The sequence below is a fragment of the Manacus candei genome, unplaced genomic scaffold, assembly GCF_025592945.1.
Source record: "Manacus candei isolate 608988 ecotype Guabito, Panama unplaced genomic scaffold, ASM2559294v1 h1tg000049l, whole genome shotgun sequence".
In the NCBI taxonomy this organism is placed as follows: Eukaryota; Metazoa; Chordata; class Aves; order Passeriformes; family Pipridae; genus Manacus; species Manacus candei.
In genome coordinates this window covers 19,701,875-19,990,232 of record NW_026138097.1, presented here as the reverse complement: position 1 = coordinate 19,990,232, position 288,358 = coordinate 19,701,875, and the positions used below count along the sequence as shown (strand labels likewise).

General features: G+C 40.3%; 1 protein-coding gene and 1 long non-coding RNA gene across 4 annotated transcripts; one reads left to right on the top strand and one right to left on the bottom strand.

Annotated features, from left to right (window-relative positions):
- Positions 1–122,847: 122,847 nt before the first annotated feature.
- Positions 122,848–243,768, top strand: CDH20 (cadherin 20). Of its 3 annotated transcripts, XM_051799384.1 has the most exons (12): positions 122,848–123,150; positions 205,308–205,675; positions 212,235–212,529; positions 214,201–214,320; positions 217,514–217,681; positions 219,517–219,704; positions 224,453–224,706; positions 228,742–228,878; positions 231,345–231,466; positions 233,347–233,464; positions 240,460–240,711; positions 242,153–243,768. In XM_051799384.1, the coding sequence occupies exons 2-12, from the start codon at positions 205,433–205,435 to the stop codon at positions 242,650–242,652; spliced, it is 2,397 nt and encodes a 798-aa protein (XP_051655344.1). In that variant the 5' UTR covers positions 122,848–123,150; positions 205,308–205,432; the 3' UTR covers positions 242,653–243,768. The 3 variants fall into 3 exon arrangements, with proteins under 3 accessions (XP_051655344.1, XP_051655345.1, XP_051655346.1); XM_051799385.1 differs by lacking the exons at positions 122,848–123,150; positions 205,308–205,675; positions 212,235–212,529; ... (1 more) ...; positions 217,514–217,681; positions 219,517–219,704 and adding an exon at positions 222,071–222,734 and having other exon boundaries at positions 242,153–243,721; XM_051799386.1 differs by lacking the exons at positions 122,848–123,150; positions 205,308–205,675; positions 212,235–212,529; ... (1 more) ...; positions 217,514–217,681; positions 219,517–219,704 and adding an exon at positions 222,626–222,707 and having other exon boundaries at positions 242,153–243,721.
- On the bottom strand, positions 231,290–232,108 carry LOC127476471 (uncharacterized). The gene is made up of 3 exons (XR_007906637.1): positions 232,031–232,108; positions 231,571–231,791; positions 231,290–231,371 (listed from the first exon to the last, which is right to left on the bottom strand). It is a non-coding gene; the product is annotated as an uncharacterized LOC127476471 (long non-coding RNA).
- Positions 243,769–288,358: the final 44,590 nt, after the last annotated feature.

The following is a 288,358-nucleotide window of genomic DNA, read 5'->3' as shown; positions in this document are numbered from 1 at the left end:
TATGTATATCTTAACTGTCTGAGAAAACAAAATAATACTTTTCTGTGCCAACAGAGGGCATAACCTTTTTTTCTTTTTTTTTTTTTTTAATTTTCTGTGTGATGAAATTAAATCATACCTGTGCCCTACACTTTACAAAACAAACAAACAAACAAACAACCCTGAGGCACTTAAAACTCCAGGGCTGCCAGTCCACTGTGTGTTCTTATCACTTCATCTTTAGCTTTTAACAGGTTTGCCTTTTGCCATTGGCCAGCTCCAGAAGGGATGTGGGTGGCACCCGGAGCAGCAAGAAATACACACAAACTCAGGATAAAAGGCTGTGAACCCAATTAAAGCTTTAACATTGTTTTCTTCATTATCATTTCAGGTGTTCCTGGACCACAAAATTTATTGTCCAGAGAATTTGTTCTGTTTTTATTCCTTGTCTCAAGGGCTGTGCAAACCAGATTGTGCATGCGTTCCTGGCTGCATCATGCTCCTTAAGGAGTTTCCAGCCAAGGTCTGGCTCCAGAATTTGACTCCTTCTTCTTCCTTCCCCATATAGTCCAGCTTGTCCTATGCTCCAGGACAGGACACATTGCATATAGCTTGTCAGTCTGGTGCAGGATTCACTGACTGTCTGCCTGACATGTTGGATGGAGGCTGCAAAAGAGGGGTTTGCAGCTGTGCTGAAGCAGGCAGCACACCACCCCCCAAAGCCCTACAGCAGCAGGAATACTGATGCCTTGCTAACTGTTGCCATTCTGGAGCTGCGCATCCATCCCAATACAAGCACGGACTTCCCTTGCTGTGACATCCAAGGAATGCGATTTGGGGGTCATACCATGTGGAGAAATTTGGGGTTCTAATGGCATGACAAACAGAAAGATCAGAGATTTTTTTTCACAGTAGCTGTGAAGTATTTGTAGCATGAGAAGAGGATACTTAGTGGAACAGAGCTTTTGAAACCACTAGCTTAAGACCTGACATTAAGGCAATTAACAAATCGAGATAGATTATGTAGATTTCTCTGGATCTACTGGAAACTGCTGCTTATTGCAGTACTTCAAGGCCCTTTAAAATCCTGACTGCACAGAACCAACCTAAATAGAAGACCATTGCAGTTCCTTTTGTGGTGTTATAAGAAATTTGCCACCTTTCAGATTTTCATTATATATTCACAGTAACTGTGGAATAACTTCTTACCATCTGCAGGTAATAACAGTGATACTTTGCACCATTACCATGCCTTTCATCTGTGGATATCAAAAGGTTTTCTAAACATTAACTAGTTAAGTTGGCACCACTACAGTGAGATGTGCATCTCTAACTTGTGTGTTTTGAGTGGCTTTTATTAATTTAAAAGCTCTGGTAAGACTGTCAACCTCTTTGTGCTTACAAGGCAAAAATAATGATAGACAAGATATGTTGGGTTTGGAGCCTGTGGACTCTGACAGTTTAGGGAGGGGGACTACTTTAACTAGTGTCATTTTTATACATTTTGACTGTGTTCTTAAAAACCCTTTACTGACCTAAAATCTGAGTAGTCGTGTAAAAGGAAATAAATATGCATCTAGGGATAGCTGACAGCAATGCTTTTTGTAGGGGAAGGAGTATAAAAAGTCTTTATGTTGACTCAAGGTAAACCAAAACCTAACCAAACTACTCCCACAGTAAATACAAACCCTTTGGTGGTTTGTGGTGGTGTTCCAGCAAGCCTCTGAAAGTCGAGATTACTTTTGGAGTTTATCATCCTTTTAATAGGTTTACTTCTTACTGAAGGAGAGGAAAAAACTTTTCTGGGAAAAATATTCTATTCTTAGATGGGTTATTTTTTATATATCTCTCTCTATCCGAGAAACAATGAAATCTTTTTGGCCAATTTAAAGGGAATCACTGGGAATATGAGTTTGAGTGCTGCTTGTACTCAGGTAGCTGAATTGTATGCATCCTCTCTCAGAGGTGAGATGAAGAACCCTCTCTCATTACAATTCAGCCTTTGCTGAACCCAGGCTTCTCAGAAAAAGGAAGGAAAGAAATCACCTCCCAGGAGAGACAGGACATCTGGCAGGGACCAGCCCAGATAACTCTGAAGTGTCTAATCTGTTCAACTGGGACTTCAACCAGGGCTTACACTCCTGTGACATGGCTTTTCCTTTGCTGTGATCTGATGAATTCTTTAGGCAAAGCCCACGAGGTTCCATCACCAGTAATGTGATACTAACTTGCTAGGGAGGGTATTTGAAATTCTTTGATGCTCTTGTTTTGCTCTACACAGACAAGATCGTAAAGAGAAAATGTACTCAGCTCTTAGGCCAAGCGAGATGAAGCTCACAGTGGGATTGCAGCTGCCCTTTGTCTCCTTTATGCAGCTGCCAACTGCACTGTAATGGAGGTACTGCCTGATTCTGTGATGAACTTTCTAAGACCAGCACCTTTACAGAGGTAGCCCAAAAGAGGCGGCCAGACAGAATCATAGAATCATAGAATCAACTGGGTTGGAAAAGACCTCCAACATCATCCAGTCCAACCCTTGATCCAACACTGCTGTGGTTACTAGACCATGGCACTAAATGCAACATCCAGTCTCATCTTAAAAAACCCACAGTAACTATTTATTCAAGTGTAACTATCTGTCAAACTCCTTGGCATTCGCTGGTCAGAGCTGTTGTTTTTTAAGAAAGCACAAGGCCAATAACAGACATGTTTTAGGATACTCTCATGTTTAGGAGACAGTGCAAGACCTTGAGGCAAAGAACTGTGAATATGCATAGAGAGCAACGTTAGAATTCAGTCACACTCAATGGTGAAATATCCTTATATGAAACCAGGTCGTATTAATTTGAATCAACAGACTTCCTGTACTTTTAAGCATACAAAGAATAGCATTGAATCCTTAATGTTAAGGATGTGTTAGAATCCGTGGGAGAAGGGAGACTATGTATGTGATCATCTCACTTTCTCCATACCAACACTGCTTCAATATTAAAAGAAAACAGTGGATACTACCTGGCACTGTATGTCCCTAAGAGAGAGGAGTTACAAGTCCCATCTTTAAAAAAGAAAAAGTAAAAAATAATCCACTGTACATTTACTGTGTGAAGTAATCACAAGAACATCTTTAACACCATAATAAACACCACAGTCGAAGTGAATATACATCTTAGTAGAAGTGAGTATATAATTATCAATTCAATGTTTAATTGTTATCATGCCCCAAGGTCTCATATAATTTCAAAGAAGACATAGGTTACCATCAAGGTAAATGCACGATAAAATGCTTGTGTGTTGTGATTTTCTCACATAAACTTTAAAATCGGTGTTAGATGTGTTTTCAGTGAGTAATGCATAGATCTTCTTCCCTTAAAATACTCTCCACAGAACTGGTAGGTGTTTCTGACTGATCCTGCTGGGGCTGGAAACTCTCTTGTGCCCTCTGACAGTTGTTCATCTCACAATTGCAGATTTTAGCATTGACCCACAGACCCTACTTGAGCCTCCATGCTAACTGAGGACATTTCAGCAAGGGCAGGCTTACGCAGAGTCCCACTGGCATTTCTCAGGAGCAAGGAAAAGGCTTTAAGGAGGGCTCTTACCCTCTTGCTGCACTCAGCTGGAGTTGTGCTGAGCTACTCACTGTTACTTTGAAAAGCAGAGAGCAGAGGGTGGCCATCAATCTCAGAAGATCAGAGCCAGACAGTCCCCCTCAGCAGCTGTTGCCAGCTTCAGAAGGATTCTTACATTTCTCTTGAACTCTTCTTTTTGTCTCCTTTCCTCCTTTTTTTTTTTTTATCCCCATTCATTAATTACAGTCCTCAATATCCTACTGATAACAATAAGATTAGTGTAAGGGAAAATAATGTTTTACATAGGTAGTTTGTATTCTAATTATTGTTTGTGAATTGAAATACCTTTAACACGCATACAGTGCACGTACAGTTCTTGCTGTAACTGCGACATAGCTTACTGCTCATGAAAATGTATACAGTCTTTCAAAGACAATCCCAACAACTTTCAATATACCAGAAACATCACACTCCAGAAGGAGGAAGGAGAGTCACAACAAATTTCTTTAGTGCTATATTATGCTTCATCCCAAGTGTTGGCTAGCTTTCATATTTTTAATTTAGAAATGAAAGGAAATGCTTATCATTTATGTATCATCTGATAAACTAGTGTACTGTAAGGCAAGTCTTATTTCAACAATGTAAACAGACATTGATGCTCTCGAAGAATTACCAGTGTTGGTGGCTGATGAATATTCAGTTTACCTATTTTCTTCTCTGTGAATTTACTTTGGAATAAAAGGGAAGCCATAAAGAGACTAAATGAAGTATTTCCCTATTCAAAATCTTTCTGCAGTTCTCTTCTCCTGCTCTGGATGCACAAAGAATTTGGGAAAGGAATCTGAATTTTTGTCCAAGAACAAGCCTCAAGTGTTGTGATGCTCCTCAGCATCACCTCTTACTTAACTTTTGTGGAGTGCTGAGACCATTGCTCAGGCAGGCAGACAGTGTATGCCTCGTGCAGGTTGATGCTGTGACAGAATCTGGGCATTGGCCCAGGTAGGAAGCACCTCAGAGCTGTAGGGGGACCTAGGTAAAGGCCAAAGAGGCTGGGAGGCTGGGGAACACGGGTGGATTGATTACTCTGCATGAGTGTGGAGGATGGAAAACTGGTAGGGGTGGGATGATATGAGTAAAGCAGTGAGGTCTCAAGTTGTGTATATGAGGGATTGAAGGATGTGTGCAGGGGGTCCCAGAGCTGCGCTAGATATTTGTTGCACCTAGTGGCACCTGGTGTACTAGATGCACTGGGTGGTTTGCAGGCCATGTAGACTTTGTCAAGAAATTCATTGCTGCTGTTTGAGGGTGGGATGTTCAAAAATGTACTTTCAGAGGCAGTAGATTTGAGGTCAAATAATGACATGACAGTGACCTTCTGGGAAGCTGCAAGCTTTCCACAGTGGTATCTAACTTAACTATTCTCCCTATATAATATTTAAAAAAACCCCAACCAAACAAAATGAAAACCAAAAAGTAAAATAGAAACCCTGCCACATACATACTAACAAGCCATGATTTTGCTAAATGAAAGCACTACTTGCAGTAGAAACTCACTCTCAGCTACTTTTCCAAGTGCTGCCATCATTTAGTGTAAATGGTTTCATAACAGCTTGGAACAAAAAGGATTTCAACTCAGAGATTTGTCATTCAGAGCAAATCCAGAGAGAAGTCAAGTGACTATGAAACATGAATCACATTGAATTTGGCTGACTACAGGATATAATTACCTCCATTTATTGTGTTTATGAACAATTCTTTGTGTGAAAAGCTGTTTTTTCAGTTTTTAAAATACTTTGGTGGACCCAGATTGAGATAAATTCCAACAGAGTGAGAGAAATGCATCCTTGCACCTGTTTCTCTATCATTAATTGTGTTAAGTAGCTCAGAACAATTAAGCTTTGTATTCGTACAGTTTGTGTTTCAAGCAAATGCCAAAGACAAGATAAAGAAATGTTATTAACGCAAATAATTACATGGAGCACCTTTCTCTGAGTGGTTTCTGCATTACATTTTCTGCCTGTGTCATGTCTAATTGTTAAACAGGGGGCATAGTTTTAGTGACTGAATAGCCTTCTCTAGTTAATGTTTACCTTATAAAAGAGAGGAAAAAGTAAGTCTGTCTTCTCTCTGCCTCACTGTTTTGTAGTCCTTTTGCCTTCTCATCCTTGGTGCCTAAAGGCTGTATTTCCAGATGGAGAAAAACTTTTAGTGTTCCTCACTTTTCATCAGTGATGTTATTTCAAAGATTAGAGAAAGTGAGATGATTTACATAAAACAATCCTTAAAGAAGTAATGTAGAAAAGTGACTCACTCCCACCTCCCAGACTCTCTGGCTATAGTAAAATCTGAGAACTCCCAAAGTTTTTTTCTGGCAGTGCAGAACAATGCTTTGAGGAGAGGGAAACACTCGGTCTGTTGCAGGCAAATATTGAGACAATAAAGCATGTGAGCATCTGGCTGTTTCATGCAGTCGGTTTCAGGGAACTCTTTAATCAGCCCTATATTCCACAGCTATACTGCCCAGGGGTTTCCCATAGCATGTTAGAAGTGGACAATATTTGCCCTTGGATACATGCTCAATGTTTGAAAACTAGAGAAATGTTTCCCTTTTTCAAAAGGCTGGTGTGCTGACTTGGTTTGGGGCTGCCCCAAGAGCTCCACATCTACAAGATGAGCTTTTCTTTCTGTGAATACAAAGATGAGCTGCCATGGGGTGTAGCAGTCAGGGTTTTTTGTTCTTCTCACAGGAGGTCTCTCAGGTTAAGACACAATGCCAGATGCACCAAATCTGTTGGTGACGGTCCACAGCTGTACTGTTCAGAAGTTTAAAATAAAACACCTCTTTCCAATGAACTTTGCTCTTGATCCAGGGCATTAGTTGTTGGACTCCATGTTTATTTAACTGCATAGACAGTCATTAACATTTTAAACATCTGTGTTAACTAGGAACAGCCAGGAAACCCTGACTGCCTGTGGGCAGCAGAGAAGCAAGCGTGTTGGTGATTGCCATGTTTCTGGATGCATTTCTCTTGCTTTCCATCCATGAAAACATGACCAGAAATCTCTTCTGCAAAAATAAGCCTGCCTCTGTCCAGAATATGTCTCGCTTCACACACAGAGATAACAAATGAGCAAATACTGTGAGACATGGTATTTCAGTAAATGGGGGTGAAAAGAAGTGTTGACATGCTGTGGCATCCACAGGCTCTGATTTTGTAGTTCCCATTTCTGTCAACCAGTGTGAAGGATATCATCCAGCTCCTGGGGTCTTCATTAATGTCTTCTTCATTTGGCAGCAGGAAGCAGTGAGGAAGTGAAAGACCTCAGTGCTGGCTTGTATGTTTTTGCTACAGAAGATGCAGTTCCTAAGACTTGCACCAGTTGCTTTTAGAAAAATGCAGACCAGCAGACAGATAAAGCCAGCCTATTTCCCCCGCTTTATTTTTAAAGTGCCATCCACTCCCCTTGAAAAGCCCTTCTTTAGTGCACTGTGCCTGCCTAAATATATTCTGCAGACAAACCAGCAGTTCTCCCTGAGAAAATAAAACAACACTGTGTTATTGCCACCCCAAGGGTGTGGCTTCACAGATTCATAGTAAAGAGAGGGTGTAGGATTAAGGAGAATGAAGAGGAGGAGATGCAGAACACAACAGTCTGAAAAGATTTGGCTGAGGTGGCCTTGTGCTAGCTCCCACAAGTTCATTTGCTGTGCCACTCGTACCCACATGAACCCTCCTTTTCAGTCAGATGTGATCAGGGACAAGGCAGGACAGGCATCTTCTTACTCCTGGCAGTTTTCTGGGTACCCTCATGCTGTGTCCAGATGTCTACTTGTCACAAAACAAGAAGCAGAGGCATTTGCACTGCGAGCCTGATTTCAAGTCCACATGGTCCACTGCAGCTGAAGGATGCCCCTTTTCTGTTGGGGTCTGGCGCAGTGCTCCTGCTCATTCTGAGCTGTCTCCACTTCCTTGCCAAGAAGGGAAGAGCCTGGAAGCGCACACCAAACTTTGAAGTTGAACTGAGTTCACATCAAGTAATGGCTAGCCTTTCTCTTCTCGCTCACATCTCCTTTGCTATCCATTTTTTTTAGCTTTTGCATTTATGTCCTTAATTATTTTAGCAAGTGAATCATGCCATTTAATTCAGCACTCTTTGTGATGCACACTCTTCAGTAATACAGTGGCATTATAAATTAGTCCATTTTTCGAGCTTTGAGTCTAAATCAGATGACATATGATATCTTTGAAGACATTTTTATTGCTGTTCTTAAAACATATGAATAAGATAGTTTTCACACACTAGAAATCAACTCCACTTATTTGTTTTGCTTTGCTTTAATTTGATAGTGAGTATACATATAATTATATTTCTCTCTTTTGTCTGTCATTTTTCCTGGAGCCCAAATAGAACATGCTTCTACACAAAGAAGGTAATGAAAAGAATGTCACCTCTTGAAAGAGATTTTACTTGTTTCCTGCTTGAGAGATAATTGAATGCAGATATCTTGACTGACAAGGTTGTGGATCTGGCCCATTACCTTTAATTACTTTGCTTTCCTTAACACTTTCACTGTAGGGTTTTGTTCGTTCTTTCTACTCTAAGTATTTTTTTTTTGGTTGATTGTTTGGTTGGGTTTTTTTTTTGTTTGGGTTTTTTTTTTTTTTTTTGTTGGATTGGCTTGGTTTGGTTTGGTTTGGCTTAGTTTGGTTTGGTTTGGTTTATAAAGTTTTTTTTAATGGTGAATAAATTGTATCAGGCTTGGCTGTTTCATAGAATGTTTTGGCTTTGCAGAATTTGGCGTGGATGTGAGTGACTGTGAACATTTGTTTGTTTGTTTGTTTCTCACAACAAATACTGCATGGTAGAGCTAGTAATATTTTGTGGTTCCATCCTGATCAACAAAACAACTGAATTTCTGAATGGACTGTCCTTCAGCTTGAAACTGTGTTTTCTCATTGGCAATGTTAGGAGTGGACATGAAATAAATGAAAAGTTACATTAGATTGTTATTCCCATCAGACTTACCTCTGGTGTCTGAACATCGATTTTATGGCAAAGAGTAAACCTCAGTGCCATCAGCTGATTAATATTTCATTCCCAGTTTGCATGCATGGATAGCATCTATCTAAATGTCGGAACAGAGGAGCAAGGTGAGTGATGTAAGTACCTCTTCCTAAACTATGGGTTTGATAGCAAAGAGAAAGAGATGGAGAAAGAAAGCATATAAAGATTCTCCCCAGGGGAAGGGATCAAAAAAGTCATTTTCAGCTCCATGATGTATATGTTTCTTTTAATCAATCATGATGATAATCAAATCTACATAGCAGCAAAAATGAAGGCTTGTCTACTTCTGCTTATTCAGCATTTACCAAAGTTAGCTTATCTCAAAAGACTGGGGTTTGATTTGTGATAGGCTTTCTGATGCCGTTGTTTTCTTGTACTGTTGTTTTCTGAGGCAGAGAAAGCATGCATACAGTAAGGCAACCACAGGAAGTGATTGCCAAGAAAAATGTTGTGGGGTTAGCAGGAATGAGAAAGGAAGATGAGACCTTAAGAGTCTGACATTTCCAGCCACTAATTTGTGAAGGAAGTAATTGTATAGTTGAAACTTAGTTTCGTATAATCCATAAGTCTGTTTCCTGGAAATTAGGAATGCATAGAGGGCCACTAGTTTTTCTTTAAAAGTTTGACTTAAAAGAATGAACCATGGAGCAATTTCTACAATAACTAGCTGCTCTTGAAAAAAATAATAAAGAAGAGGTTCCATGGATGCAGTTTCTTTACTCCCAACATGGAGGACAGTTCACAGGACATTTCCACAGTGCAATGGGTTCCTCTTGCTGTGCAAGGTTTCCTATGCTGCATGTCAGCTCAATTTCTCAGTGATGTTGCTTAAACTCAGCAAAGGAATGTGAAGGCCCAGTAACCAGGCATCCTGCCTCTGTGCCAGTACCTTCAGACTTCCTGAGAACTGGGTACCATAGGTTAGCAGAAACCAACTTCCAAATGGAAGCTTATACATGAATGTAACCAGTTATTACCTTGTAGTGCTAGAGGTTTGAGTCCTGTAAGAACTTGCATATGGTGGGAATCACACAATCAGATCATGAGGTCAAGTTCACTGTGGTTTTTGAAATGCCCAAGCAGTGGGTGTCCTTTCAGAGCATTTGTAGATAAGAACTACAGAGAAAAGAGAGGCTTATACAGTGTTTAAACTAATGAGAGGTCTGTCTAAAAGCTGAATATTGAGCTTGTGGGTAACAGGGTATTAAGACAGCTTGAGAAGTCATTTACCTGTGTCCTACAACAGAAAACTGGAAAATTGTTATTTGTTTGTCCTCAAATGCTATACAGGATTCTTCCATCTTTCAAAACACTAACCCAGTCTATCTGCTGCTGGAAATGCTATGTATGTTGTCTGGGACCAGTCAAAGGCTACGATTTAGGTGATGTTGCCCCTGCTCTACCATTTCCTGAGCAGGTTGGACTCAAATGCAGTAGGGGATGGTGGCGCTGGGGTTCCCACTGCAGCAGAGAGGCCACAGAGGGGCACATACAACTGTGGGAGGAGAGTAATACTCCCAAAATGTCAGCTACTGCCTCCACACCACTCCTCAAGAGATGTCTGACATGGCCGATCCAGCTTTTTGGATACCTGGTCACCCCAGATGCAGCCCTTTGTCCTCTTCTCTCTGATTTAACAGGAAAAGTCTGTTTTCAGTCTGGCATCATCTCCTCTTCATCCTTTTGACAGCAAAACTGCAGTTGCTTACATTTCTGAGGAGCTTTTAGCCAACTCTGTCTGATATATGTGTGGTTTACATATTTACAGTATCTTGTTACGTTCCTTATGAGTAGTGATATCTTCAGGTGTAATGTATTCAGAATCAATAAATATCTTTAAAATCTTTATGCACATAGTAGCTAAAAGATTGGGAGTGTTTGAATAAGTCTCAAGTTAAGTAAGCATATAAAGGTGACAAGCAAACATTTTAAACTATGGGTGTGAAGGTCAAATCTCAAAGATGGTTTAGTTACTCATTCATCTGAAACACCTGCACCTTTACTCTCTGACTTTTGATTTATTAAAATAGAAAAGAGAAATTTTTTGAAAACATAAGGCATATTTAATTTTCTTATTCCCTAGACTACTAAAAATTAACCCTTTTATGTTTGCTTAAAAATCTTGAGGGTGTTTTTAATCATTCAACATTTTTTAATCAGCAAAATTATTAAAATTATTCTCACTTTATTTGATTTGTTTCTACTTACTCTGAAACAAACTTCAGCTTTTGATAAATGGTGTTTCAGCGTCCGTTCAAACAGTGTGAAATTTTAAGCTAAGCTTAAGGAAATATATAAAACATGATTATGACAATATTTCAACCTGATATTTTATTTTAGGGGCAAAAGAGTTGCTTCCAGAACATTTCAAAACTGTGTGGGAAGAGAATGTGGAGGAGAACCCCAAATAACCACTTTCTGCATGTCTGTGAAGGTAGCTGATATCCTTGATAACCAAACAAGGTAAGGAGATGCCTAGCTTACCTTGGTCTGTTCTCCTTTTACCTGCTTCAACTGTATTTTACTTCTCACTTCAGCCAGCATGTGATGTCATTACTTTTCAATCCAAATATACTCTAATCTACAGAACTGATATTCTTTCCACTACAGAATTAGCCAACTCATGTACAGAAAAGGTCTCCAACACTACTCCTTCCAGACTTTTCAAATGCCATATATTTTGTGACATTTTCCCTGTGAATCCCCATCCCTCTGCATCTACCCAGACTGCAAGGAATAAGTTTTTTGGTTGCAGTGAGTACTACTCTCTTTTACCCACAAGCAATCCTGGAACATATTGGTGTTTGCTCCCAATCCAGCTTCATACACCTTCGTCTCAACCCTCTCCCTCCAGTTTGACATCCATACTACTTGCATACAACCTCACCTACCTCCAGTGCATGTCACAAGAAAAGAAGCTATTCCATTTTGTTAAAGACGCAGCCCACAGTATGATTCATTAATTTTTCATTGTAGCAAGTACTTGAAGCCACATCAGCTTTATGACCACCATAAAGTGTCCCACCTAACACAGAACAAGAGCGCCTTGCAGTACCTGCCTAATACCAAAATGATAATTGCACCATTGCACTGTTTTATGAGGCAGTAATCCAGCTCCTGAGCAGAAAAACTACGAGGTTGAAAGCTGAGTAGTTTATCTTGATGAGGAAACTGTATTATTGCCAAGTAATATAGCATGATGGTACTATTGCCACTTTTCTGTACTTTGGGTAGGGATTTTTTGCTTGTTTTATGGTGTGGTTTGTGGGATTTTTTTGAAGTCTTTGAATGTGCCTTTATCCAATTGACAAAACTGAACTTAAACCTCTATGGATTTGGGTTTAATCTCATTGTATGTTTAAAATAGCTCCCAAGGAAAAGATATTTGTGGTCAATACAAGCCATGGAAATGTATTCGAATTTGGTGTGTAGGTAGGCAGCGTTAAAGAATATGGCCTGCAAAGCGCTGCACTGCTGGACTCAACTCCTTTGGCTTTGTTTTTGGCTTGCCTAACAATGGGTTTATACCACCTTCTGATCTTAATATTAAAAAGTGAGACAGTACCAGTTAAGGTTTAGCATGGGATCACCAGAGCAGCTGCTCACCGCTCTCTGCATGGTGTGCTAAGTACCCAGGGCTGGTACAGATCAGGGTTATCTGTGTATCAACAGATGGAGGCAATACTGACTGTGTGTATTTGGGGATAGGAATCTGTACTTTTTGCCACAGCTGAGGCCTGGGCAAAGCCCCCACAGGCTGCCTAGCTACCTGGCATATCACAGGGGTAAATTTCAGCTCCCCAGGTGTTTCTCACTCCTTCCACAGAAGTGCACGTGTTTATGAGGATGTTTGTGTGCATATTCCTCTCAAAGGCAATAACCTTGTGTGTTCTTTGTGTACTAAGTGGTGCCTTGGCCATCTTTCTTAAGCTGCTGGTTTTGTTATATGAAACTTCCATGCTGAATTGTACAAAATCAAGAAATAACAACAGGAGGATATTTCATCTGCCTTTCCTGCAAACCTCTATTCCTCTTGACATATGCAGGGAATGTTGAAAGGTGAAATTATTTCAAAATCAAATGAGAAACAGTGCCCTTTGATTAAGTTTTGCTTATACAGAAGATTCCAAAGAGAAAACAAAAATATCTCTCTCTCTCTTCCTCGTAACTTCTTTCCTCAGGCTTAATAGAAAAAGATAAAATGAGAAACATTACAATGGCATTTGCCAATTTGTGGGCAGAATATATTGCAGGTGAGCAGACATTCACCTTCAAAGATAAAACTAAGTCAGAGAGAAAGAGTCCACATTGCCCTTAGAAGTAATGATCGTTCACATCACACTGGATGTTTGTTATGCCAGCCGTTTGTCAGTCAAGCAGCAGATGTCTTTTTGCTGCACTCTGGTCCCACATTGCAAATAGAATAATGCCATAATAGATGAGACTGTCCAGGTCATGAGAGTTATTAAATATCTTTTCTTTGTACCTAAACCTTTCTTGTTTCCACACAAGATAAATGATATGGTCCCTGTAATATTTATTAAAAAAAAAAGAAATTGCTATTGTATGTTACTGAAGGAAAATCAGAAACTACAAGAGGATCACCTTGGAGTCACTCTGTGACATGGTTTGCAAGGGGATACAAGAGACCAAAATGCTAGATCATCCTCTTATTCCTGTGTCACCTGCAGAAATGCATTAGTCCCCCATGTACCCTGCTGTCAAGAGAGCTGAGAAGGGCTGGAGGTGGGTCTGTGTCTGTTTTATGGTCAGCTCTGACAGCAGTGCAGGCATATGCATCTTGTTCTGGCATTGTTACAAGACCTGCAGTCAAATTGAAATCTATATTTTTCCATGTACCTAAACTCTAAGAAGGGTCTGTTATATCAGGATGCCCAGCTTGACATAAGTTAGAAGGGCTGTCTCTCAGATGGTGCTGAACACATCTTTCCCTTTGCCCTCTTTCCTTTGCCTCCCCTTGAACAGAGGCCTTTCAAGGCTCTGAAGGAAGGGACCTCCAATTGCTAATCCATTTTTAAAGACTGTGATTGGTCTATAGGTATTTCTGAAACACCTTATCTCTGGTCTCCAGCTGGAAATGTAATGCAGCACATAATTGCATGAGTGACTCAGTAATGGTGTAAATTCAAACTAAATCATGGGGTACTTCACACTGTGAACGTAACTCCTGATGCCTGTTTTACAGGCTACACAATTTAGCAGCATGCTTTTCAAAGATGTAGCACTACGGTAGACGTTAAGTACAAGAAAAATAAACGTATGGACTTTACATGAGTACAAGATTTTTTTCCTTCCAGAGATGAGACCAAGGCAAACTAAAACGATCTATTTAATTCAGTTTAATTCTTCCTGGCAATAATTTCCAAAAAAAAATTGGAAGCAAGGCAACCAAAGAAGCCCTTGGCCAGTTAGATTTGATCTTTAGAATAAATATTGACTTTCTTGGACTCAAGTAAGTCTTGAGTCTTCTGAGTCTTCTCTCATACTGGTCTGCCATGGTGTATATCTTCATTCTTTCTGCATTTCTCACTGAAAAGCACTGTTTTCACATGTCCGCTAGCTTCCTCTCTTTTAAATCTGCCCCTCAGCGCTGATGTAGTACTCTGCAGTGTGTGCATCATGAATATCATGTTGCCTGTATTCTAGCCCTGTTGGGAACCAATGAGCCAAAACCAGACCACGACCAGCCAGCTCCTGGAATCTAACCACATGGTCAGCTTTGCTCTACTGGCCTCTCACAACTGTAGATCGCAATACATTCCTGTAGCTAAAGAAGTAACAATAGCAAGCAAAAAAAAAAAAGCCAGTGTTTATCCTCCACTCTCTTTTACTTTGCCTTTTTTCTAGTTTTCCATACATAAAGGAGGGAGGATAACAGAATGAATCTCCATCGCACCATCTTAACCTATAAAACTGTTTTGGCTCGGAGGCAGAATTGTTCTTATTCAGCCCAAACAGATTTGGGCAATGGCAGGTTTATGTTTCAGAGCACTGGAATGTTCAGGCATCAGCAGACTGGCTATTTGTTCAGGTTTATTTTTTCATATGACATAATCTCCTTCCAAATAATGCCTGCCATCATCTTCTATTGTGCTGTTCCTACACTTGCTGTTCGTAGTAGCACTTTCAGCACTTACATTTCAATGCTAAGGAAAGCTAAAGCTAGGGAGTTCATCACAGAAGCTCCCTTCAGGCTCTTGGAAAGATGTAGTGAGGTGCCAGTTGTTCCGAGTCATTTTCAGTGAACAAGAATATACTGGAGCATTCCACCAAGTAGAGTATATTCAACAGTATTCCCTTGTGGTACCTACACCATATTTTGTACAACTGTGATAAAATGAGTTCAGCTGATTATGCAATCACTCATGAATTTTCTTCCTAGCATCTTCTAAAACAACATTTATTAAAAATGCAAGAAACTTTTGAAGTTTACCTGCTCCATGTGGTACTAGGTCAATTGAACCCTGTCTCAGGCTGACCACTGGAATATATATCATGGTTTTCACTGTTGCCAGTGCTCAGGTCTCTACCCTAGGTATGTTGCCACTGTCACTCAAATCAAATAAACTGTTTCAACGTGACTGCACATGCCTCAATAGCAACTATAGGTATTTATTCAAAGGAAAGAGGGAGTCTGGTACTTGCATAGGATAATATTAGACACTCAGCTCAAGTAATGGAGATCATTTAGTCACCCAGTTGAAGCTAATTCACTAGGCCCCTTATGTAGCCAATGGGGAGAAGTTCCACTTGTATTGTGGTTCTAGGAAGGAAATCTCAAAGCCATCAGGCTGGACCTGCAACAGATACAAGGCATTCTGCCATGCTGAGGCAGTATGAGTACCTTATAGAGGTAATGGGCTTCAGAAGGGGAAAGTGTCTCCTTTTTCAGAGTCAGGAACATCACTGAAGGCCAGCTGGGCACTCTAAGCAGTCCTCCGGCACATCAGATATGCCGAAGGTGATTATTGACCTACAGCATCTTTACACACTAGGTAGAAGCATGAGTTCTTCCACTGTTCTCTTGTCTGTCAGTACTGTTCCCGCCCTAAATTAGCCAGTTTGCTTACCAGAAGTTTTTTTTAGTCAAGATATCTTTTTCTGTTCTACACAAAGATGTTGCAGGTCTGTAAATACATTGCTCAGAGGACTGGCCTGGTTTTGTGAGTTCTGTTTTGTTTGTTTTCCCTGGAAATTGCATAATTTGTTTTCTTCTGGTAGCATTTTTTATTTTATCATGCTCTGATGGATGCTGAGATTGCATTTTTGTACATATTAGTTAGTCAAGATGTTTTAGAGGGGTCATCTAGGTTGCCTACTTTCTGCCAGTGTCAGGTTTGACTGGAGCTGCATTAAAGGCTTTCCATTTCAGTGGCCCACGGGCATGCATGAAGTCTGAATCATGGGTGGGTGGTGATTTAAGCTAGGTGAAAGAGGAAAATAATACCTGCAGCTTTTGTCCTGCTGCCTCTCCATTAATGAGCACAAAATTCATTCTCTGGGTTCTGTAAACCTCATTTAGGTGTGTCAGCAAGAGCCAGAACTATATTAAAAGCCTGAAACTCGAAAAAATAATTAAGGTGCAATGCCAATTACTTTTCATCTTCAAACTTCATCTTACAGTTTATTCCCACAAATACTTAAAGGTCATCAACATTTTTTCTTTTTTTTTTTTTTAAATGAACAGGTTATTTAGATTCCTTCTTCGTGTTCTCAGCTCTCTGTGGTGTAGCACAGAAAAAGAGCCCAATAAAGTACAAGCTGAAGAGCTCATCTCTTGTACTAAATGGAAGTCGGACAATGATAGTCCATTTTTCTTTTTAATCACAGGCAGTATTCATAACACTTCCTCTATTTTCTGTTTTCTTTCTTATTATCATGGGTTATGCAATGGAAATATAATAATTTTTAATCAAGTATAATTATACAATTTATTCTCATGCTTTATTTCTCCCACTTGATAAAAACATAAGTATCTATTTCATTCTGCTTCCTTTGTTGGAGCATTATAAGTCCATCAAATAACAACACGTGGCTTCCAAAACTAGTGTGCCTGCACAAACACGGGTACTCACATTAGAAGTCTCTCCTGACTTTGGAATCCTGACTTTGGAATCCTCTTGTGGGATCCTCCTGCCATGAGGTTTAATGTAAGGTATGTCTTGAACCACAGTGACTTGGTGCGTTCTTGTGTGTCTGCATGCCCTTGGAGTGACACCACATCACAAATTCTGAAGCATCTCTCATACTGATAATAGGTCTATCTTGTACTCATCATATTCATCTCAGGGGTCTTGTACTTCAAAGAAGATGCTAGGCTAATTCTCATAAATATTCCTCAGTTTATTAATGCTGAAAGGTGTCCCTCTCATCTTTTGCAATTTAAAGTACTGTTATGAAGAAAAAGAGTTATAGTCCTGGTTTTAAAAAAAATCACATTAAAAAAATGTTTTTATGTTACTTTGAAAACTTTAAATGATTTAGATAATTATGACAAATAATTTGAATTCATTTCTGGTTTTTCATGTTTACTTATTTTTCTTTGCATTATGCTGGACAATCAAGGTTGATGAATTTATTGCATGTTATTCTCTACCATTTCTATCTCCAGGTTTCATATCCTGTCAGGGTCTGAATTTTAAGTGCTACAGGCACAGGTGAAGCATATTTGTTTATTCACTTTATTCATCACTGAAATAATAATAAAAAAGTCTGCAGTGAGATATTTATATTTCATCAGGTGTTCTGTTAAAGTTACAAAACCACACTGAATACTTGGAAGTGGGGGCAGAGCTTCGTCCCCACTCTTTCGTTAAGCTGTCCTTCCTGGGCATTCCTCAAACAAGGCTGAAGGATTTACAGTGCAGGTCAAGTCTCAAATACAATCCTCACTCCCTTTTACATCCTTTCTTGAATGCTGGTGTGCAGTACATCACACTGCTTCCCTCTTTTTGTAAACTGTTGCCTTTTGATAACCTTTCCTTTTCTTCTTCAGCATTCTTAGAAGCAAGCCACAGGCCAAAAAAACGGGGGAGGATGAAAATGGAAACAGAATTGGCACTCACAGTTTCATCCAGCAGATTTCTTTCTGATCATTGCAGAAATCTTTATAACCTTGTCCAAAATGTCGACATATTTTTAAACAAATGTTGACAGGGGTGGGCAAACTTCAACAAGAGTGTTTACTCTAGAGCTCATTTCCTTCATCACTAAGACATCTATGGCTATGATATGTGCTAAGAAGGCATTTTCTGGGTTTCAATAAGATGGTCTGATAACTCGGTCATCATTCTCCTAGTCAAATCTGAGGGAAATGTGGGTTTGCTCCTAAAGTTGGTTTCTAATAATCCAATAGAGACTAGCTGTGGGCAAGGTCATTTAACAACCGAATGGCTATCATTGCTTTATGAGAGAGTAAAGTTGTAATAGACAGGGTGGAGTGAGTCGCAGATATCAAAAGCATAAAGTAAAATAAGAGCTTTTAGACAGCTGTAGCACTGAGAGAGAAAAAACCCATATATCTTGAACTGTTGTAGCCCAGATCTACTGGACGTGCTACTCACGGACAGAAGGTCACCAGCACACTGTGCCAGGTTATTTTCATGAAGAATGGAGAAGTCTAATGAATATAGGGGAAGAGGAGATTGTTTGTCAATGGCAGAGATGCTCTTCCTTCATAGTGGGGGTTTCAACAATGTGGGGATGGCATAAACCAGAGGTAAAACCTTGGCTCTGTTCAAGATCTGAATGATGTGGGATTTTTGTCTTTGACTACAATGTAGCCAGGATTTCATGCCAGAAAACTAGTGCATTTAATGCTGTAAAATATATCAGTTGCAGGGCCAAAGAATGGGGTTATCTGATGCAGAATTTGTCATATAGGAATGCTGTAGCAACTGTCACAGTGCCTGAAGATGAGAAAGTACTACTAACAACAACAGAAATTGAATCTATGTCCCTTTCATGACAAATGTCACCTGAGTTAGCTATACGTGTATTTTTGACTGAAAATCTGAAACTGAAAATGGATAATGGAGTTGTTTATTCTTTGGCACTTAGTGAAAAGTGCAGAGGTAACTGCTGTACTTTAAATCAACTGTCGATATTTTTTATATGATTAACAAGGATTTTAAGGTTAATGAGGAATGGCTGAGGCTGTTATCCCTGCGTGACACTATAAAAAGTATTTTATTTTTAATCCTGTGAAGGGCATTGTGAATTGCTTTGGTGGCTTTGAGAAAATAACAGCTGTGGTGACTGACGGTTCTCCAGCTGTGTAGGGGGAGTAAAAAATTTTATTGGTTTACTTAAAAAGAAATATGGAGTGAACTTCTTACCTTTTCATTGAATGAGGTACCAAAAGCCTCATGCAGGAAGGTACTATCACTGGCAAATGTCATGGAAGTTGTTAAAGTGATTAACCTTGTTAGAGCAAGGAATGGAGCTTTCAATGGCTATCAGTCTGTCTCTAACACAAAAGCTGCTGAGAACTGAGTTTGGGGATTGGTTTCTTCAAGTTAAAGTGTAAGAGATGATATTCTGAGAAACGAAAAATACTTTTTTCCTCTGAGAATTAAATGCTAAGTTTCATGATGAAGCTTTCTGGAGCCAATAAACTACTGACAGACTTTACCAGCACAAATTGTGCAGTATTGCTGGTTTGTTTGCCTTGGCATTTGCTTATAAAGTAACTCTTACCTCAGGTTTCATTTTAATAGAAATATAAAAGTTATTGGAAAATACAATGGGCAGATTATCCATAGAAATTGTTAATTTGATTTTTTACTGCAGTTGGAGTAAAATACTAGTTGCCACATTTTTTCATATATCCACACTAATTGGCGCATACAAATCTGAGAAAGGAATACTGGAGACCTTACATAGACAAAATTTTACTGGATTCAGCAATTCTTGCAGTCAGTCCTGACAAAATAAAACATGGTGCATTACACAACAACATACATGTTTCCACAGTCTGACTCACACTATGAAGTTTGAGTAGGTAACCTCTGTAGGATATGGAGTTGCATGCCTCAGCCTGGAGATGTCATTGCTTTTAGCTGTGAGGACGAAGTAACAGTACAGAGAGTTGCATAATCAACCTCTTATAGTCCACCCCCCTAAATTAGTTACATCCTGAAGGTAGTAGAAAAATAGCAGCAAACCTGTTTAATGGGAACTGCCTCCCAAATCACAAGATCACAGAATCAGTCAGGTTGGAAGGGACCACAGTAGGTCATCTGGTCCAACCCCTTTGCTCAAGTAGAGCCATATTACAGCACATTGTACAGGACTGCGTCTAGATGGTTCTTGAACATCTCCAGTGAGGGAGAGTCCGCAACCTCTGGTCAGTCTGTCCCAGTGCATGGTCACCCACACAATAAAGAAGTTCTGCCTCATATTCAGGTGAAACTTCCTGTGTTCTGGTTTCTGCCTCTTGTCCTATTGCTTGGCACCACCAAGAAGAGCTTGGATCCATCCTCTTCACACCCTCCCTTCAGATACTGACAGACATTGATAAGGTTCCCTCTCAGTCGTGTCTTCTCAAGGTTGAGCAGGTCCAGCTTCCTCAGCCTTCCCTTGTAAATGAGGTACTCTAATCCCCTAATCATGTTCATAGCCCTCCACTAGACCTGCTCCAGGAGCTCCATGTCCCTCTTTTACTGCAGAGCCCAGAACTGGACACAGCACTCCAAATGTGGCCTCACTGGGACTGAGCAGAGGGGCAGATCACCTCCCTTGATCTGCTGGCAGTGCTCTTCCTAATGCACCCCAGGATACCATTGGCCTTCTTGGCCACAAGAACACGCTGCTGGCTCATGGACAGTTGTTGTCAACCAGGATCCAAAGTCCTTCTCTGTAGAGCTGCTTTGAGCAGGCCAGCCCTCAGCCTATCTAACAAGAGGTTATCCTTCCCAAAGTGCAGGACCCTGCACTTGCCTTTGTTGAATTTCAGAATTTTCCCAAAAAATTAGAGGAGTCTGCACTAAAAAAGCCTTGTTTATTTTCAAGAAAAAACAATAGGTGGAAGAACTTCCAGTGAATTTCAAACTCAACAAAGTGAAGTATAAGGGCAAAAATAGACTGATTTTATTCTCTTACTTCCTAGGTCCCCAGTAACAACTCTCAGTGCAAATGTAGATAACATAATAAAGCAGAAAACTACTAAAATAATCTTGTCACCAGAGTCCTGCTTGTCATGTTGGAAATTAATGTTTCTGAATTTTTTTTTTGTATTTTTTTTCCTGTTAGCATTTTGGAATGCTAACCATCCTTTTAAATGATTAATTATAAAGAGCATTGTGAAGAGAAATGGGGAAATGAAACCAAGCCAATATTCTTTCATATTAATCCAATTTTATGTCAGTGGTCTTGATCTTTTGTCATCTTAAGAGTCTTATTTTGGTTACAGGCTATCACAGTGTTACAAAAAGATCATTTGGCTTTTCAGTGCAGGTTATTTCTGTTCTAAAGGAATTCCCTCCACCTGGAGGAAATGTTGATATAAATAAGACCAGACAAGTGATTGTGCCTTTCTTGAGAATTACTGGTGCTATAAATTTTAGCTAATCCCAGACTTAAGGAATCAGCACTCTAAAGCTCCAGGTCTTTAAACACATGAATCGCTCTATTAAAAACAGTGGCACTTTGTCTGTGCTTAAAGAAAAGTACTGGCATAAGTCTTTAAAAGATCAGGATCTAACGCAGAAATGTATTACTCTGGCAGCTCAAACACCTAATTTTAGATTTATAATGTTAGTATTGTTTGACCCTGTTGTTTCGTTTGATTGTCCTACCTCTTCACTGTAAGACCCTCAAGAATCACAACGCAACTTTCGTGTCTTGCCTCTTGACACTATAGGAGAAATCATGTGTATTATATTTAAGCTAACCCTTGTTTTCTGCACATAGAAGGGACACCACATTCATCTTCTTATCCCCCAAACAGGTAGACTTGTGTTTATCAATGTAAATGATACACTGAAGTGTTATGGTTGTGCCCTTAATTCCAGAAAGCTCGTGTTTTGCCATGGCTCTCTGCTATGAGCAGCTTTTTATAATCACGATTGAACCACCCACCTGCTTCTATACTGCATCATTCCTGATACCGTAAGTGCAAAGAAAGTCTGATTGAGAGGTATGGTAGACCTACTCTCAGTGTCAAGGAGTAGTACCGCTTTTTTTGGAAAGCAGCAAAACCTAGCAGTCTGGGATTCTTCATGTTTCTGGTAAGTGGTTCAAGTGGATTTGTCTTTGCTCAGGGATTAGCTCAGGGAGTCTCCTACTAATATCCCTCACCCAGGCCCCAGGAAGGCAGCAGACTTCCCTGTGGGATGGGCCTGGTCACTCCTCTCAGAAGGGAGTTGCCTACCACAACTACCCTTTTTTTTTTTTCATAGCTGTGGTTGTAATCCACGTGGTAGACGGGGTGCAACCGGGAGACCCTCCAGACAGATCCTCTTCTTGACTGCCCTCTACCTGACTCTCTGCGTCCAGGGCCTCATATGTGTTCTTTAAGGGCACTGTGGGAAGTGATGGGGGTCAAGAGTGGATTCTTTTACCTCTTCAATCAGGGACCTGTTTTTGTTCCCCTAATCTACTTGGTTTGCTCCATCTGCCTGATGGCAGGAGGGGCAGGGCTACACCGTTTCCTGCTGAATTTATTTTGGGGTCAAAAGGGTATGACTCCACCACTCTATTTCCCTTTCACTCTCCCTAATACTTCTTAGTCTCTCCACTTCTTCCTTGAACTGTGCCACTAGGCACAGCAAATCATTCACCTGCTTGCATCATGTGCAGGCATCTCTCACACTGTCCTCTAGTACTAAGGTCATTTATTTATACCTCAGATTGCTATGTTTATAAAGAAATTCATAGATCATCTCCAAGATCTTGGTCATAGCATCTTCACTTTTCCATTGACTGTGAGACTGGCACCCAGGAGTGTCTAATCCTTTCAAAATCCTCCAACTTAGGCGCAAGAAGCTAAAAATTGGTGGGAAGTCTGCACACCGATTACTGTGTCTGAGGCTGAATGGATTAGGTGGGTGGACTATTTGGTGGAGGAGGAATTGGTTAGATGATCACATTTAGAGAGTAGTGGTCAATGTCTCAATGTCCAGATGGAGATCACTGATGAGTAGTGTCTCTCAGGGGTTTGTACTGGGGCCAGTACTGTTTAGTATCTTCATCATAGTGGGATCACATAGTGGGGTCAAGCACACACTCATCAAATTTGCAAATGACACCAAGCTGTGTTGCAGCTGACATGCCCAAGAGATGAGATGCCATCCAGAGGGACTGGAGAAGCTCGAGAAGAACCCCCATGTGAGCTTCGTAGGGTTCAAAATGGCCAAGTGCAAGGTGCTACAACTGGGTTGAGGCAAACCTCACCATCAATACAGTCAGGAGGATGAGTGGATGAAGAGCAACCCTACAGAGAAGGACTTGGGGCTGCTGGTGGATGAGAGGCTGGACATGAGCCAGCAATGTGTTCTTGCAGCCCAGAAAGCCAAACCTATCCTGGGCTGCATCAAAAGCAATGTGGCCAGCAGGTTCAGGAGGGTGATTCTGTCCCTCTGCTCTGTTCTGATGAGACCCCACCTGGAGTACTGCATTCAGATCTGGAGCTCTCAACACAGGAAAGACATGGATCTGCAGGACTGAGTCCAAAGAAGGGCTACAAAATTATCAAGGGTTGTGGCATCTCTCCTATTAAGGACCAGATGAGAGAGTTGGGGTTGTTTATTCTGGAGAAGGCTCTGGTGAGACCTTATTGCACCCATTCGGTACTTAAAAGGGCTTATAAGATAGATGGGGACAGACTTTTTTGTAGGGCCTGTTGTGGTAGGGCAAGAGGTAACAGTTTTAAACTAAAAGAGTATAGATTCAGATTAGACAGAAGGAAGATATTTTTTGTCATGTGGATGGTGAGATGCTGTAACAGGTTGCCCAGAGAGGCTGTGGCTATATCATCCTTCAAAACCTTCAAGGTCAGGTTGGACAGGGCTCTGAGCAACCTGATCTAGTTGAAGGCATCCCTGCTCATTGAAGTGGGGTTAGACTAGATGATGTTTAAAGGTCCCCTCCAATCCAAACTATTCTATGATTCTATGACTTGGATGTGGGAAGCCTTTCTGCAAAGATGAACACAGTCATTGTAGGACTGAGGAAGGAGCAAGGGTAGCGGGCAGAGGATATTTGGGTAGCAGAGTTTCTTCAAAACAGTGTCTTGGCACAGGGGGACCTAAGGATAGGTTGTAATGGGCAGTTCAAGAACCAGTTATGACTTCAGTTGGTGCTTTGAGTTGACTAAACTCAGGACTCTGTGACACAGCCATGCTGACTGCAGCAACTTGGCAGAAATATTTCAAAATCACTGGTGTCATTTGTTGCTTCAAAATACCCAGCCTGAGTCTCGTAAGTGGACTCAATCTTCCAAAAGTCCTCAGCATTCGGCCTCTGAAAGTTGAGATTCAATTTTTAGTCCATCAGTTTGGGTCTTCAGTTTGCAGCGTGAGTGCTTTGCCCTTAAAAAAAAAAAAAACAAACCAAAAAACAAACAAAAAAAAAAAAAAAAAACCAACAACAAAAACAAACAAACAAAAAAAAAAACAAAAACAACATCACAACAACAAAAAAATAAAAAACAAAAAAGGAAAGCTTTTGAAACTTTAGTCTTTAATCTTAGTAACTTCTGAACCATCCTTTGTGTGAAGAGAGGAGATAAATTACTATGAACTCATTTGAAGATTTATAGCACTTTAACTGCTCACTGGCTGACCTGCAGCATTTGCCTTGAAATACAGGGACTGATGCAGAGCTTTGTCAGGGAGCAGGTGTCACGGTCCTGCCTGGAATGAGCAAACAGAGTGTGCAGGAGGATATATTCTCTCTTGTGCATTAGAAAATCTGGATTTATGGCTACTGATACCTTCAATCCTTTGCATGTCCATTTTATGAAACACTTGAATTATTTTATTTGCTAGTACTGCTGTATGTAAGAAGTGAATTTCAGAACTGGAAGTGCTTCTTTAGGGTGACCTAAATCGGTATGTAACAAATAATATGTGGCTTTGTCTGTTACTTGTTACATGGAGTTTTTCCCTTAATTTTCATCCTGTCCTTGCTTTGCTTCCCTCCATCCAGTCTCTCCCAGTGCTCACTCAGACTAAGAGCTCTATTCAAGTACTGTGTTTAAATGTTTGTCTCTTCTCTGGCAAAAAAATCAATGATGGGAAAAAGTACAACAGCAGGGAGCTGACCTGGCTGTACTTCAAACCAGTGATGTCCATGATAAGAAACTGTTGAACTATATTTCATTCTAGCTTGAGAACATAAGTATAACTGCAAAAATGATAGATTTGTTTAATTATAGTGTGTCTCAGTAGATTCAGTCTTATCCAGAGTGCTTAGGCAGGATGAAAGCAGTTTATGAAGGATGCACTCTACAATATTCAAGTGCATAAATCTTTATATTAATCACTTCTATATTGTAGTGACAACACATACATGCAAACGTTTAGTTCTCTGGAAATCTTAAATTTGATAGCTGTGAAGGCAGTCACAATTTTGATGGCTGGTCCATGCAGTCAAATTGAAGTTTCTGCCTTCGGAAATCCTGTGGCCTTTGAGATGGAAATCTCCATGTTACACTCTGTGGAGGATATTTTGCTACTCCTTCTGGAAAGGAGCCATATACTTTTTCACTGGATCATTGGTAGGCAAAGCTAAACCCTGAAGGTGTGACTTGGCATAACTCTTGCAGCTGACAGATAGGAATGCTGCATTGTCAAGTTTCTAGTTGTAAATGACACTTGAGTATTGAGGGAGGCAAAATTTATATTTCACCTCAACAATTATCCACCATTTCTTCCTGAATGATGCCAACGTGATTTTCTGAAGATGGAAAAAGTGTTAACAGTTATCAGGATGAATTAGAGCTTGTCTGCTTTCTGCACACTCTTTATTGCATCTCTGTGTTTCACTTTGGGTGTTGGGATTTTTTCTTTTCATAGGTAGGTTAATTCAAATTTTGGGAATTCTGGTTCTGTGGATTCTAGTCACATTCTGCATTAAGAACAAAACAAAAAAGAAAAAAATCAATCTTTACACAAAGGCACTTGTTGCTGGATGGTTCTTTTGCTTCACCCACTTTCTAACTGTGTGAAAGGAATCAATGAAGCACAGACCACAAACTGATGTCTATAGTTGTTCAAGGACTTTCTCCTTTTGCTTAACTCAACTAAATAAGGGCCATTAAATCTCTGGTAATTTCTTAATATTAAGACTTCACTTAAAAGTGTTTTCTTATTAATCTGCAACAAACCATAAAATGTAATATTTTCAGCATGACTATAGTCAAAATGACCATGAAACTTGTCAGCTTTGTCTCAACCTTATACAGTGTTGTAATAAAGGGCGTTATCTTCCTAAAATGCTTCTGTTTTCTATTTAATTTGCATGCATCAATTATTGCACCTATTTTGTTTATCAGTAAATTACTGAGTGTTTTATGGAGGTGATGCACATGGGAGCTGAGGCTCTGTGTATCTTGTGACCTAAAAGTCATTCTGTCAGAGATGCTTAACTGTTTTCTAACTGCCTCATTTTTACATGGAAATGACCTTTAAAAAAGGTGCTGAAATGACAGGGCTGAAGAATGGAACCCTATTAATCTTTTGAGGTGACTTTATCACAGGCAAGAGATAGCAAAGGTACAGGAAGGTACAGGAAGCTTGCATAGCACTGTGCATATCAACGTGCAAATGTATCACTGGCAGAATGTGCAAAAGGCAAATATCATCTGGGCAAGACTAAGTTCAACTGTGGGTTTAGCTAAAACTGATGTTTTGTCTGAAATCAAAATGCATAAAGCATTTTCCAGACCAGCAGCACACAGACATAACTGGGGTTGAAAGGTTTTGAGTACTGTTCTCAAGGTACTGATGTGTCCAATCCTTAAACCTTTCTTTTTTGAGCTCTGAAATGGTCTTAATTCACTGGTTTTAAGGTAGAATATCAGACCCACCCACATCAGTTTGAGTTTTTGGCAGATGGAGAATTGCACCTCCCTTTCATGTTTTTCTGACTTGGATACCATCAACATGCCAGAAACATTGCTGTTCTGAAGGGGCCATGCTAGATGGTATCTTCAGTTTGAGGTCTTTGTCTCTCAGAGAGAAAACCCATGGTGTAGGCATCGTCAGCCTGGGCTTTGAAGTAACTGGTGGGAATCTGAAACTGCTAATGGAAATTACCTTTTACCATTAAGATCTCTGATCACTGCAAAACACGGATGTCAGCAAAGAAGTTCCCAGTGCTGGGCATGTTGTTCTCTCATCCTGTCTTTTCTCACTATTTAAATGTTTGTTGCACTGAAATGTGCAACAAGTCAGGAGCTTCACACTAAGTTTTTTCTACCCCTTGAGTCAGCTTGCTGGACTTGGAGGGGCTGTAAGAAGCTGCCTATTTTCTAACTAAGCAATGCACATTTTGATAATCAACCTTGACATGAAAATGTTTGTATTTGATACCTAACATAGAGGAACAATACAAAAAGGGTGTTGAAAATAAGTGCTCCCTCCTTCTGTCTTCATTTTCTTGATTAAATATTTTATTCCACTTCTAGCTGAAACAGCAGGATAGGAAGTAACTTGAGGGAGAAGAAAAGGTATTACTTTGTTTTATGGTTCATTGTTCTGCAGGGGGAACTTGAAGATACAAAGTAGTATACAACCCATGAACTGAAAGCTGTGTTAAATTTTTGTTGCTTGTTTTCATCTAGAAGGTGAAACTGAAAATGATTCATTAAACAGAAAATAGAGGAGAACTATGACAAATGTACTCTCAGAAACAGATTTGGCATTCTCTGCTGAAGAAGATGATATGTTATTGAACAAGACTAATAAATTTGTCTTAAGATTTTTTTTGGCAGTCTTTGGCTCTCTGACAGTACATAAGCAATACTTACCCTGCAAAAGTCATATCTACTAATGTCTTGCCTGTTCCTTAAGAATTAAAGGAAGAGAACTCATGCAAGTCTAGGCCAAAAGACATTTTGATGCACCACCTGTAGTAAGGTGTCCATCTCCTAAAAGTAAAATTTAAAATACTGGTGCTTAATGCTTTAAACAGATGTATGGCCCAAATGCAGTGCATTAAATGTAATGCAAGACCTCCATCACTTATGATGAGATATTTCTATATGGTAGGTACTTTTGCTATGGCTCTGACAGTTGTTCTTCATCCATTCCTTTGTCTTCTTTACATAACCACTGCAGCATTTCTAATACATGTTGAAATGTGCAAAAAAAGTATTATTCTTTTTTTTACATAGTTCTGAGCAAAAATCCATCATTATAAAACTTCCACTGGAAAGCTAAATATCAGGTCTTCTACATTTCCTAGGGGAAAAATATATTTATCCTGGAAAAAAATTATCCTTCAGATAGTTTTTGAATGTATTACACAAATTGAAGATGTGCAAACAAACTAGTCCAAAAAAAATCCTAACAAACAATTTCAATAGCCCAGTTATTTCTAAATTTTCTTTGCCTGTGAAGTAAAATATCTTCTTCATTTCCCTGAGCAGTGAGATTAGACAACAAGTGTTGAATTGAGCTGTAGACTATGCTGGAAGCAATGTCTCTGTCCTGAGAAACTCTTGCAGGATTTTCAAAAATGTTTCCTTAAGCTTCTCACAGAGAGAGGAAGAATGTTTCTTGCCTCTTCCCCTCCTTATCCTTGCCCCCAGCTACACCAATGACAAGCTAATAAAAGCACCTACTTGGAGTACTGGGAACAACAAGCCATTTAAACCAAGCAGGTTATCTGGATTTTGCTGGGAAACCATCTCTTTTTCCAGCCTCCCCCCTACCCTTCTTTTTGTCATATCTCTCCCACAGGTAGCTCTGCTATTCAAAATAAAAAGCCTTGCTTGTTCTGTCTTATCAGAAACAGCGTGGCCAACTGGACTATGGAAGTGGTTCTCCCCCTGTACTCAGCACTGGTGAGTACTGTGTCCAGTTCTGTGCCCCTCACTTTAAGAAGAAAATTGAGGTGCTGGAGCGTGTCCAGAGAAGGGCAATAAAGATGGTGAAGGGTCTGGAGAACAAGTTTTATGAGGAGCAATTGAAGGAGTTGAGGTTGTTCAGCCTGGAGAAGAGGAGGCCCAGAGGTGGCCTTATCGCTCTCTACAACTACCTGGAAGGAGGTTGTAGCCAGATGAGGATCAGTCTCTACTCCCAGGCAACCAACGACAGGATGAGAGGACACAGTCTTAAGCTGCACTGGGGAAGGTTTAGGTTGGGCATTAGGAACTATATCACAGAAAGGGTGATTGGACTGGACTACCCAGGGAAGCGATGGAATCACTGTTCCTGGATATATTTAAGTAAAGACTGGATGTGGCATCTAGTGCCATGTTGTAGTTGGTGTTATGTCATAGATTGAACTTGATGATCTCAGAGATCTTTTCCAACCTAATTGAATCTGTGATTCTTATCAACAGCATCATAGAGCATCTGGAGTTGGAAAGGACCCATTATAATCATCGAGTCCATCTCCCTTTTCCTCAAACGACTTCCTGAAACAAAACCCTATGACTAAGACCATTGCTCAAATAAAAAAAATAACCGCATCTCCCAACTTCCCCTGGTCAACTAGGTGGGTGACCTTGTCATAAAAGGAAATTAAAAGTTACTTAAGCGGGATTTTCCCCTCATGAATTGGTGCTGGCTATGACCAGGGAAGTTAATTTCTTTTGTATAAAAGGAACTCAATGTCTCATTGAACAGATTCCACTTGACGGTTTTAGGCTTGATGCTTTGACTTAAGCTTTGCAGGATAGAGGGCAAGATCACATAAAACGTACCTTCAGAGTGCTGAGAAATGTCCTTATCAGGAAGTTTCTTTGCTTTTTTTTCATCCCTACTCAGATGACTAGTCCCTTAACAAACAGCTTGGAAGAAATATTTCATCTTAATTTGCTGGTAGGTGCAAGGAATTAACACCTGGTATAATGTTGATCACTTCTGTGGAATTTCTGAAATCAAAGGCTGCGCATTTTTTGTTCAGTTGGGTAATGTAGACACTGCAGTGCAGTAACCAAGAAACAAACTTTCCCATGGACAGAATGCTTCCACAGGGGATATTAGTCTTCTTCTTTATAATGTTCATTTGTCAGTGGAAGTCTTAACTAACTTAATTTTTCATTTTTCTCCACGTAAGTGCATCTATACCTATCTTTTCCATCTTCTGGAAAGTCTCTCCACACTAGAAATAAAACTCTTCCTAGTAATAGTTATTGTAATGTGAATTGACAAATCCGTCCTCTGCAGGCACACCTAGAGTATTATAACTTCAGCTGAGATTTTGTGGATCAAAATGGCCTGAGGCATGATGTTTCATTATGGCCAAATGAGAAAGTTATGGTTTACTTTAAGACCTTTGTAACTGTAGGCAGTGACTGAATTTGTTCAAAATTAGTCTTTCTTACAGTATTTTCCCCTAAACTGTTCAACTCTTTGGACTGGTACATATATTGAAAATATAACAATTGCCATCACTTTCACAAAATATTCTATGAAGACACATCAACAACTCTATTTCTTTGGCTTGGTTTTAGGTTTTTACTCCACATGTGTTTGCACTGAGATTAAATAGACTAAAATAAAGAAGTTGTTGTTTTTTTTTTAACAATGCCTTGGTTAAAACAGGCAACAAATTGGAAACTTTCCAGACAGTCATCAATCAGTGACCTACTAAAATTGATTTAAGGATAGAGAGGCTAGGAGAACATAGTTAAAACATTGTGTTATAGTGACATGAAGATCACCTGACTGACTTCTCAAGCATTTCTTGCAAGGGAGTCCTAAACAAATCGTCTCATTTTTCATTGAGCACGTCTATGAGATCCTGCTAATGTACTGATCATAGAGTCATAGAATCATAGAATGGTTTGGGTTGGAAGGAGCCTTAAAGATCATCTAGATCCAACTCCCTGCCATGGTCAGGGACCTCTTACTAGACCAGGTTGCTCAAAGCCCCATCCAACCTGGCGCTGAACACTTCCAGAGATGGTGAATCCACAGCTTTTCTGGGTAACCTGTTACAGTGCCTCACCACTCTCACAGTAAGATTTTTTTCCTCATATCTAATCTAAACTTACTCTTTTTCAATTTTAAGCCATTCCCCCTTGTCCTATCACTTGAACCCCAGTTCTATTCTCATGTTGGGTATTAACTTTTTTTGCCCTCTATACTTCACATTCGTTTGCAGGGAAGAAGGAAAAAAATCCAACACAAAAAACACCCTTTCTAATCACCTTTCCGTCATGGTCACTTAATAAGCTTTCTTAGACTGTTACAGTATAAGGACTATCTGTTCATTCTGTAGTTCTTCAGCTATAGGATCAGGCCTAAGACCTGCCTGAGCACCTGCAGCATGAACTTCAGACCATACAGGTTTTCTACTCCAAAACAGAGAATTTTACTTCTTTCTAATGAGAAAGCACACACCATTTTTCTCTTCCACTTTCAAACAAAGCATTCTTTTTTTGCCCTTGCTTTCTCCTGTGTTGATTACCAAACAGTTGCTCTGGTTCCTACTTGCAGTACACAAATGGAGCTTTTTAGAGATGCAAACTTTTTTAAGGAGTACACTACTATTCATTTGCAAGTTGCAAACATAATGTAATATCCAGAAGTATTAGATTTTCTAATATACAAGCTCCAAAAAATGGAGCATGTCCATTAAGTCTTTGATGTTAGTGCTACAAAGCCAGTTCTTGGTATAACAAAATAAATGTAACTTAGTCATGCTTTTAATCCAGGCACTCTTCATCCTGTTGAGTGAGAGAGGCTTTAGCAGAAAAAGGGCTGATATATTCAGTGTTCAGATGGGTCATTTAATGCATGTTCTCAAAAGCTTGTCAGTGCTGATTTACTTGCATTAAAAGCCACATATAAAAATGATCAGGTGCAAAATATTAGATGGATTTAAAAAAAAAGCAGCAATATGCAGCTTGTGATTTAATTTTTGCTATAAGAGTTATCTGGGAAAGATTTCAGATATTAGTCAAGTACAATAGCTGCTCTAGACGGTAGGTAAAAGGATAAATCATACAGGTTTTTTTTGTTTTAATCCCTTTTACCCCATGCATAATAACCCAAATTATAAATTTCTGTCCTAAATAGAGTCACCATTTTGAAATCAACTTGTATTAGGAAGAGGCTTCAAGCAGCTGTATGCTTTAGGCCACTCTTGATAGCAGATATAAAGTATGCAGATCTTTAGAAGTCAAAAACATACTTTCCTATCCCCCCATTCTTCTTTTTCCTTCTCTTGGCAACTTTCTTCTGCAAAACACAAGAGTTACAAAGCTCTAGCCATACTTTTTCTGTGCCTTAAGGGAGGAGGCCATTTTACACAGATACTGGTCACTTTTCAAGATATAACATCCTATGAGCACTAACTCAAAGAAAATCAAAGTTACAGAAGGTGACCTTCACAGGAAGATAGTAAAAGTTGCTCTCCTCATCTTTTACTACAGAGCTAGCACTCTGAGCTCATACGAGGCAATATCAGGGGCATCTTATTCACCATCTTTAGATCTAGACCCACAGGTACAAAAACTTAGGAGGAAACATAATTAAAGTAATCTCAATGGTACATTAGAAGTTAGAATATCAACCACCCTGTATATTTAACCTTCGTTTGTCACTTTACAAAGCTGATTCTGCTGGTGAAGCATCTGACAACTCTAAGAGAGAGACAATCTTTTTGGTTATCAATAAATCTCAAAGTTTTTAGGTGCAATTATGCATCTACTATTGCAAAAAAAAAGTGATGCTCTTTTCAATTTCTCTTATATGTTCAAGTAAATGTCATTGGTGTTCATGTTTTTACAAACAGACAGATTCTTGTTTGAGATAGTGTATTTTCTGGTCTGTATGAGCATGTGTGAAAACTGGGGAGCCTGGATTTTTCAGGTTAATTACATTGTTTTCCCTTGTATAGAATTATAACTTAGTGAATATTTTATTTCCATAAGAGAAACTGAAAATAGGTCCTCCAAATTCTCCATTACTACACTGTACATGCCCCCTGGATATTGGAAAAATTGAGACATGTCAGTTAAATACAGCAGACAAAATAATATGCACATCAATCAGTGACTGGAAACAGTGTCCAAAATGTTATTTATTGCAAGTTTTCATCAAATATGCATTATTCTAATGATCGACACATTACAAAGACAGACACTTTGGAGAAAAATTATATAGAAGAAGACTAAAAAAGATTGCAGTCAACTTGGTGGGGAAATGTGGTTTAATTTAAAAATCATATAATTGTTATGGAAAGAGCCATATAAATCAAACTTGTCAATGTTGACAAGGTTTTTATCAGGATTTCTAGTTTTCTATAGTCTCCCAAATATGACCCAATGAGTATGCATTATAAGGCAATTTCCAAGCTGTTGCACTAAGAATAATGGTATAAGTTTTCCTTTCTCTTTTATTATTAGAAAAGTTTTATCTGTTTTATGTGGATGACTGTGGTATGAAAAGGGAAAAGTGCATAAATAGGAAGAAGCAGTCCACTGTGCCTATAAACTTACATACAGTACATTGCCCTTGGCACAGCCTCAGTTCATACACAATTCATACAAAAATTCAGTACAGATTCCTTTCCTCTCTAGTTCAATGAATCAAGAGTCCCTGATTTTTAGGGATTTTTTTTAATGTCTTTTTTTTCCTCGTTCTGGTGTGAATGGGTAACAAACAGCTTTAATGGAAAATAGCCACGAATACTAGAGGAAAAAACCTCTCAGTGTCCCTTCCTATCCCCACCTCCCCGTCTCTCACTGGTGCACACAAACACATATGAACACACTACCCACTGATTCCATTTTTCTCCCCTATTTTACAGTAAGTTCTGTGTGTTAATTAGTAATTGTGCTTGTGGCTTGCTCTCATGTTCTTTTCTTCATAGAATAGAAGTGTATACGTATGTATACTGCAGTTCTTGTAAAATTGTCACAAAATGATGAGGTTTTGGAAGGAGAAGGCTGTATTTTAATGACTCTGCAGGTCAGTTAAGGGTTTGTGTCTGTAAATTTTGAAAGGGTAGATGGTAGCTTAAGGAAAACTCAGGTTCTGCCTAAAGACTGAGTTAACTGAAGAGAAAGGAAGCCCAAAGACTTTATTATTGTCAGCAACAGCTTCTAGTAGCAGGGTGACAATTTTACAGAGCAACTTGGCAATGAAATGTATTCCCTTCTTTTTCGCTTTTTTTTTCTTCCCAGCTAAGAATTTGATCCAAAGACCTAGAGACTTCCTTGTAGCCAGCGTTTTCCAATAACACTCGCAAAACAAAGTAGCACTATTGGTGAGAAGATGGAGAAGTAAGATAAATTTGTGAGAAATAGGGCTTGTATCCGTGTGACAACCAACTCTTCTTCGAGTTTAAGTTTTAAATAGAGGGTTTGTGTGCCAGCTCCCTAAAAATTAAAAATGGATCCAGAGGAAATGACTTCTCAGAGAACAAGACAGCCACTTTGGACAGACTGGACACAAGCCATCCACACAGCTGCCTGTGGCTCCAGCCAATTGCTGGTCTGCATGCTGCTAGGGGAGTCTTGTATCTTCCGTAGAGCAAAGAGCATATGGGCCTTTCCAAGGCTGACTCAAACAGAGGAAGAAGAAAAAGGGGCAGCAAAACACTGGGGTGGACAGGAGAGCTTTAAATGCCAAGTAAACATGCTGAAAATGTATATGAAAAAGGCAAGAGAAGATTTTTACAGGAAGGTTGATGATCTTTCTTAGCCCTTTAGCATGGGAACATATTGTGCACAAGGCTGTCTGATTTAATCTAATGAACATTTCAAAATGGTTTCTATTCCCATCCTCTGAGTAACCTCTAAACCACATAAACTGTAGCAATTTGTGCAGTGCCAGCAGGAAAAAGTAGTATTCATTTTTCTTCTACTCTTACCTTTCCTGAAACTGTCCAGAACTGGGAAAACAAAACCACAGCAATACTTTCATTGCTGGTCAAAAATAGTTTATTGTCATGGACAGAGAAGGAAGAAGAGCTTTACAAGCCTGGCACAGAGCCTATACTGTGCAGCATTTTCTGGCACAGGTTATAAACAGAACTTCTCACTGTAAACCAGTCTAATACCAGTTGAAATAAGTGTGAGATTTTTCCTTTCTCTCCTGTGGTCTGGAGAGAAAGAGTACTATAAGATGTGGTCCAGAAAGCTATGATTTATACTGCTGTGCATGCAGTAAGAGGAGGAACTGCATAAATAGCAAGCATGTTTGAGTTACCCACCTTTTCCAAAAGGAACATTTTGAACGAATGGCATAATTCCAAAATGCTGCATTATGAATGTATTTTGAGGCATTCTTTGCAGTTTGATTAAAACTAGGTTGAAAATACATGTTGTCCTAAAAAAAAAAAAAAAAAAAAAGTAAATGGAAATGTATCTATAATAATGAAAACTAGTTCCAGATAGGGCTAAATCCCATTTAAAAACTGAACAATAATAAAAGAAATTGAAATATTAAAGTTTCTTTGGAAATATGCAGCATATAAGAAAGAATGCTGTAATGTCAAACAACAGAGTTGACTTGCATAATATTGTCTAAATAAAAGAAAGACAGTAACTGAATTTTCAATTGTTTATATTATGTCTAGAACACATAGAAACTTGAACATTCAGGACAATCTTTTTCATTTTGAGTGATGTAATGAAGTGCCACCAACTACTTACAGAATATAGATATTGGGGGGGTTTTAGTTGGTCAGTTGGTTGATTTTGTTGGTTTGCTGTTTTTTTTCTTTTCTAAACCTGTTCTTGATCTTTCCTATTTTACAAATTGTGTCTGTACGGAAGGAATGTAAATACTGGAGGATGTTTTTCTTTTTTGTTGACAAACTGCAAACTGTTCTTGGAAAGCCCAAATCTTAAGCAAACGTGCAACCTACCCCATATTTCTAGACATGGATGCACAGAAGAGTTAATAAGTCAGTAGGAATACAGTCACCAAGTGTTAGATGCACACATATGATCACAACACTGCAATCTTGTTCTGTGTGTTTTGATAATATGGGACATTTTCATTAGAGTATAAAAAATACATATTTCTTTAAAAGACCTTATTTCTCCCCCCAGAGCCAAGAAATGAGAAAGTAGTTCTTTATAATAGTCTGGAGTTAAATCATGATCTTTTTATATAAGCAAGCTTTTAATCTTTAAAATGGAATTAGCATATGACCACGTAGAGTATTTTACTCAAGGAATTGTGAAGGACTTTTAACATATATGATTCCATGTATGTATGACTGAGTTAGGCTTTGTTTGTAATCTAGAAATGAGGTTTGATGTAAGACTTAATTCTTGCCTTACACACATTCTTCCCTTACCTCTGCACAGTAATCCCACACATCTGACACGAGCTTTCTCTCTAGCCTTCTTCGTGTGGGTGTTTAAAAATAGAGAGCCAGTGCAAAAGTCAGTGTTTTCCACCAGTGGAGATCTTCCTGCTGGCTCCACAAGTGTGGTATTAACCATGTTTGTCCCTGGACACAGTGCACAGCAGAAGGCTGTGTGGGAAACAGCTTTGAGGCAGTCTTGGCATGCACGTAGAGGACAGAAGCTTGTGAGGCTGCTGTGCTCCATGTTTCCAGTTCACCATATGGAGTGGCAGGGAGAGGGTTGAATGAGGAGTTTGAGGAACAACTTCAAGGTAGCAAAGTGGAATGAAGCCAAGGGTTTGAATTTTACATCTGCAAGAGCTGTTAGAGCTGATGGTAAAGTTAGGTTGAGGCTTTGCCTTCAGTGACAGAAAGAGAAGAAGAAGAAATAGTGTGTATTTTTCCCAAGATAACAAGTTTGTACTAGCTATCTGGATGTAAAATCCTATACAAATGATATCTCCATAGTTTGTTCCATGAATTCAAAGCAAAAGTATATACCCTTTCTTTATAGGTTCATCTTGCTTAGATTATGACACAAGAAAACAAAAGTACCATTATGTTTGCTTGTCTGGAACTTTAACTGCCAGATGTAGCTTATATACACCAACTACATGTATGGCTAGGACAAATAAGGTGAGTTTATTTGTTTGTTTTTTTGTTTTTCCTTTCTGTTGAAGGAAGAACACCATCTCACTACCCCTGGAAAAAGTGCTGTTTCTCTTTTTGGGCTTCTAGTGTAACAATAAGATTAATTAAGTGGGCACCTTTATCCTCCTGCCTTACTATGCTGTTTTCTGTTCTTCCTTCTACTATTTCTCCTACCTAGCTGCTAGCAAAATCTTCCTGACTTTCTTTCAATTGAATGAGTAACAAAACATTTTTATTATTACTTGCTGGCCTAGTTTTCAGTCCTCCCCTTCCTTCAAAACATCTGTGAATAGTGACCTGTCCAGCAAGAAGTGTCAGTCTACTTTTGAGGGGAAAATATATGAGATGTACTGTTGCCTAGTGTATTGGTAAAACAAATATTCATGCACAAGCATTATATCTGTAGACAGAAAAGATTATAAAATTGTATGTATACATTGCAGCCTTCCTCAGTACAATGAAAGACGGTGTCTGTTAGACCTTTTCTAAAACTTTACCTAAATTTTTACTATCTCAAGCCATGGTATTTATACCATGTCCTCTGGGAAATAACTTCTATCTTAATGGATCCTGCTCTTCTTCCTACTTAAATGTAGCCTTTGACTGCATCTCAATGCTATTAATTTCTGTTCTCTTACCACCTTAATCATTTCCATTTGTTACATATTATTGCAATCCTGAAAATACAGAGGTTAAGAAGCTCTGCACACATTGCAGTATCTTAGTTAATTTGAATTGTGCCCAGCTTTCACATATTATCTTCTAAATACTGATGGATGGCTTTAGAAGAAGAAGCTCTAATTTCCTGGAGTAACTGGCACAGGATGGGCTAGGTCTAGGAAGTCTAAAACCTTTGATAAAGTCATGCTGTAAGCTTCAGTGCAGTGTCCTAAATCCAAACCCACAGTAGCAAATTTGGGTCAGAACTACTCTAAGCATAGTTTATTAATGTTGAGAAATAGATATTAAAATCCTCTGTATTATCCTGGTTGATTTCTACAAAGGCCTTGAATTCAAAATGCTATTATGGGAATGTGTGCCAATTCTGTCCTTAATTAACCCATTAAGCCTTATCCTGCCATCAGTGAATTATATAAATATAGCTAAGTGCAAACCTCCTCTGCTGACAAGGGGAAGACTTGCTACTCTTGCTACAGTCATACTCTGGTTTGCTGTTCCAACAGCCATTGTTCTCCTCTGGAAGACAGTGAGCGCTTCCTAGGTTTGTGACTTGGGGCTGGATTCTAAAGTAGAGTAAACTGTCATAAAGTTTGCTGATTCCAGTTGAGATATAAGCAGCCCTGATCTATAGGTTATTGGCCTTTTTGACTGGGAAATTTGGTCCCAAGTGTATGAGCTGGAAAATAATATTAACAATTCTGTGAAACCAAGACTTTAAATAAAACTCCATCTTCCCAACCTCTAACAGAGAGTAGGATAATTCCAAATAAATGTCTCTGAAGAACTAAAAAAAACTGTTTAAGGTTGCAAATATCTTTTAATTGTGCTTTCTGTTCCTCTGGGAGAGTTCTAGCTGAACAAGAGCCTTGTGAGAAAGCTCAAGCAACTGATCACTTTAAACACATTGCAACTAAATTAAGCATCTGAAGATCTCATTTTGTCACGTTGTTCCCCCTAATAATGCTTGTGTTTAAGATGTCAAAGCTGTGCCTAGACTATAAAGGGAGAGGGGCTTCTGAGATAAACAAGCATTTTGGGAAAGAAAAACAAAAGAGTCATTTATCTCTCAGATTGGGACAATTTGCCATGCTCCTGCTGCTATGAGAAACATTCTTTACACGAGGTCTTCTCAGGAGATTATCCACAGGGAGAGGAAAGTGTTTCCCACGGTGCCAAAAAGTAATAAAAAAACATCTAACAAGTGTCAAAGGAACCCTCTCTGAGGCCTGTTGGAATGAATTTTTTGGGAATCCCATGATGGTGAGAATTAGGTTGGAGGGGAGGAGAATGAGATTTAGAAATCACTTTTTTAATAGACAATCCCCTTTCTTGGAAGCATATATGTACAGGAGACAATATGTCACTCTCGCTAATGCTTACCTTTTCACTAACAAAAAAAGCCTGCTGCTTGCAACCAGGAATTTTTAAATATAAACACTATAGGCAAGCTGCTGAACAGCACTGTGTGAACAGTCTGCTGCCAGGGCTGCTGCTGCTGGAATGGGTGCTTGGAGATCTCTTAAATATATTCCACTGTCTTTCTGTGCTTCCCCATGCACCCACTCTTTTTTGTGATGGCCAGCTAACTTGAGTATCGAAAATCTACTTGTATAACTATGCATAACCTGCAATAGTTTTGTCTAAGATTTCATGCTGCCTTGGAAATGTTTGACTTCTGAAAATCATCAAAAGCATGTTTCAGCAGGCAAGGTGGATTCCAGCAACTTAGGAGACATTTGACCTACCTCACCAGTTTCCTACCTGGGCGGCTCTTGTAAAGACGCTGCTGTAGGGTTATATTTGCTGTATAAGTACCCACAATTGTACTGCAATTTTACGGTCATGCAAATGAATGAAGAATAAAATCCATTCTTTTGATTACTCCCTCTGTGAGCTCATAAGAGCTGAAATATCTTGCTTACTTGCCATAATCTTAAAGCTCATGAAAAAAATCTCAAAGTCTGCATAAATTATATGTACTATATAGAAAGGGCTAATAAGGCCTGAGGGGTTGCTGCTTAGCATGGAGGTCAGTCATCTGAGGTTTCCAACACTGAGGTTAAGATAAAAGCTCCATGTCCTGTACTGCAGTGTGATTGCTTGAGTATCTCTCACTTTCTTTGTCCTGAAGACTGCTTCTTGTTGCAAACATGCTCTGATAACTGGGAGCACTTAAGCTTTATTTACTCAGTTACAGACCTCACTACTTTGATTTGAATGTATGAATCATTACCAAATGACCACTACTCTGCTTCCCACTAAGATTCCTTAAACCAGGCCTTCAGCTGTAGCTGGCGCCAGCTGACTTAACTCCACCATGAAGTTTACCTGAGTCCCATTCATTGAGGAGCTGGCCCCACCCACTCTTCGACAGAGGAAACTATGGTTATGACTATAAGGCCTTGATGAGAGGAAAGAGCTGCAATTCTTTCTTTCTTACTTCCAAATTACGCTTCCATGTTGCAAAAAAAGACATGTCCACGAGCATGTTTTCTATTCATGAACACTCTGCAGACCAGAGCACACAGTTTATCACCTGTACATTAAGGAAAAAAGCAAAAGTGATTTCTGCAAACAGTGCAGCAATAACTGTTGTATCTGTAGGTTTAGAAAACAGATTACTAATGCCAGGATGCACCAGTGATCTATCTTAAATGAGTCTACAAACATGATGTTTCTTTGCTTGGTATTACACATTCAAGAAACAGAAATGGGATTGCTCTAAAGGAACTTGATGCTGCTCCCTTCTCACCTTGCAACTTCCTTGAAATTATTTGTTTGCCAAATAATTTTACAATCTGAGTGCTCCACTATGATTTCTTTTGTAGTACTGCACATTTCCATCCTTCTCTGTATTTGAGATCTTATTGCACTTACTACTATAGTGTATATACATATATATAAAATTCACACATATATATATTTATATAGTATACGACATATTTGCACTGTCTTCTTGTAGAAATGCTATGTTGACCCTGGGAATCTTGCCTGAGCCCTGAGTGAGCAAATGGATATTGTAATATGAGTGCTAAGATTCATGCAGATGCTGGCTTGGTCTCAGACAGTGCAGAGAGGTGCCCACCACCTGCTTTGTGGAATAATGTTTGCTTATTAACGCTGACTCTTGTTTGGGAAACTCAGCTGTTTTTTGGTGCCAGCTATAAAGCTGATACTTGCACTGTTCTTCTGTTTAAAGAAATGATCATTAACAATACTTAAGATTCATAGTGCTCTATTGTAAATGTTGATAGGTCTAGAGGCAATTTTGCACTTCCTATTAATGTCAGGCATAAACATCATGAGTCCATTAACTGGATCCATGCAGTTTGTTGTTGATGACAAGAAAAATATTAAAGCTTTAGTTAACACCTTTTTTAATGGGCACACAAAAGGCTGAGTTTTGATTTGTTTATTTGATCTCCAAGTCACTGCATCTACATATATAAAAATATCATCATCATGGCTAGGCTTCGCGAATGAAGATTTAGGAAGGCTCTATCCATGTTCGTTGCAAGCACGCTGGTGGCTAATGAGGCCAATACGAGACAGACATATCTAATTGCAAAAGGCACAGCAGAAAGACTCCTTAGGTGGTATATTCTGCAAGACACGATTCTTTCTGTGTTGTCTTTTCTCCTCGAGAGTGATCCTGCGTGCTTTCTCAAAGGAAGCAGCAGCGTTATAGGTGGTGTGTCTCCAGACCTCCCGATTTGAGACCAGAGTATATATGTGTATATATGTGTATATATATATGTATATGAATTTTTCTTCTGTGTGGATTATGCGCTCTTAATGAATATTAACATTAGTCTGTGTATATTTTGATTGACTTTGGTGGTGAAAGTAGAAGAAGGTCTTGTTCTGAGCTTTCTCAATAGATTTCAGACGCTTACTAGAAGAATCACAGGAAGCTTCATATCCCAGTTCTGGTACCTCAATGTATGCAAAAGCACTAAAAGCCAAGTGCCATACGTAAGGTAGAAGGATCCACAACAATAAAGGCTGGATATAGACTGGTTATGGAGAAGCTTTGCTCTTGGAGGGTCCAGGCCTGTAGAGTGCCCTGGCAACTAGTGGCATTCTGGGCAACCCCAGCCGTCACAGAGACTGCAGGTCCAGCAAAGGGTTCTTTCTTCTGTACAGAGAACCTTGTGGGGCCACAGCTGGAGCACCATACCCAGTTTTGGCCCCCTAGGTGTATTTTTTTTTACCTTTAAAGTGAACACCGCTGGAGAATTTATTTTCAATCTTCTACTAATAAAAAAGACATCATAGAGATTACCAAGCCATACTTCCCTCAGAGGGACAGAGCAAAAGGGTAAGAAGCACTGCCTAAAAGTTACAGCATCGGAAGATCCAGCTGGATAAATAGGGCTAAAGCTGATCAGTGTCCAAAAAGTCATGGGATCTCCATCCTTGTAGATTGTCATAACTCAGCTGTCAAAGGCCATGGAGAACTTGTACTAGCTTTGAAATTATCCCTGCTTTGAGCAGAGGGCTGGACTAGAGACTTCCAGGTGCCCCTTCAAACCTCAATTTTTCTATGGTTATGCAAGAGCCCAATTTTTAAGCATGTTTTTGGCATTTCTAAGTCTCCCTTTTCTGCTAAGACCAATGTACACGGCTCTGGGATAAGACTTCTGGATAATGTTAGTATTTCATCTCTCACTAGCATCAGTGGTGTTACACTGGCAACACTAAACTGGAGATCATAACAGCAATCTCAGACTTGTGTAGTCAAGTACTTCCTTCAATTCTGTGTTCTCTGAGCCTGACATTGAAACTTGCAATTTGTTAAGGCATTAAACCAGGCCTCTGAGTTGTCCTTGTTGTGTACGCCCAGTGCAGAAAGATAAAGGACAACAGCTTGAACTGAAATTTACTGGCTTATATTAGCTTGAGTCCTTTTGCTCTGCAAACCTAATGCTGTTAGCAGGGCAAGGAGACAATGACCAGTAGTTGAAACTAATGGCCATTTTATGTGGCCTAATCAGAGTATTATACTGGGAGAACATGCACTTCACATGAAAATAAAACAGCAGTTGAAGAATTTTGTCCCTGGAATTCCAAGCCTTCAATCTGAAACAAGGAAATTTTCTATATGTGATTTCCAGTATCATAAACATCTGGTGAATTGAGGCTTGCTCAGAATTAATCAGTATGGAAAGTGCAAAGACTATGATTGGCTTATTAAAAAAATCAATTAAGAAAACTATAGACTATTATTTCATTTGAAGGAACCTAAAATTCATTCGAATTCGGGAGGAGGGAAGAAACAGTCAGTAAATTATTTCTAACCTATTTTTGAAAATGAAAGATTTTAATATTTTTTAATTAAAAAAAATCACAAAAAAAAATCTGGCATTTATAGTTTTTTCCCAGCTCATTTTTTAAAACAAATTTTCAATCATATACTGTCTGCAAACTCTCTTAAGAATACAAATCTTATGCCATTTAATAAAACACTAATCAGCAATTTATTGAAATAAAATATTTATTTACCTATAGCATCTGACAACGGAATTCACTTGGGTAAAATTTCAGTGTGATTTATCCCCTGAGCTCCAGTAAATATTGCTGCAGCTGCATGCTTTAGGCCATTGAACAGCAAAGAAAAGAGAGACATTAATTGTGTCTTTTAGCATGGCTGAGACATACATTTAGTAGATTACAGCAATCAAATAGTGTGCATGTCCTTTTTTTTAAAAAAAACAAGTCTGTCTACCAAAAAATGCTTGTGTAGGGGACTGTGCCCCATATATTTCCCTTCTTAAAGACCTGTCATCCTTTATACCAGTTTTCACACTATCAGTTCTAAGTTTGATTAATGTGCAGGAAAACAGAGGGGAAAGTAAGTAGCAGAAAGAAATTCTGCACCCAGTTAATGGTTTTTGGGGAGGGGAGATGGGTTGCCACAAATAGAGTGAGTGAGGATTTCAGAAAGAGTTGAATACTGATATGACTATGCATGCTTTTTTACATCCACAGTGTGTTAAAGCAAGACTGATCAGACCTGTTATTCAGGAGCTAGCTGACTCAAACCAGTGGATTTGATACAACCATGTCTTTGGGCATTTCTATAGCTATTTAATTTGGGAAGGTAATACCCCAAAATGTTTCTACCTCTTTGAGCTGTCTTTGACTGCTTCTAAGTCTTTCCCTTAGTCATGTCCAGATAAGCCACTAGTGGCTGGAAGTCAGATGAAGAGTTTAAATCACTTGGAACATTGACCAGTTTTCAACACCTTTAAATAAGCAGGTATTACATAACCTTCTGGCTTTGCCATAGTACAGTCCTATTTTTTATCATTTCCTAGGCCTGTTCCCTGATTTTATTTATATGTCACTTACTATAGCAAAGCAGTCTGACTAATTATCTTTGCTTCTTTCTTCCCTTTCACTTCAAAGGAAACTCATGAGGAAAAAACAAAGAAAGAAAGAAAGAAAGACAGTTATTTTCTTCTTTCTCTCTATGACATGGTATTTGTGTTTAAAGAAAATAGTTTCTGGATCCTTGTCTGGCCACTGATGGTTAAATCTTCACCAGAGAAGGAATGGCTTGACTGATAGGACTTCATAGATATGTATCATGCAGTGTAATCTTCTGGAGGGATGGAGTTAGGAAGATCAAGAACTTTTGATAGCATGCTTTCTAGAAATTATTATAGCAATAGGACTTCAGTGAACGTTCTGGCAAGGTTATAAAATATAAACTTTATAAGCTTGATTCTCCTGTCATTTATGACACTGCACCACTGCTGACAATTAGGGGAAAAAAACAGGTACATTCTGTCATGAGTAAGAACAGAATCACTTCCATGTCTGTTCCTGAAGCTCTTACCATTGTATATCTTAACACTTTCTCAGTGAACTAATCCTCATGTTGACTTCTCCCTCTGTAATGCAATGAGGCACTCACCAGGGCTGGAAACTCCAAACATAAAAGTTGGTATTCAACTCTCCTAACTTTTACAGTCTAATAGATGACAAGTCATTGAGACTTTCTCTGTGATTAAGAGCTCTAAACTAGATGTAAAGGTGGGAAAGGATAAAACCAGCCTTGGTAAAGATAAGCCTGGGGTGACACACCAATGTTTGTGGGATGATGTGTTGGTGAGGTCCTCCAGTCTGCCGTCTGGAGGTAGGGAATGGAGATCCATGCAGCAGCAAAGACATAAGGCTTATCAATATGTTGGATACCACAGAAGTGCCTGAGAATAGTCACACAGGAATTAGGGCTTCTCCTGCCAAAAATGTGGTGGAATCAATAGCCCATCTGAATTGCATCTCCACCAATACACGCAGCAAGGACAACAAATAGGAAGAACCTGAAGTCATGGTGCAGTAGGGAAACTATGACACAGTTGCCATCAGAGAAACATAATGGAACGAGCCACACAACTGGAGTGCTGCAACAGATGGCTATAAACTCTTCAGAAGAGATCAGCAAGGAAGGAGAGGCAGTCGGATAGACCTGTATGTTAGGTAGGATTTTGAATGTCCAGATCATGGTGATAATAATTGAGTGTTTATGGGTAAGAATCAGGGGGAAGGCCAGCAAGGCAGATATCCAGGTGGGAGTCTATTATAAACCATCCAACCACAATGAAGAGGCAGATGAAATATTCTGTTTGCAACTCAGACAAGTCTCACAATCACTAGCTTTTTTTCTCATGTGGGACTCCAACTTACTAGATGTCTGCTGAAAATACAATACATTGGAGAGTCTAGAAGGTTCCTGGAGTGTGTGGAGGAGAAATTCTTTACACAGCAGGTGAGTGAGCCAAATAAGGACGGTGACTCACTGGACCTGTTGTTTGTGGACAGAGGAGGGCTGGTAAATGATGTGATTGTCAGGAGCCATCTTGTGAACAGCGGTCATGGAGTGTAGGATCCTAAAATATAATATCTGCAGAAAGGAGCTTGATGGGTCAATGAGCCAGAAACCTTGGGCAACAGGGACTGAAGGGATCCCGTGATCTGAAGGACTGGACCCTTCTCCCAAGACCTGTAAAAGTTCAACCTTATGGATTAAGCCTGGCTCCAGCAGAAATAAGAAAGGACTTTTGAGATGATTGTATCAGACCATGTGTAAACCCTTTAATCCCTTTCCCCCTGTGTAATCTTGGTTGAAGGAAATATTAACCTATTGAGTAACTGCAGTAAAACCTTGTGTAATTCCCTAATTAACATAGCTCATCCTCCTCATTAACATGTCCAACTTCCAAGCCCTTAAATTGTGTTCACTTGTTCAATAAAGTATTCCAGTTTCTACCCCATACCTGGGATCGTTAAGTTTTTTGACCGCCTGCTATGAAATGATAGAGTTTTCAGTTCTCAGAGAAGTCAGGAGGGGCATCAACAGAACTGCCACCTTGGGCTTCCAGAGGACAGACTTACTTGTTTAGAAGTATGGTTGACAGGGTCCCTTTTGAGGCAGTCCTGAGGGGCAAAGGAGTTCAGAAAGGCTAGACATTCTTCAAGAACAAATCTTAAAGTCACAGGAGCAGACCACCCCATGTGCATGAAGGCAAACCAGCAGGGAAGAAGACTGTCCTGGTTGAACAGAGTTTTGGCTGGAACTCAAGGAAGAAAAAAAAAAACACACAAAAAAAGAAAGTTTATGAACTTCAAAGGAAGGGGCAGTCATCTTGAGAGAACTGCAAGGGTGTTGTGAGGTTATGCAGGGAGAAAATTAGAAGGGCCAAAGCACAACCAGAACTTAATTTGGCTACTGCTATAAAAGACAATAAAAAATGTTTCTATAAACACATTAGCACTAAAGGAAGACTAAGAAGAGTCTCCTTCCTTTATTGGATGCTGAGAGAAACATATTGACAAAGAATGAGGAGGTATAATGAGGTACTTAATGCCTTCTGTCCTAGTTAGGACAGCTGGGACCAGTTCATCACTGGATGGGTGTAACCCAAAACTGTGTATTCTATAGCCTTCCATGCCATTTCCCAGAAACTGTTATCAATGAGCCATTTACACTATCTGCACATAGAGCCTGACTCCTCAGGCTATAAACTAGGTGCTAAGAGGCCTGTGAGATAGGAGTTGCTCTTGTCCTCACACCCATTAAGGAACTCCCCGCCCTGAGGGAAGTACTGAGCATTCCTGCCTGAACTGGAGGATATATAATCTTGGAGTCTTGGGACCTTTTTAACCACTCGTGGGATCCAGAGGAATCCTGCAGATCACCGCTCTCAACCAGAATGCAGACCACCACTCTTGACTGGACTGCAGCCACCACTTTTCAACCAGACTACAATCATCACTCTCGACTGGACTGCAATCACCACTCTTGACCAGACTGCAACAGCACTCTCACCAACAGGTTTTCCCCTCTCCTTTTCCTTTGGACTCAGGGGGCCCAAAGAACACCACTCTGTTCATGCCCCAGGGTACTGGATTATATATTTGGGTTTTGTGGGTTAAAACCAATTGTTTGTCTGTATAATTGTACTTATTGTATTATTTTATTAAATTGTTATTCTGACTTATAATCTCTTGAGTTGAGTTCATTTCCCCTGCTAGTTTACCTTTAAACCAGCACACCTTCTTTGACTCAGTCCTTAATAGTAAGACAAATTATTCTCAGGGTACTCAGTCCCCTGAGCTGGAAAACAGATATAAGGAGCAGAAGTCACCATAATCCAAAGAGAAATGGTCAGTGACTTGCTAAACCACACAGACAGAGATACGTCTATGTGCCCCGAAGGGATCCACCCAAGGGTGGTGAGGGACCTGATGGAAGAGCTTGCCAAGCCACTCACAATTGAGGACTCCCCAGACAAGACTGCCAAATGTGATGCCCATCTACAAGAAGGGCCGGAGGTTCTGTGGAATTACAGGCCTCTTAGCTTGACCTCTGTGCCAGGAAGATCATGGAGTAAATCAACTTGAGTGCCATCAAATGGCATGTGGAGGAAAACCAGGGGATCAAGCCCGGTCAGCAACACTACAGGTTTGGGGAAGAGTGACTGGAAAGCTTCCCAATGCAAAAGGACCTGGGAGTGTTTGGAGTGTTGGTTGACATCTGGATGAACATAAGCTGGTAGTTGTATAAGAAATAGCGGGACCGCCAGGACACGGGCAGTGACTATTCTTGACACTGGTAAAGCTGCACCTTGAATCCTGTGTTCAGTTTTGGACTTCTCACTTTGCAAAGGACATTGAGGTGTTGGAGCACGTCCAGAGAAGGGCAAAAAAGATGGTGAAGGGTCTGGAGAACAAGTTTTATGAGGAGCAGATGAGGGAGTTGGAGTCATTTAGCCTGGAGGAAAGGAGGCTCAGAGGGGACCTCATTGGTCTCTACAACTACTGGAAAGTAGGTTGGGGGTGGGCCTCTTCTCCCAGGTAACAAGCAATAAGAGGAGAAGAAATGATCTCAAGTTGCACCAAGGGAGGTTTAGATTGGATATGAGAAAAAATTTCTTCATGGAAAGGACTGTCCAGCATTGGAACAGGCTGCCCAGGGAAATGGTGGAGTCATCGTCCCTGGAGGTATTTAACAGACATGTAGATGTGGCATTCAGGGACATGGTTTACAGATAGGCTCGGCAGTGCTGGGTTAAAACTTGAGCTTGATGATCTCAATGATTCTATGAAGAGCACTGAGTAGTTTCCATACAAGGGACTACTTAATAGCTTAGAATTCTTCAACCTGGAATACAGGACAGTTGGTTCAGCCTGAGACAGCTGATTGGTGTGAGATTAAATATCCATAAAATTATCTATAAAAGACTGGGTGCACATGGTTGATTCCTCAGTATCTTCCAACACATGACCTAGGGGGGCATTAAATAAAAACACCAAATTCAAAACAAACAGAAGATGATTCTCAGCATGTCAGGTTAGCTGGGCAATTCTTTGCCACAGCAGCTGTGGTAGCTAAATGTTGGCTTGAGTTCAAGAAGAGTGAAAGTTTATGGAAGGGGAAATTTTACAAATGTAAAAAAGTACACATGTTTTCATGTATTCTGTAACTGCAACTTATTGAAGGTTGAAACAGTATTTCAGAGAGTAACACGTGTAGTTTCCTTATTTTTATACTCTCAGTGCTTTCTTTTGGCCACTGTGGCAAATACACTGGGGCTGGGTGAATCATTGTTTTGAATCATACCTGTGCTTACATTCTTGTTAGGGTTGTGGCCTATTGTATTTGCTACCAACCAGATGGATATGTTATAGTAGTTTTATTCTGAAGAGACTGAATTGAAGTAACCATATCCTTTTTCTTATCAGGTAAAGTAGATGGCATGCGAGCAAATACACAATTGTGTTTTACTCAAAGATATTTAACCTTTTTTTTATTTATCCTTTATATACATGGTTGTGTTGTGTAGTAAAGAATAGAAATGTATTTCCAAGGACTTGATGAGACCTGGTGATAGGAAGTTGATATAAGTGAAATCCACATCAAAAAAGAGCTATGGGGTTTTTTTTTGGTGGGGTAACTAAACTATAAATTGCTAACTTTTTAATATATTGAAGCCTCTATCAGTAAATTTTAAAACACAGGCTGGACATTTTTGAAGATGCAGTGCTACTGAACTGGAAGCTAAATATTTGATGTAGGGCTTTTAATGCAGACTTCCTGTATGACAACAGACTTCTATTAGACCATTTTTGGCTTTAAAAATCAATGAAACAAGTAATAAGAGACAAAATTAGTTTCAGCTCTCAGAAAGCAAATAGAGGCACAAGAAGATCAAGTGATGAATCCAAGTTTGGTTTGGGATAGACACTACCTTCCTGACAATACATTTGATGTTAGATTAGGTATCCTCTTGTGAAGAGATTTACAGTAAAGGCTTGTCTAAAGAACTTAACATCTGTGAGACACTGTATTATTATATCAATTATAGGCTCAGACCAACTCATGTTGGCAGGGTGGGGGGAAGGGACAGGTGGAATTTCATGGAGGTGAGGTGATGCCCTGTCCCACACACCAACCCCTGTGGGCTTCATCGGGCAACCCTGGAGAAGCTGTCAGTCACTGGACACCGGGAGCACTGCCCATACCACACCTTGGAGCCCCTAACACAGCCCCAGATTGGCTGGCACAGCAGAAGTCCTGCCTGGAGTCAGGGGGTATGTCAGGAGGGCCAAAGCAAATAAAAACAGCAACGTGTGCTCCCCATGCTGTTCAAACCCTGACACCTGAACACATGGAAGCTGGACTTGCACAGGACCCCAGTGGTAACTATAATTTTCTCTTTTTCTCTTTCTTTCTTTACTTCTTCTTCTCCTAACCTCCTTTCTTAATATTTTGGGTAGCTTGGGACCAAGTGGGCTGGATTTTGCTAAGTTGTATGGGTTAGCATGTGCTAAGTCAATGCTTTGTGGAATGCTTTATTTTGGTTGAATGTTACCCTTTAAACTTTTGTGAAGTTCCCTTGTTTTCTGAAGTTTACCAGTAAAAGTACCCTGAGAAAACATGCAGCTTTTTCTCCCTTGTGCTCTCTCTTAAGGTGCTAAAAGAACCGAGGGCTTTCCTAATCAAGTCGGAGGGCTGATATTGTTGGAGCCTTGTATATTTTTACAGTAAAACCCCTTTGGTGAGCTTGTAGCTCAAGACTTGGGGTCTTACAGCTTCTCAGAAAGTGCAAGTAAGCATAGCATTCTCAGTAAAGATAAACAGATTTACACCAACCAAAGAGCTGGTTTACAAAATCTGTCAAGGACAGTGTAGTAAAAAGGTATAATTCTAAATCATAATTTTTTTCCCCTGTTAATCTGTAATAAGAGTACACACACAAGTAATCTAGCACTGAGCTGAGACAGCATTATCTGAGATTTTGTGAGCTAATCTCCCATCTGTAAAACATGCTTTGTTTGGATTATCTACCGGGTCCACATTTCTCAGTAAATTTTTTTTCTTTGAGTAATGGGAACATATTCAAGGAAATTAATTTTCAAACAGATACAGTTGCTGCTGGATGAATGAGTTCTGTCTTTGTACTTGAGGTGTAGTGCTGTCAGTATCTGGACTGCTGGTATGTGCAGGAGTCTTTGGATTGCTTGCCAGAAATCTTCCTATAATATTCTCAGGAAACGTATGTGACAGCTTTGTAGTCTGAGGAGTAGATATGAAACCCCTGCTTGTCACCTCAGAGTTTAATTAGTTTGAGTTAGAGGAGGAAGGAGCAATACCACACAATAGCATGTTTCTTTTAATGCACCTGCAGGCTGTAGCATATATGCGACTGCCAGCAACAATTTGTCCCCATCATGCTTTTTTCATTTTAAGTCTTTCCATGATCCCGCTGTGGAAATGCGCAGCAGAGCTGGTTATGACCCAGCTGGTTTTATTTCACAGCTTTGGCTCCACTGTGGTTGTTTTCATGTTTGTACTCTAAGCAAACTGGAAACTACGCATCTCTCACAGTCTGGCATGAACACAAAAAGTGACCAGATCTTTTGCTGCCTGAAGGCAGATGTAAAAAGCCACCTCATTATCCCAGAGAATCACATAACTGTGACTTGTCTACAACAACAAAAGAAAAATCAGAAATGAAATGTAAGGGAAGGAAAAGGGATAGTCCATTACAGTTGGAGAAAGCAGGGAAGTAATACAAAGAAAGAGGTTAAAAAATATCTTTGAAAAACAAAGGATTGCATACATCTATGAAGAGAAAAGTGAATCTTTAAAAACACAACTTCCTGAGGATCCTATACCTTCTTTCAAGCTCTAGCTGTTCTTTTTACTGACCTTTTTGGTCATTGCTGTACTGATGGAGGGGAAGAATTGGGAAGTTCTTTCCTATTTTAAGCTCTGTAGAAGTGTTATTCTTGATGCAAAACAAACATCTCTGCCTTCTGTCAGAAGGCTCTTGTTCTTGATTAAGGCTCCTTTCTTGATTAAGGCTCAGTTTTTAATGGACATAGAAGTGAGAAAAGTTTGTTTTAAAGTAAAGGCCTCATGGCAAACATAAGGACAGTATTTCTCTTGCCTAGCTGAGACACCTTAAAAAATGCATGAGCTGGTTATCCAGGCTCCCTCTGTGGTTGCTTCAGAGAGAAAGGCACCTCCAAAAGGTGTTTCTTCCCACCTTAAGATAAATGTCTCAGCTACCAAGATGATTAATTTCGAAAAAATGCCTATATCTATCCTCTGGCAAAAAACAGAGGCCTAGCAACTAGATTGAGCTAAATGTGTAGTTACTAGACAGCTAAGGTTAGGTGAGACGAATCCCACCATTAGCCAGGAGCATAAAGCATAACTCAGTTTATAGCTCCCTGGATTTTTTTTTCTGTTGTGTAGACCGCAGGAAAAAGGTTCTCATGAAAGAGTGATGACTTCTGAAATACACAGATGGATAGTCCCTTAATTTTTATTTCAGTATCTTTTGTAAAAGAGAAAAATCAAGATCTTGGAGTCTATATCTTAGCTAGGTCAGATGCTGAGATGGTGAACACTATGGAGAAGTCCTGGGTAGTGTTCACATTGAGATGCAGAGGCACCAGAAAGAACTGGCAAATGAGACAGATTCCACTGTGCTAGGGAGCACAAGTTTGAAGTGGAGAGGCCAGCTATAGACACTATGGGAATCTGAAAATATCCTTACTTTCTCAGAGTCCAAATATGACAAATCATCTCTACTAGGAACTAACAAGAGCCAGGACATAGCCCCAGCTGAATATTCTGGGTTTGTGTGTATTTATAAATACACATATATAAATGATTGTTTCTGTAATTCAGATATTAATTAAATATTAATCTCAATGTTTAAGAAAAATTATTTTACCAAAAAGCATTTTATTCTGTTTGGCTGGATAAAATGACCTTCCCATCTAGGCTGGGGTCAATTTTTCAATTTGTGTAAATCAACATACTTCTATGAATGTAATTCTTGTGCCTTTCGCCTTCATTTTGTAAAATTCTTTAGTCTCATACCAGTAGTGAAAAAGATAAAATGACATCTCATGTCCTTGAGAGATTTAAGGCCTTGCATTTAGCTATATCTAAAGAAAAAATTTATTCCAGAGGACCCAATTACAGTATCTTTATCCCTGCAATACAATTAAAGCATGACTCCATTTCCGTGGTGTAGAAGGGATCTAAATTCTCCCTTCAACCATGCTAAAGCCTCTTTATTCAAGGTTATAACATGGTTGGAATAAGATTGAGGCTTTTTACACAGTAGAAAGGATTGTCCTTTAACTGTATTCAGGTCGCGTTTGAAGCTGCCCACACAACAGAGCCCATGACCTTCATGGGAGCAGTGGTGGGGTAGAGATACCCTTTGATATACTCTTTTGTAATGGTTTAATTGCAAGGGTCACTTTGTTTGCCAACAAATTTGAAGAACAATGAGTATCCAGTAATGTTGTACTGTATGTGAGGAGAAAATGAGTATAGTTCCTTGAACTGAGTCTGTTATAAAGGTCTTGTAGTGTAATGTGAGGGACAAGATGTGAGGGACAAGTAAAAGGTTTGTAAATTTATACCTAATTAACTAGAAGTCAAAAAAGAGAAGTCTGTAGTCTGAGCTCCTCTGCAATGGAAAGGGATGTGGATTAGGCAGTCAGGAGAGAACTGAAGTCTTCTACCTAGTAAAAGGTAGACCGGTGCAGTTGGAGGGTAAAACAATACAGATTTTGTGATGTTAAAGCCTTTCGTGAAGTTATATCAGTTGGGGTTTACCTAATTGTTCAATAGGGTGAAGAATACTTTAAAGTATGGCAGAAAATGAAGGAACATTTTGTTCTGACACTTTCTGAACAAATAGTGTCATATTTATAAAGCTTTCTACTTATTTTCCTTCAGTTCCATTAGAAAACATCCAAGTGTGTTTTAAATTGATTATACAAGACTGAACGTATTTCCCCAAAAATGAAACCTTTCATTTCATCTCAATATTGTTGAACTCTTTTATTTGCTCAAAAATGAATTTAAATTGTAAAATTTCCACTCACATACTTAAGCAAATTATTTAAATTAAAGAAACACTATTTCAATAACCCAAAAATGTATTTACTACAATTAATTACAGTAGGCAATAGCTACAGCTCTCACTTGAAGTACTCCTAGCCATGTTGACTAGTCTGTCAGACTGCATGCTTAACGCTACAGGAAGCTTCATCAGTTTCTGTTTCTTAAGAAGGCAGTCCCTACAGAAGAAGTTACTTTCCTGTAACACCAGTGTCACAGAATACTGATTAGTTTACTTGAAACAGTGGTCCCCCTAGCTTGCTAGGAGATTTCTTAGGACTTTCCTAGCACAAGAAGCCAAAGGAGAATTCAGGAGAATCAGGAGGTACTCTCTGGATTCTATGGGACTTTCCACCTCGGTGCTGGCACACTATTCATGCATAAAAAATATCATTTATATCATGTACCTTTGTACATGCATAAAAAATATCATTTAATTGAACAAAGAAAAAAAAACTAATGATCTTCAGCCCCCTCCATGAGCAACTTAATGTCCTGTTGCAACTTCATTCTTAAGCAAAGAATAAAACTAAATGTACAATACTACATCACTAAGATCAACATAATGGTATTTGACAACCTGCCAAAAGGCAAGGAAAAGGGACAGGACAACAGACCATAAAACTGCACAATAACTACTGCTGATCTGCCAAAAAATACGTTCAGCCCTTCTGGGAAAAGGTTTGGCTTAGCACAAAAGTGATGCTGTTGTGCTTTCCATGAGTTGTCTCCAGAGAGTTGGTAGGATTTGCATGTGATGAGAAATAGCCTCAGATTATCCTGGCAGAGAAGGAAAAAGGGATAGAAGGCTTGGCTGGAGCATTGAAAATTAATCAGGTCCCTGTAAAATTAATCAGTCCTGCCTCTTTATCCTGTCCCCTAACATGAGGAATAAAGTATGTTTTACTAAACTGAAGTACTGAAAACACAGGAGGCCAAACAGAGCTGAACAGTATTTAGCTGCATATGTCAGTCACCAAATACCATGATCAGGAAAGCTTGTCACAGTGGGGAAGAGTTTTTGTAGAGCAACTTCATGAATTTTATACTAAACATTTATCCCAGTGCAAGCAGAATGGATATGAACAGTAACCCAGAATGCCAGGCTGAGCAAAGATCAGGGTCCACTGAACACAGAAGCCCTCAGCCTGTTAGTTTCACCCATGTGGAGTCAGCAGCCCCTGGCTGTGTTGGTCACACCAGCCCACTGCTTTGCCTCAGCTCTCCACATGTGCTGCACTCACTGCCAACAGCCAAGAATACCCGTGAGGCTGCCCTAATTGTTGCAGAGATCTCTTATTTCCTATGCTAAAACATGAAGCAGATAAGAAGAGACTTGTGTAGTGGCACAGCTTTCATCACGGGAGGATGCATATACTCCTGTTCCCAAGAAGGAGAAGGCTGAGTGGGGCTGGCTCCTGTCAGAGTGAACACACAACATTTCTACAAAACATTTTTTGCAGTATTACTTTCCCTCAGAAAAGATTCAGTGACTCTCACATGCTAACTGCTAAACTAGATCTTTAAAACAAACAAGCAAAAGCAAACACCACCACCACTCCTCCTACCCCCTCCCCCAACAAACAAACCCAAAACTGTTCAAGCTATTTGTTTCTTCTCTAAGATGAGACAGGAGTGGGGAGAGGGGGAAGGGATTAAGGGTTGTGGGGTTTTTTTTTTCCTTTGTTTTAAAGCACTGGGAACAGCAAGGAGTAGAGCTATTTACAATCTGAAATAAATGTTCAGCTGTGTATAGTAGTAACTGGTAATAGACAAGAGACTATAAAGGGTGATGGGCTGGGGAAGGTGATAAGGGAAGAGAGCCTGGCCTGTTGAGTGGAGGGAGATGTTTTGGGAGCCCTGACTGAAACAGTGGAATAAAGAATAGGAATTGCAGTGCAAAGGAGAGAGATGGAAAGATAATGAGAATTTCAGAAGCAGGAAGGTAGTTAAACGTATTCAAGACAGCAAGAAGTAGAATGGAAAGTGAGAAGAAATGAGATTGAAAAGCTCTCACTGATGCATGTCAGGGAGAGCATGTAAGAAACTAAGAGGATAAAAATGAAGAAAACAAGATGATTACTTGTGTTTCTGATTCAGCTTAATGGCAAATATAAATAATATTGCCTATACATGTAGGTGCATGCATGTATGTTAAATAAAATAAGGCATTCCCTATCTTTGAAATATTTCCTTCATGGTCAGGGCCCCCTTTTAGGGCTGTAGATTGTGATAAGGAAAACTGTATAGAACAGACACTTCATGGCTGATTCCATCCCTTCATGTCTCCCTGGAACATCTTTCATTTTGTATCATAGTTTTGGCAGATATGCACAATCATTTGAGCTTCTGGTTCCATGTTATATAGGGATAACTGGCTCTGACAACTTCCAGGGAGGGTTTCTTCTCTCTCCATATCCTCAGTATTAGGTCCCTGTTAGATGTCTACAGATGATGTGAAATTGAGATAGATTACTTATAGACAAACAGTTCCTGCTCGGAACTATCACTCCTTTACAGAACATAGGGAGTTCAGAGAAAAAAAAAAGGTATTGAAATTCAGGTCACCTTTCATTTGGGTTCTACCAAGAAAAAAACCAAAAAGACAAGAAAATTGTACTGACAAAACCAATCCTGGTTTGCTCAATCTGTATTTATTGGGTTCTGAAAATAGATGGAGCATTCAGAGCTCTCTCATGCGGGCAAAGTTCATTCACATCAGATCTTTCCCTTCTCTTCTCCCCTTTGGGCAGTATAGTGTAAAAGCCACATAAATAGAAATGAAGCTTTTAAAAGCCTGCAAAAATCCCCAGCACTATTTTAGCAACCTTCCTATACCTCTCAAATTTGATTTTTCCTTTTTTTCTAAGCAGTAAATGGATGTTTCTGAGTGCTATGATCGATTCACAATAGAAAAGAAAACTTATATCCTGGTACATAGAGTCAGAATATTAAGTCAATGATATTTTGGGCTATATGATCAATTCTGCTTTTCAAACATGAAATGTATGCTATCATTGCATCAGAAACCTAGTTGAGATAACTCTGCTCCAGTAACCTTTGCATCATTAGCTGGCTGCTCCACTGTGTTTTCGGACAATATCCCAACTTGATAACCTGTTTTCCCTTACCTTTCTCTAGGGTTCCTTGGGGGTTTTTAATACATAGGCTTGTATATATATATATTTTATCTACTTTGTTTAGAACCTTTGGCCTCATAGTTTATTCATAAGTGATCACATCTTTTTAACAGAAGAAATCTGAACTATTATGCCAAGTGCTTCTTACATAGTTGCACCCCCATGCAAATTATCATACAGGCATAAAATTATGCTAAAGGAATGTTAGTGTTTCAAAGTCACACAGAATTCAGGAGGTAAAAAAATTACATTACCATCAGCTTTATTTAGTTTTGTGAATTAACTGCTATGTGTAGTGATATCCTTTCACATTATTACCAAGGAGAGTTTTCACAGGACTCTCGCTCCACTTGCATATAGGCTGTGGTGTGTCCTGGAAATTAGTTGAAATTCCATAGTGAAACTGCACCTTTTCTCCCATCATCCATGCTCACTTATTGTGGGAAATCAGAGGTGTGAACTGAATGAAATAGGGGGCAAAGAAAGATAAAAAAAATCTTGTGATTAAGGAAGCTGAAGGGTACATATAAATTTTAACATAATCCTACTTCTATCCGCAGTCCCAGCGTGACATTCTGACCAGAAATGTTTGTCTGTCTTGGCATGCTTCTCGGTTTTTTGGAACAGTATTGCTTTAAATTTTCGTCCTGAAATCTTATCAGTAGAAGAGCTGCTATCTAACTAAGTAGGAGTTAACCTGCATTGCACTACATGCTTCTTACTTTGATCTCATTGAAATTCATTCTTCCACTTATGAAATATTACTCTGCACTCACAGAAGTGTTGAGAATAATTATTTATGAAATAGTAAAAAAAAAAAAAATAGCAAAGCTGACATAGAAGAAAGCCTAAAGAATTCACTGCTCAATTACACTTTGGGTCTTGTTAAGTACAAGTTGCTCATTCATGATTTTCAAAGCAAAAGTACCAGCATCTGCAGAATCAATGTACTCTGTGAGAAAATATCTATTACTTCAACATCTTTCAATTGTTTCACAGGGAAAATCTAAACAATATATCCCTTCAGCTTTAAACTGCATAATGTAGAATACTGTCTTAAAGGAATTGTAATTTGGGGTTGCATATGATCCTATGCTAATAAATTAAGCAGCTGCCAGGAATGTTCCCAGACACTAAAATGTTATTGTCTGTGTCATAAAATTGTAAAAATATTTCTTGGCATGACTTTGGCCTCAGTTAATTAGCACTTTACCCAAAAAATTCCATGGGTCAGGGACCACTCCTAGTAGGCAGTCAGTGTATGGCTATCCTGATTTGAAGTATAGGAGGGTTTAACAGCATGCTTGTATGCCATTCTGTGTCTGTTGCTCTCAGTAACAGACAGTCCAGTTAGTTTAGAAGTGTAAATGTAGCCGTGAGAACCAGGGTCCCAGGCCAGATTATCTATCCATACATATTGTTCATTTTTCCTTCCAAATAAGCATGTTGTTGCAATGGAATATGGATATACGGAGTATACAATGGAAAATACCACTTTTTCTGGGGGCATGGAATTTTCATATGACTCTTACGACACAGGAAATCACTGCAGGGTAATCAGTTTTAATGTAGGTAATTGTTTTTCAGAGGGGTGAAGAAAAAGGAAGACAAGATCAATTTGTATCAACAGGTCACACCTGTTTCCAGTGTGATTTGAGCTCCACAAAGACTTTCTAACCCACTTTTCTTTCATTTTATGGTTGTAATGTAAATGTTACCCAAGAGTGGGAAAGGGGAGTGCAACTACTTGTCTGTACACAACAAAAAACAGCAATGTTCAAGGGCATGGAGACGTTCTTCTACATGCAACCCTTGGATCAATTTGTGTAAAATAAATTTTACCCACTGAGGAAAATGTTAGGTTGGTAAAATCTAGCAAGAGGATACATGGTGAAGGGAGAGTTCACTGCAGTCTACAACTTCCTCATGGGGGGGAAGAAGAGGGGCAGGTACTGATTTTTTCTCTGTGGCGGCCAGTGATGGGATCCAAGTAAGTGGCCAGAAGTTGTGTCAGAGTAGGTTTAGGTTAGATATTACAGAGAGATTCTTCATCCAGAGGGTGGTTGGGCACTGGAACAGGCTCCCCAGAGAAGTGGTCACAGCACCAAGCCTGACAGAATTCAAGAATCATTTGGGTGATTCTGTCAGACACATGATGTGACTCTTGAGGATGGTCTCATGCAGGGTCAGGAGTCAGACTCAATGATCCTTGTGGGTCCCTTCCAACTCAACATATTCTGTGATTCTGTGAAACCACAGCTGAAAGAGGAATGTAACTTCTCTTCAAAACAAAACACCAGAGAAGCTTACACATTGATGCAAAGTAATGCCCCAGGCTGGCAAGGGAAGAGCACAGACAGTGTTCCTGGCTCCAACACAAAGAAATAGTCATCCAAATGACACGGATGTGTGACTCTTGCCAGCTGTGACATCCATGACAAGAAGCATAGCAGTAGGTTTTCATCTTCTTTCTTCTTATGAAGTCCTAAGGACTTTCTTAAACATCTTTTTCAACATAAACGAATCTGTGATTCTATGAATTTATTCGATGGACAAAGAGGGAGAAAGCCACATATGCTTCTTGGGAAGGTCTGTTCAGTAACTGTAAGACATTTGTTTGGAAATCTTACCTTATCTTCACCATTTCTTTGTGCTCAAACATTTCCATCCCTTAATAAGGGATGAGTCATTCTCATCCTTGTTTTATCTTCTTTCTTGTGACCTCACAATCTTTCTTAGTTTGCCCTCCAAGGGGAAATCTTCCCTTGAAGAAACCCTTCAAGTTAACTTCCATTTGTGGTTTTCACTATAACAGCCATCCTCTTCCTCTTTTCACTCTCTCAGTGTTGTTCCCAGCAGCTGTCCTTTTAAGGTTGTCTTCCCTTCACTTGAGTAGAATTTTTTCACAGCTGCCACCTGCTCCTCAGATTCACAATCCCCTTTACCCATGCTTTGTGCTGGTCCTCTGTTCTCAGTGCTGTAGCTGTCCTTGGCTGTTGTCCTTCCTCCTGTCTTCCTCATCACTGACTGCTCAGAGTTTCCATTATACCTGTACTTTTGCATGTTTCCCTCCTCCACTGACAAGTTCATGTTTTTCAGCAGACCTCTCCCTGAAAACCAATGCAGTTTTGGAACAATCTCATCAAGCTCACCTGCCCTTTCTGGTGCCTGATACCATAATGACAAGATGATGCTGGGCTGCAGGTGGGCACAAGTAGCTGCTATCAAAGTACTGTGGGGTCATCTGGCATGACAAAATATGTAATGGAGAGAACTTTTTCCTTACTGGGTGGGCATCAGCACCCTTTTTCCTGGTTCTGTGTTTCCTCTGGTGCAAGCGACACATGGGACAAATTGAGCGAGGCCATTATTACATGCCCTTTTCTGTCCTTATCTTTCAGATGTTGTAGACAGAATCAAAATAATCAAGGTATGACTAAGGCTTTGTTTACTCTATGCTGTCCAGACCAGACCTAGAAGTTTGCAGCTACATTATAATCTTTCCTTCTTTCTTTTCTTTCCCTACCCAGCTAAGGGACAGACTGTGTGGGCACTGAGACATTTGCAGGAGCCATTCATGAATTATTTTTACTTTCAGTCATGCCTTCTATAGCAGACATACCACAGGCATATGTAGAAATGAGAACCTTTGCCAAAAGAATTTCATTCTCATGAAAAAGATACGTCTTCACTCCTGTGTGAATAGGCCCATAAATTTTTCAATTACTGTTTCTAAGCACAAAAATTTGAGAACTTTATTTTTAAATATCTATTACTTGAATTAGAGTTTATCCTACCATTCTGAACAAAAAACCTGTAAATGTTACACACTTGTCAGAAACCCATGCAGCTCTCTGTCACCTTGTGCTTACTTCTCTGCTTTGGTTGGTACTTCAGCCATTGCAGTGCATCATCAGAACCTGTGCCCAGCAATGCACCCCAGTGTGCACATTATAACAGTTCAGTCCAAATTTGTATGATCCATCATCCAGCTGAGCTTGGCATGTGTGGCCACACTGCAGAAGGGAGACCTCAGCTGAGGAAGGTTGCCACTGAGGGAGGCCTTATGCTCAAAGAATCCCACACTGAAGTCAAAACCTCCAGCTGCAGCCAGTTGCTGTCCTGCCAGGTAATTGGACTTGCCAGGCATGTTCCTGGCACACAGTCTCACAGGCAGAGTACAAAGAACTTCAGAGTTCTGAAGTTAACAATCTCCAGATTGGAGACCACAAGGTGCTAGTATCTCAGGGCTGTACTACAAAATAAACTTCTTCAATTAGCATCAAAGAGAGACTCTACTTAGCAGTACCCCATTGTGACTGCATGCTGGTATCAGTCAAATGGCATGGGCTCAAATCACAATTGGTACGTCTCCATCAGTAATTTACTATAGAACTTATTGTCCATTAAAATGATCCCTTTTGTCCCCAGAGTTCCTCAGTTGTTAACTAAGTGATTTCATGCCTTTGCCAAGACCACCCTGAGCTTTTCTCAAAGCACTGAGCCACACTTGGAAATTGCCTGGTCTACATGGTGCAAAGTCGTTGATTTGGGACAAAGGACAGTTCTGCACATTAGCAGAGCAGCCAATATAGTCTCTGGTATTTATTTATGATAAAGATAAGGAGCAGTCTTATTAATGTGTGTAGGATTACAGGTATCACCAACTTATACTGTATTTTGAATATCAGAGCATTACTAATTTGTACTGAATTTTTCTAGCCTGTATCCTGGGGCTTTCATGAGTGAGGCTGTGAAAAGAAAACACCTTCCTATTATCCTAACTGGTATGCTTAGACAGGTTTTCAGGTATGCTACTTTCTTTTCATCTTCATAAAATGAAGTACAAGAGAAGAAAGCCAGTGTGTTAAAAAGCCACCAACCACCAACCAAATTGAGATCACTTGGTCATACACTCAAATCATAAAGTTCCACAATGAAGAAATTTGTCTTGTGCTCCCTTATTTCAGCTCAGCGTGAGCAGGGACCTCGACATGGCCTTTCATAACAGGATCACCTGCTGTTTTTCCTGTAGAACTCTGATGAGCCAAATCAGACAAAGAAAATTTCTCCTAGTCCAGCTTATTTCTGGCATACTTAAACTGTTTTCACCATTTCACTTTTCCACTGTGCATTATTTAATGTAATTCTCTTGCACATTAAGGAGATTCCCCACCTCTTCTTTCATAGCGCTCTCACTCCAGGTTTGAGGAACACCAAGGTCTCCACCCCCAGAAAGGTCTTTAAAATGTAACCATAAGTTTAATATACTGTTTCTGTCCAAGACCCTGGAAAATTGCACTTTGGCTGCAGTCATACCTCAGTAGGAATGCCAGTTTTGATCCATTTTAGAGAGGACTTTGGAAAACTTTCTCAGACCCAAAACTGCTTTGCCAGCTGTTTCCTCTCTGCTGGAAAACCACAACCATCGCTCACCTGTCTCTTGGTCTCTTGGAATCCTCCACTGCTCTTGACGGGGGAGCTGGAAAATTTTGTTCTGATAATTTGATCATTTACACCAATGTGGTGCTGTTGGTGAAGGGTTTTGATTGTCTGCCTTCTCAGTTCTGTTTTTGCCTAAGGGTTTGCTCATTTGGGAGGAACGTCGTCACTGTAGTCATTTAAACTCTTTTGAGTGAGCATCTCTTCTTTGACCCCATGCTGTTTAATAGTTTTAAATATGCTGCTTTTGGGGTGTTGTTTTCAGTTGCTGTGCTTTCTCATGTCAGTGCTATGTAGATGCAGCTCAGTTATTTTGCCTCATACTGACACTGCAACCTCAGTGACAGACTGTGGCCTGGGATCTCTCTCAGGGGTGACCTTGCAGAGGTCAGACGTGAATTACAGCTGAGCATCAACAGAGGACAGCTTGCCATTCTGAGTCCCCGTAAATACTCATTGTGGTCATATATTATCATCCACTCTGCGCTTACAAAGAACGTGGATGTATTTTCAAGCATTTATCAATTAAGCCTCAAAACATCTCATTGGGGTACTGCAAATTAGGTGATAAAGGGATCAATTTACCTAATACTGATATGCACCTACTTCAGAAATTAAATAGCACATCACAGCTATTCAACAATGCACATTTAAATCCCTGAATGATGGACTACAGCCAAAAATGAGGAAATTAACTCCTGCACTGCAGCACTGTCTGGTTCATTTGTCCACAGCCTCAGCCAAGACTTTTTGTAAATTAACTCTCTGGGAGAGAAAGAACCCCACTGAATAGGATCATGAAATACGTGGGAGAAATAGACTTATCTCTGCCAGTCTTATCTCTGGTGGATGACTAGATCCCAAATCTGCCCATCAATTCATTACCTAAAGTCTCCTCTACAAAGATTGTCTTCCTCTGTTAATATTAAGACCGCAATGATGGAAAAATTGTGCTACCTTAGACTGCATTGTTCCTTTTTTGATTACTTCATCTAAATTCAGTTGTAAGATTAATTTCAACCAAAAAATACAAGGACATACAAGATACTGGCAGGTATATGTGTACTATGTATGGAGGCTTATACAATTATCCATACTTATATATGATATAAATATAGACACACATATGTATGTACATATATATTTTAGGCATATATATTCTATGTATATATACATGTATATACATATAAATTATTTAATATATATTTGTTCCAGAAGAGAGGTACATTTATGTAATCTACACTGAGTGAAGTGCTTGAGTGTGACATTATTGATCCATTTTCTTGAGGTTGCCAGATAACAAAGGAAAATGTGGCAAGGCAAATGGTTTTGTTTATGGAGTAAGACACAAAAACTTGCTGGTTTTAAACTTTAAAATGTCACTGAGGGAGAGAGCAGGAAGTACTCTTCATAAAATATCAAAATTTAGGAGTCTGCGAGCCAGAGCTACAACGGAATGTTTTCTTTTGCTGAAGTAATAATGTGTTCTAGAATTCAAGTTTCTCACCATTTCCAGGAAAAAATAAGCAATACACCTTCTACTGAAGCTGTGAGCTTCACACATCTAATGTTGTCTTCTCAGGACTTTCAAGCTCTATGCAGAAAGCACAACGACCATACATTTACATTTTGTGCCCTTTCTGCACAAAAGGGCAATCATATATTTGTAAACACAAGAAACCCAGGCCTCCCAAGCAACTATTTATATGAGCTGAAAAAAAGACAGACAGCTTTCTGTCAGAAATCCTTTCTGTGGTTCATTGGTAGCTCATTAAAAGGCATTTCTGAGAGATATTTTTATTTCAAAGAATTGACAATTTCTGGTGCAAGCATGTCTCATTGGAAAATTTCCAACTGTTTTACTTTCCCATTTTCTTCTTGACAATTGTGGTAATATGGCAGTTTTTTCTTTTAGAGCCCTGATCATCTTTTCACTAGGGTAAATCAGGAGTGATATTATTGGAATCTTTGGTTTTAAGTTGGCAGAAAATTGTTATGGGGAAACTGGAACTCTACTCTCACTTTAGACTCCTGGATGAATATCTATGAGATATTGTTTCTATTGTTTAGAAATATTGGTAAATATAGTCTTTAAAAAAGGACAATTTAGAGATTAGATTTCATGTTTTTTGACCTTGGAGTCTGATTACAACAATTCTTGCTTAATTCTCTGCTAATTTATAAGCAGGTTATTGTTTAGACACAATGGAACTGCTACCATAGATTTTTGGCTCAGTCTTGGCTAGCACACTGCTTTATAGCTGCATCTTGGCAATGTTGCTGCTTCAATTGTGTATGTGGACAGTCACCTTCCTAAGCATCTTCCCAGTTTGACTGTATTTATCCTAATACCCTGAATACTCAGAAAATAAGCTCTATTATTTCTATTTCTCAGGTGGAAGAAGAAAAATATACCCTTTCTTAGCTGATCCGTCACTCACTGGTGCTGCTTGCAATCAGGCTATTGACTACCGAGCAGTGAGGAGCTCTTGCTTGGCACTGTCAAGGTTTCTTTTTTTTGTATTACTGAAATGCTCAGCGAAGCAGAGACCGGCTCCTCTGCCCAGCATTTATGCTGGGCACATGGGATGTGGAAAGCCAAGGTGTTAGGCTTCTGTGCAGTAGAGAGTGGGGTAGCTCTCCTATGAGATTTCAGATGCAGGCTCCTGGAGTAGAGAACTAGAGCATCATAACCCAGTGACTCAGGCATTCGTTGTGGAGGTTAGATCAAACCTCTGGCCTGAACCAGAATGCACAATTGTTTGTTCTGGCTCCTAAGTGTATTCATTAGTCACCAAGATTCTGGATGATTTTTGGTAAAACAAAAAATTATGTCCATCATTGACAGGAAGTTCTACATTCAGTCTCAAAATTCATTCCTCTTACACTTTAAAAAATCAATTTTTTTTAGAAAAAATTTTAAATGTTATAATATTTTCAATTTTAAAAAGAAAAAAAATTACAGCTTTTTGTTTTTAATTCAATCAGAAATTTCCTAGCAGTTTCTACTCCACTCAAAACACACACATCCAGGAGGGGTAAGGTCTCAACAATCTTCCCTCAAATCCAAAGGTAGAATCATAGAATAATTTAGGTAGGAAAAGACCTTTAAAATTAGCAAATGCATTTCTCAGGTTCTGTTATATATTCTTATGGAGTAGAAGTTTTTTAATTTCTTTTGGCTGTGGGTTAAGTTTTTATGCCTAACTCGAGTCTCAGATGGATAGGCCTGTAACAGTGTGGCCACCGTATATAATATCATGTTGGAAAAACTGATGCAATAAATCCTCCCACAGATTTTGAAACAAACCTGTTTGAAAGCCCCCTGATTCTCTTGCAGAGTTAAGGCCCAATATAGTGCATTAGAAAAGAGCATGGTAGAAGATATAGGTTGCTTTGGTCCTGTGTGAAGAATCTACTCAGAGCAGATATGTGTAATAAGGCTGCTAACAATTTATTCACAGTTTGGTCTTTATATTCCAACTTAAGATTTCTTATTGACTGATGCCAAATCTTGGATATAAGATTTCCTCTCTCCTTTCATTTCTCACTGTGAATAGCTGATAATCTGATGCTGTACAGAAACCTGTCTGGGTCCATAACCTTGGACAGCTTTTGTGCTCCACTGTCAATTCCTCTGAGCATTATACCTGCTATGCACGAATGATGTAATTTTACAGCCTGACCTGCAGAGAGGAACAGAGGCAAGTGGAACTTATTAGACCATGAACTTCATCTTCTGAGGACCCAGAGCTCCTGTTGAAGCTGTGCATGTTAGCAATATCTGAAAATGAGAGCCCCACACCCATCTTCTTGTAAGAAATTTTGACCAAAGTCTCTGGGGTTGAATTATTGTTTCAGGAAAGCTGATAGTTAATAAACCTTGTCAACTCTGCCTTGTTCTTCTAATCACATTTTACAATGTGTTTTGGTTTAGTTTTTAATATCATCTGTTCTCTCCTCTCTCTCCGCCTGTATTTTTAGTTTTATGACTGAAAGCCCTTGATTGGAAATACATACACATGCATCACTTGCAGGAAAGTGAAATGTGCTTCTACCACTATTTTTTTTAGTTTACAGTACATACTGCTTTTTTTTTCCTGGAAAGCTTTATTGTAAAGCATTACCCTGTCTTCACAAGTGGAAACCAAAGCTTATTTGTTATAGATGCAAAAATGTTTTCAAAAGCAGATTGTTTATTTTAATAAAGAACAGATGCACCCAATTTTGTCTAACTGCTGCACCTGAGGATGCAGCCAGTATGAGTCCTGACAAGCTGGAAGGCTGCATTCTGTGTTTTAGAAAGTCCACTAGCAGAAATCAATACAGCTGCAATCAATCCAATGATGTTAGTTATCATTATTTGTAAATGAGGAGTCCATATTCTCAATCTAGTTCTTTAAACCCTTGGAAATCTTCATTATATTAATCAAGTTAAGACATAAGAAAGTAACCTGTATGTCTTTATATGCATATTTCAGTTGAGATCAGTTTCTACTGGGTTTTATTAATAAATGTCATAAATACAACACTTGTAAATAACAAGAGACTGTACTTACAGACAGCAATGGACATGCTGCATTCTGTAATTTAAAAATATGATACAGAAATATATGTAAACAACTGATTTAATACAAAGTAGTAAGATCAGTGACAGTGAGATGACTTCTTGATTGTACGATGCATTTTATGAGGGCATCAGATCACTGTGAGAGCTTGAGCTCCAGGACAGCTCGGCAGAGTTCTTCTTGATGCCTACAATAAAAGTGTGTTTCTTTATCTACTGCTGCAGCAGATTTTCTTTTTTACCCTTTGGTCAGCCTATAGCAAGCCAGCCAAAATAACAATTACTGCAAATGTCTGCATCATTGACATTATTTTTGGACATCTATAATCAAATCCATGGTTTTAGACTGAATAGCAAATGAGTTTAGCAGATTAATATAGATGCCGATAATCTGTGTGCTGCTGGGGTGTTTGGTCCTGACTGAGTGTGTCTGGTGAATGCTCACAGCCACAGTGCTTTGTGACAAAATGAGCTTTGCTTACTGCCTTTTTTCAAGAGCCGCTATGCAGTTGGAATAAAAAGGTCATGCTAAAGTGAAAGGGTCAAGCTAAATGTTGGTAAAAATTACACTTTCCCTAAACAATAGGCTTAAGCCAACAAGGTTTCTCTAGATGGGTGTGCTTTGGCGCCACTGAAAATCAAGCTATGAATCTGTCTCTGAAAAAAACAGCTGTTGATCTTCTCCTCATTTGAATAACTAGTTCATACAAACGCTGAGATATGAAAGACAAAACTCTGAGTGGCAAAGTCAGCATAACTTGGGTGGAAAATATAGGGAGAACCAAGGGCAATTGTGGAAAAGTGGCAGAGTGGTTTGCTAGAGCATGAAGCAAAAAAATAGTCTTTTCATGTTCACTGTTGAATGTACACAGAGACATTAAAAGATCTGATGGCTGCAATCTGCTCTAACCTTTTATCTCAGAGGAGTGATCTAATAACTCACCCTTGGCTGTAGCAGTTATGAGTTATCACTTTGCTCAGTCATGAAGATGAATGTAACCTCTCCACAGCTCTCAGCCATTGTGTGTTGTGTAATTCTCTCTGTGTATGAGTAAATAAGCTATATTATTAAATTTATAACAAAATTTGGCTTCACTCAAGTTACAGCAGGGAATGTAGTTTTCTTTTTCTCTCTTTATTTCTAAATGAGAATTTGTAGCTGCATGAGTGTTAATCACAAGGCACTAAGTGCCTACCCACATCCTCTCTGTATGCTGATGCAAATGAGCTGATAGAAAACTATATACTTTAGATTATAACTTTTTTTGAGAAAAGTGAAAGTCCATATTTCATACAGGAAAGCAAACTAAACCTTGATTGTGCTTCTGCAGCAAGTAGACAGCAGAAGCTTTTTCCCGTAAAAAATAAAACTCTTAAACCGTAAAATATGTGTTTTAATACGGTACCAGTAAACTCCACAAAAGTGGTCATTACAGCATTTAATGACTGATTTGATGTAACATTAGCACATTATCACACTCAGATTTGCTTGGGATCATTAAATAACTGTGTTATCAGATGTTGATAATAATTAGTCTTACATGCATTATTTGATAACATATACCTACTGTGTATCTCATATGCAACTAAGCATAAAAGAAAGACTAAGTGTAAAACAGATCACGAAATTCTATCCATTTTTCACACTTCACAAATTGAATTTCAATGCTGTAATGATTCTGGTGCATACTGCAATTAGGAAGGACAATCAGTCTTTCTATATTTGAAACAAGTCTCTTCTTGGAGTTTGAAACAAAGCATTATATTCCAAATATATTGCTGGTGAAGAAATAGTCCTTTCCCCCACACCCTCACTCTAAAATACTTCTCTAAAGAAGTAAAAATGTAACTCCTTTTATTTTTACCCAAAAGGTCCTCTTCTCTCAAAGAAAACACTTTTCTTCATCAAGTATGTTCTTCTTGCACAGCTCTCAGTCAAAAAGGTAATGTGAGGTAACACAATTAAGCACCTCTTTGCAGCACTGGTGCAGGGAGGGCTTGGGGCATCAATAGGCTGGCTGAAGCTGTGAGATCATCTCTGGTAGCTCAGGTAACTTCTGTAACTGCTCTTTATAGCTGAAGTCTGACCAGCTCCACTGTTCAGCTTCATCCCCCAGCTGCTTTTGTACAGCAGCAGCAAGTCCTTCTTACTGTGAGGGAGGACTTTTCTGTGCTGTCATGGTTTAACCCCAGCCAATAACTAAGCACCACACAGCCACTTGCTCACTAACCCCAGCAGGATGAATTGGAAGGGTAAAACTGAGAAAACTCATGGGTTGCGATGAGAACACTTGATATGAAAGTAATAATAATAAATTGTAATGAAAAAAAAAAAAAAACAACAACGAAAGAGAAATAAAACCCAAGAAGGACAAGTGATGAAAATGAGAACTATTCCTCAACAACCGACCGACTGATGCCCAGCCAGTCTCTGAGAAGCCATCCCCCCTGGCCAACCATCCCCCTAGTTTTACAGCTGAGCATGATGTGATATGATATTCAATATCCCATTAGTCAACTGGGCTCAGCCCCTCCCAGCTCCTTGTGAATGCACAGCCTCCTTGCTGAAGGAGTGGGGTGAGGGGCAGGAAAGGCCTTGACTCCGTAAGCACTGCTAAGCAGTAACTAAAACATCCTGTGTTATCAATACTGTATTCAGTGAGAATCCAGAACAAAGCCCCATACCAGCTACTGTGAAGAAAATTAACTATCCCAGCCAAAACGAGTACAGTGTGCACACCTGGGAAAGCAGAGGCAAAGGGGAGGCTCCTTTTGAGGGACTTTGTTTTATTCCTGCCTTTTTGAGAAGGAGGCTCTGTTTTTCAAACTGCTTATACTGGATGAAGCCTGACTGGTTCATCTCTGCATTTTTTCCCTAAGGCTCGTTACTGCATAGTTCTCCCACAGGGTTTAGTTGCACAGCTTGTTCCAGTTTCAGAGAGATGACTGATTCTGCTGGAGGTACCGGTGCATAAAACTGGAGTGCCAGGAGGACCGGCAACATCTCCAGGGTGAGAATGGACTTTTAAAGTGTAATCAGAATGATTCCTTCACTTAGCAAACAACTTTCTGCAATACCTCTACTCAACTTTTGCAAAAGTATCAGGGAATGAAACTTGAAACAGTCTAGTAACAAAGACTATAAATAATAGTTTCAGCTGCTTAAGCCTTAGCATTGCAATAGGTGTAATAAATAAACTTAAATGTCCACAGAGTTTATGTATTTATAGTCTAAAGCTGCAAAACAGAGTCTGTCTGAAATGCTTATTCTTTTAATTCAATGCAGTGGTAAAGCTTTTTCTGAGGTCAGTGTTATAGGATCAGGTCCTGTGTTTTAATACAGCTATAGCAGATAGCACGACTGTAGTATTGTTGAAAATGGCATGTAGGAGTTTTAACATAGCTTGTCAAGAGAAGAGAGCTCATGGCATTTCCGGTGTGCTGTACTCCTCCCATTGAAACTGGTTTGTCTCTGTTGCACTGCATCTTGAGCCAGTCAAGGTTTTTCAGAGCTGTGGGGAAGATGAATTTTGCTGTTGTGATGTATGAGGGAAACTGAGGAAGAAGTTGGGGTTAGGCTACTGCTTCCATGAGAAGTGAGGGTGCGAGAATGGCAGGAGAAAGACCTGTTGCTCCCACGATGGGGGAGGGAAGAATGGGTTCCTGTGAGGAGCTGCCCCATGCCCACCGACACCCTTGACTGTCACAGCAGGACAAGCCTTTTTTATAATGCAGCAATGACCACTCTCGCCAAAGGTGTTTTGCTCTTCTGGGCAATTGCTTTCTCAGACCACTACACAAGCTGACTCTGTATCTGCATGGTTTCTATCAGGACCACTGCTTTTCCTTGACAGTTGTTTCCCACTAGCCAACTGTATTTAAAGCTTTAGGAATTTGGTTGTCATTTTTCTTCCAAAAGCTCTTTGATGCACGGCTTTGATACACTACTTCATGAATAGACTTTCCAAACATGCAGGGAGAGAGGTTAAACAAAGAGCAACCCCATGGAAGAAATGTGTCCCTTAATAAGGAACTCAGTGAACAAAGTGGACCCTTATTTCCCATGGTGTCAGATCTTATGGTCAGGTTCCTCAGCATCTAATAAGGTGTAGGTGCCACTTGAAGATATCTCTTCAATGGAAGGAGCCTTTTTTTCAATCAAATGTTTCTACCTTGTTGAATGCCTGAGATGAGTAAAAGGTGAAGTTTTCTTGCAACTTTCCCCTCTGTGGGGATGCTAATAGGATCTTCTTCCAGCCACCTGTTTTAATGTAACTTTTGGGAACTTAATATCTTTGACAGCAGATTTGACAGACCAGTGGTTTCAGAAAGTACAGTGGAGGAGGATGCAGAGCACCCATTTAGGTGAATGTATAATCTCTGTTGCCATGGGGAACCAAAAAAAGCAGCACTCTTACAATAACAAGACTATTATTTACCAAAACAAAAGTATAAACTCCTATAAAGCAGAATGAAACAAACATGCAGAACACCATGCAATACCAACAAAACAAAACTTTTCTCCTCTTCTTAAAGAACCGCTCAGGGTTGTCCTAGTACTGCACTTTTTTAATGCAGTGAAAATTTTAGTGCTCATGAAATAGTTTTAATTGGCATATTTTGGTTTCTTTTCTAATATGCATCTTTATAGAATGTTTATTTTCTTATTTTTCATTTTTTAAGGGAAAAGTGAAGACTGTGTTAACAACACGCTAACTAGGTTCAAATGAGGTTTTGAGAATCCCTAAACACTGAGAATTTTTCAGAAGCCAAAAGCAGGAGAAGAGAGAATTTTTCATTTTGAAGAATTAAAAAAATTAATATTTTTAATTGAAAAGCAAAATACTTGAGAGAAAATGAGAGCATTTTTGCAAATAGGTGAAATAACTCCCTGTCAATTTTAACTTTAATATTGATTCAAACGAGTGCAGAGACTAAACCTGAGCAGGTTTTTAAATGGCCTGAAATGCAATTTAAGTTTTTCTGGAGTGGCTATATCAGCAAAGCTGATATGTAGAATGCAGTAAGATGTTGCTCACAAACCGGGAGTTTGAGGGAGTGTAATGGGGGACATACTGAGTGGGGGCGTGAAAGAGGCCAAGGTTGAGTTTCATAGTATGCCTTTTCAATCTGATAACACCAAACAGTTTTGCATGCCTTGTTGTGTACTCAGCACCAGGTGCACAAGCCTCCAGCCCAACAGGGCTGCAGTTTTGGTAATGGGCCATGCTGTTGTGCCATTGCTTTAAATGTACAAACCAATGTTAACTCTGTGACACAGTCTGGAAGCTGCATAGTTAATGGATGAAATGCTTAGCTGTGCTCTCCTCTTTGACCAGCTACTGTATTTTATCTGTAGTGCACTGTGCTGCGTTAGCAACAGCATTTCTATTAAGTTAATTTGGCTGTGAGTGGTTTTCACTCATACTTGTGCAGTTTGGCTAATATCTCCATGAGCTGGCCTCTGATTAATCTTGTCAAATATATCCTGCCATCAGTGCATACCAAGTTCTCATAAAGTACTGACATATATTTGTCAGCAGATTTGAGTATTTTCTGTGCACATAGGCAAAATTTAGATCTCCTTAAGGTCATGTTCACATTCCACAATAGGAATGTAAAAAAACCTGTAAAAATGAAAACTGCAATTGCACACCTCTTATAAGAAAAAAGATAGCTGAAATATATTATGACCTTCAGTATCTAGATTGCAGATTAAGTAAATTTCCCAGCACATGAATGAAATCATCTCTACTAATAACAAGAATTCATTTCTCCAAAATGTAAACTCCACTGCTGATCTACAGAGACAGAGTATAAAATAAGGGAGAGAAAGTACTTATGGGAATAGAATCAAAGAATCATCAAGGTTGGAAAAACCTCCAAGATAATCAAGTTCAACTTTTGCCCTAACGCCACCATGTCAACTAAACCATAGCACTAAGTACCACATTCAGATGAATAGTTCCCCTTTTTTATCAAAAATGTCGTACACTGAGCTAGAACAGAGCAGAAGTTTCTGCACAACTTGTGATCAACATTAGTTTTTTCTGGACAAGGCTCATGCCCAGCAGTAGTGAACATGGGTTCTCCCTCACAGAAAGAGCAGTGCTGGCTGCACATCACCAAGCCATTCGGCTCATTTTCACTCAAAGCTAGATGACACTAGTACTAGATTGGATCAGCCATTGCTTTGTCTAACTAAGCCTTGAAAACCTTCAGAGGCAGAAATTCAACAACCTTTCCTGCTATCCTGTTTCCTCTCCTTCACTACTTTCTTAGTGAAGAATGCCTTTTCCTTAAATTATCATTCTTCAACCCTCACAGCCACAATCTGTGACTGCCGCCCCTTGTTATACTGTCTGCTGACTGGGAGAAGTTTGGGTCAGACATCTAACTGGGAGAAGTTTGGGTCAGACACCTTTCCACCTTCTCTTCAACTACACGTAGGCTCCCACCATAGTGCTTCTTACCCTCTTCTTCACCAGACTTTGCACCAGTTCCTTCCAACTCTCTTTGCAGCATATGTGTCCATGGCTTGTGCCCATCAAGATAGGTCTCTGCAGGACCATCTCCAGTTTCTCCCCATCGCATTCAAGCTAGGAGATCCAGGTTTGGATGCAGCATGTCAGGGAAACCTCACCAATGCTGAGCAGAGTGGAATGAGAGCTTTCCTCAGCCTGCTGGCCACCCTCCTCCTAAAGCAGCCGAGTGCCTGGTTTTCAGTGTTAGTACTTCATTGGTTTATCCTTCACTGGTATCCACTCTAACATTTAAGTTGTTATCTTTGTCCCAGTTCTCTGCTACTAACTTGTTTCTTGCTCTTTCTCAAGTCATTAATTCTGTTTGAATGGGCCTCGCATCCCTGCTGCTCAAGGTCTCTGTAAATTTGAAGTGAGAACTCTGTGTAATCTCCAGGAGACGGTCTCACATTATATGTTGGCACAGCACTCAGTACAGAGGGGTACCATAAGCTGGCTTATATTTATATTTACTAATAAAATGGGAAGGTTTTACCTTCTGTTGCTATTTCATATAAACATTAAATAAATTGTAAGTCATCCCACCAAAAATAAGAACCATACTTTGAAAGAAGAGAATGGTAAGGGCATGAGGAATATAACAGATTCTTGTCCCATTTTGAACAGACTTAAACCTGTGGAAATGTCCAAACATTCAGTAATGGTGGAGTCTGCTTCATTGACCTCAAAGACAACTAATCACAGTCTAAGTTTACACTAGTAAAATATAGCCTAAGGTTGTTTCTGAGCACTGAAAAGCAGTAATCTGTACTCTGAAATTGTTGGGACACTGCCTTATATGCTTTTGCTCCATATCGAGTGCTCCCAAACAGGTTTTGGGAATTGGAATTTACCAGAAGCTATTCCTAACAGGTAATTTGTGGTCACTACATCCCAGAGGCTAAGAAAATTTAGAAGCATAAATTTGTGATGTCATGTAGCTTAAGTGCTTTCAGTGTCTAGGCACAATCCTGGGCATGTTTAATTTACTAGTAGACACTGCCATACATGCCTGCCCTATGCAATTGCATGGAACTCAAATTCTGTGTTCATACAACTGTAGTAATTGAGAAATAAATAATTCTTCTTTCATGACTGAAAAAAATAAGGCCTCTCTTACTTGGGGTGAAGTGCTGATCAATAAAGTTATGTCTAGCAAAATAAAACCCTGTTAAATTTTAGCAGAAATCATATCACTTGCCATAATCATCTTTATTCCTATCTCCGTAATAGTAAAGACCTCCTGTGGTCTAGAAATAGGGAAATGTGCTACTCTTTGCAAAACATATTTTTATGTCAGCTTATCTCTTTCATCAGCCTTTCCTCAAAATATAAAATAAAAAAAAATAAAAAAAAGCAAAACCCCAAACAAAACAAAAAACCCTGTCTGGAAAATTTTGAGCTATTTATGACCTTTGAGCTTTAGATATCTCTCCATCTCACTCATTCCATGGTTCCCTCCATCCTGCTTCCCCCTTTACCCCACCTTTTCCGTAACTCTGCTGCCCAGGGCAGACAGCCTTTGAGTTCTCCCTTCTGTTTCCTTCTCTGCACTGACCACGGCTCCCTCACTGTTTCCATAATGACATATTTTGAGGGGCTGTGAAGGGGGCTGCTCCATCCTCTCTGAAGTCTGATCATACAAATTGCATTAAGTGTCACTGTAAAAATGCTGGGGTTGCATAGCTCAGCATCCTGCTGCTACAGTGACAGCAACAAGATTTCTAGGCTCCATTGTAGATTTCTGTGAGCATATACAGACAGCTCCCAAACCAGTTCACCTCACTGAATTTTCACCTCTCTTTTCTTCTACTTTTTTTCCAACCTTTTTTTCCAACCCTTTTTTCTTTCAAAGTATTCTTACGAAAAACCATAATAATATGGATGACATATAGGCATTTTTTAAGAGTTTATGACTCAGACAAAACCTCTACAGTCACTGTTTCTTGTCTTGACAAGCCATAAGAAATAGCTCAGCTCTTGAAAGGTGAAGAGGCATGGTAGTGTTAGCATCCAAGAAGTAATCACCTGTAGATGGGAACATGTGCTGGTGTGGGCAGAGGGGAATTGCACATTAAGAGCAGGGGAAAGGAAGTAAAAGAGCCACAGTAAGACATCATCACAGAGGCAGGTGCACTTACAGAGGAAAACACCACCCTGAACACAGTATAGTGAGAGCAGTCCAAGAAAAAAATCTGCAGAATTTATACTGGCTGTAGTGTGATATGAGAGATATTCAGAACTGTCTCCTACAGGGTGATTTTCCCCATCGCCCTGCAGGGCTCTGAACAGTTTTTATAAATCAAAGAGATTGAATTGCTGTTACCTGATTCTACCATACTCTTAAGCCAAATTAATACATTCTGTGGAAATTCAGTTAATCTCTGCACTGAAGAGCTACAATTCCCTCTGCTCTATTCCATCTCCCCACTGTAATGAGTCAGTGTAACTAAAATGTAGTGAAGGATATGTAGTCAAGCCAGAGACCAATACATCCAAGAGAATAAGACTGTGGGATTTAGAGTTACAATTTGCACAAACCTGTCACAACTCAGAGGAGCACAGTTGAGTTGTCACTCCATGCAAAAGCCCCATTCCTAGACATATTTAAATGAATGAAAACTTGTAGAGTTCCTCACGTCCACCTTTAGTCTCTATTTTGACTTTTCATTTGTAATTCAGGATGGAAATGGCATCCAGGCATTGGAATGGCCTGCAGGAAGGGTTCATATGCAAGCCTCCCAATTGCCTGGTGTTATCCTGCGTGGTGCTAGAACAACTGCTGCTTGGGCAATGGGTGACCCCCAAGTGCTAATAACCAAGTCACTTAAGTGAGGCTCTAAAAGTGATAATTCAGAGGTTTCAGTTAAAAACTTTATGCTACTTTGTATTTGCTCTCAAAGAGGCTTTAAGAGAAGATTAATGATGAATTCTTCATATGCATTATCTTTAGTGAAGACATGTGGCATGTATTAGTAATACCAAATAGGACTGTTGTCACATTCCAACTTGCTTCAGCAGGTGTTGTCAGAGCTGTGCAAATGTCAGCAGACAGCTTGTCAAGCCAAGAATTTACTTCTAAAATTTAATATTTTTGTTTGTGGTTTATCATTTTTGGAAAAGCAGTATTTGCTCTTCCATCATACAAAGTTCCATATTTTATTTTTTTTTTTTAGGTTCAGGAAGCTTCTTACTGCGTTTTGATGAGGTCAAACTTTCTCCAGAGCTCTTAAATTGGTTGTCAAGGTAGTGGCTTATTCAGTAATATGCAAATGCACAAATTTAGTCTTGCTTTCTCTGTGTGTGTGTATTAAAATCCTTTTTTTACAAACACATCTCTCATAATGTAGACACACGAGTCAGCATAGTTTATCTGAAAAACTGATTAAGTAACCTATTAGTACGCTTCAAGTATTAAAATCTAAGTAACAATTAATCAAAGATTCTTAGAGGAAGTTACTTCATTCCTTTTAGTTCAAAGAAAATCAATTCCATCCATGTCAAGAAATAAAACGTTTACTATTGTGTTCCAAACACAAAGACGTGATTTTTTTTCCTTGTTTGTTTGTTTTCAGTAGAGCCACATAAACACTGTTGTAAGTCACTGGCTCCCAGTACAGGACCGAAAAGGAGTTCACTAGCAGAATTACTAAAATTGCATGAGATTTTTGACCTGCAAATGACATGTATTTAGATAAAGTGTAATAGTTTTAAATAGTACATTATGTATCAATACAGTACCAAAATGGAAACAGGAGGTTTTTTCCTCAAGTGATAATACCTGTGATAATACTAGTGATAACACCCATAGAAAAGATACAGTTTTATATTTTGATCAGACCAACATCAAATTTGTTATTTTGAGAATATTATGACGTGTTTATTTATGAAGGTTCTCTCTGATAGTAGTGGCTAGTCTGCATCTGGCCATAGATGTGGCTGACAGTGTCATAGCTGGTATTGAAGTCATGGTGATGATTACCTGACAAAGTTTGGCAGTGTTTTGTCCTCTGGAAATTATCTTTGGAGGTGCATGAGAAAGGTACCAATGGGAAAGCCTTAAGTATATAAAGGAAATATCAAAAATATAGTGCTGTGATGCAGGAGATGAGACACAGACAAGAATTACAGTAAGAAACACTAGCAATGTTGCGTCCAGTATTGCTAGTAATTACAGGAACTGAAAGGCACAAATTAATTAGATATTGAGTTCTTACAATTTCCGTTAAGAAAAAACATCGATTTTTGCTCTCTTCCTTACTGACAGTAAGTTTATAAAGATGATAGAGAAGGACTATTGCATTTGCCTTCTTTCTGCTCCTACTCTCAAGCAGGCTTAGCCAAATAAATCTGCAATATATTTGCCTACCATCATAGCCAAGGCTTTACTGATTGAACACCTTGGTGTGAGGTGGAGTGGGAACCTCACACTCCGTGTCTGGGCAAGTAGAGAAGGGAAGAGGTAGACGTTGCAGTGCAGCTGAGCATCAGTGACAGAGCTTGCTGGAGGGGAAAATTAAGCACTGGTCTGGGAACAAGCTATAATTTTAAGAGCCTGTTCTACTGAGTCTAACTTACTGCCTCTAGCATAGATCTGCACAGAGCAGGCACAACACTCATTCTGTACTTTTACTAGGATGGATGTGCAGTTTTGAAATTAAGATGTTAAAATCTTACATTTTGTCTTCTGTGAATAGGGAAAGTGTGCTTTTGCACTGAACTAGTTATCCTACATAAAATCTCATGAACGACAATGCAAAAGTGTGAAATTCGTATTTCATCGCTGTTATCTACATGCCCCGAGGAGAAAACTATTTAGTGTTAGGTTACTGTTTATATCTCTGATAAAAAGTGGTAGAAATTACACAAAAAGGAGGGAAGAAGGTGTAAAGGAATTCATACGACAGGTGTTGTTCTTGAGATTAAATTATTTCTGAACTTTCTGATATTTGCAAAAGAAAAGTTGACTCTGACTTCCTAAAAAGATGCAAGAAGGAGACTCGAATCTAGATCTATTTTAAAGATTTTGTTTCAACCTATCAAAATATGCCATTCCAATCTTATGCAGCATATTTATTTTTCTTGGGATCTAAATTCCCCAGAAGAAACTAACTTAGTGTCATATAAAATATGCATCTTATGCTAGGCTAGATTCTGATGCTCTGCTTCATGCCAAGTAAGAGTTCATATGCACTTAGTTCACCAAGAAGCAGAAAAATAGAATTATAAAATAATGAGAAATTAGAATCCACCCCAAGGTGAACTCATCATCCTTCCTTGCATAAATGCCACCAACACTTGCAGTATGTTCCAGCAAAACTCATATGAAACATGATTCTTAAGTCCAGTTCATTAGCTAGATAATTAAGAGACTAAAAACGTAGCTTCTATAGATCTGAGGACACCAGGGACAGCTCAGTTCCCAATATTTTTCTCAACAGGTTTTGATATGTCGGCTTTAGTGACTGAATCAATGTGTTGCAGGAAGGACATCAAGATGTTAAAATATTGCTGTATCATACTTAATTTGCAGTGCTTTTCCTTTTCTGTCCACGCAGTTAAGATGACATCATGAAGTAATTTAGTCAAGAATGATTTGTTTTCAGGACTCTCCCCATGATTTTTTTATGTAAGGAATAATAAAAATTCATTTTATATATAAATACGACTAATTCATATTGTGTAGAAAGATGTGTAAGGGGCTCTGGTTCTTGGATTTCTTCTATTTTTACAAAAGAAAACATACCTATAATTAAGCTTATACCATAAAAGATTTTCTTATTGAATTTTCCTTTTGACATGATTGATTTCTGTATTGACTCTAGGAAATGGAAACCAGTAAGTGGAGTCTGACATAAAAGAAATATTTGATCTCCGCAGTAATGTCATTTACTACAGTAAGAATGCGAATTGCCACCAGCTCCTTCTGCATATGCAAATGAATTTTTTTCCTCTGGGTTATAGTTGCATCCTGTCTGAGGAGGGTAAATAAATGAAGCCACTGATTCACCTGTCCCTGCAATGGGGATGGATGGGAGAGAATTTGTACATCATTAGGATACCTGGCATAGAATTTTGGCCTGGAAAACATTAGCACATTATGTGTCAGAAAACTAAAGCCTTCCTCTGTTCTTTCACGTGGAATAAACATGAGAATAACCTGCAGGTGAGTGGATTTCTGTGCCAACATGAAATAAGCATTGGCCCTGCTCCTGTTGCTGTTATTCACTGCTCCTGATGACCAGCGATACTGATGTTGTTGTTCATCTGTGTTGAGCAGCGGTACTACTGTGTGTCAGATGCATTATAGGTCATAAAATTGCAAAGGGGTGGTGGTGATGTTCCAAGTAAATTTTTACCTACTGCATAATTTCATAAAACAATAAACACAAATCTCCTGCATTCATCATGCAGCATAGTTAATTTGCAGAGCATCAGGTGAAAAATCACTGCAAGTTGCTCACCTAATAATAATAACGGTCAGCCAGAATTGCTAATAAATCAAGCTTAGACACCCTGAGACAGTCTATCTAGATTATTTATTTTTTCATTACAGGGCTTGATTTTGCAATTTATTATTCCTTTTATTATTTACTTTCTACCAATGCCCACATTTCGCTCTGTTATGGCCCAAACTAAGCAGAAGACACATATCCCTGCCCCAGGGGTCCCACACCAGGTATCACTACCCAGTTCATGCTTTGTTCAGTGGTAAATCCTGCACAGGGATGGCAGCTCTAGCCATCTTCCCCCAGCTTGATCCTGTGAGCACATGGCATGGGGACCGAACACAGGGATAGAAGTCCGGAGGAGCAGGTACAAATGCTGTATTGCACCTGTGGGTAGTGAGGCTGCCACTGGTGGGGCAAGAGTGTGGCCTCCCAAGACGCTTCTCTAATAGGCATCTCATGGCAGCATAGCAGCAGCTGGGTTTGAATAGGCATTTTTCAGCTGAGAAAATCATGGCAAGATATGGAGTGAAATGCCAGTCATTTCTGTATCTCTGAATTTATAATGCACAGAATAAACGTTAACATGTAACATTTCACTGTTGAAAAAGATGAAAAGAGGCTATTTTGAAATTCCCCAAATGACATGAGTTCTGCAATTAGAAGTAAAGGAACTTCAAAGTCTCCCAAAAATGCTACAATAAGTGTTGCAATGCCTCCAGGGGAGAAAAGCAATAATGCTGTCATGAGGCACATATCTTGCTTTGCCTTCCATTTTGTTTCTGGGCTGAGCAGCTGTCTGTACAGCAAATACGTGCACATACACTTACAGCTTGCCTCAATCTTGGGTGTCGCAGAGACCTTCCCTCTCTTTTCCTCCATCTATCACGATTGGAAATAAAATTGGTATTGCTGTGTTAACTGACAGCAAGAGGTCCAGAAAGAAAGCTGGAACAGACTATGGAGGGCATGATCTGTGAAATGTCTTTGGAGACTCACTCCCCCACCCCTTATCTGACAGTACTCAAAATTGCTATTTTCCAAATGTACCTAAGCTCTTATTTTTCTGGGCTTTCTGTGCAGATAGAGTAAATGGAAATAATTGAGTTGTGAGGAAAGGTTTTCGTTTTGGTGCACCAAGAGGCTTGTAATAAGAACATTAGCACACTTATTAAAATGTCTTGTTTGTTCATGTCCTGAATTTCAGACAGGGGTATTGTATTTTCATTTTTTTTTAAAGAAATATAAATAAAAAGCTAATAGCCAATTTCTGAGCATGGTTGACTAGATGGGAATGTGCTAACATTAGTATATTCTCATTAGAGAAATTTATTATGCTCCAGTCAACAAAGACATTTGTCCATAGATAACAGTCAATTTAAAAGCAGGACCAGCTCCAGTGAAACAGGTTGCTGTTTCCCACTTCACTGCTAGAAGTTTCTGGTGAGAAATCTGCCTTTGCCAATCCTGGCTGAACCATTGGAGCCAAACGGCAGCACATGAGCTGCCATGTCCTACACACTTTCCTACTAATGTTGGGGATGTGACCAGTGGTCCCCCAGATGGTTGTTGAGGCCTTCACCAGACCCATCTGAAGCCTGCCCTGAACCTGTTCCCAAAGAGAGGGAAGACTGAAGGACTCTCTCATGGTTTTCTTCTCATACTGATGTCAGATGGCTGTGTGCAGTGGGGTCCTGCCTTAGGATGCCACCAGATGCACCAGTGAACAACACTTTGCAGTGTTCTCATTTAGAACTTGCAGCCCAACCACTTTCTCCAGCCTTTCTCTTTCTGGATTAATTGTGTGACTGGAATGTCTCCACAGCCACCGTGTGAGAAAAAACGAGTTAAAACTCAGTGCCAGACTGGCTCATAGCTAGGCAGAGGGCCCTGCTGCTTGTTAATGGGTTTCCATGAGGACTCAGTATGTAATATTGAGCTCCAGGGGACTAAGGCACTGAGACCTGGATGATACATTGCAGTTTTGTGCCAGGTGGGAGCCAATAATGGGGTGCACCCTCCCCATGAGCAAGACAGCTGCAAAGATCCACACCTTGAAGTCATAGCAGCTTTTTCACAGTTAGCAGAGATTATGTAAACCCTGAGCCAAAGCTCCCAACATCTATTTTATTTTGAACAGAAGGCTGAAATCCGAATGGTGAAATGTTCCAGATTCAGCAACCATAAAAACAGGGATGGAATGAACAGTAAAATTAATTGCAAGACTTGATTCCAGTGTTGCTTCCCTGTAAAGTAACAACAACAGAAAAAACTCCTCACATATGCATACACATTTCTAATTAAACTGCTTAGAACAAAAAGAAGAAAGGCAGTCTGGATTGCCTGAATCATTGAAAGACATTTTGGCACTTAAACCTTCTCCTTCCGGCTAGCCTGCTGCTGAGGGCTTTGAGATGCTCTCCTTGGTGGAGGAAGAAAGGCAGTTGGCCTCAGTGCTTGGGACATATGTGTCCTATTTGGGGTCTCTCTTCTCCAGGTCTCCTGTAGAGTGGTCCATGCAGCAATCCTGCCTGCTTGTGCCATGGCCTGGCTCAAGGGAAAAGGCCCTTCTAGTTAAGTTTCTGTTCAAAGTTAAGCTTGCAAATAGAGGCTACATAAACTGGAAATGGACAGTTTTTTGTACAAGTAATTACACAATAGCTTTACGCTTTGCATGGCCTCTAAGCACTTCCATAATTAAAATAAATCCGTTGAAGTATTTACTGTAAATGTTGAAAATCTGCAAAGTAAAAATAAAATAACAGTGAATTTAAGGTACTACATAAATTTGGAAATGCGTCCCTTCATGTCAAAGTATAAATAAAAGCATCTATGTAAAGTGCAAATACTATTGAAAATTCTGAACAATGATGTTCAGATACAGCTGAACAGCAGTTTAAATTATATTATTTATAGGAAGTGTTTTCCCTAGCATCAAGAAAAGAAATGTAAACCCATCAAGAAAACCATAAATATTTTGAGTTTGCATCTAGGAAACCATGACAGAGGTGAAATATTGAAACAGTTTCTCACAATGCATGATTTACTTTGTTGGAGATAAAATAATTTTTGCTAAGTTGTTTATGCTAGGCAACTGTTTTGGAAAGTTGCTGAGAGAGCAAAGGTTATGTTACCTTTTACTTGCTTTACAGTTTAAGGAAGCATTTGTTCCAAATATCCTTCCAGTCTAACGTGTCTATATTCAGTATTGGAGTATAAAAACAAAAAAGAAAGAGGGAAAATGTGAGAGAAATTCTGCAAACTGCAGGGGGAAAAATTTCTGCAAGATAATCACCGATATCTGCAGAAACCTCTTTCAGATGTTTATTACACTTTTGTACAGGATTGCAACGTCTCTGTTCATATCTCTGCAACACTTCATTTGATGTGTCTAATGTGCTTCAGCTGCCATTATTTGGCAGGCTTCACTTACCTCAGTGGAGCTAAGCCAGTTTACATCATACAAGGCTCTGGTACATGGTTCTCGGAGTTGTTTAGGAAATGCATAGCCCTTTTGTGTGGGGTTTGTAGAAGCAGAAAAATTTCTTAAGCATGAAACGTTATTTACTTCTGTTGGCATAAAACACTAATTAAAAAAAAAAAACAAACAAAAAACCAAAACCAAACCACCAAACAGATCTACAGGTGAAACTATGAATACAGATTAAAAAATCCTGAGGTATAAAAGACATAAAAGTTGGGCAAACAGAAACATTGGTGAAACATGTCCTCCAAACTAACAGAGAAGAATTACTATCCTGTGATACCAGAAGTATGATGGACATTGAGCTGTTAACAGAAAATGTTCCAGGTGAACAGAATTTGTGCCCTTCCATCTCCCAACTTTTGCTATGAGGGAACTAACCTCTGACATTTGATACATGGAGCTTTATAGTAGCTCTTTTTCTTTGTTCTATTGCAAGGCTGTGAAAGCTAGCAAAGGGGGAAAAAAGTGCTGATGTTGATGATGATAACTTATTGAAAAAAAAGGAAACATATTAACATTTCAAACACATTAAATGTAGGAAAAACAAAGCCACGAAGACCTCTGGGTAAATCCACAGCTGGTGTTAAGCAGCAGTGTCACTGAAGTGCATGATGTCTTCTTCTAGTTCAAAGAGAAATTAATTCAGTGAGGCTCTGTAGTTTTATATCATGTAGGTCAGACTGGATGAGCACTGTGGTACCCTGTGGTTTTATATATAGACTGCAGAAAGTGGCCAAGCTTATATCCTTCCTTTAAGTAGCATTCCCACCACTGAAACAGAATCCTGGGCTAAATGGACCATTGATCTGACCCAGTAAGATATTCCTTATGTTTTTTATATTCTTTTCTATAAATCTTCATCAACTGATACAGGAAAAGTTCCAGTCTCTGCTTATGTTATGAAATATTTATCAAACTGTCTACCTAGACTGTATCTTTCTTCTTGTATTCCACTTCTTCCTTTGCCTATATTTATTTTTTCTGTTCTTCAGTTAAGTTATAGGTTCCCCAAGGAAGGGTGTATCTTCCACGTGTTTCCTGCAGTGTGACTAATATACTTTTGAGCAATAAAACAGAGTAATAAAAATATTCCACTTTCCAGGGCCACCTATTTTACTTCCTATATTGCAGAATTGCCTGATTCTGAGTCAAGGAAACCACTGGGGAAAAGTATGTGTCAGAAGAATTAAACGCAGGCAGAATAACTGTAACAGTTTTTCTAGGGGATGATTTGGCAGGTTGTTGCCTTTGGCTCCAACAGGTTAGGGCCTTAAAACTAGCTTTCCTCTCTAGGAGGTAAATTCAGAAGGTGCCTGTCTCTAGTTGATGGGAAACGTGATAATCAACAGGTTTTGTCTATATTAAAGTCAATATGGCTTTGAAATGATCCAAGCCTACTTGGCAGACAGACTATGTGTGATAGCCAGCTGGAGAAAACTCCAACCTAGACCACTAACAGAAAACACCCAAAACACTGCAAACAGATCTCTATTAATGGCATTACCACCACTCATATGCATTAGCAGAGGCTTAAGGATACATGAAATAGAGAAGGAATAGAGCAGTTAACTGACAGTTAACAAGACAACCTGGGTAAGCCCCAGGTTTTCTGCTCTAGGAAAAAAAATTTGAAAATTTATAAAAAATAGGAACGGACTTATAGAGCTTTTCCTGCAAATATCTTAAAACTTGTCTTTCTTATATAGACAGTGCTCTGTCAGCAGTGTATTGCTGTTATGACTTGCACTGCTGGAGCGTGGCTGAGCTGGTCTTGCCCCTGAGAACCTCCCCCAGGGCAGTGCACAACCACAGAGCACCAACTCACAGAGGCAGCAATTTGCATGTGTGGGAGATAAAGTGTGCCCAACAATACAGAGCCTGAGAACTGGGCTGTCAAAATGGAGCTGGTAGAGAGAATACTGGCTGTTGCAGATGACATTTCACTGCTGTTCCTATTCCAGTCTTGCTATCTCTGGAACATAGCGCATCCATAGTAAGTACAGTCATTCCCTGCACATCTGTGCCACGCAAGCAATACAATAGCCACAATTCACTGGTCTTTTGCTCAGACATGACTTGGAAACTCTAGCAATTAACTCAAATTAGGGGTTTTGTGGTTGGGACCTTCCTTGTTAAGCATGCCGAGTTACAGAAGCTGAAGAGTTCCTACAGACAAGCTCCACAGTGATAATGTGACATGACCACCTGCTCCCTGTTTCCCTGCCTCCCACGACATGTTACAAGGCTGGTAGAATAATAAGCAAAAGGCTTCCCGTCACAGTCTAGCATAACAGCTCAGAAGACCAAGTTTTTGTTAATGAGATTTGGGCTGAGAAAGCATTAAGTGAAGGGATGCAGCTGGCGCACCAGTACACATCTGATGCATCAGAAGAGCAGGAGCCTCTGGTAGAAAGAGTGTGGGTAATAACCCTTCAAAGTGCTCCAGCTTAATTTGCAGGAGTTCACCTGTCAGAATCACAAACACCATCTGCTTTTGGTGGTGCCTAATATTTGCTGAACCAAGTCAACTATTTGCAGTAGAGTTCTGCAAGCCACAATTTTCCCTGAGGTTTTAAAAATTGGTAATCCAATATTAGATAGGATATCATTAAATTAGGGAAATACAGTCTCATGTTTTGGGGTATGTGCCAACTTAAAGCCAGAACAGGTAAGTAGGAAGTAACCTGAGCTGTGGGCATGTTAAGCCATAAATATCGCATACCTTGTCCTAAAACACCTAGTACTGGGTGTTGTCTGAGACAGGAGGCTGGATGAGAGATTAATTCCGGTCTGATAGCTACTTTTCTCATTGTTTTTACACTAGTCTTACCAGATCTTTTTTGTTGTTTCTTGACTTCTTATAGGTTATGTAGAATTATGTAAACAATTTCACTATGCTCTGATAAAAATGCAACATAAGAAATAATCATATAAGCAGTTTCAAGAAAGAGCCTTTTAGTGATGTGCTGGCAAACTACTGTGTATCTGAATGCTCCCACAGCAAATACAACATTTGGCACTTGCAGTTATTACAATGCTAATCCATGTCCCTAGGTAACTAGAATATGCCCAAAAAGGTGCTGTACAAACTCATTTTGATCCTCATTCATCATGAATGCCAAAATAGCTTTGTGCGTGAAAGTAGCGTGAAGAAAGATGAACAAAGGACTTCCAAGTAAATATGAATGAGAATCTTTTTATGTCCAGGTTCCTAGTTAGTTGGAAGGGCCTTGTCATATAATACGGCATTGGATTTCTCCTGTAATAATACCCATGAGCTGTGTACATCTATATATGTATATCATCCAGGAAACATTTCTTGAATGTAATGTGGGTTTTGCCCCTTGGTGATACAACACGTAGGAAAGAGCTCCACAATTCAAAAACAGCTTAAAGGCTATTTAGCACATATTACCTCTCTTCATTTCCATGTAACACTTATTTCTGACAAAATTAAGAGAATCAATCTATTTTTCCCTGGAGTATCTTCTAAAATTATAGGAATTTTTCACAATCTGTACTTTCTCCCCCCACTTCTTTCTGTTCAGCTGTTGAGGTGAACAGATAAACAAAAATGAAAATGGATCTCAGCTATATTGATTTTCTACAAACATTACAGTAAAGAAACTAGTTACCTGAGCAAGTGCCCAAAAACTGTGACATTATCCATTTACTGCAGAAACACATTTCTTCAAAAGAATTTAAAAACCTACATCATATTTTCACAGACACTTAAGAGCTGGAATAAATACACAACTTTACTCCAGGTTAGTTCAATGCTTGTGTAACTATGTTAACAAGACATGGGACCTAAATTTGATCACTAGGGTTGAACTCAACAAAGGGATATGTGACTTCCACATAGAAATAGCTCGCAAACACTTAGTTTTTCTGCATCTCTTCAAATATACTCTCTGTCTGAACATTGATGAATTTGACACTCCAAGATTACTTGTGTCGATAGGAGTACCAATGTTAATTTTGACTTGCAAGTGCAGCAAGCCACTTATTTGGAAGGAAGTTAAAAAAAAAAAAAAAAAAAAAAAGTCAAAATTCCCAACCAACCCCTGCAGGAAATTGTTGCCCACTTGGAGCACCCCCATGCACCAACAGCTGATCCGGCCTTTGCCACATGAGGAGGTGATCTCCCCTGGCAGAAGCTGCTGTGGGTGCAAAAGGGCAGCAGGAAGTGTCACCAGCAGAGAGAGGCAGGGAGGAAACTGTCAATAGTCAAGTTGTAACTAAAGAGGGAGTTTCAACTCCGATATCAGCACATGTGCTTTAGGAAGGTCCTGCCATCTCCCTTCTTAATCCTTTCGTCTTGCTGCTTCTGTTGTGCTAAACATCTAATTTGGTTATTTTCTACATTCAAGTTAAATTTGCACTGGGTACTGGAGTTTAAAAAGTAGCCAAGTGCTTTTTTTCCCCAAAGTGTTACCCAACTAAGGAAAAGGAAAAAGAAAAAAAAAAAAGAAAAAAGAAAAAAGGCAAGTCCAAAAGAAGTCCTTTTGTTTTTTTTCATATGAGGGGAAACAAACAAACCTATCCAAAAGCAAGTAAGCCAAATTTCTGCTGAATGTCATAGTTTTAATAAACAATCTTCCTTTAATACAGATCCTATGTAGCAATATGAGTTTAGTATTACGGCATAATATAATAGCTAAAATACTACCATCTGCAGTCTTCCTTGACACCAAAGGTCACGTTTATGAAAGATTTTACTCCCACTCTCCTTTACTCCCGCTCCCCACATTTCTCAATTCTCCTCTGCGAGACTTGGAGAAAATGCATTACAAGGAACACCTAATATCTTGGTGCAGATTAGATTATTTTTGTCTGCAAATAAAAAATGTTAGCTAATAAAATCTGTTCTCGTGTCCCTCAAGAACCATCTTCCATTATTCATTTGGAAAAGAAAAAATACTGAATGACTTCATGTTCACATGAAATAGAAACCCACTTTGTCCAGTGGCAGAACTGTCTCCTGGTGATCGAGCTCAGTGAAGCAGCTTTTCTATGCTGAGGAAATGTTTCCTCTGTTGCATTACTACAAAAAGTCAAAAAGTGACAACATCCATAACTAAAAATCCAATAACATTTTCAAATTAAATTATTTATTTTTTATTGTTGTGAAATGTTTAGGTTGGTTTTGACTTTTTGAAGTAACTTCTATGTGTTTGGCTGCCCTTTAACATAAATTATCTCCCATTTCAAATTCAGGACATTTTAAACAAAATAGTAGAATGCATCATTAAGACAGTGTTGGAACAGATATAACATTAAATGGCCAATTCACTCACTTGCTTTGGCTCTAAAAAACCAAAGGTGAGTTGACAAAATTTTCCATTGAAAATCCCCTGCATTGAAAGGATCTAGACAACATAACTAATGTATAAATGAATTTGATGTTCCAATTCAGATACTGATTGACCTGCCCATAATTGTTGAGGAATTTTTTAATGTAAAACTCAAGTTTCGTGTACCTGACTGCATAAAAATCCTAATGTTGAGAGATCAATAAATCCAATACATAGCAGTTTTCTAATTCTTCTGTCTTATGTCTCACACTATGAATCTATCATTTTGATCTGATTACAAAAAAAGTTATAAAGTTGTAAACATTTACTTTATTCATTTCACTAAAACCTGTTAAGACATTACTATTGCTGTCATCTTTTTCTGCTGTTCTCATAATCAAGTAAACCCTAAATTCTCTTCAAATATTATCTTATGCTTATTTAGACATCAGTCCCTTGGCCAGTGAGACTACTCAAATGGCAGAAATAGTTTACAAATACTTTATAGGTCCTTTGTAGAATCAAGGTCTCAGTCTATAAATAAGTAGTGGCTATGTATTGTAAGTAGTGTACTAGGTTGTATAGTATTCAGAAAAATGAAGTTGTCATCCTTTGAGAAGCTGAGATTTCAACATATCAGTTCATAAGGTACAAAAAATACTGAGAAAGTGACCTCAAAGAGCACAAGGTGAATTCTAGTACTTTAGAAAGGTAGGATTCATTTCTATGTTGAAGCTGTGAGTCTCATTAAAACATTCAAAATTGAGTTTACTTAATTTCATCCTGGATTTGTTCCTGTCAAAGTCCAAATTCCTTCTGATTGACAATGCAGTAATATATGAGAACAGTGTTCATTTCTAAGTCTATGACACCTTTAGCAGTCTTCAGGATGTATGATCTTATGCATGTAGTAATCCTTTCCCCATTTAACCACTCAACATTTCTTTTGTTTCTTTTACTCCTTCCACGTTTTTATGGCCTGGCTCACAAAATGCCTTTTGGTAATTGATTCCCAGAGTAATATTTAACCTGTTCATTTCAACTCAGGATTTTGGCCTTTATTGCCCCAGATATGGAAAATAATTAATCTACAGTTGGGACTGGCTACTGTTCAGGATAGAAAGGGGGTTTTTTTTGTTCTTCAACATACTAGGGCATCTCTAAATACTTTTAAACATGTTATTCCTTGTACTTCCAATAGTTAACAATTTGAAGTGTACGTGTGAAACTAATAGAGTCAAAAATAGGGAAAGAAATATGGTTGATTTTTTTTTCTATGGAAATCAAAGCTTTCATATTTCTTTTCTGAACGAAGATGCCAGACCAAAGGAGTGCCCTCTGCTTGTTACATTGATAGTCTGGAGACATGAACAACATTATTGACGTGCAAACACAAGGGGCTGGAGGCTCGTACCTGTTTCTGTGTGATTAAAGACCTGCAGGAGGTACTTGGTGGCAATAGGCACATGGTGTTTATGATAAAAGGGAGTAGAAATGACAACTGACCTTTCCTGAAGTTGGGAATGAGACTGCAAAAACTTTGGGGCTCAACTTCCCTGCAGCTTCCTCTTTTGTCTTCCCACCCCCCAATTCCATCCTTTTGGATGCTTTGTTTCATGTTACTGTGCCAGAGTGTACATTTTAATTACCGAAATTTTTATCCTCCCATGCGAAACCTAACCTTTTATTTCTACCAACAGTCCCTCTGATAAAGTCAGTGTTCTTCCTCCATTCCTTCCTTTTCCTTCACTCAGATACCAGTGCTATTCAAGGCTTAGTCCTACCATCCCTCCCCCTGCTCCCAGAGTGTTCCTGAATTTCAAAAAAGCCTAGAAGTGACAAACTTGGAAGTCTTGGATATCTTCATTTTCCTTGGGTGAATTTTCCTTTCACTCCTCAGCACAACCACCAAAGTAGCCCTGTTGGCATCTAGAAAAACCTTGGTGTGAATCACTCAAATGGCTCTGGAGCTGGTACCAACAATGCTCTGTAGCCTGGGAGCATCCCAGACACCACTAAATCTTTAATCACAAATAATCACTGGAAGTTTCTACCAGAATTCTAGAATAAGAAAAATCCCAAACAAATTATTTGGTTGCAAATTACAACATACAAATACACCTGTACACTTTCTGAGCTTAAGGAAGGTAGACTAGCACTTGTGTTCTTTGCAGAAAACAGTCGACAAGTAATAATTTTATTAGACAGAGGTACTGTGATAGGACACAAAACTAAGGTCTTTATATTCCTTTAACACTGTTTTCATTTCTCCTTGCTCCTTTTGCTCTCCACAAATTGCACAAAATAGTAATAGTAATGTTCATTAGTAAAGTATTTCAAGGATTTATGGTGCTGAGTATTGCCCTCATTTAATAAGGGGACAGGCCATGATATGTCAGCTATGATACAGCACAGTAATTGTGCCACAGACACCTTTAAACTCCCCTGTCTTTAGTCTGCATTTTGCTCCTAACCTCAGAAATGTACTGCGCGACTGGAATCATCCAATCTCTGCTTCATATAATTTCATTGCTCAATGCATAAACAACTGTATCAAATCAGAAACCCTGGTATAGTTGTCCTACTGGTGTAATTTAACCTTTCTCTTACACAAGTATTTCAAAATGTCAGTAAAACTACTCTCATTCCTATGCCCTTAATCATCTCTTTTTTTATCTCTTTTGATTTTCTTGCTTTGATAAGGTTGACATCAGAAACCTTCCACTTATGAAAGCCAATCTGAAGTGCTCCATAAGTTATCTTGATAAAGATGCTGGGTCACTGCTTTGGTCATTTCACTTGTTCCAATAAATGAAAACCTCGTAAATCTTTGCTGGTATAATCACCATCTTGCAGCATGTGATGGCCACAGGTTGTACCCCACTTAATTGCTTTTGAGCTTCACCATTGGATATTGTGGAAGAAGATAATGGATTTATTTTACAAAATAAAACAAAAATTCACAAATTGAAACTTTTATATTCCATTCCTGTTGGACTGCAAAGGCAGCAACATTCTCTGAGATGAATAGCAGAAGACAGTGTAACAAATTAATACAAATGAAGTCATTCCTGAGTGACTCCATCTGCTTTGGAAATGAGTCTCGGACTTTGCAAAACGTGGCCGTGATCCAGATAATTAGGCTTAACTCCAAATGAAGCCACACAGGTAACTTATAGCTTCATTAAATCTCCTTGGGAAGGCAGGCATCCAAAAACTAACCTTAATAGAGCAGCATATGATCCATTGACAATCTGCTTGATATTAAAATATGAACTTTGTTTTTACTATTTTACATGAGTATTAGGCCAACAACATATGCAGAGCAAAATGTTAGGGATTGGACATGTTCTCATATCTTGCGTTATACACCAGTCACTACATCCAGAGAACTAGGATCCTAATTTTTTGTTTACAAAGTTTAATCAAAATACATTAATAATCTACAAAACCTAAGCAAGGCACATAAGCAAGTGTCTTTCCTCTGTAATCAACAGGAGGATTATTAGGTAATAACAAATGTTATTCATCTTCATAATGGCTAAATGACAGCCTGCTTAAAAATAACAAATGACTACTCTTCATCAACTATTATAGGGTGAATATGACCTTCACATACTTTAAGCAAACAAGTCGTCTTTTCAAAGACTTCCCTAGTTCTTTAATTGATAATGATGAGATGCTTTATCTGTGCTGAGAAAAAAAGAGCTCTAGTGATACCATTTATTTTAGGCATGGAGGCATTTTATATAGCCCTCTGTCAGAAAAGATGCTGAGATATAATACCAATTTTTTCATCAATAATAAATTAATGCATAATTAAAGTGGTTAGTGAGGTGCATAATGAACTCCTGTGAGATGTTTCCACTTAATGTTTATCAGTCTTCTGTGTGATTTTTTTTCTGTTGATGTGATGCTGCTTTAACACAACAGAACTGGAGAAAAATTGGGCTGAAAGAAACCTCAAGTTCTCTCGTACATCTGTCTGTTCCATCCCTGGCAGAAGTCTGACTTACTGCTTCTTGAAAGCCTCCAGTATTGACAATTCCTGCCCCGGGAAAATCGGTTCCAACCCTTGCTGCTAGAAATATTTTCATAACTTCTAATCTGAATGTACCTTGCTGGTTTTTAAGCCCAAATCTGTTGCAGAATAAGCCCTGGAGTTACCAAACTGAAGCTCTTCTACAGATTTAATCTTACCTTCTAACAAAGTTTCTTTGAGCCTGAAAAGAGTAAAACATATGCAACAGCTTATATATGTCAGTAGTCAGACTGATGAGGATGGAAGCCTAAACAGGTGGTATCCAATACAGTACAAACAATCATTCTGCCTAGCAAAATCTTTGTACAAAGACTTTTCTTGGCATTTAGATAGTGTCAATTTAGGTTGCTCTGATCCCTGCTAATGATGCTTTACAACAGTTCTGGCCTTTTACAGATACTGACACCATAAATGTGTCTGTGTCTCCTGCTAAAGTAATGCAGAGTGGTTATACTTTCTATAAGGTAAGGTAAATTAGGGCACTCTCTTGTGAACACTACCTATAGATAAAGCAAAAAACACAGTAACTACCATGCATGCTCTGCAACTTGAAAGATGCTGTCTTTGCCCAAAGTCACTCATTTGCCATGTAATTTACACCTCCAAGAATTGAGATGAGATAAAATTAACAGCTTTCTCCTACCCCTTGTTTCTCTCACAGTATGATGGGTGTTGCAAACAAAACATCATTTGCCAGATATGCTCAAAGCGGAGAAAAAGTGATACTAACATTGGTAGAGATCATTTTAGCAATCTTAGACAATTATTTGAAGAGTGCTATGCATTAGAAGGAACATTTTAATCATGACCCATAAAAAGCAATCCTGAAACAAGTGCAATATTAGTTTTGCTTAGTCTCATATTAATTATAGGAGAGCATAATGCTGTGTGTTAAAATTTTTGTTGTTCATTTTAAGGGAAAACAGTGTTTCAGATCATTCCAAATCGGTCTGGGATGCTCCAGTATCTGGTTTTTCCTGCAAATCAGTGTGTAATTATTTATCACTGACTTTTCTTTATTCAAGCACAAAATGAAGGCATTGATTTTTAATTTTTAACATTCTTACTTAGTTATCTCCATTAATCATCTAATAATTGAATAAAAACTGTCACAGGCAAAAGTAAATTGTATCTTTTTTAATTTTCCTTGGCATACAAGTATGCCAAAATGCATACCTATGTTAGAGATGTGCATACACATATGAATAGCATGTTTCTCGTATGTATTATATATTTATTCTGATCATCTTCCTTTTTCACAAAAGAGATATGTGACAAAAATTAACTGAAGACCCTTCATTAGATGTTACGGATAACTTTCTGATTATCTGATTCAAACTAACTAGGCATGGCAAAGGCAGGCAGATGGTTTGATTCTCTCAGACAACGCATGGTCAAATTCTAACTACTATTTGCTGTACAAGGAACATACCAGTTGTGCCTTCAGCCTTAAAGAGATGATTTATTGAAGTTATCAAGATCACATCCTAGAATATCAATGCTTTTCTGTTTGTGTCAAATTTGAGAAAATCTGGGGACTGAGGAAGAGCAAGGTGAAAGGGAATTTGAGATTTCCCCTTTGGAGCTTTCTTCTTCCAACTCACTCCCCTTTTCAAGAATATTTGCCATTTAATGTTTTCTCTATTTCTTACCTGTGTCATGATTTTAAGCCCATTAGTCTTCTATATGAAATTATAGACTTGTCAGTGTGTTTTTAATCTGAATGCTCTGCCTTTCCTGTTATAACTGCGATTATAGAGTGGCAGGTAATATTGAACAGGAGCCTGTTTTCCTAATCTATCTCCAAGGCCAGTGATTTGTTAAATAAACTGGTAACAGTATAAACTTAATGCTGTTCATCTCTCCACATATTATTTATTAGATGCAAGATGACCTAGGACAAAAACTGCAACAACATTAATAAGTACAGGGTCACAAGCTGAGGTCTAGCACACCAGACTTCATTTACTGGTTTGTGTACAGAGTTCCATATTTTGAAGAGCTGTAACGCAGACAGGGATTTACATTCCTGGTGACCGGACAGGGTCTGAAGAGACTGCAACACCATGGATGGTCAAAATGTGTGGAGTTCCTGATCTGCATAAGTGGACACAGGTGAGGTAGTTTCCTGGGGGCTCTTTCCAGCAGGATGCAGACAGATACAGGATGCTGCATGACTTTGTTGTGGCTGCAGGCTGAGAAGTGATGCACCCAATGTGGCTGGGTGCGGAAGTGAAGGGACAAGACAATTGCAGGAAGCAGGAGAGTCTGAGCTTCACCTCCCAGCTCCCCAGAGATGAGATGCACAGCGCCAGAGAGGACTGAGCGGCATGCACAGAAACACAGTGTGGGAGCCAGGAAAAATGAACACTGTCTCTGTCTCTCTGCAACTCAAGTTTACTCCATTATGTTTCTGTTTTGCACAGGGCTGGTGACAATCACATTTGAGCTTTCAACAAACAAATAATTCTGCTCAATGACAGCTCCCTCCAGATTCGTGCCCTACATTTTTTTTCTGGTGTTCTGCAGCCAGCTAAGGAGGGACCAGAAAGGGCTGCATTTTTGGTAAAGGATGCAGTGTGTGTTGTAATTGGAAATCAGTGATTCAGTAGGAAGTGAGGAAATGGTACTACATAGATCAGTCAGCTATCACTATTGTGCTTGTTGCTTAATAGCATAATTTTAAAAGAAAGTTGTCTGCAGACATTTACATTTAGTGTCTAAACAATTGTTTAAAACAGAAGGTTGTAAAAGGGCTTGAGCTTTTCAAGATCAGTTGAGTAGTCCTCAGCACTTTTTGTAAGGCTTATAGAGGCAGACAGGGAAGTATTCGTTCCTTTATTTTAGGAGCAGAGATTGATCCAAGATTTTGTATTAGAGAACAGTGTCTTTCCATATTGCAAGTGAGAGGGGTTCAAGTGATTTCTGTGGCTACACGGCAAATCATGTTTTGACACACCAAGAAAAAACACATAGGTCCAAGTACAACCAACTCACAAGAATTCGAGCAGTTTGATGAGTACCTTCTACATGAGAAGCCATATGTAGATATTATAATGCAAATATCATCAGTGTTGATGAACCTAGAGCTATGCGTGGTTTAAAGCTAGACTTGTTCAACCTGCCTGTAAAATGTTATCTTGTTTTCTGGAGAGTGACCCAGATGATCCTAATTAGGATGCTCTAGTCAGATACACAGTCGGTGGAAGTTGTCCTCAGCTCGAGTGAGGCAATGACCTTTGATTTTCACAGTCAAAGCTCAGTTTTTGTTGATGGTTGTGTAGTCCTTTCTACCCAGGAATGAGCAGATAGGTAGGATAGGTCAGGTGGTCAAAGAGAATGTTAGGCAGATGCCCTAACATGACGATGTAAAATTCCAGGGAAGACAAGAGACAGCAGGCAGGAACAAATGTTTGTGCATGTGAAGCTAACATGTTCAGTGCTTTGCTCATCCCTGCTAATGCCGATCTACAGAGTTCCACAACTGACCCCAGAGGCCACTGACATTGTTTTTTGCTATGTCTGAGAAGCAAGGAGAAAAACTGTGGGCAATAGCTGATCTACTACACCATTATGTGTCACAAGGTTTTGCCTCCTCTCTAGTCAGTGGTTTTACCACAGGTGCTCAAGCCAAAACTTAACCCATTTGCATAAGGAAAAGTCACGCCAGGGAATGCTGCATGAGGTGCTAGATCTGGTGCTGTGGTATTTCTCAAGAAAATAATAAGAAGTTGGGCATTCAGTTACTTTTAAAAATCATTTTAAAATACAACATTCTAAAAGTCAGTAATGGGCTGGGGGAAAAAGGCAAAGCTAATTAAATTAAATTGCAGCACTTCTTTTTTTCCCTCAAAGTGCTTGTTTAATATTAAATGAGTTATTTAAAAATAACTATGGACAACAAATGGAGGAAAAAAAAAAAGATAGATCAGGTGGACTGAAAATTAAAAGGGAGACTTAAATATTAATGGAGATTTTCCTCAGTGCTAGACATGGTCAGGAACTTTTTTCTGCAACATTTCCTGTCAGAAAATGGTATTTCATCAGAACAAAACAATCTCTGTGGGAATATGTCAGTTATTACAAAATAGGGGGGAAGGCCAGTAAATTACTCTTTTTACTGGTATCAAAACATTCTATTTGAAATTTTTTTGAACTTTACCAGCATGGTGCTTCTTTTAATAATAATAATTTTATAGTCTGGTTTAAAAGTGAAAATTTGAATTAAACATTCAAGCACTACAAAACAAGTCTTTCCAGCCTTTCTAAAAGTATCTTTAAAGATTTTATTTTATTTCACATTCTTTGTCTTCAAAATTATATTTTGGAAAATTATGTCAAAATTTAGGACAAAAATGTCTGAGCTCATAATTCTCAAAGAAGTGAAGTTTCAAATTTCACAGGGTTTTTATTAACATCTATTCATATCTTTTTCCCCATTATTTACTTTACGTGGCTTCACACTTGTCTCAGGAGATGACATAAAGGAGACCAAATATGTGTATTATTTTTCTCTGAAAAGTTAATCTTTGAAAGGGAACTTCTCCATTTAAGATATTTCCTCCCCTTCTTTGCTCACTGATTCTGCATTCATGCACCATTCCGACCCCACCTGCCTCTTGTAATTTAAATCAGAGTAAAAAAATAATTTGGTAGTTTAACCAGAACATGAAAGATGGGGGAGGAGGGGTAATGGGGTTTTTTAAGTCTATTTCTTAAAAGTAGTGGGTTTTAATGCAGATCATTTCGATAATTATGACTGTACTGTAACCATAGAAGATGTGTCAGTGCAAGCTGTCAGTCCCTGCAGAAGAGGCACAGACCAGTGTCAGTGGGTAGGCAGGAGCAAAAACAGTGAGGAAGATGAAGGGAACCAGACAACTCTTCTGCCAACCTCAGTACTACAGCAACATGTAGACTTCTGCAAAGGTTCAGATGATTCATGAGTGGCTATTTAGACCAGCTTGTTCAAAACTAAATAGTCTCATTAGGTACACGCAGGAATTAGTGGAGTCATTTCATCTGCTGTAGTGATTTACCTTTGCACTGGATGTAACAGTGAAGTTGCTTAAACTCCGAAGGTTCCTGGCTGTAGTCTAAGCTTCTGGTATTTCCAAGATTCTGTATACACTGTTTACACATAATATATACTCCTATACTACACATGACATCAATATCATGGTTAAAAATAATTGCACTCTCTTTTCACAGCTGATTGAATAGGCACCTAGGTGAGTTGGGATTTGGTATGAGAACTTTCATCTCAGAGGTCAAGGGTTCAAATGTATTCAAAATCAATACTAACTGAGAGTTATTACCTTTGGGTAGCCTATGTAAAATGAATGGTGGTTCTAGCCTAATTTCCAGTTGCCACATGCCTGTGCCATCAAAAAAATCCTATCATTGCATTTGGCATTCTTCACATAAGGTGTCAACATAGAAGCCAAAGACAGACTGGGCACAGAGGTGGAATTAATCTCTCATGAAAGAGACCTATAGGACCTATCGTTGATCCTTCCAAAACAGAAATAAAACAGATTATTAAGGCAGTTTGAGGAATACTGAAGTGTTAGTTCCTGCAGTTGGCTCCTCTCCTGAATAAAGAGAGGGCAAAATTTTCATATGTTTTTGATCCAGCATTTTTTCACAATCACCAAATTGGCTTTTGTGGAGGAAAAGATATAAGAGGCTTATTTGTGCTACCAAGTTAAGATTGTCAGCTTCTCCCTTATAAACCCCACCAAGGCATAAAAATTTAATCTGGGCTAAAAGTTGGCGGAGCCGTTCTCAACCCTGCAGTATGTTTTAAATCCCAATAACAAATATGTGTTAGGCCACTTCTAAGTTAAAATATTCAAGGCTAAATAACAATAATAGAAAAGTCCTTTCATCTAAGTGTGGAATGCAAAGAGGAAATCAAATGTCAAATATAATATGGTTTAAAAAATATTCCTGCGTCTGTGCATCAAATAAGGAAGCTTTGACAAGTCTTTCTGATTAAGTCTGAGGATACCCGAGTGGTTCTTTTTGCTTGAACTGTAGGGAATATGCTATCAGCAGGTTCTGAAGACAGACCACAGAGAACTTTAAAAAATGTGAGTGATAACATTTTGAAATAACTGCAGAACTTTATTGCCACGAAGAGAAAATATGTAGATTTGGCTTACTCCCAATGGGAAAATGAGCTGCATAGTTTTGTGCAGCTTGAAGGCGTTAAATTTGCCTGGTGGGAAGACCAGTTAAAAGAGAATTACAGCAGTTTGAGCATGAAAAATAAGAGCATGCCGCATATCAGCACTCTCAGTTCTCAAGCAGATACTGTGAACCTTAATTCTTGTTTGCATTTTTCAACTGAAAAAGAAAGAAAACTGATGATTTTAAGAAAAAAATCATCATATTTTTTTATCACAGTATTTATTAACATTCAGGTGTCCCCTTCATCCTTCAAGATATCATGAGCCCGAAAAGGATAAGCCTCAAAAAGCTTATCAGATAAATGCTTTTAAATGGTATGTAGAGAGCTGGATCCTAAGTCCACCCGGGCTACTCTAAGCTCTGGACCCTGTGATGATTAACATTTGCTGTGGCCCTTTGCTGCCACGCCTTGATGCCAGAAGAAGGGGTGCAGACGTGAACCAGGCTGGGAAGGAAACACAGGTATACAGCGAACTGCTGTCTTGTCTAAATTGGTCCCAGCATAAGCAAGTAGAAACAGAGAAACTCAGAGCTTGATGTGGACAGCATCTCACCAATTATTTAGGTTTTGCTGGAAACAAATGGAGATCAGGCACAAAACAATTTTGAGCCATGTAATCCAGGAAAAAATACATCTTACCAAAACAATTAAACAGTCCACAAGCTCCTTAATCAAAAATGCTTCTATTCTATGAATGTTTAAAGAGAAAAAAAATCTTAGATACTTCAGGGAGCCATCGCACATTTATAGGAAGTGTACTGGATAAACTAATATTTTTTTTCTATCTCTAAATATCATGGAGCTAAACTGTAGCTAAACATAACAATTTGGGAACATGGAATGTTGATAGGAGAGTTGGTGCAGAAATACCTATGTTCCACTCACATTTTCCAGAGATCATACAGTCTTAAATAACAACTGATAGCCCCAAATCAGATTTAGTAGAATGTCTGTAGTGGATTAAATAATCTCTGGACGAGCTACCTAAGTAGTCAGTAAAAAGAAGAAGGATACTTCATCCTGATTTAGCTCTTAGCTCAGGCACTGCTTTGAGAGGCCTCTTCCACAGTGATTGCACAGTGAAATGGACATGATTGCTCTGATGCCTGGTCAATGAATGAGAGCTGGGGTCTGGTCAAGGATCATTCAAAGAAGGACTGGTGTGGAGGAGGGAAACAATGACTCTTTGTTCCCTAAGAAAACAAAGAGTTTACAGAGGAAAAATAGCTTTCTGGGAGTCACATAATCAAGCTATAGGTATGATACACGTGCACCCTGCACAAATATTTTATATGTTGAGGGAAACATTTAGAACCTCTGTACTGGTTGCAGGTGTACTGGTACTGGCAGAGATGCCCCTGTGGCCCCAGCAGAGAGCCCAGTGGGACAGGTGGACCTGCCCTGAGGGAAGCTGCAGCCCATGGAGAGCCAACACTGAAGCAGGTTCATCCTGGAGGACTGCAGCCAGTGGGAAATCCCCAGTCTGGAGCAGGGGAACAGTATGAGGAGGAAGGAGCGGCAGAGAGGAGCTGTTATGGGCTGACTGCAGCCCCCCACCCCATTTCACAGCTCAGGGCGAGGAGGCAGAGAATTTAGAAGTGAAGAGTGAAATTCAGTCAGGGGAAAATGGAAGGGTGCTTCAGTGCTTTTTAGTTTTGTTTGTCAACCGAACTTTATTCCAGTTGGTAACAAATTAAATTTTCCCAGGTGGAGTCTGTTTTGCCCATGACAGTAATTTGCAAGGGAACTCTGTGACCCATGAGCTTTTCCATCTCATTTCCTCTGTTAGGGAGGGGAACTAAGATAGCAGCTGGGTGGGCATCTGGCAGCTGGCCAAGGTCAACCCACCACAATCTCACAGCAGCAAATGAATTGCCAGGGCTCCAGTCTGTACCTTGATGACTGTGGTATTTAACCATGGAAGGGAACACTTACTGTCTCAAATCACCTATGAGAATTTGACTACAGTACAACATTCAGCATTTGTGAGCCAGAGAAGCATCATTTCCAGAATAGCAACCCTGAAAAGAGAGATCTTCTGAAACATGCCAAATAATGTGTGAGAAAACAGAAAGGCTCTTGCCTGACACTGTCACAGAGACACTGATGTGAGGAGTCAGTTTCTTCAACCCAGAGTGAGAAGTATCAAGTGAAGACTCACTCTTGTCTTTGTGTGAGGGTCCCCTAAGAACACAGCTACCAAAAAGCCAATCTTCTAGTCCTGCAGTCTGCAGAGTCCAGCACCGCATTCACCACCAAAAGAATATGCTTCTCTGACAGGGTGGGAACTCTACCATGAAGTACATGTAATGTTTGATACTTTATCTTTAGAAAATACAACAATTTACCAACATTTAGCATTCTGGTTTTGCAGTGTCCTGATGTGCACACAATTACTGGAATGTGGTTCTCTCCCCTCCAATTGTTCCTCTACATTGTGAAGGCACAAGGAGGTTCCCTTTGTCAGACTCCTGCTCTCTTAAGACATTATGGATAAAAGCAGAATTTCAGTATAATTGAGTCTTAGACCTCTCTGCTACAGGGATTGCAAAGTTCTTTGATTTATCTCCACCCAAGGAAAGCCTTTTTTTATTTGTAATATTATTTTTTTTAAAGCTTGGTCTGATATGTTGCCTACTCTAATTGAAGCTTGTAACATCCTTGCTGAGATAATAGACCCTGTGCACCTGGTTTTCATTGTGATTTATAAGTTTTTCATTGGGAAAGATTTGACTGCTGCCGAGAAACTGAAAAAACACCTCTTATCCACACCATCTCTAAGTAATTCAATTGCCCACTGAAGTTCAGGTTTTTATAAACTGTTGATGCAGCAAGGTGTTTAACTGTGTGACAGTCAGTTTCCAGTTACAGTTGCTCAACTGAAGAGAAGATATAAAAAAAGACCAAACCAAAAAAACAAACAAACAAAACCAAAACCAAACCAAAACAAACAAACAAAAAAAACCCCGAAACCACTAACCTTCAAAATCTGTATTGCTCGTAGCTCAAAATGGAGGCCCAGTTCCATTTTCCTTCTCTGAGTCACCTCTAGAACCCTATTTCATTACATTCCTTATCTCCTCCTGCAGCTAATGAAGAGAGAGAGGAGTTTCAGAGAACAGTTCCTATCTTCCTCTCCTTCGCCATTAGCTATAAGAAGTATGAAGAAACAAAGTTCCTCCTGAAGGTGTTTCACCCAAGCAGGGTGAATCCAGTAAGCCTCAGCCAGGAATGCATAAACTTTTCCTAATATAATGATCAACCTAAATAACAAAGGCTGGAACCAATCATCCTGAAGCAGTTTGAGCACTATGTGAGCTCCGAAAGCCCCATGGTTCCAGAAGTAAAAGGCAATCAAGATATATTTGATTACTGTGCTGAAAGGAAGAAGCAAAAAAAACAGGAGTCCTGAGATTGCCTGCAATTGTGGAAAACATGAAGAAAGTGAGATGACTTTTGACTGTTATCTGCAAACAGCATCCACAGGTGCATTAAGGGAGACAATCAGAAGGAAACCAGTTTTGACAGTGGCTAGTCCGTAGGCATAACATTTTGTTCTGCTAAAAACAAGAGTGCCTGGGCTGTTAGGAACAGATGCCAGAGACTCTGGGAAATTACATATATGCAGAGTGACAGTTAAGGCAAAACAACCCCCCTCACTGATGTGACTTGGGGGCCCCAAGGCCACTGCTACTTCACAAAAAGAGACTGTACCTACCCATGTCAGTAAACACTGGCTGTGAATTGCCATGGTATCACCAGAGGTAGTGGTTTTCTGCAGTTGCCTGAAATTGTCAACCCAGACAGTACAGTCACCCTCTCAGAGTCTGAGAGAGGAGAGAGGCTGAGGCTGCCTAAGGTCAACCAGCTCCCTCTTGAGGGATCCTCTGCCAGGCAGTGAGCCCAACAAGCCGAGACAGAGGGGACTTCCAGGACACAGATGACAGAGCCGTATCATAAGGTTTACCGCCTCCCTCGGCAAGTGACATTTAGGTTGGAGGGGAAGTCTGTGGGGAAGTCTGTGAGCCTGAGCAACAGTGCTACATAGAGTCTGTCTGAGCCTCTGGTATAGGTGTTAGTCACTGCAATTGTGTAGAGCAAGGTGTTAAAAGTATTATAGCTGGGCATTTTAATGGTAAGCCCTTTTGTTGTAAAGGGGAAAAAAGCTGGGCAGTGTGCTCAGCTCCCAAAACAGAGCTTGTGCAAAGTACTGCAGATCTGATGAAATTATGCAGAGCTGTTTGGTTCTGGCCACAGACCCAGGAGTTAGCCCTCTCAGAAGTCTTAAACCCTGAATATCTAATGAATGTCTCACCCTGCTAGCAGGTGGGCCAGAGTGCCCCCTTCACCTGTACAAAGTAGGGAGCAAGCATTCTAGGCAGCACTCAGATATTGTGGGCCCTGATGAGTGCAGGAATGGAGAAGCGAAGGAAGAGCAGCATGTAAACACACACACACATGGAGATTCTGGGCTGCTGTTTGCAGACTGAATGGAAAAAAAAGTGTGAAAATATACCTGACCATAAGATTTTAAAAATACTGATCATGAATTAGGAGCCAAAGGGAGACCGAAGTTACCTTAACTGAGTAGATACAAAGACAATTGCAAATGGCAAAGGCCAAGGAGCAGGACTTAGTAAAGCAGGTTCTACATAACAAGTCATATCATTTTAGACACTGTCTCTCACCTGTTTTCATCAAATTTGCCCTTAAGTCATTGGATGGTACAAAAAAAGATGAGAAAGTTGTTACAGATTCTCAAAGGTAACCACCTGCAGTTTTGGCTTCTTGTTTGTTTGTTTCTGGGGTTTTTTTGTTTAACATTACTCAGTGGATGATTTTTACAAATAAGGCAGCAACTCTGAGATTCAGTGATGAAAAGGTGAAGTCTAAGACTGCCATGTCTGTGAAGTGAGTTAGTAATGCGAAAGAGATGTAACAAAGGTGCAAATTCAGTGAAACAGAGAGAATATGACATTTTCATTGAGTAGAAAATCAGCTTAACATTGTGAGACTCAGACAGGAAGGGAATAATTGAAAGTTTTTCCAGTTAAATTAAGAAGTGTTTGAGCTGCCAGCAACACTGGCAGCATGGTGGTCTGTTACAAATCTCTCCTTTTCAGTATATTCAGGTAACTGCAACTGAATTCTTATTGACTGAAGTACCAGTCAGATGCTGTTCTCAGCTGAGTTGATATACACCTGAAATATGTATATTAACATGCAGAATCTGATCTGGGATTACCTCCAGCACAGCTGATAGCAATGGGTTGCACTGGGTTGTATTTTCACCTGTTGGTGGGAATGGCAGGAGCATCTGCAATGGGCAGCCTTCTGGCTACACAATGCCCCAAATGTGGATGTTGAGACAATCAGTTCTAGTTTGTCTTCTGCTTAGCAGTGACTTTAGGTAGATTATTAAGGTGTTGATGTAATTAGCACTGCTGGAGGGGAAAATGCTCCTGTTCTGATATTGAGGGAGATAGTATGCAGCCTCACTGTATCTCACTTTGTGAATATTATAGAGCCCAGCAGTGGTTTATGTGATACAGTTCTCTTTTTATCATTTAGGAGCTATGAAACCTGTATTTGGCTTCTTTAGTTTGTGTCTATTTGGATATGTCTTTATATTGCATAGGTTAAAGAAGTCTGCCTCCCTGGAAAGGACATAGGATGCAGTTTGGTGTATTTGCATCATGCCTACATGTGCTTGACACAGTTTAGATGCTGCAGGAATTTACTGCTTTTTTTATGGTCCAAAGGCTGTTGAAGTCTATATAAGGAGCCCCACTGTCTCTGAATCAGGCCCTCGTGTTGTAGTTTACACTCAAACAACAGCAGAGTCCCTCAGATAATTGGATACTAGAATACAAAAGAGAATGTTTTTTGTAGAGATCTCAATAAAAATTTGAATAAACTAATCTAAGCCAGAGGTAAACATTGGGGTAATTAATGTGTTGTCTGATGAAAACTGGTGAAAAGACCTCTACTAGACTGTAGATAGGAGAATCCTAGAAGACCTGTGTGTCATAGTGGCCAGTTCACTCTGCTGAGTGAAAAACCCCAGCCAAAAAGTAAACACATGAGATAGGAAAAAAAAAAAAAAGCATAAACCAAAACTGACTGCAGTAAGAAATCTCAGGAGAATAAACCTGAAAATACTTTGCTGATATTGTAGATATTGGTAGCATGTTGTCACTCTCAGTATTATCTCTGGTTCTGGTGGTCTCCACCTCAGAATTGATCTGACCAAGTATATCTGTTCCAATGTTGCTTTAATAGTGACATGTTTCATTAAACCTATTAAATTTTGTTTATATCAGAGACTCCAGCATCCTCAGTTATCCTCTGCTGATGAGGTTTTATGCCAGTCAACAAGGCTCTAGCAGCAGAAATAGATGTAAATGGGACTTTCTCCCTGATTTTTATAATGTCTGTCCCATGCACTGAGCTTTAAATCTCATCTTTACTCAGAATATTTCTTGAACGTCTGTTTGTGCTCCAGGGAATGACTAAGAGCATTTTTATTTTCTCCTCTTTCTGTGCTACATTTTTTTAAGGTTTTATTTCCTCTTGCAGTCTATCAGCCAAATCCAAATGTTTCACAAGCTGGAATATTTCAGGCAGCTCTCACCTCTTCGGAAGTGTACATTAGTATATCTCATTTAGACAGAGGGTCACAGCCTGTCCTTACTTGCAGCTCATGAAGCTGGTGTGCTCAGTGTTAAGTCCCAGTTTCTGTCTTCCTCCTGAAACACCTTGGCCTTGACCAGATCTGCCCTCTCCGAGATGAGCTGTGAGGGGCAGGAGTGTTCTGTCTTGTACTGCATGGGCCCCAGCTCCCTACCATCCATACTATCTGACTACATCTGGATGCCAGAGCGACACAGCAACTCGAGACCTATACTATAAAACTCACAGGGGACCCTGTCACTTGTTTTCAGCATTAAAATTATCAGGTAAGACCTCACAGTATGGATTCTCTGACTTTCAGACTTCTTTTGATTCCTTACATCGAAAAACAATTGGTCTCTAAGGTGCTTCTACATAAGAGTTTCAGTTCAGTTCAGGTGAGGAATAAGTCTTGCAAGCAACTTTCTCTGTTGTCATTCTTTTTCTGCTCTGTTTCATATTTGTATTGAAAACATGCTAACTTCTGGATGAAAATAAACTAAAGTATGTACTCTGGGTGCACACCAATATGCTCCAAACACTACCAGGCATTCAGTTTACAGGACCAGACTAGACCTGGCTGAAAGTAAACCCTTCCAAAAGGTGTACAGTGTTCATGTCAGATCCTCTGTATCAGCTGTTTCACTCTACAGATCCCTCCCATTGTGCAGCACTATTTGCTAATGTAGACCCGGTCTAAGAGGATATTAATACAAAGCTATTCCAGGTCACATTAAACTACCTTAGACAAGGGGCGTGCATTTGACAACTGCAGGGTGTAATAATGTAGCATGATAAATGCTCTGAAGTTATGTAAATTCTGGCATTTAATTTTCTGGTACTTTACTTCAAAACAATCTGGACGTGGACAGTATCAACATAATTGTAGTGAATACTACTAATATGAAAACGTTTCATCTTGAAACATAGTAAACACTCTGATTTAGATTCTCCTGTTTCATGTTTTCATACATAATCCTTAAAGGAGTTGCCTAAAAAAATAACATGAAACACTTTGCAGAAAGCTTTGTCCTGCCCTCAGAAATGTGCAACACTACATCTCTGTGGCATCCCATGTGAACCCATGACCTCCTTGAGAGCAGAGTGCCCATCAGCTACTTCTCACTGCAGGAACAGGTGGGTTTTACTCCTCAGACACAGGGATGTAAATCTCAACAATTTTGATCAGAATCAACTGTAACACCTGCAGCTGTCCTCAGCTCAGTTATCCAACATTTTCAGCCCTCTCAGTACCCAAACTCATGGGGGAGTTTCCACAAGAGGAAACACAGTGTTTTCTGCAGGTCCCTGGGAGCGCTCTACCAGTGAAGCGACTCAGTCTTTCACACACCTGTGCTATATACTGAAGCGCATTCAGACCCCATAGACCTCAGACAGGAGAGCTGGGGAGAGGTAATATAAGGCTTATATTGTGGAAGTGACAGACTTCATAACATGATAACCAGAATAGAGGGGGGAAAATCACAGTAAAAACATGGAGATGGGCATGCTTTTTAAGTCACACATGTTGATCTAGAGGCAACTGTTTGATACCTAAGACCTCCAAAATTCGAAGCTACATTTATAGGTGTCTTGCTTGCTCCTAGTCCTGTGATCCTCAGGATGCCAGGTATAAATGTGACGTGGAGGGTTGCAGTCTCTCTCCTCCTATGGATTGTTGGGTGTGTGGAAGAACATGTAGAGTTCTAGTTCCTCAGGGTGTTTACCCAGAACTTGAAATGCACAGAAACTTCAGGAATGGAGAATTTTTTTGCTTATTCCTGTTCAGAGACTAGAGAAGTCAGAGAAGAATGTGCCTTCTCTATATCGGTTTCCCCTGATCATATTGTGGCAGCCACTGTAGCTACAAACAAAAGCAGAACTGGATGGGGAATCGAGCTAAACCAAGAGAAAAAGAAAGACTTTTATTGTCCAATAGTCTTGGCAGGATGACTGCTCCCATGGAAAGATTGAACAGCTGGGAGCACTGTTCAGTTGACAATGATGAGGACAACTCCTCGGTCAAGGATGACTTAATTTGTCCTCCTAGTGAGACACATTGCAAACTGCAGAGGTTGAGAGCAGACCTTAGAGAATTCTTATGATGCTCCTCCTGCCTATTCGTGCAAAAAAACCCCCAGAAATCATCAGAGATGTGTTAATTGCAGGAACCTCAAAGCAAAACTAGATAATATTTCCCAAGGGAGGAGCGTGCCACCAAACCATGAATAATGTTTACTGCATGGGAATTGGTATACAATAAACTACCCTTGTCTTTTGTATGTTTACATCAGCACATGAAGGCAGTGGATTACAGACAAAATTACTCTGGAAGTGAGATCCAGTGATTAAGGAAGGCATAACAATATCCAATTTTTCTGCCTTTTGCATGTCACTTTCTCCCTACAGTTTCCTTAGTCTTGTAAGCCCATATGTTATTTGTGAACAGGGAAATATACCTTGGTAAGAGTGCTTGGAAAGCATCCAGTGATGCCTGTAAGATTTAAAAAGAGAAAAAACAAAAACAAAAGACAACACAACAATGCAAATACCAAATAAAATTATTTTTATAAGCTGTTGAAAACTACATTTTTCTTAGTTGTGCAAAAGGGAAAAGGATATTTTGGAATGCCCATTGAGGATCAAATCCTACAAATTGACACCTACCTGCAAATTGATCTCTACAAAAGAATACTACTATTCTAATGCTAAGTATGCTGCTTTTTCTTTTAAATGAAAAGGACAGTAACACTTCCAAGAAGCTCTAATTTGCAAAAATTTCTGCAAGTGCAGAAGGAAAAAGGCTGATGTATATACTGACATGATTTATTTTTGTTTGTCATGAGGAAGGGAAAGAAAATATTCCAGTTCCAAAAGCAAATAAGTTTCTCATTAAAGCCTGTGTGTAGCAGATCAGGCGAAGTAGAAATTTTGTGTTGCAGGTGTGACAAATACTGGAGGTTTCAGGGTTTTTATGGAAGGTAAGATCATAAATGGTACAAGCCCCTCAGCCAACCTGGCTGCTTAGCAAGGCACGAAGACAGGTAGGCAGGAATGAAGATAGGCAGAAAGGAGGGGAAGTGTTCCCGATATCTAGTGATGGGACACATGGGAATCGTTCAAAGCTGTGCCAGGGGAGATTTAGACTGGACATAAGGAAGCATTTCTTTATCAAGGGGGTGGTAAAACACTGGAACGGGCTTCCTGCACGGGTGGTAGATGCCCGAAGCCTGTCTGTGTTGAAGAAGCACTTGGACAATGCCCTTAATAGCATACTTCAGCTTGGAAAGCACTGAATTGGTGAGGCAGTTGGACCAGATGATCATTGTAGGTTCCTTCCAACTGAAATAGTCTAGCCTAAGGGAAGAGAGGGAGGAAGCAAGAAAGGAGGAGGGCAGAGTTAATATCTTACTTTCACTGTGCTGTATCAAGTGAATCGTATAAATTTTCTTCACATTCATATATCTTCACATTGATGCATAATATTTACCTGCCTAGCTCAATTTAATCTGCAGCTTTTAGTATCCTTAATAAACTTTATTATTGCAACAAAAAAACCAACTGCCAATGTCATTCTGATGGTCATGAATTGACATCTCAACTCAATGAAATGCCAGTGTTCAGAAAACCAATCTTAACCTGTAGTTAGGTTAGACTAGTCCTCAGTTATTTGAGGCATGAAAGAACTTGAGAAGTGAATAAACACTCCTATTCCTACGGAGTGAACTGAAACATGGTTTTGACGTCTGTACCAGATCTGTTTGCAACTGCAGGAGTGTAAATGCATTAAGGACATTTTTATCTAGTACATTCAGTCTGGCGCCTTTTGTCAAAACAGAACTCAAACACTTGTGTCAGCCAAAACAGGTGTTTGGTTATTAACGGAGCTGAAGCAAAAGTTTGCACATTGTGTAGGATGAAAGATAGGCTTAAGGAAAATCCACAGAACACATTCAGTGTGTAAATATTTCAGGCCTGTGTGTGCCTTGCAATGTTGCCTGATTCAAGGAAAAAAGGCTTCTGGCAGCCTTCATTCCAATGTCTTCCTCTCTATTTACCTCCAGGGCTAAATGCAGGTAAATAGAGAAGGCCAGTATAGTAGACAGATAGTAGGCATATCTGCTACTAGCCAATGTCCTGTCACGTCTCAGTTGGAGTGCAATTTGTTGAATTTCCTTCTTTGGTTCTGAGAACTGCCTGCCCATTATCATCTTCCCCTCCTTTCCCATCAGCAACACCTATCCTGCAGGCTGGCAGGAAAATGTGGTGTCAGGAAAGAAATACCGAAGTTCCCAGAAGGTGTCTAGGACCCAGCTCTTTCTTCAGGAATAGCTTTATTTTATATAATTCTGGGTAACCAATCTGGCAGAAAGCAAGTGAAAACTAAGTAATTTATTCTGATTTGACAAAATATATATAGTATTTCTTGGATATCTTCGATTATCTTAAGATAGAATAACAATTTTATCTTAGATAACAATCTACTTAGAATAAATGATAACATATCAGCTAGTGCATCCTTTTGACACTATGAAGTCCTTAATTTTCAGTCTTTATGGTTCTCTGATTGCCCCTTCTCTGATTCTTCATACCTTCTCCTGAGTCTTAGTACCAGGAAATAGCTGCAGTAATTCTGTTTCAATTATAGACAATTGTCAATAATATGAGTTTATGATATGCTTCATACAAAATTATTGTCAGACTGGTACATTAAGTCTGTTTTTGTGTACCTTTCCTTTAGGAAAGAAAACAGAAGAGTCATATCTGCAAATTCACAAATTATGCAAGTTGTTCCATGATCATCAAGGCAAATTAAAAGAAAAAAAACATCATAACATACACCACTAGTCTGTGTAGGATACTGCTGAATTTGTCAAAATGGGATAAAACCTTGGGGTGCTATCTGAATCATCAACTAAGCTTGGATGCTCAGCTAGTGCCAATGATTACAAAACATCCCCCCACTAAACACACACACACTCCCCACATACACTGTATTTCAGCTTCAGATTTCAAGGATATGCTGATCCTTTCTCCTGAGTGTGTCTTTGGCTCCTGTGATCCAGATTAGGTACTTATCAGCTCCCAGCTGGGTTAAAAAAATTCCCTGTACCTAAAACAATGCATCAGCTCCAACTGTAAAAGTCATCTTTCTGCTGCCTACAGAGCCTGATCGCTGTCTAGAAATAGTACAAAATCTCTTTGCTAAGGTAGGTTTTTCTATTCCAGTGACAAGTAAGGATTGTATGACATCAACTGCAACCTTTATTATTGTAGGTTAATTTAAAGGGGTTGTGTTGAAAGAGCCCCAATTATCAAAACAGTAGTCCAAAACCCTAAAACCAATAGTATCTACAGGCTAGAGTAAGGATACATGTGTCTGAGAAGAAATTCACCTCACCCAAATTTGGAGTTACCAGCATTTTAATTATGTCTCCCTTTCTCGTATTAGAAAGGACCTCAGGACATGAATGAGCTCACATCCCTTCCAGTCCTACTGAAGGAAAATTGTTGCATCCACATAGCCATGGCTTGGAAAGAGCATCAACTGGAAAAACTGTTTTCAAGAGACTCCAACGCTTCTAGATATGTGATCAGGTTACAATCAGACCACACAAAAATATGTCAACAGCTTGCTAGATACTTCTGCCCTGTAGCAGACGTCCAAGTCCCAGCTGCATTAGCCAGATGTGCTTCCTGCTCTCTTTAGGAAGCTGTTGCGTTTGTGACAAGGAAGGCAGGGAGCCCAAAGTGCACAGTGCCTCAGCCATCACTGATCACAGTTCTGCAGTATTAGCAGAATTCAAAGGGGAAAGCAGATTTGTATTAACATGCCAGAATGTGGCATGGGACAGCTGAGATATGGGCACATTTTTTTGCTGCCTTCTGAAGTCTTCTGTCCTAGGCAGTTGCCTACACTGTGTCTTATGCAGCAACAGCCTTGACAAGAAGTGCAGAACAAAAGGATCTGGAAAAGAAACTATAACAATTCTGAACAATTCAGAACTATAAGCCTAGTTGTTTGGTTGTTGGTTTGTGGTTTTTTTCTGTGGAGGAGACAGGATCAGGATCTGTAACCTTCTGCACTGAAAAAGTTTATACCTAGAATAAAAGGAATTACATCTTACGTTGTAGCCTTTTGTGCATATGCATGTCTGCTGTCTCTACTGCCTGTTTTTGCTGGTTGTCTTCCACACCACGATATTACTGATAGCATATAACCTTGCCATTTTGGTAACGTGTCCAAGGCAACCCTACTTCTGTATGTGTAATATAGAGCAACTTCAGGTATGTGTAATAAGTCTAATCAGTTTGAGCAATTGCAGAGCTGTGTACATGTGAAGATCAATTTTGTACTGCTGGAACAACACAGCTCCTTCTCAACCCCCCACTGTGCTACTGCTTTTAGAGCTACACACACTGACAGGGACATATGAACATAAACGCTGTGAAAGCAAAAATTAAGGGGCTGTGGGACCTGTGCTGTCTGAACAAATATAAGAGCCCCCAAGTTTCAAATGAAATGGAGTGACACAGTCCTCTAAAAAAATACCATGAGGGAGAGAGAGAAATGTATTAGGATGCTTGTAGGTCATTGTTAATTAAAAAAGCATCTGATTATCATTAACATAAATTGTCACTGAAGGAAATGGGGCCTTCGTTGCAGGAGACAAACTGGCTGAGTTAGCTTAAATTGCCTGGAGTACGTGTACCATGTGATGGAACCAGTGAAGAAATTGAAAGCAAGTTAAAAATTTGCATGTAGGTAACTGATTCAGAAAACAGTTACGCTGATGTTGAAGCAGTGTTTTGTTTAATTGCAATAGAACCAGTATAGGTAAGGTTTGAGCTGAAGTTGTAGGAGCAGCAAATTTACTATAGCTGAAAACAACATCCCTACATTTCCAAAAGCTAACACATGAAAGAGAGCAATGTGAAAAATCAGAAACTCTTGATATTTAAGGGTATAATTCAAGAAAATAAAATCCTGTCACCTAGATTAACTTGTATCTCTCCACTTCCCAGACAGTTCTGTGCCAGGCACTATGATAGTTTGATTTATTAATCCTTTCCTACAAATGATTCCACCTAGTTAGACTTCAACTTGGTCTTCTTCTTGCTCCAGAATTCATTCTGCTTTTCTCTGGGATTGCCAGTGGCTATACCAGGAATAACCCTGTGACTGACACAGCCTTGGAAAATTGTATCTGAAACTCCACATTTTGAAGAGCTTTAGAAGTGAAAATGTCTTTTGTTCTGTTTCCTTACGGTGTGGAAGAAAGACGCTTAGAAAATCATCTGAGAGAAGGAAAAATACTAAATCAAGCAAGTAGAGCTGTAATGCTACTCAGATCTTTAATTTAGTTTCTGTGCTGTGCTTGATATTTACAATGCTGTACAACTGGAGGTGAGCTATCTTGGTATGAAGCTTTTGAATAATTTTGAATTTGCTTTTACTGTGTCTACAGGCAGTTTAGGAGCTGGAGTTTTGGAGTTACTTTGCTAAATTACCTTATTAAGTAATGTTATTGGGGTACTCTGCATTTTCTTACAGTCTCTTCATTTTATCTAGTGTTATAGTTGCTACCCAACTTAGCAACTAGCAGACTAGTGAAGTTTGCCTTCAGAGTACAAAGCACTGGAGGGTAGCACAGCAAAAACTGTAATTTAAAAGTACTTGTCTCAAGCAATGTAATTCAGTGACTCCACAAAATCAGTTTATACCATCAGCAAACAAAAATAGCTACCAAGACATATACACACACAGATATATGGGATAAGGACTAAGATAATATGTTATGTATAATATCATTTGCAGTTAATAAACTTGAGAAATCAAACTCATTCTCTTGCTTTTATTGGAGCAAAAAGGATTTACACGAACCACACATTTGCCCCATCTCCCACAAGTATAGTTATCAGGGTATCATATTCCTTTTGTAAAGTAGTGTATTTAGAGATCAGTTCCTGTGGGAAGTGCTGTATCATTAAACAATAACTAAATCATTTACATTATGATAAATTAATAGCTGGTAGAGTTTAGTAAAGAGTGATATCTCTTCTACAGATACTTTAAAAATAAATGCCTTATTTTAAGGGCATTTTTTAATGTTTTAATTTTCTTTCTCAACAGTCTTTCATTTTCAAATGAACAAAAGTCTTTCAAATGTGCAGGGCTGTTTTGAACTGGACACTGTTTCAGCATTTCTGAAATCATTTGAAAATATCCAGATCTATCTCCTCTATATTGTTGCTAAAAATGTCTGCTGAATTTGAAAGTAGGTTGAGCTCTCTAGAAACTCTTTCCTTTTTATGATTTTTCACCTAGACTTTGACTATGACAACCAGTAAGATGCTTCCTGAAAATGTTCTCTTTCCTCCTCTTAGATTTATCTCTAGCAGGTACCCTTCCTCTGCAGAAGGTGACTGGGTGAACTCTCTTCAGCTCTTGGACCCGAAGGGGCTATTGAGGGCGAAACTCTCTGTGCTGTTATCAGTTTATCATGGTTTGTTTACCTTAAAACTCTAAACTTGGAGTCCATGGTAGGGAGGTAGCCAGACATATAAACTGAAATTGTTGTTCCCAGCAAACAGACCACAGCTGGAATTATGACCTAGGACATAATGTTTCTGACAGAATGAACCTTGTTTGGGGCAGGGTCCTAAAAAAAGCACACAAGGTAAAAGTTTATTGACCAACAGTTGCTATTTCGAACCCTTTGGACATTAAATACATACTTCCCATATTAAAAATTTTGCTTCAAAGGAAAAAACATTCTGAGATGTTAATGCTCCTGTGTCTGAGCATTGTGACTTGTCTTTAAAGGAACTTGCTTTTCAAACAGTTCTCTACTCACCTCGAAAACTCAGATCCTTCCAAGGTATCCCAAAATTATAAAACTAGTCCCTCTCTGGATTTAAAGGAGGGCATTTTTTATTTTTCATTCCCCAATGTCTTGATCCCGGAGTTAAAGAAAAAAAACCTGTTCTGTTTCTGTTGCTGATATTCAATGATACTAAAATATGCATGTACAAAAAAGGCTCAATTGTGTACAAGTTCTTTGGGGAAAATGTTTGTTGACATCAACAAGATTTTTTGCTTGAGTAAGGTCCATAGGATTTGGTCTGATGGGTGTCTTGAGGTTTTCTGCCTGAATTGTGCTGTGATGACAGCTACAGTGACAGTAGTAGCAGATCAGATTATTTTTTTTAATACCTGTAAACCCAGCTCACACACAAGTATTCTGGAAAGCCCACTTCTTACCCTGGGCAGGTATATTTACAGATGCAAAGCAAAGTTTTACTTGCCTTTAAGCATGTAAATTAGACTCTTATGTGTCTGCTTGAGCACGCATGCCTCAGAATTAACTAACGTGCCCTGAACGCAGATTTTTACTATATTCCAGAGAAAGGAATGTCTTCAAAGGAAAATAAAGAAGATATATTTTTGTTGACTTTGCTCTTACTCTATCTATTCCAGGAAAACTGAGGACATATTTCACTTATGAAAAGCTACTTCAACCAGCTAAACAATCAAGTTAGAGTCCCCTCAACAGTAACATACTGCCTTTGTCATTTTTCATATATTTCTATATTTCATGTACTGCACTGATATGAAGCTTTTCTTGGAGAGCTTGTTTTTGAATCACTAAATAGTTGAACAGACTGTCACTAGAAAATGCTTTAGAACTTTTATGAACATACTTTTATTGTAAATATTAATTTACAGTGTAGCTATTTCAGTAACAGAGCTTAAGAAACAGTGCCATTATGATTTTTAGCTAAAATCATCTGTATTTTCTGGGTTTTATTTAGTAAAATGCTCAGTCGCAGATGGTAAATTTTAGTCAGAATTAATAAACATATAAGTATGTTGATCTGCAGTATTATTTTATCTTGTTTGCCTTTTCTGCGTAAGGAAAAATCTTTGAAAACCTTAAGCTTTATCACTATCTTTTAGAAAAAAAACATAATTACAATACAAAATTAGTTCTCTTTCACTGTCTGTTGGAATTTTGTGCATTTCCAGCTAATAGGCAAGTTAGTGTTTTCCTGCTTAACTTTTCCCCCTCCTTGAAGACAGGAATAGCATGCCAGATGACCATAAAAGTTACTGTGGTGAAATACAATACCCCAGTCCGGACTCACAGCTCTGGTCTGTCTTTGAGCTCTACCTATGCCAACTAAAACTGTGCCCCAGCATGGTGTGCTTCAAACGATTGCCTAAATTTTGCTTAGAGGGACACACAGGTCTGTTCATGGGGGCAGCCCAACCCTGCAGCCCTGCAGATGACAGCTCTGCCTCTCTCTGTGCCATACCCATGCCTGAGTTAACAGGGTCCAGTGCCCCATTCAGAGGGGTGAGCTTGAGGCCCAAGGCCCAAGGCAATAACCAACGCCTTTGCCTTTCTTCACTGCAAGTTTCCCCTTTTCATTAGGCTTGAGATGTGGTAATTAAAATTTATTAGCCTGAACAGGACTGATGGGATTTACAGTGATATATAAAAGAAATGTCGAGTTGGAGAAAATGGATGAAAAACTGAAATGATAAAGTTGCATTGGTAGCTTGTTCGGGTAATTGAAAAACCTTGTTATGTTGTATCTTGATGGGTTCAAATAAAATATAGGTGCAATTTGTCTAGATCATGCCCGTAGCACACTACAAAACAGATTCCTCTCTTCTAGACTCAAGGAAGAGTTCAATTTTTGCCTGTCAGTGGGAATTTTGAAGGGATGAGGTGAGACTAAAACTTCTCCTTATTGATGTAGTTGACAGTCTGGCATTTTTTTCCACCACATTGTTTGCAGGTGGTCAGTGAGTGTTCGTCAAAGCACCCAGGGTCATTTCTGCAGAGAAGTCCAACACACCCATTTTTGTCCCACAGCAATTTCCTAGACTCTGTTCCCTGCACAGAGAAAACTGACCTGCTCTGGTGCAGTTTTGCCCTCAGAGCCACAGCTGAGGCTCCAGAGGCACCGAGGGATGTCTGCACTCCTCACCGTCCTGTATCCACACTGTGAGACCATTTGCCCTCAGCTGGATAGGACTTGCAGGTGACTCTGCTCAATAGATCCTGGAATTCTTTGCCTCTGATTGTCAACAGAACCAAAGCCCAGAAGCAACACACATGAAAAACACAGAAGGAGCACAGTTAATGAGATCCCTCTAAACTGCAATGAAATTACTTAGAGTTATTAAGTAGATTTTAAGATTAAAAAGATGCTATGTTTCTCTAAAAATGAGTTGGGTTTCTGAAGCTCAAGGCAAGCACCCATTGAAAATCCTAAATATTACCCTTTATTGTATCTTTCATTTACTCTCTATGTAATCCTAAGTCACTCAGAAGACTCCAAGCCATACCCAGCAACAGCATGATCTCAAGGAAATATAAAGATGGCAAATCACTTGTTACCTGTGGAAGTAAGACACAGGAGACACAGGGGGTATCTACTGCAAGTCCAGAGGTAGTTTGCTTTCTAGCAGACTACTAGCACAGCCGCCCTGTGGCTGAAAATTTCTTTCCATTAACTTTCTCAACACTTGTAGGCTGCAATTTCATTAGTTCAGGTGGTCAGGAGAAGATTTTGTCTCAATGTATTTCCTGTACAGTAGTGAAAACCTGTCAGACACTATTAATAATGCAGAGGAGTAACCAGGTTCTCAGATAGGCATTTTATAATTACATAAGTAGCAGCACTGTAGCAGTCACAGTGATCTAAGATTGTAACAGAAGCTAAGTTTGCAAGAAGTAACATCTTTTATGAAGCCAACTTGAGTATCTAGGGAAAAAAACAGACTGCATTTTACTCGGTGAAGAGCTTGTGTGCCTGATCCATCTTTTCATTCTAATCTGTTGGTCTAATAAAAATATTACCTGTGTCTACAAACCTTGCCTTGCAAATATCTGTGACTTGAATCAATAAATAGATATTCTTTGCACAATAGATAATCATAGGATAATACAGTGACAGAGAGTTTGTTGGTAGTGGCATGCAAGCTGCACACAACATCTTTTTAAATTTAACCATATTAAATGTATTTTGAAAAATACTTCCTATTTGAAGAAAAAAGAAAGAGTACTTTTATTCTTATGAATGGAACCTGTAATGTGCTTGTGCAGTGGAATTCATCTTTCTCTGTCAATGTACTATCTTTCTCTCTTTCTCCATAATGCCCTTCATTCTCTGCTTTGTGCTAAGGATATGTATTGACTTTGCAGAATTGATGTAGCAAGCTGTAAATTATGTATTCAAAGAAAAAATCCCTGCCCTGTTCCCATAGAAAGAACATGAACAGTGCTGGGCAATCAGAGTTATACTGCATTTGTATTGTGACATTCAGTGCAAGCACGAAAAGCAGCCCAAGCACAGACGTCACGGACATAAGTTCTGACAATAGAAGCCTATTTCTTTTAATATTCATATAGAGACATCTGAAGTGTTTTTCCTTCTTCATTTTATTTCTTTTCTACTAGCCCTTGTCATCATGCACAGGGACAAGACAATCCTTTGTTACTTACTGTTTTCTCACTGCAGACAAGGGTGTAACTAGTAATTTCACAATTGCTGGTTTATCAGCCAGCATACTACCTGTGATTTGTCCACAGTAAACACATCATATCCTGTGGTACAGGTAGCACAGCAAACAATTAACTCCTTTTGCCTAACTGGTGCAATTAGACACATTCAGAATTGTTTTACTAAACGACTGGAAGAGCAGAAAATCTGCTATTCAGCATTCCATTAGAAATGTTGCTGGAGAAAAATTGTTAATAGTTGTAGATTTGTAATAATACAGTTGGGTATATTTTGCATTTGGAAATTCCACATGCCATATGACAAAAATAAGCAAAATGAAATGGTGCAGTCAGGGAGAGGTCAGGACAAGGCCAAGGTGACAAGGCACTTCCTTGGCAGCTCCCTCTGAAACTTTTAGCCGTGCAAGCCTTCTGGTGTCCTCCATGTGGGGTGAAATTTTCAGATGTGAATAGGACTCCATGAACTTTCTTGCTGCTGTATTGAAACCAAATCAGATTTCAATCTAAACTAATAAAGTCCAGAGTTACCCTTGGGATTCCCTGGCACTGCTGACAAGTTTTAAAGCCTCAGTGTGAAGGAAAAGCTGATGCATCTGTTAGCAGGAGAAAAAAGATAGTGTTTTCCTCAGTGACTCCAGATGACAAATTACTCTCCTGAAGATACTGATGGAGTAGACCATGATCATGGTCTTTTTAGCAGAAATAAAAGTCCATTTTCAATTTATTGTCTTCCTTATGAACAGTCATTGAGAAAAAAGATGCTGATTCCTACAGACCTTCCAAGAAACAAAAGACTAAAACAAGACTAAACCGACAAACTGATAATTATATTTAAGAAGAAGGGGAAGAGACAAACAAAGGCTTTATTTCAAAGAGCAGGAGATTGATTAAAACAAGGCTATGCTTACAGACGGCTACTAGATTTGATTATATGCTTGAATAAGGTTTTACCTAATTAATATAGAAGAAAAGCAACTAAGAAGAAAGTCCTCTCATATTGGTCTTCCCCTACCCTACATAAACAGTGCAGAAGATAAATTAAGTGAACTAAGCCAAAACAGTGAAAGAAGCAGAGCGAAGAGAGAGGAAATCCCTCTTTTCTGAAAACTTTAAAGTTTTCAGACAGTGATAAACTCAGGTCATGCCTTGAGAAGGATTAAAATTAGGCTCTAGTCTTGAGCAAGGCCTGGGGACCCATCACTGGTTACTTTGAAGAAAAGGAGAGTGAAGGCCAAAAGAAAGGCATGTGATGGAGAAGCTTGTGTCTTGGAGCCTGCTGAGTGACAGGTTCCAAGGTACATCTGTATACCTGTGACACAACAGGTATACCCATATACATGTCTTTGTGTGGTGTGCTGTTGTCATTTTAAGTTCTCCACTGGATTTTTTTTGTGCATACACACTGTTTAAACAGACTGTACAGCATTCAGGAGTTTCACCATTGTAGCACATGCCATTCTGGGCTTTCTCAGATACAAGTAGATATGGTACTCTTCTGTGTGGACACAACAACTTGAAAGCTATTCCTACTACTGGTTTAGTGACATTTTACAAAGATGGATGTTATTTTATGACCAGACATATTCCTTTCACCACTCTTGTTAAATATGCATTACCTTGCTACGTCATTTCTTCAACAATGTGCAGTTTTCTTTTACTGCTTTGGAAACTTGGAAACTTACTACTTTTGGATGATGGCCTCATTTTATCATTTGGGATATGGAATTCTTTTTAATTAATATGCACTTCTTCTCTTTCTCAAATAGACTCTTAACTGTTGTTGCCTTTTGAAAAACTGTGATTTATTGCACAGTAAAAACCAATAGAGTTTAGGTGGCGATTAACTATAAAAGCAAATCAGTGCTTAAATGAACACCCAGTATTTGAAAAAGCCACAGAGGTGCTAAAAAAATACATCATATCTATTCCTCCAATATTTTCTGGTGCAAATATCCCATTCTAGTATTTGTAAAAGTGAGTGTTTCCTGTTAGCTGCCTCTAAAAGGATTCCACAACACAGTCCATATCTGCAAAAATCCAAAAACTTTCTGTTTGTCAGAAGAATAATGAACAAAGCTGGATAAAGTGAGGCAGAGGTATAAGATAGAAACATAAGAGCTGTTGTATGACATGCAATGACAACATAAAAGTGGCAAATAGCTGTTTCCGAGCCTTCTCCTCTCTTGTTCCTTCACCTCTGTCATTTAGGTAACTTATAACTCATTTCTTGTTTCAGTTCTGAAAGACAGAAGACTATATGAACACATAAGCAATATCCATATATAATGCTTTGTCTTCCAAGTCTTCCTTGTAGGAGAACAGTATAAATATCTTGCAGCATACAAAAATCTCTTGTTCAAACAGTGATAGCAAAATGCTTCTTTCATCTCTTGGAAAGCCTCTAAATTTTAAAACTACTCAGCATGCTGCATTCATTAGTATTTTTTTTACTCTGTTTGCATGGGTTTAGAATTATGTATAGTAGGTGGTAGGGAGAATATCAAGTACTGGAGAGTAAAGATTAACTTCTTTCATGTAAAGGACATTTAATCACAACTGTGCCTAAAAAAATGCTCTAGATTCAAGAATTGATTTTTATGGTTCATGTAAGGTTTGAGAGTTAGGTTCAGTTACTTTAATTTAAAATTCTAATTTTATTTTATGGTTTTGAGGAAGGAGGTGAGATACTTCATCCGCCTGTTCTTTGTGTGAACTATGCATGTGAATGTTTGAAACCTTGTCTCATTTTTCCTGAAAATGCTTGGTGATTGAAAACGTGTAATGCTGAGATGGGTGAGTTGATGGACACACTCTTTGCAATGTACTCTCAACTCTGATTTCAGAGGCGCAGGAGAGCACTTGCCAGATTGTGTGATTCAGCCGTGTATCGGGGAGGGGAGCATGAAACAGTGATAATGTAAGTTTATCTTATTTTACTGTATATCACAGTAACAGGTCTTAGAAAAGATAAGTCACAGGTACATTAGTGAAACGCGTCCCTGTGAAGGAAGACAACCCATGAGGTAGAATTTAGGGTGTGTAGCTAAATCTGCTTTAGTAAACACAATGTTTGGATAACCCATTTGGCTATATATGTGAAACTGAGGTGTTCATGAATTAAATGCATGGATTTTTTTCTAGTGCTTACTCTGTATATCATAGAATTCCCTTGGGTTTTCTGTGTCATATGTGAGTGTTGCACTGTATACTATATATTGATCCTAAATTATAAGCTTAAACAATAGATAGCATGTGCATTTTATTTTCATGGTGCTGTGGTCCATGCAATAATCAAAGAACATCCACTGCAGTTGCTATTCCATTAAAGCTGTCATACATATTTTATTCTGATATTTTTCCCCTCACCGCAGTCCAACTTGGGGGTAAAAACAAACTCACAGACTACACTCAAACGCAAACTTTTCAAGTGGCATCAGTTTAGCCTTTAAGATTATATTCAGACTTATTCTGAGTATCCTATATTAAAGCAGAGAAGTGGAGATATGTGCATATACTACAGGAAGCAAGTGCATTGATTCAGTAACCAGCTCGATTCTAGGAAGAGGTCGCTGCTCTTGCAATCAGACTCCCAGCAGCAATGGTGTACTGATAACTTTCTAGGAGATTATTACAGGTATTCTGTCCTAGTATTAGGGAGAAGTGGTATTGAGGATAAGGCATGTTTTGCCTTATCATTATCAAAAGTGTGCCAAGTCTCTGAGGCTGACCAGGGATGCTGACGAAGGCCATTTCTGCCTCCTCAGACTGTTACACTAAAAATGCTCAATCAGCCACCGGAGTCCAAAGATGATCACAGAGGAAACTGTGAGAGCATCATAAGGCTTCCCAACACACCTAAATATTCATTTATCATAGCTGTAATTCATCATTTGTTTTGGGCACTTTGCCAGCATACAAACTTCCAACAACTTCTCTCCAGAGATCTGACTGCCCTTTTTCTTTTATAATGCTGAAGTGACTATGTTACGACCAATATGAAAAATGCAAGGCCAGAAAACTAGCCAGTGAGACCTTAGTTCTGCAAATAATCATTCGTGTAAATCTGAAGAGAAGAAAAAAAAACTAACAAAAAAATCCAAACCAAATCTTGACTTCTAATCTGAATCTTCATCTCAAGATCTAATTGTTGAGGGACTGGCAGCATCCCAGCTAATCAATAATGGGATTTAGAGTCTCCTACTGCCAGTCACTGGGTTGGCCAGAGACTGCTGGGGCACAGTTCTGCTCTGAGCTTAGTGAAGTTGCTCGAGATTTACCAATTTAACTGAGATCGGGAATGGGCTCTGTGCTAGCAGCGAAATGGAGTTATTACTACAGGGAGCTATTAGAGAGGTAATAACCTTCTCACACCCAAGTGGACAAGTTTCCCTATCTTTTTCAGACATACACATCATCAAAGTTGGTACAAGCTTTCTGCCTTTCCAGTCTGTGCAGAAAGATGAAGGCTAGCGCAGGGACAGCATAAGAAATACCTGCCCTCCCAGTTGCTTCAGGTCAAGATTCAGAGACCTGGTAGGCAGAAAGGATGCCTCGTCCTGCCACTGCCTTTGCTGCTGTTGTTCTGTGGATGGGGAATATTTCAGCAAGCCTGGCAGCTTTTATGAACACTAAAATGATCTTTAGAAGTGGATGTAAAACCCCTTTATTGTTTGGTTGTTTTTCCAAAGTCTTACACAAATCCTTCAGGAAACTGTACTGTTTGGCCTCTTAGAAGTAGTTCTGACATTAGTCTCAGGATGTTTATTAACTAAAATCGAGCCTGCTAAAGAAATTCAGCTTTCATCTCCGTACCCTTTTTTCTTAAATGAATGCTTGGTCCCTCTGGTGTGACTTTTGGTCTACCTCAGCAGCCCACTCTCTGGCAGCCCGTCTGATGATCCTCCCCGGATGTAACCAGCCCCGCAGAAGGGAGACACGGGGCTGCTCTTCCACAGCCGGGGAGCTGCGTGGGACCCCGGGGCAACAGCTGGGGAGGGGGGGTTCCCCGAGAAGGAGGGCGGGAGGGGGGGCGGCGCAGGAGGGCGCAGCTCCCCGGCACCAATCGCCTCTCGCAAGTCCCCGCAGTAGCGTCGGACCCGCCGCGATAACCACGGGCAGCCGAGCCAGGGGCAGAGGCGGCCACTGCCAGCGAGAGCAGCTCGGGGGAGCGGAGTGGCCTCGGGGCTCCCTCCTCCTCCTTCTCCTTCTCCTCCTCCTCTACCGCACAGCCCCGCGCAGCCCCCCCAGCCCAGCCTCCCTCCGCAGCCAGAGGCAGGAGCGAGCGGCAGCTCCCTCCGCGGCAGCGGAACAGGGGGCGCGGTGATGTGAGGAGCGCACCCGGCGGAGGAGGGAAGTCCCGTCGCCAGGAAGGCAGCCGGGAGGTCCTCCACGCTGCAAGGTAACCGGACCTCTCCCTCGCGGACTTTTCCTTCTGGTTTTTTTTTTTCATCTTCCTCTCTTTTCCCTCGCTTTTTTCTTTTCTCTTTATTTTTGTTTCTTTTATTTCTTTCTTCTTTTTCCCCATTCCTTTTCTCTTTCTTTTTTTTTTTATTTCTTTTTTCTCCTTTACTTTTTCTTCTTTTTCTTCTGAGGGTTTTGGATTTTTTATTTTTTTTTTTAAATTTTAGTTGTTCCTTTTATTATTTTTTTTTTCTCCTTTCCCCGACTCCCTAGCTGTCCAACCACAGTCAGAGGGCGAGGAGGAGGCGGTAGGGAACGGAGCGAGCCCACACCGGGTCGCTCTGGAGTTTGCCTGGGACAGTCTTCCCCCGCTGTCTGCAGGTGCACTGCCAGGCGGGCAGAGCCGGGCAGAGCCGGGCAGGGCCGGGCAGAGAAGGGCACGGAGCGTCCCGGCGGCGCGGCTGCCCGTCGGGAACCGGGAGCAGGTCGGAGAGACAGAGAGGGGGCAGAAGGAGACGCCCGGGGCACGGAGCGGCTCCCTCCAACTTTCCTGGGGCGGAGAAGCCGGGGATCAGCCTCGGGGATTTCCGCAGAACGAGAAAACCCTATGGAAAAAGCTGTGCATGTGTGGATGCTATGCAGCAGGAGATGGAAACTATCCCCCCACGCCCCCTCGCCGTGGTTCCCGAGGAAGAAGCGGCCCCCCCCACTCCGGGGGGTGTCCGGGGGCTTCGGGGCTCGGCGGGCGCTGCGGGAGCGGCGCGGAGGGGTGCGGGGTAAATGGTACATGTTAAAAGATACGGAAGGAAGAGACCCAGTGGCTGGGACATAAATCAGGCAGAATATATGGGGAGTTGATGAGAATAGGTCTTTTCACCCTTAAAAAAAAAATAGCTACTTTGGAAGAAAAAGAGGAGGCTGATTATTGGCATCCAGCTCTGAAACCCAGGCAGCTGATGCTGAAGGGAGCCAAAGGGAGCAGTTCTTCTTGGTTTAAAAACAGCAAGACAGTCTCTGCCAAAGATTGCTGTAAACACTGAATAAAGATTTCATTGTGGCATGGTGTGACTGGAATAATTAGGCAGTTAATTGTTCATTCTGATCTTAAAGTGCAGTAATCAGTCGTGCACAGTAGGAAAAATACGGGGGAAAGGGAGGAAGAATAGCAGTAGGAAAATGATCGGAAAATGTATCACTTTTTCCTATTCTGCAGGTTTTTGTTTTTGTTTTTTTTAATGTGGGTTGCTTTTGTGTGTGTGTGTGAGACTGGGAGCACGTGGGTCCCGGTATATTTAGATAGACGACACCTTTGTAAAGCTGGGGTGTAATTGTGCTTTTGCTGCCGCTGCGTCAACATCATTTTGGGCTGGACCAAATCAAGTTATGAGACTTAAAGAAATCCTATTTTATGGAAATGAAATCTGAAGATGCCTGGAGAATGAACATCTTAACTAGATTGACTAATACCAATTAATGCATTTTACTTATGTGTGCACTTTATTGCCAGCTCAGCAGGGATGAAAGCTAATGGTGCCAGCTTTTGTGCTGCTCTAAGACATTTCTCAAGCAGGCACACAAGGCTTTAATGGTAAACTGTTTTGAGTTCTTAACACTGTGATTGTGTTCTCATTCCACTCAAGTTTCTTGCAGCAGTGACTCTTGTGGCAATCTAATGAAATGATCTCTTGTTATGCTGTGTTAGCTATTCCCTGTGACACAGCAGGAAGTTACAACCTGTGTGCTTTTCGTACTGGAGGTGGTGATAAGTTGTTGAGTAAGATGCACTTACAAGTGATAGAATATGACTTTCTGATATTAACTGGAAGATGGCACCCTAGGCAAAAAATGTTTTACTTTCTTATATAGTATGTTTTTCCATACATATATACATATACACACATACATTCTCACTAAAGAAGAATTATTGTAAATTAACTCTTAAAAAGGATAGAAAGATGTTATGTTTAAAAATAAAATAATAAAAAAAAAAAACTTTAAAAGCAGTCCATAGTCATTTAAGCAAAGTAAAAAAATTGCTCATAGTCAAATTGTAAAGGAAAAAACTCATCCTTTGTATAACTTCCTTGACTTTAGAATAGGTATGTGAAAGACTTATTTGACTGGGAGACAGCTATGTAGCCTGCCCATTCATCATAAATATATAAATAAACATACTGGAATTGGGCAAGATTTTAAAATTAATTCAGTTAAATATAATTTCTGTCACTGCACATGGAGAAATCTAGGAGCTACACATCACAGAAAAAAAAAAAAGGGGGAAGTTTTATTTGACTCTGAAAAGCAAAGCAACTTGTTATATTTTGTTGAAGCTGCATTTGTTGAAGGTTTTGACCTGCATTTTCTGAGATTTCTGTGGAAAAACAAGTGGAGAAAACATGAAGCATGTTGTCCTTCTAACATTCCACAACTACTATAAAACACTGCTGTCTTTGCTGAGGTCACAGAGTTTAGAAGAACAAGGACAGAATGACAGCTCCAGAATTTTGTCAAAAGTGATGGTAAAAACATCTCTTAAGAACTGGGCATGAAAGGGCCAACGGTAAGATCTGCTTTACAAGCATTTTTATTAAGCTGTTTAATGTGCTTTCCCCTACTACAGTGATACTCAGTATTCTGTCTGTGAAGAGTATTTCTGATTTAATAGCAAGCTGTATTGAAAGAATGTCTTCAAGACATTTACTTACTGGTACAGTCTATTGAGGGATGTTGGTAACTTTACTTGCACCAATGTACTCTGAGAAACCTAAGAATGTTCTACTCTTCTTACAGAAATCCAAAAAGTGTAGCAACAAATGATCATGTAAGATACTCTGCTCAAGTTTCTGCTTGCAATGTTCTATCAGGGAATGTTTCTAAACATTTGCATAGTGTACCCCTTGCACAAATGCCATGTTAAACTGTAAAATAATTTGAAGAGCAATAAAAAGATTTTGAGAGGAGTCTGAAGTGCAAGTGGCTCCTCATTTCTAATAAATGGATTGAATGGTAATAAAATGGATTGAAAACACACTTTGGTCATCACAGTAAGTTAGGTAAGAGGACATTCTTGCATTGTTATAACATGTTTTGCAAAATACACAGAGGATTATACACTTTTAGTGAAGGAAAATGTTTTCCATCAAATTATAGTTAAATCTTGGATACTGTCTTATACCTAAAAGTTGTTTGAAATGCATAGTACATCTTCATAATAAAATTGCATTGTCACAGATATAATTGTTATTCATAACAAGTAGTCTCACAAACAGATTCCATTCCTTTAAGTATTGAGTCTCAGTCAGGCCAATTATGACTAAATTACTGCATGTTCTCTGCTGTATCAACTAATTAAAGGGTAATTAATAAAATGATAATTTCATTCCATGGCAATGTCTACATCTGGTTGCCATAGCAGAGATTGTTTGACATATAGTTAAATGGTCAGATACTACATTGTATGAATGCAGCATTTGCACAGAACACCTGGCAAGCCAGAGGAATTTTAACCCTTAAGACATGAATTTCGAGCATCTGTATCAATGTGTTATTAGACTGGTTTTGCTTATTCTCTCCTCCTTCTTCTTACGCCTTTAAGAAAATTTAGTTCTACGAGTTAATTTAAGTAACTCTCTTGGGATACTGGAAGAGTGGGTAGATGACTTGAGATTTAGATTGGAAATGAAAGATAAAATAGTACTCACTTGTCTGTGGGAAATAAAATAGGTGGTTCTAAATTAACTTCTGAGAAGAGAGACTCCATTGGTTCTTGTATTAATGGAAGCTTCCCCTTCAAGAAAAATCAGGCTGAAATTAGCATGGAGACAAAATTATCTTTTTTTTTCCTAGATACAGTCGCATGCCAGGAGTAAGACTGAAATTGTCGTCACAATAGCATGTGAAAATCTGCATTGCAGCCTTCCCTCACTGTACATGTCACATGTAGATAAAACAAAACTTATCTCCTCAAGGACAGTAACCATAGAATTCATACATGCTAAAGAAATAAAACAATATTCTATAAAGTCAACAGATTATATGAATAAACAATTCTCCTGTAGGTAGCTGATGTACAAAATAACATGGACATACTCTGAAGTATCAGTGGTTGAAATTCTCAGGGCAGTCCATACGTAAGATTTTATACTATCTTAAAGGAATATGCCTTAAACCTCTACCATTGCCTTGAAAAATTTCAATCAGTGCTGTTTCAAAGTGTGCAATAGATTGTATTTCTGTCCTTTAAAATCTTAAACTTTAAGTAGTGATACTTTGACATGAGTTAAATGACAGTTTCTTATCTGTACTGGGTCAAGACGAATCCCTCATAAAACTAAGAAAAAGAAATGAAGTAACAGGCAAAATGTTTTCCTTCTCTTTAGGATAAAAAAATGCTTAAAAAGAGGAAAATAGCTAGAGCTTTTTCACAAACAGAGCAAAGTAAAAAGGATGTAGTAAACTGCAGGAAGACATGAAAGTCTGTCTTTTCCCATGAAAATGACCCTCAATGAACAGTTTCCCCAGTGAATAGTCAGGGTTGCTCATCACCTCGTGTAGTCAGGTGCAGAGCATGGCTGGTGGTGGTTATAAAGCACTGTTTGTCCATCTCTCTGAGAGCCTGAGTCCTGCTTCTTGAGAATTTCCAGGCACATGGGTCCATCTCATTTTCATTCTACTCATGTAGCTCATTAACACCTGGAAAATCTTTTATAGCATTTAACTACATCAGATGCACTGTCCGGCACATGTTTTCTTAATAGGGCTTTCACTGTGGTATTGTCAAAGAGCCCTTATGTCACAGCTGGGAACATGAATCTGTCATGTCAGTATTGTACCTTGGTTTAGACAGTAATAGTGTATGAGCGTGTTTTATGGAGTAGCCGAACATGCCCATATACTGTGTTAGCAGGGAAGAATGTGGAGCTTGTTCTCCTAAATAAAGATTCAGGCTGGTGCTAGTAGAGTACTTTGTACTGTTTAAACACTGCTGCCTCTAAGGCATTGCACTTACAGAAGGGGAAGTTTGAGGCAAGCAAGAAACGTCTTAGTATTTTAGTGGTGCGATGCTCCTAGTTAACGATATGTCATCATTTACATTTCAGTAGGAAAAAAATTGCCAGAGGTTTATAACTCAACAGAAACAACCAGAAGTTGATATGAAAGTCCTTACCCTGGGAATATTTGTTTTTAAAACAAGTTTGATTAAATATATTTGGCAATATAAGGAGAAGGGGAAGAGAAGTAAATGTTTTCTAATTCCATATGGTTTTTGTACCCATTAGATCACTGTAAAACCCAGCTTTAAGTAGATTACTTTGTAGCTCTGTAATCAGAATGCCTTGGGTAATTAAAAAAAGCATAGAACTATGAAAACTGACAGCAACACATGTATAAGACCTACTTTTTTCAGAGGAATTTTTAACATACTTACATACATTTCATCTGCAAGCTAAACACTTAAAATTCACCAGCTACAACACTACCAACTGTGTCATGATGGCATTCCAAAAGATAGAACCCCCATTTGAAGAGTTTTTGCAGACTTGAAAAACCATAACTGTCATGAAAGAGTTGAATGGGGTCCTCACTGGAAGACTGAATGGATGAAAACAGCATTTCATGCAGTCACGGGAGGTTCTAATAATTTTTAAATTACTTCTTTTGCTTTGAAAAGCATAAGTATAATTCATATGCTAAGAAATAAATTCAAGGTACACTACCAAATGTATTCTGTATGTTTAAAGTGTTTGTCTGAGATGGTTTTTGTAACAGCTCTTCAAAAGCCTGAGCATGCAAGGGTTCATACTCTAAACCATAACCAGTACAAGCTTAAGCTGGAGTCAGAGAAACATGGAAGTGTTTGGGTTACAGGACTGTCTTCTCAATTTCCCTCTTGATTTTCTCCTTTTTGCCTTTGTGTCACCTCCTGGTTTTTCTCGAAGTGACAGCATTGAGATGCTCTTGTGGGCCCATGCCATTAGTTTACGTCCATGTCCTCACCAAAGAGGGTAAGAATAGAGCTGGCTAGGGTGCCATGGGGCCCCTGGGAAGAACATGTGAATTTGTTTCTCAGTAAGACCTTTCTGTATATTATTATACTTTTTTCAGAAGGGCTGATGCCCTTCATGCTTTTGTGTAGATACCCAATGGAGTAAGCACTCACTGAATAGTGGAGGGTTTGCCCTGCTGAACTATGCAGCCCTTGACAGCATAGCCCAAGAGGTGCTAAAGGTTTTCAAGTTGAGACCACACCAGGGCTTAATTCTTCTACGTGATTCCTTTTAGTAAATCAAAGGTAAAAAATCAGTAATTGTAATTGTGGTGTGTTGACCCTAGCTGGACCCAGGTGCCCATCAAAGCCACTCTATCCCTCCCCTCAGCTGAACAGGGAAGAGAAAATACAATGAAAATACAGGTCAAGGTAAAGACAGGGGGTATCACTCACCAATTACCATCACAACAGACTTGACTTAGGAAAATTAGTTTATTACACAGCACTTCTCCCCAGATTGAACCTCCCAGTTTCTCTACCTCCCAGTGGCATAAGGGGATGGGAAACAGTTCATCACACATTGTCTCTGTCTCTCCTTCCTCCTCAGGAGGAGGAATCCTCACACTCTTCCCCTGCTCCAGCATGGAGTCACTCCCACAGGAGGCAGTCCTCCACAAACTTCTCCTATGTGGGCTGCAGTTCTTCACAAACTGCTCCAGTGTGGGTGCCCTGCCACACCAAAAGTCCTGCCACCATGGGCTGCCTTCAGCATGGGCTCCTCTCTCCACAAGTCAGTAGGTTCTGACAGGAGTCTGCCCCAGGGTGGGCTTCCTATTGAGGTCACAGCCTCCTTCAGGCATCCACTTGCTTTGATATGGGGTCTTCCAGGGGTTGTGGGTGGATGTCTGCTCCGCCATGGATCTCCACAGGCTGCAGGGGGACAGCCTGTTTCACCATGGTCTTCACCACAGGCTAGGAGGAATCTCTGCTCTGGTGCTTGGAGCACTTCCTCCCCCCGTTCCTCACTGATCTTGGTGTTAGTAGGGTTATTTCTCTCACATATTCTCCCTCTCCTCTCTGACTGCTGCTGCACAGAGTTTTTTCTCCTGTTCTTAAATATGTTATCACAGAGGTGCTGCCATCATTGCCGATGGGCTCAGCCTTGGCCAGCCGTGGGGCCATCCTGGAGCTGGCTGGCATTGGCTCTCTCAGACATGGGGGAAGCTTCTAACAGCTTCTCACATAAAGCATCCCTGTACCCCCCCCCCACTACCAAAACCTTGTCATGCAAACCCAATGGAGTAATTAACCTTTGTATGTGCCTAGGTATTGTGAGACACTGCTAAGAGCCCTTGCAATATGTCACTTTGTTACAGCAAAGAAAGTTAAGGATTGAGGCAAAGGCTGAACTATAAATTTTTTTGCCTGTATGAGTTTAATTTAGAGTTGCGATCATGATGTTACATAAATTAAAATAGCAGTAGTAGATCACTAGTTGGCAAGTCTCTTAAGAATAATATAGCTACTTCACCAGATTATGAAGTACTTTCTGTGTGCTTAGCCTATTGCTGAAATTAGTCTTTTTTTTTAATTTTAAGATACTTTTGAAGAGGATAGAAGTGCTTTAACAGATGAAATTCTGATGACACTCTCTGAGAATTAGGGGACTTACTTCTCCAAGAGGGAGCTTCCTTAATGAAAAGAAGTGTTTCTCTTCAAATAAAATTTGAAGTTTTGCCCCAAGTATCCTCCAATCCATGCATAATCTGGAGGACATTAACTGTTCAAGTAAATATTAGGTATTGCTTGACCTGTAGGTATAATATATAAAGGTTTCAGAACAAAAATGTGTTTTTAAAGAAGAGTAGAGAAATAAGGAGGAAATCAGCAGTCCTCATCAAGGACTTGTGAAGGGCAGACAAATGCCTTCCCAGAAAGGGAGGTATGGGAAAACTGTGTATCAGTGGTGTCTATTTTAGTTGGACACTCAGTTTCTTTCAGTGTCAGAAGAGGGCTGCATGCATAAATCAACTAGTGGCTTATCTCCTGAGTGAACTGTCTCCTTCAGAAAGTGATATGGAAATGTACAGTCACCATGCAAACAATTAGGAGTGCCTGCTCCTCATGATCGTCTCTCTACGGCAAGGAGGAGCGAGCACAAACTGGTTAATTTATTCTGATAGCAAGCCTAAACATCTTTTCTGGACACCCAGTGGAGATCCTGTCAAATGACTAGTGCATGTCCTTGGTAATGACAAGGGGGAGAGCTACCAGGCCTACTGGAAAGGTAGCAGTCAACTATTGATATTATCAGACTAGCACTGTGGCCCACAGCCTTGTACATTCTGGTGACCCTCCTCAGGAGAAAGAGCCATGAGAAGCTGATCTGGTGGAACAAACTCCACACTAAACATTTGCAGCGGAGGAGGCACATAGGCACAGTGCTGTAAGGAAGAGCTGAAATCAACCTTCAAACAGATGACAGGAGAGGATCTGTCAAACCAGCCTTCGAGAGGACAGAGAGCATGCTGAGAGAAAATGATGATAATAGCAACAAAACCTTGCCGAGACTGAACAGAGGAAGAAGCTGCAGGAGGGCAAGAAACCAGAGGATTTATATAGTGAAGCAGACAGAAAGAAATGACAAATGTCTTCATAAAATAAGAGACAAAAAAAGACAGGTCTGATTGGTAGCAAGTGTAGAATTTGGCTCTGTCTTGGAAACAGACTAATACGAAAAGAAGGCAAATATACCGCTCCACAGGGTTGTAAATAAGCATGGCAGAAAGCAGAGGAGTCTGTGGTAACAGAGATTGGAATAACAGGATCTGGATACCACAGTAAGTCTCTGGGATGAGTAGAGGACGTTGGAGGGGGTTGTAAAAAAAAATCAGATTCCTAGATTTGCATGTGGTTTCAGGTTATAGCTGATCAATATGCCAAGAGGAAGGCGTCTATCAGCAATGTGTTGTAGATACTAGGGCTATATACCAAATGGAACTATTGTACAAAAATGTTGGACTGAATCATGGCTAAACCTTTTTTATGTAGTATAGTCTTGGAAACGGCTAAATCCTCGTTAGGGTGAGTTCAGCTCCACCACTAAGGGCACTGTGTAAAACATGGCCCACTCTATTAGGTGGGCCAGTGCTGACTGTTGCCCATGGTACAACTCAGCATGAAGTGCAGGACGAAGAAACTGGATGCTGGATTCAAATGAGAGATAATGGCCAAAAAAAAAAAGAAAAAAAAAAGCAGGTCAACAATGAGCTGTCAGCTTCTGCCTCTCTGTTTCCCTTGCCTGTTTACCCCATTGTAGCTCTTTAAGTGCCTTCTTGCTTGCTATCCTGTTGGGCAATGGAAGGAACTCCCATTAAAGACTAATTTGTGTTACAACCTGCTAAATATGTGACTATTAGTGAGGCAATGAATAGCTAACAGTAGTGATACTGAGTATAGCTAATAACTTTTCCCTACTACTATTAACTATCTCCATCTCATTCATTTGTTTCTCACCTTTGGGAGAAAATGCTCCATTACACCCTCTGTAATCCCTTACTGGGCTGTATAAGCATTTATGCATAACAAACATTTATAATAATGTGTGGCATGTAGGTGTTAATTTTTTACTACAAATTCCTAACCTCAAAAAATGCATTCTGACTAAAATCTGTTGCCACTTTAATCCTATTGCAAATCAACCCTTTGACTATGAAGCCCTTGTTTTGTTGAAACATCAATAATTATAGTATCAAAAATAAATTATAAGGTGTTCTGTTTTCTTCTTCATGTGTCAGTTTAGTAAAACACCAGTAAAATGCTCATAGATAACCATTTGACACTGGGGTTTTATGCAATTTGTTCTCTTTCTTGTTTCTGAGTGTTTCAGTGTTAATACCTCTGCAGTGGGCAGAAAGTAATTGTCCCAGCAGTAAATGGATAAGAGTTTTGAAACTACTATAGGATCTGGACACTTAAGTTCCCATTATTTTTAATGACCACTGAGCATCTAAATTCCCCATGTAGTTACATTTACCTACCAAATTGTCCTCAAAGAGTTGGTGGACCAAAACTGTTTTTATTCTGAGATGAATTACCTTCTTTTCTCCAGGAACTTAACAAGTTATTTATTAAAGAGGCGATTACCAAATGGCATAACATATTTGACTTACTGGCTGTAAATACCCAATCTATCAACCATTATTTAAAGGCATTTTTATGTCTATTGGTCTTTCTTTGGCCTCTTTAGGAACAATCTAGAGGAGACTGAACCACATAACTTCTGATTTAAAATATCATCCTATGGAGGATAATTGTATTATTGGAAGACCCTCTGCACTGCCAGGCTCCAGGAGAGTTAGAAGAAAGTCTGTTTTCTTTGTTAAAGATTGGTGGCTTCTCTGGTTAAAGAGATGTCTTCCGTTCTGTATGCTCATGGGCTATTCAGACACGTGTCTGAAATCATTGCTTTGATGAACTTCTTTCTGTGATAATTTACTCATCAGGGTACCATTTCACAACATCAGTCTGTTAGCTGAAGAATATTTACGTGACGTAGTGAGGTAGAATACAAATTAAGAGATGTATTTTATATGAAATTTTTCTTTTCTGATTTGTTTTGCTGTACGGATTAAGACCAGTCAAAAAGCATACTCCCACTGTGTAACCCTACCTCCAATAGTAACTTTAGTGACAGTCACACAGTTTTCCTTTTATGCTAACCATCTTCTTAAGGATGAGAAACACAGGGTAAAGTAATGATGCATAATTGAATGTTCAGCATTAGAAAACTTCTCATCAATGAAAAAAGGGTAGAAAGTGGGGGTTTTTTAAAACTTAATACTACATGAAAGTATTTAGAATGGAGATAATATCAGCAAATTTCAAAGGAGGCTACGTTTGCAAATTCTGTCCATATTGACCAATAAACAATTTATGGAGAGAACACAAACAAAGCGTTAGAATATTTTAAGATCATAGCTTCTGACAAGTATACTTTATTTATGACTTTGCAGTACAATCTTCTCCAGTAATGTTTACAGGAAGTAGAAAGGGAAAGGGGGAAGAGGCAGTGTTCACAGTGTTTTATCCTCTTGTCCTCTGCCATGTGTGGGGTATTGTCAACATCATTGAGATAACCTCAATATTCTTGTCTCAAAAAAAAATGGAACTAGAAAAATCACAGATGTGACATTAAATGTTTAAGGAAAAGGACCGCAAAGAATGGTGCTGCTTTATCTGAAACTTGGGCAGAACTGGTGCCAATAGATGAGAGCCGCAGGCACAGCCAAGTGAATCTGAATGAAAAAGGAGGCAGAGATGGAGTGGGAGAAGTATCCAGCCTTAGCACAACTGCTGTTACTGTTAGACACCCTATTGGCAAAGCCGAAGATTCACAATCTAATGGGATTATATGTCTAGATAAGAGAAATGTTTGAATTTAATTCCTGTTCTCCTGATAGAACAGCTTTTGTCCCCACAGTGGATTTGAGTGCTTGAAGAAATGCACTGGGTTTAGGTTTCTGAAACTGAAGCACCATTTCAAAATCATCATGTTTTAGAAGGAAACCAAAACCTTTAGAAAATTCTGAGACAAAAGAGCTGTCAGAGTGATCACATTTAGGAATTAAGAGGTCAAGATTTTCATTTTTGTCTCTCAAAGTCACAAGGAAGAACCTTGATCTGAGAAATCTTTTTCTGGAAAATGTTGAAGTTCATATGTTTCCGGTAAAAAAAAAAAATAAATAAATAAAAATTGCTGTTTTTACTTGAAGGAGAAAGCCAGAAAACCAAAATTTTGCTGAATACATTCTGACTAATAGACTAAAAACACAAGGCAGAGTGAAAGTAGAACAAGCCCAGAGAACAGTGTGGGCCATAAAGGAAGAAGGTGGGAGAGAAGCTAAATGCTGGAGTCAGCCCCCTAATTCCCAACCCTGTACTATGAATTTGCTGTCCCAATTCACCATCTGTTTTCCTCTTTTCAAACTAGGCCAGAGTTTCTGAGACATGGGCTGCAATCCAGGGGTCAGGAGGGCAGCAGCCTTCCTTGCTTTGGACACTCACCACTGATGCCACATGTAGAAAGCTGAAGGCAGGTGTAAACCTTGATGTAACAGGCATCCCTTTGGATATCTCGACATCTTAGGATGAGGCTGTCACACCATCCCATAGTCAAGAAGGGCTCCCTTTCTGAGGAGACCGTCTACTGTCTGAGCACCACCTCCTAGGGCAGCACTGCTTCCAGCCCACTGCTGAAGAGACAGCAGGGTAAAAAACCTGGAGTAGAAATAATAAGGAGGGCCTTATCAATATCTTCTACTTTAAAAGATACCATGACAGTGTTGGTTAACTAGGCAAGTGTGCCTCTAACAAACCCATCGAGCTTGATAAATGGTTCTCTATTAATATCCTAATTTTACTGGATCAGATGAGCCGCTTTTGGAGTTCAGAGGCAGAAAAAGACTGCTTGAAAGATGGCTCTTACAAGAAGCTAATTGCATGCAGGGTTTTCAGAAATATTAGGTCAGTTCCTGTTCAAACGCTGGGTGTCTGTTCTTCTTTAGTGGCAACAAAATTAATTATTCTGGGCTTGGGGAGAAAAAGGAGTACTTTGATTTTTACCAGTTAATATACTGTTGAATCTTACTTGAAATAACTTTCTTAAGTTTGAAAACATTCCACAAAGGAAGGGATATAATTTCAAGGATGAAGAATGGTGTAAAATAATTCCAACAAAATTGATTGTGTTAGAGGCACTATGTTTATATGACTTTTATAAAATACTACCTTTTTAATGCTAATATTTCAGCAGTAGAAAAGAAATATTGCAGTTGAGTTCTCTTCTGGACATATACATAAAAATACCATTTACACCAGTACAACAGTGAAAACAATGTGATTTAAGTGGGGAGAGATCTTTCCTCAGGTCATATTCTAGTTTTAATTAGATCCTATCTATTTTAAAGATCCAGGATTTACTGTCTCAGGACAGACTGGTGTCTGAGACAATGACCCATGCCAATATTTCTAAGATTTAAAAACTTTTACAACATGGCATGTCTCTATGTTATTCTGCTCTTTGATACAGTAATACAAGCTCACTGCTTTCAATGGGGAAATAAGAATGAGGTTTCACTCAAAGAGGGTCTGAATTTTATTCCTAGTAAGCAACTGATTTTTGATTGCTTGATGATCTCTGAAAATTTTTTTTATTAATTTACTGTTATTGTTTTGTTACAGTGATGACCCCCTTGCCCTTTGACTTGGTCATTCTATCCATCATGACAGGCCTTGTACAGATTACTAAGGAGGTCTCTACCTTATTAAGAGTTTTACAGAAAAGTGTTTCAGTGTGCTTCTTGATACCCAGGTGTAAAATAATTTTTAAAACCAACTTTACTATGAAAAGAATGATGAAAAAAGTTGCTTATAAATAGTACTCTTAATACTTGAGGCTCTGAAGAAAGATTAATCTCAAATGTTTTTTAAAGTCCTTCCTTGTTTACACATCACACTGAGACTCTAGCTTGATACTAGTGTTCTTAACCTTGATAGTCCACTCAAAGGATTCAAAAAGCAAGTTGTAATAAAATAACTAGTTTTGATCACAAAAGTGTCCAATTAAGTATTTTCCTGTTGTTCATGAAATTTGAAAATGTTCATAGGGAAAATAGACCTTTTAGCAAAATGCTCAACAGAGGAAAATCTGGCTGGCATATATATTTTGTATTTGGAATGAGATTTTTCATTGGTGTGAAACATCTTGGGAACAGCCACACCATGAGATTGTCATACCTGGTCAGGTTCTAATTCTGGCTGGGAAGAGGGATCCATAGAATAGAGATAAGTGGGTCAAAAATGTCAGTTCCCAGTTGTGGTCATTTAGAGTGGAGCGAAGGAGTAAGATCACCACATCCCTCCTTCTCCACAACACTAAACATTTTATTCCTGAAAATTTAAGATGACCCATTTCATAACATAGAAGTTAAAAATTTTGCCGTTTTAAATTCATTTTTAAAAAATCCCTAGAAAGATAAATTGCATTATTTGGGCTTTTTATCCTACCTGGGGAGAAATGTCAAACGCTAAAACTTTTTACAAGATGGAAATTTTGTTTTTCAATCTGATACAAAAATTGTATGATCATGGTAAATATTCTATCTTAAATCTCTTGTAAAAGGAAAAATAATAGGTACTGCTACATTTCTCTCAAATGATCCCTAGCTAATCTAGACTTTATAACTGGAGTGAGGTTGCAGTCATAATTCTGTGTGTGTGTGTGCGTGTGTGTATGTGCAAGACTGGAGAAATCCCGGTCATCTGAACCTATGTTCTAAAGTGTCCTTTATGCAGAAGAGTATCTTCAATATTAAGTCTTTCCAATACCAGCATTCTATAAAAGTTAACTCTGGGAAATGAGCATTTGGGAATCAGTCTTTTCCCAGTGAGATGAGCCCTTCCAGTGGGATGAGAAGCAGGAAATTCCAAACATTGCTTGGCTTCAGGAAAGTGCAAATGACAATCTCCTAATGCAGGATGAAAGGTCCCGTCCTCTCATTTTTATCCACTGAAAACTTATCCAACTAATGTGTTAGTGCTATTTTTTCTGCTGATAATCTAAATTAGATCCTTGGAACTGCAGTTATGCCATATATCCATCTTCTTTCATAGCCTTCTGTTTCCCTGTCATGCTTGAAAATGACCCTTAAGTGGGCTTGCTATTACACGTGCTTTTAGCCTCAGGTCATCTATAGAATTGAAATGTAGAAGTACTGTTTTGTCCAACCCAAAGAAAGACAAAGACACAAGGCTGAAAAAGCATGTGCTTCCTTTGTGTACTTCTTTCCTGATCCAAACTGAAGGCTTGCAAAATCTTTTAAATCCTTCCAAAATAACAGTGCATTTACCCACTTATGTATTTCAAAACTTACATTGATAACCTCTCTTATTGGCTTCCCTGTTTGGAGATAACCTCTAGGTGACATGACATTAATCAGAAAAGAAAATGAAAAAAACCAGTGATAGATGGAGTAGGTGTTGCTATGTGTTATCCTAGCATGTAATATAATATAGCAACAGGCTCTTTTAAAATGTTGTGATAGGTAGGCAAGTGCTCAAAGCTGGTCTTGAAGCACTTTTACACACAGAAAAGATGTGATCATCTTTGTCTCCCTGTGACAGTCTGTGAAGTTTGCATCTTTCTAGCAGCCAGCAGGAAGATGCACCTTCTGGGAAGCCAGACTGAGACCTTGGCATTAACTCCTTCAGAAATGAATGACCATCACAAACCCCACCATCTTCTCCCTCACAAGAAAGGTGCTGCCTTTTTTTTTTTACTTCCAAACATATGGCAGCATATAGATTTAAAACAATGAAAACAAAGTCCTGCCAAAACAAAACACTACAATGCATACCCAATTCTCTTTTGGGAGTAGGATGAGAGGGAGAACCACACACAGCAGATGTTGGTTGTTTTAAGCTCTACAGGAAGCACTCAGATGCTACAGTGATGTATGACCCCATGGGGAGCAGAGCCTAACGACTTCCATGCCCCTCTCCTCAGTAGTGTGAGAAATGGGGATGATGAACGGGTGGAAGCAGTCAAGCTAAAAAAGATGACCAGGAACAAGTACCAACACTAAGCAGTCTTAGTGCTTCCACTAGATAAAATCCTTGCTTTGGAGGATTCAAGGAGGACAGAGCCCCATGCTGGGTTTCTTTCTGGCCATGGGTTCCACTCCTGTGTGCACATGCATGTGTGCAAGCATCACCCAGTCAAATCCAGGCAGGGAACACTGCAAAAGTTCAAAGCTTTTGGATTCCTCTTCATTGCTTTTTTTAAGGGCAGCCTCTGATCTTTCCTTTTCATCCCTGGATTTATTTGGAAGCACTTCTCTCCCATTTCTTCACGTGGCAGGTTGCATGCAGATTCATTTTTCTGGTATTCACTGACTGTCCGCATTGCTTTGTAGTTAGTTTACATCTTCACGGCCATACTGAAACCGAACTTGAAGGAATAACTGGATAAGCAGGTCTCTCTCTCCAGCTGTCATGTCTAGTTGTGGCAGAAAACTGGTGTTTCATTGTAAAAGATGTTAATTTCAATCTGAGCTGTGGCTGTGTTGAGAGAAGCATAAAAGGAATTCTTGATTATCTATATCAGTACCGTTGTCCCCGGGGACAGCCTCTGAATCTTCAGATCACATATGGCAAGAGTGCTGTGATAAAATATGCATCAATAAAACTTTGCAATTTATGATAATAAAGGAGTGGAAAGTTTTATACACTGTGATAATTATTCCTGACTGGTGTTATTTCCTTCCTTTCGTTCTTCTGTATGCCTTTGTTTTTAAACCTTTTCTGCATCTTGTAGCAATTATTGCATCATTGAAACTGTGGGTTCACAAACTGGGGGATCACCTTGTTTCTAGGCCCGTTAACCTTCTGTGAGCATCAGTCCACTTCTGAAGCAGTAGGAATTTGACATCTTTGGGAAGGTTCTGCAGTGCTGTGACTCCTTGCTGTTCTTCCTCTTCTGTCCGTGCACACACACTACGTCAAACATGAATTACAGAGTAGCTTCCAAAAAGGATCAAATTATATTCCTCTTATCTTCCTTTGCATATCTGATTACTATAATCTATGAGAGATGCATATATTTGCATGAAGGTAGCATTTGTCCCATACTGCTTGTCACCTGCATTGTTTTAAATGTATTTCATCTAAATAGGGGTTTTATTCTTTTGAAGCAGGAGAATAATGATATGATTACATTCATGGGAAGTAAACAGTGGGCTATTAAATACAACCAATATATTATCTGTGACCTTATTATTTTTCCTTGGCTCATTGTGTCTTTGGTGGCCATCATACGAGAGACCCTGTCTTCTGCTCCAGCACACTTGATAGCAATTACTCATACAGCTTGAAACGTATGGCTCGGCAGTACAAACCTCTTGCATACTTGGGCTCTGGCTGACTTCAAAGGGACTTCCACATGCAGTGTTTACAGGCAGCTCTCCTTTACTGAACACCCTCACTGACATGTTTGCACAGCGTCTAGCACAGTGGGATCTCGAGCTTTACTGGGACATCTAAGCCCTGCTGTAACACAAATAGTTGTTAGTCCCGTCTGTCTCTTGTTCCCCTTTTGTTTTTTCTTTTCTCAGTATTTTGCTTCAGTTGGCCTAACAGAAATAAATCAACCACTTTTATCCTTTTCCAGGCTTATTTCTGCACAATTAAAAGCAAGCTGGAAACTAGTTAGGAAAAACAGTTTAGCCAGCAAGCTATCTCAAGAATACTTCCTTTTACTCATGCTCACTCAACTAAATTGTGCACTGGTAACAATGGTAGCAAAGTGCTTATCTTGAAGCACATGCTTATTTCCTATCAACTTCAGTAGTACTTAGTCACCTGCCTGAGTTTCCGTATATGCTGAAGGGTTTTGCATGTTTGGGTATCAAGCTCCTCTCAGAAAATCCATACCTATTCAGTTCTGCTTGTTCAGTCTTTCCCCAGATTCCTGCAGTTGTTTGAAAGCCATGAAAGGTAGTGAGATTATTTGTATTAGTGCTTAAGTGGACATCTTTAAAAGTTCTACTGAATCTGGACCTGATTAAAAGAACCCAAATGTTTAGCAAAAGGACCAGATCGGTTTATAATAGGATGGCTATTTGCAAGTACTTTCCTTTTATTGTGCAGCTGCAGTTGAAAAGATGAAATATAAAGCTATTAGTTCCACTTTAAAGAATGAAGAGACATTTAGGTTACAAAAATAATAATTTCTAATTATACAGATGTAAGGAGGTCTGGACAGTAAGGCCAGCAGTGAAAACAAAAAGGATCTTGTGTGGGGTTTTCTGCCTCTGCACTTCATGAATTAATAGGAAATTACAGACTATTAGGAAGTTGATTGAATTTAGTTTCTTAACTTTGCCGTTTTTCATTAATGTGATCCTAAAAGCAGGTGGCTTTCAATTAGTTTTGTTGACAGTGCTGGCTAAAGTTGTAATGATCCCTGGGAGAGGGAAAGAAAAGAGATTTATTGCAGTAGGGATAAGCTAGGTCAGGCAAAGAGACAGAGTACATAACCACTAATTAACTCATGTAGTCATTAAAAAAAAAAAAAAGAAGAAGAAAAAGAGAAGAAAAAACAATGTGCAACCTGAAAGAGGATTGTAAAGCATTTCTGCACTGCAGATCAGACCCTTGAGTTTTCATTACAGTATGCATATCATATTAGATGGTATATATAAGCCAATTGCATATAAATCACATTCTCCCAATGTTGCAAGTCCTTGTCACAGAGCATATTTAATTTAACATTGCAATATTTATTTTCTAAAGTTGTAAGTAGGCCAAAACATATCCAGTTAAATGAGTGTTCTGCCACAGTACAGTGCCTGACCTACACTCCAGTAGAAAAGTAACCCTAATTCATCTTCATACTGACCCTATGCCAAATAGCTATTCCAGATGCTTCATTCCTGCCCTTCACTGACTTTGTAAAGTGAAGCTGTAGCAATTTTGTCTAATTCAGTTTGGATTTTTAATTACATCTATTCCATTCATTTGTTTCCACTTAAAACCATCATGTTGCGCTTGGGTGGCTTGTAAGCAAGCTTTGCTTGGTCTTACTATCCTTTAGGGACAGGCTTAAGCCAGAAGGCATGTATGTCTGTTGAAACCATGTCAAATGGGAACTGCTATCTCAGATTTGAACTAGAAGGCTTTGTTTTCTGACACAAAGGGTCAAAGTCTGCCGAGTTATTTCCATGTGTCCCTTCCCCCCTCTCACTCCCATGAGGATTATTTTAAATTCACATTATGGATGAGCATTTGTGCTCATATGCAGAATTCACTGCAAAACACAGGCTCTTTGTTGTTGAAAGCTTCTCTAGAATTGACTTGTTTCGAGCATTCATCTCACAACCATCCGCACATTTCTAAAACCAGAGAGATTTCAGTCGATCCGCTTACAAATTCTGTTTTTAGACACCATGTGGAGAAACCTGAGATGCTCCAAGCATTTTTATTATCTGATTTTTTCTTATTGCTGATAAGAATTAGTAGCAATCAATTAAGAACGTGTGCTTATTCCACCTGTTATTTGAAGGATTGATACTATTTTGTACTACATCACACATAAATACTAAGTTTTTAGTACACTACAATCAAAGTGCTTTTTCTGCTCCTCCCAAGATTAATAGAGACTGTATCTGATTTCTGTAATGTTTCTACATTTGTAGAGCTGAGCATATTTGGACTGCAGCAAGGGTGCGAAGTGAGAAGGCTTCAGAAAGGATGCCAAGATAAGGCAGTCTGAGTCTTCTCACTGACCTCCTGCTATGTACAGATGAAAATGTTTCATGACAAAGTCTATCAAATTGTACGTACCTTGTGAATGAAATTATTCCTAAGAAGTTACAGTGTGGAAGGAAAAGGTGAAATTTATTCAAATTAAAACTTTCTATTTTTCTTTAAACCCTGCATTTATCAAAGTCAAGTGACTTCTGGTTTTGACATTAGAGGCACAAAAGTAAAGCTTTGCTGTCATTTCTTAGCTCTAGCACAACTCCACTTATGAAGAAAAATTGCACCATATGGGAGCATATGGAAAAAACAGAAGGTTAGTATTTGCGGGAAAGTACCTCCTACAGGTGGCATTGTAATTAACCTTGTGGGTCCTGAGTATGCACGTCACTCAAGTGTGCACGTGTGCCATGTCCCTGCATGGGACAGGAGCACAGTTCCCATGCCAGGACCCCACATCCCGCAGGCATCCAGCAGCCAAGGTGGAGGGTGGCCACCCAGGCCAGGCCATGGGGCCCCTCAAAGCTGGGTCTATGCTGTCAGGTAGCACTGTGATCTCCCACAGACCCTGTGGAAATAGGGGTTGGGAAGCTGCTGTCTCACACCCCGTGACCTCACGCCTCGCACCTCACACCTCTCACGCCTCCTCGTCCTGGCACAATCCTGGTGCCCAGGGTCTTGCCAGCTGGGAGAACAGGGGGAAGCTGTACCACAGTCTGGTCAGCCTTGCTTCTCTTGTTTGCTCTGGTTGCTATTAAAGGGCTGGTAGGACATGGTTTATTAGCAGATTTTGGCACCCTCCTTCCCATATTTTGGGCAGAGCTGGGTGTGTCTCTGCATAAGACACAACCCTGTGGCCACCTCTCCTTCAGCCCCCTTGGCAGCTGAGACCATGCTAACTGTGCCCTGGACATCTTAGCACAGGCATAGCAAATAAAAATGAGGAGTAACCATATACACAGAGGGTCATGGGCCTACACACTGGAATGTATTTTAGAGAAATAAGTGGTGCAAATGGGTTTGAGGATGTGAGTTCAAGAGGGAAAATATGAGAAATTGAGATAAAGCTTGGGCAAACAGTTGGACCCACGTTTTTCTCCCCAACATGACTGTGCCAAACACATTTCACTGAGAATTACTGGGGAGGACACAGATTGAAGTGGACTGAGATCTGTCTGAACAGCAGATCCCAGGGGATTGTAATCATTGTCACACGATCTAGTTGGAGACCTGTCACTAGTAGTGTCCCCCGAGGTTCAATACTAGGCCCAGCATTGTTTAACTTATTCACCAATGACTTGTGTGAAGGGGCAGATGCCTCCTCAGCAAGTTTACTGATGACACAAAGCTGGGAGAAGTGGCCGATACCCTGGAGGGCTGTGCCATTCAGAAAGACCTTGACAGGTTGGAGAGATGAGCAGAGAAAAACTGCCTGAGGCAGGCAAATGCAGGGTCCTGCACCTGGGGAAGAATAACTCCTCGTACCAGGACAGGCTGGGGACTGACCTGCTGGAAAGCAGCTCTGCAGAGAAGGAGCTGGGGGTCCTGGTGGACAACAAGTTGTCAATGAACCAGCAGTATGCCCTTGTGGTCAAGGCGGCAAATGTTATCCTGGGCTGAATTAGGAAGAGTATTGCCTGCATGCTGAGAGAGGTGATCCTGCCCCTCTGCTTAGTCCTGGTCAGTGTTGTGTCCAGTTCTGGACTCCTCAGTACAAGAAAGACATGGAGCTCCTAGAGTGAGTCCTGCGAAAGGAATGGGGCATCCATCTTACAAGGGAAGGCTGAGGAAGTTGTACCTGTTCAGCCTTGAGAAGAGAGGACTGAGAAGGGACCTCACCAATGTCTATAAGTATCTGAAGGGAAGGTGTCAAGAGGATGGAGCCAGGCTCTTCTCAACAGGACAAGAGGCAATGGGCAGAAACTGATTCACGGGAAGTTCTACATGAATATGAGGAAGAACTTCTTTACTGCGTGGATGACCATGCATTGAAACAGGTTGCCCAGAGAGGCTGTGGAGTCTCCCTCACTGGAAATATTCCCAAATCGTCTGTACACAATCCTGTGCAATGTGTCCTAGGATGATTCTGCTTGAATAGGGAAGTTGGATGAGATGACACACTGTGGTCCTTTCCAGTCTTACCCATTCTGTGATTCTGTGATTCTGTGATTCTGTGAGGTACATCTTAAATAACAAGAACCAGCATAATCAAAATGTCCTCACCTTTGAAAAGACTTGAAGCTTTTGCATAGCTCTAATAAATGCAATTTGCAGAAACAGCACAGTGTTTTAAAATAAATGATGCTCACAGACTCACAAGCTGTGATTTATCTATAAGCATTCTCATGCAATGTGGTTTATTAAATTCAACCTGGGCTCTCAACTGTTCAGTTACTACAGATAATTAATTTGATTATCATTCAATCAGACTGTTTAGTGAATGACTGAAACACTCCCATATTATTGCTACAAATATTTCAGTTATTTTGTATGAAGAAATCATAATTTATATTTTTTTTGCTTGCTTATTTGTTTTACTTTATTTTTGTCCTCACCATCTTTCTTTCTAGCAGTGAGTTGTTCTAAAGTACACAGTGTTGGATTACTAATGTCTTGCCTAATGCTTTAATGGTTTTTTTGAGCACACAGTTAGTATTCATTCTTAGCTATGCATGCATCTTCTAGTCACATTAGGTGACCCCCTTTTTTGTCCTTTTTTCCTAATGCAGAAGATAGAGGAGGAAAAGTGTGGTCACCCTGTATTACATTGCAGTTCTTAATGAATCTATGTGTATTACTTAAAAAAAAAACAAACAAACAAACAAAAAAGAAGTAGAACTAATTGTAAGAAGCTGTCTAGCTGCAGCATACAGGATGAAAAGTGTTATGCATTAGTGCATTAGATTCTATTACACTTCTTGGTTACAAAATTATATACTAAGTGCATTAGTTTAGAATTAGAGCAGAATGTAAGTACCTAAATATGTGCTCACCCTATTTACTTCTTGTGACAAAATAAGTGGAGTGTGTTTTTACTAGCATCCATTAGATGTACTCTGCTGTTAAAATTCCATTGAGTTCGTGAGATGGAGGTAACTTTATGTGGTGTCATCTCATCAAGCACTGTAGGCAGCCTGCACACCACGCCTTACAGAGGATGTCTGGTCCAGCCTCGTACTGGAAGGTGCTTGCTGCACCTCTGGCTACCAAGCAGACCTTAGCAAGAAGAGGTACTAACTGTTGTTGGGCCAGATGGTGAAGTTGGGCAAGCTTGTGTACCCATAACTTTGCTTCAGCTATATCAGCCTGTCTAATGAGGGATATTAATTCTGCTCACAAGACTTGTTGCATGACATCATCACTGCTCTCTGTTACTATACACTGCACTCTTCTGACGAGTTCCTGCAACAACACTGAAATCCCTCTCTGGGCAGCTTGTACACGTATGTCAGGGCTAGGAAGGCGGAGCAGAAAAAATATAAAGATAGGGTTTTTTAAGTGATGTGGTCCTTTTTCCCTTCCAAGAGCAATTGCAGACTTTGACTCGAGGGTGTTCAAATATTTATTTTTTTTTTTATCCAGGACATAAATTCCTCCTTGAACTTCTGATAATAACTTAGCATAGATTGTTGATTTCACTTACATCTTACACTGCTATTATTTAAGAGCTATCTCCCAAAGAGTGCTGGGTACTGGGCTGACACACTTTCCACAGAAATGTGTAGAAAGACTCAATCTATGCAGCAGAGAGCTTCAAACACTAAAGAACCAGGTCTTGGTCCCTGTAGAAAGCTTTTGCAAAGAATTATGAGCTGCTTCCCCTCCCTCCCCAATATTTGACATGGCCAACAAATAGTCACAAATCCTCTTGCCTGCTTCTGTGTGTCACAGGGTAGATGTGGTGCATTCTTTTTCCCAAAAGCTCCATATCCCACAAAGAGAGTAGACAAAATGTATTTTTTCTCCACTTTTTTTTTACACTCTTTACAGTAAATTTTCTTTAAACCATTAAAGTATTGTGCATTATATTATTTTTCTTTTAATAAAGACATACTAACTGTTCCTTATAAGTACTAGGGATCAATTTAAAATAACATTGCTTTTGAATTGCTGCAGAATACACAGCCTTATTCTTGTATTTTCACTTGGATTTCCATTGCAGTGCTGTATTACTGTTGTTATTAAATTCAGATAACATTCAGGCTTTGTGTGTGCTGGGGGAACAAACAAAAAAAGTAAGGTTGATGTTCCTGTGACTTGAGAATCTGCATAGATGCTATGTTCAGATAAGGCATACTGAAAAGAGAAGACTTAAGGCAGCAATAGGTCATGGTAATGGTATTGCAATATTGGTAATGCAGTTTTCTCTTGAAGGAAGGCACCTGAGAATAAGCAGATTACAGTTATTTGGGAATTAATTCAACATTATTAAATGCCAGTGAGCATCTGGAAGTGAGCCTTCAGGAGTCATCTGACTGTAAACTAGAGCATATTTTAAAGAGGTATTTCTTATACAGGCTATGAAGACCACTTTGGGAGAACCAGACCATGTGCAGGCCCAGACTAGTAGAGAAACAGGATGCAGAAAAAGGAAGTTCTATAGGGAAGCAGAACAGTTTAGGATGTTTAAACCAAAAGATGACTCTTGAACTCAACATATCTTGAGTGTTGGTACTTTTGCCTAGTCAAATATATTATTAACAGTGACCGAAATGTTTGATTTTGAGATGAACTGAAACCCCTACATTACAAGCAGATTTTCAAGAGAAATAGAAGTTGTCGCTACTTGTCCTGATGGTTAAAATCAGGCTTTATACACTCTGCTTGTTACTGCAGAACTAATGGGCATGCACATATCTTGCTAAGTTACTTTGAACTATATTGAAAGACACGTTTTATTAATCTAATTCTGCTTAGACTACTTTAAACAAAGTTGTAAAGGAAATACTAAAATATTTTTGCTGAGATTATAGTAATTTACCTAAGTAATGTTAGTAAAGCAATAGATAATGGTGACAAATCACTACGGAATATTTTAGGCAGCAAAAATAAGGCTTACAAAAGTACTGAATGAAGTCACTAGGGACCAGAAAGGCAAAATAAATTCCTGACTCTTAAATGCTGAGTTTTATCCCATAGTGAGATGTGAAAACTCATTGGGGATTTGTTTCATATCACTTCCAAATGAGAAGCAAGAAGGGAGACAGTCGGTATCATAAAATTTAACAAGTTGCTCCAGGAGCAGAGCAATTGAAAAAGCCTGGAGTCCTATAGATTTGTTTTCTACATCCACAGAGGCCAGTCCCTCCTCTGGTGTAGCCTTATTGCCTCTGTTCTGGCTCCTATTGTCTTAGTCACCCTGACAACACCCCAAATTTCCCTCCCCATGCCCCATCAGTGCCCGCACAAAACTACAGATTCTTTCATGGCCCTGGGGATCTGCTCTATGACAAGGTCCAAGCCACTCATGTGCTAGTTGGCAAGCCACATCCCCAGGCTGCCCAGCAGAGGCGAAGACCAGAACAACAATTAACAGAGCAGAACTTGCTGAAGGTTTTCTTTCCATGGGACGTTCATTTGGGTCTTTCTTCTCTTTGTTCCAATTTTATATAATATGTGTAAGGCCCTATGAGTTCTATTGCTGTCATTGAATTAAGCCAGCTGAAACTGGTTGAAATAACTGAAATTGAAATAAGCCAAGAGATTTCAAACTAATTATGAGTTGCCAGGATGGATAGGTAGAGACCCCTGTCTTAAGGAGCAGGCTTTGAGTTGTGAGCGCCCAGGGCCCCAACCTTGAAAGGCCCTGGAGATCCATCAGTCTGTGCTAGGATTGTGCTTGATAATAGAGATGATCCTGTGTTATGCAGTCCTGTATACACAATCCAATCCCAGATCTCAGCTGGGAAAACCTTTAGAGGGGAAAGGTATTTTCTGCATTTTTGTGCCAAAAAGATGCTCAGCACCTCAGGCTGCTGCATGTCCGGAAACTGACTGCTGTTTGCTTGCAGATAAGTTGGATGTGGGCTGTAAATCTGATGTACTGGGCTGCATTTGCAGGGAGGCTGATCCTCCCACGGGCAGCGTGCCTGCCCAGACCCTGTTCCACAGGCACTGGAGAGTCATTCCTTCATCTAATATGTGTTTATCCAGAATCACCAAGGTCTCGAGTCCCCACTGTCCTTTAACATTCATATGGTGGCTCTGCCATAGACAGAGGGATAGCAAAATTATGTCATTTCTTTATGAGACCATACTTTAAGGGGTACAGACACTGAAAGGGATCATGTTCTCAGAAGGATGAGGGAGAAGAGAGACACTGGCAAAGGAAAGCCCTCACTATTTTTTTGTTGTAAAATGGAGTGAATTTGGGACGGGCCAATTTAAAATGAATGGGGTGCAACTCTTCCATATGCAGTAAAACTGAGATATGAGCCTGACTGTTTCAATAGCACCCCATCTTCTGGCACTCTCTCTATTCAGTTAAGGACATGCTTAAGAAAAGATGCACGTTTCTGCCTTGGTGAATTTAATGGTGCTGAAGTCCCTCCCACTGCAAGACAGCAGTTAAGTACCTTTTTAACTTTCAGAAAGTGCCCATGTACCTGCTGTAATCCACTACTGAAGCAGATGATCTTCTCAAGTACAAAGATATCTCCCTAGAAATGAACGTGCCTTGAACTGTTCATTTCATTACAAGTTTTAATTGTTATGTAGTTAACAGGGTAATGCACTATTATTTAAAAATTTATTAATAGCTATTGAATAACAATATAACCAATGCTTACCTGCAATTAAAATCTGTGCTGATTAGGGTTGAACTGTAACTTGGTGCTGCTGGAAAAACTTTTGTAATGATGTGTGTATTACCAAAACTTGAACACTCTTGTACTTTGTTATCCCTCTTCTGAAAACCATCAATATAGTAAATAAAACAAAACCCCTCCAATGGGCTCATTCAGTTATGAAATACTGTGAAGGAGGTGCAGGAGGAGAAGAAAAAGAAATTCTTTTTAATTAATTATTAATAATTAATTGTTTGGCCTGAAGATGAAACCCCAAGTCCTTGACTTGGATTTAATGCTTGTTTAAATAGCAATTGCTTTTGTGCCCTAGAAATTAATGCAACCCACATAATGCCCCAAATCCCCAACCAACAGAACATTTTTCAGACTTCTCACCTTAGCCTCTCCATTTTAGGGATGCCCCTTTCTTTCTTTTTAAGAACCTGCCTTGCACCTCAAATGAACAGCCAAGTTCCCTCTCCAGAAAATGTAGGCCAAAGTCATTAACTTCTTGGAGTCAATGATTGAATGGGCTTGCTTCAGTGGGGTGAGGCTCACAATGAGCTGGTGAACAAAGCTTTTCATTTATGTGCTAAAGTCAAAGAATAGAGTATTCAGCTGACCTAATTACCTGTCCAAATAGGGCAAACCAAGTAGAAAAAGACCATGGGTCAGATCTGGATCTGTGTTATGCTGCTTAAAATTTCAGGGTAATCAGTGATGCTACGTCATATTTAAATTTGGGTCTGTGTCCACTTTGTGCATTAGTCATAGTCTCAGAATCCGTAATGAGCAACCTGCAATTAACTCACTGTGTTTGTACCCTTCTGATTAATCATAACACTCCATATTATTATTAATGCAAACAGTTACCATGAAATATTTCTTCATTAGTTCTGACTGGTTGACTTTTTGGTTTTCCTCTTTCCTACTGGAAAAAATAATTATCCAGGAATAATACAATTAAGAATGTTTTAAACCAGTTCTATTAAATTGCTTTGTCTAATCAGTCTATGTCCCTTGGTCTCCTTTAAGCTTTATCAGAGGATATTCTTCTGCACTGGTGCTTCTTCAAGGACTGTTATGTGAGCTGACTGTCCTCCCCTGATGACTGTACAACGCGTGTATCAGTGGGGGCAGTGCCATGTAAGGCCATGACCTTTAACTGGGATGAATCAGTTAGCTGGACGGTGCTTGCATTTGAATTGCAGCCAACACTATCAGACAACCCCAACCTGAGCTACATCCTCCCCTTGTAATGCTTCCATCTGGCATCATCAGCTAATGCCGCTTCACAAAATGCCACGGCATTACAAACCTAGTGCACGATGGGCAGGAGCAGCCAGTTGGAAAGACAATGGCTTGTCCTTCTCCTTCACCTTCCTTATGCATGGACTGGCAGGGCAGAGAGATGGATTTCACTGGAGACAGAGGCAGTTCTGTTAACTCTTGGGCAGGAAGCCCTGAGATAGGGCTTTTCTAGAACAGTATTTTAAATTTGCCCTAAGATGATGGCATGAAATCATTGTACTGCAGCATCTGTATTTGCGGAGTGCTGATTCCCTCCAGCTAACTCTCACTTGGTTAGATTTGATTCAGCTGCTTTCCTTCCCTCTCCCCTTCTCCTCTCACCTTTTCCCTCTCCCCATCCCTCTTTTCCCTTTCTATTTTATTTTCTTTTTATTCCCTTAGAAGGCAAAACCATGTGTTTGGTGCATCTATATGGGTAACTAGATTATTAGAGATTGCTAGAAAATATAGTTTTTTCCTAATGGCCAGGGGTTCAAACACAGACTACACAAAAGTCAGAAAACTGTGATAGGCTTTGTGTGATGTGTTTTACCATTAGGTTTTTGATTAGCGAAGAGTGAACTGGTGAAATCTGCTGGGCGAGCTACCTTCGAAGTAACTGTGAGGATGAAGGCTGCTGGTAGAACCACTTAATTGAGCACAACCATCTTCTGTAGTCATGGAAAACTTTGGTCTCTAGGACAAAACCTAAGACCCACTTGCCATCTTCTCAGTGATCCTGGCCATGTCTGGCTTCTCATCAGTCCAAAAGAAAAAAGGTCTAAAGGAAAGGTATGGCTCATTTCTGTGACTGGGAGTGTGATGTATGAAAGGACAAAACAGGAATGTGATTTGTTGAATACTACATCGTGACATCCCTGAGGGAAGATTTGCTCTGGAGAGTATTCGGTAATTCTTCAGGGTAGTTCTAGGGTTGCAAGCATGGACTAGGAAGTATTGTCTTAATTTGTAGGCAAAGTCATTTTGTTGTTGCTCATCTGGGCTCATAGATATTAAAACTGGGTATTATTTGAATGTTGACAATATTAGCATGTGATTTCCAGGAACTGAAGCTCTGTTAAAGAATCACAGAAGCACAGAATGGGTAACATTGGAAGGGAACACTTGAGGTCATCCAGTCCAACCTCCCTGCTCATGTAGGGTCACCTCTAGCAGCCTCCTGTCTCTTACCTCTACAGTTTCTAAGTAGGGAAAAATCCTAGCTCAGTTAATATCTGGAAAAACCTAGAAAAGAGTTGTGTTTTGAGCCTATGCAGTACCTTGAAAGCTTAGGGGCAAGTTTTATTCTCAATATACTGAGCTAAAGCCAGGTTGCTTCACATTTAGGTTATTATTGGTTTATTTCCTTGTACTTTGGTTCCTTCAGTCCTCTCATTAGTTAAGTCAGACCTCTCTTGCTAGGAAAATGGGGGGCTAAAAGGTCATCCAAGGCTCCCTTTGCATCTCCCCAAAATAACATAGAAGCTTGATAGAAGGCTTCAGAGGAGGGAGATTTAAGAACCAATCGTGTGACTGAAATGAAATGGGTTAAGGCTTTATTTCTGAGAAAAAATGCCCAAAAATATAATCCTTCCCCATCACAGCAGTAGACAGGACATTTTTAATGACAGTGACATATTAGGATGAGAAACTTCTAACTGGAGGCTTGCTGCAGCCAAGCTAAAAATGTAGTCACTTAAGCAATTGCCATGCTTCTAATTAAGAAAAGTAGAAGTAAGCAGTAGCGTTTTCAGGTAAGGCAAATGAGTCTTCATGGTACCTGAACATGAGAATACCTGCTCTGCCCTGGTGCTGTTGTGGTCTCGTGCAGAGATGCAAAGGCAGATGCAACAGAGGTAAACCCTTGATTATGGATAACATGGGAGATAACCAAAACATCTTGAGTGCAATGAAATAACCAGCATTAATGCTTTGGCTTTCCTTTCATAATGCTTTGGCTTTCCTTTCAAACCACCTTTGCTTTTTAATTCCAGAAAGAGTTCTTAGCACTGAAGCGTTCTGCTGTGCCTCATGGTAAACTTTATTGCAGAAGATCAGCTAAGCTGAACAGAGATCAGCCTGATGCCATGGTCACTTGGCTCTCTTTCATTATATGCAGTGTTTTACATTTTTTTGCCTTAATTTTTTTCTTTAGTAGCTTTAAGCTTATTCATTTCTAGCTCAAGAATTGATCTTTTCCATCTTCTTCTCTTTGGCTCTTGCCTTTTCTTTTTTCTTTGCTTCAGGCCTGACTAGTTTGATCTTCCAGTGTTTTCTTTAACACTGCACTCCTGAAGGCAGGTTTCCTATGCACTCAAGTGCAGTGCAGTTGGGGCTGATGATTTCACAGTGTTCACCACTGTCTGCTTCCTCTCCCCAAATCCTCCATGACTGCTGCTCCCCATTCTTCACCTCCTCATGCTATGCTCAGTGTCCTACCATTTTCTTCTGCCATCCTGCAAGAGCTGCTCACAGCTTCCCCAGTTGAAGGGCTCGTAAGCAGTTGTTCTGCCACCGGCCACAGGGGAGGAATCTGGCTTTCCTCTAGGAAGCCTTGATACTGCACAAAGCTCCCCGAAACCAGCCTCTTGACCCCAGCCATGCCCATTTGTTAGCAAAGGCAGTACATCCTTGTTTGGGGCAGGGGAGAGGGAGACAGGGATTATGAGACCAATTAATTCCAATGCCTGTGAAAAATAACTTCTGCTCCTTTACTTTTTCACTTTATTTTGTTCTTTTCCATAGCAATGTTAATGGCTTGTTTTTCTTCTCACACCCCTGCAGAGATAGTCCCCTCTCCCGTTTTGTCTCTGTGGGATCTGTTCCTCCTTGCTGTCATGGCTTTTTTGTTTTGGCTTTCAGCCCAGTTTCTCCATAGAAGACACCTGGAAAAGATTTTTTTAATTACTTTAACTTTCTTTGACCTGCTTATTTGGTTTTTTTTCTCTTGTTCCATCTCTGATTTATAGCTTTTCTTTATGCAACCACTCTCTTAGCATGTTTTCACTCTTTTGTTATCTTTTACTCTTGTAGCAGCCACAAAACAGCCTGCAGCTTCCTCTTCTTCCAAATACGTGATTTAGATAGTTTGAGGGCCACCTCAGATATGCTACATACAGAAGATAGGAACTTAGAGAAACAAAGCAATTTTTCTGGCTGTAAGGGTTCTGTTAATAACCTGAAAATGACATAGAAGAAAAAGTGGATTTAAGAACAAGACCCTCCACACTTCTGCACTTCTATGTAGTACATGATGCCAGATATAAAACCACTTTTGAGTGCTTTCTCTTTACAATAACTTTGTAGTAATTTAAATGGCTGCCGAAGGCTGCAGGCACTGGAAAGTCAGGCAAGACCCCTTTTAGTACCTCTCTGAAAAGGTGTAGTTAGTTACAGCTCTTCTCCTTATCCTCAGCACTTTCACAGATTTCCTCCCTGAACCTCCAGGAATCTCTGCTGAGTCTATCTTTTCCAATCCCTGTGAATATGCTACCACTGCCCTTGGTTATTTCAACATCTTTCCTTACATTCTCCTGTCAAGTGGTCATAGATGGTCTCACTAATTTCTGTGATGCAGTGAGCATCGGAAGGGAAAATTGTCTGTTCTTAGTGCAAAATGAATTAGCCTCTTAGTTGTGCCTCTCATTTAGGGGAAAAGGCTGCCTACTCCTGCTTTTTTTTCTATCTTTCCCACTTTATTTTTTCCCCTTTTTAGGAGTGCCCTTTATTATGAGAGTGATTTTATCAGCAATGTAATTCCTCCAGAGAACTTACTCTGCTAACTTCAAGAGTCTGTTGGTGCTGTTTTATTCTTGTCATGTCAGGTGCTGTAATCCAGTTTGCATTCACGATTAGATTAGGAAAGACATGAAATACCTGCATTTGCAAAATTAGTGTGGATATTTACCAGTTGGCAGCTTGTTCTCTTACTTCCTACCCACCTCTCTGCTGGAAGCCCTTAATCTACTACTCAGACGTATAAGTTAATGCCTTGCTGTGAATCAAGAAAACGTCTTTATGCATTGTTAATTTCTGTGACATGATCTCACCTCATGTTGTCTTCATAGGCACATGCCATGGCATAACCTGATAAGATGTAACCTGCACTCTAATAGGCAGCAGGTAGTCAGCATGCTGACGATGCCTCCCAGCAGCTGTCTTCAGAGAGCCTTGCAGAAGAGAAAAATAAAGAGAAAAAAAAGGCAGGTTGGCTCACCTAGCTCCTATGGAAAGGTGCATAAAACCAAAACTGCGTGGTGAGGTGTGTGTCATTAAGAACCTGATAACTCCATGGAAAATAATTGCATGGAAAATAATTTGCATGTCCCCAGAACCAGCAGGGCAGTGAACAAACAGAGAGCACAGGTCAACAGCTGAGCCTGAGCTTGTTCACAGAACCAGTGTTAACTGGGTGCTGGAGACAATGATTTGGAGGCTCAGAAGGCCCATAAAGCCAGCACTCAGACTCCACCTGGGTTTAAATTGGCCCCTTTCCTCTTCTACATAAAACGCTGTTCCCTGAACCTTGTTGCCTGTTGTCATCCCTCCACTGAAACCTTAAAGATAAAAGTTCTTCTGAGTGCACAAACTGGACATTTTTACTATTAAAATTTCGGTAAGTACCTTTCAACTCCTCAGGACTTTTGTAGGAACATTCACAATAAAAATGAGTGTGCCTAGCCATGAAACCTCATTCTGTACTGGGAGATAATTCCTGTAGTTTAATGTCTTGTTCTTGGTTCCCCCACACATGAGCTCTTATACCTAAAACTCTTCCAGCTCAAATTAACATTTCCTTCAGTGTACTCTTCCCTGGATAGACAAGAGTCCCAAAGCAAGAGCAATAAATGGCATGCTTCACATCCACACCTCAGCTTTGTTTGCAGTCAGCAAAGGATGAATAGATGGGCCATGCAGCATTAGCCAAAGGCTGCTGAGGTGTTTGTTCTTCAGTACTAGCCAGGAACATGTATTTCTAAAGCAATAAGTCCCTTGTGAGAAGACACTGCTGCTAACTCTTTCATGTTTAATCCATTGGGACGCTCGTAGGAGCCCCTTGGCGTGTTATTACAATGTCATCTCAGAGTTACAAACCGGTATGCTGTTCTGCCAAGAAAATCTTTTTCCAAATATGCTGAAAGCTACCAACTAGCTGTTTGTGCAGCTTAGTAAATTCTAGGCAATTTTCTTCTTAGAAAAGTGAAAAGAGAGTAGGGGAAAACAATAAAGAAAAATAATTTACAATTCCCCAGAAATTACCTAGAATCATGCCCTACGAGGAGCATCAGGAGATGCATCGGGAGATGCTCTTTCCTGCCTGCAAAACTGTTCGCATGCCACCACTGTTCCATGATGTTTTCACCCTTTGCCCCAACCTCTGCAACTTCTCTCTCTTCTCACTCTTTCCCTTCATCCCTCAGTCACATCTGTCCCTGCAGGCAGGCTGCACTTTCCCAAGGAGCAGGCTGCTCCTCTCTGACTGCCAGGAGCCACCTCTCCTACATTTTGCTCCTGCTACCACCCTAAGATCAGCCAGCTAGAGAGACGCACTTGCAGCCTGCTAGTGGCTGGATGGGTACAGGAATGGGCAGGCAGACTGCCATATCATCTCAGGGGAGCAGCAGGAGAGCAGAACAGCCTTTCCTGGGGGCAGGCTTTTCCCAAACAAGCATTCGCCTGGCCAGATCAAGGCAGTTGGCCAGTATTTCCCAAGGTGAAAGCTGCAGTGTCGTGAGCAGCCAGGAAATTAAGACACTAAAATGTCGGCATTTGTGTCTCCTCCCGGGTGCACAGCAGCATGGAGGAGAGAAAGGCTCTTTTACTTCATATGATGGCCTTGCCAGGGGATGAGAGCTGGGTGGGAGCTGGTGTAAGGTGTGGAAATGAAGGCTGCAGCACCCAGGCCCCCACAAGTCACCTCTGTCTCAAAGGGTGTGGGATTAGCCCCGATTTGGGTGAAGCAGAGGGCTGACGGGGTGAGCCTGGGGACTCAGGGCTGTCTTTGCTTGAAGGGAGCAATACGGCCAGGCTACCTTTGGTATGAAAGGTGCACATGTTCTCTTCCTGAATATTTCCCTCCACCAGGAGATGCCATTTGCATCTGAGCTTTCAGAAGTGCTCTGGGTCCCCCCATGAGGGCATCCATGTGAACTACCACCCCACTAGTCATCCTGCCAAGTCATCCTGGAATGGAAAGATTTGGAGACAAAGGAGTACAGCCCAAGCTGTGGCTGAGCAGAGAGACTGAGGGAGTGACAAAGTTTAAGCAAAACCAAAAATGAAAGCCTTTCTCAATTTTCAGACAACTGTGTTGACATACAAAAGCTTAGCGACAGTTTATTTGAAGTGACTCTGTTACCATTAAATTGCAAAAGACCGAGTCCTTTGGTATTCATGAAGAAGAATTCATTAATTCCATAACAGTTAACTTTAAAAATGCAGCAGTATGCTGAATGCTCATTATTGAGCTGTGTAAAAAAGGGCAAAATAAAAAAAAAATCAGAGCAGTATTTTATTCTGTTATTTTCATTCCAGGTTTACTGTATTACTTCAGCAGATACAGTGTTAACGGCTGTAACCCTAAACTGCTCTCACAAAGGGCATTTCTCTAGGTCCAAAGTCCCCATCTCTTGCTGTAGCTTCCCCACATCACTGCAAAAGAGCACACTTGGTTGTCAAGAAAGGCTTGCAGGAGCTAAGGATAGGAAAAAACCCAAGGCGGGACTGGGAGCGCCAAGCACAAAGTTAAAGTATGTGTTTGTAATGTATCAGTGGTGGTGCGCTGGATTAGTCACGCTTCTGCTCCTCAACTTGAAATTGAGGGTGGTAAAAACAAGATGTTCAAAACTCATCTAGATGATTTCTCAGGGGGTGCTGTATAAATGCGATAACCATCACCAGTGAGAATAAACCAAACAGCAGGAAAAAAAAAGTAAGCAGCCTGGTCTTTGGTGAATTCACTTTGAGTCTTATGTGTCAGGAACCATTGTACTTATCATCCGAAATCCGACTCCCAGACCTATCCCAGCTCTCCATCAGCCCTCCAACCGCAGTGAGCAAACTTCTTCTGAAGGACTGTCGGTTTGTAGCCAGCGCAGGCAACGCATCTCTGTCAGGAACAGTAACTCGTGTCGACAAGTGCACATTAATTTTAGATTATTTATCCTGACAAGGCTGTTGATTTGGAGGTTTGCTGCAACTGTTGGTTTAAACAGGCACAGAAGGAAGCTGGAGGCATGAACAAAACCCAAAAGGGGACTTCTGGGAGGGGAGCTAATATCCTGATGAAAAGTCTTCCTAAATTTGTCTAGAGCTCAGCTTTGAGCTTGGAAAGCTAAAGTGAAATAGAGATGTATTCCAAGGCCTAGCAGCACAGGAGAGGTAACCATGGCAATTTAACCTATTCAGTCTGAGATAGGAAGAAGCAGGATCGAGTTCCTTCACTCTTTATACAGAAAATGCTTCATGTGTGATAAAGGATGAAGGAGAGGTTGTCAGCGAATGAACGAAGAAATTTAAAGAGAATTCATGCAGCAGGAGGCTGTCCTGTGTTTCAGAGCTGCTGGGCAGCTGTCCAATGCAGTCAGTCCTCAAACCTAAAGGGCTGACAAAAATTCTGCATTACATTTTACCCCCAAAAAAGTTAATGAAAAACCCCCCACATTTGAAAGATTAAAGGATATTTTTTATATCACTAAGATGTGCTCTGTGTCGGACTTCTCTCACAGAAGTGTATGGAGAGACACAGCTCGCCCACTGTGTGGTTCAGAAGGGCCTTTGTCCCAGAAAGAAACAATAGAGTGCCCTGGAGGAGTTTTCTTTAGCATGTGCAAAGCATCTGCATTTTTTCTCTGCAGTCCGAAACGTGTTGCTGTCTTGCTGCCCTCCGGACTCCATGTGCTCCTGTGCACCCAGGGCCACGAAGCCCTTCAGTAAATTACTGTTGTGTCAAGTGATGCAAATGCATTCATAAGACTTTGGAGACAACTTGATGGATCATCCATTTTCATGGATCACACACTCTTTAAACAAAAAAAGATTTACAAGCAGTTGATAAAATTATTGAGTTCCTGCTCTCAGTCCTTAATATTTATCTCTCTGTAACCCTAAACCCAATAAAACTGAATAAACTCCAGTCATTGTATTCAAGGAACATGCAACATGTCACAGAGCAAAACTGTCTGCCATCCTCATGAGCAGGAGGAGAATCTATAGAAATAAAGATGAAGAGAGACTGTGTATTCATGTTCCATTTTTTGTTATTTAAAATATGCAGGCAAACACCTAAAATACAGATGGGGGTGACAGGATGGGTGTGCCTTGCTTTTACAGTGAGAAATTCCACAGCTGTGGGACAGGAGGCTGATTCTATACCTCCTACCATGAAGCATCACTGTTTGCTTTTCTCTGAAGACTACATTTTTAATGCACATTACACAGCTACAGGCAACACTTCTTTAGCATATCTTTTGATAATCACAGCTTAATGGTCTTCAAATTCACATTGTCAGACAATAGTTCTTGCCATGCCTAAACTTTTCAATTATTAAAATAAAATTCTGGTAAAAAATACTGTTTGAGATTTCCACACAGAGTGCAAAGAGCTAAAACTGCTATCCTCTTTAAAACTTCAACAGTAAGCAGACTCCATTCCAGAGGTCCTTCTCCTTAAGGAATGATTTAGCCCACAGACTCAGTATTTGGAGTAATGATTATTTTGGTGAATACAGGCCTGAGTATTCCAGATATGCAAGACTTCAGACCCTTACTTCATTAATCCTTACACAAATGCCACCTTCTTGTAGGGCAGGGAGGGATGTTGAGGTGGTGTATGGGCTTTGCTGCTGAGGTTAGTAAAAGTCAGTGCTGTGACTGAAATGACACAGAAATGACAACCAGATCTCAGGAGACTTGATGAGAACCAAAACTTGCAACATCGACGGTTTAGTGTTGTTAGTTAATGATTACAGGGTGTTTTTCTAGAAACTGTGTTGCTGCCTGTTGAGCATAGTCCTCATCTGGAACACCTGTGCTGTTTCAGCTCTGCTCTTTTCTGCAGCGGGAACAGCACCAGGCAGTGATGTGGAGAAAGGGACAATTTCAGAGGTGAAACAGTTAAGCAATGGTCATCTTCCTCTGGATGTGGAACTAATATTGGAAGTAGAATGTAAAGAGCAACACAGAGAGCAGAGTGGGGGCAGCTTTCCCAACAGAGGATGATCAGCCCAAGTGAGTAATTGACTAAACAGCATGAAATCTGGTGATATTCAGTCATCTGAATTCAGGTGAAAAATGTGGGCTGAGCTACTGAACCTGCTGCTGCTTCTAGCAGCAGTGCTAAGCTGGGCACCATAACAGCCTCTTGCAGCTGGATGGGTCCAAGGCAAAGGGCCTGAATTTAGCTTGACTTCTTAACCTAAGGAAACTGTTTATGTCAGCATGTGACTTTTTTTTTTTTTTTGGTCTGACCACATTTGCACCATTGCCTTTATTTTTCTTTCACCTGCAGAATTTTGTACCCTACTGTTGCTTCCCTTTCCTCCCCCTCCCTGTATGCCCCAGAATGCATCCTACACACAGGGGTATAGGCAAGGGAGAACCAAGACCATGAAGTTTATTCTGTACTTGGAAGGCTCAAGCAATTTCCCCTCAATCTGCAGCAGACTGTGGAGAGGTTTATGTGGTGTGTTTGATTACATGAAGAAAAACTTGTTTTGAGTTCCAATCAATTACAGTTAACTCATATCAAAAGATTATGGCTTGTGAGTGCAGTGGCATTACGGAGTAGAAGAGTGAGGCTTATGGGCTCTTCCTTCACTCACAAGGGAAGCTAAAAGGAAGAAAAAGTAAAGTAGAGCTGCAAGTAGAAGAGGATTTTACAGGGTGGCCCCTGAAATCAGGTAAACACTGAGTAAAATCTGAGTAAGAAACTCTTCACCCATTCCCATTCAGTGCTCTCAAATGACTTACTAACTCTTTTACATACTGATGCTTACTGGATTTTTCTTTTTCCTTTAGCTGTAACTGTTTCACTAAGATTAAATAATAAACTCCAGGATTTTCTAATATTTGAGTGTGTTGTAATTTTAGTGGTCAACCTTAATCTTTTTTCCCTAGCACAGCTTTTCCTCTCATCAGCTTAGTATTTAAACTGGATTCATTTTTAATGCCTTAATATGCAAACACATTTATGCCAAAATTGATTCAATATTTAAACTTGTTCGGTTTCAAATACATTTTATGCTTCAGCTGTTTCAACTTGTAGATTATTTCAAACGTGGAATTGATTCCAAAATTAAGCAGGTTTAAATGTTCAGTCAATTTATTTTAAACTATGTGTGTGTTTTAGAGACCCATACTGAGAAATGCTTTTTTTTTTTTTACCTGTGCTTTCACAGTGTCAGCAGTTTAAAAGTGAGTCTCTGCACACATACAACTGCTTCCTTAAGTTCAACCAAGTCTAATGTATGACTTGGAAAATGGCAAATGGTTAGCGTGTGCTGAATATGGTATATAGACCAGCCAACCTCAGAAACTTATTTTTGTCTGTCTTCAAAAACGCTTGTTGAAAATTAGGGTGAATTTCTGTCTATCTGCCTATCTGTATATTTAAATATATAAAATAATGCTCTTCCAAAATATGCAGTTTCCAAGAATAACTGTGAATCTAGCCTGTGTTTGTGGAACAGCTTATACAGACAGAAATGGGACATGGCAGTGTGTTAGCCAAAAGGGAAGGGGGTCTGCCATCACCACTGATGTCCACTAAGAGGACCCCACCAATCTCAGCCAATTCCCTCCTCTGTGAAAACCTGCATACTCTGAACCCCGAAAAAGGGTAGTGGGTATTTCAGGCAGCAGCATCTTTGCTCTGGATGGTAGCACTATTGCTCCACTGTGTGAAACAGGCAAATATTATTTTGAGTGGAAACTGAAAGCAGGTTTCCAGACTCTCAGGTGAGTAACCTGACTGTAGACCTGTAAAGTGCTTCTCATTTCTCTTTTATACTCGTGGACATTTAATTATTTATGTAAAGTGACATAAAATAAACATGAGGTATTAAAGGCAATGCATAACCAAATTTCTTATGACCCTATAGCTCTGGAAGTCCAATCTGAAATCCCTCTTCTTTCCTGTTTCACAGCAGAGATTTGAAGCCTGTTTTCCTTCTTCGAGTACATGTAGAATGTTCCAAAGTGTATTACCAGAGCTTTAATTTTTATTGATTGCTTTTTTTGCCCCAAAAAGCTCACAAGGCACTGAAATCTCTCTTCAGTGAAAGTGAAAAGAATCAGAGGAGGAAGAGTGAAATGGGATATTTTGATTAATTTTTATCCATTTCAGTGAGAAGGAGCAGAAAAATAAATCTGGTTTGAAGTGGTTCTCTTTTTCCTTTTGTTTTGGCTGTTGAAAAAAACTCTCTCTGAAAGAATTAATGTTTTGTAGCTGTTTTTTTATATCATAGTCAAAGAAAAAACCTCCAGTTTTTCAACTGGCATGACTTTCTTTGTAATCTTAGAGAAAAAGTACGAAATGTTTGCAAAGAGCTTTGCAATTTGATGTACAAGTGATATGTTTTTATGGTAGATGGGGAAAGATTTTGTTTTTGTTGTCTGGTTTTTATAAATGGCCAGAAGTGCTTTGGTTCTATTGTTATTGATTTGGTATTTTTAATGAGTGTTAGAAGTAAAAAGGTAAAGTTATTGTCAAGCAACTGCTTGCAACATTGTTGATGCTTTGTAGTAAGACCTCTCCTTGCAGCAGTTATTTCTTGTCCTTCAGAGAGTGCTAATTTTACACATGCTGTTATTACATTGCAATCCAAAGAAAGCAAAAGCTCGGGTAAATTACTTCTTGGGTTGGTTATAATGTATGAATGTAGGAATTGGTTAGTTTTGGCTATCTTTTCAAGACTTCTATAATTTAAAAATTGTTTTGTTCTTCAAAATAAAATGCTGTGTAACATCATTTAATTATGTAGATGAGCTCTTTTTTGTTATTGTTCTCTTCAGATTAAAATTTCTAAGTTGTAAACATATAAGTGTTGGCTAGAACGCACATATTAGCTGCTTTCATTTCAGAAACATTTACTACACACAGAAGTATTATCACGACAATGGCTTCACTTTAAGAACTGATAGGTTATATATACCTCCCAACATCATCTGTAAAAACAAGTAGGTTTATCATTTGCATAACTTTCTCGATTTGCATAAACTCAGGTTTACAATATCTGACACATTATATTTGAAGTTGTACTTTATAAAAACGATAGGTAGCAGAAGATGATTGCATGGGTTTATCAAGAGTTTAGAGGGTTTCAGAAGATACTACATGCAGACACATGCACACACACACACTCCTATAGAATGAGTAAGTTAATATGTCATATTTGCCTATTTATTTCTATCAGTTTGTAAATTATGGTACTGTTGATGGGTTTTTTCCTATGAGAAGCAGCAGCTCTAAGCCAATGAAAATATTCAGGTTCTCAGCAGTAGCAGAATCAGGTATGAAAGTGAGAAATGCAGCCAGGCAACATCTGAGCAGATGATGAGAGCAACCTGAGGTTGCATCTATTCTAGTTAATTAATCATGCTCAGGACTGCTGTCTGCACTGAGGCCAGTAGGCATGAAACATTCCATGAGACTGTGGCCTACTCTGACACTCTTGAAAGACAGATAACCACTGTCCACTGCCCAGGCACCATTATTTAATTCACTAAAGGTTGAGATAGCCTAACAGTTCACATTCAGAGCTAACTTTCTCAGGGCGTACTCAAAACTCCAATGGTAGCACATGCTACTTGTTCCCAGAATCAATATTAAAGGCTCTTGGGTTAAGTAGCTTCTGTTCCCATGCAGCTCCCTTCCCAGTGGATGCAGCAGTGAAGCCCCTGTATGCAGCTGGGCTGTGCCCGAAGTTCCTGCACTGCACCATCTTGCACCCAGCTTGGTGCATCATCACACAGGAGAAGTTCAGGTCATCCAGCATGCAGTCATTGCCTTATTTTTGAGTTTCAGTTCCCTGTGTTGGAGGCTGATGGGGAGTCGGCTCTACAGTATCAAAGGCAGACCTCCCAGGTTAAGCCAGTAAAACAAGAAAAGTATAGACCAGGAGTGAGTTGATAGACTGGACTTCTACAGACAGGACTTCCATCCCTCTGGAAGAACAGAAGCTCTGTCTGGGACCTGGTGAGGAGGAGTAGCCTTAGTATCATGCCCAAAGCCTGCTTTGCAGGAGAGAAGGATAACGATACTCAGTCTACCAGTGGGAAAACATAACTTAGATGTGATCTGAAGGGAGATGGGGAAAATTATCTGGGTGTCAGCACTGTGATAAATTAGGCAATGGAAATAGCCTCTGTGCCTCCTGGGACACAGACTGGCATGAAGGGAAAAACAACTGTATTCTGTGTTAGTTTCAATGGGTTCATTGGTTTAGAGCCTCACTGGTGTTAACATGACCTTGTCATTGCAGAACACTGGACAATTCAATACATTCACGGTTTTGACAGAAAAATCTCAGTCTGCTTAATACTATGGTAAACAACTAGCTTAAAGATCTATCATCTTTCATTAAAGATGCAGAATAAGAAAAGAAGAAGGTTAATGCCTCTGACATATAAACAGTGAAGTAACTTCTTTTTCGCAACATGCCATATTTCCTTAGACTTTAACTGTACAGAGACCATTTGGCAACCATTTGACTGATATTAGAGATTATAGTAATTGTTCTTGTTAAAGAAAAGATAAAATGTCATCTGATCTGGGTTGCAGCTGATTTGTCACATCTTGGTTCCCTGAATGACAAAATGTGCACTAAATAAGGAGCAAAGAGCATCAAGAACAGAAAAAATTAGGCTTTGGACTCTGAGACTGGCTCTTACTTGCCACAGTACTTCTGGAGAACAGCAGGCACCATGTACGCTCTTCTTAGCCCTTTCAAGAGCCATTGTCTTTGGACTAGCATTGGGCTGACTTGCTGGTAACTCCCTTTTAGATGGCATGCTCAGTGTAGCAACAAAAGCTGCCATCTTATCCAAGTACATCAGATGCACACAAAAAAGATGTACACATCAAAAAACAAACAAGTGTATATATCAGAACATCCAAATCACACACAAAGAAAAATAAGTGAATAATGTGGAAAAAGAACAAATAGTGTGGGAAAAAAATAGGGATGCAGATGGAAAACGACATTAAAAATAAAATAAAAGAACTAGGCATTCATTCATTACACAATAGATCTTGGCCAGAAGTAGTCCCGAGGCAAAACAGCTGTTGACGTCCTTTAGATCCCCCTGATACTTCTTTGGTTCAATCTCATCATTTTCCAGGATCAGGGAAACTCCTACAGTGTTAGGGTGCATAGTGTGATCAGAGGAGGTGTCCCTATCACACACACTACTATCTGCTTACTTGTGTTATACTATTATACTTCCTTCCAGTCACCTTTCCAAATACAGCTCTCCTAAAGGAAATCGTAGGTGGGGTAGCATGTCCACTCCTTATTCTGCTAGCTTATTCCCCAGCAGATTGGTTTTATACCACTGATTTCTAGTCTTATTTTTTTTTGTGTGCCTGTTGCTCAGACTTCAGCAGAGTTGCTGGTCTTACCAACTGGACACCTTGTGTTCTCCATGACTGTTGCTGACTCTTATGGTAAATTCTGTGCAAGAGGCTGAACTGAATTCATGTTACCTTAAAAAAAATCAAAAAGTGTAATTTCTTGCTCATAGCTGCTCTATTACTGTATAAAACACCATAAAGTAAAGAAAAACAGGCCTACCAGATCTGAATATTCTGAAGTTGCAATCCAGCATGCACTCAATCATAATAGGTCTACAGAGGTTTAGAAGGAGCAGCCAGTGATACATGAATCTGTTCTGAACTGTAGTTTGAAGCACAAATTATCAAGTAAATAAAACTAATACTTGTATAATTCCAGTACTCAAAGGCTGGAAGCTCTGAATCGATCTGCTCTCTTTATGGGTTATCTGCATTAATGCCATATCCAAAAGGCAGATCAGCTGCAGCACTATGTCCATATTTCTCAAATAAAGCTACCATGACCCAGAAGATCTCAAAGAATTAGATTGAGATGAACATGGGAAAGCTGGCTGTCCTAATTTGCAATATATATTTATGAAATGCACAATGCATTAGGTGATACAGGCTGCTATTTCATTAACTACACATTTTGAAAAGAGATTTTTCTTTGTCTTTTAAATAGCTCTTGTAAGAATAGAGAATATCATTACATCAAAGGAAAAATTCATATAACCCAAAAGATCTGACATAAGCCCTCATATGCCAGGCAACCCATAGAGGATATTAGAATTCTATGTCTACCTCTAACCACAATGCAAATCAGTAAAATGTTCCAACAAAATGTCATCTTTTGTGCTATAATTCTGTTACAAAAAGACCTGAAGGCAGACAAAGTGAGTATGCCCAGCTGATAATTTTCACGATGGTAATGTTGTCATTGAAATATTTTGCAAATGCTGTGATTTGTTACCTCATAAGGCACGGTTTGATATCTCTTAGAGACATAACTATGTTCCAAGAAAACTTGCAATTCACCTTCTCCCTGAAGATAGCCTTGTGACATTCTGCCTTGGGGAACCTTCCTCACCTCCTTGACATTATCAAACTTCTCTGGCACTATTACTTGTGCTGATTGGGTCACTTTTGTACTTCTCACATTGCCAGTCAGTTCACTGCAAGGGTACAGGGCTGGCATTGAGCTTAGGGTGCAGTCATCTCTTCTCAGCCTCTGTCTGTCTGTTAGGAGTCAAGATTGTACTTATCCTAGCAATTTGCTTTGGAGCAGAAGTGCAGTATTGAAGCAAAAGTGTGAATTATTACCATATTATACTCGTTGAAAAATCCACACAGTACTCTAAAAAGACAAAGCAAGGATCAGAAATACAAGGGTCTCATTCATACATAGTGGAAAAACAGAACAGACTATATAGCATTTTGTGTATTGTTCTTTATTTCTTTATTTTTATCTAGATTACCTTTAAATTCTATGACAAAAAAGAATAATCTTGAATTCAGTTTTCTGCTAATCTTCTAAAATGGAAGAACACATACTACCCATAATAGAAATTCTAATAAGCTAAATATAAGCTGTCAGAATTTTTTCTAACCATCAGATTTTATGGCTTGAGAGTTAAGTAATGAAGAAGGATCATTACAGACAAAGAAATCAATATACCTTGCACACACTTTTTCCCAAGTTCAGAACAAACTGATAGAACTGTCTGTAATTCCTCCACTGTAGCCATATATTTTGAAATCTGTGGAAAATCAGCCATGCAAAAAATTTTCTGGAAACAAACATGAACATAAAATCCTCTTTTCCCCACTCCACCCCCTCAAATGAAAAAAAGAAACCAAAAAACAGCCAATAATTTTCTTCTCTTACTTCAGTCAGGAAAAAAGAGATTCGCATATGCTGTTCAGCCAATATGATTCGGGGACCAGTGATGAAAATTACTGCAGACACAAAAAGACTTCCATATGAAAAGATAGTGAAAATCTTGAAGGTCCTTAGCCTGGAGATTAAATAAATAACATGGAGCATGATAGAGGTATACTGAGTAGTGAATAATGTAGAGGAGGCAACTTGGGAACTCCTAATTACCTTTTCTTTATAACCCATAACTAACTGCTAAGATGGGATATATTTTTACCCAAAAGCACAGTTAAATATGGAATTTATTGCCACTAGCTACCACTGAGGCCAGTTGTCTAGTAAAAAATTAAAATGTTAAAATTGTGTATGTACATTGAAAATGTATATTGTTACCCTGGGTCAGCTTATAAATACAATATATCATAAAGCCATATTCTTCCAAGAGGAAGCTAAACACTAACATGTTTTTGACATCCAGTTTGTTCCACTATTGTGTTACACAGTTTTTGCACGAAACCTCCATTGCCAGCCACTGGGAGAGGTGAGAACGTGGAAGAGGGTTGTCAGTACTCTGCACTGGCTTAGCAGCATTTGTACATCTCTATAATGGAAATAAAGCAGGGCTGCAGGTCAAGAGGTCACTCCTGCCTGAACACAAGATCAGTAATACCTCCAGTTTGGCCTGGGTTCAAAGATGGTTGGGAATGGAGGTGCAAGAGCATCCCCATTCAACCAATAATAATAAGACTTGTTCTTGCAGAGTCCGTCACATCTGACACGATCCTTCCTTGCAGACAGAGAGAACTCCTGCATCCGGCCTCCACCCAGGGCACAGACAAGGGGCTGTACCTTTCTTCTTCATAACATAGTTTTATTTGTTTGATGACTGTTTTACAATGTTGTCTCCTTAATACTTTCTTTTTCAGCTAATTAACTGCAGACTTTCCTCTGAAGTCACATTTTCCAGACCTCTAATATGCCTCAGTGCTTGCCTCTGCCTTCTCTCCAGTTGGGCCACTCACTGTTTGAAGTATGGTGCCCAAAACTGGATGCAAACCTCCGTGAAGCCTTCTCAGTGCCACGTGCAGTGAGAAGGGCTGTTTCAGATGCCTCCCTTTTTTCCTATTCATACATCCCACCACGGCATTTCCTTTTATTGTACCTCCAGGACATTTTTGAATCTTGTTTGGTGTGTTACCCCATACAACCTCTGAGCTTTTTCCCTAGAACTGCAAATTGCAAATTATTTCCCCCGGGGATGTGTACAGCTGATTAACCCAAATAAAGTATAAACCATACTTTTCCTCTCTCAAATTACATTCAGTGTAAAATAAGAAGTGGGATACCCATTTTGAATGACTCTGTTTTGTAATATAATACGTGACCAGGATAATATAAAGAGGATAATGGGTCACTGAAAAGCTCTTGTTATTCATTTGCTAAGTGTAATTTAGCTTTCATTATTTCTTACAATAGCAAATCATCTAGTTGTTAACATCCCATGCTGAAGTCTGAATTCTCTATGACTGAGAACCACGTGACAACATTTAGCAGTATTGAAAAATTTGGTTGTGTGTGGATTTGCAAAACAGAAAGCCTTTTGCAGTTTTCACAGAAGTCAGCAACAGTCTTGTGGAAATATGTGATTTGACTAGTTAACTTCCCTCAGGAGTTGATGATTATTAGTCTTCTAGGAAAGATAAACTACAGAAATGTATCAAATCATTAAGTGAGCATTTTGACCCAGATAGGAGCAAAGGTTTTTCACTGCTATTGCAGTGATATATAGAACAATATACGGAAATTCTCAGATATTTTAATCTCATTATAGATGTTCAATTAAAAAGCAAATATTCAAAACATAATGAAGGGACTAACAAGAGAATAATTGGTAATTATTAGTTCAATATCTTGAACTAAAATTTTCAGAAGTTACATCATTCATTTATTTTTTTAATAAATTCCAAATTTGATTCTTATTGCTAATTCTGTAGAGAGAACTTTTCAAATACTTGTAAAGAAGAGATGCCTAAATTGCACCTTTATGACAAAATTGTGTAAGCCATGAGGAGTGTAAGACTTTCTCACACAGGTACACTGGAAAAATTTCTGGTGTAGCCATGGCTGTATTCACATTAAACTGCCTATGTAAGTAACTCTGGTTTTCCTTTTTATAGGGAAGCTTTTACACTGATATGCTGGTAGGACAGGGGTTCCTACAGCCTTTTGTAGCCTGTGAGGGTTACAGGTCTCCAGTGCTAATGAATCACAAAATTGTTTCAGTTTGAAAAGACCTTTAAGATCATTGTGGTGGTTTGAGACCCTCAAAAATCCAATTTCCAAATCCAAGCCCCCCTCCCACAATTTGTTTCAGTGTGAGAGGGTTTTCCAGACATAACACAACTCAGTATGGGGGGAAGGGAATTATATTACAGTTTATTACTTACACAAATAAATAATACATTATGTACACAATTCTTACTATCTCTCCTATGGTAAAGCAATATATTTACGTTAAATTAAGTCCCTCCTTTCCCTCCAATGAAAGTTCAGAAGGGAAGAAGGAAAGATCCTTTCCACTTTCAGGGCAGCAGTGTCTCTCCTCTTCAAGGCAGCAGTCGTAGCTGGATTTGTTGTAGCTGGAAAATCCCTCTCTTCATTACAACGCAGGAGTTTTCTCTCACCCCTCGGCCCTTCGCCTCCAGCCAAAGGTCTCTCTCCCGTGGACTTGCAAAGCAGGGACAAAAACTCGCTTCACCATGGTCATATCACGGAATGCAGGGCATCCAGTGAAAGTCCCTTCCTTGAAGGGTCGAGTTTCCTCAAGTCAGAACAGTTAGGGCAGCTCTCAGTTCAGTTTTTGCCCCAAGCATTCTACCGGAGCTCCTTTGCTCCGTCTCAAACTGCCAACATGGCAAAGGAGCGGGGGAAGGGAGGAAGGCCACTTCCCCAGCATTCCTTCTGGCCATCCTGGTCCAGCTCCAGGATGTCTCTGAGCTTCTCAGCTCCTCTCTCTCTCTCTAGCTGCTGCTACATTTCAGGACTCTCTTCAAGCAGAAGTCTACCCCCTCCTTCCAAAAGGAGTCTCAAGGGTTTGGGGAATTAAAGACAGTCTCACCCCAAACAGTCTCTACTGAGTTTGGTTCTCTGTCTCTCTGTCGGACATCTCTCCATGTCTCAGCTTGACTCCATGCCATCTTTGCTGCTGCTGGCTATCTTCTTGGCTTTCAGCCACAGCTCTCCATTCCATGCTGTCTCTGCCACCACTTCATCATCTTTCTGCTGCCCAATTACAGTGGAGAAAACTCCCTCAGCCTTTGGCCACAGCACCTGGTCCAGGTTTAATACTGTTCCAAGTTTCCACAGCCCCAGCCGGGGGCTGGGGGGCCTTGACCCCCAGCGGAGTTCCCTGGCCCCTCTCTTCTCTGGAGCAACTAGAGGCCATTTCCTCTCATCCTGTCACTTTTTACATGTGAGAAGACACTGACTCCCAACTCACTACAACCTCCTTTCAGGTAGTTGTAGAGAGCAATAAGGTCTTCCCTAAGCCTCCTTTTCTCCAGACTAAACACTCCCAGCTCCCTCAGCTGCTCCTCATAAAACTTGTGCTCCAGACCCTTCCCCATTACCCTTCTCTGGACAGGCTCCAGCACCTCAATGTCCTTCTTTGTAGTGAGCAGCCCAAAACTGAACACAGGATCTGAGATGCAGCCTCACCAGTGCCAAGTACAGGGGTAAAATCACTCCCCTTCTCCTGCTGGCCACACTATTTCTGATACAAGCCAGGATTCCATTGGCCTTCTTGACCACCTGAGCACACTGCTGGCTCATGTTCAGCCAGCTCTTGATAAATTGAAGAGAAAAGCCCAAACATAACCTACACACACACTGACTCTTAGTACTAATCAGCCTCAAAACTAGAACCCAGGATCCCTTCAAAAGTCACAGATGCACGCCTTGCTTCCATACCTTTGCTTCTTGGTCAACTCTGATAATTTTCTGGCTTCAGCCTGGGAGAAAATCCAGGAGTTCCTGCCTCCTATATCCTGCCTCCCACCGTGGGTATGGGTGAAGCAGCTGGAGTTGGGCAGCTATTCCCTGGCCAAGAAAAGGCAGTAAGCAAACCTCTCTTGGCTTGGATTAGTTTATTCTTCCCAGAAGAAAAGTGGAGAAACAGAGAGGAGCTGTACCATTTTCAGAGTCATTCACTCATTCATTTGCTCTTCCATCAATACAGATAGCATGCCCATCCTCAGTGTATGCACGACTGCATTTCTGTTTAGGTTTTAAATCTGCAGAAATTTTTTATTGGGTCTTAAAATTTGAGCTCATACTTGTCAGGGTATGTTACTGCTGCTGTTCATAGCTAGGGATCGTGCTCAGCAGTGGAGGTGAAGGGGTGTGACTAGAAAAAATGTTTGTTTTTTTGCTTTACTCTCAGTTTCTGCCAATCTAGTGGCATTGATCTGCTGCTATTAATAAAAGCAATAGTTTACCTCCCTCATCTGCAGACTCCTAATATCCTTGCAAACACAACAGTGCTGTTTGCTTTGTTTTCTGTGAAAGCATTTTCCCTCTCCATACTCCCACTCACATGCAGACAAAGGCTATTAACATACTGCAGCTATCTCATCACAATCAGGAGCTTGCAATTTGATTTTACCTAATGGATCTTTATGCACAGGAAAGTGTTATTATTTATTCAAAATTAGTCAAGCCTCTAGTTTTGAATGTAAAGGTTCTTTCCAATTCTGCAATTCCTTCTTTGTTTATTTAAGGTTCCAAAGAAGAAAAACAAAACAAAACTAACCTTTACTTTCCTTTGTAATTTGAAGCAATACAGTTTGCAAAACACAAATTCCTGCAAAACCAGTCCTGGCCTATTACTTAGTCAGACATTGGGCCTTCACTTAAAGAAAATATCTGTGATTTGCTGGGTTAGACAGGCCTTCAGAAGTAATCCATCCTGGCTGTTAAAGAGTCAGCTGCCACTCTAGTTGGAAAAAGATTGGTACGTGCCAGCACTGAAATATCATCTTCTGGGTACACAGGACTGTGGTCTCCACCCCTCTGGCCTCCTGTTACCCAAGCTACTGACAAGCTTTGGGAATATTTATCTTCACAGCATTGTTAGGAATATCGATGATGCCCTTGCTCCCATTTTCTGCTTTCACATAAGGAAAATAGCAAATGTTAGCCATAAGCATCTTGAAGAGAAGATATGTTAATTTCCAGAGGTCTCCAGTGCCATTTTTTGTTCTTATCTCCAGGCTCTATATGACCTTCCGAATGCATGGAAATGGAAGGGAATGGACACCATTTGCTCTCAAAGTGCTTTCACCTCCCAGAAGCTATCATGGAAAGAACTGGGCAACATATTTTAATTCACAGGTCCCTTAAAATCCTTCATGATCTTGTGTATGAGAAAATGGCTCATGAACTTGGAGGGAAGACCCTGATTTATCATTCCAAGAGGCTGATAGTCCTCTGTCAGGGATTCCTCATACTCTGGGAGAAAAGCATCTAATAAGGTATTCAGCAGCCTAAAGACAGGGGAGAAGGAGGATTTTGTTCCATTTGTATGTAACTTTACTGTGAAAAATTACCATATAAAAAGAGCATCTTTTTGCTCAGGGGGTCTAACAAAACTCTGAGTTTCTTCTGCTGCTTTTCCCTTTATTTTGTCCTGCAAAGTAAATTATTTTGACTTGATGCAGGTAGGCAGACAGGAGCTGAGGTTCCTATTCTATCAGATGCATCATCCTCAGAAGTATTTACAGAGAGCGAATTAGTCACAAGCTCACTAATTGCAGCAAGGCCAACAGAATTGTAAGAGGTTGAACAGCAGTGCAGTTTTGTCAATTAACCATTCATACTTGCTAGCTATGTAAAAGACTTTGCCAGTCCAGGTGTACATATGGTTTGCAAGGTTTGCAGTTGGGAAACAAATATCCACTTTACTCTCAAGCTGAATGTATGTTACACAGAAAATCAACATGAAATAATAAATATAGACAGTCACAATGTGATTTTTGCTGTAGCAGAAATTCCTAGGAGAACACTGCATTTTAGCACTCCCAGTTGTTGGACATAGAAGTCTTGGAGGTCTTCACACGCAGATGTGATTTTGGTTTTTTTTCCCCCTGAATTTGATCATGGAAATGTGTTTACCGCAATATATATTGACTTAATGTTTAATTCATTAGGTCCCCAAGGAAATCTGCAGATTCTACACAAAGCTGTGAAAATCCAACTGTTCTGTGCAGGCACCCCATTGTCAGGCCCTCCTCAACACCTCTCCACAGCTAACATCTTGTGATTAGAGAAAAACAATATCAAGCCTCAGCTGTGATGTGACTGTTGAGCTGTTTAAAGCTCCTCACTTCTGCAGTTCATTAAAAGAGTAATATTAAAATGTGCAATCCCTGGTAACTGAGACCAGAATTAAGGGCAGACCTGTAAAGCAAAGGCAACTGGAGAATGACAGTAATAATTATGAGTCCCCCTGCTTCCCTGAAATATGAACTACTGAATGTCCTCTGGTAGCACAGGCACTGCAGGATGCACAAGAGGGAAGGAAAAGACAGCTTTTGGGCAAAAGCAAACTAAGCTATTTCAATCAGAAAGACCTGCCATTTCAGGTCAAAGCTGAGGAACTGAAATAGCACTTGGCATCCCCTGTCCTTGCTGTGGGATGTGTGCCAGAACAGTCCCTGGCACCTACCCATTTTAGCTGTGCATCAGGGCTTAGCCCAGGATGGACATGGCTGTGCCTGCACCTTCACCCTCCTCTGAGCATTCAGCTGGGTCCTGGAGGAGTCACAGGGCACCCCAAGTACCCAGAGGCCTCTATACTGCTGAACTTGCACACCTGGGTTGTGACAAAACACAGCCCCCATGGGACCTCACCAGGAGGCTGGGGAAAAAGGGAGGCCGCTAAAAAGACACAGACCAACAGAGAGGCAGACAGTGAGGAGAAAGAGGAACTATGAGCAAAACAGATCAGAAGAAGAGGAGAAATAAAGACAAAGAAAGTGGTCACGGGCTACCCTGTACCCGTCCCTCATTTTGCCAGTGCCTCCTTGCATTTGCAGTCTATTGGAACTCATTTGCCGCAATGTCCCTTCCCACATTCATCATAGCTAAACCTCTGAGGCTGAACCACTCTGTAAAACTTTAGAATAAAATGAATGAGTACAGTGTTTCCCATTGCTACTTTGCTTAAAACACCTACAATGCCTTCAGTCTTGTGACAGTCATTCCTTCCTCAGTTGTCTCCTTTGATTTCTTTTCTCACCCACTTCTGTTCCCCTTTCTGCTTCTTTTACGTGATATTTTTGGTAGACAGGTTATGAAAAGGAAAAGCAATAGAGTGCTGTTTAACCATTGCCAAAAGCTGGAATCACTTCACAGAGACACAGGGATCTAGGATTTACTGTGTAATCCTAAACACGTGAAAACTGAAACAAGTCATTGTGGAGCTCAGATCACAAGATACATTGCTACAGAATGCTTGGGTTTTCTGTCCTGTCAGTCAAAAGAAGTCTTTGTTATATTATTGCTAATTTGGAAAAAAAAAAAAAAAAAAAAAAAAAAAAAAAAAAAAAAAAAAGTTGTAATAATCTAGTGTGCTGGATTGGAAGAAAATTCATTTCACTGCTCAGGACTAACTTACGATAGTCTTAAGGTTTCCTTAACAGGTGTTGCTGCTACAAATTGCATGCCTCAGTTTACTTGCTAAATACAATTAAGCCAACACAAAGCTGGTTGTGACTCACATATAATGAAATGAGAACTGTATCATCATCATTAAGCGGCAAATAAAGCTATTGATTCTTTGCATTATGCTGTCAGGTTTAATTCAATTGCTTTTTTTTTCTCCTTTCAGCCCTTAATTACACAGCTCATGGTGAAGCCTCATTTTAACAAATAGAATGGAGCAATGCCTTACCTTCTAAGCTGAGCATCTAAAGCACAAGCCTACTAAGCCCCAGAGTATCTGTGTTGGACTTAATTAAAGACAAACTTTCACATCTTCTGATAAAGGCAGGTGTTTCTGTCCTGAGACAGTTTGGGGGTGGCAAGACCATGGACTGGCTTTGAGCAAAATGTTAGTGCTGTTAGGTTGTGGCTGGCTCTTCCTGCCCATTGTCAGCTGAATGCACCATCAGCACCTTCCCTTTAGCTTGCAAAGGTAAACCAGGTCACTAAAAAATGCCTTATAGAACTGGAGCAAAGGAAAAGGGGGCAGAAAAATGCTGCAGCAGTCAAAATGTGAAAGAAAAAATCAGAACTACTTGGTGATCTCGTCAAAGGGGCAGTGTGGAGCAGGCTATGAAGGAATGAGAGGTGGGTGAGGGAGAGGAGCATTTCCTCTGAGTCCTTTGTCTCAATAGCAGGTAGAGAGCATTGTAAGGGAGTACACAGACGCTGGGAGCCCTTCATTGTAGGATATGCTGTGCCCCAGATGTACTGTCGACATGGGTTGGGCTGCTAGTTGCTTACAATGGCAGGAACATATTGTACCATTTCTTGTCGAACAGAGCAATCTGAATAGTGGGAAGAGAGGGGGAGGGTTTGTTGATTTTTTTTTTTCTTTTTAACAACAAGTGTACAGATCAGCTGAATAGCATATTCACTGGATATTTTTCAAGCAGCACTTTTCCCTGCTTCTGGCTGGTTTGCAATACATGTATTCATGCTGAAGGCTACCTTATTCTGTGAGCTATCCATAAAGTACTTTCTGAATATGCATCAATGGCAAATTTGGCCCTGGTTGAGTAGCTGTGTTAGGAACAGTCTAGACTGATGCTCTTTTTCCACTTCTGACTTTCTGACGAGTATGGACCATGACTTATAGACAGATTCTGCTCTCTTGCCTCAGACCTTCCAAGGTGATCTCCCTCAGCTCCAGGTATTGCAGCAATGCAAACTTCCACAGGACCACTCACTGACTTCACTCCCGCTCAGTGCAAGTCAGGGAGTCAGAGTCCACAACAGACAGCAAATACTGACTATTTTAGAGGTGATGTGTCTTCTGAATGATGTTTGTCTTCTGCTCAGACTCACAGGGATTTCCAACAGAATTAAGGGAGTGTGTTGAGTCCCCTTCATAAGAACTGGGGAGTCATTTTTTCTGTTCCTCCAATGAGCATATCATAAAAGGAGGAGATTAGAATAAATCCTTTGGCATAAATTCAAGTAAACCGTACCTGCCAACATTTTAATTAAAGACAGAAGGTATCAGATCAAGTGAGTTTGTGAAAATATTGACTGTGGGAAAAAAATGTCAGGAAAAACCTCAGGTGCTCACTTCCTTATGAGGTCCCAGGCTCTGTGCTTCTCATGTTCTCTGCAACGGCTGCTTAGACCCTGGGGAAAAAAATCTGCTTTCCCTCCTTCTACCCCGCATCTTTGTTTCTCACAACAATTAGCACACCGAAATGCCACGGTCCGAGGGGGGGATAGGGTCGTGACACAGCACAGATGGATCCAGAGACAAGGTAGAGGTGCAAATGGAATACTTTATTGAGGCGCGTCGGGGTTTTATGAGTTCAGGGGGGGAAAGGGCTAGAATATGGGGTGGAGCATGAGACAGACAAACGGGGAACAAATCGAGGTAGGGACACAGGCAAAGGGGGAGGAACGTGGGGGGAACCGGGGAAGGAAAGGGCGAATGGTAACTGTCTCCTCTCCGCAGCTTCTTCAGCCTATCAGAGAGGGAAGCAGGGAAGCAGGCATGCCTGGGCATACCCGGGAAATACAAATCCTGGGGAAACAGACAATGTGTATATTTATAAACGCATAAGAACTGTAAAGTCAGTATCATAAAGTCCTTTCAATCGCTGTACATCTTTTTCCACTCCTGAAATCGTTCCCATTCTGAATCTTGCTCCTTCACACTGAAATATTAGAAAAGTTGATGTTGAAATCCTGTTGTCACTCAGGGTGTTTTTTAACAGAGTATTTCAACTCTTGGGAAAGCTGGGATTGCCTGATTGCTACTTAGATTTGTATTTTTGATGCCCTAGACCAGTTTATGTCAGGATTCTCAAAAAAGTGGAACCATCTCCACCTGCAATAGGTCTTAGAGAATTGTCTGATTATATGTAGCCACGAACAAACTGTAGAGAAAAATAAAGATTGATTCAGACATCTTCAGTCTTCTGAGGATGCCACCTCTGGATCTCATAAAACTAAGTTTCAGACTCAGCTTCATAGTAATCTGAAGTTACTTTTTTCCCTGAAAAGATAAATATTGATATTTGTTATCAGTTGTCCACACCACTGCTTTAAGCTTCACTAACAGGCTAAAAGAACATAGCATAAAATGCTTTTGAGTTCCATTGCATATCCTTTACAGGTCTGTGTGGGCATTGTGGAGCCTGTTTCCATTCTCTAAACATATTTTTTATTCTGTCTGTCATGCTGAAAATGCAGAACAGAAAAGAAGTAGTGATTTGGGAGCTGTCTTTTGAATGAAAGAGGCTTAGATCTATGTAGGCTTAACTTTTCTGCAGGATAATAATAATGCAGAAGAGTTTGATGAAATTAATACAAGACTGTCCATCACCTCAGTGATTTCTTGCAAAAGAACACAGATATAAATAAGCTTATATTCTTCTCCTAAATGGCCAGGATATTTCTTATTTACTTCCTTGAACATCTGTCAGAAAAAAAGAAAACATCTGTAACAGAAAAAAATCCTCTGATGTTTTAAAGTGCTTTATAGCTTTAAGGTTTCTCCTTTTGCTTGTTACAGAGTCTCCTTTACTTGATTTTTCATCCCTTCCTTCCCCCCCCATTTTGTTTTTCCGTTGAAGTATGCAATACACTGAATTAAATGAAAGCAATTATTTGCAAACTTATAGGTGCAAGTGATAAAGCCAGCAACACCAAATGATAATTTCCCTAAGCAGTTTTATTTGCAGCTTGTTTACTGCTGTTTGCAGCTGTTTCCAATGATCTTTCCCCATCATCTGCCTGGGAGAAGTTGCAATGGAGACAGTACTGTGAGAGTGGAGTGTCCCAAATTTCCTGCTTATGGTGAGGAGTCCTCACCCATCATGCCTGCAGAGAGTGCTCGGCTGTTTCTGAGGCAGAGCCTCCAGGCAATAGCACTGGAAGCAGCAAATTGTTTTGGATTTTTTTCTCCCCATGTGATTCTCCGACTCAGTGAATCGTTAATATGGTTTAGAATGGAAATGAAAATGCCACAAAAGAGCATCTCATTGCAGGATGTCTGTAAAGATATATAAAAGGATCTTTTCATGGGTAATTATTCAAACTACTTCATATAACTGTCACCATTAAAAGGTCACTAAGTTTTACCACACAGCGATTGCTAAAGATGCAGTGCTGGCGCCATCTTCTAAAACTTGGGAAAGTACTCTAGTGTCACTCATGGTCATCTGTGATACTGCCTGGTTTTATCTTAATTCAGCTTAGCTTTATTATGTTAGTGGAGAAGATCAAGGTGACTGCCGTTACTGGCAGCATACAACCCTATAACAAATAGCAGTCCTTTCCTTGAAGAACTTTCACTTACAAAATGATAGACAGACCATATCTCAGGCATGTCATCTTTTTACTGGTAATAATTGCAATTACAACCTACAATGTTCTTACTGTATTTCATTTCAGATTTTAATTGCATACTATCATTCTCATTCCAAATTAAGATCCCAGAGCATATTTTAAACTGTCTGTAAATACACATTAAAAAGATGACATCCATTAGACAACCATGCAAGCAGCATACGTGTGGCACATTAAAGAAGCAGATATACTTGAAGAGCTTGCTCTCAGCCCAAATGCATGCATATACAATGTTTCTGTGAAAAATAAGTCCTTTGGGTATATTGTAGATAATCCTCTTCCCTATACACTATAACATCTTTTCTGTCAAACAGGGTTGAAATTGGCTAAATGGATTCCAGTTTTATTAGATGAGGACTGACAGGCAGAAAGAAACTACTGTATACTCATTTCTTTGGGAAATCCAGCTAAAAATCCTTTATTCTCAAGACTGACAATAGAAGTGGTATTACTCCCAGCAATGAGATATGTAGCTGAATTTTGAGGCCTCAAAACATGGCAAGCTATACAGATGCTGCCTATCAGAGGCAGCTCTGCTGCTGGTTGAGTAAGTCCTGGGCATTCCTGAGCCCTTTAAACATCTGCAGAGCCTAGGGGGATTGCTTATGAGCAAAATGGGTGCCAGCAAACATTTCATGCCTTCCTTACAGAAATAGATCAATGCCCCCATTGCACTGTAAGTCAAGTGAACTCTGAGACTCACAAAAGGCAAAGGAAAGGAACATTTGTGTCTGCACTGAAGAGGTGTTAAAGGTATGGGGGTTTGGAGAAAGGTGCAAAAAAAAGCTGCATAAAACCCTCTTCTTGCTTGGAGTGAGAATTCAAGGGAGATGCAAGACTCCACCTTAGAGAGATGGTAGATAGGGCAGAAGAGGACCCAGAGTGGAAGATTAGCACAGAGTTTCCTCTTTTCCTTGATCAAAGAGACAAATTTTCCAAATGGCTAGCTTTTCAGAGCAGCGACTTTTTACTTTCACAGACCAAAGCAGGCTGTGTCTAGTGTTTGCAAGACAGCCTGAGAAACCTGATATTCTTTTACCTTTGCTTATTCTTGACCTCTCCAATAGCCAACAGTAAAGGGGGGGGGGGGGAAGAAAAAAGAAAAAAAAAGGAAAAAGGAAAAAGAAAAAAAAAATTGTAGATTTCATTTATTATGGGAAGCCTGCAGGAAAGTTCTTGTTTCAACTGAAAATTGCTCCTGCAAATGCACGTTATACTATGTGAAAATTATGTTTTCCAATCACATAAACTGGAGAGTAAAATGCTCTAAGGTGGATGCTAACTTTTTCACAACCAAGTTGTCTGCTACTGTACCATCCCAAGCATTTCACAGCCTGAAACACAGTCAGTGAATGTGTCTCTGGATGCTTCATTTGAGAGCTGCCAGTTTTGAGAGCCCTTAAATAAGTGCAAAATTATTGATCTATATATACAATTGCAAACAGGTTTTTGTATGTTATTCTAATGCTTGTGCTGAAGTTTCAGTAGCAGTGGACATGGAGGTTTTTTGGTACTGTAGCCTGTGTTAGATAATGTAGAAATTAGTGCAGTGTTCATTTTTAGTGGCTGTTCCTTACTAGGAATGTTTGTTGAATGAGACTTTCTTCTGCACCAGTAATAGGTGGCTGATTGGTGCTGATTTAATGATTTACAGCATCTTATTTCCTGATGAGACTGGAGCTCACAAGAAGTGCCAAGGACGTGCCTTTTGAGAAGCTGACACGGGTTGCATATTTTATGTGCTGCTGGAGAGTGCAGGCAGGCTGTGTAGTATCAAATCACAGAAGATGTACATATCTACAGTTTTCCTGTGTAACAAAAATTCTGTCATCTGTTGACATAAAAGACATGAGATAACAGATAATATCTCGTGAAGACATGAGATAACTATGCAACCCTGCATAGTTCTTCAGTCTGGACAGATGAGACAAATCTAAATAATTGAGTATGAACTCCTCTGATTTTCTTTATGTTAATGCAGTGCCACAGCCAAAAAACATAAAATGGCTTTGAACTGATTGCACTCTCCTCCCACTTGCAGTGATCATTGTATTTTCCAGTCACTGCTAATGAAAAGGCCAGCAAGGCCCTGGATTCATACAAGGTACTATAGATAAGGTTTCCCCACTGGCCAGCAGCAGCTTCCTGCTCTGCCTTTTCTGTGGAAAAAAAAAACAACAAACCACCATGTTTGGGAAATTACCATTTCCTCTTGGATACAAAGATGTTAGGGTAACTAGAAATATGTCCATGTACATCTAGGTACACAAGCATGCATATGCATATACACATAGACACATTTCTGTCTAGCAACAGGATCACATCCAACACCTTTTCTCTCCTCGCTGCTCACCACCTATGGTCCATCTTTCCACTGCAACCTTGGGCTCTGTCAGGCTTCAGAGAAAAGGAAAATTCCAGCATTAATATCCCTGTAATAAGTGGAAAGCTCCTAGCTGCTTCCTACTGGAAATTGGGAACAGGCAGTCATTTAGTCTATTGTGATTACCACTGCACAAGATTCCTTTTTAGAATGTAGTCCTATTTCCTTTTAATTGAATCCATTGGTAGAATTTAGAAAAAGCAACATAATAGCAAAATGTTCAACACATTTGTAACAACCTTATACCAGCACTTTTTTATTGCTATCCCTATTTAAAATTACTGTAGTTTGTATTGGATTTACCTGAGATTCATAACATCATTTCCAACTTACTATTTGATTTTGAGCAGTTTTTTTCTTTAAAGCTTTACTTGTTAATGTATTTTTCTATAGTTACACTACAATCACTCCTAAGTGCACAGTTTACATTGAACAGAACCATTAAGTGTTACTGCTGATAGTTGATTGTTACACACAGTCGTGCAGACATCTTTTTATCTAACCCCAAAACTGCATTATAGGGCAAAAATATATTTAGCTGCAAGAATTTCCAGTCACTATTTTTGTTGATGTCAGTAGTTAATCAGGCTGGGCAGCCTACAGGGTAATTGTGAAGGTGGTGTTAGTCAGTCCTGTGCTCAGAAATCTCCTGTAGAGATTTCAGTATCTTTGCTGTGCATACAGCTTTGAATTGTGCTCTGTCTAGTGCAAAGGCTTCATGGCACACTATAAGCTATTAGCAATGCATATTGCTGAACTCTTTGTTCTTTCCTTCTCTAAACTTTTCCCTAGGTGAGGAAGTGATTTTATATTCACAAAATCTGATTTTGATCCTATGTCTTTGGTGAAATTCATTAGAGTTCTATGCCAAATTTGTTTAAGGAGCTACGGCTCTTTAACATGTTTAGGCTCAGTGGGGTACACTGTAATTTGAGGAAAACATTAGTATGTGTAATACTACTAGTAATGAATAATTAACATATAGTTATAAAACCTTTCATCTTTATAGATTTACATGTGCAAGAATTATTTCATTTTTCCCCAGATCACAATAAAACAGAGCAGCAGTGAAAGTACACTCTCAAATAGTCCACAGTAGGAACTGAAGATGACTGCTACACACAGATGAAACTACAAAAGGAATTCACTTAACCAGAAAGTATTAGCAGATATCAAGCATCTAGTGATGGAGTTTTACACAGTGCCTTACACAGGTTGTTAACTGATCTGGAATTTGGAAAGGAGACAGAAGACTTCGCTACTGTCCTTGTTGAAAGGACTACTGCATTTTTTAATAGCCTCACATAAGCAAGAGCTTATTTTAATGTCCTGTTCAGAAGAACACACCATACACAGAATTAACAAGAAGTATCTGTGGCAAGTGGACATTTCTCAGGAATTTCCCATCCATGACATTTTCCAACCCTCCCCTAGCTTTTACAAGGGGAATCATAATGCAGAGCAACATGAGTGCTTAAAAGCTACTGCAGAATGAAACTAGGAAAGTGTTTCATTTGGGTACTGTAGGTTTGCTGAATCATTAAAAAAATTGTTATGAGAGTCTAATAGAGAAAATCTGAGCAGCTGCAGTGGCCTTCAGAGAACTCAGTGCTCTGAACACAAGGGTAGCACAAAGGACGTTGACATAACCAGATGTCATTTCTGCCTCAGTACAACAAACAGCAGAACAGGTGGTCCTCAATAAAGAGGACAGGGGATTAGCTTGTCCTATCAAGGGAAAGCCAAGCCTCTTTGGCCTGATGTTCAATAAGAGGGGAAGAGGAGAGGTAGACACTAATGTCTTCTCTGTGGCCAGTGACAGAAGTGGAGGGAATGGCCTGAAGTTGTGTCAGGAGGTTTAGGTTGGATATTAGAAAAAGGTTCTTCACCCAGAGGGTACTAGAACAGGCTCCTCAGAGAAGTGGTCACAGCACCAAGCCTGACAGAGTTTGAGAAGTGTTGAGATGATACTCTCAGGTACATGGTATGACTCTTGGGGCTGGTTCTGTGCAGGGCTAGGAATTCGTCTCAATAATCCTTTTGGGTACCTTCCAACTCAGCGTATTCCGTGATTCTATGAATAATTACCAGTCCAAAGTGCTGATAAATTAAATAGTTGCATGGAGAAGCCTACTGAGACATGCAGCTCAGCCATGGGAGCAGAAGAGCTTCCACCCTTCAGCACCGCTCACTATTGCACTGAAGGCTGGTGCTCTCTATACAGTCAGGATCCCCTGCTCCAATCCAAACGGAAGCTCCCTTACTTGTGTCATTGTTTCCAGTTTTTGAAGAGAGAGGCTGTGTAAGAAATTATCTGGGCCATCATTAACAAGAGGAAGTAGAAAAGGGGCGACCCAGGCACTAGTTCCTCTCCCACTTGTCTCCTCTTGCATGCCTGGGGATGATGCCTAATTTCAGGGGCATCCTGCATCTCCTCCCAGGACTATCAGGATGGAGGAAAGCCCCAAGCCAAGGAGTGATCTTGTAGGACAGTCCACCTCCAAGGATGGAGACCAGCAGGGCAGCCATCACCCCACCCACACAAACCTGCTTTTGGCTGCTGCTTCACTCACTGTGAATGCAGCAAGGCTTTTTAAGCCTTTAACAAGTGGCACAGTGAGACAATAAAGGTTAAACAGATGTCAACTTGGCTGTGACTGGTTTGGGAAAGTTTTGTTCCCTGCCCAGCTTCAGGGCTGACTGGCAAGGCACCCTGCACATTTTGAAGCAGTCTTTTTTGTTCCTGTTTAAAGTATCAGCCCAGGCAGATTTGGTGCAACAACCAGCAAAGTCAGTCCTCACTTTCCCAGGCTCTGAAGAGAGATCACCAGTGAGCAGGCAGATGGGTTCTAATTCCTCCTGTGAGTGCTGCCTCTTCTTTACTTTGCCTTGTTGACCACTTCAGAGGTCATCTGTAACTTCATCCTGACATGCAATTACTCTTCTATTTTTATCTTTCAGCAAAAGTTTATTTTCTACTTTTTCACTTGTCTATTTATAAAAAGAAATTACAATTTTATGCCATATTCGGTTTGCTCTGGCATGGCTCTAATTAAGGCCAATGACAATCTAGCCCCCTTTATAGGCATGGAATACCCTTTACTGACTCCTCCTAAGTAAGGAAGGCTTCTAGACAATAAATAATTATTCAAATTGATCGTATTTTCTTGGCAGGAATATACATTTTATTAAATTTGCTGTGGTTTCAGGTCCAAAACAGAGAAGCTGAACTCTGTCTTGGCCCTAAAAATACCCTTTTCAAATGTGAGCATTTGTCCATTGGATGGTGACTTGCCCATATCTGACCTGACCAAAAAGAATAGCTGGTAATGCGAATGCATGGGACTAAAATACTGAAGACTCTCTGAAGTCCGTGCTTTTGTAAAAGTTGAATTCTTGGGCTTATGACTATTAAAAAGTCAATTCAGAATGGATTTGCCATTCCAGTTTTGCTGACTGTTCACAGATTTTAGAGCTAAAGATGGCACTGTAAAACTTAGGCTTTGCTATTTTTTTTCTTGCGTACCTAATGGAGAATGGACCTATTTTGAATTTTGCACAACTTCCTCCAGAGATATTTAAAAATTATATAAAATTATGCCATCTCTTTAGATAATTAGTTCAGTTATAGGTTGTTTAAGAAACAAAATTGCTTATTTAAGTTACAGAGTTGTCAAACTCAAAGGGGCAGTTTCAGGATTGACATTGAAAATATGACTTTGCATTTTACTCTTTTTCAATGCAAGTAGTTTTTCCCCAATATTTTCATTTCTTTTGCTATATTTTTGTTTTCTCTGTGTCATGTTAAAATGGACTCATCTATATAAAAGACAAAAGAAAGACCCTATTACTTTAATAAAGTAGGCAAACATTTGTCCCAAGTTTTACACTAATATGCTACAACTCAAGATTGGCATGACTTCATCTACAGTACAGCATGCAGTTTTAGGCTTCACAATATAAGAATATTAAAATATTAGCATGTGTTCAAAGGAGGGCAACAAAGATGGTGAAAGGACTAAAGGGCATAGCTTAGGAGGAGTGGCTGAAGATACTGGGTTTGTTCAGCTCAGAGAAGAGGAAACAGGAGAGTGACCTCATTGCTGTCTACATCTTCCTTATGAGGGGGAACAGAGAAAGTGGTGGTGATCTCTTCTTTCTGGTGTCCTGTGATAGGACGTGAGGGTGACCTTACTGACAGATGTTCCACCCAATTCCAGTAACCTGAAGTTACCTCCTGTGATATTCATTAACTACTGTGTCACAGCTTCCTTCTTGGTTTTCTAATAGGGGTCAGGAATATGAGAGCTTGAGAGAAAAAGAGTGGGAAAGCTGACAGCACTGAGAACTGCTGGACTTTTTTTCACTGTTAATTTCTCACTGACTTTGGGGCTGAAGGAGCCTGACTGAGGTAGAGTGGTAATTGAAAGGATAGTTTACAGTGAATGATGGCTTTTTAGAGCTTGAGTGACAACAGTATGTAGAAAGGTGTTTGACATATTCTCATTTGGTAGCAGTAATCATGTTGGTCAAGAGAAGATCCTAGGATTTCTCATTGGCATTCAGCAGTCCCAAGAATTAATGGTCCCTTTCAAATTCGATGGTTCAGATTTCTGTCTGTCAGACACTGTCAAAGAATTAATTTCCTTCGTGCGGTTTCAAGTCTGGTTTTGCCTGGAGAAAGCACTTTGAACTCACTTTATCTGCAAAGGAAGATGACAGCTCTTTGCTATAGAAAATTTGCATCTGATCACTATATTATCTCTTAAAACAATCTTTTCAGCCCAAGACTGCTAAATACTCACTGCAGAGACAAGGCAGAACTCTCCTCATTGATCTGTCACAGGTTAAAGCTGTACTTGTGGTGCTTGGCCATCTAAGACACAAGGTGTAAGTGGTGGGGGACAAGGAGGGGAAAGGAGCTGTGTTTGTGTGGGGGCAATATCTGGAATTTATTGTACACTTTGTTTCTATTTTTAAAAGTATGCCTACACAGTACATCTGGGCTGCCTAGCCTACTCCAATATATAAATATAGAATCATTATGTTGGAAAAGACCTCTAAGATCATCAAGTCTAACCATTAACCTACACTGCCAAGTCCACCACTGATCCATGTCCCTTAGTGCCACTTCTATACGTATGATCAGAAATACTCTTTCATTCATCTCCACCTGTGACAGTGGTGACTACATAGACTGCTCTTAAACTCCCAACTCATTTTTTTCTTTGTCAGATCAGAAGGATTGGCTGAGTCTGTACTACTGAGTAGTACAACACCACCTCTCAAAGCAGTGTTCTGCCGCTGCTATCTACATGGCTTCACACAAGCTGTATCCAATCTATTTCTATACTACATTGTCACCAGTTAAAATTGGTCTTGTTCCTCCATTTTCAAGCTGAAAAGGGAGAGAAACAGATAAGCCCCAGTTTAATTTGTTCTGGCAATTATTGGAAATCTCCCACAGAGAGAGGAGCCCTTGCCTATTGGTGTGGAATGACATACAGCCATACGGACCCAGACAAAAGGAGACCCTGCTTTTCTGCAAGTCTATTCAGGCATGTATAGACATATTGGCTGAGGTACCAACCCGTTCGCATCTTAATGGGGAAAAAAGAGAGACGAGGACCTAAAAACAGGGGGGGCGGGGAATAGAATAGAAACAGTGAAGTGAGGATTGTCATTAAAGGCTTGAAAACAAACTGTGCACTGGTGAAGAGAGTGGGAAGAAACTCTTGACTGTATAGTCCAGCAGATAACTACACTGCTGCTGTATATGTTTCAGAAGTATCAGAATAATTCTGTTATTATACATAAAGGTTACTCTAAGATTGATTTGGAAATGCAAATTGAAGATAACTGTTTCGTAGCTGGGCTACAAGCTAAACTTTTTTTCTTTTCTTATTCTCTCCCTCTCTTCCTCTCCCTCCTGAAAATCAGGATTTAACATTAATTCAACCCAAATGAAAGTGTTATGATAAAACACCTCTGAGACACATTTTGAAATATAATTTCCTGCAAATTGAGTGTGTAAGTTTATTAAAAAAAAAAAACCTAAAGTGCTAGTCAAAAAGTGAAAGAAATATATTCCATGATTGAGGAGGAAGAAAGAGGTTATTTAAGAAATAGCTGAAATGGCAGTTCTTTTTAAATTGTCATGTGGATGCTTTTAAAATGCAATGACAATGGCAGCTATTCTTTAAGGTTTTTTCCTCATACTCTGCTCCTGAGCTGAGAGAAGAAGTGTTTGTGAAGAAAATCACTTTAAATTCCAGGTAGACTTTTTACCCCTGCCTCTGGATTAATTTTCTCAATTTATCCTTTTAACAATACTTAATAATAATTCTTATGGCCACCTGATTTGTCTACGCTGAAAACAACTGACAGGAAGAAATGTCAAAGTTAGGTCATTACATCCCAGAAATTATTTTTTATTGCATTAATAACATGTTACAGAAGAAGAGCTGTAATGTAAACTTAGAAAACAGTAGACCCCCTGCTTGTTTTTTAAAGAAACTGTCGAGACTGATCCAAAGCTCACTGCATTGATTGAAAGTGCTTTTGCTAGCTTTGCTGAACTTGGAGCTGATGCATTGTTTATAGGGATTATAACCTCTGCTGCTGTTGTCTGCGACAAAAAATTAATAATGCACAAAGATAACAAAAATCAGCTTTCTTTTTGTTAATGGTGATTTCTATGCGGACTGATTAGAAAATAATCTTTCTGACTGACCAATGCTCTAGTTAGACAAGTTTAAAAAACAAGGGTTAAAAGCAAAAAGTATGTCACCTGATAGTTAGAAAATGCATGGGAAATTCCAGGGAAATTAGTTCTTCTTGCAATTAGTGGCTATTGTGTTTGAGCATTAATAGCCTGGGGCAAACATAATAAAGTTGCTCCTAACTGTTGATAATGACACATTTCTCAGGGATTATTACTTAATTAATAATTTGAAAGGATGGTTCATCTGAAATGAAGCATTAATTTATATGGCATATATAAGAAATACCAGATCAGAAGAACATGTGGCCTGCTTAGATTTCCCTTGGTCCTTTTGTTTCACTTGTGAGTGCCTGCTTACCTACATAAAATACTATTTTTGCATCTGAGCTGCTTTTTCTATGGGTGCATATAGTAGTAATTTGTTCCCCCTTAGATGCTTGCACATTGTTTTCTCACCATACAGTGTCTTCTGGGTCTGTGCAGATGCTGACTTTAATTAGAAATGCTAACTTGATCAGGAGAGTACCTCTCATGCCCACTCTTTCCACCCCCTCTACACCAGAATGGGGCAACTGTTTCCCCAACACATGCATTATTCATTCCCAGCCACCTCAACATGAAATGTTTGCTATTGTTCCCACCATCCACTCGTGGCTTATGTTCTCCCAGCATCCTTTCTAGTGAATGGTGTCTGTATACCTCACCTCGTGGGTTACTGGTCCCATTCAGAGACTGGTGCATCAGTTGAGAAAGAGGCTAGATCATCAGACAAAGAGTGTCTGATTGGTTTATGATGATGTCTTTTCTTTTTCCTGAAAGTTGCTGCATGCTATAACACAAACAGAACTTTTTGTTTGGAGTGGGTTATGTTAAAAAGAAGACAGAGCTGCTGAAGCACCTGTTGTACACACTGCCGAGAAGTGCACAAGAGAAATGCAGTATGTAAACTGAACTGCTTTTGCAAATGACAAAACAGAGAAATGCAAACATAGTGGAAGGTATGTTGTAACATTGCTATTTATTTTTCTCAGTGGCATAAAGTACATTTTTTCTATTGCTTCCTGCTGAATACAGTGGATTGTTGAAAACCAGGAAAGATTTAGAAAGCATTGTATTTTTGTGTTGATAAGAAACAATGAATACTCTATGTTCTCTATATGTAGGCAAGCTGTCTGAAACAGTGCTTCAGAAATAGTAAGTAGCTGTTTGTTGCAGTCATTGGTATCCATATAAGAGGCTCAGGAATAATTCCATTATTTGCTCCTCATAGTCTGTTCAAGTAGGCTGTAAGTTTAAACCCATGCATTACTGGAGAGTAACAGTGACATGGACATGATATTCTTAAATAAGTTATAAAACTCTTATAATTGAAAAGTTGATTTGTAAAATAGACACTAAGCATATACATTTATATTTATGCTTTCAGAAAATTCTTGTTCAAAGACCTAATCTGTGTGTCTTGACTGTCTAGTTGGAAGCTTACATTTGGAAGTAGACTAGAATGGAACTTATGCAGAGCCCATACTTCTACAATGGATCAAGACTGATTACAGTGACACAGAATTGCATTTTTATTTCAGTAGAATTTAAAATTTTCTTAGTTCACACAACATCAAAGGTGTCCTTCTAAATAAAAATCCGTGCAGTGCTCTATCTTAGGGCATATCTTATTAGGTACAATATACTCAGATTGATATGTTATTGCATGAGAAACAACACAAGCTGTTTTGAAATGTGCCTTGTGGGAAAACAAAATTGCTGATATATACCAATATATGTGTTTCTGGGAAGAGAAAGAAAAGTTACAGTGAATGAAGCTCGTGCTAATTAACAATGTTGGACAGACACTATATCATTTATTGAAATACTGAATAAATGTTAAACCAGAAATCAAAAGTTTTATTGTCCTTGACATATTTTTCCAGGTCACATTGTTCAAATTGTTCTAGTTTATTCAGTTTTAATTAGTATCAAAATGATTAGGAACTACAACTACAGAGTCCACTCTCTAAAATTAATGGTGTGTGGGGATTAACATTAAAGAATAAACTCCTGCATTTTTTTTAAAAAGCTGCAGAGACCGGTAAATTCCTGTTAAAAAGCTCTGCAAGCAAAGCAGCCTGGCTCCCATGCATGGGGAAATTCTCACTTTCTTTTTCCTATCTCTGAATCACACTGGAAGCAGTGATTATTTTGCTGCTCCATCAGGGCCATCCCTTCAGCCTCCCAGCCAACTACACTCCCCACATAGTTGGGTGGTACTATCACAGGGGGTCTGTGAGACCTTCCTGGACCAGACTGGGCAGACTCTGCTGGCCTTGGGGCAGAGGTTTTCCTCTGCCTGAATTTTAAATGTACAAACTCCACAGAGTGTCCAGCTTCCACCCAGGACAGCCACAATAAAGTCTTTCACCTCTGTTTCAAAATGACTGGAGAGGGTGTAACCCAAGCACCCACTGATTGCCCACAACCACTTATAGGCGTTTCTTAAGTCTGGGATTCCAGGTACTGTCTCTGCCAGCTGGAGCACGTGGGAGATGCAGGCCCACAGAGCAGGTGTGGTGCACAAGATGCAGCACAACAGAAAGACCTTGTTTCAGCCTTGGCTGGTGGTGCATGAGTCTGCCTGCATGCAGAACTGGGACAATCCAGTCCTCTACATCTCCATGTCACTCCAGCACACTGCAATGCTCTCCCTATATCAGTTTTGCAAGATACCACTTCCCTATTTAAATCCTCCTGAAAATGCTGAGGCTTCCTGAGTCAGTCACACTCAGTGGTTTATTATTCTACCTTTGATCTTCAACTTGAAATTATTGGCAACTGACCTAATGAAATCTGCTCATTTCTTCAGTGCATCTCAAACTGTGGACTTAAAGGTGTATCATAGAGCCCCTGTGTTAGAGCTGTCCAAGCATGTATGGGTGTGAACCGCATGCATGTCGGGTCTGCTCTTCCCGGTATTATCAAATTATGCATTTTCATGAGCATGCTGTTTCTTCTAGGTAAAATGGACACTGTGCTTTCCATACGTGTCATATTATGCTGCATTACATTATATCACTTTATGGTATAGTATATTATATTACATTATATTTTATTTTATTTTACCTTAGTGAAATATTAAGAAACCCAGTTCCCTTATATTATGCAAGAGGAGATCATTCTGACATTAAAAAGTAGAAAATTTCATTTAGGCTGTATTTTGCTTATTATCATGTGATTGGCAGGGAAAATATTTCTTTAAGGAAAGATATTCTAGTGACTGAAGTGGAGGTGATAGATTTTTGACAGGTAATACTATGAATTTATATTGCAATTCCATCCCAAGGAATGTCACAGTAATATAAATAGAATCTGAATAAAATTTTAGTTTCTTCAGACGCATTTTCTGCCTGCCATTTTTCACTGTTGATAATGAGACAATTAATAGGCTAATGGGCACAAATGATGTAATATAGGCATTTGATTCTGCTCTCTAAATGCCAAATCTACAGTTGTACCTACAAAGTATATGGTTAGGTGCTGTAATTCTTTTATGTATCTTTTCTATGCCTCTGCAGAACTGTACGTCATGTCTTCGTGTTTCTGTTCACCTGAATATTCTTATCGAAGTCCACTGGAAGGTGCAAATGAGCAAAGCAATTAAGATTTGCCCAATGCAATATCTGTACAAATCAAGAGAGTAGGACAGAAGCTTTTTGGGGAAAATTTGGTTCTTAGGCTTGTCAAAACACTTCGCTTCACATTGAAACATGGCAAATCCAAGATCAAATGCAGTAATGTAGAGCATTGCTGTAAGATATCATAGGCCAAAAGTGAGAGAATCAATGCCAGCTTTAGGTGGATGTAGATAAACAGAAAAGTGAGTGTATAAGGCATGAAAATGAACCCTTATATTCTTATAGAAAGTGTTGATCAATTTTTAAAAGGCAGAGGGGGTCTCTTTCATATCTTAACTGACTAATGCAAAGAAGTGTTTCTTGCTGTGCCCTTGATGTTGTACAGCAAGACATGATGGAGTCGCTGGCATTAAAATTTTGTTTTATTGAAAATATGTTGTACTTAATAGGAGGGGTCAGTTAATTATTTTTGCTTGGATACATAGACTGTGAACCTATTCTCAGAGGCAGGAATCAGTGAGAAAAGTGGGTAGATAGCCCTTATCTTCTCATATAGGAATTTGAAAGGTAATGGGGAATAATGGTCTTTTACAAAGCTGCAGGGAGTTTGGCCTAGTTAGCACTTTTGTATGGTAAGTTAGACTTTAATAAAGTATCAATTAGCACATGCAGAAACAGAGGCCCCTTCTGAATCAATAGAACACCATTTGATGGTCATTTTATGAAGGAAGGTAGCACCTCAATGTGGTTAGGGAGATTACAGATTTGAAACATAAAAGTCCTTATACTGGGATCAAGGGTACAACCTCCTGCTTGAAGGGATAATCTAAAAGAAACACCATTTAAGCATACAAAGCTCTGTATCTGATTTACTTGTCATGAAATTATTGCTGTTACAGAAATGGGGACCCACGAGGGCAAACAAAGTACAGCTGGAGTGAATGCTTTATTCCCCATCAGTCCTGCAGGATGGTAATCCAGCCAAAAACCTTCTGTCCTGGAAAGACCAAGTTCTTTTGATGATCAAGAAAAGCATGAGGTTTTTTTCTTCATCTTTTTTCCTAATTGTCATGAGAAACACTGATCGTTCCAGGGTTCATTTGGTATGTTCACATAAGCCTCACAATATTATCCATGCCTGATAAGGTTTCCCTCTACCACATAGTACAACCAACTGATTTATTTGAGTAATCACACAGCATTTGTGGATTCAGCCTAATAGAAGAGGAGATGAAGAGTTGGAAAGACCCAAAGAAATTATAGAGGTAGACTAGACATAATGAGTCCTCTGACTTTTTATTTTACATTATAAAGATGTGATTTTATTTGCATTTCAGGGTTATAGAAATGTAGGACTTTTCGAAATTACTTTTGTCTTTTGCTTCTGATACAAGATCAGAGATCAGCTAAACAGCTTCCAGTAGACTACTCTCGAGCCTTCCCTAAAAAGCTAAAAAATAATTGAGATTTAACAGTTTCTATTGATCATCTCTTTCAATATTTCACCCATCTTATTCTTAGAAGTTTGGTTTGCTTGTAACCTAAGTTCCTCTTGCTCCAAATTAGGTTTATTGTACCTTCACCTGTGCTGGAAACTAAGAAGTAGATCAGCAGTCTTTCTATTATACCTGTTACTATGCATTACAATTTTTAAAAATCTGCTTTTATGCCCTCACCCAAATCTCATTTTTCCAGACTCAAAAAAATCAATTTTTTAACCTTTTCACTTCCTGTTTTTTCAGATCTCTGCTCAAATTTCTTGCTGCCTTCCTGGCAGCAGTTTGGGAGTCTGTCCATACCTCCTTTTAATATGTGATATGCTGCCTTTCTGTGCTGAAGTTGCCAGTAAAATGCTCCACAGACACAACACAAGCAACTTGCCCAACATCCTGTTGACACAGCGCAGGGTGGTATTTTCCTCCTTTGGAACAACCCATGCATCAAAATGTTGGCTTCTGTTCATTTTGTGGTCAGCTCCTTTACTACAATGCTGACTCATAAGCTGTTAGTCACCTCTCTATGCCTGGGCATTTGATTTTGCAGTTCCAAGGCTTGTGTTTTCCACTTGTCCTTATTGAATTATCCGGTATTGATTTCCAAACATTTTTCCAATTTACCAAGATCATTTTGAATTCTACCTCCATCTTCCCAAATGCTAACGAAACCTTCCAGCCTGGTGTCCTCCTCATATTTTGTAACTGCATTGCATCATCCAAACTGTTAGCATGAACATTGAATAGTACTGGTCATGAAGCAAAATCCTGCAGGACCACTCGATGCTGACTCCCAGTTTAACACTGAGCTGCTGACAGTGGTCCTTTGAGTTGTTTTCCAGCCTGTCAGTCTCATTTCACCTGGGTGATATTGCCCTATGTTGTCTTTGAGAATGAATTGTGGAGCTGTGTGAAACATTTTATGATGGTCAAAATGTATTGCATTTTTCTCATTTCACAGCAGGCTAGGCCAGTTATCTTAACTAGAGAGGAAAATCAGGCTGGTTTTGTTGTCAACTTTTTCTTCACAAATCCGTGTTGACTATTCCTTCCCACCTTATTATCCTCTAGATGCTGAAAATTTGATTGTTTGTTCCAGTAACTTTCCACCTATTGAAATTGTAAAGAAGGCTCTGTAATTCACAGGTTCCTCTATCCCACCATCCCCCCCCCTTAAATATAGATAAAATGGTTTTTCTCTGCCAGTCCTCTAGGAACTCACTTATCTTCTGTAATCACATGAAGGTATTCACTAATTTTGGCTGTTGCTTTACGTTGTTTCTGAAGTACCTGAGGGAAAATTCAGTGAGAAGATTTCAAAAATGTAGGTTATATGGCTTGAGAGAAGACAGAACATAATATATAATATCCCATCAATTTTCACTGGGCACTATATCAGGCTTTTTGGCTAAGATCAAGCCAAGTCGATGAAGTAAAAATGGATCTATCTATTTCTTCATGCTTCCATCAAATTTAAAAAGAGAAGATGTAGCAAAAGGCTGAAAACTGGACAGAACTGAAGGTGATATTTATACGACTCCAATTTTTTAAAGAGACAAAATGATTCTTCAGTCAAAAGGAAGAAATCAAAACTCACGCTTCAGTGCATAAGCTGATTACAAGGGTCAGCAAGGAATTGTTCTCACCATTTCCATCATCTCACAGCACTGCAGTCTTATTTTTTATGGTTAACTAAGATTATGTATCAAGTAGTATCACATTATTGACCTCAGCATTGAGCACTGGTGCTTATTCCCATTGTTCTTTATTTTCCACTTCTTCCCCTCTCTGAAATTTCAAATACAAAATATTTAATTAATCAAATTACTCCCACAAGGAGAAAGAAACAAAATTACATCAAGGCTGGATTTTTCAGCTTCACTTCGAAGCAAAATTTCCTTGTGTAACTGTCTTTCAGGCAAATTATTTAAGTTTGCATGCACATGTCTTTCAAATATCATATATTTTCCCAGCAATGCATGTTTCAATATCTCAGAAAAATACCACATTCTCTCCTTTTCTTACACCTTCTCTCATTAGGCTTTCACTTGTATCAGACTGGAAGACTACTCCATTTCCACTTGGGATGTACTATCTTTCCAGCTTCTTGGTATAATCCTCTTTGCTGCTATTAGTCACAGCTATTCTGATATCAAGTTTCTTTTTGTCAGAATTTCCTTCATTTCTGAACTATCATTTCCAAAGCATGTGGAGAAGGAGTTTAACTATTTGGAAGTACCAGCTACTGGCAATTCTCAAAGGCAAAAATCTCAACGTTAGAGCAGAGATCCAGTTTGACAGGCCAATCCTGTTATCTCAAAAAGTTGGAGTAGAGAACTTGCTAATAAAAATGCAGATCCACAAGTAAGAAAGAACAGATTTAACAGGTATGTAAGAAGAATCTTTTTGCTGAAATACACACACAGAGGAGCTAACAGCAAACCTGAAATCTCATTTGAGAAGCTCTTCTGCAATGTATAATTGCTTTCCTTTAAACTCTCCTATACTTCTGCGTTTCTCGGCTTTCATTTGATTGCATATTTTCAATTCTGTGCCTGAATTCTTGAGAATTAAGAAAGGATCTTCTCAAACTACTTGAAGGATTACATGAAGTGACTACCAACAATGGTAGAAATGGGCCTTGATGACCCTGCAGTAGAAGTTTGTAGGACCTTTCTGTGTTTATGTGCTGTGGTCAGGGTCTGTAATTCCTCATACACTGGCTGATGTCTCCCTGCCTAAAGAAAATGTATGCCTAGATATTAAATAGGCACCAAATTACCTATTGGTAACCACCAGGAGCAGTGAAAGGAAGACCTTACTTTCAGGTCCATACTCAAAGTTTGCACTGATGTGTACCGCCACCACTGGGCCACTAAGAAGGCTTTAAAGCAGTGGGGTGACCTCTAGAATTTATATGCAAATAAAATTTTTCTGTAAGTGAAGAGGAGTAGAACTACAAAACTTAGTTTATTATGGTTATGTCTTTCCCCCATAACTCTTTCTTCATACACAATAACATCAGGTCCTTCAAGCTCCCTGGTCATATCAGATAAAATACCTCAGTTACTACTCTGGAATTGCATGCAGGATTGATCCCTTGGTCAAACAGATTGTATAACTGCCCATACTTTCCTCAGTAAGGTGTTAACCTGGGTCTCCTTTCTCTAATGTACCTGCTAATTCCCAGGGAGTAGATGGAAATGCTAGATTAACAATTGGACTCAATGATCTTAGAGGTCTTTTCCAACCTTAATGAATCTATGATTCTATGAAACACAGTAGTCCTTGGGATCTCTATTTGTCTTTCACAATACTAATAGAATATCAGTGCAATTATATCACTGCATAAACTCATTTCTTTGGGAAATCAGACTCAAAACAGCTGCGGAAGATCCTCCCCTGTGAAGGACAGCAACCAGATGGCTCACAGCAGATAATGGAAGGATGAGAATTTTGGCCAAGAATACCTCAGCTCTTACAAAAGCTGCTATTTCATCACCATTACAAGTTGAATACTAAGACAGATGGAGCATGGGGTTTTGGAGTCTCCTCTGAAAGATTTTCCTGGAACAAACTGAAAAGCAAAGAGTTTGCCAGCAAGACAAAGCCTAAAAAAATCTCCTATATTCTAGTAAATACTAGTTCTTCTTAGCCATTAAGCAATCCAGGCAGAGGAACTGCCTCATCCAGAATATTCATCTTCCCATCTGGGAAAGCTGGAAACATGTTACAGCAGTAGATTATGAAGAAGATGGGAAATAGGTAATACATTCCTATTTGTGAGGGGTAGATATTGTTAGTTAATGTCACATTTATAGAGGACAGTTAGATAATACCTCACACTCTCTGTGGAGACTGCAGCAGTAGAGTTTGAAGACCAAAATCTAGAGGCTGGCAAGCAAAGTATCTGAGGTTGTTTTTCAGGCTTTATGAAAGTTGTGCTTGCTGTATTAGAGCCATTCTGGGACAAATGAGGTCAGTACATCTTTATTTCTTCTTACTTTATTCTTTCAGCTTGAAAGTGTCCTGTGAAGGCCAGGCACTCTTATTCTGTATTTCTAGAAACACTTTGAAGCTAGGTGATAAAAACAAGGTAGTCTCTAATAGTTCAGATAGAGAAGTAGGCTGTAAGACTTCTGTTTCTTTTGCTGGTTTGATTTCATATACAGTAGCTTGAAGCTGACTTGAAAATGTTTATCCTGGTGGTTAGTAGCATATGTCTTCATGCTCAGACAAGGCGATCAGAAAGATCAATGCAAGGTACAGATGCCAGTGTTGTAGTTCTGAAGCAATGTCAGACTCAAGAAATATTAATTAGAGGAAAGATTTTCATCCCCTAGAGAACCTACGGCTATTTTCTAAGTTAAAGAATATTCTTTCTTGATAAACAGACACCATTTAAAAACAAACAAACAAATAAACAAACAAGAAACAAACAAAAAAAAGAAACAAAACAAAAAAACACAAACAGACAAACCAAAAACAACAACAAAAAAATCCACTACCCACTATGGGCAAGTGGGTGCATACAGTAATTATGAGAGATAGCAAAATATTAGTTTCTGGTTGGAAAAAGAAGTAGCCCATTCCCTTCTTTTTCTTCAATAGCTGCTTGTGGAAATGGATTGTGTTGGGCACATTTCTAATATGACAAACTGTGCATGAAATGTCAAGTTAAGCAGGAACACATAATAAAACTAGGAAGTTGTCTTCTCTAGTGACAGCTCATAGGCCCTCACCAATCATTGGTTTTGATCTTCATGCCTGGGAAGAAATATTGCCTCTATCTGGTTCAGGCAGACAGCAGCTTCTCATGTCTGTCTATAGACAGGAGATAACGCTTTTTCTGTCTTTGGCATTTAGGGGGTATCAGAGAACCTTATCATCTGTCCAGCAGCCGTGGGGTAAGAAAGAGACCATTTTTCACAGTTGCATGGAAATATGTGATATTGTGGGGACTAGTATACATGAAATACAATGTTTTGTAGCTAAAGAACATGATATGCTTCCATAGCCAACCTGTAGCACAGACAGAGACAGTTCAGGTTCAAAATGCATTCCAGGTGTGCAACAGGAGCAGGTTTTATCCCATAGCAGAGGCATGGCAGATCTGGCAAGGTATGTGCTCGGGATCTGAAAGAAGTGAAGGACATGAGCAGAAGGAAACAAACGAAAAATAGAGGGAAGACATTAGTACATTTTTCTCATGGAGGATTGTAACAGCTGTGAGTAGGTCCTGTTTAGGGCATAAGTATTCCAATGCCTACGGCAGCAGGCTCCATCCCTGATCTTTATTCCTGCTGGCCTCTCAGCTTGCAGAGCTTAGGTGGTTGCAGCAATATTCACCATCCCATCTTCTCACTGCTTTCACAGAACCCTTGGCTCTCTGACACGCACCAGCTCCCCACTCCACACCTGACTCAGCCTTCTTTCTCTTTTATAGCACAGAAAATTCCACCCTTTCCATCCTCTCATTCTTGGCGGGATACTACAGATTTTGCTTATATTGCTTTGGGGCCTAGAGACAGGTTTGAGAAAAGGCTCCTATGTACAGTTGCAAAGAAAGCAAGAAAGGTCACACTTTGGGGAGGAAAGGCTTAATGCTTTTTTTTTTTAAAAAGTGCTAGTTTACATGAGCATCAATTCACAGTTTAAAGTTATTTGTATAGAGGTTTTGACAGAATGGCAAAAGTAGTCAGAATGTGAGAACTAGAAGGAATTTTTGCTTAAAAAGTGTAATTAGTATGATTTTCATGTGTATTGTGTATTTTTGTACATCCTTGAAGGAAGGGGGTTGTTTTATCTGGATTTTTTTTGGATTTTCCAGTGTATTTCAACACCACACTTAGTTCCTGTGGAGGCTGACTTCAACAGAATTAGTTAGACCAGCATGGAGCTTTTGAAACTCTCTTGTACTTCTGTACTGCTCTTTACAGTAGCATTTACAATGCCTCACACTGAGTAAAAGCTGGGCATCAGATCTTCCCCTGATGCAAGTTATCAGCATCATTTTATTTGGACATGTTTACTTTGTGATTGTGTGTATCTTACATTCTTTTTGATCTCTTTATGCATCTATAACCATGGGGCTGGGATTTATACAATGGGACTCCCTCTGTCGTTCTGTGGGATTTTTCACTCTGCAGGCACTCCATAGCTTTGAAGGACTTCAGATCTTGAGCAAAATGAGTTCACTGATGTGTCTCAGGAGAGACTGTTGACTACTCTGTAGATGTAATTTTATGACAATGGATTGTATTCTGAGTTAATGTTTATGCACCATATGGTATGTTGTCAAGTTTCATTGTATTTATGAAGATCTCAATAAAATGAAGTAAAAATAAAAATACATGTTCAGGCCAAGTGTGTTTTCAAGAAAAATAACAAATACCTCTAGATTTTTCCTTTTAATTTAAACTTACGCATAAAGAATAACAACAGGTAATAATAGTAGAACTGGCCTAGGCCAGAGATAAAAATAGGAAGTTCTGGAAGTAGTACAGAAACATTTAGGACTATAACCAGGCAGTCTGTTTAGAGGTACCTAACTTAGATACTGCAAGCATTAGGATTTCTAAAATCATAGAATCACAGAAAGGGCAAGGTTGGAAGGGCCCACAGAGGGTTACCTGGTCCAACCTCCCTGCTCAGGCAGGAGTACCCTAGAGCACATGGAACAGAATTGCATCCAGACAGTTCTTGAATATCTCCAGTGAGGAAAGCTCCAAAACCTCTCTGGGCAATTTCTTCCAATGCACCGTCACCCGCACAGCAAAGAAGTTCTTCCTCACATTCAGGTGGAACTTCCTGTGCATCAGTTTCTGCCCATTGCCTCTTGTCCTATTGCTTGGCACCACCAAGAAGAGCCTGGGCCCCATCTTTTGACATCCTCCCTTCAGATACTTATAGACATTTATGAGGTTCCCTCTCGGCCACGTCTTCTCGAGACTAAACAGGCCCAGCTCCCTCAGCCTTTCCTCTCAAGAGAGATGCTTCAGTCCCTTAATCATCTTCATAGCTCCAGGAGCTCCACATCTCTCTTGTACAGAGGAGCCCAGAACTGGACACAGCACTCCAGGTGAGGCCTAAAAATGAGACAAGTATTGCATCAGTTGCTTAAGAGGTTTGAGCTCCTGGATCAGTGGAGACTCCATCCCTGGCAGGTGGTGTTAGGCACCTATTGTGGTGGTCTGCCTGGTGCAGAATACAGCCCACAGCTTCCTACGGACTGGTGCTCTTGTAGGCTTATTGCAAAGGTGTCTTATAAAAAAGCAGTAGGCAAATGAGGTTCAGGAAACCTAAGAAGCAATCTGTGAAAACATAAAAGAATAATCCATTCCACGGGGGGTAAAAAATTGCACAATACTCACACCCCCACCTCTGATTTAAAATACCACAAAAAGTCAAGAAACAAAGTAAACTCAGAGAATTCTTTTCAGTCAATTTTATCTTTTTCGTACTGTGGTCATTACCAAGTTGTTCAGCTTCTTTTGTCAAAATACTAGGAGGAAAATCTGTAATTAAACACAGAAATCGTATTCCATTAGCATATTCCTAGTGCAGTGTATGTGCTGCTAAGAAACATTTACAAATTAGAAGCATTTACATTCAAATTATCACATGTATTTGTGTATTCATGTACTGAGAAAATGGAAGAGGGAGTTTAAAACCAGTTGCCTCTTTCCTCCCCACTTTCTCAGTGTAATATGTCCTCTCCAAATGAATTGCCTCTGCTCAAGCAATGTGCCTGCATGGGATCCACTAAAGTCTGTAGCATTCTACAAGAGTGCTGAGTCCACACAGCAAATTCCATTGGAAGGACCAGGCATAAAAGACATAAGCCTGTAATTAATTTTATGAATGCAAAGAGTCCACTGACTTTCTGACAGACCGTTTGCTCAATGTGATGAATACACGAAGTATGTCTGTAAAGCTTTTCAAGGCTGAGCACTTTGACTATAAAATCCTTGTATTGAGCACAATATGTTTTAATCCTAGTGGAACTCTCGGGGTGCCCATATGGTCATCCAAACTACTAATGTTTTTATCCTTTCTTTGGAACTGTTGTTCTCTTCAGAATTAAAAGATAAATGGGTCACTTTCAAGAAATACTAGAAGTTGGTTCTGACAGTTATTTCATTTTCCTTTTCATCTTTGCCCAGAATTAGATATTCAATTAAGAATAGTTTAATTACAGAACAAATATGTGTCAGGGGGTGTCATTAAAATTGGAGCATGAAGAGTAGCTCAGACTTGGAATATGCCTACTTTAATTTGCAATATGGGCTAAAAGAGAAATTTATATTTGCATTGTTGGAAAGTGTATTATTGTGACTTTTTTTTGTGTAGAAGATTTAGGTAGTTCCTTTGTACCATATATAGACCACCAGCAGCACAGAGTTCAGTCAGATCTTCATGGGTCTTTATGGAGACAAAAACCACATTTGTAACTGCCGACTGACAAAAAAAGGATTTTCAGTGATGTTTGCAGGGCAAGAATAGAGAAAGTAACCTAAACAACTGAGCTGACAATCAAATATTCATCACAAAAACAGGGGCAAGAAAGGCATTCACTTTGGGTCAGGGATCTAAACTGCCCAGATACACCTGATAGTTTTACAATGGAGTACTCCACTGTGAGTAACAAAATCAAATATTTAAATTGTTATTGAAAAATAAAGCACTGTCTGCAGAAATCTCACAGATTTTGGACATGCAGTCTTCCTGGGCTCAGTAATTTTTGTGTGAGAGCAAGGAAAACAAGATTTCCCTCTCTTTACTGCCTTCAAATCCTTTGCATATCCCCATGCTGGGTCATGAAATATATGGCAAGCAGAGGTTCATCAGTTCCATCTTTGCAGATTTCCTTAAGAATGAGTTTTGAAGGGCTCCAAGAAAAATCTTGCATTAAGAGAACATTGAAAGTTCAGTTCTGCCTCACTCAGTCATGGTAAGAAACACCTTCCTGTATGATAAGTCCAGATTCCCTGCAAGTAACTACTACTTCTCCCTCAGCCCGAGACAGACTCTGTCTCAAAGCCTGTGCAATCCATCTGTGGCAAAAATCACTACAGTCCACCTAAGTCTGGAGATCCCATCAAGCTTGTACACTCAAGGCATATGGCTATTATCCTAACCAAGTGTTGCATCTACAGTCTAAGTGACCCTGTACTCATCCATCACACTCAGCTGGTGAAGAAGCCACGTGCATGAGTCTTCCGAAACACACAGTCACCCATGGCCTTAACTGTAGCTCAGCCATCGGTTGTATTACCACAAACCCTAAATGTATATGAGTACCTTCTTATACTGCTAAGAAATATATTCCTTGACCAGCAAGCCTTGCAGAGACCAATAGTACACACCTGTGATGGTGAAGCTGCCGGAAAAGAGACCCAGAGAGATCAGCAGTGCCTCAGTCCAGAAGTTAACAGAGACCTTTGTCATTCTTTTAACACCAGGGCAGGACCTGACACAGAAAAAAATGTCATTTACCTTCAGCCTCAGAGAGAGAGGAACCATTCTGGATTAAACATTGCTATTAATAGTAGTCATTTGCCTTTAAGCAAGCAGTAAATGCTATGAGTTTGAGCCTTCTTGTTCACAGTTTTGGAAAAACATGAAACACCAGAAACTCTGCTATTAAAAAAAAAAAAAAAAATCTGTTCCACTTCAATGTTAGGGATTTCTTCCATTCCTACAAAAATATATGACCATGTCACCTTGGGCTGGCATTAAATGGGGAAATTACTGGTATTCAGGAAAGGAACATACTTTTACAAGACTTTACCTTACTTAATGGCAAGTTTCCTGACAGTTGCTGTGCCCCAGAATAATGTTGCTTTCTTAGGGATGTTACTCCTGGGGACCACTGAGTTGCACATTGTTTTCAAGAAAGGTTCCTCATGGAAGTGCACATTCAAATGATAAAAGCTGTTAGCACAGAGAGCCTGAAGCATTTATGTCCCTATTCTTGGCCTTTATTTCACTGTTTTTACTTACGTTGCTTTCTGCTGATTTAATGCACATGTGCATAAAAAGCATACTGATGATCAGAATTCTTTTGCTATTGCCTCATTACAGGTATACTGGTAACTTTATGAGTTCACTTGACAACGTCTTGATATTATCTTGCCTAAGCACTGATGATCCTTTATGGCTGAACTTAATTGCAAGAGACATCTGGCACCATTAGTTTTGAATTTGTGGTTTGAGAGTTCACCTACAAATACAACTCTTGTTGCCACAGGAGTTGGTCCATTTTGTTGTATCACCGCTTTGTCACATAAACAAAAATGTAACTGATCTGTGCAGTAGATGAAATTTCTTAAAGTAAAGACTCCAGGTAGAACCTTACCCGCTGGACCGTAGGCTGCCTCCACTTTCCCTTCTTACTGGGTTCTCTTAAATTATGTCACGGGGTGGTAGAAAGTCCTTCCACACATTTACACATTTACTTGCCAGCAAAACATGTGTTGTAAAAAATGTCTTCCTGACTTTGCTGAAAATAACTTGCTATTTGCAACATGCCAAGAGGAAGCTGGTCATACTTATTATGTGCAGAGAGCTTCGGCCTTCTTCCTTCAGCATAAATGTGTATTGGCTGTTTGGAGCAAAGGAATCACAGTACAGAGAGAGGCAAGCACTGCACACACAGCTCTTGTACTCCTTTGACTGTGGGCATCCAGCAAGCTGGGCCTCGTCCCTGCCTCTCACAAACAGCTGCCAACTTCTTCATGAAGTGACAGACACACAGAGATTACTGTGGTCCTTTTGGGCTTGTACTGCTTGGATAAATCCCCATTCTTTGCCTTTGCAGACAACAAGTCCTAGCACGTTATGTAGCCAATGTCTAAACAGACATCAGTTCTGTACATTGCTCTGCTTAGAAGAGATTTACCATGTTCTGCACTTATAGTTTGTCCTTTCTTTGTTGTGCCTATTCCGGATTAGATTGTAAACTTTTCAAGGTAAAGGACCTATTATTTTGCTACACTTTACAACTGTATAGGCTAGCAGCACCGTGTAGTTGTACTTCTCCTGGGCTTTATACTTAGAAACATTATTTTGTGTAGAAATTAGCCTTAGATAGTTATTGTGTCTCTACTCCCACTGTGGACATCTCTTCCAGACTTAAACTGGTGGTTACAGATTTCAGCCAAGTTTTGGATTAATTTCTGAATTTCTGTTTCTGTAGATTTCTAAGTGTGACCAGTTCTCCAGTTGTAGCAGCTTGGATGCTGGGGAATTTTTAAACACTTTCTTCTTCTCTGTTAAAAACTTTGTATTGTCTTAGTCTTCACTTCAAAATATTATCATGCAACTGTCTAAAATACTTTTTATGATTTTGAAATCTTTCAAGGATTTCAGATGGAAATATTTGACAGACATCTGCTACATTTTATTTCCACAGGATAAATCAATTAATTAAGCCTAAAGATCTAAGAATAGAACAGCAGTAAAATGAGGTGTGAACTATTTGCTTAAGCCTCAGAGCTCCATACGCCTTTCCTAATGAGTCTGTTTGTCATGAAATGAGAAAGAAGAGTTCTTTAGAAGACTAGCAAAAATACTGGGCCAACAGAGGATGTATGGAGTGTTTTAACAGAGTAACTTGAGTGCAGCAGCAAGTCATTAAACTTAGCAAAATAGTGAAGGAAAGGTTTGCTCCAATCCATAGCCTGGAGTGATGTCACCAACTAAACTCACTTCATGACAACAGAAGTTGTCCTAGACTGATGAGAAAGTGTCCTCTGACAGAGGTCAGCATTCCTCTGCCCAAACAGGCTTGTCAAGGAAAAAATATGTTAGCTCGACTTGCTTGGACAAATTATGCAATAGCATGTGGCCATCAGCACTGTGAAACATTTTGTGGGTTATAAAATGTTTAACTGACCATTCAAATTCTAGAAATATTGCATTCGTAGCAGCAATCAGCTCCTCAGAGAGGAGGCAGCAGAGTGTGAAACCTGAATTCCAGCAACAGAGAGGCTGAAAGAATAATTAAAACTAGAAATAACTTGGAGCTGCTAGAAATTATATTCAAGGTTTGCCATACAGCAATAATATCTATACTTATGTAGACTTGTGTGCATGGACGTGTATGTAATGACAATGTCATAGTTTCCAAACAGAAAGACAGTTGCCAAATCTTGTTCACTAGCTATCATAATTTGCCAGAGTGAACTAGTTTTAAATATTCTCTAAGGACTTCTGGTCATAAATATTTCCAAAAAGCATGCACTTAGCTCATGATAATCAATATCACAAAACAACACTACATCTAAATTAGCAAAGTAGAGAACTCTTACTTATTGACTAACCCCTAATGTTTCTTCTGTCTAGTGCTCCAGGTCTGCAGCTTATATGGTAATAGTATTTCTGTTTTCAGGAAGTGTGCATCCTGATATTGTATTTCTATATAGAAGAATAAATACTCTATAGCATATTTTCTTATTGAGGAAACTCTTTTGACTTGAGGAAAAAAGTATCCTCCTATGAATTTCCTTTAACTTTACAGGACACTGCCTTTCTGAGAACCAGTATCTCTCCTGGACATTTCAAAGGACTACACAGAGAACTTACTTTTTTCTCAAGGGACCTAAGATACTGCGTTTGGACTTTTAAGTCAGTTCTAGCATACAGATGTGGACTTCAGGTAGAATGAGCAATGCAAAGAACTTGTTTGGACTTGGCATCTCCTTGTATTTTTGGGGACTAATGGACCTTACTACAACTGTGCTGTCAGGAAGTGCCAGGCCCCTCACTGAAGGGCGAGAAGACAACCTGTCAGACAAGCTGCATCAGCGTATGAAGAGGAGCTGGGTGTGGAACCAGTTCTTTGTTCTGGAGGAGTACACGGGAACTGACCCTCTCTACGTCGGGAAGGTAAGACCCGCAACGGGAGGATATCTGGCACAGTATATGCATCTGTGTGTCTGTGGACTGTGGTGAGACACAGGATGTTTCCCTAAATGCCTCTACCTTCTTTCAGGCAGTGAATTTATCCACATTAATTTCACTTCTGCTCCCGAGAGCTTTTGCCTCATGTCACCTTCATTTGGGAAGAATTTCTGTTTCAAGGGGCTGTCAATATATTTGCCTGTTTCAAAGAGATCTGCTGCATCAATCATCATCTGTAGTCTGAGGTAGTGTTGGAAAATCTGCAGAGATCTTTCCAGGGACTCTACAATGTCAAGGCAAAGCAAGGTTATATTGACATATATGGATTAGGAAAGAAAGGAAGAGTTTGTGATCATGCTTCTATCCATGATCAAGTCAGCTGGAAGCTGAAATTCACAATCAAATTAAATAGCCAGTTTCTCTTGAAAACTGACATTTCAATTTTTGCTTTCTGCAAATCTCTAGGGTCAGAGTATCTTCTGGCTTATCACATCTTGACTTCAGATTAATTCTGTGGACTACAGAGAAGTTGCTACAGATCTGGAAGAGTAGAGGGACAGCTCATTAAATCCAATCATGAAGGGTCCTATTTTTTGGTCCCTTATACCCCAAGAACCTACACATCAGTACAAATAAGTGTAAAATGTACTCCTGAGCTCATCCTCTTTAGCTGGTAATATTTTGCATTTACTTTTCTGCAGCTCCTTGGTTAACAAGCTGATGGAAGTCAGATCAGTGATATCTGCCATCATAATTTGCCTCACTATAACCATTCTTTTTCTTTATTTTCTGACTGTTTTTAGAGACCTTGAATTGTTTAAAGTATTGACTCTGTTATTCAAAGGTTTATGGTCAGCGTTAGGTTTGCTTCTATTCTACACCAAGGTGACAAATTTGATATTGGGGATGGGGAGAGTTAGTGTGCTTAAGTGTTTGAACAATACAATTAAGTTTTTTACACATCTAGAATATCAGATACTGCTATGATGAGTGGATACTAAATATAGGTATATATGAAAAATAAAACCTAAGAAAGGATGTCAGAAAAAATCCTTCAGATTTCATCGCTTATTTTTTACATGATATAAGCTCCTTTTTTTCCCAAGCTATCCATGCTCAAGGGGGGGAACAATTACGTATCCAGAGGCCCAGTTTGGTCTCTTATTTGTCATTCTTCAATACCATAGAGCTAAGCTGTGCTCTAAAGTCATACCAGTATAAATCAAAATGAATCCATGGGCTTCAAAAGACCTCGTCCTGATTTATCCCTGCGTGATTGACAGTGAGATGTGCTCTCCTTCCTCCCACAGCAATGGCATTACTAGTGATTGCCACCAAATGAGACCTCATTAGTCTTCATTCATCTGTGCACCTAGCTTTTCAGCTCTTGATATCTCTTTTGATTAAAGAAATTAATATTTGTTTTCATGCAATTTCCAGCTTTGGAACAAGGGCCAGGCTTATTATTTCACGTACTCAGTTAATCTAAAATGACTTCAGGCTTCCACTGTGAGCCAAATTTTAGCTAAAACAAATACTGGGAGAAACCGGCTCATCTTTGTTTTACACTCGACGGTGTCATTAGGAGCACAAACACTCGGCGCAGTCGGCAACACTCTTGAGCTCGCCGCCACTCAGCTCTGCCGAAGGGAGGGAGGCAGAGACAGCTCTTCATGGTCTGTGCCCGCCACACAAAAGCCCAAGCTGTCGTCAGCGAGCTCTCTGCAGGGCTGCCTTCGCCACGGCTGTGTTAGTACAGGGGTGTGCTAGGGCCAATTAGCTCCCACGGTTAACAGGGCCAATTAGTCCCACGCACTGCTGAGCTAACACGGCTGGATCGCTCTGAAGGCCTCCTAACTCAGCACTGCTCCGTGCAGTCCCGGCTCCAGGGAACTCTGCTGCCAAAAGGGGCCTCGGGGGGTCACACGTTTCATCTTCTCCCATCCCCGAACTAGGCGCACAGCAGCCAGCCGAGCAGTGGGATGAATGCCGGGGGGACTGCTGTGAGGCAAAGGCTTCCCCTCGCCTCATACAGCCGGAGGCGCAGGCACTCAGAAGCAGCAGCAGCCTCCCACCAAAAAAAAAAAAAAAAAAAAAAAAAAAGTCGCCTGCCTGCGTTCGTGCTGCCTGTGTCTTAGGGATTCTTAGGAAGGAGTCAGCAGGGAATAGACTGTGGGCTGAATTAATTGTTCTGGCAGGCCAGAAATTTTTCAGCCCAAATCACCCCGGGCTGACTCAAAAATAGCTCCGTAAAAGCTTGCGTGGAGTGGGGCAGAGGTGCAACAGGGCTCCCAGTCTGCTGCTGGCTGCTCGCACCAGTCCTCCAAAACAGCCCTGAGTCCCACACCAGGCCAGGCAGGGTCTCTTCTAACTGATACCACCCATGACACCCTGAAACATCCTGGTAGCCAGGCCTTGCTTTTATCCATATGCTCTCTCCAAGCCCTTGACAGAAGGAGAAAGAATGCACAGCATAGATCCAGTTGTACAGCTGTTTCTGGCTGGCTATGCATGACTGGAGCAACCAAAAAAGCACCTTGACTTGAACTATAGGTCCAGGCTTGCCAAATATGATTTCCAAGGCTGCTATGACTCTATAAACTTTCCTATGTAACTGTAAGGCAAGGTGCAAAATATCTTCTAGACAGAGAAATGAAAAGAAACTTCCTGAGGTGAAGTCAGTACATTCTTTGCTTTCCTCCAGTGTTCATGATAGTGATTTAAAGCACTTCAGCTTCAGAGGGTTCCTGGTCCTGTCACAGATAAATGCAAGGCTTCAGTTTTCCTACAGGTAGCCATTATTGGCTAATAGGATGAACTAGGGAAACCAAAGCCCCTTCATTTGCGACAGCAGGTATTTTCCACATTCATCCATCAGTCTAAACTGTGTGAGTAATTGAACTGGGGACAGACTTCACCATTTTGCCATTTTAGAGGTTCCCCAACCCTGTTTCAAAGGAAAGAAGTATTTGAAACACTGTGGCTGAATGAGCAAGTAAAATCATCCTTTCCACAGACTATCAATGCAGATCAACCAAACTCACTCACACATTCTCTCAAAAATCCCCTGCAGGTCCTACCTCCCTGGAGGCAGAGAAGGGAGAGCAAATCACAGACCAATTAGCAGAGCTGTGCAAGATCTCCCATGAGCTGCTCACTGCAGCACCAATCTCTTCCACATGCCCTTTGCCAGGAAATATGTCATTCTGATGCTGATGTAGCCTCCTTAATTTTTTGTATTATTCTCATCAAAAGAAGCAACCCAGCTTGACAGTTAAAAATTTCTCAGGAGTTATTGGCTTTATTCCTCCAATACTTATTCCTTAACATGGAGGAAAAAGGAAAAATGAATTCCTCCTACTCTGTGTCAGCCACATGGCAGCACAAATTATTGCACCACCCATAAAACAGAGCCGACTTAAAACTAGATTACCTTTCCAACACAGTGACTTGTACATACACTCCAAACTACAGCATCCTGATATTAGGTTTGGTGTGAGCTTCAGTCCCTTCAGACACCAAATTCTTTCAGATTTATTGCAGTCTGGCAGTATTATGTTTTATGCTCATTTTTTGATTGTCTAAATAGAGCAGGTTATACAAGAAGCTGCAAAAGTGCTGTTAGCATTCCTTACTGACTAGCATTGGTTGAGGCCCAATGTTTTTAACAAATCACAGTAAGATAGAGATCCTCTTGTCCTCCCAAATGCTTAACAGTATGCCATGTTCATTCCTTGTTTGGTCCCTTCACAACTGCATTCATTCCAAATACGGCTTTGGACAGAAAGTGTAATTTAACCCATAAGTTTGATTCAGTAGCTTCTTCTAAGTCTTTTGAACATTCCTGAACACCTACTGCTATTTTAAAAAATGCTTCCTTCTTTTTTTCTTCTTCTTTTTCTTCTTCTTCTTCTTCTTTTCTTCTTTTTCTTTTCCTGTTCATTTTCTCTTCTCCTTTTTCCTTTTTCTTTTTCATTTTGTCCTTTTTAAATTTCTTTTTCATTTTTCTTTTCTGTTTCATTTTTCTTTGCCTTTGCCTTTTCTTTGACTTTGAATTTGACTTCTTTCCTTTTCCTTTTTTTCTTTTTCCTTATTTAATGAGGACTTGTTGATGTTCCAAAACACATTTTCTTCCATCAAGCCCAGCTCTAATTCCCCAATCAGGACTAACATCTGTATCCATCTCAGCATCTGCATTCTTTCACTGGTGCACTGGTGCACTAAAACAAATGCCCAAAATGTAGCTTAGTGATTCTGAATCAATTTGAAAAGTTATAGTAATATCCTCCTTCTGGAAGCATCCTGTTTACTACCTCCTACAATAATAATGTCTGAGTTATGGGTGTTTAGGGTAAATAATGACAACCACTGTCTTTTTTAAATTAATCACAAGATGGTGTTTCCTGAAGATATGCCAGTTTGCAGCCCTGAAGCCTGCATGTGAATTAATACATGTGGCATTCATCTAAATTTAACAATTCACCACTGCCAAATTTTTCTGGGCTTGTTCTTCCACCATTTAGCTAATGCATCACCTGAGAGCTGCCAGCATTCATCCAAAGGATTGATGGCTCTCAGATGCAGTAGCCACTGCAGGGACCACTGCCTTAGCAAAGAATTGAAATATCAGTGACCTGACAGGGCCATCATCACAACCAGCACCTTCCACGCTCGCAGCCACATCGTGGTGCTGCTGCCCTTAACGCTCCATGTCCCAGCAGTCAGTAAGGGTCGATGGGCCACCTACATACAGACCTGTCTGCAGGGTGGGACAGGCTATAGAAAACCATGAGATCCCATCTCAGCTGAAATTAGTCTCCTAAAATCAGTAGTGGGTCCAATTTGTCTAGGTCATGTGACCTACCTGAGAGGCAAGTAAGGAAGGCAACCATTAGACAATGAGCATTTTCTGACCAGACCCTTCACTGGGGGAAAAGGTCTTGCATCTCTCCAGTCAGTAGGACCATGTGCCCTAAAGCAGCTGAGGAGCTGCTCCTCTGGCATTAGAAATGCCAGATAAGCCATTATGTCCACATCCCTATTAAACTTTTTCCTACGTGATAAGTTATTGTAACTTTTTTGTGTGTGTTTTAAACAGCTCAGAGATGTGATATCTTCTTTCTTTCTTGAGAGAATAGCCTGTAATCAAATGTACAAAGGTTGACTTCTGCTTTTCAATACAAATTATTCATTTCTGTTTGGATTCTTTCTTCAAATCCTACCAATCCTGTGTTCATATATTCAGTATATTATTCTAGAATTTTTCTCTCCAGTACAAATATTTACCTATGTTTGGTACCATCCTTCAAAATTACTTCCATATGTCCTTTGAGCTCACTAAAGCATTAAACACATACTTAATTCTGACCATATTTCTGAGATAATTTACTCATATCTGCATTTAAAAATGTACTTAACTGAATCCAGCCCACTTTGACCACTTTTTTTTTATTATTTATCCTTTATTCATCTCCCAAAGTGATAATCACACTGGAAAACAGTATTCATATCTGAACCATTTTGATTATTACACCTCAAGTCTATTGCCTTCCTGTCTTTTGGGACTGAACCAATAGCATCTCCTGCCATTGGTCTTTATACTTGGTTCCTCAAAAGCGTGGAAGTATGAGCATAACATTGCAGATTTTCATGGTGTGAGTGAAATCGAGTGATTTGTTTGTCTTTTGATAGTCATTCCAGTATTTCATGGGAAACAGGTGCTTAATAGAACATAGTCCCCAGAGTGATTTGTTTCCCTGTTTTAGATTATTATTAGCACTGCATTTACTTTTGCTTTGTTCTGTTGCACTCATTCCTATCTGTGGCTGCTCAGAACTAATTAACAGTCATGCAATAAATCTGTTTGATAATTTTCTAGAAAATCTGGGATATGTCTCATCTCTGCAGCCTGCAATGGACACAATCAAATGTTTCTTGCTGCTTACCTTACCTACTGTTTCACAGTGATTCTTTCCTGAAGATGTAAGGGTCCAGACTAATTTTACTGCTAAAATTTACATGAAAATAAAATTAAAATATTTCTGAATCATAACAGTTACTGAGTAGCTCTCCCACCTTGCTTTCCACTTGATCCCAAACAGATTTGCCTTATTTTCCCCTATATTATGCTACCCCTATAATATCTGACTCCTCTTAAGCCATGTGAGCAAGCCCAGTCTGTGGCTTTGCTGACCTCGCTTTATCCCAAGCCTACTCAGTGACCATTGCAACCAGGCAAAAGACAATTATTGTGTTGAATGAGATTCCAAACAGACACAGAGACTATTCCTGTTTGGGTGCCTCTGACTTTTCTTCTGGCACAGGTGTGGGTGCAGAAATAGGAAGACGAGAGAGGGGTTTTAATTGCGACTCTGTGATACAAACTTTACTGAGTATTTGTCTCTTTCAGCAAAGCATGTTCATTAAAACCAGCTTGTGAGTCCCAACAGTGAGACCAACATGCTCAGGATGATCATGTGCTTAGTGTTTCTCAGCAGCTGCTTACCCAGCTCATGGTCTAATTGAATCCTGTTCCTTTCTGCAGCTCCACTCTGACATGGACAGGGGAGATGGTTCGATCAAATACATCCTCTCAGGAGAGGGAGCTGGCATTGTGTTTACAATTGATGATACAACAGGGGATATTCATGCCATTCAGCGACTGGACCGGGAAGAAAGGTCACAGTACACCCTCAGAGCACAGGCTCTGGACAGGCGAACAGGAAGGCCAATGGAACCGGAGTCAGAGTTTATCATCAAAATACAAGACATCAATGACAATGAACCCAAGTTCCTGGATGGACCTTATGTAGCCTCTGTTCCAGAAATGTCACCTGTGGGTAAGGCAGACTTTGTGGAGTCTCTTTCCCTTATAAGTAAATTGGAGATGGTCACCAAAACACAAATTCCCTGATCCTAGAACTCAGCTTTTGCTTGTGCAGGAGCTGTAGGACAGAAGAGCTTACCCTGGGTTGCCTGGCTGTTGTAGAAGAGGGAGAGCAGGCTTTACAACAGCACCAGCTGGGGCCCTCCCAAAGAAAACATGCCAAAGGAAGTGCAAGAGCTGAAAAAAGATCAAACATGCTATGCTCAGATAACTCACAGTAAAATAATACCCCTTCTCCCCTGCCATCAGATGGCGGCAATAGAAATGACCAGTAGACAGCCATTACCATCCAGAAAATAACATCATTTTAGCAAGCTGTTCTAGTTCATACTGAGAGCTCAAATACTGTCCAGGAGCCCTTGAAAACATGGGGATATGAAAACAATCCTCACCTCCTTCTAATCCATGTAAGCCTGCACTAGACAAAGTTCACTGAATCCTGAGATTCTAGTACTATTTGCCCTGCACTTTTAGAGAATGAGGTCATATTGAAGACAGTCCTGTTATTACAAGGCAAACAGCAGCCTTCCTATCTACACAAATTAGGAGAAACCATTTCCATATAAGAAATCAAATAATCACACAAAACACTGTTTTTCTGGATTTTTTCTTTTTCTTGAGTTGCTTTTTGGCTTTTGGTTATTGCTTTTTGGCTCTGTGACATCACTGCAGAGATAATAACATATAAATCTCATGTCCTGAAGTTACAGATATGCTTCAACTTCTCATTCTTCAATATTATGTTGACATAAAGGTAGAGAGAAGCATCAAATACAATAGCTACAGTCAGAAATAATGTTTCTTAATGGTAATGGCTAGCTTGAATTCAGGTTTATTTTCTAGTCCTTATCTAGTAATACTTGATTTGTTTCTAACACAAAACATTATGTAGAAGGCTAGATACATTCATGAAGGCATTGTCTGACATTTTAAGGAGTCAAAACTCACATATATTTCAGGCGTGCTTCACCTTCTCCTTGTTCTTGATAAATTACATCACCTGCAAGCCATTACTAGCTTCAGAGGAAGCAGACCTTGAAAACCAATTGAAGAAAGAAAAATACATGCCTCTGTGTGGGTTCCAAAAAGCACTTCAGCAGTGTATAATCTCTGGGTCATGCAATGTAAACCGCAATCCCACACCAAGATTATCTGAGAGATGCCTCCCTTCATGCTCACTATTTGCGTACAATTTCCATCTCTTAGTCAATATACAGCATCTAGGGGCCTGTGACAACAGTTCGTGATTTATGTCAGCATAGATATGAAACTTATTTGAGCTGCCTTTAAATAACATTTAATATCAAGAAAAGGGGAAAAGAAGCAAGCAGTATATAACTACCATCTCTCTGCAAACCATAACAAAGTGCTGTTAGATCAGCAATTCTGTAACTGTGGTCCGTAGAGTACTTGCTCTTTTATATCTTCTTATAGACACATGATGAATTAATGCCAATTAATTTCTTTAGTGCTAATGAGGTACAAGTATGAGCAATAAGTACAAGGACTATGAGCATCAAATGAAGAAATTCAGTGTGGGATAGCTCCTGTTAGGCATTTCAATTTACTTTGACCTGTGTACTCTTTTTCCCACAAGGTCTTATCTTGATGGTTTTTTTGTCAGGCACCTCTGTTATCCAGGTGACAGCGACAGATGCTGATGACCCAACCTATGGGAACAGCGCAAGAGTAGTATACAGTATTCTCCAAGGACAGCCATATTTCTCTGTGGACTCTCGGACAGGTATGTTATTCCATCAGGGAATGAGTCAGTGTGAAAACCAAAAGAAAAAGTTGCAAGCAGAAAGCAAGGACAGCGCATCATGACTGTGGACAGAGAAATAAATTTCTATGACTTAGAGCCAAGATAGAGCGGCACTGTGTGAGGGCTAAAGCAAGGCTATGGTAGTGAGTTCCTGAAGAAGAACGTGCTTTTTGCAGTGATATATTCCTCTGAATGACCATATTCTGCAGCTGGGGATCTGAGTGGGTTTGGTACTGTAAATACTCTTGCTACCTTCTATCATTGTGAAATGTCTTCAACAGATCTAGTTGATAACAAGGCTTAGTGGAAAAAAAATCTATGAGCCAACCAGGACTGGAAAGTGCAAGCTAAAGGATGATGTTCTTAAGAGTAGTTTTACTTAAGGGTGTTCTTGTTAATAACCTTAAATTTATCTGTAGGACAATCTCTGTTTTGCTTGCTTTCTCTCTCTCTTTTCTGTATATGTCCAAGGTTTATATTCAAAAGAGGAATCTGACAGATTTTGACAGTTTCTAAAGGGCATCTGTAGTGCTAAGGTCAGAAACTCATGAGATGATAGTTGCTGCTGAGCCCTAGGGAACAACATAGAAAAACACTGCATAATCTACTTCTGAAAGTTAGCAGTTTACAGAGTAGATGCTCTAGCCAAAGACAAACTTGTATGTGATATGCTATTTCCTCAGCTTTATTTATATTTACAATATAAATATACCAGCAATGTTGCTTTTGTAAGCAGGTTATCAACCACAGAGTGCAACTTAGACAGAAGATAGGCCCTTAAGTCCAAAATCATGTACATTATTGGTATTTAAGCCAGAAAATGTCTCTTTCTCCACTTACTAGTTTCCAATCACTTAGACCTGCGTCTCTGGACAGGATCAGAGATGGCTGAGCCTTTAGCTGCCTCAGTGGGCAACAGGAATCCCATTTAGGCTAATCACTGTTATGAGCCAGAAATCATTTCCCCATCACAAGCACAGGGCTCTAATTGGCCTGGCCTGTGCAAAACCATCTGAGGAATTTAGTAACCCACAAAATACAATTGCAGCTCTGACATTCTTCTAAAACAGAGCTAGAGCATAAACCATCAACAGCTCCTTTACATTGATAGATAATAATTAAAACACCCAGTAGTGGACAATTCATTTCAGTATACTCCTCTTCTAGAAGCATTTGGGGTCCTTACCCCAAATGTTTACCTCCTAACACAACTTCTTGGTTCCAGAAGTATGCTCCTGTTTGTATTCTGGCCTCACAGGTGCTGAACAAATGTCTATGTGAAAGCACAGCTTCAAAGGAAAGCTGAGAGCCTCCTCCTACCTTTTTCCAGAATACTTTTACAGCCTGACCACAAACATATTCCCTTAGAAGATAAAGTAGATTTAAATCCCTTCGGGCAGATAGGCAAAGGCCCCTGAGTCTCCCACTTCCCAAGAAATCATCTGGCTGTTATAGAAAAGAAAGGACAACACTTCTGCTCTTTACTACTTGTTTTAGGAGCACAAACCTCACTCAGTTTAGTGAAAGAAATGGTGCCAGCACATTTATTTTGGAAGATCCAAGGGTCTGAAACTTTCCTATAGCCTTTCTCAAAGCCCTAAGGAATGTTTTAATGTTCACCATCATTCTTAGCATTTCTTTGCTGACTGGTTGTGTGCAGCAGCATCAGATGTTCCCTGCTCTGCAGTGCTGCTCCTCTGGGTCCCTGATCTGGCTTGAGTCCTGGTGTCCTGGACTGGCCCTTCTCTAGGGACCAGAGGCCCCAAAGACAGGCATGGCAGAGCCTGAGTTTGAGGCCCTGATGCCTTTTTTTAGGTCAAGCCTGTTCTGTATTAATGACAAGGCAAGAGTGGAAATTCCCTGCAAAGTGTTCATATATGGAGAAAATACTTCCCAAAATGCTAAGCATTTTCATATCCTATTTATATCCATGGGATTTGAGGAGCTACAGCACTTCACAGGAATCAATGAGCTTTGCAGGATGGGACTCTGACGGACTCCATGCAGCAAGATTAAAATAGCGCACTGCAAGTTGTTCAGTACTGGTCACTATTTCTTCCCTTCTGCACACAGTGATAATTGCCAACGCAATATCTTTTTATTGCTTTTTTATTAAACCCATACGTTGTCTTTCTGCTAAAAATAAAGACTAAATGCAGATCACTCAAGTTAATAGCGTCCTGATGTGCAAGTTCTGCGTGTTGAGCCGTGTGACTGGCATGGTGCCTGTGGTTGCCACATATTTTCCCCCACCCAGGAGGGCATCCCAAATGTAGCAAGCAAGGGCCTTTGGTGCCCTGGGGAGTGTCCCCTGGCAGCTCATCCCCGGGCTGCACCAGCGGCCACTGCATCTCCCCTGCCTGGGGACTGTGGGGCAGTCACGCCGGAGGTGCTGGAGGCGTGAGGGATGGGTGGAGCTGGGAGGACCGGAGGGCGGACAGCGCTGAGACGAGCAGCTATACGGGGAGCGGCAGGAGCGCCCGGGAGCGCGGCAGTCCCGCGGCACCGGCAGCGCTGCCCGGGCCGGCTCCTCGCAGCCTTCGTAAGAGAAGTGTTGCTGCCACCTCATGTCCTCTTGCAGTAGTGTTACCCCGAAGGAAAGGGACGCTCTGCGGTGTGGCGGGAGCAGGGTGACCCCTTCGGAGCGGGCACAGCCGGCCCGAGACAGCGCCGCCTCCCCACGTTCTGCTCTCGTAGCCCCAGCCTGGGTCCCGACAGACACAAGCAAAGCCCGCGGGCTCATGTCAGGTGGCCTCCAGGACCGCGTGTCCAGGGACACTCTGGAAAACTCGTCTTGATGTGTCTTTGAACTGAGCGTATCACTTCCTGCTTTTATGGGGAGATAGTGAGCCCGAACAGGGCCTTAATTTGACGTAGCACAGTATTACCAAAAGCTTTTCCTGGGAAGGCAATATTTAAATTTTGAACAGACAGCCTGCCCCAGAGCTGATGCGTTTTAACTGGGCTTCTTTAAAATTCACACCTTCTGTTAACCTAGATTCCACTTGGGTGAGTTTTACTCTGCCAGAAAAGCTGGAACTGAATGCAGAGCCTGGTCTCATTCTTGACACAGGGACTGCGATGCAGGAGCAAGGGCCCTCCACATTCTTTGTGTACTCTTTAACTGCCATTTTCTTTTGTTTCCCAAACCCCTTTCTACCTCAAATCTCAGGCTTAATTAGAACAGCTCTAATGAACATGGACCGAGAAGCAAAAGAATATTATGAAGTGATTATCCAGGCCAAGGATATGGGTGGACAGCTGGGAGGATTAGCTGGAACAACCACAGTCAACATCACCCTCTCTGATGTCAATGATAATCCACCCAGATTTCCACAGAGTGAGTATCCACTGTGCCAGAACAGGCAAAAACCAGTAGATGACTTATATGTCTGCTGTTTGCTCTCGTGACAGCCATTTTCAAACTCAGGATAGTGACAATTAGAGATGGGTGGAATTTCAGATCAATACAAAACTCTCCTTCAGAAAAATGTCAAAGTGAATCATTCACCACCTTGTCTTTCAGAAAAGGTTTCTGACCTCCAAGATTATCAAAAACAACACTTTTTTTTAAAAGGGTGGGGAATTGGTTTACAGAAAAAGGCAGGAAAGAGGACTTTTGTGTTCAGACTGATAATGGCCATTGCCTTTGGCTACTAATTGCTGCCCTGATTGTCTTGTCATCCTATCTCCAGAAGGATGTCTGTCAAATCAGGGACATATGGCAGTGCTGAAAGTTGAAAGATAATTCATTCAACACTCCAGCCAGGCCACAGCAGGGGAGCATCTTGTAGCTGTGTTGCCAGTGTGGAGTGGGTTGTCATACAGGCTGCTCTTCAGGAAAGGTTCATCTAAAACTTGGCAGTATACAATTAAACCTTAAGATATGTAACAACCACAGTTAATGGAATGCAAAAATAGGCAACTCCCCTCTTATCAGAAACACTACTTTGTATTTACAAAAGGGAATTTCAAAACAAGATTTGCAATATTTTACTCTTTGTTTTTAAGATTTTATCACATTTATTTACATAATTCTATATTATTGTTAAAAATTTGAAAGAAACTTTTCAGTTTTGATTGAACTAAATCTTTCAAGGGATATAATTTGTGGTTTTTTGAAGTTGATTCTTTTAGTGGTGTTAATCAATCTCAAGCCTTTTGGGTTTGCCATTTTTTTCATCTTGCTGAGAAATGAAAACTCCTGCAGTTATTTTTTGTTTTTGTTCTCCTTCACCATCTGTTTCTGTATGTTGCACTGATAAATCAAAGCATTCCACTAAGATCAGCAAGAAGTCTCAACTTCCACATTTTTTCTTCTGTCAGAGCAACTTGTTGAGTATACCATTGTCAACTGTGTTTTGAAAGTGGCATGAATTGTAGTTGATATCAAACTCTTGATTAAGAAAAATGAGAAGAGATCCAACCCCATTCTTTGTGTTAATCTGCCTTGTAAAGCTCAATAGTTGGTGGAGTCAGCAGAGAGAGTACATCACGGAAGGTTTGAAAAAAAAGTCTGATGGCAGAAGAGTATTTTAGATACAACTTTTTTTTCAAAATACACTTTTAAAATAGCAAATCATGCTTTCCCCAGGCTTGCTGCTAAGCAAATTAGCAAGGCAGCAAATGCGCTCAAGACAGTATTTGTAGGGAGAGGCAATATATTTTAATAGAGTAACTGGTAAATTTGGAAGACACAGGCAAGCTCCTGAGCTTTGTTCAATCTCAAAAGAAGTTTGTAGGGACTTCAGAAAGGATTTATGCTGTTCAAAACTTGTGTTTATTCCTGCTGTACAAGCTGATCTAATAAAAGATACCTGTCCTATTAAATTGGTTTCATATCCTGCTTTCTATCATGGCTGCAACAGCACTGGTGTTAATTGCCCTATTTTTCTAGTTGAAGTTCCTATTTTCATGTGTTTTGCAGTTTTGAAAAGAACCCATTTAACAAACCTGTTGATATAACAAACACATAAATAAAACTTTCCCGGGAAATTCAGCTCTTGAAAGGCAATCACACTGCTGTTGCAGCTTTGGGTAAGGTACTAGAGACTCCCTGCAGGCCATGCAGTGTTGTGGGCTGCCCTGATCCAATCTTTGCATCGCTGTGAAGATTTTGGTTCCCTCTCACAGCCTGTTTTTTTCTCCTCTCTCCCTCTCTGCTGCTTGTGCCAGAGCATTATCAGATGAGTGTGCTGGAGTCCGCTCCTGTCAGCTCCACTGTGGGCCGTGTGGTTGCTAAAGACCTGGATGAAGGCATAAATGCAGAGATGAAATACAGCCTTGTGGATGGAGATGGCCTGGATGTCTTCGACATTAACACTGATCCTAATTACCAAGTTGGCATCATAACTGTGAGAAAGGTAGAAAAGTTTCCTTTTTATAGTAATTCATATGGCTAACAGTCCTGCTTACATTTTATGCATGGAATATCCCCTTATGCCTTCAGGAACTTGGTTCCCATTACATGACAGTAACCCCTTTCCTGCTATAAACCATAATTTCTTTAACATTTATTGCTAAAATATGAAAGCAGACTACATTCCTAGGAGCCACTTTTATAAAGTGGGGACAGCACATTAGCATAAAAATGTCTTTTCCCTCTGAAGGAATGTTCTAATTCACTATTTATCTATTTAAATATTCTCTGTAGCTTAATTATCCTACAATGCAAGAAATTAGATCAATATTTGCATTTGAACTGTACGTATTTTTCACTCTGGTGTTCCACAAACAATAATAAAGCATGCCTTAGAATTATTTATAAACCAATAAAACCCAGGCAGTGTTGTTTTTTTTAATTGCTGCTTGAAGATCCATAAATGCTAATTAGGCTAGAAGAAGCCGACGCTAAAATGGCAGCTGTGAAACTGCTAGTACTCTGTACTGCAGGCTATGCAGGAAGGCATAGAGTATTTTTGCTTAGGCTCCCTGCTATAGAATATTTATTCTACAATCTTACATAAATGTTAGAAGTTCAACTCTGTTTCTAGGTTATGAAATTGTAACCATATTTCTGCCTAAGCATATCTAGTGTACTAATAAGGAAGTATAGTTTCCATTTAAATAGCCTGGGATTAAATTGGGCACTAAAATGCAACAATACATGGGAGAGATTTGACCTTGCAAGCCTCTATGCCCTAGAGCAAAGCATTTAAGCTTGTATTTATGGTCACCTTTCCCCAACTCTTGTTTATGCATAGTAGTCCCTAAAGTTAAGCCTGTTTTCTGGAATGAAATAAATGTTGAATGCAAACTCTAGTGTAATCATTCACTCATTTACTGATTAAAACAAATAATTTCTTTGGAGTAAATATGTCAATAAGCTTGACTTTTGTTATTATGAATAGAGTTTTGCTAGATGACATCAGGTACATACTGCTTAATCCCCCTACTGTACATAAATGTTTGTAACATTCAATATATGCCTGTAGCTTTATGTAATGTTGTGATTATCAATAGCCAAATATTGGGAAAATCATCCTTTGAATCCATTCAAGAAAGAAAAAAAATTAATTCAACTGGTGTGGACAGAAAAGGATGTCAAAATGGGGGGAGAGAGAGAGAGAATTTCTAAACCCAGAATGAACTCTTATTTAAAAGAAAACAAAAGTTTCTGTTTAATTTTTCTTGATAAATTTCCCAAATGAAATAACTAAGACTTCTATCATGGGTGTCAGAAAGCCAGAATTTACAGTTACTGATAAGACCACTGCTTGTGGTCTCGTGGCTACTTTACTTAGCCCACTAATCCCACAAAATGTTGAGCACCTCCTGAAGAGCTACAGCTCGTTCCAAGCTCCCTACCTGTAAGACTGATGCTCACCCTATCTCCCTCTTTTCCCTGCATTCCCTTTCGCATTGCCCATGGAAGGCAGAGTGGTGCGTTACCCAGCCAGTACCCAGGCACTCAGAATAGCCCTCCCCTGCCCTCCTCCCCTGATGCCACCTGATCAATTAGTTTCTCACAGCAGGTCTTGCTAAATCCCTCCTGCATGGTGAACCTCTCAGTGCCTGTCTCAGCACTGGGGGAAGGAGGGCAAGGATAAGGAGTGGTTTCCATGGATTGCCTCTCCTCTTGGGTATGTTTTGCAGCATGCTCAGTTCACAGGAGAAGGTAATCTCCTTGCCTTCCCCATCGGACAAATATTGGAAAGAGGTTTAAATGCACCTGTGGGAGACAAATCTGATGAGAAGGCCAGTGGTATTGAGGCACTGGCACAGGAGATAAACAGGAGGGAAAGCCACCTTTGACAATGAAGGAGTCCAAGGCCAACAGGAGCATCAAAAATGTGATGGTCTAGCACACTTGTTTGATTTTTCTCACTTTTCTAACTTGATTATTCTAGGTGATTATGTGTTTTCATAATGTAGTCAAATTTTATAGCTATTAAGTGTGTCTGTGATTTAACTGCCCTTTTTATAACTTACCTTTTTAGTGTACATGCAATGTTTCTCATGCAGTTTTCTTCCCATGGGAATCCTTTAAATATTATGTCCTCTTTCTTAGTATATGTTTAGGCACCTTTGCATTGCACATTCCTTGACAGATGGACAGTAAGTTTTACTTGGTCCTGTGAATCTATCTTACTGCTATTTTTACAGCACATAAATATGCAACTGGTAGACCATAATGGCTCTGCAGTAATGAGTATTATGTTTGCGGATCTCAACAAATCCTCGCTGACAAGCACTATGCCTACAGTAGTCACTGATGTACCAGGTGGAACTGAGGGCAGCAGGAGCAAGTTTCAGATCATCTGTTTGCACCTGCTACCACAGATTGCGCAGTTCATACTGTATCACTCACTGTACAGCATCTCCAGCAAGACTGGATTGTCATGTCCCCAGAACAAAAATCCAGCTCCCATTCCGGTCTTCGTTCCTCACTCCCACATACTAAATGTTGAATGATTTTCAGTTTTATAATTTCAAGAACCTCAGGCATTTGTGATGGGAACAGTTCCAGGTGTGGAGAAAAACATACAGCAACTGACAGGATTTTATTATATGGACCTTACAGTTATTATATGGACTTTACTGTTATTATGTGGTTTCATTGTATCACACTACACAGTGCACAGCCTGGGCATGCCCAGGCTTGCCATGAGTTTGTCTGCTCCCTGCTTCCCCCACTCCTCCCCCTTTTGCCCGTGTCCCTATCCTGGTTTATCGCCCCACTTGTCTGTCTCATGCTCCGCCCTATGTTCTGGCCCTTTCCCCTCCTGAGCTGATAAAAGACCGCGTGCACGCATGAATAAAGGATTCTGCTTGCACCCTCCCTTGTGTCCCGGACCCGTGCTGAGTCACGGTCCCATCCCCCCTTCGGACCGCGGCAGGCATTCCTATGCAGAACATTAGTACTGGTACTAATTTTGAAAGCATGAGCTTTTGTATGTCCCTGCAATGTTTCTACAACTCAAGAAGGAAGTTGTTGTGGCAGTAGACAAGTACTGAAGACATGACTGAATTCAGGGGGTGTTCAAGTTTAGGTAGAATATTAGAAAAAGGTTCTTCACCCAGAGGGTGGTTGGGCACTGGAACAGTCTCCCCAGGGAAGTGGTTGTAGCACCAAGCCTGGCAGAGTTCAAGAAGCATTTGGATGATACTCTTGGGCACATGGTGTGTGCAGGGCTAAGGATTGGACTTGATCCTTGCTAATTCCTTCCAACTCAGCATATTCTGTGGTTCTGTGATTCTGTAATCAAAACTCCCCAGATTATACAAGTAAAGGGTTGTGAACATTTAACCACAGTGCAATTGCTTGTAACTTCTGACTGCAACTCGGGAAGTCTGACTGTGTCCTCTATAAGCTGTACTTCATCTGGTGAAAAATTTTTTATATTTTGGACTGATCCATCCATACCATCATTCTGGTTTGTCAAATTCTTTTAATTATTCTTACTAAGACTGGTAAATTGCACATTAAATGTGGAATTCCCTATTTAGTTCTGAGCAGGTTTTGGAGACACCTTATTTTCTTCAGGTATCTGTGGAAAGAGGAGGGGACAGAGATGAAAAATGTATTTATTGAGCAATTCAGTGTCAGCATTAATTAACTCTATATCCATGTGCAGCAAATACATCGTTTTGTCTAGATAGGACATCTAATTCATGAAACTACTAACAGAGGAAGCTGGCCCCCTTTATCCATTAGAAAGGGGAAGGGGAAAGGGAAACGGAAAGGGAAAGGGAAAGGGAAAGGGAAAGGGAAAGGGAAAGGGAAAGGGAAAGGGAAAGGGAACTCCTTGTTTCAAATAATACTTGAGTATATAATATTTTATACGAAGTGGAAGAGCTCCTTCAGGAAGACGACAGGGATGCCTTATAATGCTTTGAAATTAAATTGTTTTCTAGACCAGGAGGAGATTCAAATCCTAGCACTCATCATACCTGGACTGTGAACCTGTGTTTAGGATACTTACTGAAAGGAGGTGAAAAACCTAACTTCCAGGAGGGATGAATTACTGATAAAAACTGGAACAGGATCTTGCAAGAGCAGCTGTTCCCTGCTCCCACTGGAGCTCTTTATCACTTGGCAGACAAGGCTCTTTGGAGACAAGACTGCAGTCTCTTCAGGGAAAAAAGGAGTATGCTAATTGGGACCTCCACCTTATTTGTGGACATGTTGTTCCTGACACTGGAGCCATTTTTGAGGAACAGACTCTTCATATCTTTACCTGGTTTTCAGGAACTCCCATACTGTCTGTTTCTGCCTATATTTTCATCACAGTGGCATGAAACAGGCTATGTATATCACAGTGCAGTGGTGGTGTTGCTGCTTTTATTTTCATTTTAGCAAGAATGAAATAATATGTATTTTTAAGTGACCTGCAAGTATTTCTCTCATTTTTTTCAGTTCAGCTGTCAAATTAAATTAAAGAAGTATACAATGCCATTTCTATTACTACGCTTTCTATTCAACACTTTGTGTCCATCTGCAAATATTTATCTTTGTTGCCCTCATGATTGAAAATCATAGAAGATATTTATTTTTTAAAAGCAGCATAAGTTTATATTACAAGTCATATTTTACTTCTGAAAATTAAAACTATATGGCCTAAATCATATGGCTCAGTGTGCCTAATGCTAGATATATTTTTCTCCTCAGCCTTTAAGTTTTGAAAGCAAGAAAAGCTACACCTTGAAAGTAGAGGGTGCCAACCCCCACCTGGAAATGCGGTTCCTGAACCTGGGTCCCTTCCGTGACACCACCACCGTCCACATCAGCGTGGAGGATGTGGATGAACCTCCTGTGTTTGAGCCCAGCATGTACTTTGTGGAAGTGCCTGAGGATGTGGATATTGGAACCACCATACAGATGATTTCTGCCAAGGACCCAGATGTGACCAACAACTCCATCAGGTCTGTCCTCTCTTTATGTGTTCCCCTGTGAGTACTGCCTGGTATGTCTGGTTGGTGAGGCAGTGATGGGGCTGAAACAGCATAGGAGGGACTCTCCCCTTTTAGCCAGTAGCATTTGTCAGTGGATTTAGTCAAACCAGATCTCACACTGAGGGGACTATCAAAGCATTGAAGGAGCTCACCCTTTTCTGTGGTATGGAGAAAGTCAGCATCTAGCCTAGCAATGAGCTGGTCAGGCATGTCCTGATAGCACACATTAAAAGCAAACCCCAGACTCTCATGCATTTGCTGGCACAAAACCTGGCAGCATCTCTGAGAACTTGCTGCCATACCGATGGGAAGGTAATCGACTTACTTGTCCTTTCTTCCCCTTCTGTTTCAAAGCTTGCCTTCATCAACAGCTCAAACACACAGCTACTTTTGGAGTAGATTGAATGCATGCTAATAAATATTCACGAACTACTAAATTATCTAGTGTCTGGTGAAAGCTGCAGAGCTAGATATTCCCCTAAGAAAGGTAAAGGTGTATTTACAGCCACGGGAGCTTCATTGCTGCAACTCAGCAAGTAACCAAAGGAGCAGATTTGTGTGATCACAGCACTCTTTTCCACAGTGGCTGCCAGCCACTGCCAGCCCCATTTATCAGAGCAGATTGTTCTTCTCTGAGGCCAGCCCACATACTAGTTTTCATTACCTGCAGAAGCTCCTAGTGACTGCACATTGATTATCCCAGCACATTGGCTGCTTCTCTTATCTGAGAGAAGTTTTGGGTGTTGACCTGCTGTTTGCCTAACCTTGCATCAGTCCAGCTTCTGAGACGTCTGTGTTCAGGAACTGTCCTGGGAAATACAGGAGGAAGTTCAAATATTGAATATTGGGAGTTTTTTAAGAAAGTGAAATCTAAATGAGCAATTCTGTGAGCTAGGAGATCTGAGAAGAAACTAAGCCTATTTTTCTTAATGATATTGCTTTCGATGTTGCTGTTCTAATTATTTTTTTCAAACCTGCCACCTTAATATACCTATTCTTTCTGCCTACATTATAAGGTTATCATACTTCTCATGACATTGTCTCAAATTCCTCAGTAAAACTATTATACTGTCTGCATCACAATTTCATTACCCTAAACTTTTTTCCACTCGCATCCTATTTGGCTGATTACTCTCTAGCATTATCCAAACACTGTAATGTAACTTTGTGCTAATCTGCCAAAAAATAGTGTAAGAATAATTCAGAGGACTATCAGAGGGTAGAATTGTTCATTGTTATTTTTAATGAGGTTTTTCTTAGTTTTCTTCAGAGCTTTCCAGTGACTTGATGAAACTCGAAACAACACTCTACAAAGCACAGAATGCATCACCTAAGATACATTAAAAAAAAAGAAGTTGTAAATATGCACAGACTCTTTTGTAAGTCTGTTCCTTGACAACTTTCTTCCCCTTTTCTCCCCATGTTCCTCCCTTTCCATTTCCTCTTCTTTCCTCATTCCTTCCCTCCTTTTTCCCCCACATCTTTTACTTACAAATGTAAATGAGGTAAAGGAAACAGGGAAAAAAGAATACCATTTCTAGTGCTATCTAAAATGCAGATATAAAGAATTAGTTCTCCTTGCCTCTCCTGTGGTCTCCTCCATCCATGCCAACTCTGTGCAGTATCAGTCTGACAATGTGTTGACCTTGTCTGTATGCCAGGTGCCCACCCAGCCACTCTATCACTCCCCTTCCCAGCTGGACAGGGGAAAGAGTAAGATGGAAAACAACTCATGGATTGGGATAAGGCAGTTTATTAAAGCAGAAGCAAAGCAAAAGCTTGTGCATGCAAAAGCAAAGCAAAAGATAGCAGTGTTTATTCTCTACTTCCCATGAGCAGCGATGGTCGGCCACTCTTGAGCAGCAGGGCTTCAGCACGCGTGATGGTTCCTCAGCAGGTAGCCATCGGAGACAATGAATGCCTGCCTTCCTGCTCCTTGCCTCAACTTTTATATCTGATCTGACGCCATATAGTATGGAATATCATTCTGGTCAGTTTGGGTCAGCTGGCCTGCTTGGGTCCCCTCCCAGGATCTTGCCCTCAACTGAGGAAGGAATGTTACACTGTTGGTGTTGTGCTCAGCAGTAGCTAAAACACCAGTGTGTTATCAACACCCTTCTAGCTGCCAATGCAAAGCACAGCACTGCGAGGGCTACTGTGGGGAAATGAACTCCAGCTCAGTCAGACACAGTATACAATGTTTTTGTCTTGCTCTGCCTTCACCTTGCACAGGGCAAGGCAAGATAAGAAAAACAATAATCCCAGATACATACTTTGTTGCATAAGCTGAATTCCATCTGAAATTAAAACTGTGATCTGGTCATTTTTTCAAGGCCTGAGAAGTCAAGACATATTTCAGAAGGGCTCACTAAAACACAGGAGAACTCTCAAATCCTCATTTTCTCAGCAACCAGTACCTGGCTCCCACATTGTGAAATTCTGGTAGCTGGAAATATTCCATGATTGTTGTTAAATGATTCAGGAAGATTATCTAAATAGTACAGGGGAAACAAGTGTGCAGGAGCAGGTACTAATTACAAGAGAACCTAGGTGGAGAATTCAGAAAAAGACTCCACCTGTGCCTCTTGACACCGATGATTAATTCCACACCACTAATCACAAGGCCCTATTCAATTTCAGATACTTGTTGGCCTTAAACTGTCACAGAGAAATTCTTTTTATAGGCCTCATACAAGAATAATTATTATAGCAAAATACAGGAACACTCGTACTTATTTCAACAATAAATCAAATGCCTGAGAAATCTCTTTATTTAAGAAGAGATGGGAAGGACTGGGAAGGAAAGGGATGCAAACCAGCTATCCCTCCCTCTTTGATTTTTCTGAAAAAGAGTGTAAAAGAATTTGCCAACAACATATGTCAGTAGTATTTTATATCCCAGTTTAGTAAGTCCCTGTATAGTAAGTACCTATATAAAGATCAGGCTGGCATGCTTGTTTCAGTGAAAGCATTCATGCTGAAAGGAGAAAATTCAGAAGAATGATCCCTGTTCATCATCTGTTACTATTAAAGCTTTCAATTCCCATCAACTTTGATGAAACAATCAACAAAAAGGACACTAGGTCTGGGCTCTATTTTAGACTGTGACAATTACCTAGGCACATGCGTGGCTTTTGTCAAAGGATCCCTTACCATGCTAACAGTTATCTAGGAAGACAACTCATACAAACTGCTGTTAAGAGCAAGTTGATGCATATGAAGGGTACTGAGCATTTTACACACCCTGCAAAACCATCCCTATGACTGAGTACAGCAGTGGTATCTGTCAATCAGCTGCCTCCCTGCCCAGGTTTTCTGGCCTGCAGGTACCACCACAATCCCTCATTCACCAGTGCAAGAAGGTTGTTCCCAGCACTCAACTGACATGATATCGGGCAGGCAGGTTTAGTAAATATGATGAATCAACCTCGCAGATGGAGCTGTTTTTCTGACTGGATAATATGAAAAAGCCACTCATCATCCCCCTTGTGCTAACACAGCTCAATCAGTAGGATGCTCCAGGATGCAGGTGGAGTTTATTCCCTTGAAAGAGGAGAGAATACAGAAGTACAAGGAAGGGAACAGTTCCTTCTCATCAGACTAGGTGCTCAGAGAACGAGCTGATGTGCAGTCATTTTCATCCTGTCTGAATCGTGCTTAAGAAATGGGCATAATTATTTTGCTCAGAAAAAGAAATCACACTCCTCACTGGCAGATTTTCTCTGTAAAGCAGAAGTTCCTGTGCTTTGCTTTAGGGCTTCTTCCTCTAAATCTTGTTGTCTTCCATCACCATTCAAATAGTACTCTCCATTAAATGCCATTAGCCACATGAACTCCTAGTTTTTCCAGCATCTTACTATACAAGTCAAAGGAGCACATAACTAAGTTATGGAAGAGTGTGGATCTGCTGTGTATGACGGTATTCCCCTTGCTGGACAGCTTTTTCGGCTGTAACAAATGGTTTTCACAAGGATTGCATAATATTTTTAATATGTGCTCTTACAGATACTCGATTGACAGGAGCAGTGATCCGGGGCGGTTCTTTTATGTCGACATTACATCAGGAGCACTGATGACTGCAAGACCTCTTGACCGGGAGGACATTTCTTGGCACAACATCACTGTGCTGGCCATGGAGCTGAGTAAGGATAATACAGACTGTACATAGATTAAAGAGATACAATAGACAAAGCAGGCCGAGAAACCCGAATTCAGCAGTTCACATATTGTTATGCACTGAGTGGGAAACCGTATTAACTGAATTACTCCTCTGACATCAACAAGTGAATACTGCATTTTATTTATTTTTTTTATTTATTTTTTATGCTCGTTTTCACAGGGTGATGGGAGGCATAGAGGATGGCAATTAAATGCATAGTCCTTCTTTTTCAAATCGTTAGTGTTCCAGGGATTTATTTAAAAGTCTTCCTGATGTGTTTCTGGCAGAGTCTTATCAATTCAGAAGGGCTAGGCAGCTAAAGCAGACACTGCAAAGGCTGCACAACTGCTAGAGCTACCAATCGTACCTGGAAGGCTTGAGTGGTGCAGGGACTGGTAGGCAGCAATGATGCCACACTGCTAGATCAGTAGTTGAAATCTGCTCTGGTTCAGCAGCAAGTAAATGACATTGCCATCTGCTTACTACATAAATAATTTGGGCCAGAATGCTTTGGGATCTTCAAGTATGCTGAACTCATTATGCTTTTTGGGTTTTACAATGTGCTAAAACTCAGCCCAGGATTCATTTGTGCCAGGTATTTTTCAAGGCTACGAGAACAAGGAGATGCTCAGCATTTCATGGAGTCAGTATGAAAAGCTTAGCTGAGTTTGAAATACTCACAGATGTGAACTTCATAAAGGAGCCTGGGATATATAAGGAAATATCACCCGAAATCTCTTTCATTCACGTAGCTTTTGCTCAGGATCTCAGTTCATCTACTGAGGAGCAGCAGCTTTTTAGCAGCTTGCAGCCAATAGCTGATTGCATCTGATAGAGCTCCCTGCACATCCAGGCTGTGCCAGAGGTGGTGGGGCAGTTTGAGAGCAACAAACTTTCAAGAAGCTTGCCCAAAATGCAGTCAGCCAACTTGGAAAGCAGAGGGAATATTTCACAAGAGTTGGGGTGACTCTGCCACATATTTGCAGGCTGTTCCAGAACATGGTGCCTTTCTGTGCCCTTTTAAGTAGTGAGAGGGGTTGGTGAGAGGATCTCACCTCCATCTATTTTGACACCACTTTTATTTTGAGCCACCAATGGCCATTACTATTCCTTGTACACATGAGTCTAAAAGCTGCCCCTGTAGCAGCACTTGAGGGTGAGAACAATATGAAGGCATGTTTTCCTTTGATTCATCCTCCGTCAATCTCCTGTCAGTTTTGCTTTGTATGTGTGCAGCACAATATTTTCATTTAGTGAATAGTTTCAAAAAGTCATAGTTGTGCATTTTCTAATGTTAAAGGTTAGATCAATATTACTAAGAGTGTAAATGCAGATATTTATCTGGCACAATAACGGGTGTTTTAGCAAGATATATGTATGGATATATAGGAAGCTGAAGGATTAAATTACAAATTAGGGAGAAACAATATAGTTTGAGTGTTATCTCAATGACACAATGTGACATGTTATGGAACACAGTACACTGAACATTTAAGAAAACTCTATCATTTGTATGATCATATCATTTCTTGCTATAAAGGGAGATACATTTGGAGATAAATGCACAAAGTGGTATGGCTACAAAGAAGATGAGAATACTAATTTTAAAGAATTTTCTGGATTTTTGCACTTTTTCTGACCTCTTCTTTTTTTTTTTCTTTCTGGTTAGAGTTTAATTTTATCATTAAATAAGGGGGAGTGGAAGATGATTTGGGGCGGAAAAACAGAGTAAGAAAAACAAATTATTCTGTGGCCACCTAGTTTGGAATTTGTGAAGATATGTGAAATGATGTATTGATTTACTGGCAAAGAAAGCTAATGAACCAGTGGGACAGAAACATCACAAATGATGTCATGCAGAATGTAAAATTTTCATTGCGATTTTAAGCTTCACTGAAAGCTTTTCTGTACAATTTCATGTGTTATTACTTTTTAAACTCCTCTGTACAAAGTATCAAAGACTTGACACTGGTTTTGAGTTCAAGGAAGATAAATTCTGAGCAAAAGCATGTCTGAACTGGAGAATTGCCATTTTTAACAAACTCTAAATAACAAGTCTGTTCTTAAAAAGAGTCCCTTCCTAATTTGTGCCACTAGTACAGAGGCTCAACGAATAGTATTGCACAGTCAAAGGCCAGTGAAAAAAGTTAAGGGACATTGTCTAAAATTTTTGTTATAGAAATAGTTCCATAGGACTGAACCAGGTTGGAGTCTTTTACAGAATTTGTAAAAGATGGGATTAAATGAGAAGCCAGGGTAGACTGAGAGCAGCATTTGCAACTTCACTCTGAGTCACACAATCCTCAAGTTACCACAGTTCCCAATGGGAAAATGTCATTTAATGCAAGCTAGTAGGAAAAAAGCTGCTTTACCTTTTGAGCAGAGTGAGAAGCAGCCATTTCCCCTTTCCATATATTGCCTTTCTTTATATCATACCTCCTCCTTCCAGATAACCCCTCGCAGGTGGGCAGCGTCTCTGTGACAGTGAAAGTCCTGGATGTGAATGATAACGCACCAGAGTTTGCAAGATTTTATGAAGCTTTTGTTTGTGAAAATGCCAAAGCAGGCCAGGTGAGAAATGCTTGTAACACCAGGGGCTGGGAAGGGGATGTTGTTATACATGGAGACAGCATGCCAGAAAGAGTGAGTGTTGGAAAAAAGGCTCAGCTACCCACCCATTTCATCTGAACTCTCAGCGGCAGCTGACTGTGCTTCATTCCAAAGGCAAGCATATTGCACTGGGATTACCATCATATATAGCACCTCTTTTTTCTCTCCTGCACCTCTTTTTTTCTCCTACAGTAGTTTCTAGGCTCACTGTGCAATGCATTTCATGGATGCATGTATGAAGCCTGCTTCTGGATAGGCCTTCCAGCAGGCAAACACCTGGTTTGTCCTGTAGCAGCATCAAAGAGAGAACTGTTATGAGAAGTGCCGCAGAGTCAGCCCAGACCACACGTGACAGACAAGTCTTACTGTTAAGTGTTATAAGAGCCTTAAGCACACATGATCTTACGGGAGCTGGACATAACATCAGCTTCAAAAGGGTGCTAAACAGAATATGTTTTGCTGTGAACTGGAGATGACAGTCAAAACAACACAAGACTTCCCATTTCACACACTGTAAACCAGCACCTTCAAGCAAGTGGCGAAGCCTCTTTACTCCTCTCCCTTCCAAAACTCCATCAAAGCCCTTGAACAAGGTCACTGGTGTCACAGACGGACATGAGCTCACCCTCACTGGACCTGGTGCAAGCTCTACTGTTGATCGTTTGTGGGGAGGTGACCTCTTGCTTCACCACCCAGGGTCCGCAGTGGTGACTGGTGCCTCCTAATGCAAAGCTGACTAGTATAGTATAAACACATAGACACAACTCTCGTGATTTGTGACGGTTTGCTGAAGCTTCTCCCAGCTGTGTGAAGCGGAATGAAATAGCTACTCACTGCTGAAACAACTGTCATCACAACTATCATATACAGGATACTTTCATCTCACTAATTTACAGAAGTTCTTAATAATATAGGGAATGGAAATCATTGACTAGACTTTTTTCCTGGTTTTGAAGGGTGAGTGTCCTAAATAATAAACTTTCTGAGCTTATTGCTATGCACAATAATTTGGACAACTTCCTTCAGCAAAGAAAGCCAAATTCTATGCCACATTTTAAAAAGTTCCAAAATCAGTTTTGAGGTGGTGAATAAGAATTTATGGGTCTGTCATTTGCCTTTGAATCCCAAAATAACTTTCAAGTAAAAAAATCCAGGTGAAGATTTATTCCTTATCTAAAAAGATGTCAGAATGTTTATTCAGGCAGAGCTCATTGTGCTTCAAGCTGTTAGACCCACTTTACAAAGCCTTTATAGGTGAGGTGACAAATTGTTTTCTGGATTAAGCATTGTCTTACTTTCTGTAGTTTGGTTTTACTTATTGCATATGCAGAATGTCTGCATGGTTGGCTTTTCTTTCTTTTTTACTGACATTGTGGGGAGAATTTTATTGATTTAAAATTAAAAGAGTGGTAAAATAATCAACCTGACATCCTTTTCTACCTGCAAAATTAAGATGAAAATAAGTATGAGCTTTCTTACAAGCTCTCTAATGCACAATGAATCTTCTGAGAACCCTGGGCCCTCAAAAGACAAAAAGAAATGTACAACAGAAGATAGGGATGCATGAGAGAAAACTGTCTGTTATTTGAAGCAAATTGAATATCTCCTCCTTTGTTTAAAAGGGATGTGCATGACTAGATTGCATGACTACAGCAAAAGAGATGAAGCCTGCAAGATTTTGAGTTTCTTCGTGATTTATCTACTGTACTTCTGGAAGATAATTTTATTCAAATGCTCCAGTTGCTTATATTTATACATATAAAATATGTTATCTCTTTATTCATTCATATTATGAATATTTTGTTTATCACCTGTTTCTATTTTTTTATTATATGCTGTAGCTGATCCAGACAGTGAGCGCCATCGACAGGGATGACCCACAGGAGGGTCAGCACTTCTACTACAGCCTGGCTCCAGAGGCAGCCAACAATCCTAACTTTACTCTAAGGGACAATCAAGGTAATCAGAGTGGACACAGACGGTTAGCTACTCTAATTTCTAGTGCGTGAGTTGGACTTGAGAAGCTGTGACTTACAGTGTGTGATAAGACTGCCATTTCAAATAATACCAAGTGACACCTGCTCCTTAAAGGCAGTAATAAAATGACATGTTATTTAATACACTTGAAGGTTATATGATATTTTCTTCTCTATAAATATTCTCTGGCAACAGGCCACTTTTCCTTCTTTGAGGAAATGTGCCAGTGTTTTGTGCAAATTCAGGTCTTTTGGTCAGGCTGCAGGCATCTTGGATTATCGGAGTGGAAATTTCATTCGTTCAAAAGGAGATGCTTAAAGGTAGGATAGTAACTGGAACTAGGAGATGAATCTGAAGGGAATTACATTGCTCTTTTTTTGTACTCTTCATGTTTTCTCCCAGGCACAGAAAAAGGGAAAGTTCTTGTACTGTTCCATTCTTTACCCTCAAGCACTTTTTTTCTTCCTCCTTGCACATCCATATTTCCCTAAGAAGAGAGGGAAGTAGGGAGGACTTGCAGAGCCTTAGGGGGGGTAACTTGGTGTACAGCTAAAGGTCTGTGTAAGATGACCTAAGTAGAAATGGAAACACCACTGAGAAGACTCATGGCAAAGCACTGGAATTTGAGCATCTTAGTCAGTGGAATCTGCCTCTTTGGGGAAGATTTTGGAGCCTGCAGGAAAGCCCTGCCGTAGCAGGCCTTCGCATGACTCCTGTTGGAAGAGGACCTCCATGGGCAGACGACGATACTGAGGTCAGGTGCACACCAGCCTTCATTAGGAAGGAGGGACAACCTTGAGTGACCTGGTACAGACCTCTGCAAGTTAGTACTGAGGGGCTGGATTTCAGCAGGAGTTTAGTGTGTAAAGCACAACAAATCAACAAGCAATTCCAGAATAAATGGGGAGAAAGACTGGCCACCTGCAGCATACATGGCCAGCCTCCAAGCCTGCCCTTGCTCCAGCACATGCCTACTTGTCACATTTACTTTCATAAGCCCCTATCTAGGCCTCTCCAGGCATATGAAAGAAAACGTAGAGGCTCAGAAAGAAGCCTATGCCTCCATTAACCAAATGTGTCTTAAAACACACTGCTAGCAGAATCCTGACCCTCCTCCACAGTATGCTAGTGCTTTTTCATCCCAAAAGCATTTTTTTCTATAGTCTCCCTGAACCCTCCTCACAAAATTTCTTGCATTTTTATCCCATTCGTTCTCCCCTTGTCTCATTCCTTTTTATTTTTGAATATATTGCCAAAATAACTGAACAAATATAACACAACTATGGCTAAAGCATTTGGCAAACCAGGCTCATTTCATCCTCAAGGCATTTTTCTAAAAAAAGAAACTCACAAAATTCCCAGTGTCAGATGCACATTTTCTGTCCAAGGCCATACTTGCAATAATTTATAGTGACAGCAATGACTGCCTGGCTGTGCCTCCCACTCTCTATAAGATACCAGTTTTCCAGATATAGAGATATATATATAGATATATACATATATATCACAAGAAGCTTCAGGTACTATTGGTTATTTATTTGAAATAAAAATGTTAAGTATCAAACCACTGACTATTTGAAATATCCACATTTTGGGCACCACAATATAAAAAAAGACATGAAGCTATTATAGAATATCCAAAGGAGGGTGGTGAAGGGTCTGGAGGGGAAGCTGTATGAGGAGCAGCTGAGGTCACTTGGTTCAGCCTGGAGAAGAGGAGACTGAGGGGAGATCTCATTGGGGTGTTCAACATCCTCATGAGGGGAAGTAGTGCACTCTCATGACCAGTGGCAGGACTTGAGGAAACAGCATGAAGCCGAGTCAAGAGAGGTCTAGGCTGGATACCAGGAAAAAGTTTTTCACCCAGAGGGTGGCTAAGCACTGGAACAGGCTCCCCAGGGAAGTGGTCACAGCATCAAGCCTGTCTGAGTTCAAGAAGTGTTTTGACAATGCTCTCAGGCACATGGTGTAACTATTGCGGTGTCCAGCACAGGGCCAGGAGTTGAACTCAGTGATCCTGATGAGTCCCTTCCAACTCAACATATTCTATGATTCCATGATTCTATGATTCTATGATTAAGGATTAATTTACTCCCTCAGCAATTTGGTGTGCAGTAGTCATTTTAGTAACAGTAATTTATGCTTATATTTTCATCTAGTGGCCACTAAGAACTATATAAATCGTATAACTTAGGCACAAAGGGGGTAGCTATACTGTATGTCACAGGGTGACAAGATAAGTAACAAAACCCACTTTGCTACTCACAGCCTATGCACATAAAACGAGACAGAAACACTTCCCAGGCTGTGGGAAGGCACTGTTAAAATTAGCAATTGTGCTGATTACTTGGTTGTCCAATAGAGCAGTAAGAGAAACTGCAAGACATGTAGCCTTCTTGGCAACAATTAAAACCTTGATTTTTACTGAGCAGCACATAGATCACAGTTTGCATTCTGATGAACTGTTTTAAGTATTTCTTTGGCCCTCGTAATTTTAGTCTCTGAGAACTTTTTCAGTCTATTCATTCTCTGCATATCCTCAGCAGACAGAGAAATCCTATTGTTCTCCTTCATAGACGGGGATCTGGGGCAAGGAGAAATTAAGCTACTTACATGCCTGGTTCCCTTTGAGTTCAGCAAAATCAGTGAGAGATACACATGTTAAGTAGCTGCAATGATCTGGGCACAAGTGGCTCCCCAAGGCCATATAGGATATATAGGATGAAGCAGGGAATTGAGCTGGAGTCTCCCATCTCCAGTTTCTGCTGTAGGGCACTGGCAAGCCATCTTCCCCCACTTCTAAGTCCAGCTGAGACTGTGTTGGGAAAAAGTCAGAAAAAGAGGCTTGCTGTAAGAATGGGATGAACAACAAATAAGCTTACTGCATTTCCAGATTAAACTCTGAACTGATTTTTTGTTGAACCTTAACCACTGCCCTCCACATTTTGGAACCAGGAACTGTTGAAGACATTTAAGTGGGTGCAGGATCAACACTGGTGTCATACCACCACCAGGCCGGTCATTAGGAGCCTCTGGCAGTCCTCTGCATTGCAATTAAATTTGTCCAAGGAGAATGTTAAGCTATTTCTTCCTTCCCGAAAACTGTGGTCTACCTCCCACTTTGGCAGAGTGCAAAAACACTGAGCTGAAAATACTAGACCAAAAGTGTGACTCTTTCCTGTAGCCAGTGGTGTCCATAATGTCTGCTTCCTTGTGCTCTTTCTCTCACTCCTGGTGAAATATTTCTTTATATTATTCCTAGCTCTTCATAATCATTACAATCAGTTTTTAAAGACTAATGGAATTTTTGGGCTAATCATCCCCAATTCTCCTGCAGACACATACAGAATGAAACCAAGCCTTTCCAGTGAGAAGAGTCGTGGTTAGCTCTGATCTTGAGGTTTGGACCTACACATTGCTTGATTCCCCTGACCTCTCCAGGGAGGTACATCACTTCCAGTGGGGCAGAAAACTGCAGGAAGATGGTGCTCCATGGTGTGTTCTCACAACCACATGAAGACACCAGCCTGCATGCCCATGGGAAGTTCAGTTTTCACCTCCTGATCATACAAATGTGGGACCTGCCATGCTGCAATCTTCAACATCTCTGTTCAGTGTCGTAGCTAAGTCCTACCATCCAGCCCCGTGAGCCAAAGGTTCTGTGTTGGAAGCTGTGATGAAGAATATTGTTCATTCTTGTCATGCCTGCTTTTATTTTTTTTTTAATATTATGGGGCTTTCATGTGCTCACGAGCCTTCTTCTCTTGATGGCTGGGGCTTAGCAGATATCAAATTTTGAATAAAATTGTGCATTCCAGTTTCTGCCATGCTGCATCACATTCCAGCATGTCCTTTGCACCGCACTAGCATGTCAAATCACATGGGCTTTTGATGAGTCACACAACAGGTTTTGGCACCGATATATTTCAGTTGCAGAGTAACAGGTAGAACAGTTCTTTAGGGGTTATTTGGATGCCTGCCTAGTACAAAGCAAAACAAAACAGAAGACCCAAAATGTAATGCTGAGAGTCATAAAGAGATTTTTATCACCAAGAACGTTTAAGACCTGGGTGAAATGGTCGCACATCACAGCAGAAGGTATATATAGATATATATCTTTTAAAGTTAGATTGTAGAAACTTGGTTTTGGCCTGAAAAAAAAAAATTAAAAACACTTGAGATCTCTCACTAGATGATTTTGCACAGCTTCAGTCAAGTTCACTGCCTGTGACTTCTTTTACAGGCAAAGTATGACCAGCTCAGAATAATGAAGTCTTTTTCCCTCACAAAGAACAGTTTCACATAAAATGAAGATTTGCTGTCACCTAATAGAATTTGTGAGTTCCATTGTAAGTGAATTTAAAGGGAGTGAGTCTTTCACCCAGGAAAGAGAAAAGCAACCAAATTGCTACAGTTAAGATGACTCAGATATTTCCATTGACATTGCATAAATGCAGGCAGCTTGTCATTTTCTGCCCTTTGAATTGCTTTTTCTCATGCTAAAACTGGCCCAGTGATGGAAAAATGTGGTATTAATAGCTGGGGAGCACATACTAAAGGGCACATGAACAGCCTGAGGGAGAGAAAGCACTTGTGTGTGCCCCAGGAGAGAAGAGGGAAATGTTTGCAGGAGGCAAGGGCTCCTGTCCACAGCACACCCTTTGCCCAGAAACCATGGGAGGCACAGGGTACTGCTTTCTTCTGGGTTTTGGGACACATTCCTGAATCATAAAATCATTTATGTTGGAAAAGACCTCCAAGATCATTGAGTCCAGCTGTTAAACCTGACACTGCCAAATCTAACACTAAAGTGCCCTAAGTGCCCCGTCTACACGTCTTTTAAATATCTCTAGGGATGATGTCTCGACCACTTCCATGGGCAGCCTTTTCCAATGCCTGACCACCTATTCAGCAAAGAAATTTTTCCTATTACCCAACCTAAACCTCCACTGGTGAACTCAAGGCCATTTCCTCTTGTCCTATCGCTTGTTACTGAGACAGAGAGACCTATTGATGTCTGTCCATACCCACTGCACATACTCAGAGCTACATGGCATATTGAAGGTGAAATCAGTAAACAGTAACACACAATCAGTTTTAAGCAACTTTGGGATTTCTTCTTGCACCTGGTGGTCTTTCCTCAAAGTTCCAGCTCTTGGGATTGTGTGATTTAATGAGACACTACAGATCGCTATATATTCTCATACAGACATGCAAGCACACTTCAGAATTTCACACTTTCAGGGTAAAAGCTTGAAATGTCATTGATGTGTAAGCAAAAAAGACCTTGAGATTCCTCTTAAAAATATGTCACAAATTCAATCTAATATCGCAAACTGTGGAACCCAACATCTCCATGCTTATATGTGCCAGCACTATCTGACGCCATAAGATTTTCAGCACAATTGAAGCATAATTTAAGTCTAGCAGACAAGTCTAGCAAGTCTAGTTTGAGTTTGCATATATTCCTTAGTTGGCTGTATATAGCACTCCTGATTTCACTCCTAAAAGCCAATTATTTCTAGTGTTCAGGCAAATGTAGATAATATAGCTGAATTTATCTGCATGTAACCTGAGTTTCTGCTCTGAAAAAAAAATCACCCAAGATTTAAATTTTAGCAGTGAATGGACAGAGAAATAATAAGGAAATGGAACACTCCCATGTTGACATTTTAGGGTTTTTTGCAGTCGTCAGGTTTCTTGCCATTTCCAAGCAGCCGTCCCATTGTGCTAATCCATCTGGGAACAGCTGATCAACATCCTGCATTTCAAGCATAAAAAATGTACATTGGTAAGAACCTGGAGATGCAGATGGCCAGACTCTGTGACCTCTTATGAACCAATGAAACAGGAAACAAAACTAAGTAGTAAAAGAAACTTCATGAAGGTCATCTCCCAAAAATGCCACACATCACTGCACAGGGTCAGGGCTTGCAGGTCTGCCAAATAGGAAAAGTACCTGTGTTCCTCATTCATCTTTGCTAGCCCAAGATGTGCAGACATGTTTGTAAGAAAGGACAATTTTCGTGCAGGTTCCTTTAGACTCCCTGGTGAGCCAGATCACATTGGAGACATTCAGTCTTGGGCTTTCCAGAAGTCTCTGAGGTCAAAAATCTTGAAAGTCAGCACTGACAATATCAACACTCATCTCCAAAGATTTTGGCTTGGTATTCATGAGCTGAGAATTGAGAGCAACTTCCTGAATCCACTTGCTTTCTGATTAGGAAACTTGGTCCGCAGTCTGAAGAATTTGGGAAAGGAGGTAGACACTCAAATGCCACTGGGAAATTTTGACATTTAATAAAGTATGTTGAATATGGAGGAAAAAGCCCCAGAGTTAGGAATTTCCCATTAAATGACCAACAGCAACTGGCTGTTAGGTCACTCTATTACTATTTTTTTCAGCAGCATCATTTTGATTCCTTTTGATTTAAGTTCTGATAAAAAACAGGCAGTTACACTAAATGAAGCAGAATAGTCAAATCAAGGCAGAATAATTCTGACAATGATGACACAAAGCAGTCTGACTTTTTTCAATGTCAGAAGTACTAATGAAATTGCATGTATTTGACTGAAAAAATGTTTAGTTGCAAATTTTCAACTCACTGCTGCTTTAGGATAGCAAGCTGGGTTTTTTTTCCTTTGTCTCCTTGTTGCCTCAAGCAGATAACCATATCATGTATCAAAAAACATAAAGGGTACCGTAACATGTCCACAAGGGTTATATGCCAGCATCTCCAAAATGGTGGCAGCATCCAAGTGTGAGGCCTAGAAAAGCTGCTGAGCATGAACAAACAGGGACAAGTTGCCTTCAACTGTTCATTTCTGTCTTGCCTTCTGAAAGCTCTTTTAGCTAAATCTGAAGAGACAAGAAAAAATGGGTGTGGGACTGGGGCTGATTTTTTTAATCTTTATTCTCTGCTGAATGTATTTGCTCTGCATATCATCTATTGTCTCTGTTTGTTTTCTGCCCTCAGACAATACAGCATGGATTTTGACAAGGCGCTCTGGCTTCAGACAACACGAGCAAAACACCTTTTACCTGCCCATCCTGATCAGCGACAACGGCCGCCCTGTGCTGAGCAGCACATGCACGCTGACCGTGCACGTGTGCAGCTGCGATGATGAGGGCATGGTGATGTCCTGCAATGCAGAAGCCTATGTCCTCCCTGTCAGCCTGAGCAGAGGGGCACTCATCGCCATCCTTGCCTGCATCTTTGTCCTGTTAGGTAAAGCCTTGGCTTCTTCTTGCTGGGGGACAAACTTTTCAGCTCTGCCCAGGGTGTCACTGACCTACCGAAGGTGTAGGACACAGATACACACACACACATCTATGTATGTGTGTTTATGTAGACACACACATACCTAAAGGGCCAAATCAAGGACCAGCTGCATATGGCTTCAGACTTTGGGCTGTAAGAATGGGGGAAAACTATGGCCTGCAAATATTTCTTCCAGATGCCCAAAGTGCTAGGGTGTCTGGCATGCCCATGCTTTCCTGCAAGTGGTATGACAGGAAGAAGTACTGGCAGCTGTGGCTGGGGACAGGTTACTTTCTCATCCTCAGCAGTTTCTGATTATATGGTCCCAAAGGAAACAGGAGTGGTAAGCCCAGTTCCATTTCTTGTCTTTTTTCAAGAGATGTCCCCACCTCCATCCTTTTTCCTTGAGACACTTCATTTAAATGGTGGCTGTGCTGCAATAAAAGGTCTGAGCATCTTTCCTGAGTTCTGTCTCCACAATTAAAATTCGTCCTTTCCTTGCCCAGACCTTCTATATCCCCTGTTAGCTGTTGGTGTCAAAAGAACTTCAGTTCTCTCATTCTCTCAAGTCATGAGATATTAGTTCAAAACACACATTCTCTGAAATTTCAGGGGACCCAGTTTGAGGAGCAGTGAAGTAAGATACAGAGAAAATTCTTTTAAAGTACCTCAATTCTGGCTCTTCAAAGGACCCTAGATACCTCAGTTCAAAATTTTAGTATTCAAAGTCTTTGCTGAGTTCTAGCTCTGGAAGTACAGTCACAAAGTGATGGCACATTTTCAATAGCAAAGGGCTCCGGTGCCTGTATATCCACTTCTCCCCATGTTAAGAAGCACGGAGAGGATGAGGAGCAGCAGCACTGCAGCACTGCAGGAGGCTTGCAGATAAACAAAAAATTCTTTGGAGCAGACTAAGGGGCTAGGTCTGCATTTTGCTGTGTAGGCAGACATATCACCGTGGTGCCTTAGCACCATCCATCTCTGTCACATGCAGTGGCCAGCCCAAGAGGCATCTCCAAAGTAGGCTACAAAAAACCCAGCCACACAGCAGAAAAAAAATATCTCTGGAACTGTGTGCCACTACAGATAAACTGTTACTGATCTCTGATGGCTAGCTTAAAAGTGGCTCAAGTATCACTACAGTGCATTGCAAACTTATCCACGTCCTAAGTGTCACCAAGAGTTAAGAATTTAGGTGCAAAAAGGAACAAATTAGCAGGACCTCAAGCTATTAATTTTGACTCTGGGGTGGGAGATTTCTACACTCCTCAACTTGCAAACATCATAGCTCTTTAAATCCAAGGGGTGGTTGGGCTTTCCAAGGGGAAAATAGGGCAACAGAGAGTCTGAAGCGCTGGCAAGATCTGCCTCCTTGCTGACAGCCCCATGTCTTGCTTGCCTCCTGCAGTGTTGGTGCTCCTCATCCTCTCCATGCGGCGCCAGCGGAAACAGCCATACATCATTGACGAGGAAGAGAACATCCATGAGAACATCGTCAGGTATGATGACGAGGGTGGCGGGGAGGAGGACACAGAGGCCTTTGATATTGCTGCCATGTGGAATCCGCGGGAGGCTCAGCTGGTGGTGAAAAACCGGCAGGACATGCTCCCTGAAATAGAGAGCCTCTCCCGATACGTGCCTCAGGCATGTGTCATGGACAACAACGTCCACAACTACGTGCTTGCCAAGCTGTATGAAGCTGACATGGACCTGTGGGCACCTCCCTTCGACTCCCTCCAGACATACATGTTTGAAGGGAGTGGCTCGGTGGCAGAGTCACTCAGCTCCTTACAGTCGGTGACAACAGACTCAGACCAGAGCTACGACTATCTGACGGACTGGGGGCCGCGCTTCAAAAAGCTGGCTGAGATGTACGGTGCCACAGACAGCAGCGGGGCTCTGTGGTAACAGATAAGGAATGGCAGAAGGCTTTCCACGTGAAATGGTGTCCAGTTCGGTCCATTCTCATCAGATGCTTCCATGGACATGGGTAAGGCCTCCTAAAAAAATAGCAATACGGTGCTTGGATGAGAACGGGAAGAAAGGTGCGAATGAAGGTCTCTCTGGATCAGCTTTACTCAGTTAAATTAAGTCACATTTTTGAAACTATGAGAACCAGAAGAAAGAAATTTTTTTCCTGGATTTTACTGCAAAATCGGAGAGCTCCACACCTGGAATATAATGACATTACTCTCTCTCTCTCATCCTTTCTGTCCCCCTTGTACATGGCAGCTTACTAAGCTCTATACATCTGGGTTCAAAGATCTGTAAACTCCAACTGTAATCTTCAACTCACTGAGAAATTGCCACCACAAAAAGTTGTTTCCCATTGGTTATATTTTCCCTATTAAAAAGGAAAAAAAATTGCTTGCTAACAAGAGAAAAAAAAATTCCACAAAGCAGAAAATTGAAACTGCAGTCTCAGAGGGCTCCTTGTAAACTAAACCTCCTCTCTCTGTTGCTAACAGAGTCCTTTTTTAATCCTTTAGAAACAAGGCTGAGGTTGGGTCTTTTTTCCCTCGTGACTGAGAGGGCTGGGGAAGAGGCTTTGAATTTCTGCTCTAATTTAATGACTGATCTGTGAGTCGTTGGCATTAACACTAATCCATCTCCTACCAAGTTTGCGTAAATTTATTCTTGGCTCTTTAAAACCATGACTCTGCTAAACTGCTCAGAACAAAACCAGAAAATCTGCCTCTTTTGCACTGTAGATGTCTCTTCCATGTGCCAAATGTGAAGATTAGATTTTACCAATGAAAGCCAAATAAATTTTAAAATAAGAAAAAGCTATATTTGGTAACTACATGGGTTAGATGGGCTTTCCTAATCTGTGTGAGGTCAATCCAAGGGATGTTTACATACTGTAGATAACCTACTTGAACAAATGCAGTATTATAGACCAATAAATGGATGTAAGAAAATTACATGTAAAAATTTTGTATATTTGTTAATTTTGGTAATAAATATGATGTACTGCATACAGTACAGTACCTTAGCACCTCTTTTAATAAAAGTTAAACAGAAAGGAAAGTCTGATGACAATTTATTGAGTACTTTGCACACAGTTAGTGATTATTTGTGGCTTTACATGCCTTGAGCATCAAGAAAAAATGTTTCATCAGCATCGTGTCAAGGAAACTAGTCTTCAGTTTACAGAATCAAGCAGATTGTCTGCTTCTTTTATCATTGTTCACTTGGACATTGCCCTTAGCAATGAACCAGCCTAAGTACAGCCCACCAGACTAGTTAGTTTTCTATTCCAATCATGCTGAAGCCAAAAGAAAATCTTGGCTGATTTTTTTGAAACATTATGGCTGGGGCATTGATAAATTTGGAAACCAGTTACACAGCCTTGACACAGTGTCATGCATTCAGAGACATGAAAGACTGTAAGATGAAATAGCCATTTATGACCATTCTTACTCTGAAATCAAAGTTTTGTGCCTGGATCTTATCTTTTGTTTTTGTTTGTGTGTGTAAACAAGAAGAGCTAGGGAAATTACACTAACACAGATTTCATGGCAAGTGGCAAAGGGCTTCTGAAAGCAGAACAGTCTGCAATGAAATTGCAGGTTTCTTTCTAGCTAAGGAATCTCTCTACCTCAAATTGCCCAGGAAAGAGACAATTTCTGCTGCAGATGTGCACAAAACACTGCAGTCTCTACTTTGTCTCATTGTAGACTGTACCAGTTTAAGACTGGTTCCTTGTTTCCCTAGACTCAGTACAAAGTCACGCATCCCTGGAGAACCATGCACCCACCAAGGAAAAGCTTTTAGTGATTTCTTGTTCGCTCATCTGACAAGATGAAAATCTGTGCCTTCACAAACATAATATGCCATGGGTTCTGCTTATCACCTGAACATGCTTTACACCATTGCAGAAGCAGCACTGAAAATTATTTGGTAATGATTCTTTTACTCATACCATAGCACACAAATTCATATATCATATTGATTTTAAAACACTAGACAAAGAACTGCAACCACCATGACTAAGGAAAGGGTGTACAGGACACAAAACCACTGTTGAGAGACTTCAAGAGCTTTCTTGCCTCCTGCGACCAACAGAAATCACAGAGCATAGGGTAGAAGGACATCTATGCCATTACTTTCCTGTCTGAATTAAATATCATTTTTATATATTTTAAGCAGATGACCGTTTATTCATAAAACCCCCAACTGTTAAGGCTCTGTAACCTCTCTAGGCAGTCTTCCACTGTATCAATACACTCAGCGCTGAAAGCCTTCCCTGGGAAGTACTAGGCATTTATCCCTTGATCCCATACAAGCCTACAATACACATAGATGACTTTGTTCCTCCGTAGAGCTATGGTTTGGTATTTTCAGATCATTACTGTCTCTCCCTTTAGTCATAGTCTACAGTAACAAAAATGCCTCCAGATAGTTCTTCATATCCTGATACCATGATGGTCTAATTCTCCTATTGTAAGCAGAGTGAGAGGATGTGGCATAAAAATACATTCCAGCATCATATTGCCTTCAACTTTCTGCATTTACTGAGAATTTCCCAGGACGAGCTGCTTCACAGTCTGTTTCAACTCCACAGAAGCCTCCAGAAATGGTCTCTGCAAGACAGGCTATGCAGCAGCTGGGACCAGCTTCCCAGGCTGCTTATCACCTGATGTGGAAGGACCAGCATCCCTTTTGCTGGGAGCTTGCACTCACACCACAGGGGAGCCTGCAGGAAGAGTGGGTTCTTAGTCCACCTTCCCAAGCTGCGTGTTACCGTTAGGCTGTCTGATGGTCCTCAGGTTTGCCTTAACTTGTGAGCACAGTCAATAGCTGCACAGCTTGACGTTGTGACACTTACCAGCTGGTGTTTAGCAGGCACTTGGCAGACTGGCGCTTTTTTTTCCCCGTTTTATGGAACAGGTGACAGTGTTTTTGCAGTCTGTGAAATGTCTATGCAAACAACCAGCACTTGCATCTATCACACTGCAACAAACAAAACTGAAGAACCCTCTGCTTTTACTGATAAGATCCATTTTCAGACATATGAGGGCCCAGCAGGCCCAAAGTAGAAGAGGAGAGAAGACTCTAAACCCAAATGAAATATATGGTACCACAGGCTGTCAGTGAAACAAGCACGCTGGTCACAGAGGTCCTCAGCCTCCTGCCCTGGGGCTCCTCAAGGGCAGGCCTGACCATGTGCATGAACATTTGCAGCACTACCTAAAACCTGCTCATGACAAACAGCCGGGGAGTTCAGCCTGCCATGGTGGAGGGACTGGGCTTTACCACAACACCAGACACCCCCAAGTGACAGTCACAGTCATGCATGGGACCCACACTCCACCCACTGCCCTGGTCAGAAATGTCAGAGGGCCAGGATAAGATCCCACATGCACTCACCAATGTCCCCAGTCCACCTATGCTCCAAAGCTGGTTTGAGCGCATAGAGCTTCTACCACTATTCATTTAATTTTGTACCTTTGATGACATTTTTTTCCATAGTTGCCAGTTTTCAGGAAAAAACAAAAGGAACAATCCCATAGTCTCAGCTGTAGCTGAGACTGTGGTTCAGAGGAAAAAATAACAGTGTGTGCAAGTCATTTTACTAATTTCAGACACTTAAAAACTGAGCATATGGGCTAAGCAACCCCTCTAAACGCTAACTAACATAGATAGACAAAGAGTGATTCATTTCCCCTCTCTTGGTCATCTGTATGATGCTATGCCTCTCTGGAGTTCCTTCTCTCTCAGTTAATGCCCTGGCCTCTGGGAATTCATCTCTGCTGCTCAAAGTCTGGCCCTAGGCATGACATTCTCAAGCCCTCTGATCTACATTTGGTTATACAAGTTACTATAGTGAATACTAAAGTCTCTGATGTTTTCTCTGTCATGATGTTTTCACCTATCTCTGTCTTGTCTAGGTAGATTGCATGAGCTGTCATCTCTTATACTTCATTGGTCATCACACCTAGGCTCTGGTTAAGCTGTCTATCAAGAGTCCAGATCCCTCCAAAGTAAAATGCAGAACTCAAGTATGCACAAAAAGAGTTAACATTGTTCTTTTTATGGTAAATTTTCTTGCAACACTGCATTTCATTTGCTGCTGCACTGCCCATTTATCCAGCTTTATTAGGTCCCTCTTGTTTTGTCATTTCTTCTCCAGCTTTTATTGCTCTTAATCATTTAGTGCTACCATCACATTTTCTGCCTAAAATTCCCTTTTAGACCATTCATTAAAGCCAGTTGTGACACAAATCCTTAGGGGACTCAGAAGTTATATTTTGGTCACCTTGAAATATGATTTATTAGTCTGTCCCTGGGTTTTTCTTGATGCAGCTTTCACATAGCACAAGCTAGAACCTGCTTCATTGCCTGGAGAGACAGATAGGTCACAGAGGTCTGTTCTGCATATGCACCACATCTTACTCAAACTGGAGAGATAGATAGGTCACAGAGGTCTGTTCTGCATATGCACCACATCTTACTTGTCCTGGCCATGATTAAGAGAAAGGAGGCATGTAAAAGAGTGATGCCTTACAGATTCCAGAAAAGTTCCAACCTGAACAAATTCAAAATTGAGGAGATTCAGTTGCTTTTGCCTTTGTGCTGCCAGGGTCTTATTACTAAAGTGATGTTGGGTTACATCACTTTGGTTTATGCCATCTTAGAGAGAAGGTAGGTTCAGTAAAAACTGAGGATGGCATGTGAGGAAACCCATACAGTCGCAAGTTAATAATGTTGCTCTCCTTCCTCCTGTGTGTGAGGATGTGATGCAGCCTGTTGCATCCTGCTCAAGAAATAGCCCTTGATGTATTCTCTCCACATTCTCTCCAATGTGTAAACAGGGAGCAGGTCTGTTCAAGACATCCTAATTTGTGCCTGCTGACATCTGCAACATTCAGAAGAGGAGGAGCTGTCTTTCACTCAGTTGTGCCCTGTCTCTCTTAGGGCAATGCATATGCCATCAGAGAATTCCAAGACAGTCACTGCTGCAAAACAGCTGTATCACCTAAGGGATTTATTCTCATGCATAAAGGTCAGTGATTTGCCTCTCATTTGGACTGTAATGCGGTAATAATCTGTATCAGTCCATCCTGTTTAAATAGACAGAGGAAAATTAGCAGGGACAGCAGTGAAACTGAGGTGGAGTCAGAGCTGTGATCCAAGGAAAACAATAGAAGCTGGGGAGTCTCACTGCCAAACCAAGACTTTAGGGATAGGTTTTCGGTTTTGCTTTCTTCTGTCATTCTTCTGAAGACCTTCCCCTCACCGACATGCAAGATATTTTGCTGTTGGTCTCAGAGGCGGCACATCAGGCCACCTGCACCACTGACTCTGACCTGAAGCAGCAGTGCAATGTTGATACTGTATTTCCCAAGAGACATTAGAGTAATATGGTGGAGGAAGTAGAAGAGAGTCACTTCACAATGACTTTAAAAGCTCACGTGATTTTTTTGAGAGCTGATGTAGGAGACAGTACACTGTCTAAATATCATTTTCAGACCTCATTCATTATTAAGCTCACCATTAAGGAATGGGACTCTTGAGGTATATGAATTTTCAAACTCACATCTTAGCACCTATAGACCAGTTCCATGATTCCTATAATTTTTTCTGGACACAGTATTCCAGATGTGGCCTCAGTAGGGCTGAGTAGAGAGGGAGGACTGCCTCCCTTGACCTGTTGGCCACACTCTTCCCAATGCACCCCAGGATACTATTGGCCCTCCTGGCTACAAGGGCACACTACCAGCTCATAGTCAACCTGTCATCCACCAAAACTCCCAGGTCTTCTCCACAGAGCCACTCTCTAGTAGGTCAACCCCCAACCTGTACTGGTACTTGGGGTTATTTCTCCCCGGGTGCAGAACCCTACACTTGCCTTTGTTGAACCTCACATTAGGTTTCTCTCTGTCCAATTCTCCAGCCTATCAAGGTCTCACTGAATGGCAGCACAGCCACTGATGGTACCCAATGGGTTTCTAATTGCCCCAGATTGTCTTAACCTGGTCATCATTCAAATCAGTTAAAATGAAGAAAGCAGGAAACACAAGAATCCCCCTTTTCCTTTAAGTGTAGAGCTATTTGCCTCCAGACAGGAGAATTTTTACAGCTTTATAACCTTCCTATTGCATTCCTGAGATATAGCATGTATCAGCATGAACTTACACAAAAAGTGTTTCCAAGTTCAAAATAAAAAGTTACTCTTCTTCTAAGCAGTTGTGCTAACACATAATGGGTTATTTGGAATTATTTGTTTCCCTTTTTGCATGGATTATTCTTGGAGCAGTCAAAGGGAGACAACCTGTCTGGCAAGGTCATTTCTTTTTGAAGCTCCTCAACCAAATATCCTTAAGATCATAGGTATTACAGATGAAAAAAAGTAGAAAAAAATTAGTTACAAAGCAATCAAGTGACTTTTTAATGGTAACATAAACAGAGCCCTAGCCTGCACATGACCTATTCCAACCTCTGAGCAGCTTTTGGGTTTAGAAAATTCTTGTTTACTTTCATCTTGGAGACACATTCTCAAAAAGAAAAGTCGCTAGTTGAGGTACGTACTTTCAATAGCCTCAGTTTTGTGCCTACTGACCATGATCTTGCAAGATGTGCACTAGAGGGAAGGAAAAACATGCATATTCTGCCTGTAGAATAGGACAAGAGCCTGTAGACTGTGCTCTTGTCCTGAGATTACAAAGGTTTTTGCAAATTCTGCAAAGACTATGACTACAGAATAGTCATAAGGCTTTTTACAAATAAATAGAAGCACAAAGAAGTTTTAAAAATTACAAAGATTTCAAAAGAAATCACTGTAGAATTGGTAACCTGTCCCAGCAGTATACTGATCTAAGCAGACTTCCTCTTGCAACTTAGTAAATTATGCCTATGGTATATGTGGCAGGTGGGCAATAGAATTTTGAGCTATAGCTGAGGTGCAAAATTATTTTTTACTGATAATATAAACACATCTACAGATTAAATCAGAAATACAATCCCACAACAGAAAATTATCTCTGCTACTAATCCAAGAAAGTTTCATTTCATGATTTCCATATATTCAAAACTCTTATTTACTTTTCAGCCAGCTGTCCAACCGCTAAAGGAACCAAAAGTCAATGTGGCATTTACAACTCAAAACAGATGAGTAGGATAAAAATTTCTGAAAGCTTGAAAGCTCTTATTAAATCTTATCATCCAGAGCTGATTGTAAAGTGTTTTCCTACTGTTAGAGAAGTGAACAACCACAACACAAATTATGTGTAATTTTGAGTAATTACAGATGATGTTAGCATTTTAGAAACATCACTCACAGTGAGAGCTCCAAACTGATCGATTTATAAGATACTGTGCCTCCTTCATCTTCCCTAAAAAATTTCAGCCACCTCATGGTTCTGCTTGATAGATTAATAGTGAAGAGGTGGTAAACTATTGGCTTTGCTTAAAACAAGACCAAATAAAACAAGCATTTTCTGTCAGCATTTTCTGATGTGGTCTAGTCTCAGAATATTGTCAGCCCTGATTTCATTTCCAGGTTTGTGCAAGAGAATCTAACATCAGTAAAGAAAACAGCTCCATCCCCTGGGTAGAGTTGTACAAACCACTGCAGCAGCCACCCCAATAAAATATCTGGTGAAGGAGATAGGAAGACTGAAAACCTTCCCAATGATCGTAGTATTGTGGTTTTGTATCTGGGCTCACAGAAAACAAGGTGTCTACCACCAAGATTTAGGTGAACAGTCATAACCCTGTATAAGCCACATATGGCCAAATGTGCCTTCCCAGGTCGTCACTAACAAGCAACACCAAGAGACTAAGAGACTTGGGGCCTGGTTTTGACTCTGATGCTACACGCAAGTCAGACAAATTTTCTTGGTTTTTCTGTGCTGTAGCTTTCCACCCAGTATACCCACTCTAAAGTAACATAACAATGTGAAGAGCTTTAGTATTTATTTAAGCAGACTGTTAAGCATTTTAGAGCCCTAGGCACATGCTAGATAGGATATAAACCTGCATATTTCTTTTCAAAAAGCACATACCCTTCTAGCTCCGGGAAAAGAGGAAAAGGATGACTCACGAGTAGCAGATGTTGGTAACATCTCTTAACGCACTACTGAAGGGCATTCAGAGGTTGTAGTGATGCAAGCTCCCTTAAAGCCTACCTAGAATAGATCTGAGCAAAAAGCTGTAGTAAGCCAGATCCTAATCCATTCCTTTGTCTCACTTTATCAGCTATAGTCACAATATTTTGTTTCTTTGTCAGACCTTCTCTCCAAAAACATCAAAGCACACAATAAATATGAATTACTGAAGCAGCACAGGATTCCTGATATGTACTGTGGCTCTGTTATCAGTAGCCCTTGGAGAGTATTACACTGTAATAGCATTGCTAAAGAAAATCAGCTATCTTGGTGCACCCCAGCAGGATTTGAGACCAATAATACAGCAGGTCCCATTTTTCCAGAAAAAAATGTAGACCAGATGCAAAAATTAAGTGTTTAAACTCTTTCTATAAACAATAGAGAGAGTAAATGACTCTTCAGAAAAAAAAAAATAAAAGAAAAAAAAGCACATTAACTTAGACATCCTTCTCAGGAGAGTAAGAATTCACCCCTAGAGGAGTGTTTCTCTCTCCCTAGGCCATCATCTGCCAACCACAAAGGAGGTGTCCACATGGACCAGGGGTGCCTAAGGGACTGCTGAGGCTTCAAACTGAAAAAGAGTAGGTTTAGATTTGACATTCAGAAGAAATTCTTTACTGTAAGGATGCTGAGGGACTAGAACAGGTTGCCTAGAGAAGTTGTGGATGTCCCATTGCTGGAAGTGTTCAAGGCCTGGTTGGATAGGTCTTTGAGCAACCTGGTCTAGTGGAAGGTGTCCTTGCCCACGCCAAGGCAGTTGGAACTAGATGATCTCTAAAATCCCTTCCAATCCAAGCCATTCTATGATTTTATGATCCTGACTATGACTGCACAACTCCAACAGGGATGAAGAGAGTTTCACTGGGACATCAGTGCAAGAGACACTAGTGAGGAGTAAAACCTCAGAGGAACACAGTTTGCTGGGTTGGGTACCCATAGTGCTGCCCACACTGCTTCACAAGGGTGTACAGTCCAGAAAGGATATGTGCGAGGCATGCCACTGCTGGTGGATATACATGCTGCCAGCAGCAATTACTGCACCCCACCCCACTGCTTAATCTGACATATGGCAAAAACTAGTTGACCAACCTCTCTTTTAATTGAAAGATGTTCATATTGAAGACCAGATGCAAGAACATGGCACTGGTTTCATACACAGTGTGATAAAGATTTTCTTTACACCTGTATTCTATTAGTATCAAATCCCCATCGACAACACAGAGGTAGTGGTCTCCTCTCTACCGTAGCTACTCTGCCTTTAAGGCCAGGGAAGCACCTCTCATTGTGTGTGCACGTAATGGGTACTGCAATGTATCAGAATTATAACAAGAAAAATTACACAATTTGGCTACTTTTGCTGTTGCATCCGCCCCGCCTGCAACTCGTTGTCCTGTCTCTTCAAGTAAATACTGTGATAGCGTCTAAAAACAAAACACAGCTGTAGTGAAACGTCCGATCAGCTTGCAGCCGTTAAATAAACAGAATGCTGGCCCTTTCCTCTTGTTTAAAATATCATTACTGGGAACAAGTCATCTCTATCGCTGCCTTTGTGCTTCAGTGCACACGTTAGGCTTTTAAACCTGACCTAGTTTTGACTGAAAAGTTTTGCAGAGAGAGCCTACAGACAGCATCACCACACATGCTATTTTTTTCCTGCTAATCAATATGTTATAAAAGCTAGAGCATCTCCTTTTGCTAAAAATGTAGCAAGGGATGAAGAGCCACACTGTAATCAAGCTCTAATGCAACTTCTTGCAAGCCAACTGCACCATTGTACGTGGCAACATCGTGCTTTCCCTCAGCTCTTTTGATTTCCCTGATGTTCCATGTAGCTGATGAAGTCTGCTCCAACCCTAAACCAGCTCCAACAACACCACTCTGAAAACAGAAAAAGCTTTGCTTTCCCTGCAACAAGCCATCAGGGTTGACACATTGCAGCAGTGTTTGTAGAGCTTGGTAACATTTTTATGCTGTTTAGATGAGCTGAGTATATGACTGAAGTCTTTTGTGGAAGGTCCTGCCTTCAGGGCCCATTTGTTTGTTTTAACAGTGCTCAGGATTTCCCTCTGCTAAGCTGCTTTGAGGATGACTGACAAGGGGATCTGCTGTGCAGGGTTTGGGCAAGACAGACTTCCCATTAAATAATAACTTCTTTGTATTCATAATAGCCCTGGAAAAGGGTAATTGACTCCTAAGGCTTGCTCTGGAATGCGTAGGTTCTGTCTGGAAACACCAGCATCAGAGAGGGACAAGATGCATCTGATCACAGGTTGAGACCCCATGTAGGCTGAACGTATCCCAAACTGTCATCATGTGCACTCAGCCTCTACCTGTTGCTTCATGCAGGCCTGTGGGATCCACACAATGGGTCGGCCAAGCACAAGGGAGCATGACTGAGGTGTGCAAGTGGACGCATATTTAGGGGCAGGACAGCTCACATGAGAAGGCAGGATGTAGCATTCCAGCTCTGAGGAGTGTGCAGATCCAAGAGCATCAGGAAACAGGAGGGAACCTGCTGTGTGATCATATTTGAGGTACATTGGACAGTAAATGCTATTTAAAAGGGCTGTGCATCAGACAACAGAGAGAATATGGAGGTATTTGGCTGTGAGGATATTCATGGCTATGAGGATGTCTAGTTTACCCCTGCAAAGAGAACATTCAGAACAAGAGGACAAGACAAAAATAACAGGAAAATATTGACCCTACTTCATATACTTCTGGCTGAAGAGGAAAAGTGGCAAACAGTGAAGGACTATGATAGAAATAGTCTTTGCCTGAGCAAAGATGTGAGGATGAACAGAAAACAATGGCTGCAGCAGCTACTTTATGCTGGAATTTCTGATGTAGTTGAGCAGGTTACACAGTCATGTAAAGCCATAGGTTGAGAGAAAAAGGGCCTCCTACCCTTATACCTGCGCTTGCTTATTTGAATATTTCCAATAGCCCTTCTCTGATAAGTCTTCAATAACAAAGCTAAAGGTTGCACAACAAAAAAAAAAATTATTTTTATGACTTTAACTCCAAGTATCAAGATGAAGTATAAATCATACTGCAATTAGAAGGAAACATGGAGAACAGTTAATCCTGCCACAGTGGCCCTGTGACTTCTTTTGCAGGGTACAACAGTTTTACCAGTTACAAGCATTCAAAAAAACACAAGTCAGCTATCTCCAAATAATTCAACTTTCTCTGCTTCATTACAAGAAATTTTTCTTTTAAGAAATAATTGCATTTTATTTTTAACAATTTACCAATAACACTGGCAACTTTGGAACTCATGTCCCAGAGTTTCCAGTAATGAAAATCTCACTTCTCTAAATAATTGAAAAGCCAGGCTGCTTTTTTAGGAGGCTGCTTTTTAATGAAAACGCACAAATTGCTTGAATTTTGAGATGAAATCCCCAAAGCCAGCAGCACTGACCAGGACTCCTGAAGTCAGGTTATTATCATAAAAGAAGGGACTGATTTTCTTGTTCTTTCATACCCAAAGTTAATCCCTTGGCAGGAGGGAAGGGCATATGGAAAGAGAAATAAGACAGGCACAGGCTCATTCCCCACTTCGTGGTGCTGATGCATTCTGTGAGGAGATGGATTTCAGGGACATAGTGCCAGGGAGCCCGGGCTGAGTCAGCGTTACCTCCAGACGGCAGCATGACATCATACCCCACTGCACTAACAGGACACAGAGAGAAATTGGCATTGTTTGTTGGACCAATGTTCCAGTGTCCAGCCTTCAGGCCAACATGTCCTGAGGTGCAATATAGTATATGCCATAATGAGACACATTTCATTTTGGACTCTTAATTGTTCTGCAATTGAGCGAGGACTCCACAACATAGGACAGACCTATATCAATAATCTCCTGAAAGATGTATCACACATGGGGCACTCCAGCAACTGTTAACATCTTCATCACACAGCACAGAGACTTGCATAGAATAACACGGGGTCTACAGAAATTCATTGTCTGGCACCAGATGCTTATTGGCAATCCACATCTGTGCTAGAGCAGCACAGAGGTATTTATGGTATGAAGTCCATTCTAATATTACCTATTGTGTCCCTGCTTTTCTGCCTGAAAATCTGAAATCTGTAGAAGCTTTCTGCAAAATGTATTAACATCCTCCCCATCTCAGTGTACTACTGTTTGTTTCTTTACTTGTTTCATTTCACGGACCTACAGGCTGCCTTCAAAAATCAGCCATCCAACACTCAAGTAGTATAATGGAGAACAGGAAAAAAAAAGTAGAGAAAGAAAACCCGAGGGAGGAAACAGATTTCAATTTCTGATTTCCAAAAGGCTAATACAGAAAGTAAAGGAGTGGGAGGGAAGCATTTGAAAATTTCATTTAAAAAAATGCCCTGACAATCTCTTCCCAGCAACGGCACTAAGGCTGGATGATATATTTTTGTGGGTGAATCAGAGGAACAAAAAAAAGAAAACTCTAGCCATACAAATAGCAAGATTATACCACAAATTCAGCCACACAGCTCTCAGGTGAGGCAAAAGGGTCGACAAGTACTCCACAGGGCCTCTCCAAAAGTAGGGAAATAATGGGATGCGCCAAACCTGGTACAGGCCTTGCTCTTCAGACAGAGAGGGTTTTACTGGAAGTAAGAGAGTCTGGGGTCATGATTCAGTCCCAGATTTCCATAGTCCCTGGAATCATTCCTCAGCACCATGAATAGGCACAAGTGAGCACAACCCCAGAAATGCCCTCAGATACTACCAGGTAAAACCAGGCTATGCACGACTTGATCAAACAAAAACAATGTTGGTCAAGAACTTACATTATTCTTTGTAAGCCACTGAGAACCCCACCAGATTCCGCTGGAATGGACCACCTGGCATTTGGCTTTGGTTTTCACGGTGGTGTATCAGCCCAAAATGTGGTACTTCCCACTGACTGAACAAATGGTTGTATTCCCACTGGTTCAACAGCCATACAGGGTTTTGCAACAGACCTTATAGAGCATCTTTAAAGGCAGTGTGTTAACTTTCACAAAGACAAGGACCAAAACTTGGAGAGGAAAACAAGCAACCACTATGAAACACATGGGATCCTTTCTATTGAATTGCTCAGTATGGTAGACATGCTCTCATGAGGTGCTGCCATAGTATGTGTAATTTAAAAATACAGGGTATTAAGATGAAGATCTTCACTCTAAAGAATAGGTTCATACATTAATTATAAGGTTTCTTAAATGATTCATAGGTGTTATAACCATTTTACAGATGAGTAATAAGTCCATCAACAGAAGATTTAATAGATAGGCAATCAATCAGCCTGCATGATAACTAATTAACCATATACTAAACTATCCCTCAGTGCCCTATTAACCCCTAATACTCTGGTCTTGAACATGCCCTTAGCACAAGCCCAAGTACAAGAAACAAAGGCCAGCTGACCTACCCAGTCCCTCAAACCCATTAATCTCCAGCTCTTAACCTGCAGCTCAAGCGCGAAGGAACATGGCTAACCTGGCAGTCTACCCCTGGAAGTCAACAGGCCCCTGTTTTTCTGGAGCAGCAGGAATGCAACATCTTCCGTCTCATTACCCAGGTTTCTGCTAGCAAACCTTTCTGTCAGGGCTCTCTATCATGCATATCATGACTTTAGGACATCAATATTCCCCCTTTGCTGGGCTGCTGGAGCAGTTTGTGAAGAACTGCAGCCTGTGGGAAGGACTCATGGTGAAGAAGTTAATGGAGGACTCTCCTGTGGAAGACATCCCATGCTGGAGCAGGGGAAGGAGTCCTCCCTTTGAGGAGGAAGGAGAGGCAGAGACAACATGTGATTACCTGACCACAACCATCATTACCCCTCCCCCTGCACTGCTTCGGGAGGGGGATGTAGAGAAAATTGGGAATGAAATTGAGCCTGGGAAGAAGGGAGCAGTAGGGTGAAGGTGTTTTAAGATTTGGGTTTACTTTTCATTACCCTACTCTGATTTGATTGGTAACAAATTAAACTAATTTCCCCAAGTCAAGTCTGTTTTGCCCATGTCTGTAGCTGGTGAGTGATCTCTACCTGTCCTTATCTCGATCCATGAGCCTTGTGTTATATTTTCTTTCCCTTGTCTAGTTGAGGAGGGGAGGGATAGAGTGGCTTCAGTGGACACCTGGCATTCAATGCATCTATCAAGAAAAGAGGTTGATGTCAATGTTTCCATAAGAAAAGTAAATGTAATCAAACCCTCAGGCTAGTTTAAATCCACGTGAAATATGTGCACTAAAATAAGTGCAGTCACTACAACCTCAGCTGGTTAAGATTGCACTAAGCTCACCTGCCAAAGGGTTGAAGGTTCTGTGAAGAAACATGCTTCCTAAAAAGTTTTTCAGATTCAGAAAATATTTGCAAACATTTGAAAGCACATGCAATTTTAAACACACACCTCCAAAGTAAAAAAAGAAAATTTGATAATCCCTCCCTTGCTCAAGCTTTCAGAGGCCCCATGGGGTTACTGGATATCCCTGTCCCATAGAAAATGTTCACATAGTACTGCAATTTGGCCTCACAAAAAATTCATTTTTCTCAGTGAAATCTCAACACTTCACAGCAGTGCTGGAGCAGAACACCACAATACCAAGTTGTTTTTTTCCTAGTACGAGAAGCACGTTCCCTATGTATGTTACATGGCACTGTGGGGTATAAATATCTTGGTATTTGTATATTCAAGTGGCAGCAAGAGATTTGCCATTCTCCACTGCAGAATCAACTTCTTCTAGGGTCTTATCATTGGAAGGATCTGTCATTCAGCGAAAAAAATCACATTCATCACCATCTGCCTACTATGATGATCTCTACACACACATATACAATGGGGGGGGGGGGAACCAAAACCTATCTCTGTCACTGTGTCACTTATAATGTATCCATGCTTAAAAGAAACCACCATCTAGTCATTGCTGCAGACTGGGGCGGTGCTAGTATTGTTTTTTACTGCACTAGTCTTGCTACTCAGCTTCCCTATCCAACTGTGTATTGCTGCCAGTTCGATTACACATCATAGGGGCTGTACAGAAATTTTTTAAAAACTGAGAGGGAAGAGTAAAACAGCACCACAAAGAAGTGAACTGAAGACACCCATGTATAAGAGTGTCTGGATTCTCTTCATGCAGAGCATCTTCCCAGCAAACAACCTGTAGGAAAGGCAAGCAGCTGTATATTGCAAAGACATAGGCTACCCTGATGAGCGAGTGAGATAAAACTGGAAGACAAATCTTCAGTGTTAGAAGGAGCAGGCCACAACCAAAAGGTTGTTTCCTCTCAGCCTGGAAGTAGAGAACAAGCCAGGACAATCTTTTCAATGGAAAAGGAGGTTAACAATTTTTTAGGGCTATTTTTTCTTTTTTTTTGTATACTATGGTCTTACCTGTTTTGTGGGTTTCGGTGACCAATGGAGAGTTTTTCATGGCATATAGTCTGTGGCTCCATCTTTTGTGGTTCCAGGCACTGGCTGGGTCTGGCAACATAGTGAGGGCAACAGCCCCTGTTCTCACTGAAATCAGCACTCTAATTTTACAGGCATATGTTCAGGTCTTATATTTTAAAAACTAGAGAACATTTCATGGCACATCCCTGCTCTCGTGTACAACAATTTCTTCTCCAAAACTCCTTTAAAAATCCTTGAACTACCATTTTATTCAGAAATATTTCACCCAGCTAACAAATAGCAAGCACATGGTGTCCCTCAAATTAATAAGTTTTCAGGGAAGGACATGTAACCCAAAAACCTAGCTATTCATCTGGCCTCAACTGCTGTAGCTCTTTTACTCTGAGGGAAGCAGTACCTCCTTTCCCATAGTTAGCTTTATATCAGTCCACACTGTCAGCACCACGGGTTTATAAGTTGAAGAACAAAGTTAGAGACAGCCCTTCCAATCCCATGTAACGATACGTTCAGGTACTGAGTATGTAGTTCAGTACTTTTTGAGGCAAATAGTAAAAAAACCCCAGGAATTAGTGTAAATACAACCTGCTAGAGGAAGAAGTATAGCTGAATCTAAAAGGAAAACCAGTTTCCCTAGAGAGAGACAGAAGAGCTTTTAAGTAAAACTTTGACATTTTTGGGCCTTTCTGATAAGAGTGGACAGGGATGATCTTGAACACCTGGCGCTTTTCACTTTTGCTTTCACAACAAAATGAAACTAGCCACACAGTAAACCCTCCAAACCAAAGACATTTGATTTTGCAAAACCATACCCAAGGTTTTTTGTCCTGTTCTAACAAGCTCTTCTAATTTCTCTGCAAGAAGGGTCTCACACAAATTCCCTGTTGCCTTCAAGCGTTATATACATCCCTTCTAATCCTTCATCCTTTTAGTGGGTTTCTATGCAGAGCAAGTTCCTTAGCTCTAAGGTGGGCATGTAATGTTGTTACTGCCATACTCTTAATTATTCCTTTCCTTCATTTATACTCATAAGCACCAATTGAGTCATGATCTCTTTGCAAATGTGACTTAACCTGCTGTACTTCTGCTTGCTTAGGCACCACAAATAAAAAAATAATGGCACTGGTAATTAACTGAGGCCCAGCAACACAACTTGCCTCTCAGCCCATGACGGGTAAAAGTTCAATTGGAAAGTAAGGCATATAAATGCAGATTAGGTGAACCAGAACTAAGCACCAACCAGACATACAACAAAAGCTTGAGCAGAAAAGAACTGAACTTCAGATCTCAGTTTGAAGAAATTGGATGAACACAGATGAGCTTTAATTTTCCAAAGACCACAAGAATTGTTAGTATCTAGATAGGCAGAAAAAAAACACATGCACATACACTTCAGCTGTGTGTGCCAAGTAGCATCAACCTACAGAGGACTGCTTTTTACTTAGAAAGCATGTTTGAAAATCTGTAATCAGGCACTCATAGGACACCTTAGCATTGCTTGCAGGAAAGTAACCAAGAGAAAGAGCTGCAGTTCAGTCTGAAAAAGGTGCTGCTCTGTATCTGCTCCCGGTGGTGTGAGGGTTTTGTAGTCAGAGGGAAGCACCAGGTTGCACAGAGCCTGCATCTTATGAGGCAGAAAAAGCACTTCTAATTGGGGAACACACCCAAGCAAGGATGCAAGAGGCAAGAAAAACTCTTCCACCTTCCTTACTGGGGAAGCCAAACCCCCGGGTAATGCAAATGATGAACATTGTAACTCACCACAAACTGGAGAACAGGCATGGCATAAACTCAGGTTTTTTTTTTATTTTCTTTGACATCCTCTGCAACTATCTCCCTCCTTTCCCCTTACACTATTCATGGACCAGTTAGAAAGCCTTCATGCAGTCAATTTAATATGTTTGAATCTCCATCAGTTATAATCACAGCTGTGGAGTCTAAGGGATGAAGAGGCTGCCTCTTATTTCAAAGTTGAATGGGTTCCATTCCTGCTAATATTACACTTTTATTAAAATTCATGATCATTTTTCCCATTAATTTCATTTATAAATTAATTACTTCTAATTTTCTAAAGCATTACATGACCAGTGACTTATGCAGGTCATCCCAAATAAGTGTCCATAAAACTTTTAAAATGCAACATCTTGTATTCTGCAACATCTTACTTGTGACCCTCCCACAGTTTATAACTGAGATTCACGAGGTAGGGTGGAACGAAAGGGACAATTTTCATATTTATGTTCAGAGAATTGTGAAAAATTAAGGTGATCCAAAGGACAAAAAGAGCTTTTGTATAGAGGGAATATTATGCTTACAAACTGAGAGCTCTGCTTAGCTTAGTAACAGAGAATAATAAATGGGCAGAAAGAAGAAAAAGCCTGAGTGTTACACTGTCTTCTCTTTTTGTTTGTTTCCCCTCAAAGATAGATCAGCATGCCAGAAGACAATCATGTCCTACAGGTAAGTGGAATAAGAAACTGTGGTGGTTTCACTCTAGGCCTTCCTGGAGACCAACTTGTAACCAGGAAGGAAACTAGAAAAGTGACCACGGAAGTATTCCATGCTATTCCTTTACGTAACTTGAGGTATAAATAAGGCCAGCGGGAGGCATCTCGCTCTCTTCCTTTCCGGCGAGGTTCGAGAACGGCGGGTCCCTGTTTTGGTCTGGTTTATCTGGAGCCGAGGCCTACAGTGACTACCGTTATCTGCCACGCGTGAGGGGAGAGCCTTGGGCCGTGTCTAGCCATCCTGCCTGTTCGAAGGGAAGTGGTGAGATTTTTTGCTAGTTTGCCTTCGGTCGGCTGGTTGGCTTGTTCGGTCCTTGCCCCTTTTTGTCCTTCTCCCTTCCCCTTCCCCCCCCCCCCCCCCCCTTCTGTGTGTGGTATTCTCCTTTTGTGTATCTGTCTCATATGTAATATATATATATATATATATATATATTTGCTATAGCTTTGGCTGCTTGGTTTTCTTTTCCCTCTCTGGGAGGCGGGTCCTTGTTGTCGAGTTTCGGGGACTTGGCGGGAAGCCAGCTCGAAACTTGCACAACATTTTTGGTGTCAGAAGTGGGATATTTTGGTTAAGTTTGGCTTGTTTTGATAAACGTTTTTCCAGGAAGACAGCCAAGCTCGGTGTTGTTTTGCAAAACCAATCTATTGTTTTGGGAACAGGTCTGGGAACACTGCCAGAGTCTGGGAAAGCAGCCAAGGAAACTTTGTTTATATAAACAAAGGTTTGTTTTGGGATCAAGAAGAAATAATAACAAAAAACAATGGCTATTTCATTAATTTGTCTTATAATTCTAGCCACCTTTACACCTGTGTTAGGCTACCGTATAGGGAGACGTCCAGACCTTGAGGATGGATGGAACGAATTGCTTCCATCCTTTAATTTTGACATCGAAGGTTTGGTAAAGGAAATCCCCATGGTTAAAATTGGCTCTAATTACTATATAAATCTTATTGCAACAGTACTGTCATTGATAAAGGTACTGGAAGTGCTACTTAAACTTGGAAGAATGGGGTTCCGTTGCCTTCCCTCTTGTAGGAAAGATCACACCTCAAAGGGACTCGCTGGAACTTTGGAAAGGGCTGCAGACAGGCCAGTCCCCGGGTGGCATGGAGCTTGGGAAGATTTCGGTAGATTAGTAGGACATGTGTCACCCCCCATTAATTGGGAGTTCACACCAGAACAAATGTTTGATTCTGGTGAGATGGCCCACTGTTTGGCAGAAGGGTGTTTTTCCTACAAAGATCCGAATATGCAATTCTCCGCTTTGTGCTGGGGCCTGGCTAATGCTTATCGAGCTGCCATAGACCACCCTCAAAGGGGTAAGGTCGACACAGAAACCCAAACCACGCCACTTGAAACCAGTGATGTCCCTATTAGGTCCACAGAAGTTGGGGTCCAAACACAACTTGAAGTCAATGCCATTTCTACTAAGCCCACTAGAACCGGGACTCAAGCTAAGAACCGGAAGGTCATCATTGCCCCTATGAAGAAGAAGAAGACGTGGGTAAGAGAGATCAAGGAACTTACAGACTCATCTCCCCAACCAGAACGCACAGAAGAAAGAGAAGAAGAAGAAGAAGAAGAAGGAACAGAAGAACCTATCCAATTCACTCAAGATGTAGTGGACGAAGGAGCGGCAGCAATGGGAGAAGGAGCAACAGCAAGTGATGAAGGCGCGACTGCGAGAGAGGAAGTAGTGGTTGTGACTGAGGAAGGAGCGATTGGAAGAGAAGAAGCAGGTACCAGAGAGGAAGAAACGGTTACACGGGAAGGAGCACGTCCAAGAGAACTAGGGGCACGCCCAAAGGAATACAGAACAGCATCAAGAGAAAAGAAAGCAACAGTACAAACGGCCGGTGGTATATTGTCGCTTGATGATTTATATCCTGACTACACATTCAGTGTTACAAAAGACGCAAAGAAGGAGCCAAAGCATTCCCCTCAATTGGAGGGGGAATTATCCCTACCCCTCCAGACCCAACCTTCTCTTGGAGGTGTGAATGATTGGAGGAAGAGGCCCTTATCTCACCACGTGAAAGATTACTCACTACCTCCACCAGCTGGGTATCGCGAACGACGCAGGAGTCCATCCCCACGGCATGAATGGCATAGAAGTCCATCTCCACGGCGTGAACGACGCAGAAGTCCATCTCCGCGGCGTGAACGGCGTAGGAGTCCATCCCCACGGTATGAACGACGTAGAAGTCCATCTCCGCGGCGTGAACGGCGTAGGAGTCCATCCCCACAGTATGAACGGCATAGGAAACCATCTCCGCGGCGTGAACAATATAGAAGCTTATCCCCACGGCATGCTCAGTCTCCACCTCCACATGAGAGATATAGGGAGGAAGTGGGAGCAGTCCCACGTAGGAGTGGAAGAGTAAAGAGAGAGGTGGAAAAGATTCTACGTGGGAGAGATGGACAAGAAATTATGCGAGAAAGCGAAATTACACAATCACTGACCACAAGAGAGCTTCGAGATTTACGGAGAGATTATATGCGCTTGCCTGGTGAAGAAGTCCTCACCTGGCTGGTGCGATGCTGGGACAAGGGAGCTGATAGTCATGTAATTGAAGGTGATGAAGCACGACAGTTGGGATCCATTGCTCGAGACCCTGTGATAGAGCAAGAAATGGGGAGGGAGAAAATGGCATCCAGTCTTTGGCTCCGAATACTCCACGCGGTGAGAGTGAAATACCCATTTAAGGAGTCCCTGAAGAGTTCTTCAAGAAGGTGGAGGACTGCGGAAGAAGGCATCCAATACCTACGGGAATTGGCCATGCTGGAGATCATCTATTCTGATCCAGATTATTATGATATCCAAGTTCCTGAGAATGTTCCCTGCACGCAACCAATGTGGAAAAAGGTAATTCAAGGTGCCCCTAAACCATATATTTCCTGCTTGATACCCGTATATAATCCAAAGATGGATGAACCAAGCGTGGACACTATGTGTGCTTGGATAAGAACCATCGAGGAAAATATGGAAGACTCCTTCAATCCCCTGTACCGACGCACCTACGATAGGGAAAGAACGGAGAGAGATTATGAATATTCCAGATATGAGGACGACCTTAGAGACAGAGAGGACAGAAGGTATAGAGATTACCAAGAAAGGCCAATGGGAAGATCACGGCGGGACCGACAAAGACGACCTCGGCCTAGACCTCGATCCTGGTCTCAATCTTGCTCACGGTCCCTGTCATTCACACGTCGAAGGAAAGAGAACTCTAAGCGTGGGTCACGTAACCAACTATGGGCATACCTTCGTAGTAAAGGAGAAAACATGAAGAAGTGGGATGGTGAACCCACTTCTAAGCTTGAAGCTAGAGTGAGGGAGCTGAAGCGAAAGAAGACTGACAAGAAAGTTGTCTATGTAGTAGACGGAGATTTCTTAGAAGAGAAACTGCGATCGCCGAAACACGAGAAGATGGAGGTCCACTTCGACAATGGCAAAAAGTCTAAGAAGTCAAAGTCAAACTCTGACGACGAATGCTCTGATCAAGACCAGTAGAGGGGCCCTGCCTTCTGCCAGGAGAAGGAGAGGGACCAAGAAGATAACCGGGTTTACTGGGCTGTGTGGGTCCGATGGCCTGGCACATCGGATCCTCAGAGATACCAGGCCTTGATAGATACTGGAGCCCAGTGTACTGTAATGCCTTCGGAGTATAAGAGTACCGAGACTGTTACTATTTCTGGAGTGACAGGAGGGTCTCAAGAATTGTCAGTAGTAGAGGCGGACATGAGCTTGACGGGAGACCAATGGGAAAAGCGTCCCATTGTGACGGGGCCAGAAGCCCCTTGCATCCTTGGTATGGACTACCTAAGAAGAGGATACTTCAAGGACCCGAAAGGGTACCGGTGGGCTTTTGGTGTAGCCACGGTGATTGAAGAGGGGTCCAAGCAATTGTCTGCCCTTCCTGGCCTTTCAGAAGACCCTTCCATTGTAGGATTACTACGAGTTAAAGATCAAGAAGTGCCAATGGCCACAACAACTGTACACAGACGACAGTATCGGACAAACCGAGATGCTGTGATCCCTATCCACAAAATGATCCGAAAGTTGGAGAGCCAAGGGGTGGTCAGCAGAACCCATTCACCCTTCAACAGCCCCATCTGGCCTGTGCGTAAATCCGATGGAGAGTGGAGACTGACTGTGGACTATCGTGGCTTAAATGAAGTTACGCCACCGTTGAGTGCTGCCGTGCCAGATATGCTGGAGCTCCAATATGAGTTGGAGTCCAAGACAGCAAAGTGGTACGCCACCATCGACATAGCCAACGCGTTTTTCTCCATTCCTTTAGCGGCAGAGTGCAGGCCACAGTTTGCTTTCACCTGGAGGGGCGTTCAATACACCTGGAATCGACTGCCCCAGGGGTGGAAACACAGTCCAACCATCTGTCATGGACTGATCCAGGTCACACTAGAGAAGGGTAAGGCTCCCGAACACATCCAGTACATCGATGACATCATTGTATGGGGGGATACAGCAGAAGAAGTTTTCAAAAAAGGACAGACGATCATCCAGATTCTCCTCGAGGCCGGTTTCGCTATCAAGAAGAGCAAAGTCAAGGGACCTGCCCGAGAGATCCAATTCCTAGGGGTGAAATGGCAAGATGGACGACGCCAGATACCAACAGACATAATCAACAAGATTGTAGCAATGGCTCCCCCCACAAACAAGAAAGAAACCCAAGCTTTTCTGGGAGCCATAGGCTTCTGGAGGATGCATATCCCAGAATACAGTCAGATTGTGAGCCCTCTTTACTTTGTGACCCGTAAAAAGAACAATTTCCAGTGGGGTCCTGAGCAACAACAAGCTTTCAGGCAGATCAAGCAAGAAATTGCACATGCCGTGGCTCTTGGACCAGTTAGAATGGGACCAGATGTAAAGAATGTGCTCTACTCTGCAGCTGGAGATAAAGGTCCCTCCTGGAGCCTCTGGCAAAAGGTGCCTGGCGAGACGCGAGGGCGACCACTGGGTTTCTGGAGCCGAAGCTACAGAGGTTCTGAGGCCAATTACACCCCTGTGGAAAAGGAAATCTTAGCGGCGTATGAAGGTATACGAGCAGCTTCAGAGGTAATTGGTACCGAAGCACAGCTCTTCCTGGCACCCCGATTACCCGTCTTGAGCTGGATGTTCAAAGGGAAGGTGCCCCCTACGCATCATGCCACGGATGCTACATGGAGCAAGTGGATAGCCTTGATTACGCAGCGTGTACGATTGGGAAGCTCAAATCGCCCTGGAATTCTGGAGGTTATCACAAATTGGCCTGAAGGTGGGAACTTCAGCCTGGCAGAAGAAGAGGAAGAACCAGTGAGCCGAGCTGAAGAAGCTCCGCCATTTGATCAGCTGCCAGATGAAGAAAGGCGTTATGCCCTTTTCACTGATGGTTCTTGCCGAATTGTAGGAAGGAACCGGAAGTGGAAAGCGGCCGTTTGGAGTCCCACCCGACGAGTGGCAGAAGCTGCTGAAGGTCAAGGCGAGTCAAGTCAATTTGCAGAGCTCAAAGCTGTCCAATTGGCCCTGGACATTGCTGAACGAGAAGGATGGCCAAGGCTCTACCTCTACACTGACTCGTGGATGATAGCCAATGCCTTATGGGGATGGTTGGATCGATGGAAGAAGATGAACTGGAGGCGTGGAGGAAAACCCATCTGGGCTGCTGACTTGTGGCAGGACATCGCTACCAGAGCGAAGAATCTGAATGTGAGAGTCCACCATGTAGATGCCCACATGCCCAAGAAGCGAGCTAATGAAGAACACAATAACAACAGAGAAGCAGACCGAGCTGCACAGATAGGAGTGTCACAAGTAGACCTAGACTGGCAGCAGAAAGGAGAATTGTTTCTAGCTCGATGGGCCCATGATGCTTCCGGTCATCAGGGCCGAGATGCCACCCACAGATGGGCACGAGACCGAGGGGTGGATTTAAGCATGGATGTAATTTCTGAAGTTATCCATGATTGTGAAACTTGTGCCGCTATTAAGCAGGCAAAAAGACTGAAGCCCCTGTGGTATGGTGGACGATGGGATAAGTATAAGTATGGAGAGGCATGGCAGGTTGATTATATCAAACTGCCACAGACCCGCCAAGGTAAGTGCTATGTACTTACCATGGTGGAAGCAACAACCGGATGGCTAGAGACTTTTTCAGTGCCCCACGCAACGGCCCGAAATACCATTCTAGGCCTTGAAAAGCAAGTTTTGTGGAGACATGGGACCCCAGAACGTATCGAGTCAGACAACGGGACTCATTTCAAAAATGAATTAGTCACCACTTGGGCGAGGGAACATGGTATCGAATGGGTATACCACATTCCATACCATGCACCAGCTGCTGGGAAGGTTGAGAGATATAACGGATTATTGAAGACCACTCTAAAGTTATTAGGTGAGGGGACTTATAAAAACTGGGACAAGAACTTAGCCAAGGCTACCTGGCTAGTTAACACCAGGGGTTCTGTCAATCGAGCTGGCCCTGCACAGGCAGAATCCCTTCACATTGTTGATGGAGATAAAGTTCCAGCAATCCATTTGAGGGGAATGCTAGGGAAAGCTGTTTGGGTTACCCCTGCCTCAGGCCAAGACAAACCCATTCGTGGGATTGTCTTTGCTCAAGGGCCAGGACATACGTGGTGGGTAATGAGGAAGGATGGAGTCATCCAGTGTGTGCCTCAAGGAAACTTAGCCTTGGGGAAAAACTAATTGTATGTCCTAAGTTGTGTTTTTACAGGAAGCCAGTCACCAGATGAGAGAGAGACCTGAACTAAGCTGTTGCTGGTATCCAGTGATGAGACAGTCCAGTGATGAAACAGCCATAAAATCAGAATTGTAATGGTGACTGAGGAGACCAAAGATCTGGACTGAACTGACATCTGTATTGATTTTCCAACGACGAGACAACTGTGCCGAGAGACCAACAAGAACTATATATATATATATATGCAAATGTGTATATATATGCGCGGGATGTAGACGAACGTGAGACATAGGTGTTGCGTAAAGAAATAGTATGGAATAAGGGGTGGAGAATGTGGTGGTTTCACTCTAGGCCTTCCTGGAGACCAACTTGTAACCAGGAAGGAAACTAGAAAAGTGACCACGGAAGTATTCCATGCTATTCCTTTACGTAACTTGAGGTATAAATAAGGCCAGCGGGAGGCATCTCGCTCTCTTCCTTTCCGGCAAGGTTCGAGAACGGCGGGTCCCTGTTTTGGTCTGGTTTATCTGGAGCCGAGGCCTACAGTGACTACCGTTATCTGCCACGCGTGAGGGGAGAGCCTTGGGCCGTGTCTAGCCATCCTGCCTGTTCGAAGGGAAGTGGTGAGATTTTTTGCTAGTTTGCCTTCGGTCGGCTGGTTGGCTTGTTCGGTCCTTGCCCCTTTTTGTCCTTCTCCCTTCCCCTTCCCCCCCCCCCCCCCCCCCTTCTGTGTGTGGTATTCTCCTTTTGTGTATCTGTCTCATATGTAATATATATATATATATATATATATTTGCTATAGCTTTGGCTGCTTGGTTTTCTTTTCCCTCTCTGGGAGGCGGGTCCTTGTTGTCGAGTTTCGGGGACTTGGCGGGAAGCCAGCTCGAAACTTGCACAGAAACTAAGAATATTGAAAAGCATCTATCTAAGGCTGCTCATATTGCAAGAACACCTGAAGTGAAACTGCTGAAAGTTTGCCAGGATGTTTTTTAAAAACTAGGATATTGTAGAAGATACAACACATGCATAAATATTATTCAACCAGTAGGGGCATGCTTACCAAATTCTGTGAGAAAAGAGCAGAAGCGATAAAGTAAACAAAATAAAGAAGGCAAGGTGTCCACAAGTGCAGAGACAACATGACAGTCATTGAAAAGTCAGGCTTTTGTACAACCTCAGCGTCTAAAAATTTTAAAGAGTCACCCTTGCCCAAAGCTTAACTGTAAAAGAAAGGTTGCAAGACGTATCTCAATAGTTGATATCAAAGCTAAATTTGCAGTGAAGCATTCTTGGGAAGCATCATCTGCCTTCCTGCCCTGGCAACGTGTCCTGATAAGAGCATCTGTATGACCACTTATTGGTGTAAGCAATCACTGTCAAACTTTGTTCTTCCCAAAAGGTCAGTAACCCACGCCAAGCCTCAAAGGCCCACCTCATACGAAGCACTGCAAGGCATAATGCATGGGGACATACTTCCTTCACACTCACACTGATTTATCATGCCACTGCTGCAGTTTAACACAATACAGGGACTTTTCAAGAATTCAAGTTAGTCTTGGGCATCATTTTTGATGCTGCACATGAGTTAGTTAAAACAAATAAAACACTGTGAAAAACATTGTTTTCCTGCTTCAAAATGTTTGCACTGTGGTATCAGTGCATTTGCTATTGCTATGCACACCCTGCTTTACACATATTAAAAAGATTCCCATGGAGCTGCTCACAATTTACAGGGAGAATTCATTTTTAACTGCACAAGTGAAAGCTGCAGACACTTGCTAGCTCTCGGAGCTCATTATACATTGCTTCCTCAGCAAAAAATAGTTCTGTACGTAAACCTGCAAATTTTGCATCACCAAACTCTAGGCACATAGTTATTACCAGATTAACTCACTTAGTTGGAAGTAGCAGTCCTTAAAACACTCGAAGATATCATTCTTTTGTTTCAAGGAAAGCTAAACTGCATTAAAATCTCAGAGGATGTCCAAATCATTTGCAAACCTGGGATTTTATGTGCTCCAAGGAAACATTTCCTCTGAATTAGTAATTCCTGTTAACATTTGTTTGTTCTGCATCACTGAAGTAAAAACAGCCTACACACTGTAAAAGCAGCATCATGTTGTAAAGCCAATGTAAAGAAGATTTTATAACTCCAATGTTTCCAAGGTCAGGTGGTAGAGTCAAATACAAAGTGTGTTCATTGGTCCCTGGTGTAGCTGGAAAAACAAAGGAAATGCAATCTCTGAATCTGCTTTTGGTCTAGAGGAATTTAGGGACCACAAAACACTAAGAACACTGCTTACTGCCATGCCAGAAGGAACTCAGATGCTAGAATTATGTATGGCCCTGTACAGAATAGAATAACAGCACTTTATGGACATACAATCAGACAAGACCTCCCTCTCTATCTAATTATTTGAAAACTTTGGATTCCACAAACACAAATGCATTGCCCTCTGTTGCTCACACCACTGCTTTAAAAAGCAATTCTTATTCACAGACAGGAACCTGAATATCTTGAGAAGAACAGAATCAGAATAGTTGTTGAAGAACTGAATTTATTATCTTGATAGGAAAAAAAAGAGAGAAAAATAAAGAGAAAGAATGAGACCATATATATATGTCACATAACATGTCAGCATTAAAATTCAAGTCCAAGAATTATTAAATATTGATGGTAATGTTAACCACTGTCTTGAGTAGCCACTGATTTGTACACAGCTAGTTAATACAGCTCTTCTTTTAATTGTCTGGACAAGATTTAATAAAATTTTAATGAAAATACTACTATGATCTGGAACACTCACTTTTAGGATCTTTTTGAAACCTAATTTAGCAAAAATAAATGATGTTATCTTTTGACTCGATCAGAATTTCTGAAGGGTGGTTCAATCAGAGATTAAAAACACTTGCTTCTGATGTGGTGTAAGATTTATTCACTTTTCAAACCTTAATTAGAAGTTACTATCTCTGTTTCTATCTCTACCCCACAGTGGGGCAGACATAGCTGTGCAACAACCTGTGATAAAGGCTCCTTTTCCTTCGGTGGTGCAGAACAAACAAATGTTAATAGGAATTACTAATACAGAGCAAAAGCTGGATCAGTCCGCAGAATTCCACCCAAGCACTTTCTGTAATTGGCATTCAGAGGGTTTTTGGCTACCTGAATAGGGGTGTGAAGTGCCACTTTAGATGCCTTTAAGTATGTAAGATGTCCACATGGGACTACCACACATGAGACAGAACTGCAAATCCACAAACTACTGTAAGAGCAGCTGGAGTATAGGACATGGAGGGCATCTGAAAGGGCACTGTGACAACTCTGCTTTGAAAATTGAGTCCCATTACCCATCTTTTAAACCTCCTTGCAAATGCAATTTACTCAGAGCGCAATCTCTGGGTGCTTGTATGTGTGATTCATATCATGCACTCTGACTGCATCACTTTAATTGCAACATTTATATCTGCCCTGGTTTTGTCCTATAGCAATTTCTATTCCAGATGAAACAGTCCTGTGAAAAGATCTTTTGACTCTGCTTTGAAAGAATTAACAACTTTATTCACTGCTTTTCCAAGGAGAAAAATTTAGATGACTCATTCTCACAGGTGCAGAGAACTTGATGCCACGTGACACTGCCAATAACCTGTATGTTTTTCCCTTTTAAGTCATCAGCTTGAATCCTGCTCTGTTTGAGAGGGTAGCATGGCTCAGTCCTGAATTAATTTCTTGCAGTGCTACAACAGACTGGAAAAAGTAGAATCCAGAACAAGTTTTTTCCTTAAGAAAATTGATCCTACCACTTCCGACACCAGGAGGACCAGGCGTAGAAGAGGCCCGGGTGAGCCTGATTCTTCATGCCACCTGGCAGCCCGATATTAGCAAGAGCAAGAAAGCACAGGCTTTCTGATGTAAAAATTCATCCTAAGTGTGTGCTCTGGAAGCTCCAGAAAGTCAGTGTGTCTACTCATGCCTGACTCACAGGCATGATGACACTAAAACTGTTTCCCCTTCTCACTCTTCTCCAGTAAACTGCACTTGGTAGAAGAGCAATATAGTGATTCAGTTACCCTGTGTGTTCTCTAGTTCACACTATCCTCTGTGTATTCCACCATTTCCAGCACAGAGATGCTCTCAATAATGAAAAAGAAATAACACTGGAATGCTTAGCTGAGCTAAACTCTTTGCAGTTGCCCATCAGCCCTGTTTACTTTCATTTAATGTCAGCGTTACACCAGAAATACTTGTGCTCCAAAGAGACGTGACACACTCAAAAAAGAAAACAAAAGGCAGTGCATGGGCTTCCTTGTTCTAATTTTGCCCTGGGGCAAGGTACACAACTCCTGCTAAGAGCTCTGTCCTGCCTACACTCCAGGGAAGTAGCAAAACTGCAAACACCAGATCAGCATTTTTTTTACATAACTTGAATTGTCATTTCTGGTTTTAATTCCAAGGGAAATGGCTACAATGCATTAAACAGCACACTCAGACAGGGAGCATGGATAGTACAGTATCCTGAAAAATTCATGTTCAGTAACAGTTAAAGTGACCTTACTGGATGTACTGATGCATTCCGTTCTGTGTCCCGTCAGCTCAGCTGACCGCAGTCAAATGGAAAAGTGGGGACCAATACTGTAAAGTAACTTCTTTACTAATCAGAAAGCAGAAGATGCCCGGTTGTACACAGCAACATCTGCAAACAAAAGAAGAGTGGGAAGAGTTCTGTGATTTTTCTTCTTTTGGTGTATTTTTTAACTTTTAACTGTTGTTGCAATGCTATTGGATGACACAGGTCCTAGGAACCTCAGTGTACAGAACTGCCCATCAGTTTTGCTTTGCTTCCTGATCTACCTGTCATCCCACTCTTCCTGTTCCAACAGCCTTTCTATCAGCTCAAATCTGTTGTGTCACCATCATTATTATTGTTATTAGTGTTGTTGCTGTTGTTGAATTATTATCATTACAGAAAGTGCATTCTTTCCTTGAGTACTACTCTGTCTTGATAGGAAAAAAAATTAACTACTCACTTTTCAATGAAAAACTGAGATCTTCTGCTGAACATTTTGAAAAATTACTAAATACTATTTAAATTCTTCATAAGAAAAACCCCACCCAATTTCCAGTTGGTTCCTCCTAATGTTCCATCTATACTACAGTTTCTTCTATGGTGGAAATTGGTTTTTAAACACAAGTTTAATTTGGTTGATTGGTTCTTACAGTATGTGCAAATAGCACTGCTCTAAATATCCATTTTTCCAATAAAAAATGAAGGGACAGATTCACAGGACAGAATCCCCTGCACAGAAGTAATTAATAAAAGGCAAACATTATGGTTGCTTTTACTGAAAAATAAGATGGAAAGAATGAACTTTGGGAATTCACTTATTGATTGAGAGAGTGTATCAAGAGAATATAAAAATCATCTTCCATCCCCAAAACAATGTATTCTTTGAAATTCTAACTCAATCCCACCATCCTCTATTTACCTACTCCAACTGCATTTTTTCCTCATGCAGAGGCCACATTTGGGATTCTTTCTTGTTTCTTGCATTATTATTTGCATCACTGTGTGTGGTGAACTCTGGATGATGAGCTGGTGTTGCAGCATGGAAGTGACCTTGACAGAGACAGGAGGTTCCAAAGTTTCAACTGTGAGGTAGCTCATGCGGGGGCTAAGATACTATGAGCTACTGCAATTTCAAATCTTCAGAAACAAAATGGTTATGCTGCTGTGCATATTGAATGCAAACAACCACGTGTGTTCTGGTGATTAATTAAACAGCCCTCAGAGTAGTAAAGACTCACTTAAGAGTTATTTTAAAAAAAAAAAAATCACACTACATCCTTCAGCTTGATTGTTTCCTAACAGCATAGTCTTGTCTTAGGCTGCTTTCTCTAAAGAGAGGATGTCTGTTCAACTGTAATTCACAGGAGGCTTTTCACAGCTGACACAGGGAGCTGTAAAGTACCGTCTGCTTCACGTCCTTACCTCCTTACACAATACCTGGTGGTGAACAGGTGCAGGAGAGTATGAAATATAATTAGAGTTATATCTTACTGCAGAAAAGGAAACACAAAAGAGGAAGAAAGCATCCAAAGAGATGAGCATTCTCTAATTAGGAGCATTTCCAGCAGTAAGTCAGGGAAGCTTACCCAGTTACTTACTGTCTCTTTTAGTTTCTATTGGTTGTGCAAAATTCATTCCTTCCTACTATGCAAGAGGCATTCAGCTCTCCAAATGAGACTGGAAAGTTGTTTCAGACAAGTAAGAAAAGAGAGGCACTCTGTGAAGCCAACAGACCTTTAGTGTAGCTAACTATATCCCCACAGTACTATTAGGATGTTTAGGTACCAGTTCACAAACCAACAATGCGATGCAAAGATGCTGTGAAGCCATTTATCAAGGTCTATGCATCAAACCAGTGCCTAAATCCAGAAGCACAGAAGGGTACAAACTCAAGTCTGTTGTCTCACTCTGCTGGAAAGGATTACAGAAACAGAATTGAGTTGGAAGGGACCTAGTTTCAATGTTCCTGCCATGGGCAGGGACACCTTTCTACTAGACCAGGTTGCTCAAAGCCCCATCAAGCCTGGCCTTGAACACTTCCAATAATGAGGCATCAACAATTTATCTGGGCAACTTGTTCCAGTGCCTCATCACTCTCAGAGTAAAGAATTTCTTCTTAATAGCTCATCTAAACCTACTCTATTTCAGTTTGAAGCCATTCTGCTTTGTCCTATCACCACACGTCCTTGTAAAAAGTCCCACTCTGGCTTTCTTGTGGGTCATCTTTAGGTACCGGAAGGCTGCTATAAGGTCTCCTCGGAGCCTTCTCTTCTCCACACTGAACAACCCTAAGTCCCTCAGCTTGTCTCCTTAGAGAGCTGTGCTCCAGCCCTCTGAACATCTTCACAACCCTTATCTGGACTCACTCCTGCAGGTCAGTTTACATCCAGAGTTGGATGCAGCACTACAGGTGAGGTCTTACAAGGGCAGAGTAGAGGGGCAGAATCACCTCCCTTGATCTACTGGCCATGCCTCTTTTGATGCAAGCACATGTTGCCAGGTCATGTCAAGCTGCTCGTCAACCAGCACCCTCACATCCTTCTCCTCAGGGTTGCTCTTAATCCGCTCTCCTCCAGTCTGTTTTTGTGCTGGTGACTGCCGTGACCCACATGCAGGAACTTGCTTCAACTCACCCCTAATCACAGCCAGGATCTTCACCCCTAATCACATCTCACCTCAGTGGGAGGGGATGATGCCACAGCAAGTTTGAAGGTCAGTCCAAAAATAATTGTTAAAGATCTATCCAACCCTACACATAAACTTCAATATAAAAGAAATGCAATGATACACCTTCCCCTGCTCTGAAAGTGAGGAAAATGTTGTTCTTTAACTCCTTGTACAATGACAGCATAGGTCTATTCATCAGCCACAGGGAGCCAAGTCTGTATTTAGGAAATGGTATTTATAATGCAGTACTGTACTCAATGTCAGTTCCCAGAGGACAGTCTGTGCTGTCTCTGTTGCTCTAGTGGAAGTGAACAGCTGCCTTCTAGATTTCCCAAAGCCTTGGTGCAAAATAAATCCTTCTCTCTCCACTTAATTTTAAAGAGCAAAGATGGCTGGGCAGGGGCTATATGCAGGAGAGGAAGAAGAGAAGGAATGAACTTCTTTATATCACTTAACATTTGTATGATCTGTAAAGTTATCATTTAAACTACAAAACTGACAAAACTAAAAGTACCGTCATGGATTCAAGAGAGTAACTGCCATAAGGTACAAACATCACTTCCCTCTTCCCCTTCCTGATCTATATTCAACCTTCCCTATTCCACAAAGGGTCTACTAGAACGAAGAGAAAGAAAAATGAAACTGTAAAATTAAACATCTTTTATCTAGGAGAAAGAGAGAAATTGAGAGCAAAATATATATAGATTCACTTCAGTTCCTGTAAGCTAGCCTTCACAGGACTAAGGTCAAGACTGACTTGTTTCCGTTTCACTTTTTATTTTTAGCAGGTTTATAAAGCTCTGGTGACTTAATATACTGTGAACTGAAATCCACTTTACAAAGCAGGAGAGCCAGTTGTTTAATCTGATAAGGTCACAAAACTAGTCTCTAGGTTATGTTACCTTGTTTTACTTTCTGGTCATGTGGAACTTTAAAATTTGATCTTTTAAAAGCTGAGATAAGCCTTTATATTTTTCCATTAAGAAATCTAGAGGGGGCAACTCCTTGATCTTTTTGTCCCCTTATTATTTGCCCTATGGGGTTTTAGGTTGTCCTCAAAGTCCTCTTTTGGAGCACATACCATAGTATATAGAGATGTTGGTATCCAAGCTAAGACATACAGGGAGATACAGCAAGAGCAACCGTGCTTTCTTTTGCTCTTGTTTATGGGACATGATTTGCAGTGTATATTAATGTTTACACCACCTCTCTACCTTCTCAATCATCAGTGAATGCTTCAGCTCACACAGGGTTATAGTTATGGTGCTGTCCTTTACGTTCAGACAGTTTTACTAATGAATACGGGATATCTGATTGATAGAAATTTGCCTGTTGCCTGAACTTCACCTGGAGTTTAGTAGTTTGCTGCTGGATCTGCAAATGCAATTACAGTTTAACAGAGTAATGTCTCATCTCTTACTTACTAACTATAAAGAAGAGAAAGTAAATAAATAACAATATAAACTTTTATACATTACTATATTCACTCTGCTCTCTCATACATGTGTCTGCATTTCCGCAAATTCACACAGGCACACAGAACTCACATGCACGAATTTCAGATTTTATGTGTTCACATATACATCGATTTAATGTGTTCTCTTCTTTAATCAATTATCCATGATAATCCATTGTATTCCCCTAGGTACATAGTCATCAAAGCCACTTTAAACCTCTTCTTGAAGATCAAATGGTTCTTTAATCCATTTATTTACAGTTTACCGAGTTATAGAAAATTAATCAGGATCATAAGTTAGCTACTGCAGCAAGCTTCTTCTGAAGCCTGCTATCATTACAAACAGTAATTCTCAGAGACCCAACAGGACAGGGGAAGAAAGGAATAAATCTCCTGACACCTGTTCCCCGCATCAGCTGCTGTCAATGGCTGCCTCTCTCTGATCCTTTTTTGATCAAACTGTTCTCCATCAAATCCATTTAAATGAATTAGCACTACTAAGGTAACAGAAGAGCTAATTATCTTAAACTTTGTGCTTAAGTTCTTCATATACAGTCCTCTGGTGTCTAGCAGGCTGAGCTAGATGTTTTCTTCTAAAGTTTGTTGGGCACAATAATGCAGATGTGAGAAAGTGTGTGAATTACATGAGAGACTACATTTCTTTGAACTCAGATAAAGTTCCTCTTTATTGCTCCAAGTCTTCATCCAAATATTTCCTCCATTTCACAAAGTTCTGTATACTAGGCAGCCTACGAATGAGTGGCCAACATTTCTGTATATTATCAATACTGAACCATAATAATTGTTGATGAGATCTCACAAATTTAGGGCGTGACAATAATTCGTACACATTAAGATGTGAGTTGTGTATATTCACACCAGTTCTTCTCTACAACAAAAGAGAAATTCAGCCAGTAAAAGTGACACACAGTGAGCTCCTGATTGAATTCCTTATCAATTCTTCAAACCCCTATATTATTATTGTTATTCATCTACACATGTAAAAACAAAGACCCCTGAAATGCTATCACTGCATTTAGAAATTGTAGGAGCAGAACATAGCTGTAAAGACAAGGCAGTGAAGAAAAATGCCATTGCCAACTGGTTCTGCTGAAGGCTTTGCATTAAACAACATTATTTCACAAAATAGAATTGACCGGATTGGGGGTAGAACCAACTTCTCATTCTTACTTACCCCACAAATTACCAAGACTTCAGTTTTCTTCTCCAAAGAAGATATTACAATCATTAATTATATTTTCAAAATGTACATAGTACAATAAAGCTTTCCTGGTACTGTAATCAATCATCACAAAGAGATAGTACATAAACCTGTTCTTCATCACAAAATATTTATATATGATCTCACCCCCCCCTCAGAAAATATTCTTTTATATATATATATATGGTGCCTCCAAACAACATCATAAATGATCTCTTCATTACCAGTTGCTTCTATGGATAAGTGATAATCTCATCACATTAGAATATTGGCATAGGGTAACAGTCCCTTCCTGCCATATAATATCTATTTCCTTTACTTCTATTACAGCAAATAATCAAAGAGGTAGATCATCTCTGAAAGACAATGTGTCTTTCAGAGACACTGATAGATAGGACTATTGCTGAAAAACTGCAATGTGGATGCTTCTGAGAACAGTGTTTCCATGCTACAGCTAATTTTCAGACAAGTTACATGCTAAAATGTACTTTTTTGTTGAGGTTTGCTTTTTTTTTTATTAATCGCTTTGGTAAATAAGTTGGGTCCTGACAGACTGAAATTTTGTGTATTAAAAATTATATTGATATATAAATGCTATTTAAGCAACTACACTCCTTGGTATTCCTTTAGTAGAATTATTGAATAAAGGCACTTGGACCAAATCGATAGGAGGATGTTAAAGAGGGAAAATTAAAATAGAGCCTCCTAATTTAATGTGACAATTTCTTCTGGCTCTCTGCCAAGAAAGATCATACCAAGTTGCATTCTTGCACAGTCACATATCAGTAAGCATCTATCAGTGAGTCTGGGCATCTAATTTTTCTTTCACATATTTCAGTCTGCTCTTAGGGAGGTGATATCATGGCATGTGACATTTGAATATGAGAGACTCATTTTGCTTTTCCTTGCACTGATGTATATCTTCATTAACAGAATTAACTTGCCATAAAAATCTGCACAGGCAAAAAGAAAGTCAAACCTAGTCAGTGTAACTACAATACTTTATCCTTTTTTTTTTACCTAATTACAGTCCTACTTTATAATCACTTTAATCATCTCCCAAAACACTACACTTACCAGGGAAGCCAGTCAGACAAAGACACAACAGAACCGTTGAGAAGGATTCAGACCACTTTCACAATTTCCCTCATTGTGTTCACCTTCAGCACGGAGAGAACAGCATGTGAATCATCTGTCGTGTCTCAGCATAGCAGGGACTTGTTCCCGGAGAACATCTGCAGTTTCTTCCTCCATTTTCCATATTTCTAAGTTTTGTTCCTAAATTTCCCAGTCTAAAGTTGTATTCGGTTTGCATGTCAAGGTTTTGGTAGCTGTGGGGCTACAGGGGTGGCTTCTGCAAGAAGCTGCCAGAAGCTTCCCCCATGTCCAACAGAGTAAATGCCATCTGGCTCCAAGACAGACCCACTGCCATCCAATATGGGCCTCTGGGGTAACAGATTTAAGATGGAGGAAAAAGTATGGTGCAAAGGCAATTGCAGCTAGAGAAGAGAGTAGTGAGAATATGTAAGAGAAACAGCCCTGCAGACACCAAGGTCAGTCAGGAAGGAGGAGAGAAGGTGCTCCAGACACCAGAGCAGAGATTCCCCTGCAGCCTATGGAGGTCCACGGTGGTGCAGAGATCCACCTGCAGTCCCTGGAGAACCTCACACTGGAGCAGATGGATGCCCAAAAGAGGCTGGGATCTCATGGGAAGCCTGCACTGGAGCAGGCTCCTGGCAGGACCTGTGGACCCATGGAGAGAGGATCCCACACTGGAACAGGGGAAAAATGTGAGGACTCTCCCCCTGAGGAGAAAGGAGCAGCAGAGACAGTGTGTGATGAACTGATTGCAGCACCCATTCCCTGGCCCCTTGTGCTGCTTGGGGGAAGATGTGAAAGTGAAAATTCTGAATAAAATTGATCCTATGGGTGGGGGGAAGGTGTTTTAAGATTTGGTTTTATTTCTTATTACTCTATTCTAATTTGATTGAAAATAAATTATTTTTTTTCCCCTGTCAAGTCTGTTTTCCCTGTGACAGTAATTGGTGAGTGATCTCTTCCTGCCCTTATCTCAACCCAGGAGCCTTTCATTGTATTTTCTCTCCCCTATCTAGCTGAGGAGGGGAGTGACAGAGTGGCTTTGGTGGGGGCCTGATGTCCACCACAAAAGCCAAAGAACCCTAGCAGAACTGACAAACATTTGGATCAGAAAACTAGATAGGCCTCAAAACTCTTCCTAAATGTACAATAAACAGAACCAGGATGGAAATCTTATTAATTAGAGGATATGGGTAACTTCAAAGAGTGAATTAGATGCATATTTCCTAAAAAGGTACTATGTAAAGTATGATGTTCACATCAGGCTTATTTGCTTCCTATCCTTCATATCCTAAAGGATCTCAGTACAAGATCTCATAAGACCTACATTAATGCATAAGCATTTTTCAGCAGAGCACCAAACAATTTTGCTATGTGTAGGTCACTCTGTCTTTTGCCTAGGGAGAGAGCTGTATGTGCATATCCTGGAAAAGTGCAGGAAGGAAAATAATGTAGCACTTTTCAAGTGCTGAAGTTCACACTAAAACAGGGAGATATGGCTCTCCAGGCTCCCCGATGTAACACGTTGCATAGGATAAAAATCATTGGGGCACGTAATACCTCTCTCTCTCCTCCAAGGCACATATGAGAAATACAAAACAAATTATACAATACATTTCCCAGACACCAAAAGATGGCAGTGTTTCGGAGCGTTACATGTATCTATGTGTGGTTTTGGCTAGTCTTACATGTTGTACTCATAATGGTAAAGAATCAGCTGAATTGTGATTCTGCAATCCAATAACAGGGAAATAAACAAAATTGTTCTATGCCATTTCATTACAAGGTGACCCACAAAAACAAAGTAACCAACTGCAAAAGCTACTATCGTGTTCCAAATATTCTTCAAGCTTAGCAAGCAAAACCCATGTCCACGGTTATATATGTGTGTGTCACTAACAAATAGGTTTCATATTAAACATTATATTTTTAAAAGTTTTCTTCAACAAGGTCTGGGAAAGGAGCTAAGACTGATGAGCTAAACTTCACATCAGAAAGGCTGTAAGAGCTCACCCTGTTGCATGGTAACCAAACACAGGGAGGGAAAATCATGCTTACACCTGTAAATTGTATTTCAGTATGCTGTTCTACCCCCAGCCTCTTAAAGATGTATTAGCACATTAGACAGGTCTTGAGACATGCAGGCCTACACAAAGGAGCTACAGAAGTCTTGCAGAAGCATTCCTCATCTCCCTCTGCAATTGCATAATTCTAGTCCTAGTTTCAGAAAGCAGAGCATCTGCTTTCCTTCTGTACTCATTTCACAGCTTTTCTTTTCCACATCAGCTTTCACTGACTTATCATTCAGATTTCCTTTGCTTTTCTACAGACATGTGGTGGGTTGACCTTGGCTGGATGCCAGGTGCCCACCCAGCTGCTCTATCACTCCCCTTCCCAGCTGGACCGGGGAGAGAGTAAGATGGAAAACATCTCGTGGGTTGGGATAAGGCAGTTTATTAAAATAGAAGCAAAGAAAAGATTGTGCACGCAAAAGTGAAGAGAAAGATAGCAGTGTTTATTCTCTGCTTCCCATGAGCAGTGATGGTCGGCCACTCCCGAGCAGCAGGGCTTCTGCACACATGATGGTTCCTAAGCAGGCAGACGGAGACGATGAACGCTCCCCCTCTTGCTCCTTGCCTTAGCTTTTATATCTGATCTGACATCATATCCCTCTGGTCAGTTTGGGTCAGCTGGCCTACTTGGGTCCCCTCCCAGAATCTTGCCCTTGACTGAGGAAGGAATGTCACAGTGCTGATGCTGTCCTCAGCAGTAGCTAAAACACCGGTGTGTTATCAACACCCTTCTAGCTGCCAATGCAAAGCACAGCACTGTGAGGGCTACTGTGGGGATATGAACTCCAGCTCAGCCAGACCAAGTACAGGATGTATACTGCAGGTGTTGTTTCTGTGTCCATTGTTGATGCATATCTAAGCCTCCTCAGCAGTCCTTCTTGAGCTTCCCACCACAGCCTTGTAACAGCCATTTGGTTTGCAGTTCTTTCTCCTGCATTTTCTGCAGATTCAAAGCTCTCACTATTCCATTTAATCATCTTATTTCTGCAGTTTTTATCTTGTCTTCATTGAGTTGCTTCAGTCTACAGCCACCAGCGCACAAGATGGCAGTACACAACACTTCTCTCAAACGTGGTAACTACTGTGTTTCCTCAAATGTCTACAGTCTCCTACATCCCACAAGGTTTCTACATGCAGTAGTTGCTTAGATGTAATCTTCCCAATTTTCTTTTTTCAGTTAATTTTACACAATAAACCTGTTCTGGGGCTGAACTGGGGTTTGCTGGTGGAAAGAGTGTTTATCTGTAAGACCTAAGGTCATCTGTTACTGACACAGGAAGACTAAACAGTAAATAGGCAGAAACTGGAGAAGGAATAGAAAGATTTCCTAGCTAAAGAAGCTGAAAACCTGCTTGAAGAATAGTATCCAATCTCTATCTCTGCTGTTGGATTTCCTTTTGATGCTATTGGCTTTAATCTTCAGGTCTCAGCCTGCAATCTGTTAAAAGTGGATGATACTATCCCATTCCTTGAAAAGTGTTTTGATATCTTTAGTATTTAAAAGCTAGAAGGTTATTTCAGCATAAGCACCCTAGAAAAAGCCTGAGGTGAAATGAAATCACCCATGTTTATGGGAGAGTATATAGAGGAGTGGAAAAAATGCTTTGAAAGACACTTGGTGAATGAGCACCAAGTGTCCTGTGGGCTAGGTGAGGCAGGCGGCTTATGGAAAAACCATGACCAAATGGTAAACAAAAGGCATATTGCATTGATAAGAACCAAATTAAAGCTCCAGCTGAACATGAATTCCAGCATTTCTTTGTTTCTGTGTACTTGGTTTTGCATCTTTAATACTATCTTTTTTAAATCATTTCATGCCACTTAGCTACCCTCTCATTAATCAAGATTATGGATGATTTTATTCCAGAGATGCTCTTGTGCTCACAGAAAATGAGTCTCCAATGACCTCAATGCAAAATACACAGTATTAGCAAAATAAAAATAGGTAACAATGAAACAATTCAATTGTTTTAATTTTCTTTTCCTTCTGCAAGGAAGCCACAGACAGGGCTCTTTGAGAGTAAACAGTGACTGGACTGAACACCCAAAATACTGAACAAGTTTAGCAGTAGTTAGAAGTCTGTTGGAAGACAAGAAAGTTTAAAAAATTATCACGTGCTTCAAAATGGCTTTATATTCCTGGGGTGGCTGTGCTGTGCTCATTAGTTCTGCAACAGTACAATTCAGTTGCCTTGTTCTTACAGAGAAATAGCAGAGGTCTGGATGTACTCACTCCTTTCCTTTATGGAAAATGGCAAATCACCTTTGAAAGCTCAGGAACAGGTAGCTAAATATACAAAGCTGCCTCTTCACAGTTGCCTAGGAGGAAAACTATCTGAAAAGATGAGATAAACTGAAAGGTCTCTCTTCTAACTACCCAGAAATGCCATCCAGAGAAGGATGGAAGAAGCTATTGCTGGCTTCTCAGGCTTGTTTTTGCTGGATCTTTTTACCCTTAAAGAAACACTTTCATTTCATTAATCACCTTGAAAGAGCATTGGGAAGGGGAAAAGCTCTAATGACTTGACATCACAGAATGATAAATATGAAAATTAAATTACTAGTAGCAGCACAGGCACTGAGGTACACATGCAGTGCCAGCAGGCGCAGCTTTTTTGCAGAGCAGTCCACTTTGTACCACTTCATTTAGAAAGTTAATTTGGGCCAGCGACTCTCCACTGGTTTCTCTAGAGCTCAGCCAGCTTCCTCCCAAAGAAGCACAAAAGCCAGAAAGCTGTTATTAATCTTCTCATACCAGCAGAAAGTCAGTATAAATTCTGATCCACAGTATCCAGGGATTAAATGCAAAAATAATGATAGAAAAAATTATCGACTGAATATAATATATAATAAGTCCATCTGTAGTTTCCCATCCTGTCTTTCATTTAACATTTTTCAGCATCAGCAAGTTTTTTCAGTAATCCGGTTAGTCATTAATCTTTATGCTACTGTCACTGTTCCGTCCTTATCTCAACACCAGATACTTCTAATACATGTTTTTGAGGTAATGCCATGGCAAGAAAAATATGGCAGTCCAAAGAAACAAAAATCTCAGAAAATCAAAGGTGAGACACTACCTCTATATCAAGAATTTTGGATTAAAGATGAAATGCTCACATCATAATTCTTCTTTTACTCCTGGGTGATATTTTAAAATCTATAATACTACATAAGAACATCCAAAACAGAAAGACAGAAAAATCTATTTTTATGGGAGGAACAGCAGTTAGTGATTGTGCTTTCATTCCTTCCTAGGGACCAATACCTAACTTTGCTACAATAAATTCTCCCATTTTAAATGTCTCTCTATCAGTGTTTACATGTGATATGGTTTGAAGGTGGCTCCCTGCCAAGTCTCCAAACCTTACCACAAGAAGTGTCATGTCCCCCCCCACCACCAAACCTCAGGGAGAAGGGAAAAAAATCAAGAGAACCAAAATGAGAGAGAGACAGCTAAAGTTATATATATATATTTACACTTATATTATAGTTATATACAATTTAAATATATATATACAATTTCAAAAGAAAAAGGGAAAGGGAAGGGGGAAGGGAAAAAGGAACACAAACAAAATAAAATATACACAATCAATAGCCCAAGATCTAGCAATTAAAAGAATTAGCAAAATAATACCTTACTACTCTCCTTGGGACAACAGAAAGTCACGCTGGAACGATCGCCGGCAACCTCTGTCTCTCAAGGTCAGTGAGGCCTTACCAGGCCTCGCTCCCCAACACGACAGAGTCAACAGCAGGGAACCTGCACCTCAAAGCCGCCAGAAGGAAAGAGAACGAAGGCCTTTCCTCCTTTCTTCTTATAGCCTGGCTTATGTAAAAATTGTAGGGAATACCAGGTAAATCTGGGCAATTCCTTGGTTACAAACTGGTCACCAAGAAAGGCCTAGACTAAACTACCACAACATGGCATGACGTTTCTCATATCTGCCATGCGACAACACCTATAATCATATTCAACGACTATTTACTGCAGACAGTGCTTTATATAGTGTATACAACACCTCATAAAATATTGAAATATAGAATAAAACAATGCTGAATTATTTAGCCTTTTTTTTCTGCAACACCTCCCATGTAAAGCACATGGAAAGAGACCATGGTGGGAGTGAAATTGGTCACAGTTTCTTTTGAATTTTCCCAGCAGGAAAATGAAAAATATATTTTTCTGCTTCCCCTGTGCTGTTTCTCAGTGGTCTATTACACTTGTATTTCCACACTAGCACATGCAATATGATCCCTTGCATTTCTCTTGTCACCAGGTCCCAGCATGTCAACCCCTTGCTGAGAATATTTACTCTTCTGGAACCCCCTGAATTGGCTTGGTTAGCTTCAGTGGATGGTGGGCACTAACTGGCTCTCTTCTCTCTTAATCATCCTTAGTCTCCCAGCTCCTCCTTTTGAGCCATGAACCTACAGAATGAATATCCGAAGTTACAGAGGGAATCCTGAAAATGGGCAATGCAAAGCTATGCCCAGATGCAGTGAAAATGCTGGCATTGCAGAGGATCATTCATGTCTTCAATCAAGTCCTCCCTCCAGGCACTTTTAGAGTCTGTCCACTTCATCCAAAAATCCTTTCAGATTTTGCTTACCCTCAGAAGAGAAATGTGAAGTTTTTGCCTGATTTCTCATTCCGAAACACCACCAGTGTTTGGTGGTTGCATGTGGTGAGGCTATGCATGTGGTGAGTCAAACACTACAGAGCATTTCTTCTCTCTCCAAACAAAAGTTATTAAAACATTATTACATTTTTACCTTCATTATGACCTGTTTTTCTGTTTCTAATCTTCCACTCCTATACAACTTCTTTTGTGCTCTTTTCCATCACCTCCAAACCTTGACACAACATTGCACAGCAACAAAAAGACACTGCCAGAATGTTTTTTCTCCAAGAAGCAGCTTTTCAGGACCATGTCTGCCCTCCTGCCAGACATGTGGTTTGCATTAGCAACAGTGCAAGCTCTGCTTCAAAGAGACTGAAGTTGCACAGCTCACAAACTCTTCACCAGCCTGAGCTGGTTCTGGTGGTTTAACACTGCAATTTTGTTTAGTTTGTTGGGAATGCAGGTTTATTTCACACATTTGTCTTTTAACAAGAAGCAGCTGTTTTTACAGTCAAAAATATAACTCTCTGACAAGTCTGAGCTAAGACACCACAGAGGGACATTTTCTAAGTGACACTGCAAGATCACAAGAGTCAGAAGACTCCACCAAGCCATTGTGACTACAAAGCTGTGGAAAAGGAGGAAGATGTCATTTCTCAGTTGAGTACATAATATCTGATTAAGCTATAGTATCTGTCTAGGAAAAACACCTGTGACAGATTGCAGAATATGAATCAGGTTATGTTTATTGCTTTAATCCATTGAATAAAGTACATAAATAATAACCAGGATGTTTTATTTCAGGATTTTCTTTAAAAATAGCTACTTATAACTGTGGTAAGTGCATAAGTTGCTAATAGTCCATGGGTATGTACGTTCTTGGGATACAGTTCTTATTCAAGTAAATGCAGTAATTTTCTCATTTTAACCTTCAGTATCAGTTAGACTCTCATCTTAAAAACAAGAATAAACCCTGTCCAGAAAGCTGAATGGGGTTCTCTTGGGGTCATCTATCTGAGGCTATATTATCCTTAGCAGACAGACAGCTGTTGTAACAAAATTGTTGACTTTTAATGACTTTTTGCAATAATAATCCCACAGTGATTCAAGGCATAAAAAATATCCAGAAAATGGTAAGAAAGAGGAAAGATTTCACTAACTGTTAAGCAAACATTAAAGACAGTGAACTCTCAGACAAAGAACTGAAGGGCACTGACTTAATCCATTGAATGTCAGAAGAAATTGTTTCAGGAAGATGAAGAGAGTGCTGCATCCAGATAGGTATTGATTTCCATGGACCTGCAGTTAGCCTGCACTGTTTAAAGTCACGTATCTGTGCTTGGGAAGTTCCTTTGCAAATCCTGTGTTCCTTATTTCAACTGCCATGAAGCTCCCAAAGGTGTTAAATTGTAAGCTGGGATGTATGTGCTTTAGGATGTATCAACACTGCTTTTGAGATGCAGGAAAGGGACTAGAAGAAAAGATGTGTCCCTGAAAGAGCATTTGAGGGTCTCCACATCATGAAAAGAGAAGGGGATTCACCTTGAAGAAGAGGGCTTTACTACAGAATTTTAACATTAGGTTCAAATAACACAATCTGGCCACCATCCACTAGCGAGGCTCAGCCAAATCATGACAAAATTCACAGGCAGCAGATCACAGAAAATCCTCTCTTTGATGGCAGATGATGAAAGGACAGGCAGAAATTTCTAGCTAAATTATGCCTGAAGTAGAAAATAGAGACAAGGAAGATAAGGCAATGGATCCTGAGATTAGGAATCAAAGGGCTTGCAGTTCTCATGGCTTTGGCACTGTGTCACCTTAAGAATATTTTCAAGTCCCTTTATATTAATTTGACTCAGTTTTCCCTAAATATTAAATGTGAAGTATAAAAATAAATCATCAAGCTATATATATTTTAAGAAAGAGCAATAAAATATAACAATATAGCAATTGTTTACAGTGCAAATTGGTAATCAATTTATAGGTCCTTTACAGCCCCAAGACTAAAGAGCTCCCAAACATGCACACCTTCTGAGTCACAGACTTTCCCACTCTGCAGAGAAAATCACATTTTGAGTATATGTATTTGTGGTCTGAGTGTCCTCTTAACAACAATTTTTTCTTACGAATACTTTTATCAGTTATTCAGTAATAAATATTAAATAGTCATCATTATAAAATTTGGTAAGTGGTACAATAAAGTACAGTGTCATGCCCTCCTGTCAGAACAACCTATGCCTTACGCAGTTGAAGGACTGGGGAAAGAAAAAAATCTCATGACCACAGTGAATGAACAATTCTATGCAGGCTCCCATGCTGTAATAAAAGCAGTTGATGAGATGCCTTGATCCATAAAGAATAGAGTCATTAGGAGGAAAAGGAGGTGACTTTGCCTCTGTATTTCATGCACTTTATCCTAATTCCAGACAAAACATGCAGTCCTTTGGCCATTTTTCCTGAAGGATAATGAAAAATGAGTGTGAAAAATAAAAACTGTTAAGAAAAAGCTGAGAGCTTTACAGGGACAAAGGCAAAGAGTGCAACGCCTTTAACAGCAAACACAGAAGTAATTATGATGGTGAAGAAGAGGCATCCTAAAGAGAAAATATCCGCAATCCATTAAAAGAGAAGAAAAGAGAATGGTAAAATACTGATGAATAGGTGAAAGTGAATTTAAACAAGAGATTAGGTATAGGATTTGTTGTTGGTTTTCTTTTTATAGTGGCAGTAAATAAGCATTTTATTTTTCTCACAAAGTTAGGAGGACTGAATGCCTGTTAGGACTGTGCATATTAGTTTTCATCAAAGAATAACAAAAGGAGCAGCCAAGGCCAGGACAATTCTTTTGCTGAGGAAAGGTGGGTGTAATAATTACTTTTTACATAGTTTCACCACATCTGGCAGATGTGGTTGGTACTTGGTGGCCTCATAGACACTCCCAGACGATACATGGATGTCAGGAGCACACAGCAGGAGGGAATCCCAGGGGTGGCTTTGGCCTTTAGCACACTTCCCTTTCGTGATCTTTCCTTACCAGAATTATAGCCCTTCTGAATTCACCCAGCAGAGAAGATGCCTCCCAGGAATCTGTTTACTGGGTAGCGATTGGACTTTCACCACATGGAAGGTCTTCAGTAATGGTATGGAAAATGTTGATTGCATTAATCTTCTGTCTACTGGTCTCTGG

Coding starts and splice junctions, on each gene's coding strand:
- CDH20 (XM_051799384.1), top strand. CDS start 205,433: ATGTGGACTTCAGGTAGAATGAGCAATGCAAAGAACTTGTTTGGACTT. Junction 219,705..224,452: donor GCATCATAACTGTGAGAAAG/GTAGAAAAGTTT, acceptor TTTTCTCCTCAG/CCTTTAAGTTTTGAAAGCAA. Junction 231,467..233,346: donor AAAATGCCAAAGCAGGCCAG/GTGAGAAATGCT, acceptor TATATGCTGTAG/CTGATCCAGACAGTGAGCGC.